General features: G+C 50.7%; 6 protein-coding genes, 3 long non-coding RNA genes, 2 other non-coding genes and 2 pseudogenes across 82 annotated transcripts in view; 5 read left to right on the plus strand and 8 right to left on the minus strand.

Moving 5' to 3' along the window:
• Window positions 1–32,992: 32,992 nt before the first annotated feature.
• On the minus strand, window positions 32,993–35,666 carry LOC145529097 (uncharacterized). The gene is made up of 4 exons (XR_014070913.1): window positions 34,513–35,666; window positions 34,330–34,417; window positions 34,043–34,155; window positions 32,993–33,388 (listed from the first exon to the last, which is right to left on the minus strand). It is a non-coding gene; the product is annotated as an uncharacterized LOC145529097 (long non-coding RNA).
• A 99-nt stretch (window positions 35,667–35,765) lies between these two features.
• Window positions 35,766–38,826, plus strand: ANKRD9 (ankyrin repeat domain 9). 3 transcript variants are annotated; one of them, XM_081548791.1, is made up of 3 exons: window positions 35,766–36,051; window positions 37,065–37,139; window positions 37,727–38,826. In XM_081548791.1, exon 3 carries the CDS (start codon window positions 37,777–37,779, stop codon window positions 38,731–38,733), a length of 957 nt encoding a protein of 318 aa, XP_081404917.1. In that variant the 5' UTR covers window positions 35,766–36,051; window positions 37,065–37,139; window positions 37,727–37,776; the 3' UTR covers window positions 38,734–38,826. The 3 variants fall into 3 exon arrangements, with proteins under 3 accessions (XP_081404917.1, XP_081404918.1, XP_081404919.1); XM_081548792.1 differs by lacking the exon at window positions 35,766–36,051 and adding an exon at window positions 36,392–36,749; XM_081548793.1 differs by lacking the exon at window positions 35,766–36,051 and adding an exon at window positions 36,392–36,540.
• A 3,666-nt stretch (window positions 38,827–42,492) lies between these two features.
• Window positions 42,493–142,380, minus strand: TECPR2 (tectonin beta-propeller repeat containing 2). Of its 19 annotated transcripts, none has more exons than XM_081548723.1 (21): window positions 142,217–142,380; window positions 128,324–128,612; window positions 112,002–112,130; window positions 111,466–111,597; window positions 106,273–106,430; window positions 99,533–99,845; window positions 97,631–97,763; window positions 96,890–97,198; window positions 94,481–95,469; window positions 91,788–91,971; window positions 89,904–90,077; window positions 88,101–88,281; window positions 86,795–86,936; window positions 83,714–83,954; window positions 82,988–83,077; window positions 81,450–81,683; window positions 69,050–69,198; window positions 46,581–46,722; window positions 46,119–46,272; window positions 45,676–45,829; window positions 42,493–45,517 (listed from the first exon to the last, which is right to left on the minus strand). In XM_081548723.1, the coding sequence occupies exons 2-21, from the start codon at window positions 128,540–128,542 to the stop codon at window positions 45,146–45,148; spliced, it is 4,599 nt and encodes a 1,532-aa protein (XP_081404849.1). In that variant the 5' UTR covers window positions 128,543–128,612; window positions 142,217–142,380; the 3' UTR covers window positions 42,493–45,145. The 19 variants fall into 19 exon arrangements, with proteins under 19 accessions (XP_081404849.1, XP_081404848.1, XP_081404852.1 ...); XM_081548722.1 differs by having other exon boundaries at window positions 96,890–97,219; XM_081548726.1 differs by adding an exon at window positions 124,512–124,612 and having other exon boundaries at window positions 42,493–45,829.
• LOC145530051 (zinc finger protein 511 pseudogene) lies at window positions 49,036–52,654 on the minus strand (annotated as a pseudogene).
• A 53-nt stretch (window positions 142,381–142,433) lies between the features above and the next one.
• On the plus strand, window positions 142,434–153,567 carry CINP (cyclin dependent kinase 2 interacting protein). Its single transcript, XM_081548794.1, has 5 exons — window positions 142,434–142,479; window positions 144,087–144,255; window positions 146,540–146,669; window positions 151,834–151,963; window positions 153,115–153,567. The coding sequence occupies exons 1-5, from the start codon at window positions 142,473–142,475 to the stop codon at window positions 153,315–153,317; spliced, it is 639 nt and encodes a 212-aa protein (XP_081404920.1). The 5' UTR covers window positions 142,434–142,472; the 3' UTR covers window positions 153,318–153,567.
• LOC145530770 (U5 spliceosomal RNA) lies at window positions 145,569–145,685 on the minus strand. Its single transcript, XR_014072063.1, has one exon. It is a non-coding gene; the product is annotated as a U5 spliceosomal RNA (small nuclear RNA).
• A 2,596-nt stretch (window positions 153,568–156,163) lies between the features above and the next one.
• ZNF839 (zinc finger protein 839) lies at window positions 156,164–170,281 on the minus strand. 5 transcript variants are annotated; one of them, XM_081548742.1, is made up of 9 exons: window positions 168,372–170,114; window positions 167,689–167,966; window positions 163,836–164,687; window positions 162,729–162,920; window positions 161,070–161,162; window positions 160,243–160,392; window positions 158,425–158,565; window positions 158,148–158,277; window positions 156,164–157,354 (listed from the first exon to the last, which is right to left on the minus strand). In XM_081548742.1, exons 3-9 carry the CDS (start codon window positions 164,625–164,627, stop codon window positions 157,155–157,157), a joined length of 1,698 nt encoding a protein of 565 aa, XP_081404868.1. In that variant the 5' UTR covers window positions 164,628–164,687; window positions 167,689–167,966; window positions 168,372–170,114; the 3' UTR covers window positions 156,164–157,154. The 5 variants fall into 5 exon arrangements, with proteins under 5 accessions (XP_081404868.1, XP_081404865.1, XP_081404867.1 ...); XM_081548739.1 differs by lacking the exon at window positions 167,689–167,966 and having other exon boundaries at window positions 169,972–170,281; XM_081548741.1 differs by lacking the exon at window positions 167,689–167,966 and having other exon boundaries at window positions 168,649–170,276.
• An 11,403-nt stretch (window positions 170,282–181,684) lies between these two features.
• Window positions 181,685–181,758, minus strand: TRNAI-AAU (transfer RNA isoleucine (anticodon AAU)). The gene has a single exon. It is a non-coding gene; the product is annotated as a tRNA-Ile (tRNA).
• Window positions 181,759–189,546: 7,788 nt separating this feature from the next.
• LOC145529095 (large ribosomal subunit protein uL6-like) lies at window positions 189,547–190,160 on the plus strand (annotated as a pseudogene).
• Window positions 190,161–193,198: 3,038 nt separating this feature from the next.
• Window positions 193,199–235,132, plus strand: MOK (MOK protein kinase). Of its 30 annotated transcripts, none has more exons than XM_081548759.1 (14): window positions 193,199–193,382; window positions 203,411–203,467; window positions 205,887–206,001; window positions 218,859–218,948; window positions 220,383–220,453; window positions 228,019–228,097; window positions 228,224–228,272; window positions 229,832–230,010; window positions 231,382–231,483; window positions 232,199–232,372; window positions 232,991–233,111; window positions 234,365–234,553; window positions 234,647–234,713; window positions 235,017–235,132. In XM_081548759.1, exons 1-14 carry the CDS (start codon window positions 193,376–193,378, stop codon window positions 235,061–235,063), a joined length of 1,347 nt encoding a protein of 448 aa, XP_081404885.1. In that variant the 5' UTR covers window positions 193,199–193,375; the 3' UTR covers window positions 235,064–235,132. The 30 variants fall into 30 exon arrangements, with proteins under 30 accessions (XP_081404885.1, XP_081404897.1, XP_081404898.1 ...); XM_081548760.1 differs by lacking the exon at window positions 193,199–193,382 and adding an exon at window positions 193,461–193,696; XM_081548761.1 differs by lacking the exon at window positions 193,199–193,382 and adding an exon at window positions 193,461–193,597.
• A 2,333-nt stretch (window positions 235,133–237,465) lies between these two features.
• The window catches only part of WDR20 (WD repeat domain 20), a 64,884-nt gene continuing 18,555 nt past the window's right edge, over window positions 237,466–283,794 (minus strand). For 3 of the 19 annotated variants that reach the window (XM_081548753.1, XM_081548752.1, XM_081548746.1), the window contains 3 exons: window positions 258,309–258,491; window positions 246,087–247,346; window positions 237,466–237,732 (listed from right to left, as the gene is read on the minus strand). In XM_081548753.1, the coding sequence (XP_081404879.1) occupies window positions 237,679–237,732; window positions 246,087–247,259 (1,227 nt within the window). In that variant the 5' untranslated portion in view covers window positions 247,260–247,346; window positions 258,309–258,491 and the 3' untranslated portion in view covers window positions 237,466–237,678. Of the gene's footprint in view, window positions 237,733–241,310; window positions 242,903–245,430; window positions 247,347–250,924; window positions 251,194–252,660; window positions 254,601–255,262; window positions 255,506–255,559; window positions 255,638–258,308; window positions 258,492–283,794 lie in introns of those variants that run through there. The other 16 variants (XM_081548747.1, XM_081548754.1, XR_014070905.1 and 13 more) reach the window with 15 other exon arrangements.
• LOC145529098 (uncharacterized) lies at window positions 241,524–245,499 on the plus strand. The gene is made up of 3 exons (XR_014070914.1): window positions 241,524–241,982; window positions 242,674–242,959; window positions 244,357–245,499. It is a non-coding gene; the product is annotated as an uncharacterized LOC145529098 (long non-coding RNA).
• LOC145529099 (uncharacterized) overlaps window positions 280,163–283,794 on the minus strand; it is a 5,896-nt gene continuing 2,264 nt past the window's right edge. Inside the window, exons 1-2 of the long non-coding RNA XR_014070915.1 lie at window positions 283,497–283,794; window positions 280,163–282,417 (exon numbers count right to left, since the gene is read on the minus strand). The exon at window positions 283,497–283,794 is cut by the window's right edge and continues 2,264 nt beyond it. This is a non-coding gene — a long non-coding RNA (uncharacterized LOC145529099). The remainder of the gene's footprint in view (window positions 282,418–283,496) is intronic.

Consider the following 283,794-nt stretch of genomic DNA (forward strand, 5'->3'; position numbering starts at 1 on the left):
AGACCCAAATTCTGACACACAGTCCCTTCCCGGTTCTACTCGGGAGGATCTTCTTGTTCTCATGACACAGTCCCATCCACGCTCCCCTTGGAGGGCCCCTGACTCCTCTCTCTGCCCTCCTCACTGTCTCCTGCCTTCCCTCCGAGGACAGCTGTGCTCTTGTCACCCCCATTTTGCAGATGAGGAAACTGAGGCCTGGAGAGGTTAAGCAAGTTGTCAAGGCCACTTTAAAGCAGGTGCAGGGAGGAAGTGACGAAGCCAGAGTTGTCCTCCAACCACAATGCTCCAGGCATGGGGTGTCTCAGCCAGTCCTAGCCCTGCCTGGGAGGTGGGCAGCCCAGCGTGGCCCCGTGCCCTGCGTGGGTGCCAGACACTCCCAGAGATCCCTTTCTGTCTCCACCTCTCACACCGTTCCTCTCCTCCCAGCTCCTTTGTATCAGACCTTCCTCAGACATTCAGGCCACACTGCTGTGAGGTTCTGGAACTCAGGCCTGTGACAGGTGTTCCCAGCCAGACTGTGAGGGGGTGGGGGGGAAAGCCTGGCGGTCTGCATGAAGGTGTCCAGCCGCAGCTGCGTTCACTCAGTTCAGTTGCTCAGTCATGTCCACCTCTTTGGGACCCCATGGACTACAGCACGCCAGGCTTCCCTGTCCATCACCAACTCCCAGAGCTTGCTCAAACTCATGTCCAGCAGCTGAGTTACTAAGAGCAAAATCCTACACTCAAGCTGAACACCCACCAGTGGGGACTGGGCACACCAATGTGGGCTCCTGGCACACGGGTCTGGAAAAAGGAGTGAGACAGCTCTCTCTGGGGGTCTTGGCGTGAGAAGAGTGCCTGGCCAGGCGGCAAAGTGAATAAAGCAGGGTGCAGACCACAGCTGTGCAGAGAGAGACCCCTGCGTGCCTGGGAGAGAGAGACTGATGTCAGCAGGAACGGGAGGACACCCGGGGACCGCACGGCCTGACAGCAGTCACCCTGCTGGACATCACTGCTGGGCTGTGCTTTCCCAAGACATCCTGTGCTTCCCAGTGTTCGTACCAGAAACATTTATTACTTAGATTAAAAACAAACTATACAGAATCTGCTGAACGAAAAACAAAACCTCACGGGCACCTTCAGAGTTTTTCCAAGAAATGTCTACAGAGACGGGGACGACAAGGGTGCGGGCATCTCGCCCCGGGCCTGAGGCTGCCCCCACCCTGGGGGAGGGATCCCGTTCCCCCTCCCCACTTCTTCCCAAACCCTGCCAGTCCCCAGGTTGTTACCGTATTCTCCCTGTGGAAGCTCCGGTTACCACATTCCCCTGAGTATGTGCCACTCAGGTTCTCCCCCAGGGACTGCCATTCCTGCCCTGGATCTGCAGAACCGCTCCCCGCAGGGTAAGGGGAAGCTCGGATGGCTCAGCATCCCCGGGGACTCCACTGTTCCCTCCAGGGGATGGTTCTCCTCCCCCTTATCTCTTTCTCTAATAATTAATGTGTATTTTTATCGAAGCAATGTAACTGTTCAAAGTATATGCACTTGACACACACAGAATTTTCCAAGATAAATTGGCCTACAGTGTCCGGCAGCAGGCCCTCCGTACCCGCCCCACCCCCAACCCTCCCCGGAAACAACCACAGTCAACGCTTTTGGCTGCTTCTTCTGGGTTTTTATCTCCATGTTTATAAATAACATGCTTGTGCTGCTGTTACTTGATTTACCAATTTGAGCCACTATCTACTGACTTCCTCTTACAGGAGACAAGGGTTGAGCTCTCTCACACACAGCCACCCTCGGCTACACACCCACACAATGCTCTCCCCCTCTGTCACTTCTTTTTTTTTTTTTCAAATAAATTTATTTATTTTAGCTGGGGGCTAATTACTTTACAGTATTGTAGTAGTTTTTGCCATACATTGACATGAATCAGCCACGGGTTTACATGTGTTCCCCTTCCTGGACCCTCCTCCCACCCCTCTGTCACTTCTTATTACCAATATGTAACAATTTTTAGTTCAACCAGTATTCAGTTGTTTAATGATTATGTAAACACTGTTTGCTACTGAGTCAAGTAATGGAATGTGGTTGCATTTCCTTTCGGGTTTAACTTTTAGTTTTTCATGAAGTTAATAATTAGCTTTGTTTAGGCTGTTTTATTTTTATTTTTTATTTTTTATAAATTTATTTATTTTAGTTGGGGGCTAATTACTTTACAATATTGTAATAGTTTTTGCCATACATTGACATGAATCAGCCATGGGTTTACATGTGTTTCCCTTCCTGGACCCTCCACCCACCTCCCTCCCCATCCCATCCCTCTGGGTCATCCCATTGCCCCGGCCCTGAGCCCTTGTCTCATGCATCGAAAGTGGAATGGTGTTCTGTTTCACATATGATAATATACATGTTTCAATGCTATTCTCCCAGAACGTCCCACCCTCACCTTCTCCCTCAGTTTAGGCTGTTTTAAAAGTGGGTCCTAAATTTTAAGAAAGTGGCTCCCAATAAAAAAGAATGAAATTGGATCATTTGTAGAGGCATGGATGGACCTAGAGAGAGTCATACAGAGTGTAAGTCAGAAAGAGAAAAGCAAATATCATATATTAATGTATATATGTGGAATCTAGAAAAACGGTATAGGTGACCTTATTTGCAAAGCAGAAATAGAGACACAGATATAGAGAACAAATGTATAGACACCAAGGGGGAGTGGGGTGGGAGGAGCTGGGAGATTGGAACTGACACATATACACTATTGATACTGTGCATAAAACAGACAACTGACGGGAACATACTGTAGAGTCCAGGGAATTCTGCTTAATGCACTGCAGTCTCCTGAATGGGAGGGAAGTCCAAAAAAGAGGGGAAATATGTGTACGCATGGCTGATTCATTTTGCTATGCAGTAGAAACTAACACAGCATGGTAAAGCAACTATACTCCAATAAAAATTACTTAATAAAAATAAGTGGCTCCCAAAGACTCCATCTGGTGTTCACATCCTTTTCAAGCCCCTGTCCTTGAGTGTGAGCATGACCTTGACTCATTCTAACCAACTGAACATGGCAAAGGCGACGGGATAGACATGGTCATGTGGTAGAAGATCGCAGAGCCCGTCACGCAGGTGTCTCTCGCACCCTCCTTGGCTAGGAAGGAGCAAGCTGCCAAGTCGTGTGGTCACAGCAAGAAATTGTGTGTGGCCTCTAGAAGTCGAAGGCAGATGCCGGGCAATAGTCAGTGTGAACCTGAAGCCCTCAGTCCCACACAGCAAGCAACTGAGTTCCAGCAACATCGTCAGTGAGCCTGGAAATGGATCCTTCCCTAGTCCAGCCTCAGATGAGTCTGCAGTCCCATCAAGCACCCGAGTGTAGCCTTGTGACGCCCTCAGCGGAGGACCCCGCTCAGTTATGCCTAGACTTACCCAGAAGGTAAATTTGTAGCAATTTGTTAGGTGATGATAGGTTACTGATAGCTTACTTCATATCCATTTCTAAGTCTACCCAATGGTGGACAGTCTCTCAATATTATTTCCTACCTGTTAAAGGAACCGTTCCACTCAGTCCATACCTTCCCTGCCAGAACCACCCCACCACCATCACCACCCTCAACAATCCATGCTGGCTGCTTCTGTTTCCCCGACACAGTCTTTCCTGTTCTTGATTTCCTTGCTTTGCTAGAGAACCTCCTCCAGGAACTTCCTGAGAAAAGGAGCAGGGAAGATTGATGAGTATAACTCTTGCACATCTGAAGAGGTCTTCAGCCAACATCATACTGGGTGATAGCTTGGCTAAGTATAGAATTTCAAGTTAAAAATCATTTTTGCCAGCAATTATTTTTAGAGTTAATTTTTTTTAATTAATAATATATAAACTATTTTTTTTTTTAGCATTTTGGCCATGCCATGTGGCCTGTGGGATCTTAGTTCCCGGACCAGGGGTTGAACCTGCGCTGTCTGCATGGCAAGATGCAAGATAAATTGTTAACCACCGGACCGCCAGGGAAGTTCCTGCAACAGCACTTTGAAGGCATTTCTCCATTGACTCAGCTCCCAGTGTTGCTGGTGAGAGGCCCAGAGTGTCTCTGACTCTCAGTCCTTTCCATGAGACATACTTTTCTTCTCTGGAACTGTTTAGTATCTTTGCTTTATCCCTGGTGCTCTGGAACCCCTCTGCCTTGAGGGGAGGGGAAGAGGGGGGTGGTCTTTGTGCGACTCTTTGTGCAGGGCAGGCCCCTGCACTCTGGGGACTCATACTCTGCAGGCCTCTCCTTCTGGGACTTCTGTACTTGGATTTAGCACTTATCCTCTTTTTTTCCCCCTTATTACTTTGTCATTTAGGTCTATTCCTTAGGGATTTCCCTACCTTTTACTCCCATCCTTATTTCAACTATTGTCTTTTATTATTATTATTTTTTTAATATTTATTTTATTTATTTATTTGGCTGTTCCCAGCCTTAGCTGCAGCATGTGGGATCAAGTTCCCTGACCAGGGATTGAACCCTGGCCCCCTGCATCGGGAGCACAGAGTCTTAGCTGCTGAACCACCAGGGAAGTCCCTCAACTATTGTCTTTTAAACTTCTACAAGCTCTTGGCTCCATTCAAACACATAACATTGTTCTGGTTTAATGTCCTCTCTGAGGAATTAGGATTAATTCTGATGTTTTCTTCTGCCCCCTGATTCCTCTCCTTTCATCTTACTTCCTTTTCTCTGTTGGTTTTGGTCTCTGTTCTTCCATTGACGGGTTTCCTCTAATGCCTGATGACACTCAGCTGCCATGCACACCACCATAGGGCACAGACAGGCCAGCTGGAATCTCTGTGTGTGGAAGGACTCCCTGGATTTTCAGGCATCCAGGCAGCTTTCTTGGGTGTATCAGCCAGCTCTGCAAAGTTATGCTACAGTAACAAACAAATCCCCCCAAACCTCAGAGACACACAGCAGCAAAGGTATATTTGGTGCCTGCAGATCGCTGCAGCTCTGCTCCCTGGGCCCTAGGCTGAAGGAGCTGCCTCCATGTAGGACACTGTCTTCTGTGGCAGAGGAAAAGAGCAGTGGTGGGACCACAGGACGACTTTTCACGTTTTCAGAAAGTACATGTCATTTCCACTCTCTCTTCATTCACCAAAGCAGGTCACATGGCCTCTGCAGCATGGGGCAGTGAGTGATGGGGAATCTTCCCGTGCTGGTGCTTCTGGGTGTCCACAGAAGACCCTCCATCTTCCACCCAGAGACACACATTTGGTTGCCGGCATTCCAGAGGCAGGGCAGGGAAGGATTGGGAACCCGTGGTCACTCAAGCATCTTTTTCAGCTCCACACTCATTCCTGCCTCTGCCATGCCCGAGGTCCTGATTTTGGAATCTCTCTCCAGAGAGGATGCATTTTGTCTTCTGGAGGAGGGGTCGGTGCAAATGGGGACGTGAATGGTGAGCAGCTGTGAGAGGACCTGGGAGTATATGTGTTTTCTACGCTGAGTAACAGATGACCACAGACGGAACAACTGAAAACCACAGACATCTGTTCTTTCACAGTTGCTAGGGGTTGGAGGCCTAGGTGGGCTGCTTCTCTGCTCGGGGTCTCACATGGCTGCAATCAAGGTGCCACTCACTGCGTGCCCATCTGGAGGGTCTACTGGGGAAAAGATCTGCTTCCAGGCTCATTCGGTTGGTTGCTGGCAGGATTTCTGTCCTTCTGGCTATGTGACTGAGGGCTCCAGCTTCTTGCAGGCTGATGGCTGGAGGCCACACGCCGTACCTTGCCTCATGGGCTTCCTCTTCAAGGCTGCTTACCTCGTCCAGCCTGCCAGGAGGGTCTCCTTAGACAGGGGTGGGCCGTCCCATCACCTGTGCCATATTCTACTGGTTAGAAGCGGGTCACAGGTCCTGCCAGGGCTTACACAGGGGTGTGAACATCAGGGGACAGGAAATCACTGGGGTCACATTAGGGTCTGTCCACCACAAGGGCTGTCATCAGACATGCCCCCACCATCCACAGTGGGGCCCAGACCAAGCCCCACCACTGGTCCCTGCTGGTCTGTGGGCGCCAGTCTCTGGTACAGGCCACGCCAGGGAGGCACACAGATAGCTGTTCCCCTTCTCTGCCGAGTCCTGTCAGTCTCCGTCTTCCTAAAATGTGTGGCCCCTCTCATCTGCAGAACGCTCTTGTCTCGTATTTATACCTTTTTAAACTGTTTTGCCATCATTTTTATGAAGTTTCCAGAGGAAGCAGAGGTAAGCATGAGGTTTAGTCTCCAGGTTTAGCCTCCCTCCTCTACCCACCAGCTAACCCTCCCCCATCTGACAGCTTGGCTTTGATGCGGTCTTCCCTGCCCCCTCTGCCCATCCTCCACCACCCACCTCCTGCAACCACCAGCCCACCCAGTGCAGAGGTCTCCTGCTGCTCCTTCCCTGCACCTTCAGAGAGACACTGACACACACGCAGACACACTCCAAGTCCTTTACACTCAAGTTCTCACGCAGGGGTTCTCTGGGCACACTGCGTGCTTTCCTGCCTCTGTGCCTTTGCACATGCTGTCCCCTCTCTGGGATTCCTCCCCTCCCCTACCTCTGGTCATATCTCCCGGTGATTCCCACTCAGCTGAAGCCTGGGGCCCCTCTCCTAGGAAGCCTTCTCCAAGTGGTCCAGGATCTCGCATCCACAAAGATCTGCGAAGTGGGGCTCCCATCCATGTCCCTCGACCCCCACAAAGCCAACCAGGGCGAGGAGGCATTGTAGCAGAGTTGCATGACAAGCAAGAAATTCTTTCCTTCACAAGCTGGCAGAGCCCTGGGAAGGCACCAAGGCCAAAGGGATCTATTAAAACCCTAACTGGCCGCACTAAACCCCTGCTTACAACCCATCCATGTGTGGCTGGGCTAAGATCCAAAGGCCCACAATGCTCTGCGGACGGTCTCCGCGCCCCGCCCCCACCTCGTCGTTCTTTCAAGGGAGACCAGGAATCCTCTCCAGTCTCAGGGCGGTAAACTTGGAGCTCTTTCTCTCCCTTCAGCTCCAGACCCTTCCGCAGTCATTTCCTGGGGGCTCTCAGGGTCTCCTCCTCAGGCAGTCTCCAGCCCCAGCCCCCCTCATGTCCCCTTCCCCACAGTTCCGTGGCACAGACCCCCCTGACCATCCCCAGGCTGTGAGCCCCACGATGCAGGGCTGTGTCTGCCTCACTCAGGACACCCCCCGTCTCAGAGAGTAGGTGCTGAATGCAGGAACATGGGCAGCAGAACCCACTGTGCAGCTTCCAGCGGACAGATAACCAAGTCCAGAGGATCCTCAGGGTCGGGTGGTGAGGTGAAAGCCCTAAGCATCCTGAAGCCAAAAAAGTCAAGCGGACAAGTGCAGTGTGTGCACCCAGCCTCCACCGCAGCTGAGCTCGGGGCTGCACGCTCTGCCCCTCACCCTCCCTCACATGAGGTCCCCGCCTGAGGTAGCCCAGGCGGCCCCAGGCCACCAGCCCCCTCCCCACCCGCAGGGCTGGTGTCCTCCTCCAAACCAGTGGGGCAGAATGCTGGTTGCGGACCTAGAACTAGGAAGGTAGGGTGCCACCCCCCACACCGTATCCCGGAAGGTGGCTAGGTAGGTTTCCGCCTGGAAAACCAGGGCGCTCTTAGCCGAAGAAGGAGGGATTAGACGTCACCCCTCAGGGTGAGCCCAGAGGAGTGGGACCTGCCCTGGGGCCGCAGGAGACTCAGCAGTGGAGAGCTGGCCCAGGTCACTGCGTCCAGCACCTGGAGTGCTGGTCCGGGGCAAGGCCCCACAGTGGTCCAGCCGGGAACTGGAGGAATAACGCAGGGGCCTGTGTGCCCTCCTCCCCCCGCAGCGCCCAGGGCACTGAACAAAGGACCCACTCCCGGGTGGTGAGCCACCAAGTGGCGAGTATCCTTCCCGGATAAGGTGGGCCTCTGGTGCTGGGACTCCAGCGGGCAGGGAGGCGTCCACACTCACAGGAAAGTGTCCCTGGGATCCCCGGCCCATTTGCCGCCCGTGAAATGGGTCAACAATCGGCCAGCACAAAGCCAGGGGGCGTCGCAGACCAGCCTGAGAGACGCGGCGGGCAGCCTAGGTGCGGGGCTCTTTTGCGAGGGCAGGGTTTGAAAACAATCGGGTTAATCTTCGCCATCCGGGCTTGGAGACAGGGTTCAAAGTTCCCACCTAATCTCCTCGCGTGAGAGGCAGAGGGGCGCATGCGCCCTGGGCTGGGGGAGCCGCTCTCCCGTGGGTCCGCGATGTGGAGCCCCCAAGTCCACAGGCTCGCGCCTGGACGCGACACCCGCATCCTCAAGCCCCGCTCGGTCCCCCGTCCCAGTCCCGGGCTGTGCTGTGTTGCCCCTGGGCTGAGCTGGGCGAGTCCTTACCAAGGAAGAAGGGTGGCCCTTGATGGAGCGCGCAAGGGTGTGTGTGCGGGGGGAGTTCGAATCTCGACGGCATCTCACCCTCCTGAGACCTTGGGGGCCACTGAGCGCCTCTGTATCTCCCTGTCCTCCCTCGAAACGTGGGATAATGTTAATAATAAAACCTGCCTCATGAGGTCGCCCTCCGCCCCCACCCCGCCCCATAGCTGCAAAGGGGTGGAGTTCGGGTCATAGACATTTCGGTGGTATTTTTATGGGGGAGGGAAGTTATTTTCTGATTTTTTTTCCCCCCAGTGACTGTGCATTACCTTCGGTCTTGGACAATAAACCTTCCTTCGAGAGACTCGCAGTTAGGGGTGCAGCTTGGAGGCGGTGCAATCGCCCCATTTCACAGAGGCGCACGGCTGGGGGCGGACCGAGTCTTCCTGGCGCTCAGCCAGGCTGAGCGGGCAAAACATCACACACACACACATACAGACACACACAGACACAGACACATACATACAGAGGCACACACACACACACAGAAGCACCCCCACCCCCACCCCAGCCCCGGGTCAGGCGAGCCCCGGGCTCTCACATAGACACACACAGACACACACAGACACAGACACAGACACAGACACACACACACACACACACACACACACACACACAGCCCCCTCCACCCCTAGCCCCGGATCAGGCGGAGCCCCGGGCTCTCGGATTTCACCCCGCCGCCTGTTCCCAGCGAGCGCACAGAGGGTCTCCCCGCGGGCCTTCCGCTCCACGTTTTAGGGGCCCTTCGCTGGCTCTTGCGGGGGTGGGGACGGGCCGCCAGTGGTGTCATCACCACCTGGCAAGGCTCGGCGAGCACCTGGCCGGGAAGAGGAGCATAGCGAGCTGGCAGACGTCCCAGAAGGCCGCGAGGCTTGGGGCCCTCCAGTGCACCAGGCGCCCCACAGGCCACGCGCCCTTCGCTCCTCCCCGCTCCCCGACCATAATTCGCTTCCTGTTGCAGCCGGGGAAACTGAGGCCCAGAGTTGTTAGGTCGCTGGTTCAAGCTTGGCGGCGATCTAGGGATTTGGGGAGAGAGGATTGCGTGTTGGGGGGGGCCTCTTGGGCGAAGGCGGAGGGCCAGGATGCGAGGGATAAGCCCCGGGCGGGGCCTGCGGAGAGCCGGGTCGGCCAGAGGGCGCGTGCCCAGCGCGCTGGAGGGCATCCGCCCGCCCGAGGGCAGGAGGCTTAGCTGGGGAGCTGGGCGGTCAGATGGGATCCGGGGAACAGCCCGGAGGTTCCAGAGATGGTCCGTCTGGTCTGGAGGCGGGCAGGGAAGGAGGACCAGCCTGGGGCACCTGGCGAGCTCTGGGAAGCTGGTTCTGGGAAGAAAGCGTCACGTGTCTGCCTTTGTTGGGGGGTGAGGGTAACTCCTGCACAGATCCCTCATCTGCCCCCTCGAAGGGTCTGGGAGTGGTCAGGAGGCCCAGCGGGCTCCCGGGAAGAGGAGGCACCCGGCAGGGCGACAGCCTGCTCCGAGGCGGTGGGCTGCTCCGCGAAAGGCGGTGGGGGCCGCAGGGGCTGAGGGCAGAGGACCGCCAACCGGGCGCGAACGGGTCGGACCGGCTGGGGAGGGGGCACAGCGTCTGGGCGCAGCACCCGTGACACATTCGTGCCTGGAAGCTGATGACCCGGGAGGCCGCATCTGGGGGTGTCACCCTGGGCGGGGCCTGGGGCTGCCCCGCCCCGCAGAGAGCGCGGGGTGTGGCTACGGCCGGGACACGCCCCCAACCCCCAACCCCCGGCACCCCTAACAGAAACCTTAGGTTTGTTCTAACACAGCTGGGCTGCTCTCTAGAGATAGTTCCCCGCAACCTCCACCCCCGCAACCCCGTGGCCTCCCTCACTCTGGGGCTGACTCTGCCCAGGAGGCAGATGCTATGGCGGTCAAGGGAGGTGGTCTGTACCCCGCTTTTGCCCGGTCTGTACCCACTCTTCCTGGGGCGAGCCTGCCTCCCCGGGATTCATCACCTCCACCCCTCCCGCAGCTAAGGGCGCCCATCGCGTGCCAGTTCCAACCTGCCTTTTCCTGAACTTCAGACCCAAACAACGGCTCCCCTGAGGGCACTTGCAGGCTCCTCGGACACACCATGCCCAACCCAGCCTCCTCCTTGGGCTCAAACCCGTGTGGGTTCGAATCCCAGCCTGATTCGGCCTGTGGGGTTTGAGGACAACCCCTGTGGGGTTTGAGACACTTCCGTCTTTGTGCCCTCCCCCAAAATGGGGAGGATAATAGCGCTGACCTCATAGGGTGGTTGGAGAAGGGCACGGCAACCCACACCAGTATTCTTGCTTGGAGGAGCCCATGCACAGAGGAGCCTGGCGGGCTACAGTCCATGGGGTCGCAAAGAGTTGGACATGATTGAAGCAACTTAGCAAGCACGTATAAGGTGGTAGATAGTGGTCCTGAATCAGCACCCACAGTAAATGCTCCGTCCTGAGTGTGTTAGATTCTAAGAAGACCCTTATCCCACTCAAAATGGACATCTTATCCTTGAGATCATGGTGGACAGCTTTCAAAAAGACCCCAAATGATCCTGGCGGTGGTATTCATACTTGGGCATAATACCTGCTCCTTCAGGGTGGGTAGGAGGTAATGACCTATTCTATGAAAAGAGCAGATTTGATAGGATCATCACTTCTGAGATTGTTGTTGTTGTTCAGAAACTAAGTCATGTCGGGCCTTTGGGACCCCATGGACTGCAGCACTCCAGGCTTCCCTGTCCTTCACTGTCTCCCAGAGTTTGCTCAAACTCATGTCCATCGAGTCGGTGATGCCATCCAACTATCTCATCCTCTGCCACCCTTTTCTCCCCCTGCCCTCAATCTTACCCAGCATCAGGTCTTTTCCAGTGACTCAGTAAAGAGCTGACTCATGGTTGTGGTTTAATTACCCACATGGCTATGGTGTTTCCAGCCTCTGGGGCTTCTAAGAGCTTAAACTGAGGCAGCATCCCTGCCAACCCCCACGTTAACCTCTGTGTTCCATCTGTCACCGAGGCTCAGTGGTTGTGCCTCTCACATGTCCCCGGGGTCCACTTTTCTCCCTCCCAGTAACCGCACTGCCCCCTGCCTCTGTTCAGCTCCTTCTAGAAGGCTGCCCTGGACTCTTCCTGTTCCCATGGGCAGCCAGGAGATATCCATCCCTCCCCTGCTGACACCTACCCACCCCTCCCCTTCACCCATCCCTCTGCCCCACCCTCCAACTCCTCCTTTCAGGGCTCCCCCTTCTGCCCTTTAAATTCCAACCTCCCCACCTCACCCAGGTATGTTTCCAAGGCCCCTCCTTGCCACCTGCTCACCCAGATAGAGGAAAGATAGAGGTTGTGCAGAGCCCAGGACTCTGGTCCTACCAGCCAGCACGGCTTACCTGTCCTCTGCGTCCTAGTTGGCCCAGCTCTAGGACGGAAGTAACGATGGCTCTCCTTGCTCTTCCCAGGATTGTTGGAGGAATAAGGTAACAGAGATGAAAGGGCTTCAGAACAGTCAAAGACTTTGTGAAGGAGTGATGATTAATAATAATGTGATGATTAATAACAATCATCATTATTATTAATTATCATTGTTGTTACAAGCACTCAGAAACAAGACAGTCCACGCTGTACGGTGGCTAGTGAGAAACACCAAAAAGCAGCAAAAATCCACCCGGTCTTTCCCCAAAGTGGCTGACTTGGGGGAGAAGAAGTTGGGGGTTCAGAAGACCTGGGTTCAAGTCCGCTTCCAATGGGAGGAGCTTGCCAGGCCAGCCCCCCTTCCTCAGATACAGCAACTCAGTGCTGGGGCCACAATATTTGTAGGGGCCATGAAATGGTTCAATTTTATTTAAAATCAGAATGGGGGGGGAAGGAACTTTTAGGATGAAGAAAACGTTCTAATATATTATTAATATATTCTTTACAGTAATGTAGTCTTAAAATAGATTTGTGTGTGTGTGTGTGTGTGTGTGTGTGTGTGTAGAGAAAAAAGCCCAGGAAGGCCAACCCTCGGGCGTCTGAGAGTGAGACAGGTGGCTCTGGGCTCTGGGCAAGGTTTTCGCACCGTGAGCCTCAGTTCTCTGGCGTCTCGCGTGGCTGTGGTTGCATGAGCCTCGTGGGAAGGAGTGAGCAGCGCAGCCTGGGTGCCCGGTGGGGGCTCCTCCCTCTCTCCATCCATCCTGCGGGGTCTCTGATCACTGCTCTGGCACTTGAGACACAGTTTAAGAGGCTGACGAGGTCTAGGTTTGAGGCCTCAGGGGGCTTAAAGGGATTAAGATGAAGAAAGTTCTTCGAAAGGAAAGACAGGAAGAGGGAGCAGTGTGAACCAGATACAAGGAAACCTTTGGGGAGGACGGACCCTTGCCCGGCCAGTGACACAGAGGCAGAGGGAGCTAGAGCCCGGGGGAAAGAGCTCTACCAGCCCTGCTGGGGTCCCCTCCCAAGGAGCAGAGCGGGGCGAGAGGCAGGAGATCCCACAGCCTATCCAGTCTCAGCGTCCTGGGCAGGCCATCTGAGTGCCTCCCACGTGTCAGCGTGTGCCATGCCTGCATTGAAACCCTGCTTGTGAGAGCAGGTAACTCAGCTGCCACGCAGGTTTGGGCATGACCCCTCCATCTTAGGGAACATGTGCGCCACTCAGAAGATGCTCAGGGACAGCCCTGGTGGTCTAGTGGCTAGGATGCCTCGCTCCCAATGCAGGGGGCCTGAGTCTGATTCCTGGTCAAGGAACTAGATCCCGCAAGCCAGTTAAAGATCTCAAGTGCTACAACGAAGACCTGTTGCAGCCAAAGGAAAAAAAAATAAATTTTTTTTTTTAAAGAAGAAGTTAAGAAGATGCTCAGGAGGAATTCCAGACAAGCTGATGGAGGGGCAGGGGCGTGTTTGGAACAGGAAGTCTGCCCTGGGTGCCCCAATAACCAAGTGTGTGTGTGAGACAGGGAGGCATTTACCACCTCTGATCTCATCCTAGCCCACAGCCCCAGGACAGGCCAGTCTATAGCCGGGGGAAGAAAAATTTTGGCCTCTTTCATTCTGAATTCAAACACCACTCTGCCAAACACCCCAGGACAAAGCTGCAAGGGAAACGCTAACTCTTCCTAAGAGGCCTTGTGTGACCAGCGGCCCGGGCCCCCCGGATCCCATCAGGACCCTCCTCCCTGCAGCCTGAGGGGTGTGGTGCCTCGAGCCTCCCAGGGCAGCCCTCAGCCCCTCTGGGCCCCAAACCCCTCCGAGCCTGCTGGAGAATCTCGGGTATGGATGGGGGGCTGAGGAGTGGGGAGAGGCAGGCGTCAGGAGGGAGCCCCAAGAGGGGCCCTGGCTTCTCCCCGCTGCCCGGCCTCCTGCCAGGACCCCTGCCAACTCCCCCCTCCACCCCGACCCTGGCTCCAAGCCCGGCAGCCTCCCCTTCAACGCTCTCACGGTTGAAAAGAGGCGGGAGAGGAGACCCCACTAAAGCACAGCCTCCCAAACTCTTGCGGAGCCCGGGGGTCTGGGGGGGCCCTGACTCCCGCTGCTCCCGCCCTGGGCCTCAGTTTCCCCCAAGAAGACCGGCCCAGGGCCCCAAGGATCCGTGCGGATGGGCTGGGGTGGGGCCCGCGCATCCTCCCCCACCGGCCTGGCAGGCCGTGGGCGTTCCTGGCAGCCGGTAACGAGTCCCGGCTCTGGAGGAGGAGAGCGGGCGGGGGCGGAAGCTGCGGGCTCGGGAGAGCGAGCAGCCCGGCCTCCCCAGGAAGGGCCTCCACCACCCCCACCCGGAGAGGCCGGGCCCCGAGGGCAGCGCCTCCAGCTGGTGGAGGAAAGAAACGGAAGTCGCTCAGTCGTGTCTGACTCTTTGGGACCCCATGGACTACCAGGCTCCTCCATCAATGGGATTCTCCAGGGAAGAATACTGGAGTGGGTTGCCATTTCTTTCTCCAGGAGATCTTCCCGACCCAGGGATACGAACTTGGGTCTCCCGCATTGCAGGCAGATGCTTTACCTTCTGAGCCACCAGGGAAGCCCCAAGCTGGTGGAGGAGGGGGAGGGTCACCTCCAGCCCAGGGTCGCCTTCCCCGCCCCGCCTCCTACACACCAGATCCCCCCTCAAAAGTGCCCTGGGACAGAACCCCGCCGGCCCCAAAGGCCCGGGCCTCAGTCTCCAGTTCGGTAAAACAAGTGGGCTGGGCGGGGCTGGGCTCCACGTACTTGGATCTCCTGGGCTTTGGGGGCTCCCCTCTTCACCCCACGCCCCTCACCTCCTTCCCAGCTCACTAGAGGGATTGTGGACCCCTTGGTGCTAGAACCCAGGACCTCAGAACCCAGCTCCTGGACTCTCAGACTCCAGAACCCCAGGACAGGGAAGCCTGGACCAAAGGCGGCCTCCAGAGCTTGGGCTGCTGGGGGTCGTGTGAGATCGTCCCTGTCCTTCAGGGAGCTGAGTGCTTATCGTTCAGTCCCCCAGGTCCGGGGTCTCAGAAGCAATGGCGGGCAGGATGGAGCTCTTCCTGCGGAACTGTGGGGCTCTCTTCTCAGAGTCTCCTGGTCTCTGATCCTGGGTGAGTGAATCCCGCCGTGGAGGCTCCTGTCCTTGCCCTGCAGGGTCACCGGGAGGGAGCAAAGGCCCTTTATCCGGTTGAGGACACCAGGGCCGGCGGAGTCCACCCACTGACCCACCCATCCTTCTCAGCACGGGACTGCAGTGTCCTGGAGGCCAAGCCGGCCCTGGTGCGAGCGACTGCTCCAGGCGGGCCGGGGCCTCGGGAGACCCGGGCAGGGGCGGGGCCTCCGGGAGACCCAGGGGGCGGGGACCCGGGAGACCGGGAAGGGGGGCTGGGCGGGGCCTCGAGAGACCCAGGGGGCGGGGCCTCCGAAGCCTCTCGCGTCTTAGTTCCCAGGGTGCTCTCTGCACCCACCGTTCGCGCTGAGCGGCTGCAAGGGCTGATGTAACGAAACATCCCCACGCCCACCGCTTGCCAGGGACCCTGCACACCCTGACTGGGCAGCTGGGAGCTGGCTCGCGCCCAGCCTCAGGAGCTCCGTGGTCACGGACACAGGGCATGCCCAGAGCTCGCCCTAGGCGGGGATGGGGCGCACCCCAGGGTCTCTGGGAGGAGCTTTTTTGAATCGAGCATCAGGTGATGTTCTAATCAGACCGTGGACCTCCGCAGAGCCTCGAGGAGCCCCAAACTGTGGCTGGGGCCAGAGTTAGAGTCGGGGATCTGAGCCCCTAGGGGTTAATAAAAGCCCTAGCGTTTCACATTTGCCAGGTTTCAGTCTCCAGCCTGTGGAGTGGGAATAACCCACCTCAAGGGCTGCGGTGAGGACCAGAGAACATCCGGAAGTGCCAGCCTGGCATGTGGCCTGCCCCTCTCCCCCATTAGCCTGGTGGCCTTGGAAACGGACTGCCAAGAACTTCAAAGCGGGTGGAGCTTGTGGCTGGCGTTTAAACATCTGGAAACTTCTACAAGATCCAGGTCTACTTTAGGGCCAGGGTTTGGGGTCCAACCCTCCTACCCCCAATCCTGGAAGGCCAGGCCGGAAGCGCAGGTCCTGGAGGGCAGTGGCTGGACTCAGAGCAGATTCTGCACAGGGCCTGTTTCTCCATAGGAACCCCAGGGTGTGGGGGTGGACAGTGCAGGGGCCCGGAGGTGCCCTCAACCCCCCCCACTGCCTGGGCCAGCCCCGCCCTGCAGCTCAGCCCCACAGGTGCACCTTCCTGTCTGCCCAGGCTGCCGCTGCCTCCCCACTGGCCTGCACACCGCAGCTCTGAGATTCACACCTGCTCTTCCTCACCAGGGTCACGTGTCTTTTGTATCAAACAGCTTGAGCCCCCACCTTGAGACAGGGAGACCGTGCTTCTTCCCCTCCTAACCCCTCGCCCCATCCCATAGTAAGTCCAGGCACCCCTGGGCTTGCTCAGGCCTGGAGGAGGACTAGGAAATCTGCTGTGTCACAGGGCCAGGCTTCCCAGCTTCCTGACCGCCGGGGCCACCCCACAGAGGTGGGGGTCAAGGGACAGGAAGGGAGGGGGAGGGGCTGCTCCCAGGGCCTGGCTGCCAGGAATCACCCTTGGATTACACACAAGCCGCCCCCAGGCCTGGCTCACAGCAGATCCCCTGCAGTTCCCCACGGCCTACCCCTTCTCACCAGCCCCGTAGAGGCCTGAGCACAGCAAGTAGGGTGTCCCAAAGCTCTGGCTCCCCGACTGTAGCAGGTCAGATGACTCTTCAGTTTTTTGAAGAGCTCTTTATCTGTTTTTTGGCTGCACTGCGTGGCTTACAGGATCTCGTTCCCTGACAAGGGGTTGAACCCAGGTCCTGGGCAGTGAGAGTGTTGAGTCTGTCCTAACCACTGGACCACCAGGGAAGTTTCTAGAGCTCTTTAATATTTGTTTTCACGGTTGTACAAGGGATGACGTTAGAAGAAAAGGGAGCTCTAAGGGGATTTCCCTGGTGGTCTAGTGGCTAAGCACGCTGAGCAGGGGGCTGGGGTTTGATACCTGGCTGGGGAACTAGATCTCACACGCCACAAGAAAAGAAAAGATCCCCAGCACTGCCAAATACATAAATAAATGCAAATAAATATTAAAGAAAAAAGAAACAGAAAGGCTTGGGAAGAAAACAACCCAGGATTTCTTTCCTCCCTGCCACCCTCCCGCCCCCAGAGAGCCATCCCAGCCCCTGGGGGTGACCTCCCACTCCGCGCTGTCCCTCTTCACCAGCCCCCAAGTCCCTCCCCAAAGGCACCCATCCCAGCTTTGGCCCTCTCTTCCCCTGCCGCCTCCACGGCCCTAAGAGAGGATGGCCCAGCCGACTTCCGCCCCCTCAGACCCCTCCTGTCTCAGGAAGACCTTGGGGGCCTTCCTTGCCCCCCTCCCCGAAAGGGTCTCCCAGGCTGTGTTAATCAGTTGGCAGTTTGAAAATCAATAGTCAAGTTTTAAGCTGTTGCAGATCTGCACGTCTTGGAACAGGCACTTTTTAAAAGGAGCTGTTGTACCCTTGGTCTCGGCCTCCCTGGGCTCCCTGCTGCAGGGTCATGAGATGTCAGAACAGGGAAGGGCCTTGGAGACAGTCTTCTTACAGCCCTGGTTCAGAGTCAGGCAGGAGCTCAGAGAGGTGAAGGGGCTTGCCCAAGGGCACATAGCTTGTCAGTGCTTGGGGCAGAGACTCCTCATGGCCCCTCAGGTTCCTGTCCCCACCCGCTACCTCCAGTGTCCAAGGATAGAAAACCTCTGAAGGAATGTCTGGGTATTTGCTGCCTGGAACGAATTCCCAGCCCCTCTTACATCTAGGTGTGGTGTGGCCATATAGTTTTGGCCTAGATGTAATAGTGTTTCATTTCAGAAAGGGTCTTTAAAGGACAAGGCACACCCTGTTCCCTTCTCCTTCCTGCTGCCTGTAAAGCAGATATAATGGCAGGAGCTTCAGCAGCCATCTTGGACCACAGGTGATTTTTCACATAAGAACTGTGCATGGCAGAGCCATGTATAGAAGGAGCCCAGGCTCCTGACGCTGGCACCTCTAACCATCTGCAGTCTGAGAGAAAACTAAACTTCTGTCTTGTGAAAGCCCCTGGCTCAGCAGGTAAAGAACCAGCTTACCAATCCCTGGGTCGGGAAGATCCCCTGGAGGAGGGCATGGCAACCCACTCCAGTATTCTTGCCTGGAGAATCCCATGGACAGGGGAGCCTGGCGGGCTACCGTCCACAGGGTCACGAAGAGTCAGACATGAGTGAGCGACTAAACACAGCCCACACTGGTATTCTGGGCTTCCAGCTGGGCCTGTCTGACTCAGTCCAGGTCTCTCCTTCCTCTTCCGGGGTGTTTTCTCCAAGGAGGCTTCACAAGGACCACCAGGTCTGGGTGCAGAGCAGGCCCCGGGGTTTGTGACTTGACACCTCATGGGAGTGCAGGGGCCCCAGATGTTTTTGAAGTAGCTTAAGCCCTGCGTGAGGAAATATCACTCAGACCCATGAAAGAACACAGTCCCTTCTTCCCAGTTGAAAGGAGGGGGGCAGGAGCCCCCCTGCTCAGCTGACATGTCCCAAAGCCCCTGAGCTCACCCAGCATCTGTTCCCAGAAGCACCTGCCTGCACCCCCGTCCATCCCCCCGCCACCCATCCCAGGTCCCCAGGTGTCAGACAGACTGATGGATGGAAGGTTGCAGTGACTTGGCCTGGTGGTATAAACAACCTGTACTCCCGGGGTGGTGGCTCTGGCATCCCTGGGCATGCCAGGCTCCAGGGACTCTGGGTGCAGCTGCATCCCTCCCCGAGCCCTCCTCATCCTGGGGGACACGCGAGAGAAGCCGCGCTCCCCCCCACCCCAAGATACCCAAGCTGCCTGCCAATGGCTAGGCCGCTGGAATCAAGATCAAACCCAGAGGACCACGAGGGGCTGGGGCCACCATTCTCCGGCGGGACCCCTCAGCACCCCGCCTCTCCTCCTGGCCCCCGGCCTCTCCTGGCATCAGTGCTGCCTTCTGTCAGGTGGGCACATGGCTCCTTGCCCTGCCCGTCTGCCTCCCACGCTGCCCGTCTCCCTCCCACGCTGCTCCGTGACTCAGAGAGAACAGATGAGAGCAGGGCTCTGGGGTGAGAGGCTGGCGTGCACGTTGCCAACCTGGGGGGCCTGGCAGGCAGCCGCAGATGCCACCCTTGCTGACCCCACAGTGGCAGATGGAACCTCACCTCGTCCATCAGCCCCTTAGTTGTGGAGGCCAGCGGGCTCAGACAACGGCTGCTGACACGGAATCCCTTGGTTCACGAAATGTGCCTGGGGGCATTGTGCTCTGTCCCTTTAACATGGGGCCGCTTCGGTAACAAGACTTCGGTGCTTTGCATTTACTCAATTCTCCACCTCTCACTCCAAATGCCTGAGTAAAGCCGATGCTCTGGAAGGTGACCTGTGTCTATCCGGTGGCTACTCCCCCCTCTTCCGCTCCCCCCCCCCCCGCCCTGCCCCACCGCCTCCTACTCCTAATTGAGAAGCATGCCCCCCCCCCCCAACAGAGAAGCCTTCACCTGTGCAGCTGGGCAGGGCCTCCCACCGGGGCTGGAGCTAGTTACTGGGAGGAAACTGATTTCCCCAGGTTAGGAGGATTCAGACTTGGGGGGTGAGGTCTGCTGGTTTGGAGCCTTGATCATTCACAGCAGGCCTCATTCGCTCACGTGGGTTTTCTGTCAACAGCTTAGAAGGGATCCCTCATCATCTGGGCTCCTAGCCCGCTGGGATTCCTGGCCTAAGGGGCAAGGATGGCACCCAGGGTGCCACGACCCTCTACAGGCCCCCGCGGGCCTGAGAATCTGAAACCTGGAAGTCTGGGGCCAACTCCAGCAGGGCGCGCCCTCAGCCGGGCCCCACCCGCCCTGAAGGCCTGCCCTGGTTTCTTTCTCCTTCTGAGAGCTTTGTTGATGTGTCGCTTTTGTGCCATGAAACTTCCCGAGTTGGAAGGGCACAGCTCAGTGATCTTCAGCACGTTTATAGAATTGTGCAGCCATCACTACAGTCTAGTTCTAGGTCATTCCATCCCCCTCCCCACCCACGTTCCCAGCACCTCTTGGCAGTTAATCCCTGCTCCCACCCCAGCCCTTGGCATGCATTGACCTGCTATCTATATACTTGCTTTTTCTGCACACTCTGCCAGGATGGAACCATACAATATGTACTCTTTTGTGTTTGGTTTCTGTGTGTGTGTGATGTGCTTAGTCACTCAGTTGTGTCTGACTCTTTTCCACCTCATGGACTGTAACCCGCCAGGCTCCTCCATCCATGGGGATTCTCCAGACAAGAATACTGGATTGAGTTCTCATGCCCTCCTCCAGGGGATCTTCCCAATCCAGGGATCAAAACCAGGTCTCCCACATTGCAGGTGGATTCTTTATCATCTAAGCCACCAGGGAAGCCCCAGGTTGTTTAGGGATTCCTTCTAAGATTTTCTTTTTTTAAGTTGTGTTTTATTGTGATAAGATCTATCCTCCTAGTGCAACTTTAAGTGTGCAGCACATTCTTGTTGGCCATTGGAGTCTTTGATTTCTTTTGCTTAGCATCATATTTTTGAGGTTCCTCCTTACTGTGGCATGTATCAGACTTTGTTCCTTTTTCATTTTTTTAAAATTAAATAAATATTTATCTTTGGCTGTGCTGGGTCTTTGTTGCTGCAAGGCCCTTTTTCTCTATTTGTGGACAGCGGGCTTCTCCTTGCGGTGGCTTTTCTTATCGCCGAGCTCTAGGAGCACCGGCTCTAGGGGTGAGGGCTTCAGGAGACGCTGCAAGTGGGCTCAGTAGTTGCGACTCCTGGGCTCTGGAGCACAGGCGTAATAACTGAGGTGCTCCGGATTAGTTAGTCTGCAGCATGTGGGATCTTCTGGGATCACGGATTGAAGTCCTGTCTCCTGCATTGGCAGGTGGATTCTTCACCACTGAGCCACTAGGAAAGCCCAGAGTTTGTTCCTTTTTATTGGTGAATAATTTCCTGTTAGTGGACAGACCACAGTTTATTAATCTATTCGCCAGTTAATGGCATGTGGACATATGCTCCCATCTTTGGACTGTGATGAACAATGCTGCTGTGAATGTACAAGTCTTTGTGGGAACACATATTTTCATTTCTTTTGGATGTATACCTGGGAGTGAAATTGCTGGGTCATACAGAAACTGCCAAAGGTTTCCAAAGTGGCTGCTCCCCATTCCCAATGTGTAAGAGTTCCAGCTACTCCACTTCCTTGTCAACAGTTGACGTGGTGCATCTTTTTCCTTTTCTTGATTTCAAACTGGAATCAAGATTGTCAGGAGGAATATCAACAACCTCAGATATGCAGATGATACCACTCTAATGGCAGAAAAGGAAGAGAAACTAAAGAGGCTCTTGATAAGGGTGACAGAGTTATGAGTGATAGTGGCTCAGTCGTGTCTGACTCTTTGTGACCCCTTGGACTATAGTCTGCCAGGCTCCTCTGGCCATGGAATTCTCCAGGCAAGAATACTGGCATAGGTTGCCATGTCCTTCTCCAAGGAAGGGTGAAAGAAGAGACTGAAAAAGTTGGCTTAAAGCTCAATATTCAAAAATCTAAGGTCAAATGGCATCTGATCCCGTCACTTCATGGCCAATAGATGGGGAAAAATGGAAACAGGACAGATTTCATTTTCTTGGGCTCCAAAATCATTGTGGACGGTGACTGCAGCCATGAAATTAAAAGATGTTTGTTCCTTGAAAGAAAAGTTATGACAAATCTAGACAGCATATTAAAAAGCAGAGACATCACTTTGCCGACAGTCTAGTCAAAGTTGGTTTTTCCAGTAGTCAGACCTGGACCATAAGGAAGGCTGAGCGCCGAAGAACTGATGCTTTCGAACTGTAGTGCTGAAGATGATTCTTGAGAGTCCCTTGGACAGCAATCGTAAAGGAAATCAATCCTGAATATTCACTAGAAGGACTGATGCTGAAGCTGAAGCTCCAATACTTAGGCCACCTGATGTGAAGAGCCAACTCATTTGAAAAGACCCTGATGCTGGGAAAGACTGAAGGCAGGAGGAGAAGGAGACAACAGAGGATGAGATGGTTGGATGGCATCACTGACTCAATGAACATGAGTTTGAGCAAACTCCGGGAGTTGGTGATGGACAGGGAGGCCTGGCGTGCTGCAGTCCAGGGGGTCACAAAGAGTCAGACATGACTGAGAGACTGAACAACAACAACGAACAACAGCCACCAATTTATCAAAATCTTTTTATTTGTTTTATAGGAAAAAAAGCTAAAACACCTTTGTCTAACCCAAGATCGTGAAGATGATCTCCCAAACTCATTCTTGGATTTATCTTCTTACCCTTTGCCCCCCGCTTCCTAGACCTGACAGTCCCACCTCCTCAGTTTTTTCTCCTTAGTTTTTCCTCCTCGCGCTCAGCCACCTCCTTTTGTTCCGTTTCAGTGGCGACTTTAATTTTTTTTTTTATCTTTTGACTGCACTTCGTGGCTTGTGGGATCAGTTCCCTGATCAGATATCAAACCCCTCTGCACTGGAAGCGTGGATCATAACGACTGAACTGCTAGGGAAGTTCCAGCAGTGACTCTTTTTTTAACCCCAAATCAAATCACACTCCACAAGGGCAGGGGTGGTTCTCTGTTTTGATCACCAGTGAGTCCCAAGTGCCTGGAACAGTGCCTGGCATACAGGAGCTGCTCAGTAGCTAACACTGAGCAGCTACGGTGGAGGCGCGAGCACTGAATTGGGCTGGGTCGTATTATTCCTTGGGAGACTCTGCGCTGCACTTGGAGAAAATGCCAACCTCAGTGTCCAGGCCTTTAAGACTCAACAGAGGCTTCCCAGGTGATTCGTGGTAAGGAATCTGCTTGCCAATGCAAGAGAGGTAGGAGACATGGGTTAAATCCCTGGGTCGGAAAGATCCCCTGGAGAAGGAAATGGAACCCACTCCAGTATTCTTGCCTGGAGAATCCCATGGACAGAGGAACCTGGTGGGCTACAGTCCAGGGGGTCACGAAGATTCGGACACGACTGAGCGACTGAGCACAGCACAGCACACAGGAGACTCAGCACGGTTTGACCCTGCCCACCCTGCCCCCTCACCCACCTCTCTTCTGCCACCCTGACCTGCCCACTAATTCTCAAACGTGTCAAGCCCATGCCCATCTCAGGGCCGGTGCTTTAGCCTGCGATTCATTTCCCCTGCACTCCCCAGGCCTGGCTCCTTTTGTTGGTCTGAACTCAGCCTAAATGTCACCTCTTCTGAGAAGCCTTCCCTGACCACCTTATCTAAAGGAGCTGCCCCACCCCCACATCCGGTCACCCTATTACATCATTCTATTTTCATTGTCCACAGAGCATGCATCTCCAGATGTTTTCCCTGTTTTATGGTTACTCACTGCATGGTTGTCCTCCAGCCTCCATGGGCCCCAGGATGGAGTGGGGTGAAGGTGGGATGGGGTTGAGGGTGGAGAACAGAGCTCCCAGCCCTCTTTAGCCAAGCCCTTCCTCCTTCAGGAGGCCTCCTTGGTTATTCTGACCCCTGAAGCTCTCCCGTCTCTTGTCTGTCTGCCTTCCTTTCCCACTTCAGTAAGCTGTGAAGTTGGTGGCCCACAATGGCTCATGCTTCCTGGTATTCATGTCCTGGGGAAGTCGCATTCCACACGGACGCTGGCCTTGATCATGTCATTTATCCTGGCCAATGAAATACTAGCAAGTGTGATGGAAGTAGAAGTTTGATGAGCTCTTGCATACTGAAGCTTGTCTCAGGGGAACGTAGCTGCCGTGGTACGAAGAAGCCCAAGTTAGCCCTGTGTGGAGGCCAAGCAGAGGAGGACAAAGCATAGCCATCCCTTGGTATCCGCAGGGGCTGGCGCCAGGACCTCTGCAAATACCAGCATCCGAGGATGCTCAAGTCCCTGGTACACGATGGCATAGGGGGATTCCTGGCGGGCCAGTGGTTAGAACTCAGGGCTTTCACTGCCTGAGTCCAGGTTCAGTCTCTGGTCAGGAAACTAAGATTCCATGCCACGTGCTGCAGCAAAAAATCAATAATGAGTGACACAGTATTTGCATATAACCTATGCAATGTCCTTCTGTACATCATATTATTTAAAAAATATTTATTTATTTGACTGCCAAGTTGACAGTTAAATCAACTGCAGCTGTGTGGGTAAAGCCACTTTGGACATTTCACCCCCTTTGAGCCCCTAGCTAACTGCAGCTGTATAAATGATCTCAGCAAGCAAAATATAAAGAACTGTCCAGTCAACTCAGAGGATGGTGAGAAATAAGCGATCATTGTTTCAAGCCACTGATGTGGGGTTGTTTGTTACACAGCAGTAGATGACTGACACACCTGTGGAAGTCTCTTTGGTCTCTCAGGGTTTATTGGCAAACTAACTGCAGCTCACCCACCCATCCAACACTCCTTCCCCCTTTCCTGTTCACTGCTCTTGAAGTTGGTCAGTTTTCCCAGTCCTCCCTATCCTTGGAGAGAAGTCCCTCCCAGGCCTTACTGATCTATCTCCTCACAGCCCAGTTCCATGCTCCCTCCACCGCGGTCATCAGGAAAGCTCAGGCCCTTAGTGCCACCTGGCAAGGCCCTCCCTGCCTCTGCAGGGCCTCAGCTCCACATTGGAGAAGGGGTGACAGAGTGAGAAGCGGTCCCCGGGGGTCCCTGAACCTCCCATCCAGACTGCAGTAGACCCTCAGTGGGCTCTGCCAGGCATGTGCTGCTGTCCATTGCCCCCTGGAGAGGGAGCAGAAGACAGGCTTGGGACGTGGTGCCATGGGAGTGGGTGGCACAGCAGTGGGTCACGACTGACCGTTGTTTGCCGCCAGCCAACCTCCCAGGCAGGCACCTTGTGGCCCGCTTCTCGGGACACTCTGGTCTCAGTGCCAGCATTCTGTAAAATGGGCCCGAGGTAGGATGAACTCTGCCCTGGAGAGGGCAGTTAGACCGCTTGCCCAGGCAGGCTCAGCTGGGTGGACTGCATTCCGGGCGAGGCAACAGCTGGCGGGAAGTTCTGTTCCCTGGGGGAGAGGAGGCCTTTGCGGAGAGCTGGGGCGGGCGGGGCACGGGGGCCTCTGTTGGGCCAGAGGCCTTGCTGCCCTCCCCACCCTGCTCCCTGCTGGGGTCCGAGGCCTCCCGAGAGGAGGGCACCCCAGTAGCGGAGGTGCCTGGACGGGGTAACGCAGGGAGGGGCCCCACTTCGCCCCCCGCCACGTCCCCCGGATTTCGCAGTGGCATCTCGGAGCAGTGGCCCCGTGCACTAGGAAAGAGGGGGTGCCGCTCACCCTGGGGGACCGCGCGCGCGGAAGGAAAGCGGGGTTCGCAGACCCCGAGTGGCCACAGGCGTAAGACGGGCACGATTGTCACGGCAGAGACGGACCCAGAATGGGAAGGGGTCCGGGGCGGCCGCACGGCGAGTGGGGGTGTGTGTGGAGGTCTGTTCGTGGACCCCGGCGCGGGGCAAGGGCGCTCAGACGAGCCCCGTCCTCCGGTGACCGAGGCGCCCGGCTCCCTCGTGGGGCCCGGGGACGGCCCGCGGGCGGCGCTGACGCGCGGGGCCGCCAGGTGGCGGTGTCGGCCCGCGCCGGGCGGTGGGACCGAACGCCGCGTCCCGGACTGAGCGGACTGGGAAACTGAGTCAGGGCGTCGCCCCCGCCCCCTCCGCCGCCTCCCTGTGGCCGCACAGCGGGATCCGATAAGGGGAGCCCCTCCCCAAGCCCCGGGCCTGATGCCTGATGAGTCCTGTAAACCTGGTTGCCGCTCATGCTCCCCTGCCCATTGGCTCCGCCTGCCCGCAGCCGTTTCCCCTGGTGTCCCGCGAGAAAGTGAGAGTGAGGACGCGGGCATCCAGACCCCGACCGTCTGGGGTCTTGGGAAGGCGGAGGCTCCTGTGCGCGGCTGGCTGAGCTGAATGGCCAGGGCCAGGCCTCAGTTTCCCCTGCTGACTCACTTCACTGCAGACCACAGCTATTTACCCAAGGCGTGGAAAACAAAGCCAGAGGTGCCACGAAGTGGGGGGCTGCCCACGGCGCGGCCACCTAGGGTGCTGCCCCCTGCCCCGAGCGGCTGAGGCCTGACGGGAGCCCCTCCGGATGTTCAGCTGGCCTCAGGGGGCAGCATGGGCTTAAGGGCATAGCCGGGCTGGAATCCAGCCCCTCTGTGCTGGGAGGCTCCCGGAGACAGCAAGCCCACCTTCCCCCTGCGTCCTGCTCCTGCCAGCTGGCCTCCCCCAGGAGGAGCCAGGTGAGAGTTCTGTGGGCTCCTGCCAGCCTGGGTCCCCTCGCGCCCAGGGCTCCCTGGTGTCCGGGACCCTGGTGCAGCAGGGGTGAATCATGTACTTCTGGTCCCAGCCCTCCAGGGGCCAGCCCGCTCTCCCATGGGGTGACTGGGCCTCGCTGGCTCCCACCCAGCCTGCTCCCTCACTTCCTAGCCCGCCCCAGCCCCACCCTGATCAACTCCCTCTGCATTTAGTCACCCGCATTTATGGAGCACCTACTACCCTCCCCCGGGACAGGCAGGCCCCACCCTATGAGCTGACAGAGGAGAAACCCCTAAGACTGCAGGATGCCATAGGTGATACGGCCAGGCGGGCGGGGCCCGCTCCTTTAGCTAGGTGACACCTGAAGGGAGTCCCTTTGGACTTCTGGGGCCTGAAGGCCAAGGTTCTCCTGGAATGTGAAGGGGTTTGGCCTCGAGGACTGAGATGGTTGGGCGGCATCCCTGACTCAGTGGACATGAGTCTGAGCAAACTCCGGGAGATGGCGAAGGACAGGGAAGCCTGGTGTGCTGCAATCCGTGGGGTCGCAAAGAGTCAGACACGACTGAGCGACTGAACAGCTGGCCTTGAGGCAGAGCAGGGGTTTTCCAGGCAGGTGGGCGGCACCTTTGAGCAGGGAGGGCTCCCAGCAGAAGGGCTGAGTGACTTGTTTTGACAGGGTCCCCTCAGGTGGAAGGAGGCTGAGGCTGAAGCTGCAGCCTGGGGGGTCCGGGGCAGCCTGGCCCTGTGAGGGGGTCCGAGTGGCGAGGAGTGGGCAGGGTGTTTGCACAGAGTCCTGGGGGTGATGTGATGGGTGCTGCTGACTCCTCTTCATCGCAGGTGGCCTCTTCCTCCAGGAAGCCTCTCCCGCCCACTCACCTCTGGTCCTCAACAGCAGGCTTCAGAGACTTGTCAGTTGAATGACCCAGTTAAGCTGCTCAGAAGGTCTGGCCGACCATCCAAGTCCCCTGGCCAGGGATGAAGGGGCTCCCCACCATCCCCACCTGTATTCGAGGCCCCCGCCATCCTGTGAGTGGCAGAGATTTCTAGCAGAACTTGTGTCAGCTTTCACCAAGGCTTGGGAATTCACGAAAGCAGAGCCTTCCTTTCCCAGACTGGGATGAGGCTTCTCTGGTCCGACTCTGTGGGCAGGGCCCTGTCTCTTCTCTGAGCTCGGTTCCCTACCTGGAAAGCGGGCTGACGGCGCACGCAGCCTTCCTCACGGGGCAGATCCATGAGACAGCATTTCGCCCACAGGACCTGCCTCTTTAAAAACTTGCCTTAATTGCACAAATAATATTTGAATACATGAATGACTCAAACCACAGAGAAGGTGCAGGGAATCAAGAGTTCCTTCCTCCTCCTCCCTGACCTTCTCTCCAGGAGGCCCCGCAACCCACAGATCATTGTGTGGCTTCCAGTATTTTTCAAACATTATGAGGGACTTTCCTGGGGGTCCAGTGGTTAAGACTCTGTGTTCCCAGTGCCAGGGACATTTGATCCCTGGTGAGGGAACAAAGATCCTGCTTGCCACAGAGTGTGACCAAAAACCAAAACATATATATATGCTTTTTCTTTTAACATTTTTATGCTGAAATGTTGAAAATTAATCCTAGGAACTCAGTTATTGAGGGCAGCTCCGTGCCCAGCACAGAGGAGTCCTGCAAGAACGCTGTAACTTCTCAAGGACAGCTCTCTGATCCCCACTGACAGATGGGGAGACTCAGGTTCTTTACTGGAGGCTGTGGCTGCTTGATATTAATACTTGGGATGAGCATGAGTCATGGGGCAGCTGTAGATTTCCATCCTGAACTGGAGCCAGGCAGGAACCTCCCTGGCGGTCCAGTGGTTAGGACTCTGCCCTTCCACTGTAGAGGACACAGATTGAATCCCTGATCAGGGAACCAGAGCCTGCAAGCGGCGAAGGGAAAAAAAAATTTAAACAAGGACCTGTTGAGACTGTTGTTGTTCAGTTGTGTCCGATTCTTTAGGACCCCATGGACTGCAGCACATCAGGCTTCCCTGTCCTTCACCATCTCCCAGAGCTTGCTCAAACTCATGTCCATTGAGTCGGTGATGCCATCCAGCCATCTCATCCTCTGTCATCTCCTTCTCCTCCCGTCTTCAATCTTTCCCAGCATCAGGGTCTTTTCCAATGAGCTGGCTCTTCAGATCAGGTGGCCAAAGTGTTCGAATTTCAGCTTCAGCATCAGTCACTTCCAATGAATATCCAGGACTGATCTCCTTTAGGATGGACTGGTTGGATCTCCTTGCAGTCCACAGGACTCTCGAGAGTCTTGTCCAACACCACAGTTCAAAAGCATCAATTCTTCTGTGCTCAGCCTTCTTTATAGCCCAACTCTCACATCCGTACGTGACTACTGGAAAAACCATAGCTTTGACTACACGGACCTTTGTCAGCAAAGTGATGGCTCTGCTTTTTAATACAAGGGAGACACAATTACAGTTGCGCTGAGATGACAGGGACTGTCCTGAACAAATACTCTGAGTCAGGGCTTTTTCAAGTGACAAAGCCCTGTCTCCAATTGGCCTAATCCTAAAACTAGATTATTTAAATATTAAATAAAATACTAAATAAGAGATTTTTATTTTAATATAAATATTAGATGAAGTATTTGTTTAAGTAAATAGTAAATTAAAAAATAAAAATCCAGCTGGCTCACTTAATGAGAGCACCGGACTCCTCAGGCATGGCTGTCTCCAGGGATCCCCCATGGACCCAGAGATGCTATCAACAGCGTCTCACAGCGGTGGAGGACGTGGGGGGGGTGTGAGGCAGATGTGCCCTAGGCTGCAGGCCTACACAAGGTCCTCTCTGAGAGCCAGCAGGGCCCCGGGGTTGGGGGAGGATGCAAACCTTTTAGCTGGGAAAAGGCATCACGATTATTTTGTGCTCCCCTTTAGACGGTCACCTAGGACATTTCCAGCTTTTTATTATTAAAAACACAGCGGTATCATATTTTCATAATTTAAAAAAATAAAGAGAAAACCCCACAGCAGTGATTGTCTATTTGGTAGTTAACCCGCATTGTCCTCACTTTACTGCACTTCACTCCCAGTGCTTCACAGATTCTACGTTTTTCTCAGACTACCCTACGTCGAGCAAGTCTACTGGCGCCATTTTCCCAACTACACTTCCTCCCTTTGTGTCTCTATATCACATTCTGGTAATTCTCACAATATTTCCAACTTTCTCATTCATATTTGTTCTGATTTCTGTCATCAGTTATGTTCCCGCTACAACTCACTGAAGCCAAGAAAATACTTGGCATTTTTAGTAATGAAGTATTTTTTTTTAAATAAATTGATTTATTTCTTTGACAGTATCAGGTCTTAATTGCAGCACGAGGGATCTTCAGCTGCGCCAAGCAACCTCTTAGTTGCAGCATGTGGGATCTAGTTCCCCTACCAGGGATCGAATCCCAGCCCCCTACCTCGGGAGCACAGAGTCTCAGCCACTAGACCACCAGGGAAGCCCCACAATAAAGTAGTTTTTAATTAAGGTATGTTCCTTATTTTTTTAAAAGAGATGGGGATATCAGACTACATTATCTGCCTCCTGATAAATCTGTATGCAGGTCAAGAAGCAATAGTTCAAACCAGACACGGAACAACGGACTGGTTCCAAATCAGGAAAAGAGTACTTGGTTAAGGCTGTACATTGTTACTTTGCTTATTTAACTTTTATGCAGAGTACGTCATGAGAAATGCCAGGCTGGCTGAAGCACAAGCTGGAATCAAGATTGACGGGAGAAATATCAATAACCTCAGATATGCAGATGACACCACCCTTATGGCAAAAAGCAAAGAGGAACTAAATAGCCTCTTGATGAAAGTGAAAGAGGAGAGTGAAAAGGCTGGCTTAAAACTCAACATTCAAAAAACGAAGATCATGGAATCTGATCCTATTACTTCATGGCAAACAGATGGGGAAACAATGGGAACAGCGAGAGACTTTATTTTCTTGGGCTCCAAAATCACTGCAGATGGTGACTGCAGCCATGAAATTAAAAGACGCTTGCTCCTTGGAAGAAAAGCTATGACCAACCTAGACAACATATTAAAGATCAGACACATTCTTTTACAGACAAACGTCCATCTAGTCAAAGCTATGGTTTTTCCAGTAGTCACGTATGGATGTGAGAGTTGGACTATAAAGAAAGCTGAACACCGAAGAAGTGAGGCTTCTGAACTGTGGTGTTGAAGACTCTTGAGAGTCCCTTGGACAGCAAGGAGATCCAACCAGTCCATCCTAAAGGAAATCAGTCCTGAATATTCATTGGAAGGACTGATGCTAAAGCTGAAACTGTAATACTTTGGCCACCTGATGAGAAGAGCTGACTCATTGGAAAAGCCCCTAATGCTGGGAAAGATTGAAGGCAGGAGGAGAAGGGGATGACAGAGGATGAGATGGTTAGATGGCATCACCGACCCAATGGACATGAGTTTGAGCAAACTCTGGGAATTGGTGATGGACAGGAAAGCTTGGCATGCCACAGTCCATGGGGTCGCAAAGAGCTGGACATGAGCAACTGAACTGAACCGAACCTTGTTTTTTTTAGACATATTACTACTGCACACTTAGTAAACTTTGGTGTGGTGTGAATGTAATGTTCACACACCTGGGAAAGCCAAAATATTTCTGTGTCTCCTTTTATTGCAATATTTGTTTTACCGTGGTGTCTGGAACAGAGCTTGCAGTATCTCTGAGGTCTGCCTATAAAGTTAAGGTTGAATTCTCTCATAAAACTGTAAAGAATTAAGCAAGTGAACAAAAACCATAGCAGTGAGCATCGTACATGGTAAAATACTCACAAAAGGCACTGCTGGACCCAACAGCACGAGTGTTTTCCCAGCTGGTGGGCCCTACCCAGGTGCCTGCCCGCCCCCCGTGTAAGAGTGGGGGCCTGATTCCTGACCTTGTTGGTACAGGCGGCTTTCCGTCTCCTTGGGTTTTGCCATTAGGAGAATTATTAGAGCTGAATATCTTCAGGAATTTACTGGCCAACCTGTGAATTGCCTATTCATACCCATCGCCCATCTTCCTGGGTTAGTCCTTGTAATTGGCTGCAGGAGTTCCTTATTCATTCTGAATACAGACCGTTGGAGGCCAGGAGGGCTTTGGCCCGGTCCAGCCCAGTGGTGGAAGCGCAGGGCCAGGTGCGGTGGGGGTGGGGAGGGATGTTCCCAGCCTCTTACCTGATCCCGGCCATTTCCCATACTGGTCGTGGCCAAGCCTGCCCCCTGGAACACCATCCTTTTGAGATCCAAAAATCCACCCGACTCATTTCACAGGTGAGGGACTGGCACTCGGACAGGCGGGCTACACACAGCTGGCGAGCAGTGACTAGAGCCCAGCTCGTTTGGCACCAGGCTCCCCCAGGAAGCTCTCTGCCCTCCACTCCCCCTGCAGTGCACATCCTAAACTGTGTTCCCAGGCCCAGGCCACCTGCCACATGCCCTCTGCTCTGATGCCACGGGCCAGGTTTGCTGGCGGCAGCTGGGACTGAGGTCAGAGAGGATCTCCGTGTGGTCAATGAACTCCTCTCAAGCCCCGTCCTGCGCCCCTTGTCACTCTCAGCAGATTGGCCTTGAAAACAGAAGCCATCAAAGCAGTCCTCTGACTCACTTGTCCCTGTGTTCTCATTGGCACGCATGCCCAACCCTATGCCACCCAGGAAGAAGGGTCCATGCTGGAGGCTGGGGGCTCCCCTCCACACCTGCTGGCCGTCCCTGAGGGCCTGAAGGTCCTGGCTCCACAGGTCTTTCCCGCATCAGTGTTTTGGCCCATCAGTGTCCTGCTCACATGCACACATGCACACACACGTGCAAGATGCAGCACACTGCACACGGACACGTGTACACACATGTATACACAGCGCAGCCAGCCATGACCATGGTGCACACGTGTCTGTGTGCGCATGCACGTATGTATTCAATTTTCACTCTTTCATTCTTTTTTATTTTTATTTTTGCCAAACCATGAGACTTGTGGGATCTTGGTTCCCCTACTAGGGATGGGAACCCGGCCCCCTGAGTGAATACGCCAAGTCCAAACCCCTGACTGCAGGGAATTCCCATCTCCTGGGTTCTTTAGCCCACCCTCCTCCCACCCCTTTTCCTCTGCTACACATCTTTCCCCGCCCTCCCCCGCACTCTCCTCTCCACAGGCTTCTCCGGCCGCCCATGGCCTTCTGGGAAGGGCACCATGACCTCCATGTAGCCACACCCTCCTGACCCTCTGGTGGCTCTGGCCTAGGTGGCCACTTCCTCCTCCACAGGTCGCCTCTCCCAGCTCCTGGCTCCGCCCGCCTCCTCTCCCTACCCCGTGCGCTAGAGGTCAAGCCTGGCCTCCCAGCCTTCCCTCCCGTGTCAGGCTTCCAGTGCCTTCTCTCTATCACTGGCCAGGGCTTCCCCCTCCTCTTCCCGTTGCCACAGATACCCCCAAAGCGGCTGACAGGCATCTTCAGGGACCCCCTGCTCCTCCCCACCCTTCCACGGGCTCAGCCTGACTGGGAGGCATTCTAGACTGTTCCTCCCTCTTGGACCCAGCCTGGCCGACCCGAGTGCACACAGAATTCACTGCTTCTGCTTCTCCCCCGTGAGCTCCCTGCCGCTGATCCCAGCCACCCCTTCCCAGGCTAGTCGGGTACTGGGGCTTCCACCCTCTGCCCCTGGGGTTGGCTTCCCGCGGCCAGAGGGGCCTGAGAAAAGCCCCCCCAGCCCCTGCCGGGCCCCTGCTCAGAGCCCTTGCTCCCCCAATCCTCACACTGACCCTTGGGTCCCTCTGGACTTGGGCGCACGCGGATGCCACGCGGAGGGTAAGACAAGCTCTCCCAGGAGAGAGGGGAATGTGTCTCGGGTCGGGTCCGAGTGGGAGCATGACAGGGTCAAAGGTCAAAGCCATATTTAGAAGGCCGCCTGCCCACCCTCAGAACCCCCCTTAGTCTGTGGAAATTGAGCCCTCTGCCCCGGCTTGCGCCCACTCCCCACCCCCACCCCCTTCACTCCCCACCGAACCCATCTGCCCTCCTGGGGGAAGCGCTGTTGTTCACAGCCCCAGAGGGCAAGACGCTGCTTCTTTGGGGGGGGGCACCTGCCCCCACGGCCACTTTGGATGGCTCACAGCCATCACAGCCCCACGGAGGCGTGGGAAGGCCGTTCACAGTAGCGCCAGGGGCCACACACCTGGGCTGGGCACAGCTCTCGCCAGCAGAAGGTTCCTCCTCAGGGATGGCGTGGGACCCAGAGCAGCACGTACCCCAGAGGGCGACTCTGAAAGTGACCTGGGAGAGAAAGGCAGCCTGTTGAGACTGGGGGCTGACGGAACTGTGCTGGAGAGGGTTACAAGGTCTGCCACGGCCGTGGAGAGCGCCAGTGCCAGGATGGGCCGTTGGACAGACACACCGGCCTTCAGACGTCCCCTCGGGCTCGTTCTTAACCTGGGTCATGGGTTCCCTGGCATTGAAAAGTTACTAATGCTATTATTTATGCCTGAAATAATCCAACCCCCTCCGCCTCCAGGTCCTCAGGACAAACTCCAGCTCCTTGTCCTGGCCTTCAACGCCTTAGGCTTCCCTCCCACTGCGCTCTGCAGCCGTCCTCAGCCATGGTCCAGACCTTTGCTCCGGTTGTGTCCAGACCAGGAACACCTTTCCTCTGCCTCACCTGGTCTTTCTGGCTAAGTCCGCTTCTGAGGGCAGCTTCTACATAGTGGAGCAACGAGGCCAGACTTGATTTTGAGAGAGGCCTTCAAAAAGGCTCTTTCCCTTTGGGAAAGCCAGCAGCAGGCAGTGGGGAGGGCAACTCGAAGCAGAGGGCCAAGAGGACTGGGGGTGGAGAGACAGCTGCCCAGAGGCCAGCTGCGCAGCAGGCACCTACAGCCGATGCCCCTTCACCCTCAGTCCACTGGTAGCTGTGGAGATGGTGTGAGGTCTCACCTCCAGCCCTTGAAGAGTAGACTGGGCACACGGGAGCCGTGTGGTCAGCGTCTTGAACACGGGGAGTTCACTTGGGACACCACCTCCCTAGGTTGTCTCCCAGGGCCTGGGGGCTATTAAAGGCCACATGTCAACCCCAGAATTTCCATTTGCTTTGTCCCTCATCAGAAACATCAGGAACGGGGGAGCTGAGAGAAAATGTAGGAGACTGAGGCCTAAAGAGGGGAGGACACAATGAAAGGTGAAGTGGGGCAGAGGTGGGGCCTGGACTCCCAGCCCAGTGTTACCTGGACCCCCAACCTTGGTCCATGACCATCTCTGTACATCTGGTGCTGATCATGGCTTCCCGGGTGATGCCAGTGGTAAAGAATCCACCTGTCAACGCAGGAGTTGCAAAAGACACGCGTTTGATCCCTGGGTTGGGAAGATTTCTTGGAGTAGGAAATGGCACCCCACTCCAGCATTCTTGCCTGGAAAATTCAATGGACAGAAGAGCCTGGCAGGCTACAGTCCATGGGGCCGCAGAGAGTCAGACACGACAGAGCAGGCGCGCACTATGATGCTGATTACGGATCCCCGTCCCCGCCCCCCACCAAGGTATGGTAGGGCCTGCAGGGCCATGTTGCACTAAGGCAGGCAGCAGTTTGGGTGGCAGGATCTCGTGGGATCCTGGGCATGTGTGTGCTTGTAGAAAGGCCGGGCGGCCAGGTTCCCTTCCATTGTAAATGTCTGAGAAAAGGAAGTGTCCAGCTTCCCTTTTGTGTGTTCCTCAAGTGAAGGACCGATGCTGAAGCTGAAGCTCCAATACTTTGGTCGCCTGATGCGAAGAGCCGACTCATTAGAAAAGATTCTGATGCTGGGAAAGATTGAAGGCAGGAGAAGGGGACAACAGAGGAAGAGATGGTTGGATGACAGCACCAACTTGATGGACTTGAGTTTGAACGAGCTCCGGGAGATGGTGAAGGACAGGGAAGCCGGGAGGGCCGCAGTCCACGGGGTCGCAAAGAGTCAGACAAGACTGAGCGACTGGACAACAACAACAAATGAAGATCACCTCCCCGTGAGACCCGATTTCATGGTTGGTGAATCAAGGGTCATAATTCCCACCGCCACTGGCTGTGAAAATGAAATGAAATCAAGCGTGTTCAGCACAGAGATTGGTGCAGCTAGGCGCTGATAAGTGATTGTGTGCATCTAGTTCACCATCCATTCCCTGGGAAAGTCAGCCTGGAGCAGGGGCTCCAGATGCCTGGACCCTCTGGGGTAGAACGCGACCGGGGGCCCTTAGGGGTCACAGTCCCTTCCCCTTGCCCCCTCCACGTGCAGTCCCGGAAAAACAGTCCCGGAGGTCATCCCCAAGGTCACAAAGGGTCAGTGCAAAGGGGACGTGGAAGACGTCTCGTGGGATGCCGAGGACAGTCACGCTCCGCGGAGCCCGGGCGCCTGAGTGCGAGCGCAGACTCTCACTCAGCTGAGGCACCGCAGGCCGGGGGGGCCCTGCCGGCGCGGGTGGCCCGCCGCCCGGAGCCCGGAGCCCTTCTCCGCCGGCGACTCGGGTTTCCGGGAGCCCCGCCCCGCTCGTTCCCATCGCGGCCCCGCCCCCCGCGCGCCCGCAAGTTTCTCCCAACTTTTCCGCGGGTCCCCCCAGGCGCCCCGCCCGCCGGCCGGTGACGTAACAATGGTGCAGCACGGTGGCCAATAGGCGGCGGCGGAGGCCGGCGGCGCGGACCAATGGCGGCGGCGGGCGGCCCAGCGGTCCTGCCCGGCCGGGGCCGCACTGCGCCGCCCGCCGCCCGCCCGCCCGCCGCCGGCGCCGGCACCGCCGCCCAGCGATCCGGCAGCGGCGGCTCAGAGCGCGGCTGCGGCGGGAGCGGGCGGCGGCGGCGGCCTCCCGTCCGTCCGTCCGTTCTGGGAGCTTCGCCTGCGCACCGGCCCGCGGGGAGACAGCGCGCGCTCCCGCCCGCAGCGGGGGCGGGGACGCCAGGCTCGCGGCCCCTCCAGCCCCCTAGGTGAGTCTCCTTTCCTCGGCCCTCTCGGCTGGCGGCTCCCGCCCCGGGCGCGACTCCCTGGCCGCCGCACCCCCCATCTTCCCTGGACACACGCGCAAGCAGGTGCAGCCCTCGCTGCGCCGGCCACCGGCCCGCAGATACTCTGGCCTCGCCCCCCCGCGACCCGGGGTCCGGCCGTGCGGCCGGTGGGGGCCGGGGCGGAGGTGGCGGGCGGCCCTGGGCGCGCGGCCTTGCCCTCGGTGGCCCAGTCCCCACCGCCCATTCACTGAGCCGGGACCGTGACTCGCTGCCCAGTGACGTGAGGCCGGCCCAACTTTACGTAACCCGCCCGGCGCCCAGTGTCCACACAGGGTACACCCGGGGCGCGGAGGCCCCGGCGTGGGGCGCCGCTCTCCAGTCACGGTGCCCCCTTAAAGGGCGCTGTGGCTCCAGCTCCCCTCCCGCCCCCTGCCCCCTGCCCCGTGCCCGTCTCTGTAACTTAGTTACCCGGTATGTGTGGACTCAGCCTACCCGCTGACCCAGGGCCCTTGTGACACAAGGGCTTACCCTTGACAAAATGCGGTGGGGAGCTGGGGCCAGGGGTTGGAAGTCAGGGCTCAGGTTGGTACAGGGGCCTCTGGAGACAAGGTTAGGGCTCAAGCTGGGTTCCCGGTGGGTTGGCGGATCCCCCCACTTCTGGAATGAGCACGAAATACGAGGTAGGAGATCTTGGGTCCAGGCCTGGTTCTGCCATGACTTGCCGGCTGACCTTGGACAAGTTTGTCCCTTGCTGGAAAGTGGGATGGCAGGCCCTGTTTCGTCCAGCCTCTGGGAAGACCAGGGGAGCCAGCAGACCTGGGGCGGGGTCTGCAGGCCCTGAAGAGTGTACACACCGGTCTCTGGGTTGATTTCACTCCCCTGCCTCCTCCCGGGAGTTGGGGGCGGGGATGGCGTGGAAACACCATGTTTGGGTGGAAGGCTGGAGGCCCTGCTCCCTGCTGTGGCTCCCAGCCGGCCTTCCCTCTTTCTTACAGATGAGGAAGCTGAGGCTCAGAGGACAGTGATACACCCACCTGCACGGAACTTGGTCATTGCGGTGCACTAACTAGGTAGGTCTGAGTCTGGAGCTCTGCCCCTGGGCAGGGTCCCCTAGTTGCAGGCAGGGGTCAGATGACAGGGTCACGGTTAGATGGAGTTGGGGAGAGGGAGTTTGGGCTACAGAAAGGATTTGGTTCAGTTTGAGATGTGAGATGCAGCTCTCCTACCCCGCCCACCCCCGACCTGGCTTTTTCCTTGGATGGCGTTGGGTGCAGCTGCCGCAGGTGGGCGCAGGAACTCTTCCGGCGGGTCCCTGGGCTGGAGGGGGTATGAGGTTTCAGTGTGGTCTTGACGACGGTAGGTGGGGGCTGTGAGGGCAGAGACAGGGGAAGGGGGTCCTTAGCAGAGGTACCAGAGAAGGAGACGAGTCTCAGGGTGGGCCACCGGCTGCCGCTACATCCGGGATGTGGGAGGCGGTTCAGGGTCTGGGAGAGAAGCGAGCTGTTGAGGAGTGACCCGGAGGGCCAGTCGGAGGCTGGGGTCGGGGGGCAGTTACGAGAGAGGCCCAGCCAGGTGGGGCGGCGTGGGGGGCTTCGACGGGACACCCCCCTCTCCCGCCTGGATCCTCGGCCCTCACTGGACTCCCCTTTGCTCGCAGGTGGTCGGCCCCCGGGGGCCCATGCCGTGAGGTGAGGACGCCCAGGCAGCATGCCGTGGGACGCGCGACTGCCGGGGGGCGGCGCGGAAGGCGGGCCCGAGGGCGCGGGGGCGGCGCGCTCCAGGGCGCAGAAGCAGTGCCGCAAGTCGTCCTTCGCCTTCTACCAAGCCGTGCGCGACCTGCTGCCCGTCTGGCTGCTGGAGGACATGCGCGCCAGCGAGGCCTTCCACTGGGACGAGCGCGGCCGCGCCGCCGCCTACTCGCCGTCTGAGGCGCTGCTCTACGCGCTCGTGCACGACCACCAGGCGTACGCGCACTACCTGCTGGCCACCTTCCCGCGGCGCGCACTCGCGCCTCCCAGCGCCGGCTTCCGCTGCTGCGCGGCGCCGGGGCCGCATGTGGCGCTGGCCGTGCGCTACAACCGCGTGGGCATCCTGCGCCGCATCCTGCGCACCGTGCGCGACTTCCCGGCCGAGGAGCGCACGCGCCTGCTCGACAGGCGCGGCTGCAGCCGCGTGGAGGGCGGCGGCACGGCGCTGCACGTGGCCTGCGAGCTGGCGCGCCCCGAATGCCTCTTCCTGCTGCTCGGCCACGGCGCCTCGCCCGGCCTGCGCGACGGCGGCGGCCTGACGCCGCTCGAGCTGCTGTTGCGCCAGCTGGGCCGCGACGCCGGGGCCGCCGCCCCCGCGGCCTCCGGGGCGCCCGCGCTGCCGCCCGGGGAGCCGCGCCAGCGCTGCCTGCTGCTGCTTGACCTGCTGGCGCTGTACACGCCTGCGGACGCCGCCGGCCCGGCCCGCCGCGAGCTGCTGGGCGACCGGCCGCGCTGGCGGCGGTTGCTGGGCGAGGAGAAGTTCCAGTGGCTGGCGGGCCTCGCGCCGCCCTCGCTCTTCGCGCGCTCCATGCAGGTGCTGGTCACCGCCATCTCGCCCGGTCGCTTCCCCGAGGCCTTGGACGAGCTGCCGCTGCCGCCCTTCCTGCAGCCGCTGGACCTCACGGGCAAGGGCTAGATCGCGGGGGCGCCCTGGGCCCTGGACTTTTGGAGCATACAATTTTTAAGAGCGTTGTCCCTGGCATTTTACATATATTGTTTCTGGACGGCAGAACTTATGTTTTCGTCTGTCGGCGTGCTTCGAGGGGCCAGGCCAGGATGGGCAGGCGAGCTGTGAGCTGTGGGGCTTCCGGATGCGGTCGGGCTCAGCTCCCCATCTCCCTGCGTGCATGGAGCGGGGTGCGAGGTAGGCGACCCCCGGGAGCCAGGCCCTCTCCTCAGCTCCCTGCCCAGACCCAAGGACCGGCGCCCCGCGTTGATTTAGAGCCTCCGGGAAGGTGTCCCAGAGGGAGAGACAGCTGAGCGGAGGAGGAGTTGGTCAGGTGCTGGGGGCCAGCTTGTGCAAAGGCCTGGGGGCCGAGGGAACCGCCCTGTGGGCGCTGACCGGACGGCCTCTTGGCACATCAGCGGGGCTCGCCAAATGCCCTGTGGGCTCGGGTCTTGAGAACTGTGGATGGAGGCGGGCCCGCGCCGGGAGGTGGGGGCAGGACCCAGGCCGCGCCTCCTGTTTCTCCCCACCACACGCTGGCTACTGCCCCTCCTTGGGTATCGCTGGAGCTCTTCCCACCCACACAGGCCTAGGCCTGGACTCGCCCTGTTGCCCCCTTATCTCTCCTCTGGCAGTTGGTGCTGGGGGCCCCTGCTTCTCACCTCTGCTCTTGTGGATGCTGCTGCCTCGGGCCCGGGCCCCCAGCTCCAGCCTCCCCTCACCTGGGGTTAGATGTGCCTTCTTCCAGGCCTGCCTGCTCACCCTGGGTATGGGCTCCCAAGACCCAGCCCCTGGTGTTTGATGGCACCTGTGGATGCCGGCAACACCCTGTGGGCAAGCTCTCTTGCCTCAGTCGGTAGAGCTGTTTCTACAGGAAGGGTTTGAAGATGGAGACTTGTTGACAGATGTTACCATGATCCTTAAGGACCAAGGGAAAGCAGCTTGCATGCCCGGAGGAGCATTGGGATCAGGGGTGATGGCCAGGTTGTCGTGCCTGGGAGTTCTGCTGGGTAGTGAAATTCAACCTGGGCTGGCCGGGCTGGAGGGCCACGATGTGCTGCCGTTAGCAGAGAGCTCAGGGGCTGCCCGATGAACACTGTCCAGCCAGGGGCGCCCACTACCCACCTTGCCCCCAGCGTCCCTGAGGGGAGCCTGGCTGGGGGCAGAAGAGGCTTTGGGAGGTGGCGGCAGTGCCAGGGTGGTGGCCGTGGGAGGGGAGGAGTGGGAGGGCCCTGGTTCTGGTCTGTATCTGCCACATCTTCTCAGGGTGACTTTGGGCACATCCTTGCCTTGGGCCTCAGTGTCCCCGACTGCCCTCAGAGGCGTTTCGGAGCATCTCCAAGCTCCCTACCTGAAAGGGTGCTCCTGGGAAGTATAGGGTGGGCAGGAGCACAGCTTGGGTGGGGGAGGGGACAGTGGAGGGCAGTGTGGCCCAGTGCTGACCCTAGATTCCAGGTGGAGATGAGGGCTCCTCCCTTCCTGTCGTGTGTCCTGGCTCAGTTAAACAGCCTTTCTGAACTTTGACACTTGGCGGGCAGTGGATACTGACATCTCTTCTACTTTAAAACTTGGGGCATCAGGAGCCCCGGGGTACAAAGACTGGGGATGTGTTGTTGGGGGAGGCCCGCTCCTTGGAGGAGATGGTGAGTGCAGACCGGCTCCTGGGGGCCGGGCTTGGGAGGTGCTGGGGACTCGGGGTGGCCTTGTGCCTTGGAGCTTCCGCCTGGAGAGAGCCTGGGCACCTGCAGGGCGTGTAGACTTCCCCTCATGTCTCCCTGCTCCCAGCTGTGTTCTCTGTGGGGTGAGCCCTCCTGGCCCAAGGCCCAGGGCTAGGCCTTCATTCGCTTCCCCGCTAGACCTGTAGCTGCCTCGTTGGTGACAAACTCTTTTGAGCTCCCTGGGCTGAGGATGGGGTGATACAGGGTTGGGGGGCTCCCTGGTGGGGACCCCACAGAATCCATTGTCCAGTGAGCAGGAGGTGGCCCTTGGGAGGCTCCTTGTGTGCAGGGCAGGATCTGGGCAGGAGTTGTGGGCACCAGAGCGGGGGTGGTGGGTCCAGCCAGAGCCCAGCTTCATAGCTTGGGGGGTGGAGGGCAGTGGGGGCGTCAGCCCCCGGGGTCCTCGCCGTGGCTTGGCAGGACAGGGAGCCGCGGGGAGGCCGAGGACACCCTGTGGCAGCACAGCAGGGCCTGATTCCTGGCGCGGCTCCCACAGAGCCTGGGGCCGCGTGGAGCAGGGCGCCCTGGTGTCAGCGAGCGCGGAGAACCCGGAGCCCAGCGCGGGGTGGAGACGCCTCGGGGTTATCTGGCTGCTGCCGCTGGCCGGCGCAAGGGCGGCTGGGCCCCGTGCTCGTCTTATCACTCCCTGCGGCCTTCCAGCTCCAGCAGGGGCCCCTCCCCAGCCCCATCACTACTGCCGCCCTGGCGATGAGCGTGGGGCCTGGAGGGGGCCAGAGGCAGCCGAGAGACGCGGCTCTCCGCTGTTGGCAGGTGGCTTTGGTGGCTTCTCACAGGCAATGGCTCTGCCTGGAGCAAGGCCCACATCTCTAGGGCAGAGTTCCTCTGTTCACTTCCTTCATTCTATGGACCTTGTCTAAGGAAAGCTGGCATCGGCCAGATTGCCTCCAGCATGCCCACCCCTGGGCCTGGTGAACTCCTAACCAGGAGAGCTCTGGGGCCAGAATCTGGACACCCCAGATACCTGTTGGGGAAGTGCTGTGACTTGTTCCTGGAGCCTAGAAGGGACACAGGGCCCCCAACTGCAGCCCCCTTTGGCGGTGCTGACACAACCCCACGCTGGGGCCTTGCTTCGCCTCCTCGTGTGCTGACTTCTCCCATCACTACCTCGACTTCCCCACTGATTTCCTTTCCTCCCGATTTCTTCAACCTTCAAATATTGTACTGAGAACAGTTTTCCCCAGCCCTGTTCAGAACAAGGATGCCTCCTGAAAGGCAAACGTGGAGGCGTGCTTGGGAAAGGCGCTGGAGAACCAGCTTCTCCTCCAGGAGACGTGAGTGGATGCAAAGGCCCTGCTCCCCGGGGACCGGTTTTGTCCCACTCCATTTTAAAATTGAGGCATTACTGACAGAGTAAATGCAGACTTCAGTTGTGTGGTTTGAGGAGTTAGGCCCCCTGTCAGTACATGTGTAACCATCCCAATCAAAGCAGAGGTGAAGAGATTTCAATCTTCAGTGGTTTTTTTTTGGCCGTGCCTTGTGGCTTGGGGGTATCTTAGTCCCCCCCCCAGGGATGGAACCTGTGCCCTGGCACCGGAAGCTTGGAGTCCTGGAGCCCTAGCCACTGGACTGCCAGGGGATGCCTGTATCTTCAGTGATTTTTTAAAAGAATTTCTGCTTATAGATGCAGGCTCATGGTAAAACACCCAGACTGTGCCGGGAAACCCAGCGCAGGATGGACCAGGGCCCTGACCTTGCAGCTCCCAAGTGAAGGGCCCACCTGTCTGCGGGCCTCCCACCACCCAGGCAACTGCTGTGCACATTTTGGTGTATCTTCTAGTTTTTTCTATGCACTTACATACATATGCAAATTTTTTCTATGCTTCTTACATACAGATTTGACATCAGATCAAATTGAGTATTTAAAAACTTACTGTAGAATAAGCATTTCCATATGTTGTAAAACATTGCGTAAAACAGCCTCTGGTGTTAACTTTGTGATTATTTAATTCAACTAGTGTTGGTATGATAGAGAGTTGATGTTAGAGAGGACTGAGTCTTTAAAATGTAGATTTTATTTACTTTGGAATAAATAAGACATTTACATGGCTCAAATTCAAAAGATACAAAAAGGTACACACTACAGGTGACCACCAGCCTCCAAGGCCAGCTGTGTGTCGTGTCTGCTGCTCCTGTCTCTCCTGGAATTACTATGAAAGGTTTCAAACCCACCAGAAGTTAGAGCAACGCGAACACATGTGTTATCTTCCTGTGTATGATAAAGTCCTATAAAACCACATTCTCCTTACCATGCCCAAGAGATTTAGCATTGATAGAGTAAAACTGCCAAAGAGACTGCTCAGCTCAGATTTCCTCCAGGGGCACACACGGTTTTTAACAGCTGCATACTGCTTCACGAAAGGAATGTTCCCGAATGTCAGCTGCTGTTAGTCAGCTGTTTTTAGTGTTTCACAATTACTACGGATGCTGTCGCTTTACGCCTGACTTAGGGTTTGTTCTGAGGACAGGTTTCTAGAAGTAGGGGTTTCAGGGTGTGAGGGTTGTAAGGCTGCTGCTGGGCTGTTGGCGGCACTGCCAGCTCCACGTGCACCCTGGGGGCTCAGAGGGCAGTGCCCTTTCGCTTCTGTTCACAGGTCTCAGGTGTTCTTCCGACTTCCTGCAATTTTTTCCCCTTTTAGTTTTATGTGGCTTTTTTTTTTAATGTATAGGGTCATTATAATTTGAGGAAATCAATTGAGGAAATAATATACTATTTCCTCTGATTTTTCCTACCACTTTGGAGTTTAGAAAGCGCCTGCCATCCAGAAGTCAGTCACCGTCCTTTGCCCCCTGGTTTTAAGGTCCTTTCATCCACTTGGTTATGTTTCACCTGAGCGGTTAGGCTGAGGTCCACGCCCGCGCGCAGTCACCTCCCACCCCCTCCATCTGGCTAGCTCCCCGTGGTCCTTGCTGGGCCGCCCAATGTCACTGGCCCTCCCACCCACGGCCTGCCCCGTTCGGGGGCCCGTCATCGCTCTTGGCACCTCTCACCTGTTTCCTCCCAGCACAGGCCTGGAACCCACGGGGCTGGGTCCGGTCCCAGTGCTCTGTGCCGCCTCGACCAACTTCGCTGGGTCTCAACGGAGCCCCAGTGAAGTGGGAGACCCTCGGAGCATGCCTGTGGGCATGAACGTTATTTTATGGAGTCTTCTCTGCTTCCCCCAACATAAAAGAATCCCAGTGGGGAGTTTGACAAATGGAGAGAAACCCATAAATGCCTTTGGAGAGGACTGATGTCTTTGCACGACGTCTGTGGCTTTCCCTCAGGAATGTCAGCCACCCTCTCCCACGTCAAGTTTTCATGGAAGTCTTCCATACAGCCTGGCCAGCTGCTGACTGAGTCTGACGTCTTAGGTGGTTTGCTGGCATGCGACCATCCTGCTGTGTCGTGAACATGATCTTTTTCCACGTGCTGGTTTCCACCAGGGCACTTCTGGTATCTGGTTTTGAGTCGTGGGTGGAGATTCAGGCCCGTGGTCTTGCCCCCAGGGGCACCTCTGGAGTGACACTCCCCCAAGACCACCCCAGGCACACCCTCCTGGCAGGGGACTGGGCCGGGAACCCCAGCAGCAGAGTCTCGGTGGCAGAACAGCCTGCAGTGCCACTCAGGGCGGCTTCTCCCCTCCAGGCGCCAGACTGGACCGGGCGGGGGGAGGTTGAGTTTATTGCACTGTCTCAAAGCACAACTGAAAAACCAGAAAGGAAGCTGTACAAAGCGCTGAAGCTACAAGTCACTGATAAGTATCAAACCAGATGGGGGTCTCATTGCACTGAAGTCCCACGGGTTCAGCAGAGCTCTGCCGAGTGGGGAGAGGAGCCGGGCAAGGCACAGCGGGCGCGGGAGAGGGGCCTCCGCTGCCAGCACGCGTGAAGGGCTCTGTCGGGGTGAGGGGTGAGGTGCAGGCGGGGATTGCGGCTTCTCGCTTAGACCTGGGAAACCTCTGTCCTCCTGGCTGGCTGGTGGGTCCTGTCACAGAGCGTATCTTATCGCTTTTCACCTGTGGCCCAGGGGCTCTCGGACACACTTGCCTAGTAGAAATCACGCATCAAGTAACAGGGCCCCGTGCCAAGGGCAGGCTAAAAAAAGCAGCTCGGCTGGAGTCCTGCCGGGGTGGCCTCGGAGGGAGGGGCGGTGGGGGGCTGCCGCTCAGAGCCCGGCGACGTGAGTGGGCCCCGCGGGCCAAGGCCACGGACTGAAGTCTGGGATGGCCACACACAGCAAGGGACCACGCAGGCACCAGCTGCAGCCCTGTGAGGGTATCTACCCTCCCGAGGTGGCTGCCCGCTGACAGAGGCTGGTGCTGCTGGAAGCTGGCGGCAGGTCCCGAGGCTGCCCTGCCCGGGGAGGACACACAGCGGAGAACAGCGTGGGCTTGGACAGACCACGTGAAGGGGCGCGAGGCCTTCCACTGGGTCCAGAAAATACATTTCAAACTTGTAAGATCGGATTTCAGATGAGGTATCTCATGTAGGTTTGTAATACAACAAACAGAAAAGGCAATAATTAGTAGGTTCACCCTCTGAGGGTGCTCTGGTTTCTGCGATGCCCCCAGCAGCACGGGCTGAGTATCACTGAGACGTTCCTACGTCACAGTGTGGCTAAGGCCCCACGGCCGGCCACGCTGCCTGGGATTCACGCGCACACGTCAGGTTCCGTTCGCCCACCAGCCTTTATTCCGGCTGAGGTGTGTCTGCCGGGGCGGGCCTGGCCTGGCCCCAAGATGGGGGTGGGGGGGTGCGTGCGTGCGTATGCCTGTCCTGGCACAGCTGGCTTCCCATCCGGCGGGTCTGCATGGAACGTGTGCCGGGACCCGTGTCTCAGAGAGGAGATGAGGGGCCCCGTGGGGAGGCGGGAGCGCGCTCGGAGCGGGCAGTGCTGAGGCGGCAGCTGCGGGCACGGTGGTGACCACAGTGCATGCAACCGCAGCAGCCGCTGGCCCACCCGGGACGGCCTCCGCGGGAGTGCAGAGGCCCCGCTGCTGCCGCCACGGCTCAGTCCCTCGGCCGAGGCTGTGGTTCTGGAATGAGACGCAGACGAACATGGATGAAAGCAGGACTGGGGCATCCGACCTGCTAGACGTGTCTGACGAGGGCTGGCGAGGCATGTCCGGGGCGAGCGACTCAGAAGCCGACTGTGTCCCCACTTGGGGCCCGGCGTCCCCCCTCCCGGGAGCACCTTCAGATGACCTCCCACTCGTCCTCCAGGTCCTCGGGGTGGGGGGTGGCGGCGTGGGTGCTCTGGGCGCCGTGCGAGTGGCTGAACGTCCTCGTCAGCCGCTGGAGGAGGTAGCCGGGGGGGCCCACTGCCCACAGCTCGTCCGACGAGGTCACTGCAGGGACAAGAGCCGGCCACCACCCGTTACTCCCTGGCCCAGGCTCCACGTCTGCAGGCACTGCCTAGCGGTGGCCCCAGGCATCCCTCAACCTGTGCCATGGCCTCCTCAGCCTTCCAGTGGGAGGGCCCGCGCCCCGTCCTCTTCCTGGGAGACCCTGGCAGAGTCCGGGTGCTGGGCTCCCATCAGGCGTGACGCTGGGATGGGTCTCATTTGGGAGCACCAGCCTAGTGGGAGCAGCCCCCCAAGAGCCCCCTGCACCACACGGCGACCCGGCACCCAGCACCTGCCTGTGACACACGTCACGTTCCCGGGGATCTTCTTCCAGTAGTCTCCGGCAGGGTTCTTGTCGGTGACGCCGTACCGTCGGGCAAGGTCCCCGTTGGGGCAGCGGGCCCACACGGTCCTGGCACTCAGGGCCAGCTGGCAGGCCTGCAGCCCTGCAGGCAAATGGGGTGTGTGTCTGTCCTCAGACCCCAGGTGTCCCGACCCTCTCCGAGAGCCTGCTCTCCCTTGGGCACAGGGTGGGAGCCCTGGGAAAGGATGCCCCGTTGGCAGGGCAGGCATGGCTGCGAGCCTCAGGCCAGAGGCCCCAGGGGTCCGAAACGACCGTCCCGCAAGATGAACCCCAGGAATTGGGAGCCGGTGCTCTGCTGGTGGGGTCCCCACACCGGGACGACGGGGGCAGACGCCTGCTGTCAGCAGTTTGACAAGCCCCGTGAGGCCACCGCCTGCCCGGCGCTGCTACCTGGCACGTGCTCCCAGTCGGTCCCCACCGGCATCTCCTCGGTGATCCCAGCTCGGACGTGCACATTCCACCTGCTGTCCAGGGCCCACAGCGTCTGGTCGTCGGGGCTGCAGTGGACGCTGACCAAGGTGACCCCGGCGGGCTGGAAGTAGGGAAGGAGGTGAGGGTGTGCGGTTGCAGGGGGGCAGGTTCCCCCCAGCCCGCGGCAGCCTGGCATGGTGGGAGCAGCGGGCACAGGGGCAGCCCTGCGGGGACAGAGGCGCCCGGCAGACCCAGACTGAGGGACGTGCCCCCAAACACGGAGCCCCGGCTCTCCAGCGGCTGCCTGTCCCGGGCCCAGCGGTGGGCCAGGTGATGAGAAGGGAGGGACGCCGGGAGGAGACAAGGGGGGTTCAGGGCTGGGCGGGGGGTGCGCTGCATGCAAGCGGGGGTCACCAGCGAGGCAAGTGGGGTCTGGCTTCTGGGGGCCTCACAGCCTCATGCCTGGAGAGCACATGTGTGGCCCGTGTGGGCGGGGCGTGACTCTGGGTGAGTCTATCAGAGTTGACCGATATCTGCCCCTAAGTTGCTCTATTTTTTTGGCTGCACCGTGCTGCATACAGAACTTTCCTGACCAGGGATCAGACCGGCAGCTCCTGCAGTGGAAGCGCGGAGTCTTAACCACTGGGCCAGCAGGGAACTCCACTGTCTCTAAGTTTTCTGTTGGTCTAAAGATTTCAAAATGAAAGCTTAATCTTAGACAAAAGTCACCAAAAAATGCACTTGCTGTCGAGTGTGTTGGGACAGAGGGCCCCTGGGGAGGAGGCAGGTGACCCCATCCGGGAGCTTGATCTAAGGGGGGGGTGGCCGGAGGAGGGGGCTGAGGCGGGGGTCTGGGAGGTGGGCCACCTCATTCATGCCCCAAGCCCCTCTCTTCTGCCGCTTGTCAGGCAGATGGGGCCGGGCCGGCTGTGCGAAGCTGCCAAGAGCATCACAGAACATGAGCCAGAGACTCTGCTCACCACACCCCATTCCACAGAGGGCGGGGGCTCGGGGAGGGGACGGTCATGCTGCAAAGCAGGCCTGAGCGGAGAAGGTGGGGCTGCGTCCTCACGGCGCTCCGAGGGTACCGGGCCCACTGATGCCCCTTGGGGACCCGGAGCCGGCCGGGAGGGCACGTGCCGACCACAGCCGGCAGCACTCTGTACCTGTGAGGTGCAATCAGAACTCCCGGGCTGGGAGCTGAGGAGCACCCTAGACCCTCTCAGTTAAGAATGTCAACAGTAAAACGTCCTCTGCTTTCCCGTGTCAGCGGAGGCCCTGAGTTCTTTGGTGCCACTGAGACGGGTCTGTGCCCAGCCCTGGAACCCCATCTGTCACTTCTTGGACCAAAAGAACACGACGTCCGCATGGAGAAGGCAGGGCTGAGCCTGGTCTGGAGGGGCGGGCAGTCCTGGCTCCTCCTCTCAGAGCTGGGCGTGAAGTCTGTGGTGTGGACGTCCCCAGGAGGGAGAGAACGCATGGCCCCCGAGGCCCCGCTGCGGTGGCCGAGAGGAGCCGTCCACGCTGGATCTGCCCACATTCCAGACCCAGACTCCTGAGAGGAAACAGCTGTCAACTGCTGTCGGAAGCCACGGACTTTTGGGGCTGTGTGTTGTGGATGAGCGGAACGTGGAGAGACAGATGGGAAGGCTGTGCTGGGGTGGGGGGACCGGGACAAGGGAGGGGGCAAGGGCTGGGGCCGACGCGGGAGGAGGGCGGGGAAGAGGGCGGAGGGACACCCCCCACCCCTCTGCTATCCATCCTCGGGCTCCCTGACCCCCCGGACTGCTCTGAGCTAACTCAGAACTCCCTTGGCCCCTACCCCACTGCCCGTCCCAGCCTTCCCAGGACACTGTGGGCCCACCTGCCTGCCGACCGGGCCCCCACTCGACTGCCTGGAGAGCCAAGCAGAGTCCTCAGCACCGTGTCCCTGTCTCCTTCCGGGTCTGCCCCACACCCACGCACCCCCCGCGCCCCTCACCCATGCGCTCCCGCCCACGCGCCCCCCGACCACGGGGCTCTCGCCCACGTGCCCCCGCCCATGTGCCCTCACCCATGGGCCGGCTGGAGCCCACCCTGCTCAGGTGCCTCCCCACCAAGCTCCTGCCTCTTCTTCAATGTCCTATCAAAGGGACCAACCCAGACAGCGTATTAAAAAGCAGAAACATCACTTTGCCAACGAACGTTGTCTAGTCAAAGCTATGGCTTTTCTAGTAGTCACGTATGGATGTGAGAGCTGGACCATCAAGAAGGCTGAGTGCCTAAGAATTGATGCTTTCGCACTGTGGTGCTGGAGAAGACTTTTTTTTCCCTTAAATGAAAACCATTTACTCCACGTGTCTAAGGACGTTGTGGGGGTGGCGGCTGCTTCCCGCACCCGGGACACCACGCAAGGGGTCCCTTCCCAGAACCTGCGGGTCCCCCCCGGCTTCCCTCATGGCCTCTGGCCTCGGTCAGTTGCTTGATCACGGGCCCAGGACGAGGAGGGCGGCGGGCTGGGTCCCAGGCGCCCGCGGGCCGAGAAGAGCCCGGCTGCCCCCGCCGTCACTGGTGCCGATCCGCTTCTCGGTGCTGTAAACCCTCCTGAGGCACCTGGACTGAAACGGACGGCGGACAGCATCCTGTGGCCAGAGGCCCGCCTCTCTCGGAGGTTCTGGGCGCGCCTCTGCCTGCTGGAAGCATACTTCCAAGGCGTCTCCTTCCGAGGGTGCCCGGTCTTCCCCTGTGGCTTCTGCTGACACCTGTGAGCTGGGCCTCTGCTCTCCCTGGTTCATCAAAGCGCGAGTCTGCAAGGTGAGGTGGCGAGCCACCAGGCGCTCCTCCATGCAGCCCTCCACCCGGCGCTGGCCCGTGTCCTGTGCTCGGCCAGGATCTGGAACAGCGGGCCATGCCACTCCGAGACGTGGCTGTCCAGCAGGTGACCGGAGGGGAGGCCCGCCCGCAGAAGTAGCAGACGTGTCCGTGCTGAGTGTGGCAGTGGTGCTCACAGGCTTCCAGGGCGTCATGCACCTGGCGGCAGCCGGCCACCCAACAGGTGAACTCAGCATGCTAGGCCTCTCGGGCTCCCCAGCCACCTGCATGAACACATCCTGGAGGTACAGGTGCCTCTGCATGTCCCTGTTCTCGAAGAACTCGTGCTCCCATGGGAAACAGAAGGAGCACGGCCCCGGCCAGGGGGTCCCGCTGCACGGGCAGTGGCTTGGCCGTTCCAGGTGCCCCCACCAGGCGGGCAGGCTGCACCTGTATCGCCCTGCGTGCCAGCGGCACCACAGCCTATATTGGCCACCGTCCGCGAACTGGCTGGGGCAGGGCTGGAGAAGACTCTTGAGAGTCCCTTGGACAGCAAGGAGGTCAAACCAGTCAATCCTAAAGGAAATCAGTCCTCAATATTCATTGGAAGGACTGATGCTGAAGCTGAAGCTCCAATATTTGGGCCACCTTATGCGAAGAGCCAACTCATTTGAAAAGACCCTGATGCTGAGAAAGACTGAAGGCAGGAGGAGAAGGGGATGACAGAGGATGAGATGGTTGGATGGCATCACTGACTTGATGGACATGAGTTTGAGCAAGCTCCAGGAGATGGTGATGGACAGGGAGGCCTGGCGTGCTCCAGTCCATGGGGTTGCCAAGAGTCAGACACGACTTAGCAACTGAACAACAAGAGGGTCTTCAACGAACACCCCCCACCCTACCTGCACGCCACAACCAGAATGGTCAGTGAGGCATCTCAAAGGCCCGGCTCTCTGGGTGGCTGGTGTGAGCAGCCTGTTGAGAACCAGAACGTGGACAGCCTCTCCAGGGCTCTGAGATTGGAGGTATTCAGACAGACAGAGGTTTGGAAACACATCCGAGGGCAGATGGCAAGAAACAAGATGCAATGAATAAGAGGGCCTCCCAGCTGAATCGAGGACTCAGCGCAGGTCCGACGGGCGCATCGCCCCAGCCTGCAGGAGAAGAGGGTTAAGCTGGGGGCAGCAGTGAGCAGACAGACTCAGGCCCGGGGAGAGTCCACGCAGGACACCAGCCTCTGCCACCCGCCCCGAGAGCTCCCGAGCATGGACAAGCTCCCATGACCCGACTCCCACGGTCAAACAGGACCAGAATGCCAAGAGGGGCTGAACAGGAGACGGCTGTGAAGACTGCTCTCCCACGAGCTGACCATCTCAAACTGGGAGGCTCGCTCCTGCTGAACCCCAGACGCTCCTGAGGAAGATGAGTAAGACCACAGTGGTTCTCAAAGCTTGGAGTCCCGAGGACTCTTGCGTGGACCTTGTGGAACAGGCACCCTTCTGGGCCCGGGGTCAGACCTTCCACATCAGACTTTGGGGCTGGAGCCCAAAAGGGACCTTTTACACACGCTCTCCAGGTGATGTGGGCTATGGCCTGTAAAACACCACTCTGCTCTGTGGTGCAGAAGCAGGCAAGGCAATACCACTCAAAGCCGTCTACAGGTCTCAACGCTAGCCTATCAAAACCCCAGCTAGGGTTTTTAGAGAAAAGAAAAGCTGATCTTAAAATTCACATGCAATTGCAAGGGACCCTGAACAGCCAAAACAATCCTGAAGAACACAGTTGGGGATTTCCCTGGTAGTCCGGGCAAGAATCTGCCAAGCAATGCAGCGGACGGAGATTCGATCCCTGGTTGGGGAACTAGGATCCCACAGGGTATGTAGCAACTAAGCCCGTGTGCCAGAGCTACTGAGCCCGAACGTGGCAACTCGAGTCTGCGCCTCAACACAAGATCCTGCGAGATGCAACCAAGGCCCGATGCAGCCAAATAAACAAAATTAAGTATTAAAAAAAGAATACGCTTGGAATTTCAAAACTATTATAAAACCACAGTGATTAAACAGTGTGATACTCACATATGGATCAACATGTAAATGAATGGAACAGTATTGAGAATTCAGAAATAAATCCATATACTCAAGTGATTTTTGACAAGGTTGCCAAGATTATTCAACGAAAAGAGTGGTGCTGGGACAAGTGGACAGCAAACACATAAAAGAATGAGGTTGGATCCTTACTTCACACCGTATATAAAAATAACCTGAAATGGCTCAAAGATAAATGTTAAGAGCTAAATCTCATAATGGTTTCTTAGATACGGCACCAATAACAAAAAAGATAAACTAAACTTCCTCAAAATTAAAAACTTTTGTACATCAAAGAACACTATAAAGAAAGCGAAAAAAACCAACAGATAGGAGAAAATATTTCCAAATCATATACCTGATAAGGGTCTAGTATCCAGAATAAAGAACTCTTAAAGTTCAACAACAAAAAGACAAATAACTGAATTTTTAAAAGGGCAAAGGACGTGAGTGGAGTTTTCTTCAAAGATGTAATGATGGCCAACAAACACATGAAAAGGGCCGAGAGTCATCAGTCACCAGGGACACGTATGTGAAAACCACAATGAGGTTTCACTTCACACTCTAGGATGGCTATAAAAAGTATTAGTAAGGATACGGAGAAACATGAACTCTCACGTATGTTGCTGGGGAGGCAAAACAGTGCAGCTGCTGTGGAAGACACTTTGGCAGTTCCTCCAAAGGTTAAACATAGAATTCCCATGGGATCCAGAAATCCCACTCCTAGACATACACCTCAAGAACTGGAGCAGATGTCCAAACAGAGCTACAGCAGTGTTCATGACAATCCTCTTAACAATAGCCCCGAAGTGGAAACAACCCAGAGTGTGTTCTCACCCGTATGATGGAAGGGCATTCCACAACAGAGAGGAAGGTAGTACTGACACGGATACGACACTGATGAACCTCGAGAACAGGATGCTTGGTGCAAGAAGCCGATCGCGAAGGCCACGTGTTGTATGACGTTTTTATAGAAACATCCAGGAGAGGGAAATCCACACGGAGAGAGGTACATGCGTGCTTGTCAGGGGCTGGGGGGCAGGAGGACTTCACTGGGCACGGGGCATCCTTCTGGGATGATGAAGCTGTCCTGATAAGATGTAGTGACAGAAATTACACAACGTTGTGAATGTACCAAATGTCACAGATGCTAAGTCTTACATATGTGTATTTTACCATGCTTTAAAAAAAAATAAGGCAGACAGGCCTTGGTTGTAACCATGTACTACCGTTATGCAAAATGTCATCAACTGGGGGAGACTGGGTAAAGCTGCATAGGGTCTCTATGATTTCTTACAGAGGCCTGTGAATCTGTAATTACTGCAATAAAATTGTCAATGAGGAAAAGCAACAGGCAGCCTTAAATTTTGGTTTATTCATATTCAAAACCACAAAAATGAAAAAAGAGAAAAGAAGGATGCTGTTCTACAAAATGGGGTAAATAAGGAATTTAAGAATTAAAAATCATTTGGAAATGCTAAAAAAAAAAACAAACAAACATGAATAACCTTGGTGTGCTTCCAAAGACTGAGACAGAATGTGTGTGTGTTTGTACATGTGTGAGTATGTGTGTGGGTGTGTGCCTGCTCCTTAGTTTTAAGTGCCCTTTAAAGAACAGCTGCAGGGCGGATGATGGGGAGGGGCCACACCCGCTTTCTGGAAGCACCCAGATTACAGCCACCAACATGTTCTGATGTTTACAAATCAAAAGGGCTGCTCAGGCCCGTCAACACCTCAAGCTGCTGTCCCATGTTCTCAAGAGATAAACACTCATCCCTAATAATTACCAATGAGTAACACCACGTTTTATTTACTCCGAGTCATCAGTGTTACAGGGTAAGCCATTACTCTTTCCTAGAGTTTATTTTACACACTGAGATCCTGACTAGACACGACGCTGAGGTTAAGGGGTGAAGTTTTCAGTGACAGACTGTTCCCAAACCAGGACTCCAAAGGTCCTGCCCCTGTGTGCCCCGACTTGGGGCCCGGGGTGACTGCTCTCAGGTGAAGGGATTCATATTCATTACCAAGTGCAGGGAAAATACTTCTGAGCCTTGATAGCATGTACTAGAAGTGTGACGGGTTCTGTGTTCACCGGCATCCAGTTACATACAGTACTTGTCGACCTGACTCTGAGCTTCTCATCTAGTAGATGTCCCAAGAATTTGGACTATAGCTGCTAAGTTAGTTGTGGTAAGACCACACACTCTGAAGACCTACAGACAGCCAAAAAGCATGTGAAAAAGATACTCAACACCACTAATTATGAGAGAAATGCAAATCAAAACTACAGTGAGGTATCATGTCATACCTGTCAGAATGGCCATCATCAAAAAACCTACAAACAATAAATGCTGGAGAGAGTGTGGAGAGAAAGGAACCCTCCCACACCGTTACTGGGAATGTAAATTGGTGTAGGCACTATGGAGAACAGTGTGGAGGTTCCTAAAAAAAACTAAAATTGGAGCTACAATGTGACCCAGCAATCCCACTCCTAGGCATATACCTGGAGAAAACCGTAATTGGAAAGGATGCATGCATGCCAAAGTTCACTGCAGCACTGTTCACAATAGCCAGGACGTGGAAGCAACCTAAATGTCCACTGACCAAGGAATGGATCAAGATGTGGTACATATACACAATGGGATATTACTCAGCCATAAAAAAGAACAAAATAATGCCTTTTGCAGCAACATGAATGGACCTAGAGATCGTTATACTCAGTGAAGTGAGTCAGACACAGACAAATATTCTGTGGTATTGCTTATGCGTGGGATCTAAAAAAAGGGGGACAAACGAACTTAGTTACAAAACAGAAGTTCAGTCACAGATGTAGAAAACAAATTTATAGTTGCCAAGGGCATAAGGTAGGGAGGGATATATGGGTAGTTGGGATTGACCCAAACACACTACTATATATAAAATAGGTAACTAATAATTTCCTGCTGTTTAGCACAAGAAATTCTGCTCAACACTCTGTAATGGCATATATGGGAAAAGAATCTAAAAAAAAAAAGTGGATATATGTATAACTGATTCACTTGGCTGTACACCTGAAACTAACAAAACATTGTAAAGCAACTACGCTCCAATGAAAGTTAAAAAACGAAAAAAGACCATGCACTCACAGGAGAAATGATTCTGGTGACTAAAGACAACGCCGAGAGGGAGCTGACGGCCCTGCTCACCCGCCTCTCCGCCGGTGGCACCTGAAGCAAGGAAAGGGTTCACCCACAGGCCTCCCACCCTTCGCTCAGCCATCTTCATCAGCGCTGGTTTTCTGCCCCATTTCACGAGACTGCGAGTTCGGGGACCGGCGGTGTGGCCTGACGGCTTCAGGGGCCTCCGAGCCGGCCTCCAGCCCACCCGGCTGTGCGACTGTCTGGCACAGCAGGCTGCAGTCCCTGCCACCTGCAGGTTACCCCCAGCCCTGTGCCCTCCCCGAGCAGCAGCCCCTTCTGGCCCCATGGCTCTGGCTCCCAGCAAACAGGCCTCCTGAAGGAGCCGCTGCCCCGTCTACCAGCCCAAGTGGACCCGCCCAGGCCTACCCCACAGGGCCTGCCCCAAGGGCCCCCCACACTCACTTCCCTCTGAGTCCCTGGGTGGACTCAGAATCCATCATGCTTTCTCCATTTTCACAGCCCGCAGGGCTCCACACATGGCTGGTGGCACAGAGCCTCTGCTCAAGAAACCCCCACGTAACTGGCATCTGGGGGACAGCAAGGCTCAGAGCCTCCAGGAGGAGAGGGACGTCAGCACCGCCTCTCTAGAACACTCTGGCTGGTCTGAGCCAAGGGCTCACCAAAACCAATTTGGGGCTGGAAGGGACCTAGCAGACCGGTTAAGCCCAACTCCCTCTGTTCTGGGTGAAAAAATGGACAAAACTCAAGCTGAGAAGTGAGGATTCTGCCCATGGCCAGAGCTGAGGCTAGAAATGAGGTGTCCAGGGCTCAGATCAGAGGGCTCCAAACTTCTGGCAGACTGGGCCTTTATCCCAAGGAATGAATGCACACACGTGTGCATGCACACGCTTCCCTCAGCCAGAATGTGAGTGTGCGTGCGTGCTCAGGCACTTCAGTCGTGTCCAACTCTTCGCCACCCCATGGACTGTAGCCCGCCAGCTCCTCTGTCCATGGGATTCTCCAAGCAAGAATACTGGAGTGGGTGGCCATGCCCTCCTTCAGGGGACCTTCCTGACCCAGGGCTCGAACCTGCGTCTCTTACATCTCCTGCACTGGCAGGTGGGTTCTTTACCATTAGTGCCACCTGGGAAGCCCAGGAATGTGAATAAACCCAGGCTTAAAGACAAAAGTCAAAAATTATGCAGCCAAAGTAAATGTTTATCTAGATAAACCACTCTGGTGGGGACCTCATGTGACCTTGGATAAACTTCACGTGAAGGAACATTTCGGGGACGAGGTGATTGAACCGGGGAGCCTGCCGAGCACACAGACCCCACTGGGAAAGACGCTTCTGAAGAGAAACTCCGACCCCACACGGTGGCCAGTCATGCTTTCCTTCCCCTGCAGGCTCCCCCTCCCTCAGTCCGAAGGAACCTTGAGCCCCCCTAACATTTGGGACACTTGGTGAACTCTGCCTTTCCTGGAGGCTGTGGGGTCTGGATTGAGCACCCCAAGGCACCGGCAGGAAGCCCCAGGCCGCCAAGCCTCGGGCACATTCAGCCCCTGGGCACGTGGCCCCGGGCTGCACGCTTCACTTCGGTTCCTCCGCGCTTTCCCTGGACTGGGTCCCCGTGCCGCCTCTCGTCCACTCCTCATTTCACAGGAGCCTGGACACTTGACGCTGGGGTGAACAGCGCATATCTACACACAGGACCCATACGCTCTCAGCGTGCTCCCCGGGGTGGACCGCCCGCCCCTCCTGGGCTCTGCCTCCTCCGCTGGCGGAGGGCAGATGACCCGCCAGGCTCCCCTGCTAGGCGTTCGTGCTCCGGGGCTGGGACACGGTGGCTCTGGCTGCCCTGGGGCCTGCCGGGCAGCCTCGAGGGTCTTCCACCCGAGGCCCGCAGACCCCGCTCTGCACGCTGCCGTGGCCCCCGGGGCAGCTGCGTGGGAGCCACTCTATTAGTTGTTAAAAGTGTCTGGCTGAAGTCCAGGATTTTCTCTGGAGGGTGAGTTGCGCTGATGAAACTGCTGACCCAGTTAAGCGAGGCCATGAGACGCGGGCTCTGGACTGGAGCAAAGTTCCCGGCTTCTTTCTTCCTCTCGCTGCTGATGACAAAGCCAGAGGGTGACTGGTGACTGCTGCCCTCGCACAACCTCGGAATCCAGCAAGACACAGTAGCTGCCAGCCGCTGGGGGACGTGCCAAGGAAAACACTCAGAAACAGGTTTCCTGGGCAGAGGTCATGTTCTGTTCCTCTTGAGCCAGGGCTGGCGGGGGCAGCCGTGACCGGGGAGCGGACCGCAGCCCGCGTGCCCGGGTCAGCATCAGGGCGCCGGCGCTGCTGTGCTCCGAGGTCCCCAGAGACTTGATCCCAGGGCACTGCAGGTGCTCCGAGGGCATCTCACCCTCAGCGGCGCAGCTGAACGCCTGGCTGAGGGCCTGCTCCCCGGGAGAAGGCCAGGAGGGCAAGGCCCGGGAGGGGCCCCTTGGGGGGCACTCGCACACACCTGTCGGCGGGGACAGGGTCCCTGGGCGTTTTTTTCGGCCTCTGGGTCGGTGGGTTGAGAGGTGGTGAGGGGACGGCTGCAGGGCTGGGGAGGCCGGGCCTGGAGTCACAGCCCCCAGCGAGAGGAGAGAGGGCGGGGGAGCCCAGGGGTGACGACGCAAGCAGAGCTCGGCCACACAACACGCGGGACTGGGAGGCGGCCGATGAGCAGGAAGGGGCTCAGGAGCCGAGCAAAGCCCCCCTCCCCACAGCACACCACGCGGCCCGACGGCCACAGAGAGACCACCATCAGCGAGCCTCACGCACGCCCACTCCACCCCACCCACTACACAAGACCACCCTCATCTAAGGAAAGCTCTGCGTGGAGAGGACACAGGAGGGACAGGAAGCAGCAGCTCGAGGGACCCGGGAAGAAACTTCAAAACATCTCAGGGGGCCTCCCTGGTGGCTGGAGCCCACCTGTCAATGCAGGGGACACGGGTTCGATTCCCGGTCCGGGAGGAGCCACTAAGCCCGTGAGCCACAAGTGCTGAGCCTGCGCCCTGGAGCCTGGGAGCCCCAAGGACTGAGGCCCACGCCCGAGGGCTCCACACTCAGAAACAGGAGGAGCCCCCGAATCAGAAGCCTGCGCACCACGACTGCAGGGAAGCCCCTGCTCCCCGCCCGGGAGGAAGCCCCGGCACAGCAGGGAGGGTCCGTGGTGCACTCAGTCACTCAGTCGTGTCCGACTCTGTGAGACCCCATGGACTGTGCAGCCCGCCAGACTCCTCTGTCCATGGGGTTCTCCAGGGAAGAACACTCGAGTGGGTTGCCAGGTCCTCCTCCAGGGGATCTTCTTTACCCTGGGATCGAACCCATGTCTCTCATGGCTCCTGCATTGGCAGGCAGGTTCTTTACCCTTGGCGCCACCTGGAAAGCCCCAACAAAGTCCTAGCAGAGTCAAAAAACCAAAGAAAGGAAAAAACATGCTTGAGGGCAAGAGAAGACTCAACAACGGTGAAACAGCAATAGGAGCATCCAGAAATTAAAATATAATCACAGAGGCAATTTTCCGGTGGTCCTGGGATTAAGAGTCAGTGCTTTCACTGCCAAGGGCCTGGTTCAAGCCCTGATTGGGGAACTAAGATCCCACAAGTCACACAGAGTGTGTGGAAAAAAGAGAAGTATATACAAACATATTTTACCATTTACATTATGTATATTATATACATACATATTTTAACAGAAATCAACCCTGGAGTCCGCCGCGAACTCTCCAGGCCGACAATCGCGTTCCCCGGAACTTGAGCCAGACGCCTTTACCAGGCTCCTTGGGCACCTGATGGGTGCCCACCTCACTGGGCAAGACTTAGGACTTAGCGCCAAGAAGAACAAGAAACTGAGGTCTCAACAGGCTCGGACAGTGCCCAATAGAGGGACGACCGCAGGATGAAGAAGACAATGGGATAAAAGTATGAGAGAAAGAAAATAGGAGAGACAAGGTAGGCAAAGCAGCACCCGGGGCACAAAAGCAAGACGTGAGGAAGCGTGTCTGCAGGGTTGGGTGGGGTGGGGTTAGGGGAATGGGGTGGGGTGGGGTGGGGTGGGGAGGGGAGGGTCAGGTAGAGACCTGGAGGAGATGCCAGCACCAGAACAGGACGTATCCCAGAACAAAGGCCACCAGCTCCAGGCTGGAAGGCTTCCTGGCACAAAGAATAAAACAGACTCCCCCAGGCACATACTACACTCTGCTCCCAGGACACTAGGAACAAAGAGATCTTACAAACTTCCAGGGAGAAAAGGCAGGTCAAATAGCAAGGATCAAGTATCAGAATGGCTTCAGACGTCTCAACAGCAATACTGGACACCAGGAGATGATGGAAGAAAACCTACAGATTCTAAAGGAAAATGATTTCCAGCCTAGACTGCTAAACTCAAGACAAGGTCAAGGATGAACGTGAGCAAAGACTTTCAGACGTGCAATGTCTCCAAAAGTTACCTCCACAAACCCTTCTCAGGAACCGACTGGAGGAGAAACTCCACCAAAACAGCAGAGGAAGACACAGGATCCAGGAGAGAAGAGATCCCACACACCCTCAAGACAAAGGGTGACCCCAGGAAGACAGAGTGGCAGGCCAGACTACAGCTGGCCGGGGTGTCCAGGAAGACAACTCAAAGAAGGGGATGGAACCGATGTGTCTGGGTGTACAGAGGGGAAACAGACTCAGCTGGCGGGGAGAGGTTGAGGCTGAATACGTAAACCATATAGAAAAACAAGACAACGCTCAAGCCCGTGGGAAACAGTCATGCAGACAAGAAAGTGGGGTGCAGTTCACTGCCAGCTCACCTCTGAAGGGTGTGTGCCCCATCGCAGCACTGCAGTGCTGGGAGGAGGTAGGTGGGGAGGCAGGGTGCATGGTTAGGGGGAGAGGCACCCCTCCTTCCAGCAGGAGTCAAATGAAGACCCCTAGAGCTAGAAAGATGGAGACACAGATTCCTACAAAGCTATTTAGGGAGACAAAGCTAAGAGACAGTCGTTCTGTCAAGTGGGGACAATGGAGGGGACACGAGGTGCCTGTGGCCCACCGTGCAGACCCAGCTGACTGGTGAGCCATCCTTACCCGTGTGCCCCTTGCACTGCCCCCTGAGGCTGAGGAGGAAAGGCCGCCTGCCACACCCTCCCGCGCGCCTGTCCCAGGCAGCTGTGTGCAGACAGCTGGGGTGGCATCTGGCAGTTTGTGCACACACGCCATGCTGCCTGAGCAAAGCCTGGCGGGTCAGCCACAGAGCTGGCAGGGGCACACGGGGGCTGCCGGCCTTGTCACCGGGAGAAGTCTGGGCCCCAGCACAGACTGGCTTCTGTGCCGAGACATTTGGGGTCAGGGTCGCCACCCTCCTTGACCCAGCGCAGTGATCTCACAGATGTGTGCTCCGGATCCAGGGGACCGGGCCGAAGGGTCTGGTGGCTCCGCAGGACATCCTCACCCAGAGCCATCGTGCCGGCCGCCTGGGACATTGGCTGCCCTTGGAGTCCGCTGCGGGCCGACAGTCAAGATCCGCGGAACCTGAGCCAGAGGCCCTCGCCAGGCTCCTCGGGCAGCCCATGTTTCTCCCGTGCCCCCTTCTGCAGAGGGGATCGCTGGGCAAGACTTCAGACTCAGAGACGAGAAGAACCAGAAACCAGTGTCTCAACAGGCTCAGACAGCGTCCAGCTACGAACCGTCCCTAGCAACCAACCATCCTATGCAACACACCACGGAGCAGCGCCTTTCCCTGCTCAGAAACCCTGGCCAGACCAGTTTCTTGCTGGTCACCGGAAACACACCCTGGCTCTGTGAGTTCAAGGGCGACTTCGTCCACAGAAGCCACAGCTGGCAACCCTCAGTGACCTGGGTTTCCTTCCTGGCTGTGACCCTGGCCTATCCCCGCTCTGCCTGGGGTCTCTTATCACTTCCCTCCCTCAGAGGCGGCCTCCCTCCCTCCTGCCCCCCGCCACACCCAGCACAACTGACGGAACTGTTCTGCCTTCATTTATCTTACTGTCTGATACAAGGTGTTTTTTGTGGCCATGCCCCATGGCTTGGGGAATCTTAGTCCCCTGCCCAGGAATTGAACCCGCGCCCCCTGCAGTGGAAGGATGGGGTCCTAACCACTCATAATGACTACAACTGCAGACTCTTCACAAGAAGGGGCGGGCACCACCCCAGCTTCACTCCCCACACGTGGTCTCTGAACTGGACACTGTCATAAACAGCAGCAAAAGAGCTTTGGGACATTTCTGATTATTTTCCAAGGTGGACTCTCGTTAGCAGACGCTTCAGTTAGGAACTAAGGACTTATATTCCATAAGTAACGTAAGTTCACTCAAGATATTCACAGAATAGAAGTAAATTACAGGCGGGAGAGCAATCAGCCGCAAGAGCACTGTGCAGTCGTCACCACTGCTACCAATTTACTGGATGTCTTTATGGACTTTTTCAATGTATTTTTTTTTTTAACACAAAAATAGAATCATCAGACAGACTTGGTAACTGACATTTTTATTCAATAATGTGCTGTGAGCGTTTCTCCATGGGAAGCAAGATTCCTCCTCGCTGCCCATGTCCGGCGGAACTTCCCTCAGCCCTCACGGCAAACCCCCGGCCACGTCCTCAAGGAGCAGAGGCCTCCGAGACACCAGGCATGTAATTCACAACGTTTTTCTCTCTTACTTTTTTATAATTTATCTTGGGTTGTGCTGGGGCTTTGTGGCTGTGCAGGTTTTCTCTAGTGGTGGTGGCTTCTCTGACTGAGGAGCTCCCGGGCTCCGGAGCGCAGACTCAGCAGTTGTGGCTCACGGGCTCAGCTCCCCTGAAGCATGTGGGACCTTCTCGGACCAGGGACTGAACCTGTGTCTCCTGCATTGGCAGGCGGATTCTTAACCACTGAGCCACGAGGGAAGCCCTTCTCTTTCTCTTATTAAAAACCAGGGACCATTAAGATGTGACTGTGTCCCGAGCTTGGCACGCAGGCTCCGAGCTCCCCATCCCAGGACACCGTGCCCTGTTCCTGTGCGATGTCGCTCGCTGGGCTGTGTGGAGGGATTTAGCCCACGGTACCCCAGGTACAGTGAGAGGAATCTGGTTTAATTACTCCAAGGCCTTGTACTTTGATGTCAAGAGGGAACATGAGTCTTCAGAACACCCCAAGACTCTTGGAAGCAGGCACCAGGCTGGACCTGCAGAGTTTGGCTTTGGGGTGTGGGTGCCACCTCCTTCTGCCATCTTGTCCCTGCCTGAGTGACCTCCGCCAGCCATGCGGGGGTGTGGGGGGGTGGAGCTGCATCCAGGGTTGCCCACGCACCCTGGCTGGTAGTAGAGCGGGTGAGGACCGCTTTCCCTGCGAGGTCCCAGCTGGGCAGGGTCCCCTCCCACTCTAACGCCTCTCCGAAGCAGGCCTTACTGCCCCGAGCTGTGACCTTCTCTGAGATCTGGCTGCGTAAAGTAGCATCAGCTTATGTCCCCACCGACAGCACTGGGAGCATGACATTCTCATGGGATTACCTGTCACCATGCTTGCATGTTTGGTTTTTTTAGTTGTTGTTCATATAGCTAAAGATACCTAGAGTAGCTGAATTTAAAATAAGTTTTGGCCATTTGCCAGTCACATGAGTCTTAATTTTGCTGGTTTCTCTTTCCCACCTCGGGAGGCCTGGACACTGGGCGTGTTCGGGAGGAGCAGGGACTGACCAGAGGTGGGGGAAGGAGCACAGGAGGGCAGGGAAGACCCTCTGAAGGCAGAAGTGGGGCCAGTGCAGGCGGGGGGCTCACGGTGCCCACAGTGCTGTGAAGTCACACCATCAGCTGTGCTCACTTCAGAGGCACTGCCAGAATGGACAGAAAACGCTCCCACCAAAGCAGCAAGCTCCAAAGAAAAGATGCTAAACACAGCTATAAATATTTTTTCCAAATCCTTCCAAATGTTAGCAAGTCTGAAAACTGAGTCATTTGTTTTGAGTACTTTGTTAGAACTTCACCCCAAAACTACTACAGGAGGGAGGTGTTACCAGAGAAGAGCACAGGACACAGAAACAGAGAAACTGCTGCTAATTTCGGGAGATCCCTGCGGCTTCACTGCTCTGTGCCCTTAACATGTGTTATGGCCTCCACAGACTTTAGCTGTACACACGTCCTACCTGGAGGCCAGGATGCTCACGCCCAAGAGCAAATAAAATGGGACAGAAAGAGGTTGATTATGATCAAAACATGGAAATACCATTTACATTCTAATACCTGCATTCAACCAAACCATCCCAACTTTCTAAACCATTTCACAAGGCCTCGTACCATCCCCACTCTGCCAACGGACTGGTGTTCTCAGGAACTTCTGCAACTTGAAGATTAACCTGGAGTTCAATTTGAAGTTAGGCTTTGTCCTAAAGCCCCGCATGGGGGGGTGCCGGCCGAGCCTATGGCACGCTACCTGGACTCGGCGCTCCATTGCAGCTCCTGCAGTCAGTAGGCGGCCCAGGCTGTGGTCCTCAGCAGAGGGTGGAAGAGCGTAGCAAAAGGCCTGTGCAAGCGTACAGCCTGGTTTTCCCCCCAGGAACCAGTTCTGCAGCTACAAGCCCCACGTGCACTTCTCCTACAGCACACTGAACACACTGACAGCTACTGGATAAGAGAACGGGGTCCACTCAACAGAAGTGCCTGAAATAGTTAACGATGAACAGCCCATCGAGCAGTCGCTGCTTTATTCAGGGCACAGCTGTGAGGCCTTTTCATGTGAATTTGTTCTATTCTGGCATTTTCTTGGGTGAAGCTTTGATCAATCCAGTCAATAGTTGGTTATAAAGTGAAAGTCGCTCAGTTGTGTCTGTCTCTTTGTGACCCCATGGACTATACAGTTCATGGAATTCTCTGGACTGGAATACTGGAGTGGGTAGCCTTTCCTTTCTCCAGGGGATTTTCCCAACCCAGGGATTGAACCCAGGTCTCCCACATTGCAGGCAGATTCTTTACCAACTGAGCCAAAAGGAAAGTCCAAGAATACTGGAGTGGGTAGCCTATCCCTTCTCCAGCGGATTGTCCCGACCTAGATATCAAACCGGGGTCTCATGCACTGCAGGCGGATTCTTTACCAACTAAGCTATCAGGGAAGCCCACAGTCAATAGAACACTCCAAGTAAAGCTTACGTCCCCAATTTCAGCTTTCTTTCCTAGAGGTTCTCACCGAATCTAGATGCTGAAAGAAGAGGAGCTCATGGTTTCATGTTATCCTTGACGACACCAAAAGTATGAGCAACTGAAGCAAAACAGAGGTAAGATGGCGTTTATCAAAATAAAAAAATTCTGTGCCTTAAAAGACACTGTAAAGAAAGTGAAGCAACAATCCAGCAAGTGGGAGAAAACACTTGTAAATGCTAATTCTCATAACGGTCTGGGACACGACTGAGCAAGTGGGTATGCACGTGTGAGACGCACACATCCAGAATACACGAAAAAGTCTTACAACTCAGTAATAAAAAGACAGATAACCCAATTAAAAAATGAGCAGAGTATCTGAATATGTCAGTTCCTCAAATAAGATACATTAAGTGACCAATAAGCACACAAGAAGATGCTCACTGGCCCTTCGGGAAATGCAAATCAAAACCACGAGGACACGGAGACGCGATGGACGGCACGGTGGCTACAGGCGGCAGCACCACACTGCAGACCCCCGGGGAGCCGAGAGGGAGCCGAGAGGGCCGGGGAGCCGAGAGGGCCGGCCCGGGGAGCCGAGAGAGAGAGGGCTGGCCCGGGGGGCCGAGAGAGAGAGGGCCGGCCCGGGGAGCCGAGAGGGCCAGGGAGCCGAGAGGGCGGGTCCAAGGAGCCGAGAGGGCGGGCCCAGGGGGCCGAGAGGGCGGGCCCAGGGGGCCGAGAGGGCCGGTCCCAAGCTCTCATCACAAGGAGAGACTGTGTAACGCGACAGGTGTTCACTAGACTTACTGCGGTGAGTACTCTGCAACATATATACAAATGTCAAATCATTATATTGTTTCTGTGAAACTAATACAATGCTACACGTCAATTATATCTAAATTTAAAAAAAACACTCAACTGAATTATAACAAAAAGTACCAATTTGGATCAGATCAGCTTTCCTTTCTGTATAGGACTGTTCTAATACAAATCAGAACATTCAGTAACCCCCATTAATATAAAAATTAGCTTTTCCTGTTTCAATGAACTTTTTATCCTGTTTTTTTTTTTTTTTTTTTAAAGAAAACCACCATGAAATATCGTTTTACACCCACTAAGACAGACTTCTTAAACTGGGCAAGAAAAATTTTTCAGTAAAGGGTGTAGAGAAATCAGAACCCTCACACACTGCTGGTAGAATGTAAACTGGTGCAGCCAGCGGAGAACAGCCTGGCAGTTCCTTAAAATGCTAAACATACAATCATCATCAGTTCAGTTCAGTCGCTCAGTCGTGTCCGACTCTCTGCGACCCCATGAATTGCAGCACGCCAGGCCTCTCTGTCCATCACCAACTCCCGGAGTCTACCCAAACCCATGTTCATCGAGTCGGTGATGCCATCCAACCATCTCATCCTCTGTCGTCCCCTTCTCCTCCTGCCCCCAATCCTACCCAGCATTAGGGTCTTTTCCAATGAGTCAACCCTTCGCATGAGGTGGCCAAAGTATTGGAGCTTCAGCTTCAACATCAGACCTTCCAATGAACACCCAGGATTGATCTCCTTTAGGATGGATTGATTGGATCTCCTTGCAGTCCAAGGGACTCTCAAGAGTCTTCTCCAACACCACAGTTCAAAAGCATCAATTCTGCGGCGCTCAGCTTTCTTCACCGTCCAACTCTCACATCCATACATGACCACTGGAAAAACCATAGCCTTGACTAGACGGACTTTTGTTGGCAAAGTAATGTCTCTGCTTTTAACCATGCTATCTAGGTTGGCCATAACCTTCCTTCCAAGGAGTAAGCGTCTTTTAATTTCATGGCTGCAGTCACCATCAGCAGTGATTCTGGAACCCAAAAAAGTAAAGTTGACACTGTTTCCACTGCTTCCCCATCTATTTCCCATGGAGTGATGGGACCAGATGCCATGATCTCAGTTTTCTGAACGTTGAGCTTTAAGCCAACTTTTTCACTCTCCTCCTTCACCTTCATCAAGAGGCTCTTTAGTTCTTCTTCACTTTCTGCCATAAGGGTGGTGTCATCCGCATATCTGAGGTTATTGATATTTCTCCCGGCAATCTTGATTCCAGCTTGTGTTTCTTCCAGCCCAGCGTTTCTCATGATGTACTCTGCATATAAGTTAAATAAGCAGGGTGACAATATACAGCCTTGACGTACTCCTTTGCCTATTTGGAACCAGTCTGTTGTTCCATGTCCAGTTCTAACTGTTGCTTCCTGACCTGCATACAGGTTTCTCAAGAGACAGGTCAGATGGTCTGGTATTCCCATCTCTTTCAGAATTTTCCACAGTTTATTGTGATCCACACAGTCAAAGGCTTTGGCATAGTCAATAAAGCAGAAATAGATGTTTTTCTGGAACTCTCTTGTTTTTCGATGATCCAGCGGATATTGGCAATTTGATCTCTGGTTCCTCTGCCTTTTCTAAAACCAGCTTGAACATCTGGAAGTTCACGGTTCACGTATTGCTGAAGCCTGGCTTGGAGAATTTTGAGCATTACTTTACTAGCGTGTGAGATGAGTGCAATTTTGCGGTAGTTTGAGCATTCTTTGGCATTGCCTTTCTTTGGGATTGGAACGAAAACTGACCTTTTCCAGTCCTGTGGCCACTGCTGAGTTTTCCAAATTTGCTGGCATCATATGACCCCACAATTCCACTTAAAGTTATAGACCCAACAGAACTGAAAACACATGTCTGTATAATTTTGTATAAGAATGTCTACAGCAGCATCATCCACAGCAGCCAAAACGTGGACATGACTCAAACATCCATCAGCTGACAAATGGATAAACAAACCACGGCACGTCCACACGACGGACACTAAACGTGAGCCACTCGGGTGTGTCCGGCTCTGCGACCCCATGGACTGTACAGTCCGTGGAGTTCTCCAGGCCGGAATACAGGAGTAGGCAGCCTTTCCCTTCTCCAGGGGAATCTTTCCAACCCAGGGATCGAACCCAGGTCTCCCTCATTGCAGGTGGATTCTTTACCAGCTGAGCTGCCAGGGAAGCCCTGGTGGAATGGAATGGAATACTCTTCAGTCATAAAAGGAATGAAGTACTGACACAGGCTCCAGTGTGGATGAACACTGAAAATATGATACTAAGTGAAAGATGGCAGATAAAAATGCCACTAATTACACGACCCCATTTACATGAAATAGGAAAATCCAGAACAGGCAAGTGCAGAGAAACAGAAAGGAGATGAGTGGCTGTTACGGCCACGGGGGTGACGGTTCTGAGAGAAAAGGAAGTAGTTACCAGTGGGTCAGGGGTTTCTTTCCACGTGAAAAAGTTCTAGATTGGAGAGCAGTGATGGTTGCAGAGCTTTGCAAATATACAACCAAGCACTGAGTCGTATACCGTAGAGGGTGAACTATAAGCCTTTAAGATAAAGCTGCTAGGAGGTGGCAATGACTGCCAAAGAAGTCAGACAACAAGAGGGCGCCGGCTCGTCCAAGCAGAGTTGAGAACAGCAATGAAACCCTCGCCACCCATCAGCAGAGCACCACACGGCCGGCCGGCCACACCCCTTCATCTGTGCTCGTGGACCGCAGCTGTCAGCGCAGCATCGTGTGCAGAGGAACGCAGGCTGGTGTGCACACAGCATCTTCAAACTCAGACACAATTCCACTCACTCTCACTATGACCCTGTGAGAGGACGGTCCACGTGGAGCCTCCCTGTGGCCGTGACCACTAACCTGAAAGAACTCGGCACCTGACTCTTGATTGCAGAGGCTTTCTGCACACGTCCCGTGTCTCCTGGGCAGGACAGCTGGTCCTCAGCCTTGCACCCTGACCTCTGTTGCCCCATCTCTGGGGGTTTATGATGCCCAAAACGAAGACAGTGACCAACAGAGGCATCCACCCCGACATTTGACTCCTTATCTCCATTTACGCATTTTTGTATAACAAACCACTCCTGCCACCTCTGCACATGAAGACTTCATTTTTTTTTTTCCCCAACAAAGTCACAAAATGGGGAGTAGGAAGCATTCGAGTAAATAACTCATTAAATCACAGCCTTCCGCGGAAAAGCTTTAATAGAAGTGCACTTAGCATAGTCACCAGGGCCACCAGCTATTTAAGGGTAACTAAAGAGCGTGCTAAAATCAGACTTCAGCTTTCGCTTTGAGTGGTAGAACAGTCAAAAGAAAAACATTTAGGATACACGGTAAACTAAATACGGCAGGGGTTGCGGATGGGGTGGGATGCATAAGAAAACTAATTTCTAGGGACTCCCCTGGGGGTCCAGTGGCTAAGAATCCCCCTTGCAAAGCAGGGGATGTGGGTTCAATCCCTGGTTGGGGAACTAAGATCCTACGTGCCTCAGAGCAACTAAGCATGTGCAGCACAACTAGAGAGCCCGTGCGCCACAGTGAGAGACCTCACATGGCAACCAGGGAGTCTGCGCCACAGACAGACCTCGCGTGACAACCAGGGAGTCTGCGCCACAGACAGACCTCGCATGACAACCAGAGAGTCTGCGCCACAGACAGACCTCGCGTGACAACCAGGGAGTCTGCGCCACAGACAGACCTCGCGTGACAACCAGGGAGTCTGCGCCACAGACAGACCTCGCGTGACAACCAGGGAGTCTGCGCCACAGACAGACCTCGCGTGACAACCAGAGAGTCTGCGCCACAGACAGACCTCGCGTGACAACCAGGGAGTCTGCGCCACAGACAGACCTCGCGTGACAACCAGGGAGTCTGCGCCACAGACAGACCTCGCGTGACAACCAGGGAGTCTGCGCCACAGACAGACCTCGCGTGACAACCAGAGAGTCTGCGCCACAGTGAGAGACCTCGCATTACACACAACTTAAGACCTGATGCAGCAAATAAATAAGATATTTTTAAAAAAGGAAAAAAAATTTCTTCAACAAAATAGAAAAGGCACTCACGAAATAATGATAATAGGCTCTCTCATCACAAGATCTTTATGGGACTTTTACTTTCTTCCTTTTGGAGATTATTTTCTTTAAAAAAACATAATGCTTATTTTGTAAAAAGTTAGAAACAAAACATTTTTGAGAAAGAAAAAGCAGCCCTGGCCCAGATAATTGTGAACCTGTTCAGCTCTAAACTCTACAAATACCAGACTCAAGAGTATGGAATGCCAGTGGGTGCACGTAAGCAGACCCCGGGCACACTCACCCCCGGCGCCCAGACATGCACCTCCACCCTGTTTGCTGGGAGGCCCTCGCCAGCAGGTGTGGTCCTCTCCCCAGCTCAGCACCTGACCAGCCAACTGGGGAGCTGGGATCAGGTAACCTCTGCTTACCTGGACAGGCGGCTCAATCGCTATCCAGGCCGGAAGCATCAGACTGGGGTTCAGCGGCTGGGTGCCAACGCGGAAGTAAACGCCACCCCTGGAGTCGCAGGCCCAGACGTGCTGGTTTCCACAGGCCAGGCTCGTCAGTTTCACAGCTCCTGTAAACAGAGAGACAGCATACATGCCGGTCACTTTTGTGTGATGATTCATGGCTCATGTAAGCTATGAACTTTGATTTTGTTCTTCAGAGGAAGAAATGACACTGCGTGTGCAGCTGAGCTCTGTGGCTGGAGAATATTATCACGCACGAGAGTCACCAAGTCCTCTGGGTGCCCGGCCACCTGCCCGGCGCCACACTATAGCCCTGCCACGCCAGGGACAAAGGAGTCAAGATACCATCAGCACACGCCCTGAGCCACCAAGCACAGATTGATATCTCAGCATGGGCCTCACAATTAGCTTCATCACATACACAACTGTTAGCAGCAAATTCTGGGTCTGGGATGAGAGAATTCATCTTTTGGGTAATCTTGATCCTAATCACAATTCAGTCCAGTTCAGTCGCTCAGTTGCGTCTGACTTTTTTTGACCCCATGGACTGCAGTACGCCAGGCCTCCCTGTCCATCACCAACTCCCGGAGCTTACTCAAACTCATGTTCATTGAGTTGGTGATGCCATCCAGCCATCTCATCCTCTGTCGTCCCCTTTCCCTCCCACTTTCCTTTTATTTTTTTCCCTCCCACTTTCAATCATTCCCAGCACCAGGGTCTTTACAAATGAGTCAGTTCTTTGCATCAGGTGACCAAACTAGAACTTTCAGCTTCAGCATCAGTCCTTCCACTTACGATTGACTAACAAAGCCTCCTGGAATCTTCAATTTTTCTTTTTACATTTCTCCTTATTAAACTAGTTTTAAGAGGAAAGGAAGTGGGAGGAGCCTTTAAAGAGAAATTATATTTGATTAAGAGTTTTTCTGGGAGAAAGAGCAACAGCCAACAGTTACTGACCCTCACAACCACCATACCCAGTTATTACTGCCCCAGCTCACACGAGGCCATTAGGATGCAGACACGAAGAGATATGCCCAATATCCCAGAGAGAAGGTGGCTAAGCCAGGAGGCGAGGGTGCGCTGGGGTCTGAACCCAGGCCAGCCCGACTTCTCCCCGTCGGCTGCTTCTGACCTCGGGCTCCACACCTGCTGAGTGCACAGATCTTACAAGTTCAGCCTCCTCACTGCTGAAAAGTGAATATACCTGAGTAACCCGTGTCTTTCCCCGGCACGGAACATTTTCATCACCCAGAAAGTTCCCTCAAGCCTCTTCTGGTCAACACCCCTCTGCCCTGAGGCAGCCACTGTTTTGACTTCTGTTGCCATGGCTCCAGTCAGTCTGGTCTAGACGTCCAGGAGAACAGGATGGAGGCCAGCACTCCCCCTGGCCTGGCTTCCTGCACTCAGTGTGATGTCCTGGAGGGACAGTCAGGCATTCACTCCTCCTCACTGCTGAGTAGTATTCCAGGGTATGTAACAGCCACAGTTAGTGTCTCCTCCTGGCAGACACTCCGGCCACTTCCACGCTGTGCTGCTAGGAGCAAAGCTGCTACCGTCACTCCTGTAGAAGACGTTTTGGTGAACACGTGTTGTTCTTCTTGAAGAACACCTGTGAGTGGGACTCTGGGCTGTGACGTTTACGTTTAATTTCCAAAGAGACTGCCAGTGCCCATCCCAAAGAGACTGCCAGTACCCATCCCAAAGAGACTGCCAGCACCCACCTTACACACCCACCTGCAGCCCACAGCCTCACCAGCATCCACTTTGGGTACCTTTTCATGTCGGCCGTCCTAGTAGAAGTGGCATCTTGTCATGGTTTTAATTTGCATATCCCTGATAACAAAGTAATGCTGAGAACCTTTTAATGTGCTTATGGGGGCAGTTCCTTTGTGAAGTATCTGTCAAGCCTTTTGCTCATTTTTCAAGTTGAATGGTTTGACTTCTGGTGACTCAGTTAGAGGATGAGTCATTCTGACTGTAAAGCAGGAAAAAGGTGGTGCAGCTATGTTCACTGGCAGGGGGGCTCTCAGCCACCTCACACGGTTGTCACTGGCATCAGATGACATCCCATGTCATCACCAAAATGTACAGGCTCGGATCCTGCAATGGGAAAATCTCATCACGTGCATTTAGCTTTAAAGAATTAGTCCATTACTACTGAAAAAATTTCCTAAAGATGATGATTTCTCTACACCAAAATGAGTTGTATTTTAAAAATCTTTTACAGAGTGTCTTACCAGAGAGTTAAAATAGACATCCCAGGGCTCCAACATTACATATTAAAAGATCTGTAGCAATCCAAATAAAGTACTTCCAGCAGTAAATTACAGGAATAGCTGAGAAACAAATTCTCACTTTAGAATGTTAATTTAAAATGATTCTCCGTTGGAAGTGTCAACCTGCCCTAATAGGAGCTGCTCCTGTGGAGAAAGTTACGTACTGACAGAAACACCCTGGGTCAGCACCTCAGAGTTAGCAGCGACCACCACCCCAGTGAAAGAGTTCCCGTTACAGGGTCAACGTCTTCTAGAACAAGTACGAAAGCCTGTGTATAAATGAACTTATTCTGAATGGAAGAGACAGGTCAAAAGAGAAAACATTTAGTCGAGGGCCTCTCTGTAGTGTCCTACCTCCCAGAGGGCCTCCTGGGCTGCCTGGATGCAGGGGTACAGGGTGAAGACAGGTGGCCCCAGCACCCCCAGGCTCGTCGCAGCCCCTGGAGTTAATGCCCCCTGCGCTGGTTCTGGACAATGGGCTGTGAGCAGAAGCGGTCCGGCACTCCTGAGCTGAAGCGTAAATGAGCTGGCAAGAGGGCCTTCCTTTCCGTGGTCCCTGCTGCAGTGGCCACAGCGCGCGGCAGGGGCTCAGTCGGCCACCGCCCATGAGACGACAACGGGGAAGACTGACAGGGCAAGAGCCAGCCTCGCGGGCGCAGAAAGCAGCAAGCACGTGTTAAGTCGCGGGTATCCGGGGCTGGTTAACTACACCAGTCCAGCCAACATAGACACACTGTAATTTTCCTGTCTCCTGTTTTGCTTTTCCCTCCCATGTAAAAAAAAGTTTTAATTACTTTATTCAACAGATCAGACATTTTCCCTTTAAGACTACTTTTTAAACATATATTTTAGAACAAAAGGTGGCATTTATTTGGTGTTTTACTATTTATAAAGTTGCTCTTCTGCATAAATTACTATATAATATAGTCCTATTTGTTACCTAAAGGCATGAACTGACATTGAGTGTGTCTTCATTAAATGCTGTGACCAGATGAATTCAATTACAGATTGCATTAGTTTGCTAAATGTTCTAGTGCCTGACACAGGCAGATTTATGCGTACCGGGAAATGAAATGTTATCAGTTCAGTTCAGTCGCTCAGTCATGTCCAACTCTCTGTGACCCCATGAACTACAGCACGCCAGGCCTCTCTGTCCATCACCAACTCCCGGAGTCCACCCAAACCCATGTCCATCGAGTCGGTTATGCCATCCAACCATCTCATCCTCTGTCGTCCCCTTCTCCTCTCGCCCCCAATCCTTCCCAGCATCAGGGTCTTTTCCAATGAGTCAACTCTTCCCATGAGGTGGCCAAAGTATTGGAGTTTCAGCTTCAACATCAGACCTTCCAATGAACACCCAGGATCGATCTCTTTTAGGATGGATTGATTGGATCTCCTTGCAGTCCAAGGGACTCTCAAGAGTCTTCTCCAACACCACAGTTCAAAAGCATCAATTCTTCGTCGCTCAGCTTTCTTCACCGTTCGACTCTCACATCCATACATGACCACTGGAAAAACCATAGCCTTGACTAGACAGACTTTTGTTGGCAAAGTAATGTCTCTGCTTTTAAATATGCTATCTAGGTTGGCCATAACCTTCCTTCCAAGGAGTAAGTGTCTTTTAATTTCATGGCTGCAATCACCATCAGCAGTGATTCTGGAGCCCCCAAAAATAAAGTCTGACACTGTTTCCACTGTTTCCCCATCTATTTCCCATGAAGTGATGGGACCAGATGCCATGATCTTAGTTTTCTGAACGTTGAGCTCTAAGCCAACTTTTTCACTCTCCTCTTTCACCTTCATCAAGAGACTCTTTAGTTCTTCTATCAGCATCTTAAATATCTGCTAAATGATGCAATTTTTTTTCTAAAAACTAGGACTGTCATAAATCGTAATATTTCACATTCAGTCTCTGAAACTGAACTCAGCAGCTAAACATTTAACTGAAGAAGTCTCTCAATCTAAGAAATGCAAACCGAAACTACAATGAGGTACCACCTCACAGCAGTCGGAATGGCTATCACTAACAAGTCTGCAAATGATAAATACTGGAGAGGGTGTGGAGAAAGGGACCCTCCTGCGCTGTTGGTGGGAATGTAAGCTGCTGCAACCACTATGGAGAACAGTATGGAGGTTCCTTAAAAACTAAAAATAGGGGTGACATGATCTAGCAGTTCCACTCCTGGGTATATATCTGGACAAAACTAGAATTCCAAAAGATACAGGCACCTGTATGTTCACAGCATCACTATTCATAATAGCCAAGACATGGAAGCAACCTAAATGTCCATCGATGAGGGATGGATGAAGATCTGGGATAATGCCAATGAGGCCACTTGCAGCAACACAGATGCAACTAGAAATTATCATGTTAAGTGACGTCAGAGAGAGAAAGACAGACACCACATGATGGCACTTACATGTGGAATCTAAATCTGTCACAAATTAACTTCCCTATGAAACAGGAACAGAATCAGGGACATAGAGAACTGAATGCTGGTTGCCAAGGCATTAGGGGCTAAGGGAGGGATGGATTCAGAGGTTAGGGTTAGTAGATGTTAAGCTATTACACGCAGAACAAATTAAAAACAAGGTCCTACTATATAGCACAGGGCACTATAATCAATATTCTATGATAAACCATGATGGAAAATAATATATATGTGTGTGTGTGTATGTATGTATAACCGAATCACTTTGCTGTATAGCAATAATTAATACAGCATTGTAATATGGGAATAGAATCTAAAAAAGGGTGGATAGATGTATATGTATAACTGACTGACTTTGCTATATAGCAGGAACTAACAACACTGTAAATCAACTCCACTCCAATAAAAATTAATTAAGAACCCCACAACACTGTAAATCAACCATACCTCAATTTGAAAAGAGAATAGTAATTGTCTTAATCTAATCCCAAAGCAGCAATTGATTTGGTAATTTGTACAAGGACAGAAAAAGAGACGCTACATCTTGAAATAGAAATTTAAAGACAGAAAGCATGTTCATGATTTGATACTTTGCTAAAGTCCTTCTTAAACCTGAAATGTCTGCTTGCCCTGTAAGGAACGGTGACAGCCCAGACTTTAATGAGCTGGTGTTGCCCACGGTCAAGGCTGGCACGAGGGAGCCCAGATCCCACTGCCAGCACAGGGAAGATGGGTTTTTGTTTTTTGTTTTCAGTATCAGAACATCCGTAAAGAAGAGGCCAGGACTGAAAGGGAACCAGGTGATGAAGAGCATCTCTGAACAGCTCTGATAAGCCAGCATCTTCTGCCTCATGCCTTGAGCAAGTGGATGGTAATGCGGAGCTGGACTCATGAATTATGGTGAAGACATCTTGTACCTGCTATTAGACAGTTTTATTTGTGATTATCAGTAACAAGAAATCAAAACCCAAACTCCAGAATTACTTAGAAATGGAGTTGCAAAATGACGATAACTTGCCCGACAGTCTAATTTCTGCTGTGGGTGGATATGGCCATGTATGAGGCTCTCCACCTCCAGTGGAAGCTCCTCGAGGGTCTGAATAAAGTGGGTGCTGGGACAGCGTGGGAACCGGGTGCTCAGGGAGAAACACCAGGCTGAGGGTGCTGAATGAGGAAGCAAGGGCAGGGTGGACGTTCTAGACCATGGGAAGAAAGGGGACCCCAATACGGCAAGAGCGACGGCCAGCACTGGGAACTCCACCGCACCAGGCCCTCAAAAGGCAGGCGGACCTGGCCAGGCCGCCAGGGTGCGGGTGTCACCCCAAGACTGGAACTTGACTCCAGGGCATGGGGAGCCATTTAAGGTCCAGCAAGGGTGGTGTCCTGAGCGAGTTTTAGGAGGAGAGCTCAGGCAGCTGTGGCGGGAGATGGGCACAGCGGAGCTGAGAGGCGGTGACAGCCGTGCAGGAGTATGTGCGGGAGTGTGCGTGGGAGGGTGTGTGGGAGGGTGTGCGGGAGTGTGTGCAGGAGGGGCAGAGCTCTGACCCTGGCAGTAGTGGAGGGAAGCAGAGGAAAAGACAGCCCAGGAGACCTTCTGGGGAGACGGAAGAGACACTGTCGACTACACTGGCCAGCAGGGAAGCAGAAACAGCCAGAGAAGTTAATGGAACAGAGAAGTGAAGTCAGGAAAAGAGTACATTTTGGACCATCAACAAAACGAAAAGGCAACAACGTCCTGGAGTGTGAAGTCAAGCAGGCCTCAGGAAGCATTACTATGAACAAAGGGCTTCCCAGGTGACGCTAGTGGTAAAGAAGCCACTTGCCAGTGCTGGAGACCTGAGAGATGTGGGTTCAATTCCTGGGTCGGGATGATCCCTTGGAGAAGGGAATGGCAAGAATACCCAGTCCAGTATTCTTGCTTGGAGAATGCCATGGACAGAGGAGCCTGGTGGGCTACAGTTTACAGGGTCACAAAGGGTCGGAAATGACTGAAGCGAATTAGCACACACGCATGTATGACTATGAACAAAGCTGGTGGAGGTGACAGAATTCCAGTTGAGCTATTTAAAATCCTAAAAAAAGACGCTGTTAAAAGTGCTGCACTCAATATGTCAGCAAATCTGCAAAACTCAACAGTGGCCACAGGATTGGAAAAGGTCAGTTGTCATTTCAATTCCAAAGAAGAGCAATGCCAAAGAATGTTCAAACTACCATACAATTGCACTCATTTCACACGCTACCAAGGTTATGCTCAAAATCCTTCAAGCTAGGCTTCAGTGATACTTGAACTGAGAACTTCCAGATGTACAAGCTGGGTTTAGAAAAGGCAGGGAAACCAGAGATCAAATTGCCAGCGTCCACTGGATCATGGAGAAAACAAGGGAATTCCAGAAAAACATCTACTTCTGGTTCATTGACTACACTACAGCCTTTGACTGTGTGGATCACAACAAACTGTGGAAAATTCTTAGAGACGGGAATATCAGACCACCTTAGCTGCCTCCTGAGACACCTGCATGCAAGTCAGAAGCAACAGTTAGAATAGGACATGGAACGACGGATTGGTGCAAAATTGGAAAAGGAGTCTGTCAAGGCTGTAAGGAGTCATGTCACTCTGCTTATTTAACTTATACGCAGAGTACATCATGCGAAATGCTGGGCTGGATGAAGCACAAGCTGGAATCAAGATTGCCGGGAGAAACATCAATAACCTCAGATATGCAGAATGATGTCACTTTATGGCATAAAGTGAAGAGGAATTAAGTAGCGTCCTGATAAAGGTGAAAGAGGAGAGTGGAAAAGCTGGCTTAAAACTTAACATTCAAAAAACTAAGATCATGGCAGCTGGTCCCATCACTTCAAGGCAAATAGATGGGGAAACAATGGAAACAGTGACAAACTTTATTTTGGGGGGCTCCAAAATCACTGCAGATGGTGACTGCAGCCATGAAATCAAAAGACGCTTGCTCCTTGGAAGAAAACCTATGACCAACCTAAACAGTGTATTAAAAAGCAGAGACATTACTTTGCCAACAAAGGTCCATCTAGTCAAACCTATGGTTTTTCCAGCAGTCATGTATAGATGTGAGAATTGGACCATAAAAAAGGCTGAGAGCTGAAGAATTGATGCTTTTGAACTGTGGTGCTGGAGAAGACTCCTGAGAGTCCCTTGAACAGCAAGGAGATCAAACCAGTCAATCCTAAAGGAAATCAAGCCTGAATGTTCACTGGAAGGACTGATGCTAAAGCTGAAGCTCCAATATTTTGGCCACCTGATGCAAAGAGCCGACTCATTAGAAAAGAACCTGATGCTGGGAAAGACTGAAGGCAAAAGGAGAAGGAGGCAGCAGAGGATGAGATGGTTAGACAGCATCGCTGACTCAATGGGTATGAACTGGAGCAAACCCTGGGAGATAGGGAAGGACAGAGTAGCCTGGTGTGCTGCAGTCTGTGGGGTCACAACGAGTCAGACACAACTTAGCGACTGTACAACAACAATAACTAAACCGGAGATGTTTGCAAATGATACGTTTGATAAGGAGTTAATATCCAAACTATATAAATTACTCATACAACTCAAAATCAAAAACAATCCAATTTAAAAAGGGGGAGAGGGCCTGAATAGACATTTTCCCAAGAAGACATACAGATGGCCAACAGGCACAAGAAAAGACGCGCAATATCAGTAATGATTAGGAAAATGCAAATCAGAACCACAGTGAGGGATCACCCCTCACACCAATCAGAATGGCCACCATCAAAAAGACAACAGATAACAAATGTTGACAACAATGTGGAGAAAAGGGGACTCTAGTACACTGTTGGTGGGAATGAAATTGGTACAGTCACTGTGGAAAACAGTAACAGTCCTCAAAAAATTAGAAACAGAACTATCATATGATCCAGCAATTCCACTTCTGGGTATTCATCTGGAAAACAAAAATGAAAACACTAATTTGGAAAGATATATGCACCTCATCAAGCTGTTCACAGCAGCACTGTTCACAACAGCAAGACGTGGAAGCAACCTGAGTATCCATGAGCAGAGGAACGGATGAAGACGTGGTGCATATACACAGTGGAGTATCAGCCATGGAAAAGAATGAAACCTCACCATCCGCAACAATGTGGATGGATCTGGAGAGTGTCATACTTAGCGAAATAGTCAAAGAAAGACAGATACCATGTGCTTCACTTACAAGTGAAAGTGAAAGTCACTCAGTCACGTCTGACTCTTTGTGACCCCATGGACTATACAGACCATCGAATTCTCCAGGCTAGAATACTAGAGTGGGTGGCTTTTCCCTTTTCCAGGGGATCTTTCCAACCCAGGGATCAAACCCAGGTTTCCCGCATTGCAGGTGGACTCTTTAGCAGCTGAGCCACAAGGGAAGCCCAAGAATACTGGAGTGGGTAGCCTACCCCTTCTCCAGGGGATCTTCCCAACCCAGGAATCGAACTGGAGTCTCCTGCAATGCAGGTGGATTCTTTACCAACTGAGCTATCAGGGAAGCCCTTAGATGTGAAGTCTAAATAACAAAACAAATGAACAAATTTAACAACACAAAAATAGACTCACAGATTCAGAAAACACACTAGTGGTTACCAGAGGCGGGTGGGGTCGGGGAGGGGGGCAAAATAGGTGAAGAGGATTAAGAGGTATAACTACCAGTTATAAAACAAACTGACTACAGAGATGTGATGTGCAGCACGGGGAATACAGTCGGTGTTTTATAGTCGACAACAACTTTGTATGGTGTGTAATCTATAAAAAGATATTGTATCACTATATTGTATACCTGAAGCTAACAAAATACCGTAAGACTACCAGAAAAAACAAAAATAGTGCACTTGGGAAAGAGAAGCTGCTACTGAACAGAATCCTCACACGCAGAACCACGGGCTTGCAAGGCTGTGCTTCCTTTTCCTGCCGTGAGCACCACCACAGCCAGCTTTTAAAAGAACAGTGGAGCATCCCAGGCCAGCCCAGGTGTGAAAGCCAGGCGCACCTACGGCATCTGCATTACCACACTCCATTCACTGCTGTTCAGCGGAGCTGCCTGACGACCGTCTGCCACAGACAGGCAGATGGGGGTCTGGGCAGGGAGCACACACCTGAACTCAGAATCTGTGTCTCCTACCCTAAATAATAATTCTGGAAACCCTGATTAAAATCTGTGCCACCGGCTCCACAGCCCAGCCCTGCAGAGAGCCCAGCGACAGAGCAGCCGGCAGCCCGAGCAGCCTTCTGCCACCCCCAGCCTGGCCCAGCACCCCTCGCGGCTCCCCACACACCTCCCCTGCCTCCCCCAGGACGCTCAGAAGAGGGTGAGAGGGTCACCTGTCACCTCAGTGTCAGTCAGTGTGAAAGGGAAAGGGAAGTCCCTCAGTCGTCTCCGACTCTCTGCAACCCCATGGACTGTAGCCCACCAGGTTCCACCGACCATGGGATTTTCCAGGCAAGAATACTGGAGTGGGTTGCCATTTCCTTCTCCAGCAGATCTTCCTGACCCAGGGACTGAACCTGGGTCTCCCGCATTGTAGGCAGATGCTTTACCGTCTGAGCCACCAGGGAAGTCACTGGGCTGTCTGCAGGGCTAGGCTGTGAAGCCTGTGGGACAGAGAGGTTTCAATCAGGGTTTCCAGAATTATTAGAATAGGAGGTGCAGATTCTGAGTTCAGCCGATAACTCAGGTAAATAAACTCAGAGCTCAGGCAGGATAAAGACCAAAAAGGCGGAGCATCCTGGAATCATGTCCCCCCACCCCCAACATCCTCCAGCAGCCATCACCCCTGCCAGAGAGAGCGAGCGTTCACACAGGATGCTTACTTGCAGCAAGTAATTGCTGTTACTGTTACAAAAATGGGAACACAGGTTTCCAGATGACCCGGAAGCTCGCGCAGGGCCCAGCCCCGCACACGGCCTCCTGCTGCTGTGAGCCCCCGCGTCTCGGCTCGCCCACCTGCACCTGCCGTCTGTGACCCCTCCAGGCCTGGCTGGATTCCAGACGCTTCTGCTGGCAAGGAGCAGGGCAGTTCCATGAGCCCCTGCCCTCTGCAGGCTGGGAAGGAAGCGCAGCCTGAACTCAGGACGGCCTTGGCAGTGGGCTCCCACTCTCTGAACTGAGACTGAACCCCCGCCACAAAGCTGAGTTTCTCCCCTTGAAGGAACGGCCACCAACTCCAGGGAAACCCAGATGGGCAGCTCTGAGATCTGTGACACGCCGGCCAGAGAGCCACTGTGGGAGGACTGGACTGAACTGGGAGGGAGGCCTGGCAGGGCTGGTTCCACAGTGGAGCCAGGCTCGACAACTGCTCATGCTGCGCTCACAGCGGCCTCTCTACAAAGACGCGCACTGCTTCTGACTCAGCCAGGGCGAGGGCGCAGCCTCCCACTGCTCTCAAGATTCTGTAGCAAGGAGGACACAAACCTCGTGCTCACCTTTTCACCTCCAGAAACTCCCAAGCTGGCCTGTTTGGGGCTGACGGAAGGCGGCTCAGGCCAGCAGGGTCTCTGAACCAACCAAAGGGTCCCAGGGCAGGCAGGAGGGCGGCCCACAGCGCAGGCAGGAGGGCGGCCAGCACGGCTGCTCTGGTCCTCCCCGGGGGGTGGCGGTGGCTGGCGAGCGCTCTGCCAGCTGGACCGTGACCTGCCCTATGCGGGGCTTAGGTTCAAAACACAGAAATGCCAAAAGCATAAATAATCTAAATGACCCTGGAGAATTCCTAGCTTTGTAACAAAGCTTGCTTCTTCAGTTGAGAACCAACCTGCTTCTTCAGCTAAGCTGATTATACTTGGGGGCCTTGTGGGACCAAAGAATGACGGAGCCTCTGCGCATTATGGGATGGTGAGAGGCCGCCAGCTGGAGGCGCTGTGAGGGCTGCCGGGGTGGGAGGCGGACAACGCCCCCTCCTCCTTTCTTGCTCTTCCTTTTTATTTGTTAAATGAGAATGTGTGGTTGAATTCTCAAATGTTAAGTGCTTGTAAAATTCAATTCTATCGCCTAACAAACGGAACACTGGTTGTCAGTTCACCAAGTGGGAACCCGTCTGGCAGGGAAGTATTCCTAAGACTCACATGGGCCCTGGAGTGGCTGGGGGAGCCTCGCCTCCTACATCCATGCCTGACACTCTGCCTGGAGGATGACCTGATGGTGCGGCTCACTCTCTTATTTCCTGGAATGGGAATGAATTACTTATAAGCAGCATCAGACTGCTTGGCTGCCCTGCAGCCCTGAAGGGGACACTCAAAGTGCGCGGGGGATCCGCACACTCTGGGCAGCGGGGGGAGGAGGTCTGTCCTGGCCGTGGGCCTGGCCCCGGAGCCCAGACCGGACGGGCACAGAACAGCAGAAGCGGCCGCACCGCAGGAAGGGCCGGAGCGGCTCTCCCGGCCCCTCTTCGGGACACGCTCCTCCTGGGTTCTGAACCCTGCAACCTGGAGAGGGTGGGGAAGGGAGGCTCCTCACAAGACTCTTAGGAGGCCCATTAACCCATAAGAGCGGCTAATCGGCCTCCTGAAATCTAGTGAGAGGCCAAGTGTCCTCCAAGAATTCACGCGGTTGAACCCAGGGGCCCCGGGAGGCGGGTCGGACGTCCAGTCTCGATGTGGCTGGAAGACGGGCGGGGGCGGCGGTGTGGGTGGCGTACCTAGCTGGGAGAGGTCCAGCCGGGCCCAGTGCATGCCCGTGGGGCAGCTGGTGGACAGCGTGCGGATGAACACCTGGCCGAGGCTGTCCAGGGCCCACAGGGCATCTTGGCAGGCGGCGTAGGCCCTCATCTCGGCATCGGGGGGCAGCTGCACGGTGGACGGGCGGGACTGGGCGTGCTGGGCGCTCAAGCGGCACAGGTCCTTGCTACTCTGGCACAGCCACAGTGAGCTTCCTGCGGAGAGGTCACAGCGTCACCGCGAGGCCCACGGCCTGGTGCCCACCCTCGCTCCCCACCATGGGGCAGGAGCGGCCAGGGCTACCAGGACCCTCCAGTTAACAGGAAACCATTCCGACATATTCGGAAGAAACAAAAGAAATCAGATCTCGGAAGCCCACGTCACTGGCTTAGTGGCCCAGACCGGGAAGCCTTCAACATGGTGTGTTGGCCAGGGTCCTGAGGAAGCAAGCTTGGTGACTCCTTGGCAGTACGCCACCGAGGAGCCTCTGCCTGGGTGACAGGTGGGCGGCGGGGTAAGGCTGCTGGAGGAGGCCCAGAACACCAGGAAGCCTCTTCTCCCCTTCCTCACCCCAAAATTACACGCTAATTCTCTCCGTTTATTTAGAGTCCTTGAGGTTTAACTCACTTTAAAATGCAAACCACACTTGGAGAAGTTTTAAAATCTCAGTCAGAATATATTATCTAAAATCTGGGGCCAGGTACAGTTTGAAAATAAGGTCATGGGCAGGCCAGATATTTAAGTAACAGCCCTGAGGAGTCAGTTGGTAACCCCCCCACGATGCCACCCCCAACCCAGGAAGTGCAGTGACGCCTCTACAATGCAGTGTGTCCCGGTCACAACCCACAGGCAGATGAAGGCAGGAGGGACCTCCCGTCAGCTCAGGTCAGTTTTGCGGCCGCATTCAGGACACCTGTGGTGTTCAGAGCTCTCTCCCTCGGAACAGCGGTCAGGCTGTCCGGTGAGGGAGCACTCTGTTGCACTGACCGAATCCTCCACATTCTAGCGGCTACAGGCTGGACCTCGCCAGCTGCTCCCCCTGAACCACAGACTCACGGCATCATCTTATTGGACCCTCGGCACCATCCTGGGAGGACGGGGAGGACGCTTCAGCCGCCAGCAGGGCCACCTGACTGCCCTGAGCTGCAGGAAGGGCTGTGAGTTCTGACTGGAGTCGGGAGGCCTGCCTGGCAGGGGGACGGTGGGACTGAGGCCAGCAGGGGCTGTAAAGCAGGATCACAGGGGAGATGGCCCGGCACCCGGACAAGCCTGGTGCCGACTGGCCTGTGCTGTGGCCCCGAGACGTGAAGTACCAGCTGCCAGCCTCAGCAGCCACACTGGACGTGCCCGGCCATCAGAAGGAGCCTTGCCTCTAGACTCACTCAGCCCACCACACCAGGCCCTTCTCTCCTGTCCAGCTTCGGGGGCCATCGCCCATGACACCACCACGGCCAGCCCCTGACCCCAGCTCAACCATGTCAGACCATGGATTTAACCATTCAACTGCACCCCAACACACCTTCCTTGGTGGGGGCAGTGGATGCCAACACGAAGGCCCACTTTGTGGCAGAAGCGGTCCCCCGGGGAACAACATGATTCCAGTAAGTGCCTGGAAGGAGTAAGGGAAGAGTGTGTTACAGAAAGAAGAAGGAAACACATACACACGCTTCAGAACTTCAGTTCTAGACCTCAACTGGTCTTCAAAACCCCTCACAGCTGGTTCTGGAGGGCCCGTAACGTTGGAGACCCAAGCCGGCACTGCGGGGTCCTGCCCAGGGTGGGGGGAGACCCACCAAGCAGGGTTCACTCACAGAAGCGAAGCCCCAGTTGGCACGTGAGCACTTATGCCTACATTTACAGATCTGGCCAGAGCCTTGCATCTTCCACAGTATGATAATTTTCTCTCTTGGAAATGGACTATTCTCTTACTAGACTCTACGTATGGGAGGATTTTTTCATTTAAATGGAAATTTACTGACATAAAAACAAGCTCCACGTGCTCTTCTCATATCCTACAACATCCCTAGTGGACCTGATGACACACCAGGCAGACACTGGCATCCAAGCTGTAGGAAAGACATGAAAAACAGGACACCAATAAAGAGCATAGAGAACGTCTCCATCACACACACTTCACACCACCGGCACTAAACGATCTTTTCAAGTGGAGATCTTAAAGTCGTACTTCAAAAGCTGACTCTAAGTGGAGCTGCCCATCAAGCTGACGTGGAAGTAATTCACCCACCGATGAGACTCCCTCGAGCGACGTGGAATTCGTTCTTGCCCGAGGAGATCCAGACGCCGCTGTTGTTGACGCCCAGCAGGCTTGGCTGGCACTGCAGCTGCTGGGACCAGAACGCCGTGCGGAGTCTGTCCGCCACCTTCTCCACGGGCACCTGGGCCGCCGTGGCCACCGAGTGCGTGGCGTGGATGATGGTCTGGAACAGGCTGCACTGGTCGAACACTACGTAGTCCGTGATGCTCACCTGGAGGGAGACGGGCAGGCGCCCTGCTCTCAGTGCAGTCACGAGCGCCTCCTGGATGCCCGCGGCCTGAGCGCTGAGGCCCCGCCCCCACCGCACGGGCGCACAGGTGCGCTTGTGTGAGGACAGCCCCGCTGCTGAGTGCAATTACCTCCAAGGGGTCGATTCAGGGGGATGCTAACATCTGCCTTTTAGTTTACATACTATTCTACCGCATGCGCCTCTTACAAGCATGTATTCCTTTTATGACTATATATCACCCCCTCGCACTCCATAAGTCTTTTATTCTAAATCAGTGAGAAACAATTATTTTGTTTTTAAATTTAGGAATTTCCAAAGGACAACCTGTACAGTACTTAGAATCATAACATGGTTTTAAAAAAGGTGGTACAGGTAGAGTGATGGAGCAATTCGTGACCTAACAGGAAAGTAAACGTGCTAGTCGCTCAGTGGCGTTCGACTCTGCAACCCCATGGACTGTAGCCCACCAGGCTTCTCTGTCCAGAGAATACTGGAGTGCGGGCTTCCCTGGTGCCTCAGTGGTAAAGAATCGGCCTCCCAATGCAGGAAGCCTGGTTTTGAGCCCTGATCCGGGAAGAACCCGCAGGCCTCAGAGCCAACTAGGCCCGTGCGCCACAACTAGTGAGCCTGTGCTCTAGAGCCTGGGAGCCGCGATTACTTAGGCCTGCGTGCCTAGAGCCCGTGCTCACGACAACAGAGGCCACTACAGTGAGAACCCTGCTCTCTGCAACGAGAGAAAAGCCAGCGCAGCAATGAAGACCCAGCACAACCAAACAAAAAAATACTGGAGTGGGTAGCCACGCCTCTCCAGGGGATCTTTCCAACCCAGGGATCAAACCCGTCTCCTGCTATGCAGGCAGATTCTTTCCCATCTGAGCCACCAGGGAGGTCCTGACCTCACCGGCACTGGTAGTAACTATGCTGGAACAGCAGCACAGACTGGACCTGTCCTGGACGTGCAGAGCACACCCGGGCTCAGGTTCCAGACGCGCTTCTCTTCCTTTCCTGAAAGAGACCTTTCTCCAGGCCGTCTAAGGAAGCCCCTCCTTGCTGGGCAGCTCCAGTTGTTGGAAAGCTCTCTGACTGCGCGCTTCCCGAGTCTGTCTGCCCTGGTGGATTTAATCACAGAGAACCTCACGGCCCCACTCTTAGGACAGCCTCGTGCAGGCCACACTCCCAGGTCATGCACAACAAAATGCTGAGTGACGTGAAATCACTCCCGACAGGGAATCTCACGTGTAATAAACAAAACAAACACAACAGAAGCAGCTATAAAATTGGCACTGCACTCTGTGTGTGCCACAGCCCTTCCTCACGGTGATGGGACTAGTGCTGACTGCGAGCTGCTGTTTGCACCGAGGTTCAAGCAAATGGTGTTTGTCGGCTGCAGAGCCTGTGGCCTCCTTCTCTCTTATGGGTAGAGCATGTGCCAGCTTGGCCGGGCAGACTTTGCCAGAGTCCACAGGAGACCAGGGAGAGCCTGGGGACCACTGCCCTTCCTCGTGGGATACGGCGCCAGGCCACACGGAAAGCCTGGGACACACTCAGTCCCAGCACCCAGGCCTGGCCGATAAGTAGGATGCAAGTTAAAAAAAAGAAAAGAAAAGAACGGTTTAACGGCCAAACGTAATGCTGACTCGAGCACTACAGAGCAGTCAATCCCGCAGCAACTAAGGCACCTCTGCTTCCCAATTCCCCAGAGATGACTGTCAAACTTCTCTGAAGACAATGTTCTCAATACTATGATAAAACAGTATCTAGCTTTCTTTAGGCTACTTAAAGACAGAATTTAGTACATATATACAATTTGTGTGTGTGTATAAAACCATATAATACGGTTACAAATACACAGAATATTTTTGAATCATTTGTATAACTTTTCAAACAGCACCTGGCATGTTAAATTAGAGATGTAGAGCAAACACAGCTTCCTTTTCCACGTGCTCATCAGAGAGACCGAAGAGCAGCCAACGGAAGACCTGCCCTCAAGGATGCAGGCCTGCGGACAGCGCCTGACCCAGTGGGGCCGGCACGGCCCCGCCCGCCGCGGACTGCGGGCGACACTTCAGCTGAGTGCTGCCAGAGGGGTAAAGAGAGCTTGACTGCACCATACTATCTGTCAGCGTTACTTTTCTGGGAAAACTTCCCTTTTCTTTGTTGACATACCATTTATTCACAGTCCTTCTGTACCAGCATAGACAGTGAATTTTAATTGTGGGTTGGGTTTCTCACACCTTGTCTTCTCTAAGGAGTGCTCCGCACTGTCCTGGGCCTGCAGTGTGTCCCTCAGGTCCCACCACACGTCTGAACGGTACATAATCTCTCTTCTTAGTACATTCTTTCAGAGTTAAATATTAGTATTACCTAGGTCTTCAGATGGATGTCACTAGGTTTATGTAGTGTGTAATATCGAATTTCTAAATAACACCAAAATTAAACATAAACAAACAAAGCCTGCATATTTAGGCCAAAAGAGCGTTCCAAGTTACTTTCCGTGATAAAAGCCCTGATATTCCTAATGTGCTCAAATGGTGACTCAGGGGTAAAGAATCTGCCTGCAGTGCAGGAGATGTGGGTTTGATCCCTGGGTCAGGAAGATCTCCTGGAGAAGGAAATGGAAACCCACTTCAGTATTCTTGCCTGGAGAATTTCATGGAGTTCACAGGGTCTCAAAGAGTCAGACACGACTGAGCATGCACAACTCATCAAACAGTAAAAGTGAGCACTGTTAGTTTAGCCCAAGCTCCCTGAGCTCCTTAAGGAAAAGGGAGGGGCGCTAAGTGGGAGGCGCCCTGGCACGCGGCCGTGGGGCCGACACCTACTTGCCACCAGTGGTCGTCGTCTCCTTGGGGCCTCTTGGAAATGACGCCAGTCCGGAACCACAGGTTTCCTCGGATGTCCAGGGCCCACAGGCTCTGCTGGTCCCCGAGAGTTATACAGACGGGCTCCAAAGCCTGTCTCTCACTGGAAACAAGGACAACAGCGTGGAGTCAGCACCCAGGTTCTTGGTCCCCAGCGTGTCTGGGACGCTGACATCAAGTGTCTGGGGGTGGCTTGGTGTGGGACAAGAGATGAGTCCCACCCACAAGTTCCAAGGAAAGAAGCTTGAGTTCAATGGCTGTGCAGTATGTACCGTTCAGACATGTGGTGGCACCTGAGGGACACACTGCAGGCCCAGGACAGTGGGGAGCACTCCTTAGAGAAGACAACCCAGGGAAGAGGCACAGGCACGTGGGAGATGCCAGGCCTGCGTGGTCTATCGCCCCACCCCTGCCTCCACCAATTAAGTGAACAGAAACCCCCAGCGCCAGGCTGTGCGGGGCAGCGGCAGCCTGGCAGACCTGCCCTCTCGGCGGACAGCACCCTCCCTCTGCCATCCGGTGACGTCCCCGCCAGCTTCAGGGCTTAGCTGCGGTCCACCCAGCACAGCGCCTCCCTGACCTCTGCAGGGGGCCGGGGCAGCCCCGTGAGGCATGTCCCTGGTCCGGCTCGGGACCATCTACACTAATGGGAGGTGGTTCCCCCAGACGGGAGCTCTATGAGGCCAGGGCAGGGTCACATTCACACCCTCAGCCCAGCACCGCCCCCAGCTCTCAACAGGAGCTCACTCAAGTTTCCTGGGATGCTAAACTCAAACAAAGAATATCCTAATCTAACTTTTCTAAGGACTACTGATAATTTCACACTAGAAAAATTACCTGACAGTAATTCTGCAATGAAAATTTTTACTGGTAGAAAGCAACCAAATAAACTGTAATTTATGGATAATTTCAACTGACAAGGAGGATAATAAAGGAAAATATTTGGCTCAGTCATCTGAGACTCTGAACAGAAACTTTCTGACTCTGGGCAGTTCTGCAGGAAGACCATCACGAAAGCCCAGTGAGCATGTGGGGCTCAAGAGGAGCGGCACCCAACGTCCAGCATGCCAGTCGGAGGGAGGCCCCTTCAAGGCCAGGCTGCCGGCACGGACTCTGACAATCTCGGAGAACACCGCGATCTTGGAGGCCTTCAGGGACCCGGCTCTGCCTGGCATAGGCTCACACGGGTCCCTTAAGGGGCGTCAGGCTGACAAAGACCAGACGGGGACAAAGAGGACACAGACAGGGTCTGCCCCTGTGCGCATACCTGACGATGTCGCACTTCCACTGCTCCCCCTCGGGGCAGAAGCTGCTCACCCCCTCCCGGTACAGCAGGGCTCGCTGCTCCGTCAGCGCCCACACCACGCTGTTGCGGGCAGTGACCTGGGACAGCGGGAATGGACAGTCGACCTTCACGGCTCTGGCGCAGGGGCGATCCACGCTGAGACCTGCCGGGGAGGGCGGAAAGCCCCCCGAGACACACCATCAGGGTCTCGTCCTGCTGCTTGTTCTCCTTTTTTTCTGTCATACCCTTTCCTTCTGTAGTGTTTTCTCTTTAAGGTTTAGTCAACAGAAGAGGGTTAAATTGTGCTTAAATATAACGTCCATCGGAAGTGTTTTTGGATGCTCTTTGGAAACTGGAATAACAACAATTCAGGACCTTCTAGTGTCCCCAAGTAGCTAAACAAGTTCTGAAAGAACACGAAAGCCCAGCGCAGGAGAGCAGCCAGACCCGAGCCAGGAGGGCCCAGGCCCAGAGGAGCTGGTGCTCAGAGACGCTCTCCACACTCAGTGGCCACGCCCCTCGGAGACTCTGCAAGTCCTGTCTCATGACCTCCGAAGCCACTCCTAAGGGACCTGTCAGAGCAGCTGCTACCTAAACCCCGTCCCTGTGGCCTCGGCCTGCAGTTGGGCCTCTGCACTCCCTGACATGCCCCTACTCATCACTAAAGTGCCCCTCGGTATCATAGTCCTTGGGCTGCATTTCCTCGGGCTCAACGTGGTGGGAATCACATACGGGACTTCTTACACTACTAATCCTCAGGTCAAACCCGGAGATTCTAACCTGGTAGCTCTGGGTGGGTCTGAGCTGGGCTGAAATCACTGCCCAGGTGATTCCTAAGGCCCTCCTCACCCCCAGGCCACAGCGCCCTCTTTCCCCAGCAGGAATGATATTCAGATGCCTCTGGAAGTTGGACGTTCCTGTCTTCCCAGATATTTTTCACTTTCAAGGAAGCCACAGGAACAGGCTGGAGAGACTGGCGGGCACATGGGCCCGAAGCTGGCAGGGCTGCCCCCTGGGCTGAGGCAGGAGCTGTGGTTATGCTGGCGCCCCCACACCTGAGAGCGAGCCAGGTGCGAAGGGCTTCCAGTCCCAGAGCTGTCCCTGGCTGACCGTTTCCAACAGAGATGGAAACATCCTCTCGGAAGCAGCAGTATTAAATGGTTAGAACACTGATCTTACATAAATCCAACAGGGCCTCTTGACAACCGAAAAAGAGCTCCTGCCCTGTACTCATTTCCAGGTACTACTAAATCATGTTGCTTTTGGAAACCCATATCCCATTTTGCTGACAGTACATAAACACTGACTCTCATTACAGTTTATTTTTAATAAACAAGTCCCACTGAGTCTCTTCCAGCAGCTAAAGGTTCCCCTCAGGGCAGTTTCCTAGGACGAGATAAACTGCTATTTGGAGCAGATTATTTCTCGTTGTTTTTTCCTGACCCATGTGTAAATAAGCAGGGCTTTGACCTGGCTGAAAAAACTGTCATAACTTAAAGGGAAAAATGATTCTCATGTCATTTCTCTGTTACTCTTTCCTCTTCAGATTTGATACCACAGGAAAAGGGACATGCAATCGTTAGCCCTATAAGATTCTAAATAATTTTATTAATTCCTGCCATAAATATGTCCTGGCCTGAAAGTGAGTGAATAGCAGAAAGCTGCTAATAGATTCCAATGGCAAATACTCTTTCCAGAAATGTTTTAACTTAAATTCACATCTAGCCCCTCTGTCACTGCCTCTAAGCTCATCGCTACCAAAGTGCAATCACCCTGAGCAGCCACCTGTCTGCAGGTACAGGTCCCCGTTTGTCCTGATGATCCAGGCCGTGTCATCGCTCAGGGCCACAAACACCGCCTGGGGCAGAGCTTCGTACCAGTGGCGCTTCCCCTTGATGGTCACTTTTCCGCATGCAAAGGCTCGGTTAGACTTCTGTTCAATCTTCCAAAGAAGGGCGCCTGTGGAAATAAAAATTCTATTCACGGGCCAATGAACGCCGAGAATTCTTACCCGCTAAACTCGCTTCTGGGTGCTGCGGGCAAGAGACTTCTCCAACATGCCCCCTTTGCTGCTACACCGACTGGGGAAGGGCAGTGCCGAGGCTCAAGCACCTCGGCCCCGGGCCCCCTCAGCCACTTCCTCATGTGTGAAAGGGGGTCGCCGGCACCACGCAGGCCGTCAGGAGGGGAGACTGCATCCGGGACCCAGCACACAGGGCGGGCGTCAGGGGCCCTCACCGCGTGGGAGAGGAGCAGCACCGCCAGGTGAGCCGGGTGAGGGCGCGGATGGCCGTCCTGAGGCACAGGGGTATCCCGAGAAGAGAACACCCCACAGGGACGCGAAGGGACAGGGCGAGTTCTGGACCAGCCAAAGGGATCAGGTGCAGGAAAAGGACACATCTGAGCTGGGCTGTCCCTTTTGCCACTTAGAAAAGGGTTATAATACACAGGAAACGGGGAGGGAAGGAGGACAGGCAGACAGGAAGCCTGTCTGTGGAGACGGAGGCAAGGTGTGAGAAACCACCAGGGTCGCCGAGAGCGCACAGACTGGACTAGAGGGTCCGACACGAGGCGCTCAGGGAGGAGAGGCAGCTGGCCAAGCCCGCAGCCCCGAGTGCCCACCCTGGTCCGGGCCCTGCAGGACGGCTCAGCCAGAGCACCAACCTGGTGGAGACAGAGCTCCCACTGGAGCAGTGAGGGACTGAATGGTGTGGAAACACAAAGTAATTCACAGAATCAGCAAAGAACCAAAGTTTATAACTGGCTGAGGAGATGAACCCAAAGGCAAATGAGAGGGAAAGGGTTAAAGTGCACAATTATATAAAGCCAGTTAATGGAACAGATTATTATCTTAGTCCCTAAGGAAAAATAGTTTTCAAACAGGCAAAAAATAGAACAAAACAACCCTGAACAAACTAGTATTTTACATAGTGACAAAGGCCAGGAGAGTCAGAGGGAGTCTCTAACAGACATCACAGGCACAGTTTGGTCTGCCTTTCATTCTGATGTTCTAACAAACCAGCTACAATCAGGCAAATACACATACATACTTTTGTTCTACCCACCTCCCCAAATAGGTAAAGCAGCCAACATTACGACAGACACAAGATTCTGTACAGATGGGGGTGGGGGTAGACCCTCACCCAGGAAGTGTCTGTCCAGCCCACTGACTATGGCCTGATCATGGCTTGAAGGACTGAATGCATTTTCTTTTCACACCCCAAGAGTAGCTTGTTCACCCAAAGATGTATGTAGCTCATTAAAAAATAATTTCTAAGAAAGAAACCAAATATTTCAAATGTATCCAACATATCCATGGGCCCATCTTCATTAGTTTAGTTGCTTTAAAGCAACACTAAGAAACAGGAACACATTTATTCTTATAAAAAGTTTGTATGTTAATGTTTCTTTTTTAAAAACCTCAAAATTTAAGCTATTTGCATAACTTAACATTTTGTTCATGTGTTACCACTGCAATTAATAAAAAAACTAAAAACTGAACTGCATTTACACAATTTTTAGTTGATGTCAAACGAAGCAGTCCACGTCCCATGGAGAAAGCCCTCAAACCTGCAGGAAAGGCCAGGTCTGCTGACTGGATGGTCCCGAGTGCTCGGGCGGCTACGTGGGGTGGGGAGGGGGCCGGGCGCAGGGAGCCAGGAGGCAAACCTGAGGGCGAGACTGCCACCTGCTGGACGGCATCTTCGAACTTCTGCCAGCGCAGCCCAGCGCCCGGGAGCGCGCTGCAGAACAGGCCGCCTTTGTAGTCCAGGCACCAGAGGTACTTCTCGGAGACCGCCAAGCTGAGGATGCCGTGGCCGGGCCCGGAGTAGCCCATCCAGCTTTCTGCAAACTGACAAGGACAGAGTCTGCTGAGTCGGCGACAGAAGACGGAGCTGCGTGTGCCAGGCCCTCTGAGAAGCCATGCGGAGACCGGCCCGCTGTCTCTGGACCAGCTCTACCAGAAACACTGTGAGATGGGAGCCGCTGCCGCTGCAAAGACCCCACAACGTCCCTGGATAAACACTTTTTCGTAGATACTATAACCTCTTCCCTAACCCTGGGCTTACATTATTCTACAGGTACGCCTCACTTCACACTTGTATGCAGACTGGTTTTTCGTACATCTAATCATTAGAGGAGAAATGGCACTACCACTGTCTTTGTTTTCTCAAGATATTTCTTTTAAGTTCTGTTCCAGTCACCGAACAGGCGGTCTGCCCTGTGGCTGACGGACACCCGGCCAGGACACTGCCTGACTGGATTTTGGAGACTAAGGTTTAGCTGCTAGGAGTCTTTCAAAAAGCAAAGCTAAATAAAGTGTGTACTTTAAGAGTTTTCCAAAACTGCAAAAGAAACCCATGTATTTGCACAATCACCCACACAAGGACGTTCACTGCTTCTCAGAGCATGATGCTCAATTCTTAGCTGCCTCTGCTCCCCAGGACACGCCTTATCTAACCCCTTGAAGCCCACCAAAATGTGGCTTTCCAGGTGGCCGAGTTGGGTAAAGGCAGGCGAGGTCCTCACAGTGCTACGGGCCCTCTCACCGAGGACTTTCTAAAGTTCTGCCCGAGAAGCCCAACCGCGCAGGCCAGAGCTGCCTGGCTAATGCCATGGCCGGTGAGGGCCCTGTTGCCACCCTCTGCCTGCACTTAGCTCATCACCAGCGCCCAAGTCCTGCTCAACTGGGAGGATCTGCACATGTGTCTGGCTCCTCTCTGACTCTGGGACCCAGGACTGCCTGTCACAGGCACTGCAGTGTCCCAGCGCCAGACACAGACCTTGGCAGCCTAAGGCATTCAGGAACGGGTGAATGCACAGAAAACCGAGGGGAAGGGCACTTGGTCTTAAAGCAAGTAAGTGGGGCGTTTTGCTTTCGAGGCAGGACAGATAGCACAGAAGTTTGCGAGAGGGGACCCTGGGGCCACCCTGGCACCACTTGCTACGTGACCTGGTGAAGCCAAAGAAGTGTCTGAGTCTCCACTTCCTCCTGTGAGATGGGAGCACCTAGCTTGTGGTTTTTGTTTTCAGAAAAGTAAACAAGTTAAATTTGTAAAGTGCGGAGCGTGGCACCTGGCCCCTGTGAGTGCTGCCCCAACACTGTGCCTCGGCGGGACAGAGGTTCCAGGGGCATCTGGAGACAGCACACCGGGCTGTAAGTTCACCCGCACAGTCCACACCTCACAGCCACATAGCAAGAAAAGTTACAATACACAGCTTTGAAACCAAACACATCTAATAATAATTGCTGGGCTTCCCTGTAAAGAATCCGCCTGTCAGTGCAAGAGACATGGGTTTGATCCCTGATCTGGGAAGATCCCACGTGCCGAGGACCAAGTAAGCCCATGTGGCACAAGTACTGGGCCTGAGCTCTAGAGCCCGGGGACCCAAACGACTGAGCCTGAGCTCTAGAGCCCGGGGGCCTAAACGACTGAGCCTGAGCTCTAGAGCGCGGGGACCCAAACGACTGGGCCTGAGCTCTAGAGCGCGGGGACCCAAACGACTGGGCCTGAGCTCTAGAGCCCGGGGACCCAAACGACTGGGCCTGAGCTCTAGAGCCCGGGGACCCAAACGACTGGGCCTGAGCTCTAGAGCGCGGGGACCCAAACGACTGGGCCTGAGCTCTAGAGCCCGGGGGCCCAAACGACTGAGCGTGAGCTCTAGAGCGCGGGGACCCAAACGACTGGGCCTGAGCTCTAGAGCCCGGGGGCCCAAACGACTGGGCCTGAGCTCTAGAGCCCGGGGGCCCAAACGACTGGGCCTGAGCTCTAGAGCCCGGGGGCCCAAACGACTGGGCCTGAGCTCTAGAGCTCGGGGACCCAAACGACTGGGCCTGAGCTCTACAGCCCGGGGACCCAAGCTATTGATGCCCGTGCCTAGAGCCCAGGGTCATCCGTGCCTAGCCGCTGCAGGTCCTGCAGGGAGCAGCTCCCTTCTATGCCCGTCACACCTTGGCACTGATGTTGAGTCAGAGAAATGCGCATCTGAGAAGAGGGGGCTGGGGAGCGCCAGCCTCTGGCCTGCTCAGCGCCTTCTCCTCCACGAGTGGACAGGCCTCTGTCCACTGGGTTCCTGGAGTGGCCCCAGGCCAACCCAGCTGCTCTCCAGGATGATGAACACTAGGTGCCCAGTTGGGCCAGCCCTCCCGGGTCAGAATCAACGGTGAGAGGCCACTCTTGTTGGTTACTGATTGGGAACGACAGGTCAGCAGGAGCCCAAGCCATTTCAGATCCCTGTACTGGAAGTCCCCTCAAATCTGGGCCTCCCAACACTTGGCTTACAGGGTTGACAGTGGGAGCGTAACTTCTTCCCAACTGTCAGTTCGCCAGTGATTTGCCTTAAGGAAGGAGCCCTCGTACCTGATCAGCCTTGAGCAGCCCGGGGTCGTCCGTGCCCAGCTGTCTCAGGTCCTGCAGGGAGCGGCCCCCTCCCAGCTCCGTCACACTCGTCTCCGAGGACGAAGAAGGCAGCCCGTGGCCGTAGATGTCCTCCTCGTCGCTGGATGTCAGCACCTGGTCCCGTGGGGGCTGCTCCTGGGCACCGGCCGCGGAGGCCGAGGCCCAGGGAGGCGGTTGGCCTCTCCCCGCCAGGTCATGCATGGAAGCGATGACTGCCGTCTGGCCCGTGTCAGCATCAGGAGCAGCGCGCTGGGGACTCGGGCTGAGGTGGCGAGGGGCTCCCACGTGCGTCAGGAAGCCCTGCTCTTCAGGGGGCTCCTCGGCTCTGCCTTCGTCAGCTGTGGCCCCTGGAAGCCACTGCTCTGCATTGGGGGCCCAGCTGAGGCGGGAAGGCACCGGTGCCGACTCCACGAGGCAGGCTCCTGGGAAAGCGCCCTGGGGGCTATCAGGCTCCAGGGCCCCCTCCCCCCGGGCCTCCGCTGTGCTGCCCGGCTCTCGGCAGGGCAGGTGTCTGCTGCCCAGCCCACTGTCCGCAGGACGAGGCTCCTCCTTGAGCTCCACGATGTCCTCAGTGCCCTCCACGCCCTCCGTCGGGCGCCAGGAGGAGCTCACCACCCCACCAGGCGGCTGTGTCTCGCCCTCGCCATCGTCCAGGGGGATTTCAGCTCTCCCGCCACCTCCTTCGTCCAGCAGGTCAGGGGCGGGCAGGGGCGCCTCCAGGACACTGAAGGCCTCGGGGTCACTATACTCTGGCAGCGCACCACTGGCCTCCCCGCTGAGACTGCTCTCCTGGTCAGGAGACCCTGTGCTGGACCGGTCCACGACGCTGCCCAAGCTGGAGGCCACGGACGCCAGGTCCGTGCTCACGGACTGGGGGCTGTCCCCAGGACACTCACAGGCGGGCGTCGACTCGAGGGAGCTGGGCCCCGCAGTGCTGCTCCCGCCTTCCACTTGAAACAAGAACGGTTGAGATTAGGTAGGACTCCACACAAATGGCAAGACGCAAACTAAAAAACAAAAACTTGGCTTAAGAGAAAAAGCATCTTAAATGAAGGAGCTGTGATTGGTAAAGAATAAATCTCTCAAGTACAAATTATCCCAATGCAGGGGTGTTTTTAATGGATGTACATACTGTACACGTGATGGACTCTGGGGCCTCCTTCAAGAAATGTTAACAAAGCGAAAACAAAGGAACAAATGGATCACAGAACAATTTTTTGGAGTTATTAAAATATTAAGGCATCTAATAACATTTTCCTTCAATACTGCATTGATCATTAGTAGAGAGGCTCAGTAGGCATCAAGGAGTAATAAGTTAAAAACATTCAACGTTAAATCCTGTATCTGGGACTCCCCCGGTGGTAGTGGTTAAGAACCCACCTACCAGTGCAGGGGATGTGGGTTTGATTACTGGTCCGGGAAGATCCCACATGCCGCTGGGCAACTAAGCCCATGAGCCACAACTCGAGCTCTGGAGCCTGTGAGCCGTGACGAGAAGCCTCTGCACGGAGAGGCCCGTGCAACATAACCCCCCTCAGTGCCGCTAGAAAAGCCTGGGTGCGGCAACAAAACCCAGTGCAGCCAAAAGTAATTACTTTTTTAAAAATCCCATATCTGGGGACTTCCCTGGCAATTTAGTGGTTAGGACTCTGCAAGTTCACTGCCAAGGGCTTGGGTTCATCTCTTCCTTGGGGAACTAAGATCTCACGAGCCCCACAGCACAGACAAAAAAAAAAAAAAAATCCTCTATCTGATGACATACCCCACACTAAACATGAACTGATGCATCTGAAGATTTCCATAGCTTTCCTTTCAAGTTCATACACTCTCTGGTCTAATAAATGATATAAGTGAATAAACCAAATTTTTAACGTAAGTATTGAAAAGTATAATACCCAGACCTGTCAGCAGGGCTGGTGCTGCATCATTATCCCACGCTTTGTGTTAAATAATGGATAACGATTTCACAGTGGAACTCCCTCGAGGAGGACAGACCCAGCTTCCTGCGCGCTCAGCGAGCAGCCCCCGGACCCGCACACTGGCGAGAGGCCCCCACTCTGGCGGGAGGCCCCCCACACTGGCAGGAGGCGGCCCCCCACACTGGCGAGAGGCCCCCCACACTGGCGAGAGGCCCCCCACACTGGCGGGAGGCCCCCCACACTGGTGAGAGGCCCCCCGTGGCGGGAGGCGGCCCCCCACACTGGCGAGAGGCCCCCCACACTGGCGGGGCCCCCCATACTGGCGAGAGGCCCCCCACACTGGCGGGAGGCCCCCCACACTGGCGGGGTCCCCCGTGGCGGGAGGCCCCCCACACTGGCAAGAGGCCCCCCGTGGCGGGAGGCGGCCCCCGCGCGCTGCTGTGGACGGTACCTGTCTTCTTTGTCCTCTTCTTCTTTTTCACCCTGAGAGGCTTCACCACAAGCTCCTGGTCGAAGTCCTCCGAGCTGATCACGCTGAACCTCTTCGAGGTGAGCGGGCCCCCCCTGCCCAGCTCGGGGGCTGCCTGCAGCCCAGAGCCACTGTCAGTGGAGTTGAGCGAGCTGCTCCTGCTCCTGGGCTCGCTGGCCACCGAAGAGCCCCTGAGCCTCGGCTCGGAAGGCGTGGCTGCCGGCGGCGGCTTCTCCGCACGCGGCCCGTGGGCTTGCTCTGTGCACGCTGATGTCTCCAGACCGTCCCGCACTGGTAAAGAAGCTGGTTTTACTGTGGTTATCAGAGGGAAAGATGATGTGCTCTTATTATTAAAGGTAAAACATGTGGCCCAGATGACAGACTTCAGTGTTTGAGAGACTTATGCATTGATCCCACAGGCTGGCTCAGAGCATCAGACGGAGATTAGTCAGGTGGGTGCCGAGTTCCCCCTTCCTACTCACCCAACCCCCCACCCTCCAGACCCACAGAAACAATTCCAGCAAATGTGAGACCCTGAATGAAATCAGGTGATCTTCAAGAAAAGTATCATAAACCGTTTTTTAAGAATCAAAGGAAACCCTCTGAATAACTCATTTAGATAAAGCTACAATCACTTAATGAGTAAATAAAAGTGGTAAGTTTTCTACACTACAAACTTTAATTACACACATTTTATAACAAAGCTTTGTAACAAATACAAACCTATTGATGCTAGTCCTTCAGGCCTGCTTGAGATTCGTATAATGTTCCTGTCTCCCTTTAAGAAAAATATTTCATTTTCTGTGCAGGAAACAGACACGATATCACCTGATCCTTCCAAACCAGCAATTGTGGCCTGTCCAGAAAAAGAGAATCACCAAACCAGGCAATAGTAATAGCTCAAATTGTACAAGTATGTGTTGGAATCCAAAGAAGTCAAATAGCTGCTGTTTGCTATCACGATTTTCTGAAACTTGGAGCAATTCAATCCAAAGTGAGGTAATACCCGGCAGATGGTGACTGAGTACCCGTCAGCACCTTTCTGGGACCAAGCCAGCAGCCTCTCCCCGCCCCCGGTCACGCTCCCGCGCCCGCCCTGCCACAGGCGCATCCACTGGCCAGTCCGGACCCTGGCCCTGAGCCTCCATGATGCCATGCTCTCCACTTGGATTCTTTCCCCGGCCCTTGCTCACTGGGAGTTTCAACTTGATTCAGATGCCACCTCCTTGGGAAGAGTCCCTGACAAGCGGACCCTCCTCAGCAACGCCCATGACTCTCAGAGCTCACAGCCCTTTACACAAACCCCCGCCCGGCCCCTCTCTCCTGGGCTGGATGTGTGCTGGCGGGTCTAGGGCCCTACCATGTGGGTTCCTGCACGAGAGACCAGGCGGGCAATGCGCGTCGCTGTCGTGAATGAACGAGGAGGGAGACAGGACTCCCCCAACGCCATCTCAAAGCCGAGACCACCCAAAACACAGGACAACCCTGAGCCCTGACTAAAAAACACTCTTGCTTCTCAGTCAACAGCCAATAGGAGACTAGCTCAATGCTGAGGCGAAAATGGGTCTGAGTCCTCTGTTAATTCTTCAGCAATCCTGACAGCGGTTGTCCCGTTCAGACTGCCTGTTCATGCCCCGCCTCTCTGGCTCCACTTCTCCACCTACAAAATGATGCTAATTTCACCTCCTGGGGAAAGCTCTGGGTAAGTGTTCAGAAGAGAGGAACTGATGTACGATCATAGTATACCTTGACCCCACCAACTAATAAGTGCACATCAAGTTCAAACAGTACCCAAAGAAAAAAGAAAAGCTGTGTTCTCTAGACCTGGGGGAGAATACAAAAATATCTTTCAATCGTTCCTTAAGAAGAAAAACTCAGGGCTAAAAGGCACCTTGGTGATTCCCTAAGCCAACTCACCTGTCCCTGCCCCATGTCGCAACAAAGACTTAGTGCAACTAAAAATAAATTTTTAAAACAAAGAATATACTGAAACTGAACAGTTTTTTAAAAAAAAAATTCCTAAAGCAATCTGTATTGGCAATAATCTCATCACCCTACTTTAAACAGAAATCGTTTCCAACCATGGTTTAATAATGCTGGAATGCTGTCCAAATAAATCATCAAGTAAAGTGGGGGAAATATGGCAAAATGATGTGGCTCCACTTGGGAGGAGAAACAAGGGTACAAGAAGAGGGTAGAAAGAAAGCTAGAGGAAGGGCCCCTGCCTTGCTTAGCCTCACTCTGGGGAAACCTTGGGGACTGAGTCCCTGTCTCACTCTTTCTGTTAATGCTTGACTTTTGATCTCAGTTCATTACGCTCACGGTAATTTGGTAGCCATAAAACAAAACACATGATCCAAAGAAATTATAAAGAACAAATTTACTTTTCTGCTTAAATAAAACACACATACTTTCTTAGCAGGGGATAGGACTACAAATATTTAAACCAAGTATTTTTTCAAATCTACAAAAACAATCAAACCTTCACCTGGTTTGCATGACTAGCTCAATGGAAAGGCAAAGCACAGGAGCCACGCTGTCTCACCCTCTGAGAGAGGAAGCAGGAGGCCTGTACACACCCTCCTGCCTCTAGACCCAAAAGTGCGGTATCATCACTTTGCTCACCTGGTTGATGGTGTCCAGGAGGTAAATACTATATTCATTCCAACTCAACACCCAGCCTTCTTGGAAGAAACATGACACAAGCCCCAAGTGTTTCTCAGGTGAGCTGCACCCTCCCTGGTTGGCGGAGTCCAGGCGTGGGTAAAGCTCGAAAGGCTTGACTCCTCCGGCGAAGACGTCTTTTAAGATAAACGTGGCCTGGACAGTCCCGTGGATGTCGGCCTTCCACAGCCGGAGCCCAGGCCGGGACGCGTACAAGGTTAGATCGCTTTGCTTACAGAGTCCTGGTATAAAGCAGGCACCAAATTTCCCAGTGCTGAAATAACAAGGGAAAAAGGAGGGAAGAAAGAAAGAGACATGGACTGTTTCAAAGTGCTGTCTAATGAGAATTCTGGGCTAAGCCAAAACACGACGGATTCTTGCTCAAACCCTTTTCTACAGTGTGTGTTTTGGTTGTGTGACCCGCCGGTCCACCCCGGAGCCCACAGAGGACACGGTCTCTGCCTGCACCCCCTACAGCAGCCTCAGAAGTCTGCACCCCGCAGAGCGCCCATCCCAGTTACACACTCCGTGCTGGTGTAGTCCTCACCACAGCCCCGTGAGGCTGGAGTCAGGACTCCTGATCTAGAGGAGAGGACGCAGAGGGAGAGAGGCCCAGGGCCAAGCATTCCCCCTGCTCTCAAAGTCTGTTCCTTCCAACGCCTGCCGCAGTTGCTGTGTTCGCCCACCACCCCAGGGAATGAGCTTTCGGCCCAGAATTGGGGCAGCCCTTTCAGAATTTCTCTGAAACCCACAACCTCCATTCCGATCCTCAGGCGTGGTGGGTTTTTTGTTTTCCTATTTTTAGTAGCATGAAACATCTAAAACAAACAAATAACAAAACGTACACCCAGGAACCTGTCCCTCAACTTTGGAAATGAAGCCAACAGCCGCACTGTTGATGTCCTCCTGCCGCAGAGGTCCCGGCCCCTCCGCGCCCCAGGTGAGAGTCCTACGGTGAACTTTGTGTTTATTACTCCCTCGCTTCTGTCGACACTTTAACCACACACCGATGTGCCCCTAAACACTACATACTTGGTACAGACAATTTTGTCTCTCATTTGTACTACAAAGTACAATGCTATTTGTAGTCTTCTGCAACTTGCTTTTAACCTCATAATTCTGAGATTTAGCCTTGTTGACAAAAGCGCTGTGGCTCATTCATTTTCACTGCTATACAGGACTCCATGATTTATTCACCCTCAGGTTGGTGGGTATTTGAATTATTTCCACTTTTTCGTTTTGAATCGTGCTCACCATGGGCATGTCTGCACATAACCTCCCAGTACACAGGTCTGAGAGTTTGTCACGGACATTTCAGAGTGGCCTGCTGGACTGTCGGGTGGCTGCCGTGTTGCTGATTAAGACCAGATTCAGGTCAGGAAGACAATTTCAAACTTTTCCTGTTGTGTTTACACCAGCCCCACTCCCATCAGCAACCTGGGAGTTCTCACTGCTCCGCATCTCTGCCGAACCCTGGAGTCTCCCAGGGTTCAAACAGTAAGAGTTCAGTTTAACCCTAAGGCCTCTGATTCTCCATCAGAAGTACTTCTCCGATTCTGAACAGTAGACGGAATTGTGGCTTTTTTTTTTTAATACTTCTTTGGCCGCGCCAGGTTTAGTTGCAGCACGTGGGATCTCTGATCTTCATTCAAACTCTCGGCTGTGTCACGCGGAATCTAGTTCCCTGACCAAGGACTGAACCCAGGCCCCCTTCACCGGGAGTGCAGAGTCTTAGCCACTGGACCACAGGGAAGTCCCACAGCCCTGACACTCACTCCATGGTGTGGATTCCAGTCTCCCCATCTGTAAACCAGGGGTAACAGCTCCCACCTCAAAGGTTGATGTGAGGTTGGATGACAGTCCATGAAGATGACAAGCAACGCTGGTGACCCGGCAGGCCCTCCGAACGCTCAGCTGCCTCTGCCTCTCCCATCACGCTCCTGCGGGTGCCAGGCCCCACCTCACCCTCGCTCCGCACGGCAGCACCTGACTCCCCGGGTGGCATCCCAGGGCCCACCCCACGCAGGCGAACTTAGCTGGGTGCTTCTCTGCGGTTCAGCATCTCACTACATCCCTCTGGACAGGGTTCAAGGAGGACACGATATCAATTCAACTCTGAAGTGAAGATCGTCAGACTAACTGACACCATGGGTCATTCCTGGACACCTCCACGGTCAGCACCGTGGTGATTACTGCCTTTGGTGATTTGTTCTGGAAAGGTTCTCCAATAGAGACGCCCACAGGAGTTCCAGCAGGACAGCCCATAGCCTCTTCCTCCTGCCTTTCCTGTCAATTTCTGTTTGGTGATCCAATTTCCAAGTCTAAGTATTTTCCTCCTACTAGGAAGTCCTCTTAAAAATCTGTCACTTCAGGTGGGGTGACTAAAGCCTTCATTTTAACCATTAGTGAGCTCCCGCGCCACGTGAGAAGCAGTGTTACAGTCGGCCCTGCCATGTAACACACTGCAGCGGACGTGTGCCAGAGACGCGCCACCTCCGTGGCTCAGAGAGCTGCTCGAGGCCTCTAGACAAAGGGAACACGCTTTGTCTGGGGCGTGGAAGGCTAGACCTTGGACACCGAGCGGACCGTGACCCTCTGGGGAAGGACAAGCTGAGCAGGGAGGGCGGGGGCCCCGCTCCAAGGAACTGCCGAAACATGTCAGCCCCAGGCTGGGAGAAGGCGGCTGAGCCAGGGGTAACTGGCTACATACTGCCCAGAGCAAACGGCCCTCCACCCCGACTTAGCCACCACCCACGCGCAGGGTGACTCTCCAGCACTGGCTGATGTCATTCTGAATCAGACACAAAAACTCTAACTTTCAAGGTCAAAGCTCTGCAGGATTCTAAAATCATAAATCAACCGAGTTTCTCAACTTTGGTGGGGCTGGTTTCTAGAAATATCAACGATGACTTTAAAAAATATCCTCATGTCCTTTATGAGACTCACCAACGTGAAAGAAGTGTTTCCAGTTATCAAATTCTAACCATAAATCAGATCTTCTAACTTATATACAATAACGCTGAGCAACACAGAGAGCCAGAAACGAGACAAGCCACAGCCTGGACGACAGGCTCAACTGCCGGACGCCCAAAGGCACCAGAGGGCACGACAGCTACGCTGCCCCAGAGCTTCGTGGCTGGGCGGGGGCCCAGGCTCCACACTCCACCCCTCACACCCCCGGGCCCGACCGCGGCCTGCGGGTGCTGCCGACCCAAGATGGCCTGCTGCCGGGACATGGAGTGCGGTGTGTCCCGGGACAGCTAGGCGCTGCGATCTTCTGGGAGACACATACGTGCTGTTCCGTTCAATCTGAGGAGGTTGACGGGCTGGATCACCCACCCCTCCCTGCACCTGTCCCCAGGCCAGCTTCCCCGCTGACAGGACATCCTCTGTCCACCACGGGCCAACCCGGCCCTGCTGCAGCCCTCCCGGGCTCAGGGCGGGGACCTGCACCCCCACTTGGTCTCCGCGCGTGCACACACGCATGCACGCGGGCCCACACGCCCACTCAGGGTGCAGCCCACCCCTCCTCCCTCAGCTCCCCCAACACCATGGCCTGCGCTCCACAACGGAGGTGGGTTTTTTTGGCCAGGCCGCACGGCATGTAGAACCTTAGTTCTCTGGCCAGGGATTGAACCCTCACCCCTTGCCGTGGAAGATCGGAGTCCTAACCACTAGACCTCCAGGGGAAGTCCCCACAAGGCAGGTGTACCTGGCCACCATGCTGCCAGAGCCAGAGGCCCAGCTGGCCGCACCGCTAGGGGCCAGTCAGCGGCTGCAACACGGCTCTTTCTGGCAGGTACAGATGGAGTGCACTGGAGCTCAAGGCCTCCCTTTCCCAGTGACACTCACTCATCAGTGAGCTCCCAGGTCCCAGAGCTTTAAACACCGTCTCAAGGCCCTCAAGGGCCCCGCTGCGGCCACCTGCAGCCCGGAGCGCACACGCGCCCCCCATCCACCACCCCAGCATGGCTGCGGAGGAAGACCGCGCCCTGCCTGCAGCGACACTCTACCCACTGCCCAGACCACTGCCTCCGACGGCTCTCCTCCTCCCACACCCTAGAGCCAGCCAACCCATCGGCTCTGCCTTCAAAGCATCCCTGCCACCCTATCCGGGTGTGAGCCCAACTCTCACCTCGGTCACCCGGGACCCTGGCGGCCTCTGTGGCAGCTGCCCTCATCCCCTCCACACGGCAGCAAGAGTCGACGCCGGCTCGTGACTCTCACGGTGCTGGAGTAACTCAGCCCCAAGAGGGGCCCATGAAGCCTACAGGATAGGCTCCCAGCCCCTCCTCTGTGCCCCCACACCTGGACTGCGCTCCTCTGAGGGGTCCTCACGGCTCCCCCCACCCTCTCCCAGGAATCGGCTCAGACCTCACCACACAGGAGGGTGGGGACAAGTCTGCCTAGGCAAAACACACCAGACAGACATCCTCAAAGCTCTACCCATTTATTATTACTGCTGAACATTCTAGAACATGCTTATTTAACGTCAGTCTCCCGTACAGGATGGTGAGCTCCTGGAGACCAGAGCTCTTGAGCTCCTCACTCAGAGTGGTCTTCCCCAGGCTGCGAAGGGCACCGGGCACAGAGGAGATAGGAAGGATCCTCCAGGGCTGAATGGGAAACATGCTCCCAAGGTGACCTCATCCAGGCTAGGGGTCTCAGTGTCACCTGCATCTGATGACCTCATCTTCATTTCTGGCCGAGTCCCCCTTTCCGAGCTGCCGACCTGCGCACGTTACTCCCGATGGGGATTCCTGTTTAGCCATCTAACAGGCATCTCGAACACAATACGCCCAAGAGAGAATCCAGACGTCCAGACCTTAACCCAGGTCTTCTGTCTGAGTTAAAGGGCTTCTCTCCCCATCCGGTTGCTTTAGCCAAGGGCACAGAAATCCTTCCTTACTCTGTTCTCCCTCTCGCCCCCTATATCGATTTCATCCCCAAATTACCCTTCCCTCCTCCTCCCACCCCTCTTCATGCTGGGGACCCATGTGGATTCCACGTTGCTCCCAGGACTCCCGCAGCCACCTCCTTGCTGTGCAGAACCAGGCGCTCTCAGGCCGCCCTCCTCCTGCCTAAAGCCCCCGCTGGCTTCTCGTCCTGCCTGGAATAACTCAGGGGCAAGGACTGGCTCGGGTCTTCCTTTCCAGCGCCCGCCCACTCTCCACAGCCGCCCCAGTGCCCCTATGGCTCCTCGAACATTCCAGGCCCAGGCCCAATACTGGGCCTTGGCACCTACTGCTCCCGAGACCGGAAGGCTCTTCACACACTGGAGGCTTCAGCCCAGAATCTCCTCCCCAGAGGCCTCTGCTGACCCACTGGCCCCACCCGACCCTTCACCCGGATGCTGCCTCCGAGCACCGACCACGCCGAGACTGGCATCTCCGAGGGCGGAGCCTGGCTCACCACTGAGCTCCCGGTGCGACGCCTGGTGACGGAAGCAGCAGCTCCAGGAGGCAGTCATCGTTGTGTCCTTTCCTAACCTTGATCTAACGCAGCACGTGACAGAGACAAGCTGTCAGGACACAGGTCAGAAGTGTTTCTGTTCACTCTGTTGTCCCCCGGGTCTCTAACACAGCTCCCTAACAGAAAGGGGACTCACTTAGCTGTTTCTGCATCCCGAGATGGTGCCTGGTGCAAGAGTGTGCCCAAACACCCAGCTACACAGACCCACCAGGAGAGGTTCATGCGGAGGTGCTGAGGCTTCACGCAGGAGGTGAGAAGGCCAGGTGTGAAGGGAAAGACTGTTGGGTACACAATCCGTGTGAAGGTAATTGGTTTTTAAGTCTCTCTTTGCACACCACCTTCCTTCCAAAAAGACACAATGCAGCGAGACACCGACAGACAAGCCAGGACAAGACGTGAGGGGGAGAGTGCGGTCCCAGCAGAGGGAGAGTCCGGCCAAGTCTGCAGGACCACCAAGCCCGAGAGGCAGGTCCTGCTGGGCTTCCCAGGAGCCAAAAGGGAGACGATATAGAGATGATCACTATAAGATGACCAACTGTCGATGGAATTAAGGGGGCGTTCAACGTGGAAAGGCGAAGCGGAAGGGGAGATGTGACTGTCTGAACAGCCGTGGGCTGTCCTGCCAAGCAGAACAAGGAATAAACTTGCACTGTCTCCCTGCAAAGCCCGGGACACAGCATAACGGACGCCGAGAGGACCAGAGGCTGGCACCACCAGCCCCGCGCGCATCCACCCCCCAGGCTTCTTGGCTGTCTGCTCCCCACCCTCCCCACTCCCTCCCCGCTCCCGTCCCCCACCCCGTCCTCTGCAGACAGCAGCGTCCCTTCCCCTGGTGCTCCTCCAGCTCCAGCCACCGGGGATGGGGCTGGACCGACCCTGCTGCAGCTGCTCTTCCACCAGGAGCAGGTCACGGAAGGGGTCCTCTCTCAGCCAGGAGCTCTGATGCCTTCCAGGCCTGGCCCCCCTTCTTCAGGGCACCCCATCCCGAGTTATAGCCCACGTCCTGACCGCACCCCTCACTAGGCTCCTCAGCAGGTGACACAGCCAGAAGCACTGAGTTCACTTGCTTCCAGAATGGTGTGGTACATGGAGGGAGCAAGGCGTGAACGCCCACCCGACCCTGACCTCTGAGCCGAGCTGTGGAGGTGGCGGCCTGCGAGGAGCAAACGCCTGCATAGGGACCCACCTGGCGCCCCGTCAGCATGCGCCATGACCCCAGCGAAGCTCACCTTTTCCTCGGCTGTGTCCCAATCTGCTTGACCGCGCGCTCCTCAGTGTAGAAGAGCAGGCTTCTCCGCAGCGTGGAGACCAGCAGCACCTTCTGGCTGTAGTCCAGCTGCACGACGGAGGCCGGCTCCTCCAGCACCAGCTGCGAGTGGCAGACGCCCTGCGGGGAGAGGCGGGTGAGGCCCAAGGGGAGGCTCCAGGGACCCCCAGCTGCCAGGACTGGCCTGTGGCCCTCCTGGGTCTGCATTTTGGCCAATGTCTACAGTAAATGAAGGCTCTCATTCTCACCAGATTCAGCGTCAGCCCACTGTGATGATACTACCCGGAGAAGCCCTCACTGGTGAGAAACTTGTCAGGGTTACCATCTATGTCAGGCCACAGCAAGGTTACCAAGAAACGCTTAAAACTTCTGTATCATTTTTTAAAAATGCTTTCAGGACATGTGTCACTCTGTACCTCCTTGTTCGCTAGACCCAGGGTAGGCAAGGCACGAGCGGGGAAGCTGGAAGATGTGAGGAGCCACAGGAGCCACGGACACCCTTCATTCACAGCAGCAAGGCGGACACGCTTCACACACTACCAGCTGATGCAACAGCAACGACGACGATGCAACTCAACACACCTCGACTCGCCCCCCCTTTGAGTGTCTCAGATGGGGCTCATATAGGTCACTGGGTGTGCGCAGTGCTACAAACGATCTCAGCTGTTACACAACCATGAATTTACAACTCACGGGGTGAGAGCAAGAGGCCGTGGGGCGAGAGAGCCTGACCACCGCCATCCTGGCTAATTTGCTCTTTCCCTACAAAATGGTTCTAAGAAGGAAGAATCCACAAAGATCTAAGCAGAAATATGCTGCACCATGTGCATTATTTATTCCAACAGAACACAATGGGACTTTCTAAAAAATTACTGTGACAACCATCAAAGTTCATATCACAATCTCCTCCACAAAGAGTTCAAAGTAATTCTGGGGACATTATATCCTGGCCTACTGAAAGGGTCAGAAGAGACAGGTTAGAAAGAAATGAAAATGGCATTAAGTATGTTAAAGAGCAAAGTAAACTCTGCAAGGCACTTTATTGCTAACACAAATGATGTGTCTTTGTGTCAAATATCTGCTCCTGTAAGTCACTCTTCTCCTAAAGCCTGTTTCTTTAATTGTTTAGGAAATATTGATGCAATGTCATAGACCTTTGTAGGGAAAAAGGGAGGAGCCATCAAATTTACTGGTAAGATTTACATACAGTAAAAGTCACCCTTTTTAGATATATGATTCTACGAATTTCGACAAATGCATACTGGTGTGTAACCACCAGCATGACTGAGATGGGGGAATTTCCATTACCTCCACTATCATGGACATTAAGCCAGAGTTCCCTCCCACTTTTACTTACACAGACTGCAGTTTTTCAACTTAGCTTGTAATGGAATTAAATTCATTGTATTGTACTGTGCAAAGGGCTTCCCTTGTGGCTCAGCTGATAAAGAATCCGCCTGCAATTCAGGAGACCTGGGTTCGCTCCCTGGGTTGGGAAGATCCCCTAGAGAAGGGAAAGGCTGCCCACTGCAGTATTCTGGCCTGGAGAATTCCATGGACTGTACAGTCCACGGGGTCGCAAAGAGTCTGAGCGACTTTCACTGTGCAAAACCTTATACATCTTTTCTGCAAATCTCATGAAACACCTGTGTCTTTAAAAAATGATCAGAACCTCAATAAAGCTGGGAACAAATGACCAGGATGCCAAGGTGCAGGGAAATTAACAAGATGGCACCGGTCAGGCCCTCTCACTCCACGTTCTGTAAACAATGACTGTGCATGTGCGTCACAGGTACGCGCTGGCCACAGGCTGCTTTTGCTCTGGTTAAGTATTAACAAGCTTCGCCTGGAAAAGCCCTGAAGGATCGTGTGCGGTTATGTTATGTCTGCTGTGCCAGCTAGGAGAGAATAAACGTGTCTGTAGTTCCTACGGCTCCTCACATTTTCTTCCAGCCTCTCAGCTCACACCTTGCCTCTCACGGGTTCAGGGAACAGCGCTCACAGTGAGACACAATGACACAACCGGTGCTGTGAGCAGGGTCAGCACCACACCAGGACAGTGCTCTCTGCGCGTGCCTTTCCCTCCATTCCTGACGTGCATGAGCAGTGTTCTCATGGTGCAACCCACGCTGTGAGAGTACAAACACGGGATCCCTGAAAACCTTAACAAAATGTTTTCCTGGAGAGCAGCAATTCTCAAAGTGTGGCCCACGGTCCCTGAGGGTCCCCTAGGACCTCTCGAGGTCAAAGTCATTTTTATTATAATATGAGGTTTTATCTGCCTTCCTCACGGAGCAGTGGTTCATACTGCTGGTGTGTAGAGCTCCTGAAAGCTTGGGGTGGGGGGGACCCCAAGGCGAGCAAGGCACCAAATTCCAGGAGTTGTCATGGTGTCCTCGGCCACTGGGCAGGTGCAGCAAAGACGTGAATTTCACTTCGGAAGGTCTTTGATGCAGGAAAATGACAATCCCAACAAATCTTGACCCTGGGGAAACCTGTCTTTGTATTCTGTGATGAAAAACTGGCCCTCCACACGGCTCTCCGGCTGAGGCTGAAGTCCTCTGGCTCTTCTGAGGAGGAGCACCCCGACAACTGTATGAGCTGGGAGCCGAAGTTTTTTACCCACAAGATACATTTTTACTTGAAATACTAGAATTATTCAAACTCGGGTATTTGGCAGGCATTTTCTCAGATGGAATAAAGCGTATCTGTCACTTCAAGAAAAATAAGTGAGGGTATTTGTTGCTGATAATAAGACTTGATCTTCAAGTTCACAAGTGAAAATCAGAATCTAAAAACCTGTATCCACTCCTGTGAACCTGACATTCCCAACAGCTCAAGACCTTTCTCATCAGAATGATGGAGATATTAACAAAGGTGCTGGTTTTGCTTTATATTATATAATTAAATGTATCAACATTTGGAAGATCTGCATCGCTTGGTACATCAATATTTTCCAAGTGACCAACACACAAAATTACAGAATTACAAAACCACACAAAATGAGTCAAGGAGGCCTTCAAAGTGCAGGACAGACCAATGGATTTCGTTGTAACAGAGCAACAAAAATTCATCCATATGCTTTCAGATTCCATGTTGTAACCAACCTTTAAAGAAACTACCGTTAGTTAATTTGGGGATGTGATTAAAGAAGAACATAACACAATTCTCTGGAAGGGCTATTAAAACACTCCTAATTTCCCACCACATGTCTGTGTGAGGCCACATTTTCTTGATATACCCCAACCAAAACAATGTATTATGACAGACTGAATGCAGAATCCAGCTGTCTTCTATTAAGGCAGATATAGATTTGCAAAAATGTAAAGTGATGCTAGTCTTGAAAGTAGAAGTAGTTTTTTGGGTTTTTTTTTCTGCCACACTGCAAGGTATGTGGGATCTTAGCTTCCCAACCAGGGATCAAACCCAGGCCTCCGGCATGGAAGCGAGGAGTCTTAACCACTAGACCACCTGGAAGTCCCATGTTCCATGTTTTGTTTTTGGCCTTGCCTTGCAGTTTGTGAGATCTTCCAACCAGGGGCTGGATCTGGGCCCTCGGTATTGAGAGCCTGGAGTCCTAACCACTGGATCACTAGGGAATTCTCAGTAATATTTATTTTCACAAAAATATACAAAAACTTAACCCATAAAAACACCACCTCTCTGGAGTCCTCTTTTTAAGAGGTATAGTGCAAAGGGGTCCTGGGACCAAAAGTTTGAGAACTACTGTGCAGAATATTCGTGATAGACAGGTCAGTCTCTGATCAGAGGGACTCAGAGCTGCCCGGCTAGTAATTGCTGGGTTTCTGGAGGCACTAGGAATAATGGCTACAAAACAAAGACGGTGACGAAAGGCCCGTACCACCAAGGAGCACATCCCAACCCGGCAGACGTTCGACAAAACAAGCACAGGCGGGCTTAAAGCCACCCACACAACAGAAGCGGACCCTCAGTGTGAAGCAGAGCTCCGCTGGGCATTGCCTGGTGCCTGGACCCCTGGGAATCTGGGATTCTTATCTACTGACTGAAGATCAGAATGTGAGGCTTAGGGCTCTGTCCAGAGGCTTACATAGCAAATACAGGGGTGGAGCTGGGCTCCCTGCTGCCACCAAACCTCCTCCTCCACCACCGCTCTCCCACAACCAATGTTTGGCTGCAGCGAGCTCACCACCCACTGGACGTGTTGACCGCTGTCCACAGAGTGGACCGAGACTGCTGCCTGCCATATCAGTATACAAAGGAGGTTGCAGCCATCAGCCACAGGGCTGTCCTCTCCTTGACCCCAGGGCGCACCCTCAGGGAACTGAGGGTGGAGATACACAGGCTACCCTGCATCAAGCCATCAGCCACTGTGGGCTGCCCTCAACAGGTGGCTGAGGGGGTTCAGGATGGAAAAGCATGGGACACTGGCCCTAGACAGTTAAGGTGCAAATCAAAGGAATGTGATTTCAATAAGCCCAGACTCTTGCATCTTCCCACAGATAGAAAAGTGCTAAATTCATTAACTTGAGATTTTTTTCTTCTTTAATTAGCACACTTTTTGATGTTCAACAACCAGGTTTGTTTTTTCAAAGCTCCTGTAGATCCTGGTTCCTCCCCCACCTCTTTGGAAGGATCCCTCAGAGTTATCTGAGACTGTCTCCCAGGCTTAAGTCCTCAGCAAGTCCACTGAATAAAAATTCTCAACTTTTAGGTTGTGTTTTTTTTTTTTTAGTTAACAATAGTCATGACTTTGAAATGTTTCATATCCTCCTCTACAAACCGTCAAGGAATAAGGCTTGGTAGTGGCTTCTTTTCTAAGTGGTAGCAACAGACAACAGGAGAATGAGAAAAGTGTATGTTCGAGTAGAAACAAAGGCCAATTCTTAACACACAGAAGTAGAAGCTTATAAAGCATCAGGAAAGCCCTTGAAAGAAAATGTTACAAACAACAACTGAGAATAGAAAGGGACAACAGGGAGTTTTCTGGTGGCCTAGAGGTTAGGATTCCAGGCTTTCACTCACGAGGCCTTTGTTCAATCCCTGGTTGGGGAACTGAGATCCCACCAGCTAACCGGCGCAGCCAGAAGAAATGGGACAAGGATCAAGAATACAAACTGACCAGCGATGATTCCTCTAAGTGTCAGACCAACAACACTTCTGAAAATGATTTTACCTGATCTAGATCCAGAGAAGAATAGACGATTTTCCCTTTATCATCTCCAGAGAACAGTTTCATCCCATTGGGGCTCCAAGCCAGAGCTGTTATGCTATTTTTGTGAATGCCAGTGACGTCAAACCTCCGCAGCTATGAATAGACGATAAAAATACACACAAGAAAAAGGAAAAGAGCTGTGAGCTGTGAGCTGTGAGATGGAGCTGTGTGGACAAGGTGGCACTCAACCCCTCCTGCTTTGTGGAGGACCTGGTGTTCCCAAGCTGTTTTCCATGCAAAACCCTGCACAAGGATCCATCTGTCTATTTACCTTGAAAACTGATGGAGAGGAGCCAGAGACTGTTAAGCAATTTAAATTACCCATATGTGCTTTTCACCAAGTGTCCCATCGGCAACAAAAATGTTATCTGACGATGAAGAGCACAGAGGTAGGCTTTTCAGAGCAAATACTTTCTCGGCAGATGAGGACTTCTCATTTTAAAGGACTTGAGGAATTTGCCAAGCAATTAAGAAATGCTAAAATGGTTGGCACTTACCTGTTTATTTCTCCCTGGCAACGAGGATACAAGCTGAAAAACTGCAACCCTCCCAGAGGCTGTGCCTGCAGCCACCAGGTCATCGAAGCAACTCAGCAGCTTCACCACCGTGATGGACTCTGTTTTCCCCTGAAAGAGCAAACTTCTAAAATCAAATGGGCCTGTCACTGGGCCAGCTTTCAAACTGTGAACCAGTACCTGCCAGTGGAATGGAAGACCTCACTGCACAGCAGCCTATACGTATTCCTGATTGAAAATGTATACAGTTCAGAAAGATAATTAAAGCTTCTTCTTTCCAGGTTTTTTATTTTTGAAATGACAAAGTGTGAACCACTGAGTTCTTCTCATGAGTTCTAAGGAGCTTGGACAAGAGAGGTTGTTCCCCCCGAAACCGGAGTCTGGAGCCAGAAAAGCTGTCCCACTCCCAAGCTCTGCTTCCTTCTCTCTCAGCGTGGACAGGCCGCCCACCAACTGTCGTCCATGGTGTGTACCTGCCACACAGGCGTGCTGGAAGATCAATGAGACGATACCCCTGAGAGTGCTTCATAAACCGATTCCTGGTGTGTCTGGATTCTTAGATCAATAATCATATTAAATAACATTAACTCAGGCTTAATACATTGGTTTAGTAAAAAGCACACGTCAAGCACTGAATACAGATCTTTAGGCTTCCAGTGCACCTGAATAATCGTCTTTTATTTTGAAACCACTCATTCAGAAAAATTACACAACCATTTCCACCTTGCTAAGACATATGGCAAGATGTTCAACAAGCCGTTTTGAACCTTGATGCAGTAATTCACATGGCAATCAAGCTGTCAAACCCGAGAGCTCCCCCAGCATTCAGGATACCGAGTCAGCGGCTGGGGTAACACACAGCAGGGCGCGGGCCCCACCTCTCAGAGTGGAGCTGCAGCAGTGAGCTGTGCACAGAGAGCCAGCCCAGCGAGCGGAGGTGGTCACGACAGAGCTCACTCTCGGGCCCCGTGCATGGGCTGTGAACATGCCTGTGCCAGAGCGTGGCATGGGGCAAGGGGGCCAGATCCCAAGCAACAGGAGGGAAAAGCGGACCCTTGAAGACACCTGCTTTGGCAGGTGTTCCAGTCTGCAGTCTCACTGGGACGCCCTCTGGAACAGGCTGGAAGGAGGAGGGCAGGAGCCCAGGCAGGAGGACCAGCTGAGAGCTTTCTGCGCTAGTTCAGGCAGAGCGAGTTTGCGCCCAGTCAACAGAAGTGGCCAACTCAACAGGCACCAGGGCGGTGAACCCTGGGGAGGAAAGATGAGTGTGAGGCCTGGTCAGGATGATGGCAGCGGCGAGGGACAGCGCAGTGAGGACAGCGCCTCTCGGTAGCACGTGTCCTGTGCCAGGCCACCGGGCTGGCCCCGCACAGGCGTTACCTCCTGGGATCCTCAGACCACCAAGAGTGCAGGAGCTGGAGCTATCCTCATGATACCAAGGCTGTGAGACTGGTCTCAGGTCACACAGCCCGGGAGAACCGAGTCAGGACTCTGCCTGAGTGTGACTCTGCAGAGCCAGGCCCTGCTCTGCCTCGGGGCTCTAGCAGAGGCCCACAGCTGTGGACATGGGAGGCGGGGTCGGCCAAGGAGGAGGAGGACGGTGAGCGGAGGGCAGGGACTGTGGGATGGCTCCACCTCCGCTCGCAGGCAAGGAAGGGACACAACACGCCTTAGATGGGCATCGTCTGACACGCCAACGGGGCCTCCCTGGTAGTCTGGTGGTTAAGACTGCATTTCCACTGCAGGGCGTGCAGGTCTGATCCTTGTTTGGGGAACTAAGATCTTGCATGTTGCATGGCGTGGCCAAAAAAAAAAAGAGTATTTTTTCTGGGAATCTGTAATCACAAAAACTGCTACTCCATCAGGAATCAAAATCGCTTATTGGAGATCTTGCCATGTCATAGCACAAAATCAAAACAGCTGTGTAATTTTTCTGAATGAATGGCTTCAAAGTAAAAATCATCGTGCAGATGGGCTGGAAACTGCAATGCTTGTAAACATGCTTTTAATAAACCAATATACCAAGCCTGACTTAACATTCTTTAATGTGATTACTAATAATGTCATCATTCCTGACATAAGAACCAAAACATCCAAAGAATCAGACTATCATACCCAACTATACTTCAGATAGAAACAAAATATGAAGTTTTAACTTCTGACAGGATAATACTCTAGCTGTTCTGAAAAACATTCCCCTCCAAACACCTAGAAATGCTGAATAAGATACATAAAACACTTTTTAAACACGCAGCAGACCTCTAATAAAGTAAAGAAGATCTATAAGAGCTGAAACCAGAGAGTCCTGTCAAACCAGAACATAAGCCAGCCCTGAAGCCATAGGCTATCCAGTGATCTGGCCAACACCCAGACCTGGGATTTTCTCAGTGAGCAGGGTTAACGAGGACAAGGCTTCGGGCCAGATGAGGTGGGGAGCTGGACCTGACCTCCCCGTAAAGCCAGAACCCATGAAGACCTAACGCTCAGTGAGAGTGTAAACTAGGGAAAAATCAATTTGCTGGCAAACGGAGCTGACAAGGAACTCAGTCTTCTATCTCAGGCACTGACTGAAGTGAATAAAAAGAATGGTTCCTAAGGATCTGTAATCACAAACCTGCCCCATCCAGCACCGGGGTTTGAAGTTACTCTCCCTTCCCACTCAAAAGAAGCTCCATGCAGGCAGTTTATCTGACATGCTTCCTTGTCTGTAACACTTCAAGGGGCCTGGCAGAGTGACCATAAACCCCACCTCTGGGGACTCAGTCTCAGCCCAGGCCCCCTCAGGATTCACACGTGTTAGGATCAGTCACACAGCTCACAATTAGAGATGACCACAGGGAAACAGGCCCATGAAGAGGACTTAACTGAAAAAGCACTAACAGAACTGGACAACCCCTCACCCCAACGCAAGTAATTTCATGTAGACTGAAAAGAACCAGAACCATAATGGAAATATGCTTAAGGGGAAGGATAAACTGGAAATTTAGGATTAGCAGATATATGCTACTACATATAAAATAAAAAACAATGACCTACTGTACAGCACAGGGAACTATATTCAATACCTTGTAATAACCTACAGTGAAAAAGAATCTGAAAAAGAGTATGTAACTGAATCACTTTGCTATACACATGAAACATGATAAATCAACTATACTTCAATAACAAAAAAGGTTTTAAAATTTTCAAGGAATATAAAGGAAATTGCAACATAAGAGCAAATCACTATCAGAAATAGTTAAATATATATGAAAAAGAATCAAAAGAATTTAAAATCTCAGTGGCAGATTAAACAGCAGATGAGTCACAGCCGAAAGAAAAACCACTGAATTAGATGACAGGTCTGTGCAGCAAAGATATTAAGAAAGAGAAGTTGAGAGTCACAGAGGATAGAACACGAAAGCCCAACCTGCATCTACTTGGGGTTCCAGAAGAAAAGAAAATAGGATACGAGAAGGCAATGTCTTCAGAGATAAAGGCTAAAAATTATCCAAAACTAAGGAAAGGCCTGTATCCTCGGGAACACAAGCCTTGAACAAGATTCATGAAAAGAAATATACACATACATATCTTGTAATGAAACAATAAAACCTCAAAAAGAGGAGATATTCATATGTCAGAGAAAAGAGGCAAATAACTAAATATGAACAATAGAAATAAAGCAGCCAAGGACTGTCAGCATCAACACACACGTGGGTCACAGGAAGGACGTGGCCAGCTCTGACAGGCACAGGAGAGGGGAGTGCCGGCAAGCTTGCTGCCTTCAGGGTGCAGTCAGCTGCACATCAAGTATCTTGTGGCATGGTTATTTTTCATTTTTTAAAACAGTGAAATACGATCATAAATACAAAACTATATACATGACACCACCCTTATGGCAGAAAGCAAAGAAGAACTAAAGAGCCTCTTGATGAAAGTGAAAAAGGAGAATAAAAAAGTTGGCTTAAAACTCAACATTCAAAAAACTAAGATCATGGCATTCGATCCCATCAGTTCAGTTCAGTTGTCGCTTAGTCGTGTCCGACTCTTTGCGACCCCATGGACTGCAGCAATGCCAGGCTTCCCTGTCCATCACCAACTCCCAGAGTTTACTCAAACTCATGTTCACTGAGTCAGTGATGCCATCCAACCATCTCATCCTCTGTTCTCCCCTTCTCCTGCCTTCAATCTTTCCCAGCATCAGGGTCTTTTCCAATGAGTCAGTTCTTAACATCAGGTGACTAAAGTATTGGACTTTCAGCTTCAGCATCAGTCCTTCCAATGAATATTCAGGACTGGTTTCCTTAAGAATGGACTAGTTGAATCTCCTTGCAGTCCAAGGGACTCTCAAGAGTCTTCTCCAACACCACAGTTCAAAAGCATCAATTCTTCGGCACTCAGCTTTCTTTATAGTCCAACTCTCACATCCATATGTGACTACTGGAAAAACCATAGCCTTGACTAGACAGACATTTAATGTCTCTGCTTTTTAATATGCCGTCTAGGTTGGTCATAACTTTTCTTCCAAGGAGCAAGCATCTTTTAATCTCATGGCTGCAGTCACCATCTGCAGTGATTCTGGAGCCCCAAAATATAAAGTGTGACACTGTTTCCACTGTTTCCCCATCTATTTGCCATGAAGTGATGGAACCAGATGCCATTTTCTTAGTTTTCTGAATGTTGAGTTTTAGGTCAACTTTTTCACCCACCTTTTTCACTTTCATCAAGAGGCTCTTTAGTTCTTGTTAGCTTTCTGCCATAAGGGTGGTGTCATCTGCATATCTGAGGTTATTGATATTTCTCCCAGCAATCTTGATTCCAGCTTCTGCTTCATCCAGCACAGAGTTTCTCATGATGTACTCTGCATATAAGTTAAATAAGCAGGGTGACAATATACAGCCTTGATGTACCCCTTTCCCTATTTGGAACCAGTCAGTTGTTTCACGTCCAGTTCTAACTGTTGCTTCCTGACCTGCATAAAGATTTCTCAAGAGGCAGGTCAAGTGGTCTGGTATGCCCATCTCTTGAAGAATTTTCCACAGTTTATTGTGATCCACACAGTCAAAGGCTTTAGCGTAGTCAATAAAGCAGAAGTAGAGGTTTTTCTGGAACTCCCTTGGTTTTTTGATGATCCAATGGATGTTGGCAATTTGATCTCTGGTTCCTCTGCCTTTTCTAAAATGAGCTTGAACATCTGGAAGTTCACGGTTCACATATTGCTGAAGCCTGGCTTGGAGAATTTTGAGAATTACTTTACTAGCGTGTGAGATGAGTGCAATTGTGTGGTAGTTTGAGCATTCTTTGGCATTGCCTTTCTTTGGAATTGGAATGAAAACTGACCTTTCCCAGTCCTGTGGCCACTGCTGAATTTTCCAAATTTGTTGGCATATCGAGTGCAACACTTTCACACCATCATCTTTTAGGATTTGAAATAGCTCAGCTGGAATTCCATCACCTCCACTAGCTTTGTTCAGAGTGATGCTTCCTAAGGCCCACTTGACTTCGCATTCCAGGATGTCTGGCTCTAGGTGAGTGATCATATCATTGTGATTACCTGGGTCGTGAAGACCTTTTCTGTATAGTTCTTCCGTGTATTTTTGCCACCTCTTCTTAATATCTTCTGCTTCTCTTAGGTCCATACCATTTCTGTCCTTTATTGAGCCCATCTTTGCATGAAATGCTCCTTTGGTATCTCTAATTTTCTTGAAGAGATCTCTAGTCTTTCCCATTCTACTGTTTTCCTCTATTTCTTTGCAGTGATCACTGAAGAAGGCTTTCTTATCTCTCTTTGCTATTCTTTGGAACTCTGCATTCAGATGGGTACATCTTTCCTTTTCTCCTTTGCCTTTCACTTCTCTTCTTTTCTCAGCTATTTGTAAGGCCTCCTCAGACAACCATTTCGCCTTTTTGCATTTCTTTTTATTGGGGATGGTCTTGATTCCTGCCTCCTGTACAATGTCACGAACCTCCGTCCATAGTTCTTCAGGCACTCTGTTTTTCAGATCTAATCTCTTGAATCTATTTTTCATTTCTACTGTATAATCGTAAGGGATTTGATCTAGGTCATACCTGAATGGTCTAGTGGTTTTCCCTACTTTCTTCAATTTAAGTCTGAATTTGACAATAAGGAGTTTATGATCTGAGCCACAGTCAGCTCCCAGTCTTGTTTTTGCTGACTGTATAGAGCTTCTCCATCTTCAGCTGCAAAGAATATAATCAATTCCATTGATTTCAGTATTGACCATCTTGGTGATGTCCATGTGTACAGTCTTCTCTTGCGTTGTTGGAAGAGGGTGTTTGCTGTGACCAGTGCGTTCTCTTGGCAAATATCTAGAGCCTTTGCCCTGCTTCATTCTGTACTCCAAGGCCAAATCTGCCTGTTACTCCAGGTATTTCTTGACTTCCTACTTTTGCATTCCAGTCCCCTATAATGAAAAGGACATCTTTTTGGGGGTATTAGTTCTAGAAGGCCTTGTAGGTCTTCATAGAACGGTTCAACTTCAACTTCTTCTGCATTACTGGTCAGGGCATAGACTTAGATTACCGTGATACTGAATGGTTTGCCTTGGAAATGAACAGAGATTATTCTGTCATTTTTGAGATCGCATCCAAGTACTGCATTTCGGACTCTTGTTCACTATGACGGTTACTCCATTTCTTCTAAGGGATTCTTGCCCACAGTAGTAGATGTAATGGTCTTCTGAGTTAAATTCACCCATTCTAGTCCATTTTAGTTTGCTGATTCCTAAAATGTCGACATTCACTCTTGCCATCTCCTGTTTGACCACTTCCAATTTACCTTGATTCATGGACTTAACATTCCAGGTTCCTATGCAATATTGCTCTTTACAGCATCGGACTTTACTTTCATCACCAGTCCCATCCACACCTGGGTGTTGTTTTTGCTTTGGCTCCATCTCTTCATTCTTTCTGGAGTTAGTTCTCCACTGATCTCCAGTAGCATATTGGGCACCTACCGACCTGGGGAGTTCATCTTTCAGTGTCCTATCTTTTTGCCTTTTCATACTGTTAATGGGGTTCTCAAGGCAAGAATACTGAAGTGGTTTGCCACTCCCTTCTCTAGTGGTCCCCTCAGTTCATGGCAAATAGGTGGGGAAACAATGGAAACAGTGACAGACTTTATTTTCTTAGGCTCCAAAATCACTGCAGATGGTGACTGCAGCCATGAAATTAAAAGACGCTTGCTCCTTGGAAGAAAAGTTATGAGCAACCTAGACAGCACATTAAAAAGCAGAGACATTACTTTGCTGATAAAGGTCCGTCTAGTCAAAGCTATGGTTTTTCCAGTAGTCATGTATGGATGTGACAGTTGGGCCATAAAGAACGCTGAGCACCAAAGAATTTATGCTTTTGAATTGGGGTCCTGGAGAAGACTCTTGAGAGTCCCTTGGACTGAAAGGAGATCAAATATTCAGTCCTGAATATTCATTGGAAGGACTGATGCTGAAGCTGAAGCTCCAATACTTTGCCCACCTGATGCGAAGAACTGACTCATTTCCCTGATGCTGGGAAAGACTGAATCAGGCAGGAGGAGAAGGGGACGACAGAGGATGAGATGGCTGGATGGCATCACTGACTCGATGGACATGAGTTTGAGCAAGCTCCAGGGGTTGGTAATGGGCAGGGAAGCCTGGTGTGCTGCAGTCCATCGGGTCACAGGGAGTCAGTCAGACACGACTGAGCGACTGCACTGAACTGACGCACATGACCACATAAACAGCCAGAAGAGCCATCACAGGGTGAGCACTGTGGAGTCCCCACCCACCCTGGGAAAGGGGACACCAAGAGCCCCTCCGAAGCCCTCTGTGCCCCGCACCCCCTCTCCACCCGACTGCACACCTCGCTCCACCAGACCACTACTGTGGAACTGGGATCCATCACTCCCATGCTCTTATTCAGAGTGTTCATGCTTGTGTGTTTACACACAGGAGTGTCTAGAAGTGCCTAAGACACAGATCCACACTGGTGAATGGGCACCCAAAGGATCGTGAATGGGCACCCTCCAGCTTCCTGATCCAGGTATTCAATCCGTTTAGTGTCCTGCTGTTCATCAGCCCAGGAGGGTTATCTTGTGATCATCCAACTCACAAGAAGCTGAACCCCAAAGCCAATGTATGATTATTTTACAGTGAATGAATGCTTGCGCAAACCAGAAGGTTCACATAGGGACAACCCGCACTCTGCCCCCACTGGCCGATGTAGGTGGGCAGCAAGTTCTAGTTCAAAAGCTGCTCAGCAAGCATGGGGCAACATCTCATGAAACCTCAGTAAGCCTCACTGCCAGCCACACCAAGGGCATCACAGCCCTCAGGGAATGGCTACCCCCACCTGCAGCAAAGCCCGGTTCCGGCCAACGTTTAGTTTCTCGAAGTTACACAGCAGCCTCCCTGCCCTCTCCTCTGTCATGGACTCTTCCTTCTGAAATGAAAGCAGCCCTGTCCTGCTCTGGCCTGGGAGCCACTCTTCTGTCTCTTTAAGGAGACTGTCCTCCGAGGAGCTAACCTATGATGTGTTTAACTCTTCTATCTCCCTCCTTTCCAGCCTCCAGGCAGCGGGGTGGGGACGCTTCTTGTTGCCTCCAAGTGGCAACTTCACTTACTCAAACAGAGATCCAGCAGTCAGCTCAAGAGAAAACCTCTGATTTGCAAGAAGCCAGCAGTGATTTTCTGGACAGTCACTTCACCAATAGGTCTCAGCCAAGTTTCTTAGGCTCCTTGGCAGGCACTTTTCCCTTTATACACAAAGCAAAAAACATCAGGGAACAAGTGTTCTTTATGAGCACGCTCAAGGAAGCTGTGAAGTCTGACAAGGCTTTCTTTATGAGCTGCTTTTGGTGTGTCAAAGCTGCACCTTCAGTAGAAATTGCTAGCACATCAAGTAACCAACAGATCTGAACAACTTAGAAATGTTTAAGAAGACTCAAATAAGATATAAACTCATTAAATTCATAAGAAATGTCTCACTATTCTTCTTTTACTAGCAAAGAACTGCAGTTTAAAGTTTCAATATTTATACAACTTTTTAATGATCTAAAAGTTAAACCAAGGCATCTTCTTCTGGAACAATTTCCTTGAGGCAAATTGGAGTAGGAAAGGTCTACTAGGCTTGAAGGAAGTCCCAGGGGCCTGGGACTCTATCATTAGGGACGACCTTAAGGACAGAGAGAAGGTAGATTACCTACAGGAAAACAATTAGACCTCGAGCAGAAGTCTCAGCAGTCAAAAGACAATGGTATAGCACCTTTAAAGTGCTAAGACAAAATAAGCATACAAAGTAAGGTAAGGGTCAAGTTTCACTTCCACCCCTATATTCACGTCCAACTGCTGACACCATTTACCAGAAAATCTTTGTATTATCACTTTGCGTTCATATAGATGCGGATTTTCTGGCTTCTCTAGTCTGTTCCAATGACCTCCTTTATCTATTTTTGTAGTAATACCACACTGTCTTAATCACCAAAGCTTTATAAGTCTTGTTACTTGGCAATAAATGTAAGGGTTATTACTTCCATCAGGACACAGGAGGCATTAGATACCTTTGGCTGACATGGTGATTCAAAAGCTCTCATTTCTGCATCACTTTAAAAGATGCAACAGGCATCAGTCAATGAGCCATTCATAACATTCCCTCCCATGCCCAGGGCTCCCCTTCCTCCCACCGTACCTCCTCCCGGTGAGCTGTTCACTCTCTCAAGGTCTGTGTTCACCTGTCACCCGCTCAGTCAGCAGCCACTCCTGCTGGCAACTCCCCTCCCTGTTCCCCTTCCCCTAGCACTGCTCCCCACCCGGCCAAGTGGCCTTCTTGTACTCATTTTTTGCTCTCCGCATTGACTCTAAGCTCCCTGGCTGGGGTTCTCTCCATTGCGTTTCCAAACCTAAAATGGGCCTGGCTGCTGCTGCTGCTGCTGCTAAGTCGCTTCAGTCGTGTCCGACTCTGTGCGACCCCAGAGACGGCAGCCCACCAGGCTCCGCCATCCCTGGGATTCTCCAGGCAAGAACACTGGAGTGGGTTGCCATTTCCTTCTCCAGTGCATGAACAGGAAAAGTGAAAGTGAAGTCACTCAGTCATGTCTGACTCTTAGCGACCCCATGGACTACAGCCTACCAGGCTCCTCCGTCCATGGGATTTTCCAGGCAAGAGTACTGGAGTGGGGTGCCATTGCCTTCTCCGAATGGGCCTGGCACATGGTAAATATTCAATAAATACATATTGAATAAGTTCACCAGGAGATCAATATGGAAAAGTTGCAGAAATGAGAACTCGCACTGTTGTGCTTAATGCAAAGACAGTTTTGAAGGCAAATCTATGAAATTTAACAATGTGCTAGGTGCTAAGGAGAGATCACACATTTAATTTCAAAGCAAAAAACCAGAAACACAGGTCAACTTATCTTTCTGGCTTTCTGGTCTCTTCGTATGTATGTCACACCCATATATTTAACAACAGGTTTATAACACTTCTGTATTTATTAGCTCCTCATAGCATTTCCTTCATGCTTTAGCACGTAGCAAGGAAGCATTTCCTGTGTCTCCATCTGCCCTCTCTCATCAACTTGTGTAAGAAAAAAGGTTTCTAAAAGCATTATTCTTGAAAACACATCAGACTTCATCATATAAAAGATCTGCTTTCTTCTTTGGAAAATAATTTCATTTAAAAACATAATCTTTCACCCATGCATGCCACACATAGATTTATTAGAGGGTAAACTAATTTTTGTCCTTTTATACAGTTATGGGTTCTCACGGCAAGTATACTGGGGTGGTTTGCCATTCCCTCTACCACTGAGGCAGAAAGCAAAGAGGAACTAAAAAGCCTCTTGAAGAGGGATGAGGAAAGCGAATGAGCCAGCTTAAAACTAAGTATTAAAAACTAAGATCATGGCATCCGGCCCCATTACTTTATGGCAAATAGAGGGAGTAAAGGTGGAAGTAGTGACAGATTTCCTCTTCTTGGGCTCTAAAATCACTTTGGATGGTGACTGCAGCCATGAAATCAGATGTTTGCTTCTTGGCAGGAAAGCTATGACAAACCTAGACAGTGTGCTGAAAAGCAGAGACATTACTCTGCCAACAAAGGTCGGCATAGTCAAGGCTATGGTCTTCCCAGTGGTCACACACAGTTGTGAGAGCTGGACTGTAAAGAAGGTGGAGTGACCAAGAACTGATGCCTTCGAACTGTGGTGCTGGAGAAGACTCCTAAGAGTCCCTTGGACTTCAAGGAGATCAAACCAGTCAACCTTAAGGGAAATCAAGCCTGAATACTCATTGGAAGGACTGATGCTGACATTGAAACTCCAGTAGTTTGGTCATCTGACATCAGCTGACTCACTGGGAAATTCCCTGACGCTGAGAAGGATTGAGGGCAGAAGGAGAAGAGGGCGTCAGAGGATGAGATGGTTGGATGGCATCACTGATGCAATGGACATGGACTTGGGCAAACTTCTGGAGACGGTGAGGGACACAGAGGTCTGGTGTGCTACAGTCCGTGGGGTCACAAAGAGTCAGACACAACTGGGCAACTGAACAACAACAACAACAAAACTAATTTTTGTTTACCTTCCCGTAAAATCTTAGACATTCGCTCAACTAGTTGAGGGACTTCCTCATGGTCCGGTGGTTAAGGCTGCATGCTCCCACTGCAGGGGGGATGGGTTCGATCCCTGGTTGGGGCCCGTATGTCTCAGTGTGGCCAAAATTTAAAAAAAATTTAAAAACAAACAAACAAAAAACCTAGCTGATGCACCTCTCAACTGTCACTAGGAAATGCCAAAGAAACTCTTAATAGATCCGTTTCTATTGTCCTCTAAATCCAGACTTTTGTGGAAGCCCTGCCTTCTCACATAGGAAGACAGCAAAATGGTTAGGCAACCAGCTATGTGGCTTGGGGCAGGAATCTGTTTCTTTAGCTGTAAAACACAGGGATTGTACCAAATGATTCTAAGACTCCCAGCTCTGAAGCTGAAAATTACAGTAACAATGACATAAATATTTAATTCATCCTCAGCTCACACAACTAATGACTGACAGTCAAAGCTCAAAACAAATCTTTATGTTGTTGTGTTTATACAAGTAACAGATGAATATATACTTATTGTCCAAATTCTAATAAGTCCATAATATTTAAAATAAAAAATACTAAAGTAAAAAAAAAGAAAGATACTTCCCTTCTTTTCCTGCCCCCATTCTCAGTCCCCTCTATCGTCATGATGAATAGCTTGGAGGTATCCCTCCAGATCCTTTCCTAGGTGTTTTACATACAGATAATTAACTTTGTTTTCAAACCCTAATAGTCTAAATCCAAAGTCTCTGTTTTCTCCAAAACGAGAAGTTTTATTTTATTCCTTTGTGATTCTCCACAATATGCTTATATTCTATACCCAATGGGTATTCAAAAACACTTTTGATACTCAGAGCTGCTAAGCGTGGATTTGGGCCCAGTAAAATATGCTTTCTTATGGCCCTATGCATGGAACTTCCCAAGGTCCCCTTCTACTTTCCTGGGTCCAGTCATTTGCACCAGATTCCTCCAGTTCTGCGCGTCCCTGCAGAGGCTGTCCTCACACGGCACACCCCCTCAGAGTTCACGGGGCTCATCTGATAAACAGAAAACTAGTTCCAGTAAAACTAGGAAACTGGCATCAGATGCAATTCATACTTTCACTCTGGGGAGTACTAAACTCACGCTTCCTTAAGTTTCTTTTAGTTTGCTGGCTGAAATTTTTAAAATAGTTACAGGCATGCCTCATTTTATTGTGCTTCACGGATACAGTGTTATTTTACAAATTGAAGGTCTGTGGCTTTATGTAAAGTCTGCTCCAATTTAAATTTATTGAGGAGTGTTTTACGAGCAAGAATACAGTCTGTCCTGGTGACTGTTCCACGTCCACCTGTAAAGAATGTGCTCTGAGCTGCTGTTGGGTGGAGGGTTCTGTAAACATCACTTAGATCACAGAGGTGGACGGGGCTGCTCGGGTCTGCCACACACCCACTGATTTTCTGTCTGCTACTATACTGACAGTGGGGTGTTGACATCTCCAACTAGAATTGCAGATTTTTCAACTTCTTCTTTCAGCTATGTCAGTTGTTGCTTCATATGTCATGAAGCCCTGTTGTTAAGGAGCACGATACACATTTAGGACCACTGTGCCTTCTCCCTCAACTGACGCTTCTGTCATTAAATACCGTCTCTCTGGTTATTTCCTTGCTCAGAGGACTATCTTGATATTAATATAGCCACTCAGCATTCTTTAATACTTTCACTTGTTTATGTTTGGCTGTGCTGGGTCTTTGTTGCTGTGTGGGCTTTTCTCCAGTCTCAGTGAGTGGGGGCCACTCTGCATTTGTGGAGCAAGGGCTTTTTATTACAGCGGTTCTCTTGTTGTGGAGCATGGGCTCCAGGGCATGCGGGCTTCGGCAGCTGTGGTGGCACTGAGGGCTCTAGGGCGCAGGCTCAGGAGCTGTCACACAGGCATGTGCAATGTTCCTGGGCCAGGGATCGAACTTGTGTCTCCTGCACTGGCAGGTGGATTCTTTACCACTGAGCCACCAGGGAAGCCCTCAACTTTCTCTTGAGAAGCATTTACATGGTATATTTTTTCATCCTTTTACTTTTTATCTATTGACATGTGGTTATATTTGAATGAGTTTCTTATAAACAACAAATAGTTGTTTATGAGTTTTTTCTCCATCCCAATAATTTTTTTAATTGATGTGTATGGATCATTTTCATTTAATATAATTATTGGCATGTTTTAAGTCTATGATTTTATTTGTTTTTCATTACTCCTGTTTTTCTTTCTTCTGTTTAACCTTTCTTGATTTTCTGAGAACTGTCTCAATATATTTAACATTCTATTTTGGTATGTCTATAGTAATTTTTTACTATACCACGCTGTACAGGGGTTTTAAGTGGCTGCTCTAAGGACGACCATATCAAACGTGGGAGATATACAAATACACACACGTGCATGCATATACACACACAACTTTTCAAAATCTATTTAGATTCAGCATTTAACCTCTTCAAGTAGAATGAAGAAACCCTACTACCCTATGGGTCCCTTACTCTCCCCTCTTACATTATAATTTTTTTTATATATTACTCCATGCATATAAATGGAAAACTTGATCAGACAATGATATAATTTTTTCTGTCAAATATATTTTAAAAAAACTCAAGAGGAAGGAAACAGCCTAGTGTATTTACTATTATTATCCTTTCATTACCGATGTTCCAAGTTTCCTTCTACTATCAATTATCATTTGTCTAAAGAACTTCCTGAAGCAATTATTTAGAGCCAGTGTGCTGGCAATGAATCCCCTAAGTTTTCCTGCATCTGAGAACATTTTTATTTCACCTTCTTTCCTAATAGATATTTTTGCTGGATAAAAATTCTGAGCTGACAATTCTTTTCTTTCAATACTTTATACATGGTGTACCAACATCTTCTAGCCTCCACAGTTTCTGATGAGAGATTTCCCATCATTCAAGTCATTGTCCCCTACAAGTAATGTGTCATTTTCTCTGGCTACTTTTAAGATTTCTCTCTGTCTTGAGTTTTTAGATGTTTGATTAGGATCTGTCTGGGCATGGATTTCTTTGGTCTGTCCTGTGCAGGGGGCGGTCACTGCTGGAGTCATTAAGTTTTCCTTGTTTAGTGCTAAACTATTTGAGAGATTTCAGATCAATTCATAACCACTGGACAGCAACAAAATCAAACCAGTCAATCCTAAAGGAAACCAACCCTGAATATTCATTGGAAGGACTGAGTTGAAGCTGAAGCTCCAATACTTTGGCCACCAGATGCAAAGAACTGACTCATTGGAAAAGACCCTGATGCTGGGAAAGACTGAGGACAGGAGGAGAAGGGGACGACAGAGGATGAGCTGGTTGGATGGGATCACCGACTCAATGGACATGAGTTTGAGCAAGTTCTGGGAGACAGTGAAGGACAGGGAAGCCTGGGGTGCTGCGGCCCATGGGGTCACAAAGAGTCAGACATGACTGAGCAACTGAATAAAAACAACAGTTCATAGCCACAGTTTTAAAAGATTAATTATGTAATGGTCTTAAATGTTTGGGGAATTAGTTCAATCAAACCCATGCCCTATTAATCAAGAAAAGAAATAGCAATAGTTTTACTCTTCATACAAAAAATATAAATATAAACTCAGGAGCCAATCTGCCCAAGTTCAGACCATGGTGTCACCACTTTCTGACTATCTCGCAAGTCACTCAACCTCTCTGAGCCTCAGTTGTCTCCCTGATAAAATGGAGATGACAAAACAACATCTACCTCATAGAGTTTTGTGAGGATAAAATGAGTTAATATATGTAAAGGGTTTAGAATAATGCCTGGCACACAGTAAGTACTATATGGATGCTAACCATTTGTGTTATTTTAATTGACTGCAGAGGCTTAAGAAAAACCAACTTTATAAATTAAACTTTAATAAGTCGATACTGATTAAAATATAGATATTTGTAAATACTTCTCTTAAATACAAAAGCCTTGTCTTAGTCTGTAAAAGTCCACTAACCACAGCGTAGAGCCCCACGTGGCAGGAGCTACAACTCAGTCACCCTTGAGTCTCTCACAAAACCCATGTTCTTATACATCACAGGTACTAACAAAACAGGTGAGTACGGTGATGGTCCATCCCCAACATCTACAATACACAGAGATGCTTGAATCAACAACCCAGAACAGAGGCCGGTCAGGACCCCAACAGCAGGGCGCTACAGAAGTGTCCTCATTTAAGATGTACATGTTCTAGCACCTAGCCAACACTGATCCTGATCCATTTCTCTTAATAATTTTGCCAGAATACCTAGAGATTATTTGAGAGCCAGTCAGTCAAAGTAGTCTGAGAAAACACTCAGAAAACACTTTGAGAGACTTCTCTGGTGATCCAGTGGTTAAGACTCTGTGCTCCCACTGTAGGGAACCCGAGTCAGATCCCGCATGCTACACGGTATGGCCAAAAAATTTGTAAAAAAGAAGAAGAAAAAAAAACACTTAGAAAATTGTGCCTATTTTCAAAGTTTATCCATTAAGTGTTAAACACTATAATGTTCTCTTTTAAAGTAATGCTGGATTTTTGGAGGCAAGTAAAACAAGTTAAAACATCACACTTTTAGTTGCACTCCACCTGAAAGATGGCTGTAAGGTACTCTTCGGGTAGGACACTCAGGCCATACTTTAGCAACTCAGAAGTAACCACCCCGCCCCATCCTGGGACTCACAGGCATGTTACACATCAGCCAGGGCCCCGCACGCTCAGTGGGAGACAAGCAGCACCCACCTCGAAGTTGTACTTCTTCATCTGGTCGTGGTGCCGGCAGTACAGGTAGAGCATGCCGATGCTGCTGCCCACGGCAATGTAGTCCCCGTTGGTGTCGAGGGCCGTGAGGTAGACCACCAGGGAGCGGAACCCCTTCTGGATCTTCGTGGGGATGGCATTGAGCAGATAGTACAGAGGGCAGAACTCTCTGAAGGTAACAGGCTCCGACACAGACGCCATGGCCAAGGTCTCCACCAGCGATCTTCAGGCAGGACGAGGGATTTTAACTGGCATCTGGGGAAACCTGGGGCTGAAGAACAAGGCATTATAACGCATCTGATGTCTAGTCATGCAAAGACAACTCAGGTTTCACAGTGGGAATGAGGAACTTTCAGGTGGGTATAAATTATAGTCAGAGCTTAATTACACAGGGAAAGTAAACTAAGTGTCGTTAAGATTACTTTTGAGGATTTCCCTGGTGGTGCAATGGGTGAGAACATGCCTGCCAGTGCAGGGGACACGGGTTCGATCCCTCGTTCTGGAAGATCCCACATGCCCATGCACCACAAGTGCTGAGTCTGCGCTTGGGAGCCCTCAAACCACAACTCTGAGCCCGCACGCTATAAAGTCCGTGCTCCACAGCAGGGGAACCTTCGGTGATGAGAGGCCCGTGCACAATTACAGAGCAGTCACCGCTCACTGCAAGCGGAGGGAGCCCGCACAGCGGAACGGAGACCCAGCGCAGTCGTAAATAGATAAACGAATACAATCACAACTCGAAACCCACTTCAATATTTTCTGCCCCCTGTAATTTATATTGTGATAAATGGTGGAGAAGGGTGGGAAGAATATTAAAGATAGTTCTGAATCTCTAGTAGCTTATGATCTAGTCAGGGAGGCAAAAGAACCTGAAAAGACACAAAACCAGATATGACTGATGCTAACCTGTGGGTCTCAGGGAGAAGGAGGAGAGCGCTAGGGTGGCCTCGCGTGTGGAGAAAGCTGCTCTGAAAACACTCGAAACTCTGAAGCCCACCAGGGAGCACAGAACATGGAAAGGAGGGATTCCTTGGCAGCCCAGTGGTTAGGACTCTGCGCTTCCCCCCACGGGGCACGGGTTCGATCCCTGGTCAGGAAAATAAGATCCCAAAGGCCATGCGGCCAAAAAAATCAATAATAATCATAAAGTGTGAAAGAAACAGGAAAGACACGGCACAAGGAGAGCAGGGGACCCGTCCAGACGGGGGAGCACGGTGGGGGGGGGAGAAACGCCCACAGCCCCCCAGACACACGGCGCCTCCCCTGTGTCACCCTGACACCCACACCCCTCAGAAAAGGGGATTCAAAGCTTCCCTTGGACTTCTCCAGGGGCTCAGTGGTAACAAATCTGCCTGTCAATCCCTGATCCGGGAAGACCCCACATGCCACAGAGCAACTAAGCCCCATCGCCACGACTCCTGAGCCTGGGCTCTAGGGCCCGGGATCCACCACTACTGAGCCCACACGGCCTAGAGTCAGGGCTCTGGCAGCAGGAGAAGCCACAGTGGTGAGAAGCCCGCACACCACAGCGAGAAGGCGGCCCCTGCTCGCTGCAACTTAGAGAACAGCCTGTCCAGCAGCAAGACCCAGCACAGCCATAAAGAGAGAATTTTTTAAAAAAAGCTTCCCTCAATAAAGCTGCTCAATCATCACACAGTGTGTCATAATTTATGAAGCGCTCACTCATCCATTAAATCCTTAACCTAAAAACTTTTACATGAGCTACCAAGGGCCAGAGGACCACAGGACTTGTCCAAGGCCTGTGGACAAGACCTGAATCTATGCATTTTTGCCCTTCGAGTCCTGCAAGTCAAAGCTCCTAAGTCGTGTCTGACTCTTTGCGACCCCATGGACTATACAGTCCATGGAATTCTCCAGGCCAGAACACTGGAGTGGGTAGCCTTTCCCTTCTCCAGGGGGTCTTCCCAACCCAGGGATCGAACCCAGGTCTACCACATTGCGGGCAGATTCTTTACCAGCCGAGCCACAAGGGAAGCCCAAGAACACTGGATTGGGTAGCCTATCCGTTCTCCAGAGGATCTTTCCGACCCAGGAATCGAACTGGACTCTCCCACACTGCAGGTGGATTCTTTACCAGCTGAGCAGTCCCGACCCCTTTCCAAAGGACTCTCCGTCACACCCCCACCCCGCGTCACTTTCTCCACACACTCTCTTCCTCTCCTGTTGACGGCCTTCCCTGCCTGACCCCTCACTGGTGTAAGCCCCCCCCAAAAGCAGAGCCCACACATCCACCTCACTCACCCTTCTAGCCCCTAGCACCTAGAAAAGGTTCAGGCACATCAGAGGCACCAAGTATTTACTGAATAAATGAATGAGTTATGAAAAAGGAAAATTTGCAAGGGAGGAATGAATGCAAGAATGGAAAAGAAGCAATCTCATTTTTTCTCCAGAATGGCCCCAGTTCCACGCTGGAATAAAAATCCTCTAGATCTGTAGGGCATTTTCAAATCCCTATTTCATTTGATAGTCACAATAGACAAGACATACAGTGAAGGAGGCAGGGTAACTTACAAGCACTGTTGCTATAAGTAAACAATAACGTCCCTCTGTGATGATGAAGGGCCTCCCTGGTAGCTCAGCTGGTTAAGAATCTGCCGAGAATGCAGGAGGCCCTGGTTCGATTCCTGGGTCAGGACGCTTACCTAGAGAAGGGATAGGCTACCCTACCCATTCCAGTATTCTTCAGCTTTCCTGGTGGCTCAGACGGTAATCCACCTGCAGTGCAGGAGACCTGAGTTCGATCCCTGGGTTGGGAAGATTCGCTGGAGGAGGGCAAGGCAACCCACCCCAGTATTCTTGTCTGGAGAGTCCCCATGGACAGAGGCTGGCGTGCTACCATTCGTGGGGTCAGAGTCGGAAACGACTAGGCGGCTAAGCACAGCACAAGTGGCGGCGAAGAGCAGTAACGCGCCCTCTGTGAGCAGAAGCTGGGGCACTCGGGGAGGTTCAGAAACGTGCCTGGCGTCACACAGATTCAGCAGCTTTGTTGTTGTTCAGGCAAGGGGCTACTACAACAGAAACTTTGACAATGAATGTTGATCCTGTCCGTACAGCAGCGTCATTCATAAGCTGACAACTCTGTAAGGGCAATGCTGTCTTGGCTAAGCAATGCACATGCTCCCCAATCCTCGATTTGTGTAAGTACTCCAGAGAGGTGGGCAAGACCCACATTGACCCCAAAATCAAGTGAAAATGAAGTGGTTATCAGGCAAACTCTAGAGAGAACAGCCACGGTCAGTCACCTTGGGAAAGCATGCAGACCACTATAAGGATGCGGGGCATAAAAGCCAAAATAACAGTGCAAATAGCAGTAATGGTAACAGTAAACATAACTACTAAATGGAAACTATTTCAGCACAGGAACTCATTAAATCCTCACAAAACACCTCAGGAGGTAAGGCACCACTGACCGCTGTTATCTCCACTTCACCGGTGAGAAACACGGTTCTCATTTCCACAGTGTCCTCTCCGTCTCCAAGGGAAGGGCAGCGCAGGAGCAGGAAAAGCTGTGCTTCCTTCACACGTGTATGCGTGCGGACGCGCCCTAGTTTACATGGCGCTTCTAAAATAAAACGTTATTTTTGACAAGTTATAAATGTCCTCTATCGGCACTTCTCCAGTGATCCGGTGGTTAAGAATCCTCCGTGCAGTGCAGAGGACATGGGTTGATCCCTGGTTGGCGAGCGAAGACCCCAGAGGCCACAGGACAACTAAGCCAGCGCCACAATCAGAGAAGCCCTCGTGCCGCAGTGAAGACCCAGCCCAGCCCCAAACAAGAAATAAATAAAAAATAAACGTTCACTCTCAAAAAATGTGGAAATATAGGAAAGTACAAAGAATGAAATAAATGCCACTCATAATCCCATCAGAGATATGCTACGTTATAAATGTGTATAGACAAACACAGAGTTTTACTTAACAAATCATGAGCATTTGCCATGTCATTAAATATTCCCCTAGAGTAAGATTTTTAATGACTATACTTAAAACACTACGGAGACCACAGTAGACTCAAAAACCGAAATTTTCCCAGTGTTTTAATTTCTGCTCTAGCCAATGAGGTCTCCAAGGAAGCAGGCAGAAGTACTGAGCACTTCACAAATGTCAGCGAATATTATTTCCTCCTTTAAAGCCTTTTCCCTCAAAGGAGCTCTGTCAAATTATGACATTTAGATTTCAAAAACTCATTCACCTGAATTGACACCATTTGCTGAGAGCTCCAAATTCTCCACACGGAAGGGGCCTGGAAACTGCAGTCTGGTTAGAAGGGGGCAAAGGATTTGCCTCAAGGCTGTACCTGCAGGGCAGGCACACTGTTCTAATGCACACGACATGTTTGTTGGAGGTGGCTTAGGAGACGTCAGAGGATAATACCGAAGGTCAGGGTCCCTGGGCCATCTCCTTGGCACAATCAGTGATCATACAACCAAAAGCCACTTCAAGTGTGTGAGAAGGGACTACAGGACTCACCTGCCAAGCACCACTAAGAACGACCGTAATTCTACAGCAGGCGGCAGACAGCTGATTGAAATGATTAAAGCTGAAATCCAGCATCCATCTGATCTCTCTCCCTCCCGCTACAGCAATCCCTCACCATGTTCCTCCAGCTCTGTCCCCCAGCTGCCTTCCGCTGGCCCCTTCTCACCAGCGGTGTGGCCAAGCCTGAGCTGAAGCCAGCACCCCTCACCGAGACCCCTGCGTGGTCCTTGAACAACTGCTCTCCTGCTTCCACGCCTGCCCCAGGAGTCGATGCTCACACAGAGCAGGTACAGCGAGTTCTCCGACTTCAACGAAATTAAACACTCCTGTGCTCCAAAGGCATCATCAAAAAAAAGTGACAAGATGGATTTCCCTGGTGGTACAATGGAGAAGAATCTGCCTGCTAAGGCATGGACATGGGTTCCATCCCTGGTCTGGAAGATTCCACAAGCCAACTACTGAGCCTGCATGCTACAACTACTGAAGCTCATGCGCCTAGAGCCCATGCTCCGCAACAGGAGAAGCCACGGCAATGAGAAGCCCTGCAACAAAGAGCAGCCCCTGCTCACCACAACTGCAGGAAGCCTGCGCGCAGCAACGAAGACCCAGCACAGCCAAAAATAAAGAAAGAAAAATGAAAAGAGGGGCTTCCCTGGTGGTCCAGTGGTTAAGACTCCGCACTCCCAATACAGGGGTACCGGTTTGATCCCTGGTTGGAGAACTAAGACCCTCTATGCTGCAAAGCGCAGCCAAAAAAAAAAGAGAGAGAGAAAAGACAACCAACATACTGGGAAAAAATCATTTATCTGACAAAGGACTTATATCCACAATACATGAAAAATTCTTAAAACTCAATAATTAAAAGATGATTTTCAAGTGAGCAACTGAATAGTGGGATCTGAATAGACATTTATCCACAGAAGACATACAAATAACCAATAAGCACAAGAAAAGATGCTCGTCATCTTTTCACAGAATGCAAATCTAATCATCTAATCACCACGGAAAACCCAAAACAAAACCACAATGACATTATCACTTCACATTCATTAAGATGGCTATAATCAAGAGACAGATAGGTGTTAACAAAGGCGTGGAGAACTGGAACCCTCATACACTGCTGTTTAGACGCTCAGTCGTGTCCGACTCTTTGTGGCCCCACAGGCTGTAGCCTGCCAAATTCCTCTGTCCATGGGATTTTCCAGGCAAGAATACTGGAGCAGGTTATCATTTCCTACTTCAGGGGACCCTCCTGACCCAGGGATCAAACCCACATCTCTCGTGTCTCCTGCACTGGCAGGTGGGTTCTTCACCACTAGCACTATCTGGGAAGCCCTGTGCGTTGCTGGTAGAGAAGAAAAGGAGGCAGCCACTGTGGGAAAGTCTGGCAGTTCCTCAAAAGGTTAAACACAGAATTACCATATGACCCAGTAATTCTATTCCTAACTACATACCCAAGAGAAATGAAAACATATGTCTACACAAAAACTTAAATAATTTCAAAATATTACCATTCATAAAACCAAAGTAAAACAACCTAATTGTCCATCAACTGATGAATGGATAAACAAAACATGGTATGTCCATACAACAGAATCTATTATTCAGCAATAAAAAGGAATGAAGTACTGATATAATATGATAAGCCTTGAAAACATCATGCCTAGTGAAAGAATCCAGACACGGAAGACCATACACTGGATGATTCCACCAACATGAAATACGCAAATGGCCAGAGTAAGCCAATCTACAGACAGAAAGTAGATCAGTGACTGCCTAGAGCTGGGAGGAGAAAAGAGTGAGGGTGGGGATGGTTGCTAAAGGATACGGAGTTTCTTTTTAGGGTGATAAAAAGTCTTAAAATTGATTGTAGTGGTGGCTGCATAACTCTATGAATACCCTAAAAAACACTGAATTGGACATTTTAAATGGGTAATATACATGATATGTGAATTGTCAATGAAGCTATTACCAAAAAAACAAGAAGTATCAGCTCTTCAACACTCACAAGACAAAAAGCTTCAGTAAACCAGAAATAGAGCGGAGCTTCCTCAACCTGATAAGGAATATCTACCAAAAAACCCAACAACTAACGTCATACTTCATGGTGAGAAACTCAAAGTTTACTAAGACCAGGTACAAAGCAAGGATGTCCCCCTCTCGCCACTCCTTTTCCATATCGTACCAGAAGTTCTAGCTAATGCAATAAGACAAGGAAATGTAAGGCTGAAAAGGAAGACATAAAATTATCTCTGCAGATAACATGTTCATCTATGTAGAAAATCCAAAATAATAATAACAGTAAAACTCCTGAAACTAATAGGCAATTATAGCAAGGTTGTAGAATACAAGAGTAACATACAAAAGTCAATCACTTTCCTAGACAGGATCTATGAACAAGTGGAATTTTAAATTAAAAACACATTATTATTTACATTTGCATCCCCCCAAATAAAATACTTAAGTATAAATCTAACAAAATATGTAAAGAGCTATACAAGGAAAACTACAAAACTCACAGGAATGAAATCAAAGAACTAAATAAATGGAGAAGTACCCCATGGTCATAGTTAAGAAAATTCAATATTGTCAAGATGTCAGTTCTTCCCAACTTGATTTACAGATTCAGTGTAAATCCCAGGAAGTTATTTTGTGGATATCAACAAAATAATTCCGAAGTTTTACAGAGAGTCAGAAGACCCAGAATAGCCAACACAATATTGAAAGAAAAAAAAAAAGTTGGAAGACTGATATAATCTGACTGTAAAACTTACTATAAAGCACCAATTATCAATATAGTGTGATATTGGCGAAAGAACAAATAAATCTACAGAAGAGAAAGTCCAGATACAGACCCACATAAACATAGCCAACTGATCTCTGACAAAGGAGCAAAGGCAATACAATGGAGCCAAGATAGCCTTTTCAACAAACGGTGCTGGAACAACTGGACATCCACAGGGAAAAAAGTGAATCTAGACACAGACTTTATACTCTTCACAAAAACTAACTCAAAATGGATCACAGACCTAAATGTAAAACACAAAAACTATAAAACTTCCAGAAGGCAATATAGGAGAAAACCTAGATGACTTGGGGTATGGTGATGACATTTTAGATAACACCACAGAAGGCATGATCCATGAAAGAAGTAACTGATTCATTAAACTTCATTAAGACTTCATTAAAATTAAAAACTTCTGCTCTACAAAACATATTTGCAAAATACCTACCTGATTAAGGGCTGCTATCCAAAATATACAAAGAACTTTTAAAACTCAAGAACCCAATTAAAATATGGGCAAAAGATCTTAATAAAACATCTTACCAAAGAAGATATACAGATGTCAACTAAGTCTATGAAAAGATGCTCCATATCATATGTCATCAGGAGAATGCAAATTAAAACAAGATATCACCATAAACCTAGTAGAATGGCCAAAATCTGTAACACTGACAACACTAAACGCTAGTGAGAATGTGGGGCAACAGGAACTCTCATTCATTGCTGGTGGGGATGCAAAATGGTACAGCCACTTAGGAAGACAATATGAATTGTTCTTATAAAGCTAAACATAATCTTATCATATGATCCAGCAATGCAGCCCTTGGTACTTATCTAAAGGAGCTCAAAACTTACATCCACACAGAACCTTCACCAGGATATTTATAGCACCTTCAATCATAATTGTAAAAATTTGGATGCAATGAGGATGTCCTTTAGTAAGTGAATGAATAAGCAAACTCTGGTACATCCAGACACTGGAATATTATTCAGCACTACAAATAAATGGGTTATTAAACCATGAAAAGACATGGAGAACTTGAAGTGCACGTTACTAAATGAAAGAAGGCAATCTGAAAAGGTTGCATGCTGTGTAATTCCAACCATGTAACCTTCTGGAAAAGGCAAAACTATGAAGACAGTAAAAAGATCAGGGGTTGCCAAGGTTTGGGTGGGGGAGGGAAGGGATAAACAGGCAGAGCACAGAGGATTTTTAGCAAAAGTACTGACACCGCGATGATGGATGCATGCCGCTCTACCTTTGTCCAGACCTACAATGTACAACACCAACCCTAGGTAGACTATGGACTGTGGGTGATAATGCTGTATCAATGCCGGCTCATCAACTGTAACAAATGTCCCACTGTGGTGGGGGATGTTGATAATAAGGGAGGTGATACATATGCAGGGGAAAGGAGACCTGGATTCGATCCCTGGGTTGGGAAGATCCCCTGGAGAAGGGAAAGGCTACCCACTCCAGTATTCTGGCCTGGAGAATTCCATGGACTGTATAGTCCATGGGGTCGCAAAGAGTCGCACATGACTGAGAGCGACTTTCACTTTCCGGGAGTATATAGGAAATATCTGCAGCTTCCCCTCAGTTTTGCTGCAAACCTAAAACGGCTCTGAAAAAGTGTTTGCTGGGGTTTTTTTTAAGTTCTTTGAAAGAGAAATGGGTGGCTCTCGTATCACTCACCCTATTCAAAATCCTTCAGTGGGGCTTCCCAGTGCTTTGAGACTTAGCCAAATACCTTTCTGTGTCCGACAAGGCCCTGTGTGGTCCAACCCCTTCCCGGCTCCCCCATCACATCGCCACCTCTCCCCACGCATCCTCTAAGCTCTGTCTCTACCACCCACTCCCTCCCTCCTCCCGCTTCAGAACTGACTATCCTCCCTGCTCCCCACCACCTTTCACTTCACTCCACACATCTGGCTTCAAAAAGACATCCCCTGACCAGATCACTGACAGTGTCCATCAGTCCCCGCATCCCTCAACTTTTCATCTTGTCTTTCGTAATTCTCATCACACCTTTAATTACTTTATTTAATAAACAGTTTAACGATCGTCTCACTCATGAGAATGTAAGCAACACAAATTCTCTCCTGTTTACCAGTGAAAAGACCAGTACCTAACAACACCTTTGGCATGGAGTAGATGTTCAATACCAATCTATTGAATGAAAAAATCAAAAAAGTTAATTTCAGGTCTTACTGCAAAAGAATATTCTCAATCCAATCTTTAAAATCAATAATGCTTCCCTGGTCATGGATATTTCCATTAAACATATAAAAATCACAACATTCTTCCTTAAGACAGGATAATTCCCTCCCCCATTATTACCACAACCCACACATCTGGAAGGTGGTAGCTGACTTCACACTGACTGATAGCACCCAAATACCTGATTGGCAGTTTTAAAAAATCATCCATTTGGTACAATGGTCTAAATCATCCACTTAGTATGATGGTTGGAAGTTGCCAAAGCACCCTGACAACTCTAATGGTTTAAGGATTCTCTCCAAAATCTCTATGAAGTGATAATTAGTCTCCCTGTTGTACAGTCTATTATTAAACTCTGGCTACAACATCCACTATTCTTTTAAGTATTAAAATCTTATCAGTTCAGTTCAGTCGTTCAGTTGTGTCCGACTCTTTGTGACCCCATGGACTGCGGCACACCAGGCCTCCCTGTCCATCACCACCAACTCCCAGAGCTTACTCAAACTCATGTCCATACAGTCAGTGATACCATCCAACCATCTCAACCTCTGTCATCCCCTTCTCCTCCTGCCTTCAATCTCTCCCAGGATCAGGGTCTTTTCAAACGAGTCAGTTCTTCCCATCAGGTGGCCAAAGTATTGGAGCTTCAGCTTTAGCATCAGTCCTTCCAATGAATATTCAGGACTGATTGCCTTTAGGATGGACTGGTTGGATCTCCTTGCAGTCCAAGGGACTCTCAAGAGTCTTCTCCAACACCCTAGTTCAAAGGCATCAATTCTTTGGTGCTCAGCTTTCTTTATGGTCCAACTCTCACATCCATACATGACAACTGGAAACCCTAACCCTAACCCTAACCCTAACCCTAGCTCTGACTAGACGGACCCTCATTGGCAAAGTAATGTTTCTGTTTTTTAGTATGCTGTCTAGGTTGGTCACAGCGTTTCTTCCAAGGAGCAAGCGTCTTTTAATTTCATGGCTGCAATCACCATCTGCAGTGATTTTGGAGCCCCCAAAAGTAAAGTCTCTCACTTGTTTCCATTTTTTCCCCACTTATTTGCCATGAAGTGATGGGACCGGATGCCAAGATCTTAGTTTTCTGAATATTGAGTTTTAAGCCAGCTTTTTCACTCTTCTTTCTCTTCCATCAAGAGGCTCTTTAGTTCTTCTTTGCTTTCTGCCATAAGAGTGGTGTCATCTGCCTATCTGAGGTTATTGATATTTCTCCCAGCAATCTTGATTCCAGCTTCTGCTTCAATCAGCCTGGCATTTCCATGATGTACTCTGCATCTAAGTTAAATAAGCAGGGTGACAATATACAGCCTTGATGTACTCCTTTCCCTATTTGGAACCTGTCTGTTGTTCCATGTCCAGTTCTAACTGCTGCTTCCTGACCTGTATACAGATTTCTCAGGAGGCAGGTCAGGTGGTCTGGTATTCCCATCTCTTGAAGAATTTTCCACAGTTTATTATGATCTACACAGTCAAAGGCTTTGACGTAGTCAATAAAACAGAAGTAGATGTTTTTCTGGAATTCTTGGTTTTTCGATGATCCAGTGGATGTTGGCAATTTGATCTCTGGTTCCTCTGCCTTTTCTATATCCAGCTTGAACATCTAGAAGTTCACGGTTCATGTACTGTTGAAGCCTGGCTTGGAGAATTTTGAGCATTACTTTGCTAGCATGTGAGATGAGTGCAACTGTGTGGTAGTCTGAGTATTCTTTGGCATTGCCTTTCTTTGGGACTGGAATGAAAATTGACCTTTTCCAGTCCTGTGGCCACTGCTGAGTTTTCCAAATTTGCTGGCATATTGAGTGCAGCACTTTCATGGCATCATCTTTTAGGATTTGAAATAGCTCAGCTGGAATTCCATCATCTCCACTAGTTTTGTTCCTGGTGATACTTCCTACAGCCCACCTGACTTTGCATAAAATCTTATGGCTGAACATAATGAGATGGAGGCAGTCATTTATCTTTCAGATGAAATTTGGTCACTCCCCTGATCCCAAGCCTGCTGGTTAGCCAGTGCTCAGAGGCTGAAGTCTGATCAAAGCATGAAGTTGAGCATTTCAACAAGGCAGCCTATATCCAGCTTCGTCTCAGGCCACTCTTCCTACCACATACCCCACACTGCAGCCACAGTAGCTTGCCGCCACTGCCCTGAGCACCCACAGTTTTTGCAAAGTCCCCTTCGTTCTTTCCCATCCCTCACACGGATCTTGTAAGTGCACGCTGGCCACAGGAAGCCCTCAGACCCCCTCTGACCCGTCGCTGGTCCCTCGCCCTCACAGAGCGCTGAGGGCGGTTACCACGTGCATCGCTCTCAGTCCTCCTCGGTGGCTGCCTGCCAGCCTCCATCTACATCTCACTCGTCTCCACAAGACCACCAGGGAGTGTGGTGCAATCAACACATATCTGTTGAATTAATCTCTCTCTAAACTCTGCCAGAATTCCTGAGGTATGACAGAACAACATATAAAACCACTCCACATCACTTACATCCATCATTATGCAAAAATTCAACGGTCTCTTTATGTCTGTGTCCAAAGAATACATTCATTTAAAACTGACACACACTTCGAACGACAGCTCACTTCTGCCTCAGCAGTTCACAGGGCCATCAACTACTCCCTTGGATTCCACCATGGTCTTACGCTCTCTGTATCTAGACATCTCTCCAGGCCTGACTCCAAACTTGTTTCTGCTATGAGTAACTGTTTTCCCATCCATTCTCCACTTTTCTAAGTTCAGTCAGCTACTCTGCCTGAGGCCTTTTTCCTTCCCTTTTTCCCACTAAGTTCCAGGAGCCATTTTGTCCAAACTAAACAGAAGCTAAGATGAAATGAGGCCTTCCCCAAACTTAAGGTCTAATTTCTCTTAGAGAAAACAGAAAACGAATCCAATAGGAGCCAATCTTGCACTGAAAAAGACAATGCAACTACAAAGTAACTTAAACCTAACAAAAGCTCCTTACCAGTCACTCCTTCAGAAGAGGACCAGCCTTATTCTACCACCAGCCTCCAGGCCAGCCTGAAAACTCGAGCGGAGCATCCCCTGTACCTACAGCTGCTGGTTTTCAAGCTGGAAAGTTCCCCGGGGGCAGGGACTGGGTCTGTCTGGTCCACCACAGCATCTCTAGAAGCTGGTACTGTGGCTGGCAGAAAACAGGCCCCAAATAAGTACCTGCTGAATGAACCAACGGGGATGTTAAAAAAAAAAAAAAAAAATTCAGAGCTTCATCAATGTGCACTGTAGGTTCTAGGTGAGAGAAAGTACAGTGTTTTGCAGCTTAGGGGACCAGGAGGACTGGTGAACACAAGGGCTACAATGACTTTATTCCCATATTCTGTCCATCCTGGGATCTGGGTTTGGGGATTTCCAGAACTCCTTTCCTTAAGTTTTCAAGACCTTGGCTACTAGGAGGAAGTCAAGCCCAAGTGCAACTGATCGCTCCAGCAGATAAGGCAAGGGCGCAGCCAGGCTGGTACCCCACACTCTGCCACCAAATGTTAACAGAAGCAACAGGACAGAATAAAATTTCTCAATCTCAGCAAGAAAAGGGATGAAGAACAAAAGAGCAGAGAAGAGAAAAGTAAGTAGGGTGTGTGGGTAAGGACCGCAGGGGTTAGCTAGCCCTTACTGAAATGCACAGCACCACGGACGGTGCTGAGCAATTCACAAGCACTGACCCATTTAATCCTCTCACCCAGCCAGGGCTGGAAACTATTATCAATCCCTGCTTTACTGATGATGAAACTCAAGTTTATGGAGACATCACTTGCCCTGAGCACACAGCTAGAAAGGGGCAGCGCAGTGGGCCGGGTCTGACTCAGGGGTACCGCACTCTTCAACCTGCACTCACTATCTTGCCTGAGGCCTTCAAGAAGGACTGAGAGGCGAGTCGCTCATTTATCCATTTAACGAACACTTAATAGCATCGATTGGGTACGAGCCAAGGCCTGGTGCCAGGCGCTGGTGGGCGGATGAAGGGACCGGGACTGAGAGGCTCGGCGGGGGACAGGGCGCAGGGTCCCTCAGAAAGACCTTGGAGCTCTGCACCCGGGGCCGGCGGGGGTGCGAGGGCGCGGCCGCGCGCAGGGAAGGCGCGGAACCGGAGGGGCGAGCGAGCCGGGCGCGCGGGGCGGCGGACCCGAGGCGCCCAGAGGCGTGGGCGACGACGGCTCCCTCAGCGGGCCGCCCGCTTCTGTCCCGAACGGGGCCCGACGCTTCGTGCGCCACGGCAACGGCCTCGGTCACCCGGCGCGGGCGAGACGGGGGAGGAGACGGGGGCGAGACGGGCAGCGAGACGCTGAGGCGCGGGAGCTCGGGTCGGGCGGGGGAGTGCGGGGCCGGCCGGCGTGGCGGGACTCACCTCCCGCGGCAGCCCCTCCGGACTCGTCGGCCCGGCCGGGCCGGAGGAGGTGGGGATGGACTCCGGGACGCGGGGACTGCCGGGAGCCCGTTCCCTGGGCAACGGGCCGGGACCGCCGAGGAACAGCCGGCTCCGCCGCCGGCTAGAGCGGCAGAGCTGTATGTGGGGCCGGTGGGCGTGTCGGAAGTGACGCAGGCGGACTTCCGGTGCCTTGGGCGGAGCTTCGGGTCTCTTTCCCGGGATCCCAGCGGAAGGCATGGAAGGTGCGTGAGAAGGGCCAGTTTCCCCAAGCGGGAGGGTGCGAATGGTGCGGTTTGGTCCCGAGCTGCGTGCCGATTCGTGCCTGGCCCAGCCCGCTGGCCCCGGCACAGACTCCGCAGTCGCCCTGGAAGTCAGTTTTGCCAAAATGATACAAAGGAGCGTCAGCAGATCCTGACACTCAAATTGTTATAAATTAGCACCAGCAGACCGCTTTCCCTGAAATCCCGTCAGAGTTCCCGGACACAGAGTTTTCTGAAGTGGAGGGAGGGGAGAGGAGTCTTCCAGGACTGAGCCGTTAACTTGTGGAATCCGATGCTGACTCCCAGTAGGCAGTGTCAGGGTTGAGTGCACTGCTTGGTGGGGGTGGAAAAACACTGTAGAGGCCGTTGCGGTAACACATACTGTGTTGGATACTTGCCGTGTGCCAGCCCCTCACAGCTTTGCATATATTATCTCATCTTCACATCAACTCGGAAGTAGATATAGTTTATCCCCATTTTATGGAGGGACACTTTGAGGCCATGAGAGGTTAACTAACTTACCCAAGATTGCACAGGTGGCTGTAACAGAGCTGGGATTCAAACCCAGTTGGTCTGGTCTTTAGAATCTAGACTCCAAACTATTGTGTGTCCTGGATTCCTCAGGACCTCTCTGAGAATTTGCACCTTATCCTGTGGGTCATGAGATGCCTTTGTAGGATTTTTTTGGTTATTTTGGCTGTGTTCTGTCTTAGTTGCGGCACGAGGGATCTTCGATCTTCATGGCAGCATGCAGGATCTTTATTTGTGGCATGTGGGATCTAGTTTCCTGACCAGGGCTCGAACCTGGGCCCCCTGGGCCACCAGGGAAGTTCCTGAGGGATTCTAAGTAGAGAAGAAGAGAGGGGTGGGAGGGCCAGACAGCCTGAGCTGTCTGGGTGTTGCTTCCCACAGGAGCTGGGGTCTGGGTGGGTCCCAGGGTATGGGCAGCATTATTCTGAGGAAGGGAAGAACTTTCTAGCAGAGAGAACTGCACATGCAGAAGACTTTTCAAGAGTTGCCAGTAGTTGATTTTAGCTAGAGATCGAGGGGCTTCAAGGTGGGGGTTGCAGCGAGGCTGAGAGGGAGCCAGGTCCTGAAGGAGTTTGGACCTCCTCCTGTGTTGGCAGCGTTGAGAGCATCACTGCATCTCTGGGGTCCAGCTTTGTCAGTGTTGGAGTGACTAGCACCAGTTACGCACAGGGCTCGGAGCAAATGCCAGGTATCAGACTGCCTGAGGCTAGAGAATAGGAGTGCCAAGGCAAGGGCATCAGAGCCTGGCAGCAGAAAGTTACAGCTCTGCCTACATCCCGACCTTTGCAAGTGGTCAGAGTGCTCAGGGTGAAACTGTGGAGCCATTAGGCTTCGAGAGGACTCAGCTATATCTGCCGAGACTTTAAAAGTAGAAACAATTCTCTTTGTCTCGTCTCAGGAACTTTCACATTCATCTACACGTCTTCTTTTCCACAACATGATCTGTCCAGTCGATGTAGTGTTTTAGATAGTCTTACTGTCGCAAATCATAAGGACCATTTTCCTCCCAACTGTGATCATGCATTTCACAAAGTGATGTTTGTCTTCCTCCCTATCAGGAAAGGCCCTTGGAACTGTAACGCCAAGAAAACCTGTCTTATCTGTCAGTGCAAGAAAAATTAAGGACAATGCGGCCGACTGGCATAATTTAATCCTGAAATGGGAAACCCTCAACGATGGAGGTTTTGCTACTGCAAACAATATTGCCAACATGAAAATCAATTTGTTGTAAGTACCGGTAGAACCTGCTCCATCCGCTTCCGCCTTAGCAATTGGGCAGACATTTCATGGGTGTCTTTTAGAGAGGGCTGGGGAGTCTCCAGCAACATGGATAAATAAAGCGAACAAGCAAGTGATAAAACAGTGCACGCGGGTATGAAATGTGCGTGCATTTTAAATACAAAATTATGCTATGAATTGTTCGTGGTTACATCTGCATGCCAAATTATCAAATGGATTGGGAGGAGACACTCAGGCGCTGATACCTTCCTGGAGGACTGAGTGGGATGGTAGGGCAGGTACCACTTCATCTCCAGAGTGCTGCGTTTCATTTCTGCAGTGTTGTGACTATCACTAGAAAATACAAAGATTTGGTCTTTGTCCCTGTTCTTGGCACGTGGCTCTTAAAACCCTTAGGATTTCCTTAGGGACCCGAGCTATGGAAGAATATTTAGTTATAGTAATATTTGTTCTTTGGTCCTCCAGTTCCTGAATTAGCTCCAGAATGATTAAGGAGTGTCTTATGGTCATAAAAGCATGACTACCCTGGTGGCTCATACAGTAAAGCGTCCGCCTATAATGCGGGAGACCCAGGTTCAATCCCTGGGTCAGGAAGATCCCCTGAAGAAGGAAATGGCAACCCACTCCAGGATTCTTGCCTGGAAAATCCCATGGATGAAGGAACCCGGTAGGCTACAGTCCATGGGATCCCAAAGAGTTGGACATGACTGAGCGACTTCACTTTCCCTTTCCCTATGGTCATAATAGGCCCCTTTCTAAGACATCTGAGCCTGTGTTAATAAGGGGGCTTTTGGAAAACCGCTAAGAAGGGGGACACCAGCCCTGTGATTAGAGTTGGCACTGTCAGCCCTGCCCCCTCACCTGAACTCTGGGGAGGTTGAGCTCGTCACCAACGGCCAAGCATTTAATCAATTGTGACTTCATAAAGAAGCCTCCCTAAAAACCTGGAAGGACAGGGGTTTCGGTAGCTTCTGGGTTCAGAACCAGAGCGCTTCCCTGTGCCTGAAGGGGCATGTACCCCAGACACCACAGGGACAGAAGCCCCTGGGCTTGAGACCCTCCCAGACCTTGCACTGGGTACCTCCCTGTGGCGACCAGGAGTCAGATGCAGAGTCGGGTGTTCAGAGCAGAGGAGACATGCTGGAGTGTGTTTTCCCTTAGCAAGTGCTTTTAAAAAGACAAAAGAATTGTGAAGAAACTGTTGGCAGTTGCCAGTTCTGATTGAAAGATTTGCTTTATTATTCTTTGTGCTTTCCTGTATATATGTTTTTAGTTTGGGTTGCTTTTTTTTTTATTTAATCAGCCTGGCTTATGCAAGCCCTCAAAAAATTTAATGAAGACTCAAGCTTGTTCCTACTCACAGAAATCTTTTAGTAAAAGGTGAAAGATTGAAATGACCTGAAGAGAAACATGAGTGTGGATCTATATACAGTTTTAATTTCTCAAAGTCGCGTATCTTTGTCTACCGGCCAGAGTCTAGAGTCTTAACTTCTTGGCCTGGACCCCTGGCCCTCGCCAGCTCTCTCAAGCACATCAGACACGTCAGCCCTCTGGTCCCTTCTCCTGCTCAGCAGATTCCATGAAGCAGGCCTTACCTGACTCCATAAGATGCTTTCTGAAGTTGGAGGTGAGGGGCCGGATACATGGGGAGTTTGGGATTGATACACACACACTACTGTAAATAAAATAGGTAACTAATAAGGGCCTGCTGTATAGCTCAGCGAACTCTACATAATACTCTCTAATGGCCTAGATGGGAAAAGAATCTAAAAAAGAGTGGCTATATGTGTATGTATGGCTGATTCACTTGCTGTACAGCAGAAACTAACACAGCATTGTAAATCAAGTATGCTCCAAAAAATTTTTAAAAAACTTTTTGGACTACAAAATGAACAACAACGAGAAGATCTTCTCTGATAATCTTCTAATGTTTCATTTTTTCACTTAAATGTTGATGGTGGAGGCACTAGATTAATTTCAGGTGCTGTGGGTCACAGCTTTCCATTTACAAAACGCGTTCCTAGCTGGCGGGCTCTGAGGAAATGACCGTGTCTTACCCACTGAAGACCCCACAGGGCTGGATTGAACTGACTTTGTTCTAGGGCAGAATCGAGCAGCGGATGGACATATTCCTCGTGTGCGTAAAGAACATGTAAACATGATGATGTGAAATGACACGTGTACACGGATACTGAGTTTTCTAGGGTTCATCCTAACGAAGGGAGGCGACCTCACGGAGTGTGTTCTGTTCCCGCTTTTCCATCTGGTCCAGGAGCAAAGACAAGATAGAATTAGAGAGCAGCAGCCTGGCTTCCGACGACAGTACAGAGAAGGAGCACCCGGAATACAGCAGGGAGCTCGAGACGCTGTGCGAGCAGCTGCAGACCACCCTGGAAGGTTTGGTAAGGTGCCGGCGCCGGCCGGTGTGCGCATGCGCCCCGCGGGCCCCGCGCCTCCCTTCGCCAAGGTTTTGTCTGTCCCTCCTCTGCATCCTCGTTGGTCTCTTGCTCCGCCTGCCCCACAAATCTTGTTTCCGAGATGCTGTCCTGACCTTCCTTCTGGCCGGCGTGTCGCAGGGCAGTGTCCCCCGCTCCCGGTCCCCACAGGAAGCGGATTAGGCTTGCGGGCCTCTCGCCTCTACTCAGCAGCCGTACGGAGGCGAGTGGGCGCTTCTGCGTTCCAGCAGAGCGCTACTTATGGACGCTGAACTTGGAATTTCATACAACTTTCATGTGTCACATGAAATATTCTGCTTTCGATTTTTTTTTTTCAACCACTTAAAAATGTAATCCCATTCTTAGCTCCAGGGACGCACAAAAGTAGACCGAGCTGGATCTGGCCTGAGAGCCCTGATCTCGCCCATAAGGGAGGCTCTGAAGTGTTGTTTAAGTCAAGGCTGGAAGTCGCTGGCCACCACGTGTGGACGAAACACCTCATCCAGCCAGACCCAGGGATAGGGTTTTACACATCTTAAACACAGATAACTAAGGCTCCTCCATATAGAGGCTCTATATATTCTAACATTTCTTGATATAAATGTTCTAATGCTTTACATGCCTCCTTATCTTTTTAAACAGCTTATGTCCATCATCGTATTTCTTCAAGATACCACTTGTTCAAAGTTAGGATTCCACATATTAAAAGGCAGACTATAGGTTTAAAAGTTTTTCAGAAAAGAAGCACATCCATTATGAGGTGTCATGGTTTCTGAAACATTAAAATGAGAAAAATAAATAGTGCCCTGAGGACATCTTGGTGGTTTCGCCCTTACTTTGATCGAATTGCACTACTGTCTTCGGGATATTTTGCCGTGGGGGGTGCTGTTTGTCTCGTCCAGGTAAACGATTAGGGTTTTGTTACTGTCCTGTCTTGTAACACTGCCTTCCGGGTTGTGCTGTGATGAGAAACACTTGCCCCCCTGCCCAACCCCTTGCACGTGGTGCTCAAGCAGAAGCAGGACAGGCCTGTGTCATCAGCCGCTTCACTCTGAGCTCCGGTTCTAGGCAGGTTTGGGGAAAAGGTGTGTGGGCTTGGCGTTTTCTTTGTTGTCTCGCCATTTCACTGCTGCGTCTCTGGTAACTGGGTAATTGACCTCGGCTTCTGAACCTAGGCTTGAAGTAACATAGGCAGAGTAATCAATCGAGTTTCCAGACTAATCCACTTGAAAACTGACGACGTGTATATTTTTCCCCACATTAACCTATTTGATTATGGCAAGTGGTTTTGTTTGGACAAAACACCAGTGCACACGTTGCTTGAAAGAAAAAACTGGATGGCTAAGTTCCTGTATTGAAATGTTTATTTCCTGGTCACACTTAGCTTTTAATTGTCAGTTTTTATTGTTTCGTTGACGTGTAGTTGGTTTCCAACGTTGTGTTCCTTTGTGCTACACAGCAAAGTGATTCAGTTATACGTATATACACATACTCTCTCTCATATCTTTTCCACTATGGTCTATTACGGCATATAGAATATAGTTCCCGGTGTATATTGAAATACTTTCAACAAAGGTAAGCACAGGCAGCTGGGCAGTCGTCTGTTGGTTCGATGTGGCAACACTCGCCCCAGAACTTCATCATCCGTGGCCTGCCGTCTCCATCTCCACACGAAACCTCTCCCAGAATCCCCCAGCTGGGTTAGGACCAGAAACGCTTCAGGCACATAGTAACAGGACTTTAGGGAATGTAAACACCCTGGGAGGGATTTTGTTTCTAGATGCCATTTGGCTTTCTTTAGCACCTACTTCCCTCTTTGTAACCCTCTACATATGCACACCACGCTGGGGAAGGAGGGCTGGGCAGGAACAAGGGGAAGAGGCTGTTCGCCTCCCTTTTCGGGCCAGTCAGGACTGACTGGTTTTGCTTGTGCTGTCCCAGCTCTGCCGGTTCTCGAGTGCCTGTCTGGTGCCGTGGGACCCCCTTCCTCAGCCCCGCTGACCGTGCAGAGGAGGGACGGCCTGGGAGGTTGTCAAACCCAAGTCAAGGTCCAGAAAACCCAGCCTGCTGGACTGAGCAGGTGACATGTCCTATCCCCGGCCCCTTCACCCACAGCACAGCTCTAGGGCACATGGCCTGGCAGGGCAGCCGAAAGTGGCCTCCAGGTTGGAGGTGACTGCGTGCCCCACAATGGCCCTAGTTCCCAAGGCCGTCCTTCATACAAAGCTTGGGCTGACCATGGGTGCTAGTTGTCAGGCCCCAGAGTTCTCTGCCCCGGTGGAAAAAGTGGTTCAAGGGCCTTCCCTGGTGGTGCAGTGGTTAGGACCCAGTATTCACCGCTGTGGGCCCCAGGTTCAATCCCTGGTTGGGGAACTAAGATCCTGAAAGCTGCATAGCATGGCCAAAAAAATAAACTAGTTTGGGAATTAGTTCTCACTCAGTGTCAGGCTGCAGTCCGTGGGGTCGCGAAGAGTCGGACACGACTAAGCGACTTCACTTTCACTTTTCACTTTCATGCACTGGAGAAGGAAATGGCAACCCACTCCAGTATTCTTGCCTGGAGAATCCCAGGGGCGGAGGAGCCTGGTGGGCTGCCGTCTATGGGGTCGCACAGAGTCGAACACGACTGAAGTGACTTAGCAGCTTAGCAGCAGTTTCAAAACCAAAGTTGATGTTATGAGGATATTGATATCATTATTCCTATTTTCCTCCAGACTTTAGAGACAGTGGTTTCCCAGGCTTGACTTGGCCTTGAATCTGGCCTTGGTGGAGTTGTCCGTGTCCGTCAGCTGGGCGAACATTTTGCAGTGAGGGCTGTTGGCTTTAAAAGCAGGGACGTGGAGCCGCGAGCGTGTCACTTCAGGGCTGCACGTGTGTGTGTGACTTTGGTGTCGTTATTGATGAATGAGCCCCCGAATGGAGCTGGCCCCTCCAGCCCAGGCTCGAGCCTCCAGGGTTTCCTGTGCTGTCCTCGAGTTTGTCTAAGCTCTTCTTAGCATTAGGTGGCAGCGGGGAGCTGCCACAGGACACAGAGGGCAGGGCTGGGGATTGGGTGTCGAGGCCTGGCCTCGTCCTTTCCGAGCTCAGCAACCTTGAGAAGTTTCCCAGCTGTCCTCCGGAAATGATGAGTCCTACTTCCTGGGGTTGGGCCAAATGAAATATCGAACCTGGAAAGATTTGGGAACAGAGTCTGGTCCTTTAAAAATTAATGTTAGCTAAATTTAGTGCAGCCGCTTATGTAATTGGAGGATGCTTGAAGGACCGAGTGTAGGGAATTAAGATTTTGACGACTGATGGAGCTTTTCCTACACCCCCCTGTGCACATACAGCTAACTCCACACATGGGACCTAGAGCTGTGGTCTAGTAGACCAACGGTGGGGCTTCCCAGGTGGCGCTGGTGGTAAAGAACCTGCCTGCCAATGCAGGAGACATGAGAGACACAGGTCCGATCCCTGAGTTAGGAAGATCCCCTGGAGGGGCGCATGGCAACCCACCCCAGTACTCTTGCCTGGAGAATCCCATGGACAGAGGAGCCTGGTGGGCTACAGTCCGCGGGGTCCCGGAGAGCTGGACATGACTGCAGTGACTTAACACGCGCGCGCACAGACCTGTGCTACTGAAGTCTGAAAGCTCGGTCACTGCCCACGTCTGTCTACGTCACAAACGCTGACGTAGCTCCGACCAGGCGCTCCACAGGCGCTCACTCAGTGCCCCGGCCCCTGTGTAGGCAGGCCCTCTGTCAGACCCGTCCACACTGCAGAAGCTCCTGACGTGCACTGAGGCACCGTCAGCATCACGTGGTCACTGCCTCCTCCCCGCGTGAAGCGTGCTGGGCTGCCTTTCAGGATTCAGGTTTTATCAACAAGGAAACCAAGCCTCAGGGGTTTCAGTGAACTTGAGACGAAGCAGGACACGGAAGCCTTTCTGTCCCACCTTTCCTGTTTGTAGGCAAGACCCCAGTCTCGAGACTTGCCTGGTGGTCCAATGACTAAGACTCCACGCTCCCAGTGCAGGGGACCCGGGTTCAATCCCTGACTGGGGAACTAGATCCCATGTGCTGCAGCTACGGCCTGGCGCGGCCAGATAAATAAATACCGGGGCTTCCCTGGTGGCCCAGTGGTAAAGAATTCACCTGCCAATGCAGGAGACACGGGTTTGATCCCTGATCTGGGAAGATCCCACATGCCGCCCAGCAGCTAAGCCGTGAACCACAACTGTGAGCCTGCATTCAGAAGCCCGAGCACCACAGCTAGAGAGTGCCCCCGCCCTGCTTGCTGCAACTAGAGAAAAGCCCGCACAGCAACAAAGACCCAGCACAGCCAAAATTCATTAGGTAAAATTATAATGACTCCAGCCTGCCTGACTTTCCCTGCGTTCCAAAGGGTGGATTCTAACAGTTGCTAATTTAGAGAGGAGCAGTCAAGAAGCTACTTGAGGCAAGATTAAAGGGACCAGAGAAGCTCATCAGGATTAGGAGACCCACCACCTGAGACCAGTCCCCACACACACCCTAATCTTATTGGCAACCCCACCCCTTGAACTGTGGCTATAATACTCCTTGTCAAATACTCCTGGGCTGCAGACACAGTTTTGCGGGGCAAGAGGCTGCTATGTCCCCCTTTGCCTGGCAAAGCAATAAAGCTATTATTTTCTACTTCACCCAAAACTCTGTCCAAGATTTGATTCAGCACTGGTGCACAGAGCGTGAGTTTTTGGCATCAAACTCAGGCAGTTCCTCAGAGTCAGAAGTGAGCTCCTCCAATGCCTCTTCTCCTGTCTCTCTCTCCATAAAAGGGAGAGCCTGCCTTGCCGCCCACCCCTCTCGGTCTTTGTTGCTAAAACATGAGTGATATTCAGAGATCTCAGTGAAGTGGGACTCAGCAAGCTTTCTCTTCTCCAGCACTGGAGATCCAGGGGTTTATTACGGAAATAATCCAAACTTATGAAATCGAAGCAACTGTTTACCTCCATCTCCCAGGAAATTTGCTGCATATGGAGTGAATGGTATTGAATTATTGGACTTACGTCTCAACAGACTTACATTTCTTAGCTTTGAAATCTTCAGAGTTACTGAATCTTAGACTGAATTTCAAATAATATTCTCATAGTCTAAGTTAATATCTTTTTCAGACCAAAATACAGATGAAGATGGAAAAGCTGTCTTCAACCACCAAGGGTGTTTGTGAACTAGAAGATTACCATTATGGGGAGGAGAGAAAACGCCCCCCCCTCTTCCACACGTGGCCCACAGCCCATTTTTGTAAGTGGTTCTTTCTGCCTTATTTTCAAGGGTAGATTATGAGAGCATTTCATGCCATCTAGATCTGGGCCTCTAAAGCTGACAGACTGAAATTCAATTCAGAAGAATCCATTGGGAGGGAGGGAGGGGAGGGAGGGAGATGGAGGCATCTTAGATGAGCATTTCTTCTTGGCTTTAATTACCTACTAACCAGCAAAGACTCATTGGAAAAGACCCTGATGCTGGGAAAGATTGCGGGCAGGAGGAGAAGGGGGCAACAGGGGATGAGATGGTTGGATAGCATCAGTGACTCAATGGACATGAGTTTGAGCAAACTACGGGAGATAGTGAAGGTCAGGGAATCCTGGGGTGCTGCAGTTCATGGGGTCACAGAGTCAGATACGACTTAGTGACTGAACAACAATCAGCAAAGAATATTAAACATCATTAGAGACCCATGAAGCAAGCTGCCATTAGTCCTTTAAAGCCAACAGGTAGAATGAACTTTGCCTTAGCAGAGGCAAAAAATTTTTTTTTCTTATGGAAAGATAGGTTTTCACTTTTTGTTTTGCTTTGTTTAAAAAGTAAATAGGGGTCACTTTAGCCTGCCCCATGGAGGAAGGCTGCTGGGAAAACAAACTCCATTACTTAAATAAGTTGTGCAGTCAGGGCTGTTTTTAGCATTATTAGTTTAAAAGAAGGGCTAAACTATTTGATGTCGCTTTGAGACCTCACTTCTAAATAAGGGAGAAAAGGGTAAAATCACCTAATGTAAGGTGTTCATTGAATATTTTCAGTTTGAGGTGAATGTGATCTGTATAGTGACTGGAGGCTCCTAAGAGCTGCGTAGAAAAGGCTACAGATACTTTTTAATTCTGTGACACTCTTTTCCCTTGTTATCTGATCCTAATTGACACTGGCCAGAGTCCATCTTCCTCCCAGTTCTGTTGCTGACTGGCTTTTAAGGAGCAGCTTTTCAAAGTCCCTGGTGGTCCAGTGGTCAGGACTTGGTGCTTCCACTGCGGAGGGCATGGGTCCACCCCTGGTCCAGGAACTAAGATCCCATAAGCAGCGCAGCAGGGCCAAAAAAACAAAACAGTGGCGGGTCGTCCCAGCCTCGGGCTCCCCCTCCAGCAAATGCCGCTGTTGGAGGGGGCGCGCGTTCCTTGCAGACGAGGTCGCCCGCAAGCTCTCCGACATGTACGGCCAGGAGCTCCGCCTGAAGCGCACGGTGGTGGAGCAGCTGGCACACACGGCTGACCGCAACCTCACCCTCAGCTACCTGTCCATGTGGCTGCACCAGCCCTACCTGGAGGGCAGCAGCAGGCTGCTTCTGGAGAGCATGCTGCTGGAAACCGGGCACCGCGCGCTGTGACCTCCCAGCGTGCCTTGGGGCTCCAGACTCCCTTGTGGACAGACTTTCAGGTGGGCGCTGGGCGGGGATCACGCCCCCTGGCCGCACCCCGGGATCAGGCCCTGTGCTTGATCCTTTCACCAGCTCTCTGCGGTCTCTCTAGACATTGATGACTGCTGTCTGCCGTCCACTGCTCAGCCTTGTCTGCACCTGTTGTGAATGTGTCATCTATGAAGACTTCTGCATGAAATAAATGAGTTCCTCAACTAAATGAGTGATCTGGTTTTTGTCAATTAGGTCTATTTTACATAGATTCCACTTGTGTAGAAAATCCCTGGTTTAATATTTGTTTGTATTGTTAAAATTGGAAACTGTATTAGCTTTGTAACTACAACTAAAATAGGTGGCACTAGTGGTAAAGAATCTGCCTGCCAACGCAAGAGATGTAAGAGATTTGGGTTCGATCCCTGGGCCGGGAAGATCCCCTGGAGAAGGAAATGGCAACCCACTCCAGTATTCTTGCCTGAAAAATTCCATGGACAAGAGGCTCCTGGTGGGCTACAGTCCATGGGGTTGCAAAGAGTTGGACACGACTGAGTGCAGATTAGCTTTGTAATTACAACTAGTAAGTCTAGAATAGCTTAGAGTTCAGAGTAAAGATCAGCATCGTGCAAATGAAAACTAGCTACCCAAAAATTGCCCCTGTCTTTGTACTCAGGCCATGACAGGCCAAGTGAAGTATCTTCCATGTCCTTCTGGTTTAAATCCTATAGTTTGGCAATATTTGCAACCAGATATTGGGGGTCAATTCTGCCATTGCTCCCCAGAAACAGAAGTCTAAGAAACTTCATGCTATGTGATATGGGATGTAGTCTCATGAAACTGAAGTCCTAGCAGCACAGGAACAAGTGCTTCCCAGGCAAAGAAAGAAAATATTCAAAAAATAAGACTTTATATATGATGGGGGTGTATTTGGAGCAAATCTCACTGTGTAAGTTGGCATGTGCAAAGCATTCCAAAGCAGCATTTCTTAGAACTTCTGGTTCCTCTCCTTTGCAGTAAACCCAACCATCATAACAGTAGTCTGTCAGGTGTCCTGCAGCCTGGAAACCACCCAGCTGGCATTCGGCAGAAGGGGCATCCTGCCCCCAGGGCTCCCTGCCGCCTGTCCCAAGCCAGGTGGGCGGGACCAGCCCTCCTCGGATGCATGGGGTCAGGTTTCAGGATTGGGGTGGGGTGTGGTACTTAAAAAAGAGGAAATGCTCTTCAGGGGAGACACTGCAGAACTGCTTGGCCTTTCTAGGACATTTCCTGTCCTCTTGACGCCTCACCCACGGACACCCAGGTTGCCCGGGAGAACTAACCGGGAAGCCCAGCCTCTGTGCACCGGCACTGAATTGAATCTTGGAGACAGTTTGGGGTGAAGTAGAAAAGAACTGCTTTGCCAGGCGAAGGGGGCCACGTTGGGCTAATGCCCTCAAAACTGTCCTGGGCTTTCATGGTGGCTCAGTGGTAAAGAATCTGCCTGCCAGTTCAGGAGACACGGGTTCAATACCTGAGCCAGGAAGATCCCACATGGCAAGGGGCGATGAAACCCCTCTGCAACAACTACTGGGCCCATGCCCCAGAGCCCGTAACCCCGCAAGAGAACTCAGGCAGTGAGAAGCCTGAGCACTGCAGCTGGAGTAGTCCCCACTCAGCAACTCGAGCCGAGTCTGCACAACGACAAAAGACCAAGCACAACCAAACAAATAAAAAACCGGAGCGGGGGGGGGGGGAGGGTTGTGTGTGCTGTCTTAAAAGTCAAGGGGGCGGGCTTTCTGAGGACCAGGGTGCCTGCAGGGCCGGCATTCTCTAAAGCCAGCAGTCATCTGGAGTCAGGGGGTGACCTTCTCCTTGGAGAATGTTTCATCGAGTAGTTAACATGTTCTGTCTGTTGGGACACCTACCCAACAGACGAGTTCAAAGATACTGTTACGTGTACCCTGAATATTCATCGGAAGGACTGATGCTGAAGCTCCAATACTTTGGCCACCTGATGCGAAGAACTGACTCTTTAGAGAAGATTCTGATGCTGAGAAAGATGGAAGGCAGAAGGAGAAGGGGCCAACAGAGGATGAGATGGTTGGATGGCATCACCAAGTCAATGGACGGAGTCTGGGCAAGCTCCGGAGCTTGGTGATGGACAGGGAAGCCTGGCGTGCTGCAGTCGGTGGAGTCCAGAGTTGGACATGACTGAGCGACTGAACTGAACATTCGAGAAGGAACCTGCCCCTGCCCCAAGGCTGCACTGTTATTTCTCAGTGGCTCCCCCCTTGTCTCTCTATACCCTCCCTTCCCTGATTCAGTTCAGTTCAGTCCCTCAGTCCAACTTCCCTGATTAGCAACTGTTTGAACCTGCTCTTTGGAACTCAGAGGCTTCCCAGGTGGTGCAGTGGTGAAGAATCTGCCTGCCAATCCAGGAGACACAAGAGACACAGGTTTGATCCCTTGGTCGGGAAGATCCCCTGGAGGCCATGGCAACCCACTCCCCGAGAATAAAGCCCACTCCTCCACAGCACAGGGAGGGTGCAGCCCCCAGCCCCAGCCATCCAGGGTCCCTCCTGATGGTGTCAGCCAGTGCAGGGAAAGGACAGCTGTGCCCTTTTGATGTTCTCATCTGAGTGTGGACAAATGGCCCTCTCTTTCTCTCCCAATGATAGAGCCAAGGAAAACATTCCAAGAAGAGAGAGACCTTGCTTGATAAGTGGCTTTACAAGCAGGACATCGAGGGGCTGTGGCTCCTGTCCTGTGCCTCACTTTCCTTATCCATCAAGTGTCAGCACAAACAACATTCTTCCCTACTTCCCAATAAAATGCTGCCCAGATACCAAGCTTACATATTTATTTATTGAACCCAGAAGCAGCTTCTCGTGTGGACCAAGGCTGGTATAAAGCAGCACATCACCGAGGAGGAAGGGGACGTAGTTTTCTGGGACTGGGGGCAGGGGCGACAACTCAGAACCAGTGCAGCGGTGTCACCTGCAATAGCAGTCAGGAGCTCCCCGGGGGGAGATGTGTCAGGGGTTCACCACCAGGTAACGGATCTGCCATCGTTACAATAAGCAAGATGTAGAAAAAGGTAGACAGTGAGGTAGAAAGACATCATTCTTTATAAATAAAATGTTCATTTGTGTCAGTATTCACATTAGAAAAATACACATTCCTTGAAACGGACCTTCTCTGGGTAAAACCCACACAGATCTAGGGCCGCGTCTCCAGGCCTCCGGGGGGGCAGTTCTGGGGGGCCATCTGCAGGGCAGGCCCCCCGCGTCTGTCACTGTGACAATATCCCCCTCCCCAGACACTAGGGAACCCGGATGGAACAAGAGAAGCCCGTCGGAGTCTGAACAAACGTCTGCTCCTGTTCCTGAGACAAGAGCACGGGGCACCCGTTGCTAAGTTCAAAAGCCACGGCCTCCCTGATGGCAGCGCCACCTCCAGCTCCTGGTCTGTGTGCCTCTCCAGGGCAGCTGGTCCCAGCCCCCTGCGGCCTGCAGGGCCCCCTAAGGACTCAGCATCTGCCCTGGCTGGGCCGAGGCCCCGGCTTGGACTCGGTGCTGTGCGCAGTCGGCTGGCATGACGTTCACGCTTTCCTGGGCAGAGGGGCAGTGGCCTTCGGAGGCTGGACCTCGCTGGGGCTGGACTCAGGGCTGCTCGGGTGGGAGCCACATACCTCGCGGAAACTTCCTGCCTCTGAGTTTCCAGGCTGGAGACCGAGGTGCTGCAGAGAGCCGGGCTCCCCAGGCAGCCCCAGCATCCGGACGCTCTCCCCGGGGGATGCTGCCACCTGGTGCTGGGCCCGTGTCCTCGGTCCTCCTAAGGGACAGGGGAGCCCCGGCCCAGGGCACCCTGGCACAGGGCAGTGGGGTCTGCAGGCCCACTGTGCGCTGTCCAACCAGCCAGTGCTGCTGGCCGGCGGCCTGCCTGTGCTGTGCTGCTCTCCCGCTCGGGAGCCGGCATCACGGGGCTTTCCTCGGGGGGCGGAGAGGCGCCCCCATTCACTCCAGGGGCAAAACCTAAACGGTTCGGAAAAACAGCCAGTCAGTTGTGTACTGCTGTCGGTCACAAATCACTATCCAAACCAAGCTAGTCCAAAGGAACTTTCCTGCTCCCGAAACAAAAACATAAACCCTCCTTGTTACTTGGCAGCTTCCAGGAATGGGTGAAACTAAGAGGAAACTCAGACCTGTGAGGCGAGGGGAGCTGTGTTCCAAACGGGTGCCAGAGAGTCCTCATTGTTCTCAGTGAATAAACCTGCCCTCCTGTCTGAAAAATTAAGTCCTAAGTTCTGAAGTGGAAGAGGCCTCTTTATATTAGAGACCTAAGGATCAGGTAAGGTATCAGGCAGCTGTGGTAACATTTTGGCAAGTTACATAATCATTCTGAGTATGCCTGTGATACATTCCAGGTGTCTCACGGATCCGTTCTGGCTGGCACCAAAATAAAAGCTAGAACATGTCTTGTTTTCCAATGTTAACTCTCAGCCGGCACTTAGAGCCAAGCTTCACGAAAGCCAAGCCATGGACTCATGTATCTTGGGACCTGTCCCTGCTCTCAGGTCTCCCCAACTCCTTGGGGCCCTCCCAGGTGCAACCCACTCAGCACCACAAGGCAGCTCTTCATTCCAGTAAAGGACTCAAGAAAACCCCAAAGACCGAGACTCCTGGGGACTAAACACTGGGAGGATGGGGTAAAACTCTTGAGAAACCAGAGGGGTCTCTGAAACGCGGCCACAGGAGCACCACCCCCCGCCCCACCCCAAGCAGCAGGTCTCTGAGCCCAGGGCGCGCACAGCGAGGAGCGTCTTACCCGCACCGGCCGCTGGGGCACACGGGGCCAGCCTCCACAGGCCCCCGCCGTCAGCAGGACACTCCGCGGGGTCCTGGGGCACAGCGTCTCTCCTGGTCCTCTTCACTGAGGCCAGCCCGTCCTCTGCAATCTAGGGAGAGAAGACCCAACCAGCTAAGACTAGGAAGAAACAGGCCAATCGGCCCCTCTTCTTCCTGGAGAAGTGTTGTGAGTGGTCCAACCCCAACAATTCACCGCTGGCTGGACAGTGGCCTGGCGCCCCTCGGGCCACGCCCACCTCATTCTCCCTCTTCTGCGGACCCGCTTCCTCCAGCTCCTCTGGGGCCTCCTCCGGGCTGGGGCACTTGCAGGGAATGCAGTCTGCATGCACTTCTTTTTTCCTTAGGAATTCCTCTGTGATTCCTAAGGACTCGGCAACCTGAGAAGAAAGGGGCCCATAGAGATGCTTCACTCAAAACACAAGATTCAGAAGCATGTCCACACTTAAGAATAAAGGACTGAGTTTAAACCTACGGAGCCCCTTTGCACAGCGAGGTGCTGTGAAGACAACGGGAAGGATGAAGACTGTCGTCACAACTGCGTAATGTCAGTCTGACACCACGGTAACTTTCTTGCCCACTATTCCTCCTAGATGGCATCCACGCCTGCTCAACTGGCAGGTTAAAAACAGGTAGGTGGCCCCTGCCAACCAGGGCATCTATGTGAGGCTTAGCAAAAAATCCATTACATTAAAAAAATATGTTATTTAAGGAGATAAAACACAGGGCCTCCCTGGTGGCTCATGGGTAAAGAACTTGCCTGCTGATGCAGGAGACACAGGTTTGATCCCTGGTCCACGAAGACCCCACATGCCTCGGAGCAACTAAGCCCCGGCACCACAACTACTGAGCCTGTGCTCCAGAGCCTGAGGCCCACAGCTCCTGAAGCCTGAGCACTGGAGCCCATGCTCCACGCGGGAAGCCAGCGCTGTGAGCAGCCCACCTGCTCAGCACAACTAGAGAGAAGCCCCTGCAGCAAGCAACCAAGACACAGCGCAGCCAAAGACAACACAAGGGTTTATCAGTTTATACTGAATATGGAGTTTGTATAAAACTAATGTGGACAACCCAAAAAACCCATATGGTATGTTACAGTGTGGATCAAGACGTCTTGCTATAGAAGTAATGACTCTGTGAAACACGATCCTTTCTAGACAGGCAGCTCCATCATCAGTGTAATCAAATGTTAGGAGCAGTTAAAGTCAACATGGCCTAAGTGTCACTCGCTGTCATATGAGTAATTTTTTTTTTAATACACCTGACCCCACTTTGTTTACTTACTTAGTTGCTGTATTCACTGGTTTGTTGTACGTTTTCAGATTCTAAATGTATGTGAGATGATACGGCATTTGTCTTGCTCTCTCTGACTTCTCCCACTCAGCATAATACCCTCCAAGCCCACCCATGTTGTTAAAAGAGTATGGCAAAACCAGACTATTGAAAACCACAGCATGGCAAAAGCCAGAAAAGACGACTGATAATTCAGTGCCTCCGTCTGCCGAGGCGGGGGAGGGTGTGGGGACTTGGCAGCAGTCAGAGGTGCTCAGTGGGGTGAGGACCTGAGTCTCTGAGCTGGGCGCAGGGAGTCCCCCTGGATGACCTGCCCACAGGCACACACTCTGCCCAGCAGAAGGTTTTATCCAAAACAAGTAAAACCACGTCAGTTCTCAGCATATTTCTGTCAAGGACCCAAAATAGCTAAAGGCAGTGATACCGAAATGGGGACTCTTGAGCACAACCAGGAACAACGACTGCTGGTCCCTGTGTAATTCATCCCTTTGCAAAAACCCACATAATGAAGGAAAGATACCACCTATTCACTGTGATCAGCGGTGAGTGGGAGGATGGTGGCTGTTTCCATTTTTTTAGCTTATCTGCATTTCTGAGTTTTCTGAAAAAAGCATGTATCACTGTTATATTAAGAAAAAAAAAAACCTTGTGGAAGAAAGAGCTAAACAGAAGCTGACTAGGAAGATGTCACAACTAAAATAAACATCCTCCTTTACTGGACAGCATTCCCTTGGCTCTGGGCGAAACTTCCTGTGGGAGCTTATTACCTTCCTGTTGTTTACTTCCAGGGGCTCCTGAGAACAGGGTTCAGAACTACAGAGGTGATCTTGACACATTTTCTTAACCATTTTATGCAGCTCTTCAAACTCCTTGTATACAGCTGGGAAGAGAGGTTTTGCTAGATGACCTTTTCCAACCTCAGTGAAGATAAAGATGACAAAGGAAAAAAAAAAAAAAAGATGTTTAAACCCAAGGCAAAGATGTGGAAAATGCAGAGAGGAATGTTAAGGAGGGAAGGACATTCCTAAGCCCCAGCCGCTGTCAACAGACTCGGCCTTCACGCCCCAGCGAGAGCCCACGTGTGCCCAACACTGTGCTCAGTGGGGCAGCAGACGGCCTGGGAGAAGCGGCCCAGGAAACAAACCAGCCCTGCTGAGGGCCTCCGGAGAACGGTGGCAGGGGGAACAGGACAGACAGGCCCTGAGGACCAAACAGGCACGTTCTGGGCCCTGCAGCTGGGGGAGGGCCTGGTCTCCACTCCTGGGGATGCCTCCTGGAAGTGTGGGTGCAGGCAGCAAGGCTGCATCTCAGAGCGGGCTCCTCGGGGACTGGGCTACCCTGGAGGTGGCTGGCAGGGGCGTGGGTGCAAGAGGAAAGGTGACTGTGGCTCCTCCCACACACCGAGTCCACGCGGGCCTGCCTGACGGCCCTGTGTGGGGCACCCGGCGGGGCCAGCCAGCTCACTTCAGCCCTGTCTGGGGAAAGGAGATGATTCCCAAGGCCTGGCTCCTTCTAAGAAAATATTATAAAGGATGCCTTTCTAAATAACTTCAGATCATCCCCTCAGTCACTTAGAAACACTAAGAAGACCCACCTTCATCAGAAGAAATTCATACATGGTCACGACCTGAGCCAGCCGAGGCAAAGCCAACTCCACTAGATCGTCCTGGTCACACTGGTGAAGAAACTACCGAGAAAGCGTTTGACATCTTTGAAAGAATTTCCCACCAGCCAGCAAGTTGGTGCAACAAAAACCACAGAAAACAGCAAGTTCCCTAAAGTCTCAGTGACTAAGCAACTCTCAACTGGGAGCACTGTGCCTATTACATAGCTCACATGCTCACGCATAACAAAGTCCTGTGATCAACTCTGCGTTCAGAGGTTGCCCCCCATGGGAGCCCTGAGCGAGCAGTGGGTACCAGGCCCTGGATAAGGACACAGTCGTGGTGGGGAAATGGGTTTCTGCTCCCCAGGGCTCACCAACTGGTGCCAGAGCCGAAAACGCAAGCAAGTCCCGAGGCAGCCCGCAGCCAGGAGACCACACCAAGGTACAGGGACAGGCAGGAGGAGACCAGGACCTGGGGAGGGGCTGGGGGCGTGGATGATGCAGCAGGGTGCAGTCCTCAGACGGGACTGGAGTGAGTGACGGGGAAGAGGCGTCATGGGCACAGTGTCCCCCCACACCCTGGACGGGGCCCAATACCGGACACCCCCAGTTGTGTGTAAACCAGTGCCCATCTCTGGGGAGCTTCTCTTGTGCGTGATCAAGAGAGGCGCTCCTCAGAGGGTCCCTGATTCTCCAAAGGGCAGCGCGGCGCTGCGGGTCACGGCCACGCACTCCGGTCGCCTCACTGACCTCAGACCCAGGGCTGCGTCTGCCACCGCCCTGCGCGTGGGGTGACCTGGCGCCAGCGAGGAGCGTCTCTGAGGTTCCGGTTCCTCATCTAAGCGGAGCTACTGACACGCAGTGAACTGAGCGTGGCTGGAACCCAGCAGAAAGTTCTCCCAGGATGGAAGCCATTCACTCATTTCAAATGTTAATAAGCGAATCACAGGAGAAGCCACCTGACCTCCTACTCCTAAAGCTCACTCAGCCAGGACTTGGTAACAAGCCCATGGGGAGGAAAGTTAATTCACCTGGGTTTAAATTTCCCGCTGGGCCCTGCAGCCTCCTAGGCTTTCTAGGAAAGCCATTTCCCCTCTGAAAACCACTTTCCCCTCATGTGTAGTTTGGAGGCCCAGGACCCAGAAAGCCACTCTCTGGGGCCGGTTGTCTCACGTACTTATCTGTGATCTCCCTTTGCTATTTTAAGATGCAGGCAAATAAATACATCTTCACCAAAGACAACGTAAGTTTGAGGTCCCACTCTTCTAAGCCAATCCAACTAAATTCGGTAAACCTACTTTCAAGGGGCTAGAATGGAGATTCTAGAATTCAAAACCCGAAACACGATTTTATATCTTGAAACTTTTTACAAAAAAAAGAGAACCATTTCTGTTCTTTTCTAAACTGCTTTCATGCAAACCCAAGTTATAATTACTCTGTGAGTTAGAAAGGCAAGTAGCGGGTACACCCTAGGAATTATTTCTGGCAATGCTATCTTTGAATAGAGCACTCATCCCATTACACGTTAGGTGAACTGTTTTAGTCGGTCTGGGCATTTTACTTTGAAATTCAGAAGCCTAGGAGTGAGCCGCCACATACCATGCCAGAGACACGGGTTTCAAGAACGGGGCTCTAACAGCGACGCACCTCCTGGAGGCTGGCCCTGCTCCCCGCGGCCGCCTCGCTCCGCTCCAGGACGGCCGTGCTGGGCTCTGCGGGGACCACGGAGTAGCCGCTTCTTCTGGGTCCGGGATGTCTCTCTGATCCCAAAAGGGCTGAAAAACTTCCATTTTTTGGTTCAGACACCAGCGCTTCTTCAACGTCCACACGCTGACCATTCTAGATTGGGGTGCACACCCAAACCAAAATAAAATAATCCATGCTTTATACACCATAGTGAAAACCTTAGAGCAGAAAAAATATCGTCAAAGCAAGGAACTTGTAAATTATTCTTCTTGGCATAATCAAGACACATTAATGATCATCAATGCATCTTAAACAAAGGTTCCTTTTAAGGTACCAGATGAACACCAGCCTGCAAATCTGGGCTGACAAACCATAATCATGGAGTGGTGCCCAAAATGAAACGAGAAACTCTTCTGATGTCACTGGCATATTAAAAATTGACCTGAGTTTTGTTAATTCATAATTCACCCATGACTTTTAAGCTTTTTTTTTACTGGATACACTTCAAATACCATAAAAGTCATCCTTTGGAAATATACAGAGAGGTGGATTTCAGAAAATTAACCAGGCTGTTTAAGCTCAGAGTCCTAACTACTGGACTGCCAGGGAGACACCTCAACTGCTGTTTTTTAAATAACGGACTAGTGCACATGGCACACAAATGCTCACCACACACACACTGGGTTTCAGTAAATAAATGTGGACGTGGTAACGCAAATCCACGGTGACTGGATCTGCTTTGTGAGTTTCGAAAGGGGAAAGGTGGGGAGAGAAGCCGGCAGGCCGCGTGTTACTGCAGACGGTCCAGGAAGCAGCCTGTGGACCAGCGCCCCCACGCAAACCTTTCCCAAGGCCACGGTCATGTCAATGTCAGCAAGAGCACCTGCGATTAGTTTCCCTGACCAGCCCTGAAGGACCGGCGCCTGTGATCCAAGGCACTCAGTGAGCCAGGCTGCCCAAATAGGAGACACACTTCTCCATGACCACCTGGCAGCAGTGCAGACACATAACGTAAAGTCAAGGACGACATGCAGGAACGCGGACACAACTACCCGACAGAAAGGTTACCTGCAGGCCAGGCCGTGCTGACGCAGCCGTGTCGTCAACCGGCGGAGCTGGCGTGGGCGGCCCCAGGGATGCCAAGCTGCTGGTCTTGCCCTCCGTGCAGCCCGCGATCACGCTCCCATTGGCTTTCTCAGACGGCAAGGTCTCAGGCTCCAGGTGGCCGTGGCCTGGGTTAAGTTTAAAGTGCCGGGCCAGTCCCCCCTTTCCTATGTATGACTTTTCACACGCCTGACACTTGAAAGTTTTGGGCCTCAGGGAGCAGCTTGCTAAGTCGAAGAGCGTCTGCTTTCCCCTCTGGTCTTCGTCTTCTTCCACACTCAGCTCAGCGTAGTCGTCGGAGTCGGATGGGTGACCGTCGGCCAAATCCTCTGTCTTGATGAACTTATAATCTTTAGCTTTATACTTGGGAGGTCGAGATATCCGTCCAGAACGTGTTTTCACTTTTAAAGACTTTTTTAGTTTCTCAGCATGTTTTGTTTGTGAGCTGGAAATAAATACATTTGCTGAACTGGATGAAACAGATGTGGTTGCTGGCAGGTCAGAGGCTGATGGAAGGACTGCCATGGCGCTCTGTCCACTCAGAGCCTCGGGGGCCAAGACTGTCTTCACAGGGACTGACCGGAGGGCGGGCAGTGGCCTCTGGATGAACACGTGACCAGGAGGCGGGGGTGGCTGACTCAGGACACGTGGTGGTGCCCCCAGCAGCTGAGAGCTGAGCCCCAGCACGCTGCAGTGCCCGCGGGGCTGCTGGCCCGGCCTGCCCGGCTTGGGCTGTATGGTGGCCAGCGCAGGCATCGGCTTTTCCTGACCTTTCGTCTCTCCAGATCTTACCTTGATGCAAATGGCTTCCAATTGCTTAAACACAGAGAAAGAAAAGAAGCACTGTGCTTATCAACATTTGAGCAATTTTGTTTCCATCTTAAATCCACTGCTGAAATTTTTTTTCTAACTTACACATCTTACATATAAAAAACTCTATATCTTTTGTTTACACTGATGTTTCTCAAGCTTTCTGCCAAGTCCATAGTCATCTATTTTACGTCACGTCTCTCGTACTTGCATATGTAAGAAGCATTTGCTTATATACACAAAATAAAAAGTTCAAGTAACTCACCATTCCTACATAAATGCCTTCTGATAGCACTGAGTTGGCCAAAAAGTTCATTCAGGTTTTTCTGCACAATCTTATGGAAAAAACCAAATCAACTTTTTAGCTAACCCAGTATCTACTACATCACTTTTTAAAAAAAAATCCACTCAGTTGATCTCATGAACCATTAAAAAATCCCCTTCTTTATAGTTTGACTACCTGTGTACTTGGAGTTCTTAGTACTCTAAATTGGACTCAGTTCAATAGGTGGCCTTATTTTTTAAAGTTTTCAGTGAAATTCTGAACTCAAAAAAGCCATAAAGAACTATGCAACTCAGGTCCCTACCACCTACGTTGTAACATGCAACATGACTACACTGGGAAGTCCTCTTTCCCCCCAGCTTGCAAGCCTCGTTTTCACCCTATCCCAAATGTGCTGTTTGTCATTTGCATGCATTCTTTATATCACACTTGTGGTTAGTCGCTCAGTCATGTCCAAGTCTTAGCGACCCCATGGACTGCAGCCCACCAGGCTCCTCTGTCCCCGGGGATTCTCCAGGCAAAAATACTGGAGTGGGTTGCCATGCCCTCCTCCAGGGGATCTTCCCAACCCAGGGATTGACCCCAGCTCTCCCGCACTGCAGGTGGGTTCTTTACCAGCTGAGCTGCCAGGGAAGCCCATATTACACTTGTAGGCATCCCTGAAAATAAGCAGTTCTGTTTTGATGTGTTTTCAAACGTTATATAAGCGAATGTCATCTCTGGTATCCTGGTGGGCTTTTTCCCTATCTTGTTCGTGAAATTCATCCATAGGGAGGTGCACAGCCCTCGGGTGCCCATTGCTCTGTAGCATGAGGCAACAGGTGGCCTCCCGCCCTGTGCTCTGGTCCGCTCTGTGCCATCACGGATCGCAGATGTGTGTGTACACGTGTAAATTTCTCCAGGGCACACACCTAGGAGATGGACTGCATTTCTTCACCAGCTTTTTTTTTTTTTAACATCTAACAAAATTTTATTTTATTTTATCCTTTTGGCCCCATGGCTTGTGGGATCTTAGTTTCCCAACCAGGGATAGAATCTGAGCCCTTGGCAGTAAAAGAGCAGATGGATGGCCAGGGAAGTCTCTAAAAAAGTTCTAAATGCACATGCTTTTTGATCCAGCAATCTTGCTTCTTGGATCCCAGGAGAAATACTGGCACTGTCACAAAGACATGCATCTTCGAGGTTGAAGGCCTCACTGTCTGTAACAGAAAGCACCCACCAAAGAGGAGGGCTGCTGCCAACTAGGTGCCACAAGGACTTTTTCAAAAAGAATACGTATTGATTTGGCCGTGCTAAGTTTTAGTTTCGACACTCGGTCTCTTCGGTCTTCACTCTGGCACAGGGGATCTTTAGTGTAGTGTGCAAACTCTAGGTTGTGACATGCAAGATCTAGTCCCCTGACCAGGGATCGAACCGGGCCTCCTGCCTTGGGAGTGTGGAGTCTTAGCCACCAGACTACCAGGGAAGTCCCCACCAAGTTACTGAGCAGTGACCTTGTGCCTGATACAACGTTGTAGGTGTTCGGGAGACAGTGGTCATGGTCTCAGAGGAGAGGGGGAAGCAAAACTAGGTTCCTGCCCTCACTGAGCAGAAACAAAGAGCATCTTTCTTCAGGGAGAAAAGACAGATAAACCTCATCACCCAGAGCCGGCTTTCTCAACTCGCCAGAGCTGACACCTTGGACCAGTAAGTCTGTCACGACAGCTGAGCTGGGCAGTGCTCAGCAGAAGCCAGCAGCACTCCCCAAGCTGTCACAATGAAAAATGTCTCCAGGGACTTCCCTGGTGGTCCAGTAGTTAAGAATCTGCCTTCCACTGCAGGGGATGTGGGTTCCACCCTGGTTGGGGAACTAAGATGCCACGTGTCTCTGGGCAACTAAGCCGGTGCACCGCACTCCAGAGCCTGTGCTCCACAATGAAGACCTCGTGTGCCACAACTAAGTCCCAATGCAGCTAAACAGATTAAAACCAAAACATCCCAGACATTGCCAAGTGCCCTCTGTGGGGAAAAACTGCCCCCATTGAGAACCACCAATCTGGGGCCACTAACAGGCCCTCTGGGAGAAGGCAACGGCACCCTACTCCAGTACTCCTGCCTGGAGAACCCCATGGACGGAGGAGCCTGGTGGGCTGCCGTCTATGGGGTCGCACAGAGTCGGACACGACTGAAGCGACTTAGCAGCAGCAGCAACAGGCCTTCTTTGGGCTCAACCCTCTACCAAGTAGAGGGTCAATAAAAATGTAACACAGGAGAAAATGAAAACCCACACTGAAATCAAGTTGGAGGTTGGAGTACATCTGTCTGCACATTATATACTTACTACAAACAGCAGAAACAATTCAATATATTGGTTTTTGAGGAGGTGTGCAGAGCTGGCCCTGAGCCACTATGAATCAAATGACAACTAGCTTTACTTTGCATATCTTTTAAGAATCACATTTGTTTCATTTTACTACCAATCACGTAGAATGTTTCTCTAAGCTCTTGGGGTAGTGTCAGATAATGCCATTAAAGACAGACACACACACACCCACACACACACACAGCAAATCCTATTGTTTTTGAATTACCACAGAGGCAAAGCTGGTCTGATATTTTAATCTGCTATGCAGACTAGTTTACCAAGTGTGTATTCTACTTGATACTTGTTATATGTCTATTTCATTCAACAAACTTTTCCTAAGTATCGTTGGGGGCGATAAACAAGTCAGGTCCCAGCCTCACCCGTGGGGAGGCAGGGTTTCCCCTGCCATGCCTGTCACCTGCAGGCCTGCTGACTCGGGTCTGTACTTTGCCTCAACGTCTGTACTTTCAAAAGCTCCACTGGTAAGTCTGAAGGCAGAGTAGGTTAACCGTGGAATGCTGATAGGAAAACACCACCACCATGGTGCAACAGGTGCAGTAAGAGAAGCAGGGAGCAGCTCAGGGCTGGCAGGCTTCCCGGAAGAGGTGACCTCCGCAGGGGGCCTTGTAGGATGAGTAGAATTTTTGGAACAGATATTCTAGGTGTAAGGAAAGACATGTGTGAATGCATGGATGCATGAAAAGGGGCATTTCCTGTGGAGGAAACTGGAAGTGTCTCTGTGGGGCAAGAACAAGGATGGGAGGGGTAGGAGCTGACCTGAGGGAGTGTGTTCACTCAGGCTGTACCTTCTAGTCCACACCACCCCCCACAGAGACCCTCCCCTGCCTGCGTTCTCCAGTCACACCCTGGTCCCCGCGCCCCCCCCACCTCTCCTCTTCTGCATTTTCAACTCGGACCCACCCTCCCAGGTCTACTTCAGACCACCTCTTCTCATCCCCTTAGCCAGAAACAACCTCGCCCTTTCTCTCAGTGCATTTGCCTCTCTGTCCTATTTATTTTGTATCTCTAGCTTTCTGACCTTGACCCAAGTTATCTGACTCACCTCCTTGGTCACATCCTAACCGCCATCTCATGTGTCTTTGTGTCACAGCCAGGGAGCAAAGAGTATTACCAGAATTGACTGCAAAAACCACAGTATCACGAATGCACCAAGGATTTATATCACCCCAATGAGACGAGCTACAGAACATAATCATGCTATCTAACTCCAATTAAGTTTGCTTTCATTTTTTGGAATACATCATTTTTAGACTCTTTCCTAAGTTATCTAACCCAAAAAGCCATACCCACATTCAACAGGCCCTGGAGTGCAGCCACACCTGGGGGAAATCACTCAGCCTCTCTCAGCTCATTGCTCATCTGTAAAATGCTGATCAAAACACTTTTGTGTGGCTGCTGAGACCCAAGCAGTCCAGCACGGTGCTGGATACAGAGAGGAGACGGACAGACTCAGCCACCGGAACCCTTCTAACTCCACAGATCTGCTGTGCAGGACTTCAGTGGGAGGCATTTATCTCTTCAGCACAATAGGAGACAAACCTCCTACAAATAAGGAAGCCAAAGTCCAAAGAGGTTGAATTACCCAAGGTCACGCTTCTAACAAGTTTGGTGTTTGGGCAGTCATACTCATCTCCCCAAATTTTAGTGAGACAACTCTCCAGTCTTGATTACCAACTGGGTACGACTCTTAACTGGCTAAATCCCTCAGTCAGAAACAAAAGCATAAATTTAGTGAAGCCTGCTGATTCTATTCTCTATTTCTTCTAGAGGCAGGATCTCTTTGGCACTTTTGGAGTGAGAAGGATGGTGACATTTACAAGCCCAGTGCTGAAAGGGGATGTGACTTTACAGGTGACATGAACGACCTCAGGCTCAGATGCTACTCTGGACGCTCGGGGATGGGAAGACCCATGTTCGAGTTCCAGCTTCCTTAGCGGCTAAGAGCTGTGTGACCCGAAAATCAGGCCACTGAGAAAGGACGCTGGCTAGCACACAGAGTGCTTTCACGGGTTTCATGCATTAAGCGAATGTCAGGCACCTGCCGGGCCGTCTGTAACAGGGGTTGCAAACGAAGACGCCACCACTGCGAGCGGCAGGTGCTGCATCAAGTTACTAGAATGTAACTTCGTTCTGCCCCGAGCCTCGGCCGGGCCACTCGCAGCACCTTACACCTGAAAGACTCTCTGCGTTGGTTCCTTTTAATCCATTCAGGTCTCCGCTCCAGTGTCAGGCCTGGGGACCCCTCACTCTGGAGCAGCCCCCAGGTCCGGCCGCTCTTCATGGACTGGGCTCAAACGCCGCACCTGCCGCAGCACCTGGACACCGTGAGCGCTCAACGAAATCGGGACGAAACGCCCTCAAGAGGAGCCAGGCGGCGTGGAGGAGCCCCGGGCAGGGGCCCGGGGTGGACAAAGGCTCCGGGAGCCCGGCGGGGTGGAGGAGCTGACGGTTCCGGCGGGCTGACAGGGGCGGGGGGCCTGCCGTCCCCAGCGAGCCGACTATGGAGACGCTCTGAATTTTAACGGCCGGTTTCTCGGGCGGGGCGGCTCTAAGGCCTAAGCGGGGAAGCCTTCCTTCCCCGCGCGAGGCCTCTCGGCCCCCTCCGGGCCTCAGTTTCCCCACGGCCTCTCCGGGCGCCTCACCTGCGGCGGCAGCAGGCGCGGAGGGCGCGGAGGCTCGGCGCCGGGGCCCCGCTGCAGGGCGGCCTGCTGGGCCGCGTCCCGCAGCCGCCGCGCCGCGTCCAGCACGCAGGGCGGCGGCGGCGGCGGCTGCGCTTTCGTCACCTGCTCCAGGACCCGCCGCAGCTGCTCGGGGCCCAGCGGGGCCACGCGCGCGGCGCTCCCGCGCTGGGTAAAGGGAGCCCGGCCGCCACTGCAGCCGTCCTCACTGCCATCCTCAGCTTCCGGCTCCGCGTCCGCCATGACAGCTGACGCGGGGACTCGAACCCAGGTCGCCGAGCGCCGGCGACTCAGATGTGCGTCACCTGGGAAAGGAGGCAGCTACGAGTGCCCCGCAGGCCAAGACACCTCGGAAGGCGACCGCACCTGACAGAGCCGATCGGTGGGCGTGGCCTGGGCTGACCCCGCCCTCTCGCCCCTTCTACTCCCAGGAGGCTACCCGGCCACACTGCCTCATTGTCAGGCCATATTTGTCTTCCACCTATCGCCTCCTGCAAGAGGTGTCCAACGAAAAGGCTTCGAGGTTCCAGAGCTCCTGGCCTAACATCATATTGTCCAAGCGCTCTCAGCGTCACCTGAAGACCCTGTCTGGACCTGCGAAGGCATGGGTCAGCGGTGGCCTGCTGCAGGGGCAGGGGCTCTGGGTGCAGCAGGCCTGGGTGTGGCATAAGCCCTCTTGGAGGAGGTTGCGGTTAACCCCACCATTGAGTCACGGAGCAGACGACCCACAAACTGCAGAACAACTATACCAAATAAACTCTCGCACTGTTAAGAAAGTTTTAGGACCTACAACAGATTTCCCAACCTGGGATCTGGCAAAGGGACTGAGAACCCCCAGGGGAATTTGACTTTGGAGGGCAGTGAGATTTGGTTACAGAGCTTGCACAGGACTGGGGAAACAGACGCTTGGAGGACACAAACAAAGTGTTCTGCACCCCAGGACCCAGGAGAAGGGAGCAGTGACCCCACAAGAGACTGACTCAGACTTTCCTGTGAGTGTCCAGGAGTCTCCAGCAGAGGCGCGGGTCAGCAGTGGCCTGCTGCAGGGTCGGGCACACTCAGTGCAGCTGTGCGCGCAGGAGACCTTTTGAAGGGGGTTGCCATTATCTTCGTCATGGCTTCCCTCCTAGCTCAATTGGTAAAGAGTTTGCCTGCAATGCAGGAGACCTGGGTTCGCTCCCTGGGTCGAAGATCCCCTGGAGAAGGAAATGGCAACCCACTCCAGTATTCTTGCCTGGAGAATCCCGTGGACAGAGGAGCTTTGCGGGCTACAGTCCATGGGGTCGCAAGAGTCAGACGTGACTTAGCTACTAAACCACCACCATTATCTTCATTACCTCCCATACTGTGGTCTCAGTCAAACAACAGGAAGGGAACACAGCCCCGCCCATCAACAGAAAATTGGATTGAAGATTTACTGAGCATGGGTCTGCCAATCAGAATAAGACCCAGTTTCCCCCACCATCAGTCTCTCCCATCAGGAAGCTTCCATAAGCCTCTTATCCTTATCCCTCAGAGGGCAGATAGAATGAAAACCACAATCACAGAAAACTAATCAAACTGATCACATGGACCACAGCCTTGTCTAACTCAATGAAACTATGAGCCATGCCTTACAGGGCCACCCAAGATGGACGGGTCATGGTGGAGAGTTCAACAAAATGTGGTCCACTGGAGAAGGCAATGGCAAACACTTCAGTATTCTTTCCTTGAGAACCCCATGAACAGTACAAAAAAGCAAAAAGACATGACACTGAAAGATGAACTCTCAGGTCGGTAGGTGCCCCATATGCTACTGGAGAGCAGTGGAGAACTAACTCCAGAAAGAATGAAGAGACGGAGCCAAAGCAAAAACAACACCCAGGTGTGGATGGGACTGGTGATGGGAGTAAAGTCCGATGCTGTAAAGAGCAATATTGCACAGGAACCTGGCATGTTAGGTCCATGAATCAAGGCAAATTGGAAGTGGTCAAACAGGAGATGGCAAGAGTGAACATCGACATTCTAGGAATCAGAGAAAAAGAAATGCAAAAAGGCAAAATGGTTGTGGAGGCCTTATAAATAGCTGAGAAAAGAAGAGAAGCTAAAAGCAAAGGAGAAAAGGAAAGATATACCCATGTGAATGCAGAGTTCCAAAGAATAGAAGGGAGAGATAAGATAGTGTTCTTCAGTGATCAATGCAAAGAAATTGAGGAAAACAATAGAATGGGAAAGACTAGCGATCTCTTCAAGAAAATTAGAGATATCAAAGGAACATTTCACGCAAAGATGGGCACAATAAAGGACAGAAATGGTATGGACCTAACAGAAGCAGAATATATTAAAAAGAGGTGGCAAGAATACACAGAAGAACTATGCAAAAAATATCTTCATGACCCAGATAACCACAATGGTGTGATCACTCACCTAGAGCCAGACATCTTGGAATGTGAAGTCAAGTGGGCCTTAGGAAGCATCACTACAAGCAAAGCTAATGGAAGTGATGGAATTCCAGCTGAGCTATTTCAAATCCTGAAGGATGATGCTGTGAAAGTGCTGCACTCAATATGCCAACAAATTTGGAAAACTCAGCAGTGGCCACAGGACTGGAAAAGGTCAGTTTTCATTCCAGTCCCAAAGAAAGGCAATGCCAAAGAATGCTCAAACTACTGCACTCATGTCACACACTAGCAAAGTAATGCTCAAAATTCTTCAAGCCAGGCTTCAACAGTACATGAACCATGAGCTTCCAGATATTCAAACTGGATTTACAAAAGGCAGAGGAGCCAGAGATCAAATTGCCAACATCCATTGGATCATCGAAAAAATAAGAGAGTTCCAGAAAAAACATCTATTTCTGCTTTATTGACTACGCCAAAGCATTTGACTGTGTGGATCACAACAAACTGAAAAATTTGTTCAAGGGATGGGAATACCAGACCACCTTACCTGCCTCCTGAGAAATCTGTATGTAGGTCAAGAAGCAACAGTTAGAACCAGACATGGAACAACAGACTGGTTCCAAATCAGGAAAGGAGTATGTCAAGGCTGTATATTGTCACCCTGCTTATTTAACTTATATGCAGAGTACATCATGAGAAACGCTGGGCTGGATGAAGCAGAAGCTGGAATCAAGATACCAATAACCTCAGATATGCAGATGACACCACCGTTATGGCAGAAAGTGAAGAGGAACTAAAGAGCCTCTTGATGAAAATGAAAGAGGAGAGTGAAAAAGCTGGCTTAAAATTCAACATTCAGAAAACTAAGATCATGGCATCTGGTCCCATCACTTCATGGCAAATAGATGGGGAAACAATGGAAACAGTAAGAGACTTTATTTTTGGGGGCTCCAAAGTGACTGCAGCCATGAAAGTAAAAGACACTTGCTCCTTGGAAGAAAAGCTATGACCAACCTAGACAGCATATTAAAAAGCAGAGATGTTATTTTGCCAACAAAGGTCCATCTAGTCAAAGCTATGGTTTTTCCAGTAGTCATGCATGGATGTGAGAGTTGGACTGTAAAGAAAGCTGAGCACTGAAGAATTGATGCTTTTGGACTGGGTGTTGGAGAAGACTCTTGCGAGTCCCTTGGACTGCAAGGAGATCCAACCAGTCAGTCCTAAAGGAAACCAGTCGGGAATATTCATTGGAAGGACTGATGCTGAAGCTGAAACTTCAATACTTTGGCCACATTAGTGAAGAACTGACTCACTGGAAAAGACCCTGATGCTTGGAAAATTGAAGGCAGGAGGAGAAGGGGACGACAGAGGATGTGATGGTTAGATGGCATCACCGACTCGATGGACATGAGTTTGAGTAAACTCTGGGAGTTGGTGATGGACAGGGAGGCCTGGCGTGCTGCAGTCCATGGAGTCGCAAAGAGTCGGACACAACTGAGTGACTGAACTGAACTGAACTGAGAGGCAGTTCAAAGTGTGCATTTTTATCACGTGTGGTCCCCAACCCCGAAATTGTCTCCTTGTCGGCCCACTCCTCCTGCCCGCTCACCCAGAGGGGGCGCACCTCGATGGTATCATTTCACTCATCAGTGCCCGTTGGTTCACACTCAGGGAATGAATGATAGATGCATGAATATGAATGAATGAATGAGCAGAGGGCCCTGCCCACCCCCTTCACACTTCAGCCGCAGCTCTGCCACCGCCTCTTCTTCCTTTCCCAGTCCCCCTCCTGGCCTCTCCTGGCTCCCAGTGTCTTATAGCCGCAAGCACTAAGGGGGCAGTGGGGCCGTTGGTCAACAAATACTAACCAAACGCTTGTTGGGTGACTCATCATTCCTGCCCTCTACATACAGTCTAGGCTGGGAGGGAGGAAACTAGCATTTGCAGCATAATATGGTGAATCCGTGATGCTCATGGTTGGGGAAGCTGGGGGCCAGGCTTATTTATACCAGAGAAGTTTCCAGTAATCTTTCTGATAATTTTTCTCTCAACTGGACCACCACGATCATCATTCGCCATCATCATCACCATCATCTCATCATCATAGTCAATAATCTTGCTTTCGCTATGCTCCCTGCAGCGTGTAGCTTAATTCATTAGTAGCCTCACTAAGAATTGGCCAAAAGAGAGATCAGATTTGTGGAATTTGTTCCAATTTCTTAATCCTTTTCTTCTTTCATTTTTCAAAAAAACACTTTCAAATGAGAGATTTTCTCACCCTTTCATCCTCAAATGTCAGGCAGGTCCTCTCTGACATCTAAGAAAGCACTGTCCCCTTATCTAGAACTTAGTATCCCATTTATCTTTTTTGAGCCTTTCAGGGAGGAAAAACTTTTCCTCTACCCTCTTATGTTCAGTCTCTGGGGGCTTGTGAATTAAGCTGACAAAAAACAGAGTAATAAGAGAAAAGACAAATATCAGGGAGCTCTCTGGTGGCCCAGTGGCTAGGATCTGGTGTTTTCACTGTGCATTTCTGGATTCAATCTCCGGTCAGCAAACCATGCTGCATGGCCAAAATACACACATAAACACACAAAAAAGAACAGGCAGATTTTAATGTAATGCATTCTTATTAATGTTCCAATGGAATTCACAGAAAAATGTGGCAGTTAGAATGTGGGGCTTATACATTATCTTAACAGGGGAAGGGATGATGGGAGGGGGCACTTAGGGGAAAACAAACAACTTAGGAAAGATAAACAGGCCCTCACCTAGAGGAGATGGGAGATGAGACAGTTTCCCGATGATGCCTGCTTGGGGGTGATGGCGGCTTCTCCTGTCCAGTGATGAAAGTCAGCCTTGCCTGGTTGTTCCCAGGCAAGAGGATTTACGAAAACTGAGTTCTTTTGGAAGGCTCTACTTTAGGCAGAAGAGACTTTTCAGGAGCTAAAACGGCTTCTGTTCAAAATAATTTTTATGCCACAGAGGTGAATTCTGGACCCTTTCAAGCCCTTGTCTAGGGAAAGTTATGGGCTCAGAGGGCAGCACCTTAGGCCGGCTCCTCCTCTGCAAGGTCCCTGCAGCTAACAGGGTGCCTGTCGTACGCGTCCAAGCTGCTGATGCTGAGAGCTCAGCTCTCTAGACGTGCTGAACCACGTCTCGGAGACAGAGTTTTGGGTGAAGTAGAAAAGAATAGCTTTATTGCTTTGCCAGGCAAAGAGGGACACGGTGGCCTTGTGTCTCTCAATATAGTGTGTCCTCCCCTGGGAGGACTTGACAAGGAGTTTTATAGCTAGAGTCCAAGGGTGGGGTTGCCGACAAGACTAGAGTGTGTGCAGGGCCCGTTCTCCCTGAGTCTCAAGTGGTCAGTCTCCTAATCACGGTGAGCTTCTCTGAGGCGTTCAATCTTGCCTCAGGACATTTCTTAGCTGTTCCTCCCTCGATTAGCAACTGTTGGAATCTGCCCTCGGAACTCAGGGAAGGTCATGGAGGCTGGAGTCTTCGCCTACAAACAAGATATGGGGGACAGAAAGTCTTCCGGGGTCTTCCCTGGTGGCTCAGTGGTAAAGAATCACCTGCCATTGCAGGAGACATGGGTTCGATCACTGATCCAGGAAGATCCCACATGCTGTGGAGCAACTAAACCCGTGCGCCAACAACTACTGAGCTGTGCTCTGGAGCCCAGGAGCCACAACTCCTGAAGCCCGCGTGCCCTAGAACCTGAGCTCTGCAACAAGAGGAACCACCGCAAAAGGAAGCCCACACCCACAGAGTAGCCTCCACTCTTCACAACTAGAGAAAAGCCTGCGCAGCAACGTAGACCCAGCACAGCCAAAACTAAAATAAATGAATCAATATAATAAAATAATAAAGGCTTCCATGCCTAGAAGCCCACAGGGTCCTGCTTGATTTCAGTGTGAAATGCAATCTGAGTACAGGTGCCTATTCTAGGGGTCAGGAGCCCCAAATTTTCCTTCTAACTAACTGTTCATAATAACAACGGTCCCATCGCACTTTTTTAAAAAAATAATTTTATCTATCTATTTGTTTATTTCATTTTTGGCTGCGCTGTGTCTTCATTGATGCATGCAGGCTTCCTCTAGTTGCAGAGAGTGGGATGGGGGGGCTACTCTTTGGTTGCAGTATGCAGGCTTCTCGTTGGGGTGGCTTGTCACACACGGGTTTCAGCAGTTTCAGTTCCCAGGCTCTAGAGCACAGGCTCAGTAGTCGTGGTGCACAGGCTTAGCTGCCCAATGGCATGTGGAATCTTCCCGGATCAGAAACTGAACCCATGCGTCCTGCATTGGCAGGCGGATTCTTGACCACTGAGCCCCCAGGGAAGCCCTCCAACACACTTTTAGTCCACACTGAGCACTTGCCAAAGGCGTTGAGCCTGTAGTCTGTGGACTTGAGCTGTTACTCATTTAAATCAGAGCTTAAGGCATATTCGGTAAGAGAATGAATGGATGATCTAGTAGAGGTTCTCATTTGGGATTTTTTCAAACATGATTGGACCTTGATGTAAGATGGCATCCACCCTTAAAAGCCTTTGCTAAACTAAAAACTCCTGGGAACTTCCCTGACAGTCCAGTGGCTAAGCCGCCATACTCCTAATGCAGGAGGCCCCAGTTCGATCCCTGGTGGGGAAATTAGATCCCAGGTGCTGCATCTAAGAGCTCACATGCCACAACGAAAGATCCTGCATGCCGCAACGAAGATGGAAGAATCCGATGCCTCAACTAAGACCCAGGACAGTCAAATAAATAATAAATATTTTTTAAAAATCTAAAAATGCCTGACTTGGCCTATGAATGAGAAATTCATCCAGCTGCCCCCCTGCTACATACTGCAGAATCAAGAGGAAGAAATGTGAAGTCTAACCAGCCAGAATGGCTATCATCAAAAAATCCACAAACAATAAATGCTGGAGAGGGTGTGGAGAGAAGGGGCTTCTCCCACACTGTGGGGAGGAATGTAAATTGGTACACCCACTATGGAGAACAGTATTGTTTTTTAGTCGGTAAGTCGCGTCTGACTCTTTTGAAACCCCATGGATTCTAGCCTGCCAGGCTTCCCTGTCCATGGAATTTCCCAGGCAAAAATACTAGAGGGTGTTGCCCGAATTGACAGGGAGGTCCTTTTACCACTGAGCCACCAGATGGTAAACTGAAAAAAAAAATCCCTAAAAACAGATCTACCATGTGCTGTGCTCAGCCGTGTCCAACTCTTTGCAACTCACGGACTGCAGCCCGCCAGGCTCCTCTGTCCAGGGGATTCTCCAGGCAAGAATACTGGAGTGGGTTGCCATGCCCTCCTCCAGGAGACCTTCTAGACCCAGGGATCGAACCCATATCTCCAACATCTCCTGCATCGCAGGCAGGTTTTTTACCCACTGAGCCCACCTGGGAAGCCTAGAGCTATCATATGACCCTACAATCCCACTCCTGGGCATACATCCAGAAAAAAACATGGTCTGGAAAGATCCAGGCACCCCAATGTTCATTGCAGCACTTTGTACAACAGCCAAGACATGGAAGCTACCTAAACGTCCATCAGCAGAGGAACGCATAAAGAAAATGTGGTCCATATATACAATGGGATATTACTCAGCCGTTAAAAAGAATGAAATAATGCCCTTTGCAGCAACATGGATGGACCTAGAGAGTGTCATACTAAGTGAAGTCAGACAGAGAAGGAGAAATATCATATGACATCTCTTATAGGTGGAATTTATAAAGAAATGATACAAATGAACTCAAAATAGAAAGAGACTCACAGACTTGGAAAATGAATTTATTGCTGAGGAAGGCACAGTTAGGGCGTTTGGGATGGACATGTACACACTGCTCTGTTTAAAATGGATAACCAACAAGTACCTATTGTATAGCACAGGGAACTCTAGTCAATATTATGTGGCAGTCTGGATGGGAGGGGAGTTTGGGGGAGAATGGATACATGTATATGAATGTTTGAGTTGCTTCTTTGTTCACCTGAAACTATCACAACATTGTTAATTGGCTATATCCCAATACAAAATAAAAAGTTAACAGAACATGTGAAGTCTAAGATCTCTCTGAAAAACAAAAACAAAAAATGGAGCAAAAGATTTCCAGATGCTTCTGTTATGCAAAAGTTGGGTTCGCCTCTAGGAGAGTGTGGACCCAAAAGGCAGCCAAGTCAAAAACTGAAAGAAGGAAGGACGCATTCCCTGCAGGAAGTGAGGAGAATACCAGGGATCTTTCCTAAAGCGCTGTCAATTCAAACAGCAAAACTGGGGAAGGGGCTTGGGTGGTATATCCATATTCATGAAGGGGCTTGAGCAGAGGAGAATTCAGCATAGAATTGGGGCAAAGATGTTGATTGAAATCAGGAGGGTCAGAAAAGGTCAACATCACGAACCGTTAGGTTTCAGTAGATCTGGTGGAGGGAGTTTAAATTCTGCAAAATAGCTCAAGAAAGTTCTTCAGGCTAATCTTTACCTTTGAAACAGAACTGAGAGTCTTTACAATGGATTTATTATCTTTGGTGCAGTCACTTCTCTTGCCGGATAACAGTTTGTTCTCTTGTGCCCTTTAGGTTGTTATTATTGAGCTTTTCCGCCTGCTCACCCCCACTTTAGACTGCACCGTGTTTGCTCTGAGCTCCAGCTTCCTACTAAGCTAGCGCCGCTGTGGTCTCCTTCCAGTCCCCATCATAATCATCTATGAGGACCTCGTCAGCCATGCAACCCACTCCAGTACTTTTGCCTGGAAAATCCCATGGATGGAGGAGCCTGGTAGGCTGCAGTCTATGGGGTCGCAAAGAGTCGGACACGACTGAGCAACTTCACTTTCACTTTTCCCTTTCATGCACTGGAGAAGGAAATGGCAACCCACTCCAGTGTTCTTGCCTGGAGAATCCCAGGGATGGGGGAGCCTGGTGGGCTACTGTCTATGGGGTCGCACAGAGTCGGACACGACTGAAGCGACTTAGCAGCAGCAGCAGCATACCCTGGAGCCACTCTTGCCTTCCAAGATGGCCCACGCGCTTATCTGTGAAGTGTTTCTCGCTAAATAAATCCACTTCTTACCTATCACTTTGTCTCTCACTGAATTGTTCCTGCGATGAGACATCAAGAACCTGAGCTTCATTAAGTGCTGAGACCAGGTGTGTGATCTCAGTTAAAAGACCATGAGCTCCAGTCCCAATGTGGGTTGCACAGTTTCACAAGGAATACATGAAAGATTACATGAAGTCAATCAAAGGGAAACTTGAAGAAGAGACCAGAAAGACTAAAACCTTTTATGACAGGGGCTGCAGAACAAACCAAGCGCATCCTTACTAGTGTTAAAAACTATTGGTCTTTATTAGTGTAAACATGGATTCAGACGGCATGGTTGCTCTGCTGGACCGCTGTGAGGATGGTGTGACCCCATACATGATTTTCTTTAAGGATGGTTTAGAAATGGAAAAATGTGAACAAACTTGGCTGTGACTTTGAACCACCTATAGCTGGCTGCTTGCTGCTTTTCATCCACACAACACCAGGACTTAGACAACTGGGACTGATGTCATGCTGAGCTTTTTGTTTATTTTCTCATTGATTTAGGGCTTCCCTGGTGGCTCAGACAGGAGCAGAGTTTTGGTTCTTTTTTAATTTTTAAAATTTTATTTATTTGTAATTGGAGGAAAACTGCCTTACAGTGTTGTGTTGTTTCTGTCATACATCAACATGGATCGTCACGGGTATACGTATGTCCCCTTCCTCCTGAACCTCCCTCCCACCTCCCACCCAGTCCCACTCCTCTAGGCTGTCACAGAGCACTGGGTTCAGCTCCCGACCTCATACAGCAAATGCCCACTGGCTCTCTGTTTTACATATGGTAATACATGTGTTTCAATGCTACTGTCTCAGTTCATCTCACCTTCTCCCTCCTTGTGGAGTGGAGGTATGGTTTTTGAGGGGGAAAAACACATGTCATGCAGGTGGTCTAAAAATTGTTGTTGTTCAGTTGCTAAGTCGTGTCCAACTCTTTGAGACCCCATGAACTGCAGCATGACAGACTTTCCTGTCCTTTACCATCTCCCAGAGTATGCTCAAGTTCATGTCCATTGAATCAGTGATGCCATCCAACCATTTCATCTTTTGTCATCCCCTTCTCCTCTTGCCCTCAGTCTTTCCCAGCATCAGGGTCTTTTCCAATGAGTCAGATCGTTGTCTCAGGAGGCCAAAGTATTAGAGCTTCAGCTTCAGCATCAGTCCTTCCAGAATATTCAGGGTTGATTTCCTTTAGGATGGACTGGTTTGATCTCCTTGCTGTCCAAGGGAATCTCAAGAGTCTTCCCTAGCACCACAATTCAAAAGCATTGATTCTTTAGTGCTCAGCCTTCTATAAAGGTCCAACTCACACATCCCTATATGACTACTGGATAAACCATAGGCTTGACTAGACAGACCTTTGTCCGCAAAGTGATGTCTCTGCTTTTTAATACGCTGTCTAGTTTTGTCACAGCTTTTCTTCCAAGGAGCAAGCATCTTTAATGTCTAAAAATAAAATGTTCAAGGACAAGTATGGAAGTATGGTGGCCAGGCTTAGAACACTAATTAGTTAGGCCTGTAAGGGCTTTTCTCATGTCCTGAAAGCTATGCCTGGTTCTCTCTTCCCGGCCCGCTACCCTATTTGCTTTCTAGCCCTAACTCCTCACTACAGACTGGGTCCGTGTCTACGCTCATGCCGGGATGCTGGTCTCCCTCCGGGTTCCCCGCCTGGACTAGAACGCATGCAGCAGGCGCTCCATAAACACGTGTGGAATGGCCTTCGCTTTGGCAGCACATACGCTAAAATCTGAAGGACACAGAGATAGGGCCCCTGAGCAAAGATGACACGCAAATTCGTGAAGCGTTCCAGGCAAAGGAAAAAAAAAAAAACAACCGCGACAACAACAATTAAAAAAAAAACGTGTGGAATGAATGAATTCCAAGGCTGGGTTTTCAACTCTAAGAAACCCCAGAAAACTGAAAACTGAGGTCCCCCCGAGAACTCTCAGAAGCTCTGCATTGGGGACCAACCCGCAGTGACATCGGAGAGCATCCTGAAGTAGGCCCTAAGGAGGCAGCAGGCCCCCAGCGTGCGGGGACTTGGGGTACCCTGCCCTTCCCCCGCACCCCGCCCCGACTCCCGACGCAAGTCCAGAGTGACTCCGCGATTCCTTCTGTTTGCATGGGGCCCACAGCACTCAAGAAGCGTATTTTTTCAAGACAGCTGTGAAACAAACCCATAAGCTGAAAAAAGACAAGAAAAAAAAACTTCCCCTTGTGGCCCGTACGGGGATCGAACCCGCGACCTTGGCGTTATTAGCACCACGCTCTAACCAACTGAGCTAACCGGCCACCTGAGCGTAGGCTGCCGCCGGCTCGCTTACCAGATATCCACGCCTGCGCCGCATGCAACCGGCCGAGCGCCTCCGGGTTGAGTCCGCCGCGCCGACTTCCACCCGGCGCCCGCCCGCGCTGCTGCCGTCCTCGCAGGCACCCCCGTGGGCCACATAAAACAACTGAGGCCTTGGGGCCTTTAAGGAGAGGGGAGGAAACTTCTTAGAGCGAATTGGAGGCTTTCACCGGGCGAATGCAAGCTGCCCCTGAAACTTCACTGGGGAGTAGGATTCTCCAACTCAGTGCTATTTTTATTCATCACTGCGAATCCCACAACGTGGAAACTTCGTGTATCAAGAGCATTTGGCACTGCTAAATGCAGCTTGGAAAATGCAGAAAACCAGATAAAGGACCAAAGAACCTCCGAATTCCCCACCGCTCCGAAACAACGGCTACTCGGGTCTTGGCATCCTTCCTGCAGATCTTTTTTCACTGGACGGTGTACTATCTATATGCAACCTTGTGAAAAAGAGAATAATTTTTATGTTGCTTTTTGTACTTAATATTCTATTAATGTATACCTCTAAGTGATTGAAAATGTCATTTTAAGTGGTGCCGCAATGTTTCTTAAGTAAGGCATAGTTTTTCCTCCTCCCTCCTTTTGGAGATGTCTGGAAATTGTCCTCATTTTGCCCTCTTTTGTTAACTAGTACATGAATAAATCATGAAATAGTTGTGGAACGGGCAATGTGACTGCCACTACAAAGGCATAAGGTCTGTATGCAAAAAAAAAAAAAAAGGAGAAAAGTGCTGGGAAGACAAAACTCAAAGACGTCCGTTCCCCCAGCCGTGTGTCCCCGGGGTCTCTTGGTCCCTGAGAGACCCTAGCCGCCTGCGCTGATGCGGCAGGTGCTCCAGGAGTGCAGAAAAGGAGTTCCAGCTTTTCACCTAGTCTACGCCTCTGGTCTGATCACTCCAAAAAGCTGCTCCCACAGGAGATGTCTCATCAAGGTTCCCTGTTGCAAGCAACAGAAGCCAAGCCTAGTTAATCTTAACCGAACAGATTTAATTGAAAAGATGTGAAGTAGGGAATTCCCCAGTGGTTAAGACTCTGAGCTGGTCATTGCCAAGGCTGCAGGATCGATCCCTGGTGGGGGAACTAAAATCTCATAAGCCTCCAGGTGCGGCCAAAATATAAATAAAATAAATATCATGAAAAGATGCGCAGGAAACCCAAAGCCCAGGCTCTGTGACAACCTGAAGGGGTGGGATGGGGAGGGAGGTTTAAGAGGGAGGGGACATATGTATGTCTATGGCCAATTCATGTTGATGTATGGCAGATACCGTCACAATATTGTAATCATCCTCCAATTAAATAGAAGTAAAAACTAAATATGAAAAGATGTGAAGTTGCTCACCTCACCACCAGAAAGGCTGGAGAACCAAGCGTGGACAAATAGCCACTCAGTTAAAACATGTTCATTCAGCCTGGCCGTGCCCTACGCCCAGGGAATCGGCTGTGAACAAAACAGACCTAATCTTGTCTTCAAGGAGCTCAGACCTGTGCCGCATCTGCGCAGGAGGCTAGGGCCTCTCAGGGACCAAGAGACCCCGGGACACACGGCTGGGGGAACGGACGTCTTTGAGTTTTGTCTTCCCAGCACTTTCCTCCTTTTTTTTTTTTTGCATACAGACCTTATGCCTTTGCAGTGGCTGTCACATTGCCCATTCCACAGCTATTTCATGATTTATTCATGTGCTAGTTAACAAAAGAGGGCAAAATGACAACTTCCAGACATCTCCAAAAGGAGGGAGGAGGAAAAACTATGCCTTACTTAAGGCATACACAGGTTTGGCAAAGACAGGTTTTAGAGTGCTTAGTCAGGCTTAGGTGCTGTGCTGAATGCATTAAACTGTGTTGCTAGTGAAGGGTTGATTGGACAAGTTCCTGGAGACTGGGACACTTGACTGTGTTCTGAAGGACAAGGATAGATCAGTGTACGCCAAGTGGGTAGAGTGAGCTGCCTACAATGGCAGGCATCCCGCCCATTTTGCTTACAAGTGAATGTCCAGAGTCTAGCACCCTGTCTGGAATAATACATGATTAATAAACAGCAGTCAGGTTGTTACTGAACCAAACTTGGGTCCCCTCGTTTGTTCCCTGTAAAGCCCATCTACTGCCCCTGGGTTATAGTGAAGGAAAGGGCGACATCTATTGTAGGAAGCCAAGCAAAGAGCCCAGCAGATCTGGTGCTTGGAATACTCCCAGTGGGTTTCAGCAAAGCATTTTTAAGGCCAGGTGAGGGGGGCATCACGGGGTATGTGATGAGCTCATATGTAGTTCTCTGATTGGGTGATGGTGGTAACGGGGTTGTGATGGATGGTGTCACGGGGTTAACATTATCGATCCTTAAGCACCAGTAGGTCTGGGGCTTCATGCTCATGGTCATCAAGAAGTTAATTTCTTCCATTTGGTGGTGGTTGTTAGCACCTGTAAAACAACTCAGGAGCTGCGCATCAGATACTATTATCTAGGCACTTTCAAGAGAAGCCAGAACAGAGGGCATGGGGGAGAGGTCTGTCCTGGGAAGGCCCCAAAGAGTTCTCAGTTACAAGATGGATAAACGAACTAATTTCAAAATTATCTTACACTTTAAAACAAAGTCATATAAAGTTATCTCTCGGAGTTCAAACTGTCCTTTTCTGGCCCAGCCCTGATAGGCTTGCCAGATTTAGCATAAGTAAATACTTCTATGCACTATTTGGCACATACTTATACTAAACCAGGGGCTTCCCAGGTGGCACTAGTGGTAAAGAATCCACTCGGCCAATGCTGGAGACATAGGAGAAACAAGCTCCATCCCTGGGTAGGGAAGCTCTCCTGGAGGAGGGGAGGGCAGCCCAGTCTAGTATTCTAACCTGGAGAATTCCATGGACAGAGGAGCCTGGAGGGCTACAGTCCACCGGGTCGCAAAGAGTCAGACACGACTGAAGAAGAGACTTAGCACACATACTAAACCGGTATTAGCTGTTGATCTGAAATTCAGTTTCAGCTGGGCATCCTGTACTGTATCTGGCAGTTCCACAGCTGGAGTAACAGCCGCCTGAAAGACCCCACCTAACCTGCTCCTTTTTCCGCTTTCTTCTGCCACAGCCCCATCACCCTCTTTCGTGGTTGTTTCAGCCACCTTTCCTGAGCGGGAGAGGGGCTCCCGGCCAAGGCCACCCAGGATTCAAGGTCGGGAGACGCAGTGACTAAGCATAGACGGCAGGGGGCACCCTAGACCGACGTAGGGAGCTGCGCACTTGGGTGCCTGGGCTCCTCGGAGTCCGGTGCTGGGGGAAGGCTGGGGCCTTTGCACAGCGCTCTTCTCCAAACCCCTCTGAACTTCTCTGGCCGTTTCTCACCCCATCTTACAGGGCTTCCAGGACAAACAAGTCCTAATTTTCAATCTTTGAGTTAGGAAAACACATACATGATCAGAATTAAACCCGTATAGTTACGTGGGTTTTTAAATATCCAAGGGGTGCTTTGTTGCATGCAACTATCTTAGATTTTCGTTGTTTGCTTTAAAATCAACCTGTGAAACTTGTCTATAAATTGGAACTTTTGGTATGAAAATAAAGGCACCACTGTATTCATTTCCTCTCGGTGTGTGTATTAGTCACTCAGTCGTGTCTGACTCTTTGTGACCCCATGGACCGTAGCCTGCCAGGTTTCTCTGTCCTTGGGATTCTCCGGGCAAGAATACTGGAGTGAGTTGCCATTCCCTTTTCCAACTCAGGGATTGAACTCAGGTCTCCTGCACTGCAGGCAGATTCTTTGCCATCTGAGCCACCAGGGAAGTCCATTCGTTTCTTAGAGGTGCCATAATAAAATCCCACAAACCGGGTTATGAAAACAACATAATTATTCGCTCACAGTTTTGGAGGCCCCAAGTCCAAGGTCAAGGTGTCTTCAGGGTTGGTTCCCTCTGAAGGTTCTGAGGAAGAACCTGTTCCATGTCCACTCCCACACTCCTAGTGGTTTGCTGGCATTCTTGGATGCTTCCGGGCTTGCAGAAGCATTGCTGATCTCTCCCTCTAACCTCACACTCATGGATCCCATGTTCCTAGAACAGCACCAGGCATAGCACACCTTCAATTAAGTATTTGTTAAATGATCATCAAATTCACTGTGATGAGCATTTCACAGCCTTTTCAATATGGAAATGTGTCCTTTTGTCCTGGCAACTTCTTTTCCCCCCTGTTTTGGCCATGCATTGAGACATGTGGGATCTTAGTTCCCCAACCAGGGATTGAACCCATGACCTTGCAGTAGAGTCTTAACCACTGAACCACCAGGGAAGTCCCCTTTTTACATTTTTTATTTTGACTCAGGGCCCTGGTGCGCAGAGACAAAGAGAGGGCAAAGCACTTTCAACACTGAAGCTGAATTCTTGCCAGCCGATTCTGGAAAAAAAGGAAAGAAGGGAAGGAAAAAGAGAAGTGAAATGCTTCATTGTACAATATGTACTATGTCAAAGCTGTTAGACAATACAAAAGAAAAATAGACAGAAGGATTTTTCAGATGTTGCGTCTAATTTGCTACAACAAATAGATCGATTCAAAGGACTTGTAAAATGTACTTCTTGAGAGTACGTGCATTCATTGGAGTGCTTTTATAAAGGTCTCTTTTAGACACGACAGCTGTAGAAGCACAGGGAGCTAGAAGTCAAAGACCCAGGTCAGAGCCCAGGGGGCCACCAGTGAGTGGGTGATTTTGGCCAAGGCCTTCCCCTCTCTGGATCCCCAACAACAGGACATATGACTTCTACAACCTGTCAGTCTGCCTGTTCAATTCCTCCCTATCAAGGATTAAGGTTTACGCTTGCTGTTATGTTGTTTAGTTGCTAAGTCGTGTCCAACTGTGTGACTCGAACTGTAGACCACCAGGTTCCTCTATTCATGGGATTTACCCAGGCAAGAATATTGGAGTGGGTTGCCATTTCCTTCTCCAGGAGAATCTTCCTGACCTGAGGATCAAACCTGTGTCTCCCACTTGGCAGGCATATTCTTTATCACTGAGTCACCTGGGAAGCCCAAGGTTTGTCCTAGATGCTCAACAGTCATCGAGAATCAACTTGCCCCTCATCACAGAGGAATGCTACAGTCCATGGGGTCGCAAAGAGTCGGACATGACTGAAGCAACTTAGTACAGACACACTTACTGCTGTACAACATACTGACTCAGTTATACACACACATACCCCCACATATATACAGCCTGCTTCACACTCTTCTCCATTATGGCTCCAGTAGGACCTTGTTGTTATGCATTCTACACATGCGCATTTGCACCTGCTAGTTCCTCCATTCCCCGTTTGGCTCGACTGCTCCTCCTTTGTCTCCACATCTCCTCCCTTCCCTTGTTGGCAACTGTGTGAACCTGCTCCTTGGGACTCAGGCGAGGTCGTGGAGGCTGAATGAAGTCTATTTCCTACAAACAAGCACTAAAGGGGGGACACAGAAAGGCTTTTGTGCCCAGGAGTCCTACAGGGTCTTGCCTGGTTTCAGACTCTGGGCAAAAGTCAAACATATACTCTAGAGAGACAGAGACATCACATATACTCTAGAGAGACAGAGACATCGCATCTACTCTTCGCCGTCACTCTTTGCAGAAGGTATTTTTATCCTTATTGTTCGGAAATGAGGAAACACTGGCCCTGTAACTTGGCTGGGGTCACCCAGTTGGCTCACTGGCTGGTCACTCACTTGGCTCACTCTCCTACCACTTTAAGAATTTTTCTATTCTCTTCTTGGGAAAAGTCTTTTCACACTTAAAAACCTATTGTTCCATGTGCCTTTTTGCTGGAGAAGTGCTTGGACTTCTCTTTAGCCTGACATTGACTTGTTTTGCCTCCACCCTTGACCACAACCTCATTCATAACTGCTTTGGTTAACTGCCATGCTTCATGATCATTTGAATGGCTGATGTTCTTGCTCTTATTTCACATTCCTGCTCTTGCTAAGTTTTCTCTGAGATACATTTATTATTTATTTATATATTATTATTATTTTGGCCGTACCACATGGCTTGTGGGATCTTGGTTGCCCGACCAGGGATTGAACCCAGGCCCCAACAGCAAAAGCGCTGAGTCCCAGCCCCCAGACTACCAGGGAACTCCCTATTATTTTCTAAAATCAATCTGATTTCTAATATCCATAGGCAGATTTGTGTTTCACCCACCGTACCAAGGTTAACATGTGTGAAATTTCTGTCTTTCCTAATTTTTCTAACTTCTGTCCATTTCCTGGTTTGAACATTAATTAAGAAGCTCAGCAGAAACAGATTGTCTGCTAAACATAGCTTGAATCTCTTGAGACTGGAAATTAGGGAAAAGCTAATGTTGGGATACAGGATGAACTGTCTGAGGAACAGTTTTGGAATGAGTCAAAAGGCGCAAGTGGCTATAATTAGGTGGTATTCATGCAGAGCTTTAAAAGCAGAGATCCAAGGATGCAGGCTGGTTTCATTTCACAAGCATCTTTCGAGCATGTGATATATGCCTGGTGGCTGTATGTGCTGAGCAGGCAAGGGGCTCCGGGTGGGGCCCTCCCTGGAGGAGCTCACAGCCTATCATTTCTTATCTGTCAATTCTTCTTTTGTCATTTAGTGCAAGAGTGGTCTAAGGAAGCAGGTACCTAGGCCACACACCTGAAACCCGAGAAGGCTGCCCCCACTGTCTATAAACTCTACAGAAAGACCTTCCCAGGCTATTCTGAAGTAGCATTTCCTAGTCTTCTTAGAATTAAAGAAAGAATGGGCTAGTGGGTCTCAAATATGGTCGTAAGTGCGCAGTGGCATCACCTGGGATTCCGTTAGTGATGCAAATTTTCTTTCTTTTTAATATTTATCATACTTATTTATTTGGCTGCGCTGAGTCTTAAAGTTGAGTCTTATGGCATCTGGTTCTCTGACCAGGGATGGAACCTGGGCCCCCTCCATTGGGAGCGCGGAGTTTTAGCCACTGGACCACCAGGGAAGTCCTGGGATGTGAATTTTCAAACCCCACCCCAGAATGACAAACTCAGGAAGTCTGTGGTTGGGCCCCTGCAGAGTCCAGAATCACCTGAAGGCAGATGACTTCAGTGCAGGTTAAAGACTGAGAACCTCCGCTCTAGGCAAAATCTCACACAATTCCCTTTCTGCCTTCCTGCTAAGGTCCCTGTTTGTTTCCTTTGATCTTCCATTCCGGAGGCCCTTCCACCCCGCTCTCCCAAGGTCTCCAAGTACGAAGTGCAGGTTGCGGACCAGGGTGCTGGTGTTCGTGTCACTGGGGGGCTGAAGCCCAACAGCCCCTGCTCACCTGGGGAGGCGCACCAAGGCCGTGTCTGCCTACAGGGGCCACCTTGTGTGACCCTTCCTCAGGATCAGGGCCCCCCTGGGCTTCTCCAGGAGTTCACTACTAACTGTCCACAGTGAAGGTGAATAGAAAATCCAATGCATTCACCTGTTCACCTGTGTAACCAGTATTCAATGAACACCCAGAAACTCCTTCTGCCTGCAGAAGAGATAAAAGACAGGTGGGTCGGCTAAGGAGCTTAGAACCTACCTTGGTAGAAGAAAGGAATATGAAAAAGAGTGTGAGAAAGAAAGAGAGATCAATGTGACTTGAATACAAGTCCCCACGTAAGGGGAAAGACCACAAGGACATAGAAGAGAGAAATCAAATTCCAGTGATCTGGAGAGATTAGATGTGGCCTTTCAGAGCGAACAAGGACAGGACCACCCACAGTAATACCCACACCTCATCCACTGCGAGAATGTAGACCATTCTCAGCAATGAGACTGCCGGCATTCCAGAAAATGTCGACGTTACTCTGAACCAGTAGTAATAGTGCTCAGTGGCTAAGTCGTGTCTGAGTCTGCGCTTACTCTGAAGGGACGCAGTTACTGTGAAGGGTCCCAGAGGCACCCAGTGGAGGGACTTCAATCACATCAGTGATTCACATCAAATTCAGTCTCCTTGGAAAGAAAAAGAAGAGGCTCCAAGTTGACGAATGGTGGGGAAATAAAAAGGAACTGGTTACTGTTTGCACGACCTGTAGTCGTGTACAGAACATGATCAAAAGCGTCACGCTGGGCTTCTGTAACAAGATGAGGTCTGTGGGTGCTCACTTCCCCATCAATGTTGCTATTCAGGAGAACGGTTCTTTTGCTGAAATCTGAAAATTTCGGGGGTGAAAAATACATCCACAGGGTTCAGATGAGGCCAGACATTGCTTATTCAGTACCTCAAGCCCAGGAAGATGAGTTGCGTCTTGAAGGAAATGACATGGAACTTGTGTCAGATTCAGCAAGCCACAAGAATATCAGAAAATTTTTGGATGGTATCTACGTTTCTGAAAAAGGAACAGTTCAGCAGGCTGATGAATAAACTCTGGGTGGTCCGGCTACAGAAACCACAAGATGCCAGATGATTCTTTGGACTCATTTACGATATTTTAAAGATGCAATAAAAGCTCTTTTGATTTAGGAAAAAACAATAATAATACCAGCAATAATCACCCCATTTTTTTCAATTCACTTGATAAAATTCACATAATGGACCATTCTAACCATTTAATACATACAATTCAGTGACTTTTACTAGACTTACAAAGTTGTGCAAACATCACTACTATCTAACTCCAGAATACTGTCAACACTACAAAAAGAAATCCCTTACCTGTTAGCAGTCACTCTCATTCCCCCAGTCACTGGAAGCCTGTATCTACATTCTGTCTTTATGGATTTGTCCAGTCTGGAATTACTCTGTAAACGGAATCATACAATAGGTGGCCTTTCGTGTCTGGCTTATCTCACTTAGCATCATGTTTTTGAGACTGATCTATGGGTTTGGAGTTTCCTTCTGGGGCAATGAAAATGTTTTGGAGCTAGATAAAGGTGATGGTTCCACAACATCGTGGATGTACTGAATGTCATATTTTAAAATGATTCTATGTTATGTGAATTTTGACTCAAATTTTTAAAGAGAAGTGAAAAAAAAAACCAACCACCTGATCTGCCTCTTGAGAAACCTGTATGCAGGTCAGGAAGCAACAGTTAGAACTGGACATGGAACAACAGACTGGTTCCAAATAGGAAAAGGAGTACGTCAAGGCTGTATATTGTCACCCTGCTTATTTAACTTATATGCAGAGTACATCATGAGAAACGCTGGGCTGGATGAAGCAGAAGCTGGAATCAAGATTGCTGGGAGAAATATCAATAACCTCAGATACTCAGATGACACTACCCTTATGGCAGAAAATGAAGAAGAACTAAAGAGCATCTTGATGAAAGTGAAAGAGGAGAGTGAAAAAGTTGGCTTAAAGCTCAACATTCAGAAAACTAAGATCATGGCATCCGGTCCCATCACTTCATGGCAGATAGATGGGGAAACAGTGGCTGACTTTATTTTTCTGGGCTCCAAAATCACTGCAGATGGTGACTGCGGCCATGAAATTAAAAGACGCTTACTCCTTGGAAGGAAAGTTATGACCAACCTAGACAGCATATTAAAAAGCAGAGGCATTACTTTGCCAACATAGGTCCGTCTAGTCAAGGCTATGGTTTTTCCAGTGGTCAAGTATGGATGTGAGAGTTGGACTATAAAGAAAGCTGAGTGCAGAAGAATTGATGCTTTTGAACTGTGGTGCTGGAGAAGACTCTTGAGAGTCCCTTGGACTGCAAGGAGATCAAACCAGTCCATCCTAAAGGAGATCAGTCCTGGGTGTTCATTGGAAGGACTGATGTTGAAGCTGAAACTCCAATACTTTGGCCACCTGATGCAAAGAGCTGACTCAATGGAAAAACCCTGATACCGGGAAAGATTGAGGGCAGGAGGAGAAGGGGACAACAGAGGATGAGATGGCTGGATGGCATCATCAACTCGATGGACATGGGTCTGGGTGGATTCAGGGAGTTGGTGATGGACAGGGAGGCCTGGCGTGCTGCGGTTCATGGGGTCGCAAAGAGTCGGACACGACTGAGTGACTGAACTGAACTGAACAAAAAAAAAACAAAGTAGATACCTTTTGATGCCTTTGAATTGTGGTGCTGGAGAAGACTCTCGAGAGTCCCTTGGACTGCAAGGATATCAAACCAATCAATCCTAAAGGAAATCAACCCTGAATACTCATTGGAAGGACTGATGCTGAAGCTCCAATATTTTGGCCACCTGATGCGAAGAGGTGACTCATTGGAAAAGCCCCTAATGCTGGGAAAGATTGAAGGCAAAAGGAGAACAGGTAGGCAGAGGATGAGATGGTTAGATAGCATCACTGACTCAAGGGACATGAATTTGAGCAAACTGCGGGAGACAGTGAAGGACGGGGAAGCTTGGCATGCTGCAGTACGTGGGGTGGCAAAGAGTCGGACACTACCTAGTGACTGAACAACAACAACAATAACCTTTTGACTCAGCAGCTCCACTTTAAGAATTTCTCCTATGGGTGTACATGAACATATGGAACATGATATATGTTCAGGGCTGGTCACTGCAGCAGTGTTTGAAAGATCAGCCTATTAGAAACAACTAAGATGTCCAGCAGGGAACCAGTTAAATAAGAGATGGTGCAATTATGAACTGGGACTTCCCAGGTGGCTCAGTGGTAAAAGAATCCACTTGTCAAAAGGAGTCGAAGGAGATGAGAGTTAGATCCCTGGGTCAGGAAGGTCCTCGAAAGGAGGAAATGGAAACCCACTTCAGTATTCTTGCCTGGAGAATCCCATGGACAGAGGAGCCTGGTGGGTTACAGTCCATGCAGTCGCAAAGAGTTGACCACGACTGAGCATGCACACACACAACCATGAACTAGAAGAGCCATTAAATAAAATAATGAAGATTTTTGGGTACTGTTAGGGGAAAATATCCAAGTTAAAGTATCAAGTAAAAAATGCAAAATACAAAGCAGAGTCTATACTATACTACCACTGGTGTAAGAAAGAGGGAAGAAAGAATAAAAGATCTCTTATAATATGAGTTACCTACTTTATGCGGAGAGGAACTGGGGACAGAACAGTGAGAGGGAGGATTTCCACTCGGTTCTGCTTTTGTTATTTTTGAGTCTTGAATCCTGGGACTACATTATCTACAGTAAGTGGATATTCAATTGTAACATGCCACTGCAAAGAAAAGGTATCAGTTGACAAGTATTTAGTGTGTCCCAGCCCAATTAAAGCTCAAAGCTGTCGTCCAGGCATTAGGTCCCAAATCACTAAATTCTCAGGACGGCCGGGGATAGCGATCCCAGGGAAAGTCGCCTCCACTCAAAAGCCCGGAACAGCTTAAAACTGCAAGGAGGGTTGCTTAGCAACTAGAGGAGGCGGGACGTACTGCGCACGCGTACATGTAGGACCCGAGGGCGCCGGTAGGTCGTTTTGCGCACGCGCGGACTCCGGCCTCGGGGTGGTCGGGACCTGACGGTTGCTAGGGTGACAGGGATACAACATGGCGGCCGGATCCTTTCGCTCTCCGTCTAGGGACCACCACGGAGGTCCTCGTTCGGGACCTTGCCTCTAAGGAGTGGAAGCCAGGGCCCACACTTTCTATCCCTTTCTTCTCCGTCCAGTATCGGCAAGGGGTTGTCGCCGGCTTCCGCATCCAGGATGAAGAGTTGAGTGGAGCCGCGAGGGCGGGACCAGAGGGCGAGTGGGGGCCGGCTTCGCGAGGCAGCCGGTGGGCGTGGGAGGTGGGCAGTGTGGGGACCGCAGACCTCGGTGGGCTGTCGGGGACCCGCGTCCCCGGGGGCAGCCCGAGGGGTTCAGGGCTGGTCTGGGGCTGTGAGGGGTCTCAGGACGTCGACCCGAGTCCAGCTGAGGTTTATTTTGGTGCGGGGTTATAGCAGAGTTTGGGGAGTTGACTGAAAAAAAAAATTTTTTTTTTTAATTCTTTTAAACGCTTGGTTGAAAACATTTGGCAGTAATGTAGTGAGTATTCTTGCCTGGAGAATCCCAGGGACGGTGGAGCCTGGTGGGCTGCCGTCTATGGGGTCGCACAGAGTCGGACACGACTGAAGTGACTTAGCAGCAGCAGTGAGCGGTTACAGTGTGGCTTCCTACCTTTTATTGTCATTGGTTTAGGGGACAGTTGAGAGGAGAGCTGGGCTGTGTATTTTGCTTTATTATTATTTTGGGGTCAGGTAGTACTGTTTTTGTCAGAACTTCTTTACAGAAATTTTGAAAGAGCCCTTTAGTGAAAGAGCGTTGCTGAAAAGTTGTGAAATGAGATAGTCATCCTTGAAAATGTGAGGGGTACCATATTTATCTGTGCTTCAGTTTGTGGGCTATGAACAGTCCAAGCGTAATCAACTAGAATGGGCTGCCTTTTTATTTTTACATTACTGTACAGACATAATTGTCATTTATGCTGTGAACCTGAGGTCCAGAAAAATTCCAACCTGTTTTGCTGTGAAAAGATTAAATTATGTTGGGTGTAGTTATGTTAAATTTGCATTGTATCCTGATTGTCAATTAGTAATTGGTATATGGCATAAATTGCATAACAAAGATGTTTAAAACAATTAATTCATCTCATTCATCCTTTCCAAGACATTCTTATTTTCTTCATATAATTTGTTTTTCCCCGCGCTGGGTCTTCGTTGATTCATGCAGGCTTTCTCTAGTTATATCATGTGGGGGCTACTCTTTGTTGGGGTGCCTGGGCTTATTGCGGTGGCTTCTCTTTTTGAGGAGCACAGGTTCTGGTGCAGAGGCTTCAGTAGTTAGAGCACTCGGGCTCAGTAATTTCAGCTCATGGGCTTTAGTTGCTCCCAGGCATGTGAAATATTCCCTGACCAGGGATCGAACCCGTGTCCTCTACATCGACGGGAGGATTCTTACCCACTGTACCACCAGAGAAGTCCAAGAGGTTCTTATTTTCTTTTGTTAGATATTGTTTAAGTGATTATCTTTTTCAGTAATACACCCAAAACAGTAGTTAGGATACAAGGTCTACAAAAGGCTTTACATTTTTATGTATAGTGTGGACTTATATACATGTATTTTTTACTGTATTCCTTTTTTTCTCCTTCCCAACTATTTATTTTGAAAAATTTCGAATCTACAGAAAAGTTGCAAGAAGAGTACACTGCATATTCATACACCCTTCACCTAGATGCTCCATCTGCCTTATGTTTGTGTGCTCACCGTGCTTTGGCATTTTCTCTCTCCCTGAATTATGTATTTATTTTCACTAAACCTTTTGAGAGTTAGTTGTAGACATCATTACATTTCACCATTAGTAATTCAGCAAGTATCTGCTAAGAACAAGAACATTCTCTTACATAATCACAGTAAATAACATGCCAATGCAGTACTGGTATGTAATATGCAATCTATACTCACGTTTCCCCAGTTATCCCAATAATATCCATGATAGGTGTTTTTATTTTTTCCAGGATCCCAGTCAAAAATCACAAATGTTAGCATATATATACGTATATACACACATAGTACATATATATATACACACACACACATGATCTATATGTTAACATTTGCATTTTATGATTTATATCTTTTAAACTTTTGTTTCTTAAAAAAGATTTGTTTATTTATTTGGCTGCACTGGGTCTTAGCTGCGGCATGCGGGATCTTCAGTGTGAAGTCTTAGCTGTGGTACATGGGATCTGGTTCCCTGAGCAGGGATCGAACCCAGAGCCCCTGCACTGGGAGCTCGGAGTCTTAGCCACTGGGCCACCAGGGAAGTCCCAAAGGGTGCAGTTTAAACTTTAAACTTTTATGTTTTTTTCCGAGTGTAATTGACCCACAACACTGCAGGTTCCAGCTGCACGGTGTAGTTATAGTGTTTCTACACATTACAGAATGATCACCATTTTTATGAGTTTATGAATAATTTTATGTCTTTTTGTATTTTCATGATGTTTAGTAATTCAGGTCACCATTTTTCCCACACTGCGTGAACTAATTAATTTGGTACAGCCTTCTCTATTCAAGTATCTTGACCTTGTTTTTAGTGATTTGGTTTGAATTACTTTCTCTCTCAAAGGGAGTGGGAATTAGAAGCTGAATCCTGTTTTAAACTCTAGTTGAGAGTTACACTCAGTAATTAACTTTCCCCTTAGTTCTGACTGGGGAAGGAAATGGCAACCCACTCCAGAATTCTTGCTTGGAAGATCCTGTGGATGAGAACCCTGGTGGGCTGCAGTCCATGGGGTCGCAAGAGGTGGACACAACTGAGCGACTAAAACAACAGCATAGTCCTGATGCTTAACATTAACCTGCCTTGATTAAGATCTTTAGAAGCAGTTTTAATACAAACAGTTGGATTTGGGTGTGACAGTTTTAGAATTGCACAAAAAATGAATTCGAACTCCATTTTCATGCTTTAAATAAGGCTCAAATTCCACTTAAACAGGCCTTGGTTTGGTAAAAATGAATAGAATCTTAATATGAACAACTTGTTTATCTTGTGTTCTATCTGCCTTTTCCATATAGCTATGTTGTTTAAACTTTAAAAAAATTGTTAATTTTTGGCTGTGCTGGGTTTTCATTGCTGTGTACTCACAGTCTTTCTGTAGTTGCAGCGAGTGGGGGCTACTCTCTAGTTGAAGTTCATGGGCTTCTCATTGCAGTATCTTCTCTTGTTGCTGAGCATGGACTCTAGGCTCATGAGCTTAGTTACTCCAAGGCAAGTGGGGTCTTTCCAGACCAGGAATCAAACCTGTATCTGCTGCATTGGTAGGCAATTCCCAACTACTGGCCACCAGAGAAGTCCTATTAATGTTTATAGTCCTTAGCATGTAAGTCTTTCACTTTCTTGGTAGGATTTGTTTTTATTGTTTTTTGATGCGATTTAAAAGGGATTCTTACTTATATTCCTTTTCTGATATTTCATTGTTAGCGTAAAGAAATGCAACCAATTCCTGTATGTTAATCTTGCATCCTGCTGCCTTGCTAAACTTAATCAGTTCTTGTAGTTTGTGTGTCTTTAGGGTTTTCTATATATAGTATCATGTCATCTGCATATAATGACAGTTTTACCTCTTCCATTCCAGTTTGGTTATCTTTTATTTTTCTTGTCTGATTGCTATGGCTAGATCTTCCAATACTATGTTAAATAAAAGTGGTGAGAGTGGGCTTCCTTATCTTGCTCCAGATTTTAGTTGAAAGGCTAAGAGTCTTTTCATTTTTATTCAGTTCAGTCGCTCAGTCATGTCCAACTCTTTGCAACCCCACGGACTGCAGCATACCTGGCTTCCTTGGCCATCACCAATTCCTGGAGCCTGCTAAACTCATGTCCATTGAGTCGGTGATGCCATCCGGCCATCTCATCCTCCGTCGTCTCCCTCTCCTCCTGCCTTCAGTGTTTACCGGTATCAGGGTCTTTTCCAGTGAGTCAGTTCTTCCCATCAGGTGTCCAAAGTATTGGAGCTTCAGCTTCACCATCAGTCCTTCCAGCGAATATTCAGGACTGATTTCCTTTAGAATTGACCGGTTTGATCTCCTTGCTGTCCAAGGGACTCTCAAGAGTCTTCTCCAGCACCACAGTTCAAAAGCATCAGTTCTTCAGTGTTCAGCTTTATGGTCCAGCTCTCACATCCATAAATGACTACTGGAAAAACCTTAGCTTTAACTAGACGGACCTTCGTTGGCAAAGTAATGTCTCTGCTTTTTAATATGCTGTCTGGGTTGGTCATAGCTTTTCTTCCAAGGAGCAAGCGTCTTTTAATTTCATGGCTGCAGTCACCATCTGCAGTGATTTTGTAGCCCAGGAAAATCAAGTCTGTCACTGTTTCCATTGTTTCTCCATTTATTTGCCATGAAGTGATGGGACTGGATGCCATTATCTTAGTTTTTTGAATGTTGAGTTTTAGGCCAGCGTTTTCACTCTCCTTTTGCACTTTCATCAAGAATCTCTTTAGTTCCTCTTCGCTTTCTGCCATAAGGGTGGTGTCATCTGCATATCGAGGTTATTGATATTTCTCCCAGCAATCTTGATTCCAGCCTGTGCCTCGTTGTTTTACTGGCTACATAATATTTCAGCTTGTGGATTCAATCCCTGATCAGAAAACCAAGCTCCAGCAAGCCCTGTGGCATGGCCAAAAAAAAAGATAGAGAACTTTTCTATCACCTCCGAAAGTTGTCTCGTGCTCCTTTGTAATCAATCCCCTCCTCCACTCCTAGCTCCAGAGATCATTGATATGCTTTCTATTGCTAAAGTATTGCCTTTTCTAGAATTTCATACAAATGTAGTAAATATATATATAAATGTATGTGGTTTTCTGAATCTGTCTTCTTTGTTTAACATGTTTTTTTGGGTCCATGCATGTAGTGGCATCTTAGTAGTTTGGTCCTTTTTATTGCTGTATTTTATCCCATGAATATGCCACAGTTTGTTTATTCATTTTTCAGTTAGTGAACATTTGGATTGTTCCATTTTGTGGCTATTGTGAATAATGCTGTTACAAACATTCATGTACAAGTCTTTGTGTGGACATACGTTTTCATTTCTCTAGATTCCTAGGAGTTGAATTGCTGGATTGGGTTGGAAGTGTGTATTTACTTTTATAAGAAACTTCTTGTTTTCTAAAGTGGCTATGCCATTTTTGATTTACCATCATCCATGTGTGAGAGATCCATTTATTCCACATCCTAGCCAACACTTGGTGTTTTCAGTCTTTTAAATTGGAGCCATTCTAGTGAATGTGCCTTAACTTGAGTTTTAAGAGCTAGTTGTTGTCATTTTATTTGTTCATCAACTGTCTTCGGTCTACCAACGACTCAGTCAGTAAACAGTCTGCCTGCAACGCAGGAGACTCAGGTTCGATCCCTGGGTCAGGAAGATCCCCTGGGGGAGGAAATGGCAACCCACTCCGATATTTGTGCCCAGAGAATTCCATTGACAGAGGAGCCTGGCGGACTACAGTCCATGGGGTTGCAGAGAGTTGGACGTGACTAACGCTTTCACACGTTCATATCATTGGCAGGGGGGTTCCCAAGCTCTGCCTTTCTCATGGGCATTGTCAGCTGAGCCATTACTTTGGAAAGGGTCTTTTACTGTGGTCACTGCTCTTATGAGTACATTTGTGTGACTTCTGCATCTCCTGGGCAGCGTTCTGCTCATGGGAGACAGCAACGGCAGTGTAGTTGGGGGATTCTTCTGGGGTCAAACTCCCTGCGTGTGAAGCCTACTGCTTTATTGGTGTGACCCTGGGCAGGCTACCTAAACTCTCGGTGCCATAGTTCCTCATCTGTAAGATGGGTTAATGGGGTACCTGTTGCATGGGATCGTTGAGATGATTAAATGAAAAGTGGCGCCTGATGCTTAGCATTCAGATCTTGGTGTTTGATAAATATCTTTCTCTGATAGAAGGAACCAGGACTCCTTGGCCAAATGGTGATCCTAGGACTGAAACAGGAAATATACAAGATTTTGTAGTGCCAGAAAGTAAGAAAGTACTGAAAAAACAAATAATGTAACCCTAGACAAACAAACCTTGTCGATGGGGATATGTCAAAGGGACCAAGGAGCCAACAGAAAGACCTCCTAAAGGCCAAGGCAGGAACAGTTTGAAGCAATGCACTAAAGTAGCATTAGATTATCCAAGAATGTAAAATAAATATCCACGGATTCCTACTAACATTAATGAAAAAACATATTCTGAAAGACAGCTTGATGGAGGACTATGAAGGTAGTTTAAGGAGCATCCCTGCAGTCATTTATCCTCCCTACCCTTCTGATCTCTCTGTTGTGTTTTTATGGATGATGTGACCTGGGAACGGAAGTGACCTACAGGACAGGAGAGCCCTCTCATTGTGATCTGAAATACCCGATATTTAAACACAGATGAATAATAAATGATCAGCTGCCAGTTAGTCAATAGTAATAATTTTGTGATTCAGCTCTCAAAGTTCCTCCTGCACTGTGTGTCTTGAGGACTGTAGGAATATTGGATTAGGAGGCATGTGACATGACATTTCTTCTTTGATTCATTTGTTGAGGAGTATGTACAGGGCATGAAAGAGGCTAGTAGACTTTGCCTTTAAGAGGCTCATGGCCTTATGGAGAGAGGTGCAGAGTGGACCACGAACAGGTATTTGGCAGAGGACAGGGTGCACACAGAAGGAGGAAAGACATCTGCTCTGAGGCCTACCTACCAGGTTGGTCCTGGGAGATTAGAATCTACAGCATCATGTATTCAATTTTGGACACTAAGTATCCGTTAATTTGGCCTTTAATATTATCTAAACACGAGTGTGGCTCTCTCCCTCTGCCTCTCTTTTTAAGTAAAGGACCTAAAATGGGGGGCTCGGGACACACTCTGTCCTCAAGCTGAGGGACTGTGTCTTACTGATCTCTGTGTCTTCCATGCGTGGCCCAGTGCCTGATGCGTAGCTGGTGCTCATGGTCTTTATTGATGTCCACAGTCATGTAGTCACACCACCAGAGGTGTTTAATTCCTTTAGGCTGAAGTATAGTGCACATTGGGCTTCCCAGGTGGCACCAAGTGGTAAAAAACAAAAAACAAAAAACCCTGCCTGCTAATGCAGGAGACGTAAGAGACGTTGGTTCGATCCCTGGGTTGGGAAGATCCCCTGAAGGAGGGCATGGCAGCCCACTCCAGTGTTCTTGCCTGGAGAATCCCACGGACAGAGGAGCTGGAGGAGAATCCCATGAACAGGTGGGCTACAGCCCGTAGGGTCACAGAGAGCTGGACACAACTGAATCGATTTAGCATGCATGCATAGCAGAAATTATGTTGGCGGGGGTGGGTCCCAAGACCACCTCTAGATTTGCTCAGAGAACTCACAGGATTCAGGTTACACTCTTACTCACAGCTGTGATGTCCTCAGTGAAAGGATGCAGAGCAGCGAAGGAGAAAGTGACGTGGGGCAAAGCCTAGAGGAAACAAGAGACAAGCTCCCAAGTCCTCTCCTCGTGGAGTCACACAGGACGTGCTTCATTCTTCCAGCAGCAAACTGTGACAGCACGTGTGAACTGTTTTCTGTAAGCGCAGCTCATGAGAGAGCCCCAGTGCCCGGGGATTTTACTGGGAGCTGAGAACACAGGCACCCTCTGCAGATTCCCTGCAAACCATGCTGCTTGCTCAAAAGCTGTAGGCATTGTGAGTGACTCTTACTGTGCAGAGACTGGTGGGAACCCTTCCCAAATCCGGATTCCCAGATGGCAGCCAGGGCCAACCTTGCAAGCAGATGTCTCTATGGAGAGTGGCTTTAAAGCCCACCATGTGAGCCTTTTTCTGCACAGTGATAGACTGTGTCTCTTTTCAGGGAAATTTCTGGGCATTCCAGTCTAGTCCATCCAGGAGAAGGGAAAGGTTTGGTGTTGTTTTAATGAGCAGCAGTTATTCCCTGGCTGTTCCTTTGACAAGTAAGAGTGGGGTTAGGCAGGTCAGGTGGGTCTTCCTGAGGACCAGAGGATGTATTACTCAGGAGAAGCATCCGTCTGGTTGAATTTCCCCACAAAGTTTCAAGTTTGGAGGCTCCCTAAGAAATTTGTCAAAGTTTTATTATGCTCCAAACTGGACAGACTAGTGGTAAGCCACACACAGGGCCTGTATTTTGGTCATTTGTTTTGAAGGAGCTTCTTGGGAGGATTCACCCAAGAATCTTACTGGTCTGGTTCCAGGACTTACTGGGCAGGTTCCTGGATTTTCCTGGTGGCTCAGATGGTAAAGCGTCTGCCTGCAATGTGGGAGACCTGGGTTCGATCCCTGGGTTGGGAAGATCCCCTGGAGAAGGAAATGGCAACCTACTCCAGTACTCTTGCCTGGAAAATTCCATGGACAGAGGAGCCTGGTAGGCTACAGTCCATGGGGTCACAAAGAGTCGGACACAACTGAGCGACTTCACTTCACTTCACTACCTGTTTGAGGGAGGCTCCGGGCTTTAGTTGAAGCTGTGGTTGTCAGGCGGGTTACAGCCTCTGGTCTTAGTCAGAAGGGCTCTGACACTTCTACCCTGAAGACCCCACCAGGGCTGAGCCCTGCCTTTACTCCAGCTAACTGCTCTCGGAGGGCGAGCGGGAAGAACTGTGGAACTGGCAGAACAGCTTTCAAGTCCTGCCGTGCTGGGAGCTCCGTCAGTTACTTTTTACTCAGGGAAGACTTGGTTAGGACGGACTGTACGGCTTAAACATCCGCAGTTTGGGGGCCTAGAGTGGCCCCAGGGGTTCTTGAGAGACCTGTCTGTTCACGCACTGCGCAGCCCCCCGCGTGCTTCTGGCGCCCTGCGGACACACTGCTCATTCAGGGAAAGGTGCTGAGGAAGCCTGTAGTCAGACCTGTTTCCCTTTACCCTAACTTGCGTTCCCTAAGTGTATTTGCTCGTGGAACCCCCTCTTGGGGAGTACCCATTACTGTCTTGGGGGTACTGGTGTTTTGCAGAACTCAGTTTGGAAAATAGTCGTTGAGAGACTATCAGTGTCCTCAGGTAGCTTTCCTGCGGGTGATGCTTGGGGAGGCCCTTCCTGGCGTGATGACCCAGCTTCTTCTCATGCAAAGTGCAGGCGGTCACAAGGCTTGGCTTCCGTCATGCTGTTTGCTTAGGACTGTGGCTTTTAGTGTACAGATTTCCTTACATGTGAATTGCTGTTCAGTCGCTGAGTCGTGTCTGACTCTTTGGAACCCCATGAACTGCAGCACGTCAGGCTTCCCTGTCCTTTACCATCTCCCTGAGTTTGCTCAAATTCATGTCCATTGAGTCAGTGATACTATCTAACCATCTCATCCTCTGCCTCCTCCTCCTCCGTTTGCCTTCAGTCTTTCCCAGCATTAGGGTCTTTTCCAGTGAGTCAGCTCTTTGCATTAGTGGCCAAAGCACTGGAGCTTCAACTTCAGCATCAGTCCTTCCAATGAATATTGAGGACTGATCTCCTTTAGGATGGACTGGTTGGATCTCCTTGCTGTCCAAGGGACTCTCAAGAGTCTCCTCCAGCACCACAGTTCAAAGGCATCCACTCTTCGGCGCTCAGCCTTCTTTATGAATGGAATGGTCATAATACTAAAACCGTATTTCATTGTCCCAAGCATTCTGTTTTTTTGCTGTTGTTTTTTGTGTGTTTGTCTTCGTGTAATGTAGTTTATGTCCGGCTCTTGTAAGTTGCTAGGACCAAGTACTGTTAGTGTTGGGGCTGGCAGTCCTGCCCAGAGAGTTTTCATTTGGGACAGAGGAGCCACCTGGGAAATAGGACGGAGACCTGTTTCAGGAGCCAAAAGTGGCTGCCTGGAGCGAACTGCTGAAGAGGGCATCCAGTCTCCCTGTGAGAGGGTCTGTGGGGGAGGTGAGTGGGCCCTGAACTCTGCTTTCCTCATTCAAGAGGTGGTCTCAGTCTGCTTTAGTCGTGAGGACCAGTGAGTCTCACTACACTTCACAGTGTGGAGGTGTATCATAATTATAAGCGTTAATTAAGGCTGAACTTGAGACCAGGACAGGTCTGGAGCAGGAGGGCCTGGCCCTCCTGGGAACTGGAACCGTGGTGACATCCAGCTCTTGTTGGGTCTGGGCAGTGGGGCTTGTGACCGTGACTGTTCTGACAGTAATGCGATCTGAGTCTGTTTTTCTTTGTGCCTTTCCCTGCATATACTCTTTACTGTATGTCTTTTCTGTTCCTCATACTTTCTCCTTATTCCTAACTTTGGCTTGCTTTTTTTCTTCCAGTTTTTAAATATTGGAGTATAATGTCCATCCAGAAAACTGCACGAGTTGTGAGTACAGGTTGGTGAGTTTTCAGACAGTGAACATTCTCGTTAACCCGCTGCACAGTCAGGGAACAGAGCATCACCGTGTCCTGAAGTCCCCGGGGTAACCACTGTTTTGACTCGGACACCACAGAGCTGTATATTTTAACAGCTTTATTGAGATATAATTTACATACTATAACATTCACCCAGTTAAAGTATATGATTCAGTGATTGTTGGCATTTTTACTGAGTGCTGCAACCATCATCAAAATCTGTTAAAGAAATTTCATCATCATCCCAAAAAGAAACCAGTATCAACTCACATCGATTCCCCCTTTCCTCCAGACCCCACCCTCCCTCACCAACCACTAATCTACTTTCTGTGTCCGTGGATTTGCCTGTTCTGGACATTTCATGTAAATAGCCTTTTGTGCTTGGCTTCTTTTACTTAGCATAATGTTTTCAAGGTTCATCCGTGTTGCGGCATGTGTCTCTGGCTGAATACTATCATTGTATAAATAGACCATACTTTGTTGATCCGTTTTATTTATTTGGCTGTGCCAGGTCTCAGTTGCGGCACTCAGAATCTTCATTTATTTAGTTTTTGTTGCGGCATACAGGATCTTTAGTTGCAGCTTGTGGGATCTAGTTCCCTGATTAGGGCTCGAACCTGGGTCCCTACGTTGGGAGTGCAGGGTCTTAACCACTGGACCGTCAGGAAGTCCCTGTTGACCAGTTCTTTAGCTGATGGACGTTTCTTTTCTTCCCACTTTTGGCTATTGTGAAAATGTTTCCGTGAACATATGTGTACCGGCTATTGTTTAGACTTATGCTTTCATTTTTCTTGAGTCTATACCCCGGAGCGGAATTCTGAGTCATTGCTGTGTTTATACTTCTGACAGAAGTGAATGGGAATGTATAGGATTTTAAAGAAAATACAAACATTGTGTCATTTTACCTGGAAATACTTTAGTATCAAAACTTCTTGCTAATGGATAAGCACTTTTAAAATCTTTAAGCATACTATTTCTAAAAAACCTTACTCTAAAAAACTGGGCCTTTTTTCTGTTAGTTTGCTCAAATCAGAATTCACACAAGGTATTAAAAATGTGCTCTGGCTGAAAGAGAAAGCCCTCCTGTGGAGCAGGATCCTTTTGAAAGCCTGCTCTCTGTTGATGTGGATTTGGGACCTGCCAGGGATGGGCTCCTTTTGGTCCAGGCTTGTTTAATAGGTTTCTGGCCTGTCTGCTTCTGGTCAGCTCCACGCTCCGTGTTCTCTCCTAAACGTCCCTCTGAAGCCTGTCTTATTTCTGGCATGCCTTGCTGCCTCAACCTATAGGCGTCTCCTTGCTGTCTAAGGCAAATGCCTGCGTGGGGTGGGGCCTGGCTGCCTTCCTGACTTTCCAGTGACCTTGATGCAAGGCTGAGTAGCTTGTTCACCTGTCAAAGTCTCACAACTGCTTTCTGTGAAGTTGTTTGGTCTTCTTCTCCTCTTATTTGGACCACAGAAGCTCTTCCAACCCAATGAAGCGTTTGCTTTCTGGGCTTCTCTCACGCTTTCCATTTCTGCTTGGAAAGGAGCACATTTCCCCTGTGCTCATGTCCGTCTGGAGAGCCCTTGTCAGGTGGTCATATTCACCACACTCCGTCGTCCTGGCTCTTCTGCTGCTGTCCCTGGACTGCCAGGCTCAGTGGACGCTTGGTCTGTGAAAGGCAGAGTCGCTGCAGGCAGTCTTCCGCCGCTGGCTGTCCATCCTGATGAGCCGGGCCCTCCGGCGGCCAGCCTGCTCTCTGCCCCCTCACTGCTTCACCGCATGGTTTCAGCCTTTGTTCCCAGCACGCTCCAAGATACTCCTTTCTGTACCCGTCAGGGTTCGGTCAGGAAGACAGGAGCTTCTCCAGGTATTTCAGGTGGCAAGGGATTTAACATAGTGACCTGGAGGTTTATAGAACCACCATCTGTGCTCAGGTGATGGTGGTGGCCGCAAAACCAGGGAGACGTGCTGTCAGCTTCCAGAAAATCAGGGAACGAGGGCCCCAGGAGCCTGCTGCAGGTCTGCCGGGCCTCGCGTGGGACCTCGCAGCGCGGTTTTCAGGAGAGTGCTCTCTGGCTGCTGGGGCACGGCCGCGCCTGCCTGGGCTCGCCCTCCCGCGAGGGCCACCCGTGCTGCCCGGCCTGGGCGCCTCTGCTCTCGCGTCCTGTAGGGGTCCCGAGCCTTTCCTCGCCTCGTGTGGCTCCCCGCTGCACAAGGGGGACAGAGACTGTGTGTTGCCAGCACACAACCCAGCTTCTCTTAAAATGGGGGAGCACCAAGCCTTAGAAAACATAAGCAAACCATCCTCGATATGTTGCTGTTGGATTATCTTACAGATGAAGACATCTGCTGTCTGGAAGCAGGTGTGAAACAGATGCATAAATAAACTTTTATTTTTATAATTGTTTTTATTTATAGACTATAAAGCAATTGGCAAAATAGGAGAGGGAACGTTTTCTGAAGTTATGAAGATGCAGAACCTGAGAGATGGAAACTACTATGCATGTAAACAAATGAAACAACACTTTGAAAGGTAGGCAGCCCGAGACCTGTTTGAGACTAAAACAGATGCAGGTTTAAATCGATAAGAGCAACTTAATGGGAAAATTGTATTCATGTGATAACATGTACATCAGATTTCTTTGGGCAGAGAGGATTATAGGCTAATCTTATGTTTATCGTACTGGAATTTTTTCATGTCCCAGTTTACTATAATACTAATAAATAATGGTCACAGAAATTTAAACTGGAGAAGTTTACCTCACTTTAAACCATCTATATGTTCCCAAGAGTTGTGTTTGTTGGATTTTGATATTGGAACCTTAGATTAGAGATATAGAGGTTCTTGTCATTTAATTAGCTGTGACTCAGTTACTGTGTTGAAATATAACTTTCAGATAAGATTAGAGAAACGTGCTCCCTGGGAGGGACCGGTGCACTTCGTGGTGTGGCAAGCCCCTGATTCTCGCTCCGTCCCTTCCAGACTGCCGTGGCCTTTCCCACGGAGCAGCCTCTTGGAGTCCTTGTGTTCACAGCCTCTCACCATTGTCACCCTGAGTCAGAGACCAGGTGTGATTAGGAAACTGTCAGAATAAGGAGATAAGTGATGGCGTCACTGCAGCTGTTCTACTTTTCAGTGAAGGCGTTTGAAGCTCAGCCTTTTTTAATATCAAAGGAGTTGAAGCCTCTGAATATCTAAGGCAACGTTTTAAAAAACGTAATAATCCCCCTCCTGAAAATGTGGAGCCTTCTGAGTGTTTTGGGGTATAGGCCTTGGTTTCAGACTGTTAGGATGCAAAGATAGTGTTTCGAATCGGAGAGCAGTTTAGGCCTGTTAACCACGTCGAGGAGAATGGGTAACAGTAATGTTGCCCTGGTGACGTCCCCACAGGGCAGGCGTCATCATCCCTGTTTTGCACCTGAGGAGAGGTGGTTAGCCATGTGAGGTAACTTGACCGTGGCCACCTAGGTCCCTGGGCGGGCAGAGCCAGGCCGAGCCCATGGTGTTTACCTGCTGCACCGACTCTGAGGCTACGGGGGCTTCTGCTTCTCCTCCTTTCTGTCACTGCTTCCTCCACATGTTCTGAATTCTCTGTATTTCTTTATCCACTGCCCACCGCTGTCTTTACCTTTATGCTACGCCTGGTGGAGAATTTGCTGCCCAGTGTTCCGATTACCCCCATTGCCCGAGCAGACGGCGTCACTCAGCCACAGTGGACAAATGCTCCACACACCCCGCAAAGCAAGACAGGACTCTGAGCGGCGGGTGGGCTGCGTTCGCTCGGTCAGAGGCCCGGGCTGCCTGTCAGCTCACTGTCGGGTGTGAGGTAGATGTGCTTGCAGACGGTAGGACTTGCCAGCTGCAATTTTGGTGAAGACATAAACGCGAAATATGGGCCGGACAAAACGCCTGCAGACCCCAGGACTCGCAGGATGGTTGCCGTGTCAGAACCACGCAGCGTCGAGGCTGCTCTGGGGAACCAGCCGGCCAGGAGAGGTCACGTGGGTCGCCGATGGGCCTCCAGGAGGCAGAGAGACCTGTAACATTTGAGAAGCTCCCCTGAAAGGAGATTAGAATGGTCAGAGGGCAGTCCTTTGGGGAGGCAGGGAGCACTCAGTGTATCTGGAAAAGTGCCTTGGGCTGACCTCAGTCCCTGGGGAGAATGTGGAGCCGCCTGAGGGACGCAGTTCCCAGCAGGTCCCCCATGCTGAAAGTACCTTGTCCACCCGGCCCTTGAGGCGCGGAGGACTGACCGAAGTGGGAAGGGGAAGGAGCCGTCACGTGAGGCTCCTGGTAAACGCTCGGGAGACGCTGGCCCGTGTTACCAATGTGTGATCATTTGTTGTGTTTCAGAAGCAGTTGTCTTAACTTTAGAAGTGATTGATTAGAACACATTTTTCTTTTAAAAAACCCATAATTAAAGATTTTTTAATAAAATATCACTGAATCAGTTATACTTTCCTTTTTTTTTAACGTGTGTATGTGTGAGGGGGTTACTGACAGCCAGTTTCACATACTGGCTTTACTTAAAAGGAAATCACTGTGAGCTGGCCGTGTTCTGTGGCTCTTTTTTTTTTTTTAAAATAAATTTATTTATTTTAGTTGGGGGCTTCTGTGGCTCTTTGATGTCCAGAATCACCGATGGCATCTCCGGCTTAGTTCTGACAGGTGTGTGCCGGCCCGTGTAATCCAAACCCACGGGGAATGGGTTTTGCGTTTTCTCTTGTGAGCTCTCGTTTGCTCTTATACATGTGTTGATCGAAATCCACAGAGAACAGGTTTTGCATTTTCTCTTGTGAGTTTCCATTTACTATTAGACGTATGTTGAAAACCGCAGGCAACTATAATCCAGTGCTCTCGTTTTTTGTTTGATAACTGTTCCAGCTAAAGTTGAGCCAGCCCTGGCTGTGGAGAGCACCTTCAGGTTGGCTCCTGTGTTCTTGTGGCAACCCCCATCGTTTTCTTCTTTTCTAAACCTCTTTTTTTGCTACTGGAATGTCAGCATCTTTAGGTCCTCTCAGCAGACAGAGCTAGCATATATGTACACTAACCTTTCTCTTCATTCAAATAACCTTGAGTGCACACTGGTGTAAATAAATGGCCAAATGAATAAACAAATTGGGATGAGGGGAAATTTTTTTCTCATTTATGATTCATAGATACAGAGAGGAATGAGGGAAATGGAAAATCATCATTAGAATAAGGAATCATTTCTGCAGCAAGATAAATTCATGAATGCTAAAATTAGTAAGCTCAAACTTGAAAGAGAATAGAATTTCTGCACAGCCTCAAATGATCTCCTGAATATTTATTAATTACCGTGGTGGTTTTAACTTAGGTCCACAAATTGTTTGCTGTTTATTCCTCCGGGAGGTGAGGCTTAATTTCCTTCCATTTGACTGAGGTCTGGACTTGATGACTTGCTTATAAAGAGTAGAAAATGAAAGGGAAAGATAGTTAACTTTACAGAGAAAAGCTTGGTAGATGCTACTTAACTAAATCATTAATATCAGCATCATCAGTAATAAGACATATTGATATCACATACCTTCTGATAAATGGCATGGGAAGAGCGTGTCTCCTCTGTGGTATTCTTTTCCAAAGGTCTGTAACCTCAGTTGATTTATGAGAATATATCAGAAGAGCCCTCACTGAGGGGCATTCTACAAAACACCGGCCCAATCCTCCTGAAAACGGTGAAGATAGTGACACAGACAGACTGTGGTGTTGTCACAGAGTCGGGGGGACATGGCCACTTCATTGCAGTGTTGTCTGCTGGATCCCAGGAGAGAAAAAGGCATCAGTGGAAGAAATGGGCAAATCCAAATAAAGTGTCTAGAGTAGTGTGTAGAGTTGTACCAGTGTTCCTTTTCAGTTTTGGTAGATGTTATGTGAGATGTTAACATTAGGGGAAGCCAGGTGAAAGGGGCTTTCTTTGCTGTCATTGCAACTCTTCTGTTAATCTAAAGTAATTTCAAAATTAAAAAGCAAATCAGAACGAACAGAAAATAACCATAGAGGATCCGGAATGAGTCATATTGCACGTAGCTTCTGACGTTGAAAAAGGTATTGCTGTTATTTCTGTTTTACAGGAAGACATGACTGTAGTTTCTAGAAGAAAGTTCTAGAAGAAAGACAACTGCATTTGGTGTCACTTCTAGGAGTTCTGTTGCTAACCATTTATTGGATATTCCAGTGTCCCTGATCCTTGATCCACAAGTTTAATTCTGTTTTTTGGTTTTTTGGTTCTTTGGTTCTTTATTTTTCTTTTTCAACCATGAAAGTAGTATCTCCAGCTTTTAGAGCTCTGGAATATAATATCTGTCATCACTATAAAACAGTTTAATCTTATTCATTTAAAGAATAATTTTAGGTTCCCTTAAAAATCCATTGCTGCTCTGCTTATGATTGAGTGAAACCTCAGAGTCACCTTGCGCAGTTGTGTGGGTGGTGTGGGCAAGGAGAGTCAGTCAATAACAGAGGCAAGTCACGCTGAGTCACGCAGCCAGAAGGAGCTTGGTTTCAGAGCCTCTGACCCACCTCCTCCCACTGTTACTTCCAGCCCTTCCTTTCTGCTCCTCTGAAATAGAAATCGATGGATTTGGCAGTCACCTTTGCTCATAGGAAGTCAAGGTGAGGCATTATAATAGGCCAGTTCATTAGTACTGTGTTGGGAGGGGCGTTTGCAGCTCCTGAGATTTGTCTTCCCTCAGTGGCTCAAAGCCTTAGTTTGGGTCTGATGAAATTAGTTACTTGCGTAAGGCCAGCAGCATGGCCCAGCCGCTTTGATATTTTTTTGCTCTGTCTTCAGAGGGTTCTCCCGCCTATACTCACCAGAAATATACTGTTAATAAGATGCTCTTTTTTTTATGCTAAGACTGTATTCTTCCTTTAGAAATGTTGTAAAGAAATGGAATGAGTCATTAAAAAAGTCGTTAGTCTTGATGTTTGTAGAATCTCTCTTTTTGTCCAGTAAGAGAAGTTCACGCAGATTCTCGCCTGCACAGGGTCACTCGGTGAGGGCAGAACCAACAGCTCTTCCACGTTTAGTTGTGTGCCCTTGGGCAGTTCCTTAACCTGTCTGTGGTTCCGTTTATTTACACAGTGGGAACAAGCACAGTGCCTGCCTGCTGGGTCCCGGGGAGGGTTAGATCAAAGGCACCGGTGAAACGCGGCAGGGCCCGCTTGTCGCCCAACAGTCGGTGCAAGTTACTCAGCAAGACTGTTTGGAAAATTGAGCTACAATAATAAATATGAGCAGCAATAGTAAAAATGAAGGTTACACAGGCTTCCCTGGTGGTCCACTGGTTAAGACTCTGTGTTTCCTTGGCAGAGAGCACAGGTTCAATTCCCTGTCGGGGAGCTAAGATCCTGCATGCCTCCTGGCACAACCGCTCCACCAAAAAAAAGTGAAGCTTACAGCAGTTGTTCCCAGAGCATCTGGTGCCATGCCCAGTACCAGGTGACCTGTTTGCACATGTCGCTTAATCCTCCCAATAGCCCTAGCGGAGAGTCTTCCTTCAGATGAGGGTCCCTCCGTTAGAGGGGTGAGCTCCCAAAGCTGCCCAGCGTCCCTCAGCTGCCAAGGGGTAGAGCGGGGCTGGGACCCCCGTCTGTGTGGGGCCGGGGGCTGTGTGCTTGCAGTGCCCTGCTGCAAGAGGCAGTGTAGCGCCTGCTCTTGACTCAGAACACGGCTTTTCCCAAGTCACATCCCTCAGTGGTCCTCAAATTACTTCTACAAAAATAAGTCTTCTGTGTGGGGTTCTAAATAAAAACAAAGACACTCATGAGTCACTGTAAAGACTCTTTTACTTAAACAGGACATAATTACAGAAGTTTTCGAGTATATACGAAGTAAACAGTAGTATGATGAACCCCAGGTACCACAGCCGCCACCACCAAGCCTTGATTTTTCATTAATCTGTGTAACTCCATCTGGTCTCCCGCGCCGCTTGGCTGCTGTCATGATTCAGTCACTCAGTCGTGCCCGACTCTTTTCGGCTCCATGAGCTGTAGCACACCAGGCTTCTCTGTCCTTCACTGTCTCCCAGAATTTGCTAAAACTCAAGTCCATCGAGTCGGTGATGCCATCCAACCATCTCATCCTCTGTCGTCCCTTCTCCTCCTGCCTTCAGTCTTTCCCAGCATCAGTGTCTTTTCCAGTGAGTGAGTCAGTTCTTCACATCAGATGACCAAAGTATTGGAGCTTCAGCATCAGTCCTTACAATGAATATTCAGGACTGATTTCCTTTAGGATTGACTAGTTGCATCTCCTTGCTGTCCAAGGGACTCTCAAGAGTCTTCTCCAACACCACAGTTCAAAAGCGCCAATTCACTGTCTAGGTTTGTCATAGCTTTTCTTCCAAAGAACAAGTGTCTTTTAATTTCCTGGCTGCAGTCACTGTCCACATTGATTTTGTAGCCCAAGAAAATGAAATCTGACACTGTTTCCACTTTTTCCCCATCTATTTGCCATGAAATGATGGGACCTGAACCCATGATCTTTGTTTTTTGAATGTTGAGTTTTAAGCTTTTAACTCTCCTCTTTTACCTTCATAAAGAGGCTCTTTAGTGCCTCTATACTTTCTGCCATTAAAGTGGTATCATCTGCATATCTGAGGTTAATGATATTTCTCCTGGCAGTCTTGATTCCAGCTTGTGAGTCATCCATCCCAGCATTTCGTATGATGTACTCTGCATATAAGTTAAATCAGCAGGGTGACAATGTACAGCCTTGATGTACTTCTTTTTTTTGAACCAGTCTTTTGTTCCATGTCAGGTTCTAACTGTTGCTTCTTGTCCTGCATACAGGTTCCTCAGGAGGCAGATAATGTGGCCTTATATTCCCATCTCTTTAGGAATATTCCACAGTGTGTTGTGATCCACACAGTCAAAGGCTTTAGCGTAGTCCAGTGAAGCAGAAGTAGGTGTTTTTTGGAATCCCCTTGCTTTTTTGCGATTCATCATTTGTTGGCAATTTGATCTCTGGTTCCTCTGCCTTTTCTAAATCCAGCTTGTACATCTGGAAGTTCTGGGTTCATGTACTGTTAAAGCCTGGCTTGAAGGATTTTGAGATAATCTTGCTAGCATGTGAAATGAGCGCAACTGTATGGTAATTTGAACATTCTTTGGCATTGCCTTTCTTTGGGATTGGAATGAAAACTGACCTTTTCCTGTCCTGTGGCCACTGCTAAGTTTTCCACATTTGCTGGCATAATGAGTGCAGCACTTTAACAGCACCATCTTTTAGGATTTGAAATAGCTCAACTGGAATTCCATCACCTCCACTAGCTTTGTTTGTAGTGATGCTTCCTAAGGCCCACTTGACTTCGCATTCCAGGATGTCTGACTCTAGGTGAGTGGCCCACCATCATGGTTATCTGGGTCATGAAGACCTTTTTTGTACAGTTCTGTGTATTCCTGCTACTTCTTAATGTCTTCTGCTCCTGTTAGGTCCATACCATTTCTGCCTTTATTGTGCCCATCTTTGCATGAAATATTCCCTTGGTAGCTCGAATTTTCTTGAAGAGATCTCTAGTCTTTCCCGTTCTATTGTTTTCCTCTATTTCTGCATTGTTTACTTAAGAAGGCTTTCTTATCTCTCCTTGCTATTCTCTGGAACTCTGCATTCAGTTGGGTATATCTTTCCTTTTCTCCTTTGCCTTTTGCATCTTTTCTTTTGTCAGCTATTTGTAAGGCCTCCTCAGACAACTGCTTTGCCTTCTTGCATTTCTTTTTTTGGGGGGTGGTTTTGGTCACCACTTCCTGTATAGTGTTAGGAACCTCTGTCCATAGTTCTTTAGGCACTCCATCTACCAGACCTAGTGCCTTGAATCTATTCATCATCTCTACTGTATAATCATAAGGGATTTGATTTAGATTATACCTAATGGCCTACTGGTTTTTCCTACTTTCTTCAATTTAAGTCTGAATTTTGCAATAAGGAGTTCGTGATCTGAGCCACAGTCAGTTCCTACTCTTATTTTTGCTGACTGTATAGAGCTTCTCTATCTTTGGCTGCAAAGGATATAGTCAGTCTGATTTTGGCACTAACCGTTTGGTGATGTTCATGTGTAGAGTTGTCTCTTATGTTATTGGAAGAGGGTGTTTGCTATGTGACCAGCATGTTCTCTTGGCAAAGCTCTGTTAGCCTTTGCCCCGCTTCGTGTTGTACTCCAAGGCCGGACATGCCTACTACTCCAGATATTTGACTTCCTACTTTTGCATTCCACTTGGTTATTATTATACAAGTCTTTCTTTAAGGCAAAATTTGCATTCATTCAAATGCACATTTTTGAACTGCATAATTTTTGCGAGTGGACATCCTGTGTAACCACAGCAGAGAGTGTTTCTTGCACCGTCAGGAGCTCCTTCACGTTCCTTGGTCGGCACCCCAGGTAGCCACTCTTCTGGGTTTGGTTTTGTTTCTCTTTACCCTCTTCTGGAAATTCCTGTTAAAGGCAGTGTCTCCAGCTCCTTTAGCACAGCATACATACAGGCTCTGAGGTTTATCCCTATTGTCGTATCAGTAGTTTGTATCTTCTTACCGCTGAGTGGCGCTCACTCCTGTCTATGACTACAAAACACCTTGTTTATCTCACCTCTTGTTGAGGAGCTTTTGGGTTGTTTCTGGTTTTGGACCACTATGAATAAAGCTTCTATAAAACTTTATACAAGACTTTTTATGGTTATATATATATTTCTTTTTTTTAGGTCATTACCTGGAAATAGAATCTCTGGATCACAGGGTGGATGTATGTGTTTAACTTTACAAGAAACAGCCCAGCCTTTTTCTGAAGTGATTGTACCTTTTTTCCACTTCCACCAGCAAAGAACCCAAGAGTCCTAGTCGCTTCATACCCTCTTCAGAATTCGGTGTGGTTAGTCTTTTAAATTCTAGCCACCCCAGTGAGCTTGTCCTGTTGCTTCATTGTGTGTGTGCTTTAATATTGTGTGTGTGCTTTAATATTGTGTGTGTGCTTTAATATTGTGTGTGTGCTTTAATATTGTGTGTGTGCTTTAATATTTTAATATTGTGTGTGTGCTTTAATATTGTGTGTGTGCTTTAATATTTTAATATTGTGTGTGTGCTTTCATATTGTGTGTGTGCTTTCATATTGTGTGTGTGCTTTCATATTGTGTGTGTGCTTTCATATTGTGTGTGTGCTTTCATATTGTGTGTGTGCTTTCATATTGTGTGTGTGCTTTCATATTGTGTGTGTGCTTTCATATTGTGTGTGTGCTTTCGTATTGTGTGTGTGCTTTCGTATTGTGTGTGTGCTTTCGTATTGTGTGTGTGCTTTCGTATTGTGTGTGTGCTTTGATATTGTGTGTGTGCTTTCGTATTGTGTGTGTGCTTTCGTATTGTGTGTGTGCTTTCGTATTGTGTGTGTGCTTTCGTATTGTGTGTGTGCTTTCGTATTGTGTGTGTGCTTTCGTATTGTGTGTGTGCTTTCGTATTGTGTGTGTGCTTTCGTATTGTGTGTGTGCTTTGATATTGTGTGTGTGCTTTGATATTGTGCGTGTGCTTTGATATTGTGCGTGTGCTTTCGTGTTGTGTGTGTGCTTTCGTGTTGTGTGTGTGCTTTCGTGTTGTGTGTGTGCTTTCGTGTTGTGTGTGTGCTTTCGTGTTGTGTGTGTGCTTTCGTGTTGTGTGTGTGCTTTCGTGTTGTGTGTGTGCTTTCGTGTTGTGTGTGTGCTTTCGTGTTGTGTGTGTGCTTTCGTGTTGTGTGTGTGCTTTCGTGTTGTGTGTGTGCTTTGATATTGTGTGTGTGCTTTCGTATTGTGTGTGTGCTTTCGTATTGTGTGTGTGCTTTGGTATTGTGTGTGTGCTTTGGTATTGTGTGTGTGCTTTGGTATTGTGTGTGTGCTTTGGTATTGTGTGTGTGCTTTCGTATTGTGTGTGTGCTTTCGTATTGTGTGTGTGCTTTCGTGTTGTGTGTGTGCTTTCGTGTTGTGTGTGTGCTTTCGTGTTGTGTGTGTGCTTTCCTGTTGTGTGTGTGCTTTCCTGTTGTGTGTGTGCTTTCGTATTGTGTGTGTGCTTTCGTATTGTGTGTGCGCTTTCGTATTGTGTGTGCGCTTTCGTATTGTGTGTGTGCTTTCGTATTGTGTGTGTGCTTTCGTATTGTGTGTGTGCTTTCGTATTGTGTGTGTGCTTTCCTGTTGTGTGTGTGCTTTCGTATTGTGTGTGTGCTTTCGTATTGTGTGTGTGCTTTCGTGTTGTGTGTGTGCTTTCGTATTGTGTGTGTGCTTTCGTATTGTGTGTGTGCTTTCGTGTTGTGTGTGTGCTTTCATATTTATTTGGCTGCATTGGGCTTAGTCACAGAGCTCGGGATCTTCATTGCGTCGTGGGGGTCTTTCACTGTGGCGCCGACTACACACGGGCTCTGTAGTCGTGCAGGCTCAGTCGTTGCGGCACGTGGGCCTACTTGCTCTGCAGCATGTAGGATCGTAATTCCTGGACTAGGGATTGAACCCTCACCCCTTGCATTGGAAGCTTGGAGTCTTAACCACTGGACAGCCAGGAAAATTCCCCAGCTGGGTCTTTTTGAAGCAGAGGCTTGCCTACATTCCTCTGTGTTCCACTCCATGACATTTTCTGTTTCCAGCAGGGCAGTAAAAAGACAAACAAACAGAAAAAACCTGAATGTCACTTGACCACAGAATTCAAAGCAACTTCAAGGCAAAGAAAAGTGGTTACTTTGCAGAGTTTTAGGTTTTTTTTCCCCCCAAGATCTTTAAAAGAAGGAGCAGAGTTGATTCACATTTGAGTGCACACTGTTGCTTGAACCGAGGTGAGCAGCATCCAGTCAGGGTGCCTGTCTGATGTTTGCGCTGGTTCCTTGGTTCTGAGTGAGTGCCTGGGGAGGCACAAAATGATTCTGTCTGCAATAAGAAAGTGTGTTTCAGGGTATCATAGCTGGGTTTCACATTAAAGATGAGAGAGTGAGTGAATGTTTGTCTAAATGACAAAGGTGTTTGACTAACTGGTCTTAAAAAACTGATTAATTTTTTTTTTTAGATTGGATGTAGGGATACTTCAAAATTTAGAACTGTTGCTAGCTCCAATTGGTTTCTTGCTGTTTCCACCTAAGGCTGGGTTTCTTGGTTCTGTCAACATTTGGGCCTAGGTTCGTCTTTGTTATAGGTCCTGTCCTGTGCACCATAGGATATTTAGCATCATCCTTGGCTGCTGCCATTGAATGGAGCAGGGACAACTAAAAATGTCTCTAGTATTGTCCCATGTCCCTTAGGGGGCAAGGTCCCTGTGGTTAATAAGCACTGACTTACAGCATGCCCTGGGCAGAGGCATGGCAGGCACCGGTCGGGGGGGGGGGTGTCTTCAGTGGCCTGGTCCTGAGTCAGGGACTCCTGTGGTGTGGGACTGTGGGGCGGACCGTGGAGGCCCTTCCAGTGCGCCCGAGGGAGGGAGGGAGAGATGCTTGGCAGCTGTTTGCATGAGCGCCCCCCAAAGAAAGCTCTGCTTGATATTTCTTCTTGCTTTGCCTCGTTGGTGTCTGTGTTCACTTCCTCTGCCCTAAGGGAAAATCTGTATCTGCCAAGTCACTCAGAGGACAGTCTGGAGGGGTGTGTTCTCCAGAACCTTAGTTCTAAGGGACGGTGACTTAATAGTATGTAAGAGAGGACCCTGTGCCCCCAGAAAGTCTGGGAAATGTTGGTTTAAATGAAGGTAAACTGTTTTCCTTATTTTGTAAAATTTTTGAAAGCTTGTAACATCAACTGTAAATTGTCACTCTCCGAAAGGAACTAGATTGGCCCTGTCGCACGTTTCCTCAACATGCAGTTTATCCACAAAGCGTTTTCCAGAGAAATAAACTTCTGTGGGACATGTTTTGGGAAGTACTGTTCTAGAGTCATCCCGGGGAGGCCAGGGTGCGGTGAGGAGCAGGTGGTGGGCTGGGCACTGAGCTGGCGGAGTGGATGGACAGGGTCATGGTCTGGTCCCTGCATGCCCCAGTATGGCCATCTGTAATGGTTATTAGGCAGTGAAAAATTCAGATCTAGGCGGGAAGGAGCTGCTATCCTGAGCCTCTGGGGTGTGGCTCCAACCCACCCTCCTATGCACCATGCTTGGGCCCTTACCCAGCAGTCATGGGATCCCCCACTTTCTGCAGTAACTAAAGGGTTACAGTCCCGGGTCAGCAGGGACCCTCCTTAAGGACACTGCGCCGGCAAAGTGAGCTGTGCCTTTTCTGGCTGGTGGACCGCAGTGTGTCAGTTGCTAGTATTTTGAGTATCATCCTGAATGTGAGGGAGGAAATGGGGACGATAGTTAAAAGGGGGCTGAAAGCTTTTTGTCAGGAATCTCCTTCTGCTCGGACCGCCCAGCTGCTTGTGTGTCAGGCTCCCACTTGTTGCCTGGCATGAGAGAGACTGGAAACATCCAGCTGTGCTGATTTAAATACACTGTTGTAATAATACACTGTTGGCTATAAGCACTCTTTGAATAACCAAGCAAAATGCTGAGCTTCACTCTACATGTTGAAAGTTGGTTGGGAATTCCCAGGCTGTCCAGTGGTTAGGACTTGGTTCAACCTTGGGTCCCAGGATCAATCCCTGGTCTGGGAACAAGAAGCCCATGAGCCACGTGGTGAGGCCAGGAAAAAAGAAAAGAAAAGAAAAAAGAAATTGGTGAAACAGTTTTGCCAGTTCAGAGAAAGAATATTTCCAAAATCAGTTTCTTTTGGAGCTGCTGAGATGGAGTCTCTGGTGGACAGAGTCGTTGGGCTGGGATGACCCCACGGGCCCAGCCACAGGGGGAGTGCCCTGGTAAGGGTCCATCTGGAGGGTGCTGACAGCCAGCCTCAGGCCGTTGGCCTCTATCACTTGTATGGTTGTGACGGGGATGTGAACACAGTGGCAGGCAGAGCAGTCTCCATAAAGAAAAGCCTCAGTGAAGACACACCTGCTGAGAGAACGCCTCTCCCCAGATGGATGGCTGTGCAAATGTGTACAGCCTGCGTTAAAGACTCGAAAGAAGGCCGGTCTGAACGTGAGGTGCTTAGTTTCAGCTGCTGCTTACGTTGCTCAGTTAGTTCCTATAAACCGACTAATGGAAAATTTTAGTCTCTGTTTCTATATTTATTAATTGTAAGAGAAACTACCCAAGTATTCTTTCAGGAGTTTAGATGGGAAGAGTTCGAATGCATGTCCAAAGCTGTAAGAGCCTTGATTTTCGTAAGATAATGTAGAAATGAGATATGCTTATGTTCAGCTGCCGATGGAAGAAATAAAACCTGATAAACTTGCTTGACGTTATTTGTGAGTTTGTAATTTGTGATCATGGAGAATAAACAGTGATTTGATAACCCTGACTTTAAAGTTGACCTGAATAATAAACTAGTTGTTTATTTTTACCTGCACAATAGTATTGAGCAAGTGAACAGCCTGCGAGAGATACAAGCGCTCAGACGCCTGAACCCACACCCCAACATTCTCACGTTGCACGAAGTGGTTTTGTAAGTATACTGGGGCTTTAAAAATTATCTAACCTTGATGATGATTGTTAGATCTCTTTTTTTTTCTTCTTTTTTTAAAAATTAATTTATTTATTTAGTTGGGGGCTAATTACTTTACAATATTGTAGTGGTTTTTGCCATACATTGACATGAATCAGCCATGGGTTTACATGTGTTCCCCATCCTGAACCCCCCTCCCACCTCCCTCCCCATCCCATCCCTCTGGGTCTCTTTTTAAGAAAGAAAACCGTGGTAGACATTTTAAATATTGGCTTTGTAGCTCAGACACGTATTCGGGCCGGTGTCTGCATCCGAGTTCTAAAGTGGAAAGGCCTTCGTTGCAGTGACTCTGTATCACAGCAGCAGACACCATTCAAACGGTCTCCCTCCTGAAACTCAGTTGGGCTTCTGTGTAGAAGGCGGTGGCTCGGGACACCTGCGTGTGAGCCCTGTTGCCCTGTTTTGGGGGCTGCACTTACATCATCCCTGCAGTTGCCATCTTGGTATGACTTCCTGCAGCCGTTCTCACTGTATTAGACATAATTTCAAGGGATTTTTCATTTCTATTCTAATCCAGAAGACAGAGCACAGCCCGTCTGGAGGGGCTTGTCTGCCAGGGGCTGGGGCTGGGATCTGGCCTGAAGCTCCGAGAAGGCGCCCCTTGGTGGGAAGCCTGGCCTGTACCAGCATCCGGGGAAATCGGAAACCGCAGTCTCTGACCGTTGAGGTGGGGGAGGTTTTCATCAGAGGCTGACCAGTTCCAAACTTAAAATGCAGTGCCTTGTCTTGGCCGTGTGGCCTCCTGGTCCCGTGCTCTGAGGCACGTGTTCGGCCGGGTCCGGAGACTGCAGCCTGCGTGGGAGGTCACAGCGCTGCCTGTGCCCGAGGGACAGCGAGGCCCCGTCCAGCGCCTCCACAGGTGCCCTGAGGGTCTCTGGGTGGCACTGCAGGGGCATGGCGAGATGTCTTCCTCCTTTTGTCCCGGGGGCCGGGTTTTGGATTTCACTCCCCACACTGTGATGTATCTCAGTGACATGAAAGTAATTTAGGTAAATTAAAGCTGAATTTGCAGCCACAGAGCTTGAAACTAAAGCCTACCTCCTTTGTTTTGCTTGTCCGACTCCTCAACCTGTTGCTTCTGTTTGATGATATGATAGTTACTTTTATAATTTCAAGATGCTTTTTTCCCAAAATTGTGGGAGGGCAGCTTTTAGAGTTTTTGCCTAAAGTCGTTTTATTACTATTTAAAATTATTTTTACCTAAAATACTGATTGAAAATCAAAAGTTCTGCTGTTTCGGTCATAACACTTTGGTCTTTGCTGTGGGAGTGTTTTATGTTTATCAGAAGTGTTTACAAATAGTTAAATATTTGATGCTTTTTTTCTGATTAATACAAGAAAAAAACCATTTAAAAAACCTGCTTTCTTCTTCAGTGACAGAAAATCTGGTTCTCTTGCACTAATATGTGAACTTATGGACATGAATATTTATGAGCTAATACGAGGTATGTAGAATAATTTGCAAGATCGTCTAAGATCTTTTAAAGCTTATAGTTCCCCTGTGTTTGTTTTAATTCTCAAAATCATCGGTCCCCACAGTTCAGCAGTTGTATGTAAGTATACAGTGTGTGTGCTAAGTCGCTTCAATCGTGTCCAACTATTTGTGACCCAACGGACTGTAGCCTGTCACGCTCCTCTGTCCGTGGGATTCTCCAGACAAGAATACTGGAGTGGGTTGCCATTTCCTCCTCCAGGGGATCTTCCCGGCCCAGGGATGGAACCCAGGTCTCTCATGTCTCCTGCATTGGCAGGTGGGTTCTTCACCACTAGCGTCACCTGGGTGTGGGAGGTATTTTTGGGGCAGTCTTGTCTGCTCAGAACGTGGCTGCAGACGGGAAGTGATGCCACACGCACTCAGGCTGGCAGGGTGACGCGGTTGAGGGTAGAGCAGCGGGAGGCCCAGCTCAGGCCTCCCACAGGCTCGTCCCCTTTGAGGGTCCATTCCGGGCTCTGCCCTTGCTCAGCATTCTACTCTAGGCTTCGGAAGAAGGCAGGGCTTCCCCCACAAATGATCCCCTGAGAGGGACTCTCCTTCCTCCTCCTGTTTGCGTCCTTATGCGGTGCCTGGTACTGCTGAGTGCTCACTCGTTTCCCATCGTTTGAACAATACAGCACTGTTTGGGGAAGCACGCTTGCCTGAGCCGACCTCAGTCACGGCTGGTTTTGGAGGCCGACAGAGGTCACCTGCGGGAAGCAGAGAGAAGGAGGCAGATGGTTGGCCCACATTTATCAAATAGCCCTGGGTCTGACCTCCCCGTTATGTTAGATGTCAGGACAAATGAGCCTTGTAAATATCACACAGCAAGTGTTAGACTTTATGGATCATATTATTCTTACCGAACAAACGAAAAAAAGTCACTGCCTTATGTGAGGGACTCTTTATATCTGAAATAGAATTTTAGCAACAGTATCATAGATGATTTAAAAACTGCTGTGTTACCTCAGGCAGGTTAGGCCAAAGCCAAGATGATGTGCTGTAGAAAACTTTTAGATCAAGAAGCTATTCTTGCGACAGAGGGGACACTGATGTTAAAGGTGCACGTGACAAGTTCAGATAAAATTACGAAGTGGGAGCATGGAAGGAAGTATTATGTCAAATGCACATGTTTTATATGTGATTTAAAATATGTGGCTTAGTAAATTAATAAATAGCATGAGTAGACAAGTTTTACATCTGTGAAAGTTGATATAAAACTTTTGGATCCAAAAACTTTTATGTCTTTTGAGGAAAGTAGGAGATTGCCTTGTATCTGGGAATATGTGGTATTTCTTATAAGTTACAAACCTTGTGTATTTTATTCATAGACAAGCCTCTCACTCAGGTGTCTGTTTAGTCTTGCTTTAAGTACAATTTAAAATAAACTTAGTCATCTGGTTTCTTGGTCTAAAACCTATTAAAAATAGAGCTCTTAAAAGGAGCTGCTAGAACTTTACACACCAGCAGAAAGTGACAGGTGACAATCCAGTAATGGGGGAGGAGACTGAAAATAACAACCAAACCAAGAGTGGTCTGGGCAAACAGCTGCAAGCTGCCAGGTTCCCCAAGACAGGTTAGAGAGAACGCAGTCATGTACTGCATTGTGCTAACCACATCACTGTAGGCAATGCTGATGGGAAAGTGAGTGAAATGTTTTTAAAAGATTCCCATGTAAAATACCTACAAATAGAAAAGAGTTTCATATCTGAGGAGTAAACCTCACTTACCTGGAAATTTCACTTGAGGTCTGAATCCAGACAACCTGGATAAATAAGGTGTTTGTTACTCTATGATGACACTTTCAAATGCACTAACTTACTTAGAGTTTTCACTTTGATAGTCTCTGTGTAATACATATTTTAACAGTGTATCAGGACAGGGTATCAATACAACCAAGAGAAACAACCACTAAATTTTACTGTAATTTACAATGAGCTTTTTACCAGTAAGCCAACATTCTGTTCTTAATGAATCTACAGAACCACTTCCTTTTAGTATAATAACAATTCTCTTGGTATAAGATACAGATCTCATGTTAGAATTTTGATTGTTAGAGTATGATATTTTAAAACTTGAGGGGCGGGGATAATTTCTGGCAAGTTTCTGTGTGTTTAGATGGGAGAAAACTTTGTTTAGAAATTAATATTTTAATTTCCAATAGTAGAGGAGTTGTGTGATTGGAGGAACCGAATCTGTTTCTTTCAGTATCTGTCTACAGAGACTCTAGGAAGCAGACTGGTGTATTATAGCTCAGCGGCCGTCGGTTCGTCCTGTGGATGCCGAGCGGCTTCACAGGCCAGGCGCTGTGCTCTGAGCATGGGATCAGGTGCTGTTGGTGCTAAGGGGCCTCCAAGTGTCAGAGGTGTTAAAACGTGGGGGAAATGGTTGACAGTGATTGTAAGACACTCACTGTTGGAACATGAACCCTGATTTCAGAGTTGCCTTAGTACTGAGGAAACACAGTCATCCCTCGGTGTCCGCAGGGTACTGGTTCCGGGAGCCCCTCAGGTTCCACAATCCGTGGATGCTCAAGCCCCTTGTATATAAAACGGCTCAGGAATTCAGCCAACCTCAGAAGCCTCGGAGGCGGGACCCGCGGACACAGACCCGGAGGTTCGGGAGCGCCGACGGTGCGGTGATGACAGTGATGGCTGACGGCCACGAGTGCTCACCACAGGCCAGGCGCTGCCCCTGGCTCTTGAGAGGAGTCCACTTATTTCACCCTGAGAGCCTGTGAGGCAGATTCTGTAATGATCGCACGTTCGGGATGGTGAAAAGGAGGCACGGAGAGACGAGGGACCCGTGCATGGCCATGGGCCTCGTCCGGGAGGGTCTGGGGTTGGGGCTCGGGCAGCGCCTGCTCTTGCCCACCACGCACGGCCCTCTGGACAGCCCTGAGTGGACCAGGAAGGCCTGGTGGCCAGGGCCACCACCGACCACTTTCGGGCCACGCAGTCTCCCGCCGTGGCTCCTCTGCCTGTCATCGACAGACATGGCCACCCAGAGCCTGAGACTCTCCCCGGCAGCACACGGGCCGCCTTCTGGAGCGCAGGCTGTTCCAGGCCTGGGGGCCCGTCTTGTCACCTTAGGGTTATACCATTTAGAGCCTGTGAGTGCACCAGGCATCCTAAAACCAATCCACGACTGGGGCGGTGAGCCAGGTAGGAAAAAGCAAACCAAGCTTTGTCTGACTGTAAACGTAGCATTACAGTTTGTTTCCATGAGGAGCTTAGGCAGTGTGCCTAAGCTATGGAGCATTTTATACAAGGGGCTTGCACATCTACAGATTGTGGTACCCCAGGGGCTCCTGGAACCAGTATCCTGTGGACACCCAGGGATGGCTGTATTTCCTCAATTCTAAGGCAACTCTGAAATCAGGGTTCATGTTCCAGTCGTTATGCAACATAACGATTTTGCCTGACATTACTGTGTCTGATTAATTCAGTTATATTTTTGCATTTGATCAAATCTGAGCCACTGAATTGTAAGATGCAGTATTTTTTATGTACCAACAAAAAGGAGGAAAAACATCGCCACTGCCGCTTTGACACATACCTTTCTTATCCCTTAGCAATTTTAGTTCTGTCCTTATTAAAGGAACTCTTTCAGAACTATTGAGACAGTTTCCACCCATGTCACTTTTCTTCACATATATATAAAAAGGAAATAGACATGACATAAACTCGTTAAGGCATTCCCAACTCTTCCTTGAAACAGTCTGATGTGGCATGATCGCTGAGCGTCTTCCTCACATTGTCCATCTGTGCCGTTCAGGGTGTGAGCGATGCAGCATTATTTTTGCTGGAATTTTTTGACAAGCCGATGGCATCATCCTGTTAGGTCAGTGCTGGTGCTTCTGGGAAGTGCTCTCTGGTTCCGTGTCAGTGGAGCACGGGTGTCCCCCGTCACACTCCAGGCCAGAGCGCATACAGCGCTGTGCACATCTCACAGCGGCAGGTCCTGGTCTGGAAAATGGGGGTAATCATGGTGTCTGGCTCTCGGGGTAGTTGTGAGGAGTAAATGACAGGTGTGAGGTGTGTGGAGCAGTGCCCAGCTCGCGTGGTCTTTAATCAGCATAGGCTGCTGTCATCACCACCACCACCACCATCACGCTACACACAGCTGATGTGTGCCGGCTCTGGATTCCTGCACTGGCTCGTCCCCGTGCTGGGAGCTCAGCTCCACTCTAGAGGTGAGGAAAAGAGCTTCCAAGAAGTCAGAGCACTTGCCTGAGATGAGCCAGCTTCAGAGAGCAGAGCTGGGGAGCTTCCCTGGCCATCCATCCAGTGGTTAAGACTGCACTTTCAGTGCAGGGGATGTGGGTTTGATCCCTGGTCAGGGAACTAAGATCCCACATGCCGCACAGTATGGCCAAAAAATAAATAAGAAACAAAACAGAAGACAGAGCCAAGCTGGGAGCCCCTCCTTGAATGCAGCCTTGTTGAGAGAGGGGTGCTGGTGACGGCTCCGGCTCCATGATGAGTCTGACACCCCGCCTGCTGCCCTCTGCCGGTCGGGACCTCCAGCCTCTCTGAGAACAGCGTGCTGTCCTGCAGGGCTGTCTCTTGGAAAATACTAGCCTCTGGGTCCAGGCATAGACTGTGGGCCAGCCGGCACCTTGGAGCCTGACCAGGAGAACCAGGCGCAGCCTGGGGACAGGGTCTCTTGTGGGAGAGGCATGTTTGCTAGATTTCCTGGTTCAACGCAGGCTACACTGGAGGCCACAGCTAATCACTGTGTTCACTTTTGATTTTTTACACTGCTGGTGTTATGTGTGACATTCATTAAGTGTCTTCTTAATGAGAATATTTGGTAAAAAATTATCTTGGAATAATTAATTTGGCTCAGTGAGCCAGGGAAATACTGTTTGCAGTCTGCTGGCTTCAGTAAAGGGTCATATAAGGAACCTCAGGGCGTTTTATTAACAGTATTTTGTCTGCTTCAAGATGTTTGTAAGCGAGAATCTGGTGGGAACCAGATACCATCTTGTGCCCGGAAAGTTAGGATCTTGTTTTGGGGGAAATACTGTGAAAGTCGATAGTCCATCCTCCTTGTCGAGGGTGTGGACTCTGAGTGCTCAGACCAGTGGCGGACGTGGTTCAGGCGGGCCCCTTGTTCCACTGGGAGCCCCCCACATGCAGGCAGGGATTCCCATGGAGAGATGGGAAGGAGTCACAGCCTTGCCCCCCGGCTACGAATGGGTAGAAGGGGGCGGCCTGGGAGGAAAGGAGAGAGTCCTCCTGCCCTGGGGGCAGAAGGCAGTGAACGGTCAGACTGCTGCCCTCCCCCCCCACCTGCTTGTGATTCCCTCGGGCTGGGCCTGGGCCTTGGAATCTGCTTTAAGAAAGATCCCTAGGCGATTATGAAGATTGGATGCATTAGACTTTTCCTAAAAGAGGCCACCTTCCCTGAGTTCAAGTTCAGGTGAATGCAAGGACAGCTGTATGCGGTAATCAAGCTGTGGCTGTGCGGACGTGGCTGGGAAAGGTGCTTCCAGGAGCAGAGCAGCATGCGTGCAATGCGACTGTGAAGCGGGAGAAGCGGATGGGGCTGGAGCGTCCCGCCAGTCAGAGGGGTGTGTGGGGCGTGGTTCTCGAGGTGCACAGCCAGGCCCCGCAGCCGCTTCTGGGAACTTGCTGGAAAGGCAGCTTTCAGGGCCCCAGCATGGACCTGCTGAACCGGCCACGCCGGGGTGAGGATGGGGAGCAGTCTGTCTTCACAAGCCCCAGGGGACTTGGGGCCCTGGTCCTGAGAGCCCTGAGCTGGGGGGAGTCTGCCACCAGGGGTCTGGGGAGCCCGCCTCGTCCGTGGGCAGCGAGGACAGAGGGGACGGAACCTCACAATGCTTCAGCCAGCCTCAGGGGTGACAGAGAGTGGAAATTTTGCTTTCTTTTCACCCTTGTACAGATAACTGATAAAATTACAGAATTCCTCAAGCTGTGGGAAGCCAACAGTCTTAGTTTTAATTCTTTTAAATTGTGGAAAACTGATGTGAAAGAGAATAAAAAGATTATAGTATGACATGGAAAAATTCACTGCCCTTAGACATTTTGTAAATTGTTATTTTCTATTATTAACATAAACATTCTTGTTATGCGAGAAAAAGAAAACATTAATTTTTCAACAGAAATTGCAAACTTAGGACCAAAAATGTCAAGTGGGCCATGTGCTCATTTTGGCTTTCTGAATTGTTAGGTGAAAGCGTGTGTCTCGCATATTTAAACCTTAATAACCTAGAAACACAGGCCTCTGGGACAGCCCACGGGTGTCTGAGCTGCTGGATTGTTAGGTGAAAGTGTGTGTCTCGCATATTTAAACCTTGATAACCTAGAAACACAGGCCTCTGGGACAGCCCGCGGGTGTCTGAGCTGCTGGTTGCCATTCAGTTGCTAAGTCGAGTCCGACTCTTTGGAACCCTGTGGCCTGCAGTACTCTGTGGTCCTGGAGTGTGGTGTGCAGAGTTCTAGAATATCGCGGACGCTGCAGGAGTGAGGAAGGTGTAGGTTGCAGGCTGTGTGGATGGGTGCCCAGCGTGCTGCAGGGCATGGTCAGCGGTGCCAGTGACTGCTCCCTTTTGAGAGAGGAGCGTGTTGGCTGTGAAATTCAGTCACTGGTCTTCTTCGATTAAGAGAACATACTTCTGGGACTTCCCTGGTGGTCCAGTGATTAAGACGTCACACTTCCACCGTAAGGGGTGCAGGTTCAATCCCTGGTCAGGAAACTTAAGATCCCACATGCCAGGCAGTGCAGCAGGAAAAAAAAAAAAAGAAACTGTGATCTATTCCCTTAAAGACGGAAGTCTCCATGTAGACAGGAAGCTGCGGAAAGTGGTGGATTTGCAGGTGACTCCTGCCATCACAGGTTTCCCAGGCGGCTCAGTGGTAAAGAGTCCGCCTGCCAGTGCAGGAGACACAGGAGACGCGGGTTCGATCCTTGGGTCGGGAAGATCCCCTGAAGCAGGTAATGGCAACCCACTCCAGTATTCTTGCTTGGTAAATTCCATGGACAGAGGAGCCTGGCGGGCTGCAGTCCATGGGGTCTTGCTTGGTAAATTCCATGGACAGAGGAGCCTGGCGGGCTGCAGTCCATGGGGTCGCAAAGCCGGACACGACTGAGCGCGCATGCACGCACGCGGCCTGCCATCTCGTAGTCACAGTGTGGAGGAGTGTGCCCTGCAGGAGTGTGCCCTGGAGGAGTGTGCCCTGCAGTAGTGTGCCCTGCAGGAGTGTGCCCTGCAGGCCTGCCTGAGGCTGCATGGAGGCTCCCAGACCGAGCTGCCCCTTCGTGAACGCTCAGCACCCTTCTCACTGCAGAGAAGGCCTGGTGCTGTGAGATTCTGAATGAAATCATGTCAGTATATAGAATTCTACATGGCATATTCTGTAGATGGACTCCATATTTCCTAGAACTATTCCATTCTGTTTTTCACTGAGGAAAGTAGAAATTATTGCATGTTATTAAAAATGGACTTTTGTTTTATTTCAAAAACGGGGATATTGGTAACCATATCTGGCTGTTTCCTTGATTGCATAGGAAGAAGACACCCATTATCAGAGAAAAAAATTATGCACTATATGTACCAGCTGTGTAAGTCCCTGGACCACATGCACAGGTACGCACGTGGAGACTTGGAGGCTTTCAGATTAATAAAATGTGTTACCATTCATTAGAAAATGCAGTGTGGAAGAATTTGAATGAAGTGCAATTAATTCTGTCCTTCTTTTCATGTTAAATGCAGAAATGGAATATTTCACAGAGATGTAAAACCAGAAAATATATTAGTAAAGGTAAGAACTTCTATATGAAAAATTGATATCAGAATGAAGATAGAATATAAAAACTTTTCACTGGATATGCTTTCAATCCCAATGGATGTCATGTTTGTTATTTTTTTTCCCTTCCAGTTTGGAAAAAAAAAAATCATTAATGAATGCCATCAACATAACTGCACTTCTGGGAAAAGGCACCCTTCTTATATACTGTGTATAAAAATAAACTCCATTTATTGATAAAATTATTCTAAATGCTGTAAATATAAAAGGGGAAGAGGCAGGATTTGAGCTCAGATCTGTCTCGCTCAAAAGCCCTTAAGCTGTACATGTGTAAAGTGTACAATTTGTTAGCTTTGGGCATTTGTATATACCCATGAAACCATCATCCCAGTCGGCAAACAAAGCCACTGCCCCCAAAAGCTTCCTCTTGCCTTTGGTAACCTTTGCCTTCCTGTCCCTTGTCCCCAGGAAAGACAAGCTGACTTTCTGTCATGATAGAATTAATGTGTGTCTTCTAGAATGTTCTATAAATGGAATTACATGGTATATACCCTTCTGTGGTCTCACTTCTTTCACTCAGCATCGTTTTTCTGAGATATGTCCACGTTGTAGTCTGTATGTGCCACAACTTTTGAAATTGTCTCACAGTTCCTGGATGTTTGGTTCTGTTTTTGATGTTCTTCTGTTGCTTTGCATTCCAGTTTGGGAAGTTTCTGTTGGCACGTCTTCAAGCTCACTGACTCTTTACTTGGTTATTTAATCTATTGATGAACCTGTCAAAGTCATTTAAAATTTTTGTTCCACTGTTTTTTATTTCTGGTGTTTTATTTTGATTTTGTCTTAGGGTTTCCATCTCTCACGTTTCCCATCTGAACTTGCATGCTGTCTTCTTTTTCCACTGGAACCCTTAAATTAATCATAGTTTTTAAAATTTCCTGCCTGGTAATTCTAAACTTCTAAAACCTGTGCCATATCTGAGTCTGGTTTTGATGCACGCTTTGCCTCTTCAGACTGTTTTCTTGGTTTTTACGTGGCTTAGTTTTTGTTGAGATATCGGGAATGGGAACAGAGGAACAAGGCTGTCTGCGCAGGTTCCCCCATCGCCGGGCCGAGAGCAGTGTGGTCTGACGCTGGCTGTGGCTGCAGGTGCCCACCGGAGACTTCCTGTTTATTGACAGCATGCATTTTGCGACTTGAGTGTGAGAGATAAAGAGGATGGAAGAAACACCTGGAAACCTGTTTGAGGCAGAACGGGTCACGTGACCAGGGTGTAGAATTCATCTATGGACTTACACTGTGACTTACACATTTGTGTAGCCCGTAGATGTTTTGCAGACATTTTGGAATGTCTATAAAACACAGCCAGAATATTTGTAAATGCGATCCACTGGATAGAGACCCCACTTCCTCATGGTCAGAGGCAATTTCAGATGCTTACAAAGCCAGCACTCCATGGTCTACAAGCTTGTTTAGACCCAGGCGTCCTTGTGTTAGCGCGCCAGGACCAGGGATGGCCCGTGTGACGGCCACTGCTTGGTGAGACATTCCTTGTCCCTGTGTCTTCCCGCTTGCAGCAGGGTGTCCTGAAGCTCGGGGACTTCGGATCGTGCCGGAGCGTTTACTCTAAGCAGCCGTACACCGAGTACATCTCCACCCGCTGGTACCGGGCCCCTGAGTGCCTCCTCACCGATGGCTTCTACGGCTTCAAGATGGACCTGTGGAGCGCGGGCTGCGTGCTCTATGAGATGGCCAGGTAGCGCCGGGCTCCTGGGGGGATCCAGTGGCTTCCCGCCAGGCCCGCCCCTCACCCTCTCCTGTGTACCTGCAGCAGTCCTTCTGGTGTCGTGGCTGCTCTTGGACCTGACAGGAAGCGGGCAGAACGCTCTCCTTGCTTTCCCAGTGTGGAGGGAGGAACACTGTCAGTTACTTCTCTCCTACCAGCCGCCCGGCCCCAGGTGGCTAGGCCTCTCCGTGTGGCCTCATCAGCGGTAGAACCGATGAAGCCCATGGAGGAAAGGAGCCAGGGTGTGCTTACCGCGCCACGTGGGGCCTGCCATGGGGAGCGGAAGCGGTGCCCCTAGTCTGCCCTCGGAGTTCAGTCATTGCCGTGGGCGCTCAGGCCCCAGGGGTGAGGACAAGCTGGAGTCTCAAGTGCCCCAACCCTGAGCATTCTGCCCCCACCCCAGCCTCGGCTCCACCGCTGGACGGAGCAAGGCCATAGCAGAGGCTGGGAAGGGAGGAGAGGGGCGCACCCTCCTGCTCGGAGTGGGTCGTGAAGGATGGGGCCGGGGCGTGGGAGGGGTGATTTCCGTCAGAATGACGCCAGTCAGAACAGTACCCAGCAAGGCAGGAGGACCCAGGGTGTCCACGGCCACCTGCTCAACTGACCCCTTGATAAATGCACAGGCCCTTCAGGGCGCAGCTTCTGACTCTAGATCTTCCCTGTTGATAAGTAACTGTTATTTTTGGAAAGGAGACTTACGGTTTCACTGATGTTAAAGTTACAACAGATGGTCTTTTCTCATATACTTAAGTCCCTTGGCTTCCCTGGTGGCTCAAATGGTAAAGAATCTGCCTGCAATGTGGGAGACCCGGGTTCAATCCTCGGGTCAAGAAGATCCCTTGGAGAATGGCACGACAGCCCACTCCAGTATTCTTGCCTGGAGAATCCCATGGACAGAATAGCCTGGTGGGCTACAGTCCACGGGGGTCCCAGAGAGCTGGATACGACTGAGGGACTAAGCACAGAACAGCACAAAGTCGCTTGAGTCAGTTTGGAGGGAGGTGAGAGGTGCTAGAGCCCTTTTATCCACGAGTCCCAAATCTGTGAAGGCTCCGAAACCAAAACGCTCAGTGGACCGCGTTTGTCCGCGCAGCCTGACCCGACCCGGCCTGAACTGTTGTTGCCAGTGCTCCCCCGGCAGTGAGAGGCGCTGGCGGTTTCCTCTGGCAGTTGGTGGAGACCCGGCTGTGCAGATACGGGAGTGGGCCCTGTCCCTTAGAAGGACACCGACGTGCGGACAGTGGAAGGAGGAAGGCCCAAGTCCAGGGCGGGGGGTGCATGCTGGAGGTCCTCTGCCGCCGGGAGGGTCGGGGCCCTGACGGGAGCCTTGATCCTGCCCAGCCTGCAGCCGCTCTTCCCTGGAGCCAACGAGCTGGACCAGATCTCCAGGATCCACGACGTCATGGGCACGCCTGCTGAGAAGACCCTCACCAAGTTCAAGCAGTGAGTGCAGGCCCCGGGCCCCGCCCCAGGGCTCGCCCCGCTGCTGTTCCCCGGGGCCTCAGCACAGCCCCCTCGGCCCCGGCAGTCAGGAGGTGTCCCCGGGGGTTCACTCAGACCGCGGCGCCTCGAGTGAGGACGGCTCCCAGCACAGGCCACACACCTGGCCCGGGACAGCTCCGCCCGGCGCCTGGCCACACTGACCCCTGGGTGGGGACTTGGGGGAGCCGGGCTCTTGGGGGGCCCGGGGACTTGAGGGGTGGGCAGCACCCAGCAGCTCCCAGGCCCTAGGAAGGTAAGGAGGTGACAACTATGTTGGAGTCTTGTTCTTTTTTTAAATTTTCCTTCTTCTCTGGTGGGAATGTGATTAGTCTTTTCAAGGGAAAGTTTTCTTATATTTAGAGCATGAGATTTCACACACACACACCAGTTGTAAAAACAGATACAATGTTTTGCAGCAGTTTTAGGTTCACAGGAACACCGAGTGAAGTACAGCGACCTCCCCTCTCTTCCTGGTGCCAGCGCCGCCCTGGGGGCACGTAGGCTGTGGGGAGCCCGGCCCGGCCCCCTGCGGGTCCTGGTGCTGCCCGCCCCGCCCCCACCGTTAGGTCCTAAACGGTTCCCTCCAGCGCAGGTCCCTGTGCAGTCACGACGCCGGACCGGCCACAGGCTCTAAATGGCGGCGTGACCGTTTATTATCATTGGGCTTTTAATGCAGGTCGAGAGCTATGAGTTTTGATTTTCCTTTTAAAAAGGGATCGGGGATACCTCTACTGACCACCAGTCTGTCCCCGCAATGCCTCTCCCTCCTGCACGCAATGGTGGTCTATGATCCCGACGAGAGAATCACTGCCCACCAGGCCCTGCAGCACCCCTACTTCCAGGAGCAGAGGTGGGCACCCTGCTGGGGCCGAGGGGCACGTCGTGGAGGGTCCGGGGGGACATGCAGATGGTCCGGGGGGGCAGGCGGAGGGTTTGGGGGTCGCGTGGAGGATCCCGGGGGCACACGGAGGAGCAAGGGGGCAGGTGGAGGGGCAGGAGGTCCCAGGAACAGTGCCCATACCTCTGGGAACCCTTCCCTCGCTCCTCTCTGGCACGTTCTTCCAAAAGGCAGCTAGAGGGTCAAGGAGGATGGAAGCAGAGCCTGTGGCCGCCCTCCAGTCGAGGTCAAGGCTCCAATGTTGAGCCCAGGGAGTCAGAGCAAAGCGGGCTAGTGGGGTGAGCCTGCTCGCTGTGAGGTTCCAGAGTGAGCTGGGTGGCGCCCAACGTGGGGAGTGCCTGCCCCAGGCCACCTGACTACCCCTCTGTCCCCTCCCGCCTCGAGTCCCGGAGCATGGAGCCCAGAGGCTGTCGGGCTGAGGCAGAGAAGGGGCGAGCTCCCCGGCGGTCAGAGGGTGACGCGTGTGAGCGAGGCCGGGGAGCGACAGGCCGGAGACACAGGCTGGAGACCGGAGGCGGCGGGCCGCCACAGAGAGTTCTCAAGAGAGGCGCCCTAATACGTCCCCCACAGGGTGGCCGAGAAGCAGGCGCTGGCCAGGGCCAGGCGGAAGGCCCCCGCTCCCTTCCCTGAGCACCCCACGGCCCCGGAGCTCAGCAGCACCTGGCAGACGGCGCAGGAGGTCCGGAAGCAGGTACCGTGTGATTGCAGGTTGGGGGGGCACCGGCCGCAGGGACCCCCGTGTCTCCCAGGCGCATGCCCTAGAGGGCCCCCCACCCACTCGGAGGGGCCGTCAGTGACCTGCTGCCAAGCCAGGCGGCGTCTGCACACACCGGGGTGGGCACCGGCTCCCGCAGCCCCCACCCTTGCCCACCAGCTCCGTCCACAGCCTTGCGGGGCAGGTCCTCCCACCCCCCAGGGCCAGGCTGCACCCGAACCCAAGGCCGGTCACCTCGTCGTGTCCCTCAGACCACCCTAACTGGGGGCGCAGGGAAGCCACCCCTGGCCAGGTGACCCCTTGGCCGCTGAGCCCTGCAGGAGCAGCGGGCCACCGGCGGTTGCTGCTCACGCTTTTAGCAGCCGTGGCTTCACCTTATGAGAGCGTCACCTTTCCCTTCAGGCCCTGAGCCCCCTTCACAGCTGTGAGCAGGCACCGAGCTCCGTGGTGACTGCCCGTCCGCCGTTCCTCACTCGGCCCTGGGGGCCGAGGACGCAGGTGTCCCTGCGGCCAGGCTGCTCTCCAGAGAGCGGGACCCCGGGTCCGGCCCCTGCTTGACGGCCCTTGTGCACGTCCAGGAGGCGACCGCGCTCAAACCTCGCCTCCCGCTCTCTCCCGCAGCCTGCCCTCCCTTCACCTTCGGGGGGGTGGGGGCAGCTGCTCAGCCCCAGCCGCGGACACCCTACTCCGCCAGCCTGAGCCCCTCACTTGGCCCCCGTGACCACTGTCCCCCCGGCCGCCCGCCTCCCAGTCAGGTGCGCGCGCCTGGGTTCCTCTTGCCGACACCTGCCCAGGGCGCCCCCTGCAGGCAGAGCCGAGGCCCGCGCCCGGCTGGTGGTGCCTGGACCTCGCATGAATGCGGTGCAGGTGGAGTTTGATCAAACTGTGGACCCTGACGTTGGAATTTCATACAGTTTTCACATGCCGTGAAATTTTCTTCAGCCGTTAAAACCTGTGAAACCCATTAGCTCACTGGCCACAGAAGCAGGCTACAGGCCGCGCAGCCAACTCTCGGGGTCAGAGCGGGAAGCGAGACCGCACCCCACTCCCCACCGCTGTCAGCGCAGGCCTGGGCTGGGACACGGCTGTGTTGTCCAGTCACCGTGTGGTCACACATCATGGTCCAGAATTGCATGAGGCAGGAGCAGTAAGAGCGCCCCTGTTGCCCTGCCTGATTCCCGCAGGGGGGTTGGCATCCTGCCTTCATGGGGCCTTCATTCTGTTTCTAGAAACAGCCCCCGAGGCCAGAGGAGAGCCACCCCCGGAGGCAGGGGCCGGCCCACCTGATGGAGCTGCCCAGGCTGAAGCTGCCAGGAGCGGCCAAGCTGGCCTCCTACTCCAGCCCGGCCCTGCAGTCAGTGTTCGCCCCGAAGGTGCCGCTGCTGAGACCCCTGCAGTGCGTCGGTGCGGCACAGAAGGTGGGTGTCCCGCCGTCCCCCTGCCCCCCACCCCCCGCCCTGTGGTCCTGCCCACCCTGGTCCCCACTGAGCATCTGTCACTCTCTCTGACAGACAGACACTCAGAAGGACATCAAGCCCAGCCTGAAACAGTACCGCCTGCCCACGATAGAGCGCAGAGGTGGGGGCTACTGAGTGCTGTGGCCCCCTGCTTGGGCTGGCTCCCCGCCGCTGTGGCAGCGAGCGGGCCGGGGGCTCCCGGGGGCCGGGCGTCCTGTCCTGGGAGAGCCACCCCCAGACCTGCACCACCGCCTCGGCCTGGAGCCGCTGGCTTACTGTGTGTTCCAGCCGAATACATCTGTAAAAGCACCTCCTTCTAGGGTTTTATTTCATTTCCATAACGTAAGGGTTTGGGGCAGGGATATTTTGTAATTTTTATATGAATCAGAAAAGAGAGATTATACTGTTGTTATGTGTTGTTTAGGCTGGCTTCACCGCAGGCCCTGCACGCCTGTAGTCCATCAGCGCTAGTGTTTAGCACAGTTCAGCTTCCAGATTATACCACCGGAGACCCCTGATTTTATTAAAGAGTAAGCTGTCCTCACGGTGTTGGATCCTCCTGTTTGCGGAGTTGAACGCGTGTCCTGACCGTCCTTTATCCTGACTTCTGTGGGCGCATCAAGGGCACTGGCTCTGCTGGGGAGACTTTGGCGCAGCGCCCCGTCTTACCTGATCACCTCCTGAGGAGGGCGCCCAGGCCAGCACGCAGCCCTGGAGCCCCGGCGCAGCGGTAGGCGAGGGGCGGGCCGCGGGCAGGTCCCCGGCCCAGCGTCCTCCGTGGGTAGAGGGCAGCACCGCTTTGATGGCCTAGGGGGCCAACAGGTGGGCACGGAAGACACCCGTTCCCCCTGGTGGTGGGCGCGTGGGAGAGCAGCGGCGGCTGTGGAAGGGGCGGGCAGCCGGGCTGGGGCAGGGGGCTGGCGTTTCACGGGGCCGGGGTGGGGGCCCAGAGGCAGGAGGAGGCCTGAGGGCCTTCTTGGCCGGGCGCTTGGGGAGGGGCTGGCTTCAGGGCCCTCCCGTGTGGGGTGGCGTCCGGGGAGCAGGGCGGAGGGCCTGGGGTCCACATCCAGGGTAGGGGTCAGGACCCGGGGGCACTGAGGGCTCAGCAGATGAGGGAGCAGCCAGGGATGGGGCCCCGTTCGGAGCCAGCTCCAAGCGAGGGCACCTCTAAGGGCAGTTCAGGGACGTCGTAACCCACTTTAAATATATAAACGTGAAGGACTCTTTGCAGTGACTCTCTGCACCTGTCCCCCAGCGTGGCGCTGGGCTGGGCTCCCCGGTGGAGTCATGTGGTCCCTGGGCCCCAGGGGGGCTCCCTCCTTGGCATCAGCGGGTGGGCCGCTCTCCCGGGTTTGAGCAGCACAGTCCCGCAGCCCCAGGGGCTCCCTGCCTTCCAGGGCTCTGCGCCCCGTGGGCCTGGCGACAGGCTGGGCCTCCGGGGGGCAGGCGGCCACCTGGCCCTGCTGCCGGAGCGCCAGTGGTCTCTGTGCACCTAAACCCGACTGGTTGTGAGGCGAGGCGGCCAGTGGAGAGCCGGCTCCCCGACCTTCCTCCTCTTCTCTCGGGAAGGAAGTCAAGACCTGTGCCGATGAGAGTTTTTCTGCAACAGCAGCGTGATCCTGTGGGTACGTTCACACAGATGATGGCAGGGGAGTGAGTGGAGTGTGTTCGCATCTTTTGTAGCCTAACGTCACTCGGACGTGCCCCCGTTTTACTAACCCTAACCCTAACGTCACTCGGACGTGCCCCCGTTTTACTGGGATCTCTGAGAAATGTGTTTTGGGCACCATGGTTTATGAGCCTGACCGAATAAAGGCCTTCAAAGGGCTCAGCTGTGTATGATTTTGACGGCAGTGTCTCTGCTTGGCAGCTGCACACTGTTATTACTCTAGTCACCTGTAGAGTCTGAACGCAGGTGCAGGCCTGACCTATGCTCAGAGCTGCTCACCAGCTGGTTTCAACCAAATCAAAGTCCCAAGTCATCTCATTAGCCTTTTCGCCACATGGGTAACAAAGAATTTTCACACTCAGCCGTAGAGCGAGTCGAGGGTGAGATCTCTCAACGACAGAAGGGGGGCTCGTGGGCCTTAAGCTGTAAGGAGAAAACAGTTCACTGAAACCAGAGTCGGCACACACGTGCCGCGGCCCGCCAAGGCCGAAGATGGGGACATGGCAAAAAGGGGCCAGAGAAGCAGAGATATCCCCAGGGGAGCCGCCGCCGGTAATCGGGTCTCAACTGGTGGAGGGCCTCGAGGGGCGTGGTGTAAGCACCACAACAACAAAAATGCAGGAACGCTACAACCAGTTTAACAGAAGACAGACGAGCGGTATATTCAAGATAGCTTTAATATTAACTTTGTGTGGATTAGAAATATCACTCTTGGATGATGAAAGTTACTACTGAAGTGACCCTTTCCCCAACTGCAGACTTACATTATTTATACATATAATACAGAGCTGACTGCATTGGAACGAGAGTATTAAAATAAATGTTAACAGATTAAAAAGGGCATGTTTGTGCCACACCTTGGCGGTCCACTACACCCATATTCAAAATAACTTTTTAACAGCATTAAGCTATTTTAAGTGCAAACAATTTTAAAAAAATCTATGATTGCAGCATTTGTCTTCCTGAATTACAAGAAACAACTTGTAACAGCTTTTATGAGTGCATTCCAGGTTGTCTCCTGACCACCTAAAGTATTAAAAATACTCAGTGCAGAAACAGTGAAGTACTATTTATAAATAGTTGGATTTAAGGGGATTTCTTGTCCAAGAAGCATTTTTATTTTCACTATGTATATATGTATAATTATATATATATATATAACATTTTAATTACATTGAATTTAAGAGTAAAAAGCAAGAAAACCTCATTTCTCATTTTTTACTGCAGCCCCAAAAGAATGGTTTAAAAACGGAAACAACTTGTTGGCGTGGGCGGCGCCGCACCCCGCCGAGCTCCTCCTCGTGGGCTGCCTTCCACGCGGCGGCGCTGCTTAAGGTCCCATGCGGCCTGCGCTGTGCTGCGGCTGCTCCCTCCAGACCCAGGCCGGGGCGAGGACGTCCGAGCAGGCGTGGGGTGGCTACACTACAGTTCCACCTGGAGAAGTGGCCGGGTTTGGAGCTGACAGTAAACCCTGCGAACAAAGCAGTTTCCATTAATCCAGCAAAACACAGGGCAGCGGAGACAGTCACAGTCCCTCAGCCCTTCCAGCAGCGTGCCAGGGTCACACCCGGTCTCGTGTCGGTTTGGGAGCCAGGGTTTCTCACAGACCCCCTCCGTGTCCATGTATTTAGTCCCTAACTCATGGGAGGCCGCTGAGCTGCTTGGGTGGCACCCTTTGGGCAGGGCTGGCCAGGGTGAGAGAGTGGTCTCTCAGGGCCTGGGTGCTTTGTAGCATCGCTGCCCAAAGGGGAGGGGCACCTCCAGGTGGGGCTGTTCACTGCCCTCCCCAGGGGCTGCAGCTCGGGGCCACCAAGAGGTTCCCCGGCTCCCAGGCCAGCTCACCCAGTGCGGCCCAGAGCCTGCACCCTGTCCCCCAGAGCTGGGATTCTCCAGGAGCAGAGCCTAGTGGCATTTCTTAAAAGGTGTTCGCTCTGCTTTCTGATGGGTGGTGATGGCAGCGCCCCTCTGGCAGGGGATAGGAGGCCCTCCGAGCTCAAGATGAACCCGAGGGGGCTGAGCCTCATGCAACCACCAGCACTCACATTTCCTCACACTGGGATGCAAGCCACAGTCTGGCATTCATTTATTAATAATCATAAGGTTACATATATTGCAACACCGAAGCTACAAATTTCCAGTTCTGTGAACACTATTCCAAAGAAGATGTGGAAAGTCACCTTACTTCCGTAAGCCTGTGCTTCAGTCTAGAAGCTACTTACTGGGTGACAGAAAAAGGGAAAACACTCGCGGGCCTCCGTCAGAGACTCCAGACCACTCCCGAGGGGAGGCTGGCTGGATGGGTGAACAGAGAGCACGGTTCGGAGGACCCGCTCCCGTCGCCTCGGGCCGCTCGTGAGGGTGGCCTGTCCTCTGACTGCCTCCTCCCTGAGGATTTTCTCAGGGGGACCAAGCATCAGGCCTCAGAGACCCTGCTGGCATCCAGCTGTCCAGACGGCTGGGTAGCTGCCGGTCTGTCCCCCGGACACTGGACAGCTGGCAAGTAAGGGCTTGACAAACACCCCTGAAGCACCAGCTCTCTCCAGCCCGGAATCCACGAGCCTTCCTACCAGCCCCCAGGAAGGAAGCCAGCTTCGGGAGCAGCGGCAACTCCTGGGTCTAACATTCAGGAGGCCGATCTGTTCTCACCAGAGCTGCCACTTTATTCCTGCTGGCGATATCAGGTGAGAATTGATCAGAATACCCCAGCTCTTAGTTTGGGTTTGATTATAATACTAAGCTAATGGAGTTAAACCTTGTTTCATAAGAATGTATAGAAAAAGTAACATTTCAGCTAAAAAACGATTTACAACCGTGGAACACATCTTTGTTTGTGGGCGCTGCTGAGATTGGAGGCTCTGAGAGCAAGAAGGGAACGTGAGGGTCTCAGAGGCCCAGGTCAGAGAAAGGTCTCGTCCTGAAGCCTCCCCGGGTCCCAGCAGGGCTCCCCTCGGACCCGGCTACCTTGGACTCACCCCTCAGGCCCTCAAGGGGGTGGTCGGCGGATGGGCCGGTGGCACTGTTCCAGGCCTGGTCAGTCAACTCTCCAAGTCGCCCTCCCCGCCCAGTGAGGTGCACACCGGCCCCAGGACAGGTCCTGCTGCAGACAGACCAGCAGCCTCCTGAGCCCCAAAGGAAAGGGCCACAGGCAGGCCTGCACCCGTCCAGAAGACCGGACCCCTAGGGCTCTGGCTCGAGGCAGCCTGCCGGGAGCTCCCCTGAACTGCCTCACCGCCCTCGGAGACTAAGGGTGAGTCTCTGTAAAGGGAGGCCCTTTCAGAGATGGTACAAAAGCGATGCAAGCTAGCACCCGGCTGCCTTCCCCCGGGGCCGCTTCGAGCTATGGATACGTTTTCCCTAATTCAGCCACAAGAATCCCACCACTCCCACTGCCCAGATGGTTGCATAAGAGAACCAAAGAAAAGCTGGACAGAGCAGCTGCACGCGAGGCTCGGGTCCTGGACTCAACGTGCCAGATTTAGGACATGGGTGCCGGACAGCGAGGGGCTCCCTCCTCCTCCGGGCCGTGCCCTCAGCACCTGGGCCCCGCCCTGCCCCAGGCCCAGCGCCCTCCGAGGCCTGCGACCTTGGCTCCACAGGGCAACTTCCCTTGGGCAGCCCTGACCTGCCCGCTGACAGGTCACACGGATGGTGACACACTTCCTCCAAAGAGGCCACTCAACCTGGGAAAAGTCACCCAGAGAAAATGATGATGCTGTTTACAGACATCTGGGGAAAAGGGAATATTCTTAGGGAATGTCCAGTTATAGGATCCGGTGGGCTCCGGTGAGCACCGTGCTGGGGAAGAGAGGCCCTCCCGCAGCCTGCAGGCTCGGCCCTGAAAGCCGCTCTGGTCTGCAGACCTCCACTTCTTACCCGAGCCTCCACCTGAAGGCTGGCCAGAGGCTGCCGACACTAGACAGGGTGGGGCTGAGCGCCCCTAGCCCTTCTGTGCCTTTTCAGAACGAGACCTGCTGGTCCAGAATTGCCTGTTTCAACAGGCAGCCACACACGGGAGAAAAAAAATGGGACTTATTTTTTCAAGGTAAAAACTAGTGGTTTTTAAAAGATCAAAATGTTGCATCTGTGTCTTTTTAAACTTCCGTGAATCTACTAGAATTCAGGGCCTAAAACCTACTCCAGGGCCGAGGGGACGGCATCTGGCTTCTGCAGGAGTGGGTCACGCTGAGAGTGGAGAACCTGACGTCTCTCCCGCTCCGGCAGCTCCGAGTCAAAGGCGGGCGAGGGCCCCACTCTCGGGAGGCCGTGCTGTTGGGCGGGTTCTGGAGTGCAGGGAGGCCGGCCGCCCACCCTGAGGAGAGGCGGCCAGGAGGGAGCGTCCAGAGGCTTCGCCGCCCTGCGTTCCAGGCCCAGACATCTCAAGAGACGGCAGGGAGCACCAGCTGAGTGGGGAGCCCCAGGGCCCGATGAGGGCTGTCTTGGGCAGCTCCTCATGGGCCCCCACAAGTCCCGGCAGGACATGCAGGTCCAGGCCCAGAATTCTTGCCAAGAAGCTTCCAGAGACGGAGGTACCAGTGCGCAGGGTGAGGTGCCGGCCCCTCCTTCCCGCCTTAGGGCCCGGGGAGCGAGGCGGGGCGCCCCAACGGTGCTGACAGAGCCCCCCGCAAACCATTAGAGACTCTGAGGAGAAGCCGACAAGCCCACCGGGGCAGAGCCGCTGTGGAAGCCTGCCTGCCGCCAGCTGGAGCTCCAGCTGGGCGGGCGGCCTCCTGGCGTCCACACAGACCGGCCACCAGCCCGCGGCAAAGTCAGCCCGCGTCCTTCCCCAGGGGGGACTCGGCTGAGGGGAAGGTCACAGAAAACAGTGAATACCTCCGATGGTCAGAACAAACACTTCATTTAGTAAGCTTCGAATTAGGAAAAACTCAAGAATCCAATAATAAGAGGTAGCAATTCCTGGGGCTATTTGTTCTCTCAACATGAACAGAGTCCTTAATGTTACAGCATTTAAAAGCTTTTCATTTTTTGGTTCACTGAGATTTTTTTTTTAAAGCTTAGATGTGAAAACGACTATTGAAAATTATCTACATCTATAATTCATTCACACGTTTATTTGATGTCATTATACACAGGAAAACCCCAAAGTTCTTCAGAATATCAAGAATGGTAAGTCTCTGGCTGTGACAGTGACAAGGGAACAGCTGAAAAACAGGGCAATGAGACAAAAGCATGGTTTTCTTAAAATTACAAAGTAACAACGCTGACATTAAAGCGTCATCAATTATTGCAACAGTTAATTTACCAACATTTCCTGTTAGGAAGGCTCTTCATGAAATTTATTCAAGTTTTCAAGAAATCAGATGAAAATGTAAAAGAAAAAAGGAAATACACAGGAGTCTTTTTTTGCTAAAGATAAAATATTCATACAACTTTATACAGTGTCACCTAACACAGCAACCTTTAATAAACTTAGGTATACAGAAACCAAAGATGCAGAAAAAGTTTCTTTTACATATTTAAATTGAGAGACAGCGACATTAACTGTGACACAAAATCCATGTAACAGATGCAGCAATGAATAAAAAGTCAGCACCAGGGGGACCACTTCCCTCTCCGGAGGGAACCTGTGAACCTGGCTCTGAGCTTCAGTGGGAACAGCTGGTACCAGTGCTTCTGGAGGTGAGCCCCGGACCCCCCCTTCACCATCCTTCTCACTGGCCAGCACTGGCGGCGTGGAGCTGAGCCCCCTGACGACCCGAACAGGTGACAGTCCCAAGCAGCCTAGCATGACAGGTGCGCGCGCTGGGTGAGGAGAGGGCCTGGCCGACAGCGCCCTGCTTGTGGGCCCCGAGGTAGACATCTCTGGGTCACTCGTGAGCCCCACACGCAAACGTGGAGGAAGGAAAGCCCCGGAGTGGACACCCCAGCACAGCAGGACCACCTGCGCAGGGGGCCAATGCCTCCCCTCAGGCCCCGTGCACAGGGGCAAGCGGCCGGGCCCCCCTCCATGATCTACCCAGGGGCCAGCGGCCGGGCCCCCATGATCTACCCAGGGGCCAGTGGCCGGGCCCCCCCCATGATCTACCCAGGGGCCAGTGGCCGGGCCCCCATGATCCACCGAGGGGCCAGCAGCCGGGCCCCTAGGCTGGGCCCTCCGCACAGGACGGGACACCACGTGCATCCTTCCTGGGAAATCCAGTCGACCTCTCCCGCTAGTTCCTCCTTGGACACTCGGATCCACCCACGTGGCCTTTGGGTTTTCACAGGACTCCTTCCCCAGGGCCCCCCCACTGGCCCCTTAGCGTCTCCTTACACTTTGAGCTTCCGCACCGAGAAACCAAAGGCCTCCCTCTGACAGGAGGTGACGAGAACCTCGTCCACTGGTGCAGACATCGATGAAGCAGCTTCACCAACTCCAGCGCAAATGCAATACTTGACCATTTCTTTCCCACAGGAAGTGGAGGGACCGGAGAGAAACGGCTGCGGGACCCAGAGGGGCCAGAACGCTGAGGACGCGCACACGCCCGAAGAACTGAGGAGGGCTTCGCATCCCTCTGTTCCTCCTTGCTTCTGGGTGTCTGGGACAACGTCACTGTGGTGGCTTATTCCCGTATTTCCACTCCTCCAGTGTTCTTCCGTTAAGGTTTATCCTCAGTCCCAAGTCAACGGCTCACAGGAGAACCCTTCAAAAGTGCCAGAAGGTCCAGCACAGAGACGAAATTAAGATTCTTCACCACCATGTGAGTCAATTTAGAACCCAAAGCTCCTGATTATTTTTAAAGAGTCTGCCTACTCCCTCTTACACATTTGCTTTTAAAAGAAGGCAAGATTTTCCCAAGGCTTTCTTCTCCAGGCCTCCAGGGGAGGAGAAATGCAGAGAAGGGCCGGGACTGGGGCGGCCCATGGGCTCAGAAGCCCAGAAATCACCCAAGCCACAACGCGACCCTAGCTCCTGGGATTCCTAGAAGGTTGAAAGGAGGGAGCCTGAGCAGGCCAGGCAGAGAAGACCGCCCCCACACTCGGGGGTCTTGCCTTATGGGCCACCCTGAGCACTTTATTTCTGTGCTTTTTCATCGACGCATCTCAGTGCGTGATGGAAAATCATGCTGACTGAGCCGTCATGGACTCTTTCTGTCTAAAGCTGTTTTATTCCAGAGGTGAGGTTAGAAAAGATATTTTTGCTCAGGATAATGTTTAAGCTGAAAAATGGAGAGTTTCAGTGAGGAAGCTCAAAGTTTGGGGAGAAAAATTGCAAAAGCCACTCCCTAGAAAACCCCCTCAGCAGGCCACTGCTCCTTATATACCTGCAACTGGAACCCCTCAAAGTCGAAGCAACCCCTCCTGACCCCAGGCCACAGGAGCTGGGACCCTAGAAACAAACCCAGGGGCGGTGGGGAGGTGCTGTGTGCCCACGGCCTCCCTGAAGTGCCAGCAACTTTCATCCTGGTCTCGGAGAGCCCCCGGCACCCTGTCCTCCTGACAGCAGCAGGGCTCTGCTGGCCGTCTGGGTGCAGGGCGGGCCTCGGAGGGGCCCTGCCCCGTCCAGAGCCAGCCTGGGCCTTCCAGCCCCTCCCCAGCTCCTGACACCCAGCCGGGGCCCTGGACGGGGTACGGACAGACATCAAGGGCACACTCACCAGTCGATACTGCAAGAGCGAGTCTATGACCAAGTCCCAAACCCCAAACCGTGCAGGGACGACGTTTTTTAAATTTGGGGTGGAGGAGGTGGACACAGGCTTCCGGCAGCACGTTCTACAGCTTGTTTTTTAAGGAACCGACAACATCCTCCTCTTGCCCCTGCTACCCCACTCCCATCCACAGACCACCCTGGGTGAGTACCTAGCAGACTGAAGGGCGGGCAGAGCCAGAAAGCGCCCCAGTGCATGAGCTTCGGCAACACGGGCCCGCCTGCGGCTCTGGCCACGCGAGCAAAGCGCTCAGAACCGACGGTCACGCGAGACACACCCTCCCCACCCTCTAAAGGCCACTTACCTGCGTCAGCCACTCTTCACTTGGGCCCAGTGTCAAGTCCTGACTTTTGAAACTGCATACTGAATGCCTCAGAAGCCTTTGACACTGAATTTCTAATACGATGCAGGTACAGAAGCCTCTGACACTGAACTTCTAATACTATCAGGTACACAGAAGTGCACACAGGTTGCTGCATCCTCTCTCATCTGACAGCCTCAAAGCTGAAACACTCCGCAAGGATGGCTGCCTTTGCTACCTGACTTCAGTTAACATTTAGGAACAAAGGACCGTCTCTTAAAGGCAGACAGGACATTAGCATTCCCACGGACCGCGGTTCTCACGAGGAAGAACACCGCCTCTGCTGTCACGGGTCACAGACACCACCGCATTAGGGAGCCCTGGGCAAACACTGAGGGGCTCTGGCCCCGACCGCGTGCAGCGGGGGCTGGCGGGGACCCGGGAGGCCCAGAGCTGCTGCTGCGTCCACCCGAGTCTCGAGCTGCAGAGAAACCAAGCCTTTACTTGGTTGCATCCCATTCACTACTCAAACCAATATGAATGATCAGGATCTCTATATTTAATTACAAAGGAGTACACAACAGAAATACAAACCAAAGTGACCAAAATAAGTTAATAAGACCATCATTATCTTGACATGAAATATACAGTGAACCGAAAAGCGACTGCGCCCACAGCTCACCCTCGTGCTAAGGAATCAAGTCAAACAGAGCAGCCTCCCCTGGAAGTGGGGCAGCCAAGTCAGGGAGGGGCCCACCTGGGGGGGTGCTGGGGGAGCCGCTGACACAGACGTGGGGCGCCTTCCAAGAACAATCCGGAAAACAGACACCCTGCCACCGCACTTCGCCTCTGGTGGGAACCTGAAACCCAAGCAGGGGAGAGGCGGGAAGCTCTCTGAACCCCGGGGCCTACGGGTCTGCACAAAACAGAGCTGAGGAGGCTCCCAAGGGCCTGGGTCACGGGCCTTGCTGAGCAAAAAACAAACAAAAACAAAATCCCCACAAAAAAAAAAGAAAGAAAAGAAAAGCTCCTTCCCCTTACTGGAAAAAAACATAAGCAAATCACATCCACCATGCAAGACCCTGGGTGTGTGGCAAGAGGCACTTCTGACGGCACGGCTGGCGCCCTTGGCTCGCAGTTCATGGCAACCGTCCAGGCTCTGAGAAATGTGGGTACTTTATTTAGTGCACAGAATCTCAATCAAAGTGCTACAAACTGCTTCTTTGAAAAAAGATGTTTATTAAACAATTTTAATTGTCATAAAATGACTAAAATGGGTTTTAAAAATTAAGGCTCTTCTCTTTCTGTGGATTGCCAGAACAATGTAAAAATAATATCAATCAACCCTGCTGAACACTTTGTTCCTAAAGTTAAATTTCATAGATTCCTAAACATTTTATGATTAAGATAAAAAATTGGACTATAAATGACAATTAATGGCCGTCTGTACTGAACATACACTCTGATCAGGTGTACAATATTCTAATTGAGTAGTTAAGCAAAAATATTCCAGTTAAAGCAGAAATTTTAATTTTAGCATTTTAAAGTCATTGTTTCCCCACACTGGCATGATTTTCCTAAAATCGAAATAGTCTAATACAGGAAGGCTAACCGTGGGACTCTATACTCGCAGGAGGGTGACTGACTTGGCTGGCAATTAGTTTGATTATATTTTTTAAACGTCCTAAGGTGAATTATCAAACGACCCGGAATTATACGGCATGCAGTATCCAAAAGTATGGCTCTGATGCACTTAGATTTACATTGAGAGTAAGAAGTGTCATTCACATTCGGTGTACGCCCCACCCCTCCCGCAAGAAAAAAATCACTACCTATTCAAGTTCTAGAACTGGTGCAGCATTAAGGATTAAAACTTACCACTTTACCAGGCCTTCCCCATGTGCAAATAAATCCCTCCTGACAAGCAGTGACTATACAGTCTTCAAGAAAAATGAGCACAGTCAGTCTTTCGTGTGCTATCTTTTTACAGACGAGCGGCTCTAGCAAGGGGACGTCTTCCATGCGAGGACACAGGGCGGTCCCCAGAGCCTTCGCCGCGTCCGCCCTGGTTTTCGTGACCAGGTTCAGTCTGTCGCTGCTCTTGCTAGAGATGTGCCCCATGCTGTGGTTTCGCTTGTGCTCCTTCTCGTGGTGCCTGTCCTTCCGGTCGTGCAGCGAGAGAGTGGCGAACTTGCTGACCCCGGCAGCGATGGCGCCATCCGCCACGCTGCCCTTGCTGCCGGCGCTGGAGACGGCGGCGTGCGGGAGGCTGTTGGACCGTGGCAGCGGGGGCGGCGCGGCGCTGCCGGGTGTGGGCACGCTGTTCCCGGCGCTGCCCGCGGGGGGGCTGGTGGCGTTCATGACGTTCGTGTGTGTCCGCGCGCGCGAGAGGGGCTGGTGGGGGAAGAGGATGTCTTCCGTGAGGTCCCACAGGCACAGCTGCGTGTCCTGGCCCACGGAGCCGAAGCGGTACGTGACGCTGACAGGCCGGCTCTCGGTCGAGTTCCGCTTGGACAGCCGGGACTGGGTGCTGTTCGCCCGGTCTCTCCCGAAGTGCAGCAGGTCCTGGAAGTCCTCGTCGCTGCCGCTGAACTCCATGGGGTCGCTCTCTTCCACGCTGGTGGTGTAGGGGTCAAAGGCCACCACGCTGACCCAGGACTTGTGCCCGTGGCCCCGCGCAATCACGCGGCAGTCTCCAAAGGACCAGACGGTCACCAGGTCGTCCTCGCCGCCCGTCACGATGTACTTGCCGTCGGGGCTCCAGCACACACACAGCAAGCCTCCAAAGTAGCTTTTCATGGTGCCGTGCAGCTCCACCGAGTCAAAGCTGAACACCCGCAGGAAGCCATCCTGGCTCACACACGCCAAGAACTTGCCATCTGGGGAGAAAGCAAACTCGTTGAGGGCCCCCTCGCCCACCGTCCATTTGAGGAGAGGGTTCCTCGTGGATTTGCTCTTGCAAGCGTGCACGGCAAAGCTCTCCCCCTGCTTCAGGAGCTGGTAGTGGGGGGCTGTGGTGCCACAAGTGTGCTCCACATTATACAAGTACATGTTCCCACTCGAGTGGGCTACTAGGAAAAGGCTTTCCGAACCAGGAACCCATTTGACACAGGTTACTCGTGACTTGTCTATTAGTCTCTGTGAAGACAAAGGAGAACAAGTTATCACAATGGAGAAGTTTTCAAGGTCTACTTTTCCAGCAAGAAACCTTGTCTGCTTCTCGGTGAGCAGGGACAGTCTGTCCAGGCACTCCACGCCCCAGCCCGCGGGCAGGCCAGCGAAGGGCGCTTGGTCCCTTGTGGAATCGCCTTCTGGGACTGCACTGAGGTGTCGGTCATTCAGCAAACCCTGCTGAGAGCCTAGTCTACCCGCGCAACACTGCACCAGGCACAGGACGCACCGGGGAGGGCAGCCCTGGGCACGGCACGCGTCTGACTCCCGGAGCCCAGGGCCGGGGACTCCAGCGCCTGCACAGCGTGCGTGCTACGCGGCCTCCGGGCAAGTCTCGCGGCCCCCGGGGCAAGTCTCGCGGTCGCCCCCGGGCAAGTCTCGCGGTCCCCACGGGCGGAGCGCTGGGCCTCCCCAGGCTCTCTGCTCTGCCGCATCGGGCCCTCACGGCCCCCGGCGGCCCGTCCTCACTACATCCGCCCCCTCCAGACTCCCGGGGGTCCACGTGCGGCCAACGCCCAGGACAGCAGCGCACACCTCCGTGGGCTCCGACCTCAGCCCTGAGTCACTGACCTGCCTCACTCACCACCCTCGTCTTGCGTGTATCCTTATAAGCCATCCCTCCACCTTCTTTGGAACAAGGCGGTGTTTAAGAACATTAACAGATGACTAACACTAATCACTGCCCCTCTACCTCACGTTTACTTCTGATCCACTGACCAATTTTAACGGGCAGAGATCGGAAGTTTTGCCTTTAAAACCAAAAGAATGAACGGCAAAAGCAGAAACTCCCCGAAGGATGACCCCCACCTATGTGCCCCTGCTTGCAGACCCTGCATGGGGCTCACCGGCCCCCAAATCATGGCACCAGAAACCACTGGGAGTTCCCAGGACCCCCAAGCTCTCCGCAGGTCCTGCTGCCACCCCTATAACCGGTGTCTTGGGAGCCCTCGGGCTTGGGGGGTGATACGCGCTCCCACTTCCCCCGTATGGTTGGGATTCCCCGACTTGAGCCTCAGGGGGCCACAGGCGACAGGGCCGGGAAGCTCGGCAAGACACAGGGCCTTCTGCCTAGTCGGCTTCGGGCTGTGTCTGCTGCATCTCTACAGAAAGTCACAGAAGATGAACACTTGGGTTTTCTCGAAGAGATAAATCAACCACGATCCTTGCAGAAAATGAGGCCCCAAAAGGGAGGTGGTCAACCTGTCCCCAGCTAGGGAGGAGCAGGGAGGCCCAACCCCACAAGGGCCAGGGCCAGGGCTACAAGCAGCAGGCGGCATCACTGCCTCTGCAGTTTCACAGCCACACGGTCACCCTCGCGTCCTTCCTCTCCTGCCTGGGACCCACCACTACAGGAGCTGACCACCAACGCCAACAACCTGCAAGCCCAGGCTGCTGTGCCAGTGTTTCCACAGGCGGTCGGGGGCACCCCACGAGCCCCTGGGCCTTGCTGCACCCAGCGGGCCCAGGCTGCCTAACTGTGACTGGCCTGGGGCCGCCTGGGGGCCGCGTGTCCCAGGGTGGTGCAGCTCACCTCCCGGCGAGGGCCTCGCGGGGCAGCTACAGAAGCGACCCGAGCAGGGAGCCAGGCTGCTGCCCGCTCCCCGCCCAGCTGTGTGTGGCCTCAACTCCTGCACCTCGTATTTCACTGCAACCAAACCTCATCTCAATCTTTCCAACATCTCTCCATTTAAGGATGGACACAAAAATATCTAGCACTATGGTTAGGAGAAAATTTTATTTCTGGCTTAAAAAGACACAGCAAAAATGACTCCATTAGAAATCAAAATTGTAATGCTATCAAATAAAAATGGCACTTTTCTGCAACTGTGAGGTACGGAGATAAAGAATCACGGCACTGTTATTAAAATACCTGTTACTGGGGTGCCAAAACACATTTAAAGTATTCCATGTTTAAAAGGTGCACTGAGACTGCTGTAAGTACACACGCGGATATAACTCAGGGACTGAAACCTGAGCCCACCTACGCGCCCTGCTGGGCCACCACAGACGTGTCACACCTTACCACCTGGAAACCACCTGCAAACCACCCAAATCAACGGCCCACAGCTCCAACTCCAACGTGGAAAGGGCTTCTCTCGTGCTCTGCACCGTCAGTCTGCCCACCAGCCTGCGCAGAAGCGCAGGGAAAATGGTCGTCTTGGTCTTGGGGTGCGTGGTAGGCAGATCGGGACGGCAGTGCTGACCTCTGACCCGAGGATCTACTCTGTGGCCAGGCCCTGAGCACGAGGCTCTGCACACACACTCTTTCATCCTCAGAACGAACCCGTGACATAAGCTTTTGTTTTTTAAATAGGTGACACGTCATAATTCACATATAAAAGTGTCCAGCCAAAAGCCTCACTCACACCCCTCTCCCCACCCCAGAATCACTGTCGCTGGCTTCCTGTGTCTCTCCCAGGGTCTTCCTGTGTGGACAAGGCAAGTACAGGTACGTGTGGGCCCAGGTTCCTCTTCCTCACCATTTGCACCTCTGCTTTCTCACCCAGTCACCCATCACACGCATCCATCGGTTCTCATCCAAAGACAGCCTCCTCGCGCCTTCCTACAGCTACAGAGGACTCAACGACATGGACATGCTGAGCTGCACCTGAAACGCCCCCACTGATGGACACTTACGTGGCGAAGACTAACCGGTATGTGCCGCAGCTTTCACCTGTACAGACACAGATGCAGGGTACCATCCTAGTGGAAGAGCTGGGTCAGAAGGCACACGCATTGGCAGCCGTTTACAGGGATCGCCAAGTGGCCTCCTGCAGAGGATGCGACAACGCTCACTCCCACCAGCAGGCTGCGGGTACCCCGCTCCCCACGGGAAGGCAGGCATCAGTGCCCTGCCACCCACCGGGGAACAGGCCCTCCCGCTCACCACTCACTCCCGTCCCTCCACTCCTGCACTGAGCGCAGACGACAAGCCAACACCGACACGCCACCAACAGCCGTCCCTTCCCGTGGGGAACTTGTGTTCACGAGGGATGACGAGGGGAATGGACAGGGTCTGCTGCGAGAGAACACAGAGCCGGCACGGGGACGGGGCCAGGCAGGAGGGACTCAGCCGCACAGGAGCACTGGGAGGCCTCTGCCCTGGCGTGGGGGCTTGCCAAGCCGAGATGGAAAGCGCAGCAGACAGTGGCTGGAGGCAGTGGCAGAGCGTCCACACAGGAGGGCAGCGAGGGCGCGGACGGGGAGCGAGCCACACGCTGTTGTCCTGGAGATGCACCAGGTGGCTCCCGGCACAGGCCTCTCAGCCGCGAACCTCAAGCCAGGCCAGGGCGCCGCCAACTGCAGCCCCAGCGGGGCTGGAGGACACGCGTCTAGGGCTGGCTAGGAGTCACTGAACCAAGTTGCTCTGGGCTATTATTGCATACTGTTCTTGGTTTGGGTTTAACAAAAAGAGAACAGAAATCAAGAAACAAATACCTAGAACACCCTGTTCAATAACTATAATGAATGCAGCCCAGTCTCAGAACCCTAAGGGTATACTTCTGTTCTAGAAAATTTCTAGTAAACAGAGTAAGGCATCTTACTTCTCGAAGTTAAGAATGGGATTTCCCTGCTGTGCTTCAATTCTCCAGTTTCAACGAGGCCTTGAGCTGGACGAACACATGTTTATGTTGGAAAAACACTCTTGGCAAAACCCGAGGTCCCCTGTGAGAAGCTCCTGGGCAGAGGAGGGGCAACGTGGCCGGTGAAAGGCAGGCGCCCAGGCTGGGGGCAGGCACACCACGGCTCAAATGGAGCAGGCAGCTCGGGGACGTGCGTGGCACCCCTCTCCACTGGCGCACCTGAGCAAGGGCTGGAAATCAGATGTGAAATCGTGAGCTAGGACTCAAGGACACGAGTCCCAGGCTAAGGGCTCTGGGCTGTGACCTTGAAGCCCAGTGCTGACCAACCCCACAGCCCCGAGCCCTTGAGAGTGACTGGCCCAGAGTGAGACACGCTGCAAGGGCACAGTTCACCCTGAACTCTGAAGACCTGGAAAACTATGGAGACCATCTCATTCATAATTTTATATAGATTACATGGTAAAATAATATTTGGATGTATTAGACAAAAATATCAACTTCACCTATTTTTTAAATAATTTACTGTGGCTGTTAGAGAATTTTAAATGGAATTTGTGGCTCACACTGGCAATGCTGCTGCAGACAGTGGCGGCACCGAAGATTTCTGAAAAGGGAAGTCACAGAACTGAGCGGAATCCCCCGTCGGGAGGCACAGAATGGTGGCGGTGGAGAGAGACTGCTTCGGAGCCTGTGGCCAACTGTCCCAGACAAGAAGCTCTTAAACTCGACCAGAGGTGGCAGGACAGACGGTTTCCCAGTGGATGAGGCTGGGTGGGGCGGGGGGGCATGTGAACTGACTCTTCGGATCTGACGGGCAGCGCCTGGGAAGGGTGTGACAGAAAGGAGCAGACGGGTGGCCATGCTGGGGAGCGGTCCCCACTGAGCAGGGAGCTGAGGAAGATGACCGGGGAGGGCAGGGAAATCGGCTGTGGGCAGCGACCGCCGGACACGTGACACTCAGACGGCCAAGGCAGAAGGAGCCCAAGAGAAGCAGGGTGTAAACTCTGGGGAAAAGCTCCTCACAGTGAGCGGGACCAAACCCAGGCAAGCAGAGAAAACAAGCCGGAAGTCCCACGAGGAGAGGAAGGAACTGCCACTGAGTCAGCGTGGGCCAAGCCAGGGGCCCTGCTCCCCGCCCCCCGTCTCCCCCTCACTGCACAGGGTCGGCAGGGAACCAGGGGAAGAAAGCCCCTGCTCCAGGGCTGCAGAAGAGAGGCTGAGGGGAGGACGCCCCAGCGGGAAGGACACGGCAAGTCTCAGGGTGAGACAGGCTCTCAGGTCGCCTAGCAAACACCAAAACGCTCCAAGGCCTACTGCCATGATCACTCCCATAAAATCCAATCATGTCCATAATCTGGGCACTAGTATGCCAGGTCTGCACACCAAGACACCTGCCCGGGAAGTGGGCTCCCTCACCCACTCTCTGCCTGGTAATCACCCATTCTGGATGCAGAAGAAACCATCTCATTTCTAAAATTAATCCAGTGAAGAAACCCAACAAGCATCAAAACTACCATCATCAATGGCATTCACAAACAAGATTTTCTAACTATATGAAACTAGTATAAAGGAAACAACAATAAAAATAAACCTGTAACCATATCAAAGCCACCACTGCTAAAATGAAGCTTTCTAAAGCACACATTCTATTTTTCACTGCTATCAACATAAGCAGGAAAAAAATTACTGTGGAGGGATGGGTATGCATTTTACAATGCAGATATTAATTTATAACAAAAACACTAAAAACAAACAATTCAAAAGCCACAGTAGCTACTGGAAAAGCCACAATGTAGCCACAAGCAAAAACAGTGACCAAGAGCTTTGATTCTGTGAAGGCGCTTACAGATGGCAGCTCCCTCAGGAAGGACTACTATCAGGAGAGGGGATTTCAAAGCCTGGGAAAGAGGATCAAATGTCACTTTTATCAATGTTAAAACTTTAAGGAGTAGATCATTACATGCCCGTTTCCTTCCTTTGATTAAAAAAAGCAACAGAAACAAAACTAACCAAGTGCCCAGAACCAGTCTTTTGTAGGACAAGGAGGCAGAGCAGGGCGACACTGGGCCCCTCTCCTCCCCGCCCCGGGGGTGTGGGGTGAAGAGAAGGCCCAGCTGCTGGCAGCAGCAGGCTGGGTGTCCACCAAGCAGACCACAGCCCATGCCCTGCTCCCTGGCCACAACGTGCGCGACAGGAGACAGTCAAGAACAGGGGCTCTCATTACACGCCACGGATGCCAGCAGCTGAGACGACCAGGTCTTTTGAGATTTCCCATCAACCCAGCAATCAGACACACCTGAAAACCCTCTCAAGTTACTATTCGGTGGACACAGTCCCGACATAATCAGAACTTTTACGAAGACGAACAGGACTGAGTTCATCACCACACAGAAACTGCACCTTTACATCTCTTCCTTCCCAGTACACTGTAATCATTAGTAATGAAAAAGCAGATCCACACCCCTTTGGGGTGCTTCACGCAAGGCTGAATGCTGACCTGGGTGACCCCCTCCCACCAGTAGCTCTTACTATGAAGGAGGTGGCACGGTCTGGGAGCTCATCAGAAGTGCCAGACACTCAACAGAGACCATCAGATACTCCAAGACCCGTCAGAGACAGGGGTGACACTACAGGGAGAAGGCCGAAGTCCGCCCTGAAGGACTGCAGAAAGCAGTCTCAGGCTAGCACTCCTGAAGGGAGGTCAGAAGGGCAGGGTCCGGCCTTTCTCCTGAGCTGGGCTCCACTGGCACAGCAGCCAGGGTCTGCTCGAGAGGCCAGGGGTGGCGAGCCCAGGGGGCAGGGCTCACCTCCGATGCCCAAGAAGAAATGGGTGGACTGAGGGCCAGACCAGGAGGGGAAGGCTGCCAGCATCTCTAACGGAAGGTGTGAATCTGACAAGTTCACTTCTTAGAAAACATAAAAAATTACAAAGATAATAAAGCTACCAGTGAGCACTGGGATTCACAGGTTATGTTTTCCCATCTTTTTTGTACTTCTCTCTGTCCCAATTTTTTGTATAAACAAGTATTTAAAACTTTTATTCAATGGGCAGAAAAATCACCTTTTAAGATACACTCTATTCCCAGACAGAAATTTTCATCCATCTTTGGTCTAACGTGGATTTCTAGAACTTCATTTCCACTCACCCACCCACCTATCTGTCCACCCAAACATTTCCTGTACTCTCACATACCAGACACCCGCAGAAAGGAGGCAAAGGTGAGAGTAATCAGTACTGTTGTGTGTGTACGCATGTGTGCACGCGTATCACAGGGGGCTGAGAAGCCCTCAGATGAGTAAGACAGACAGACAGACACCTCAGTCAGGATGAACAGTTCCCGTCACCCGTCTGACAAGTGTTCATTCTCTGGCTGTGCTGCCCTGCTCTTACCCTCTTGTTCTGGAAAATTTGTGCTTCTCCTTCAAAACTGCTGCTAAGCTCACCTCCCAAGCAGCTTTTCCTCCAGCCCCTGGTGAAAGGAACCTCCCGGTTCCCCGTGCGCGCAACTTCCCCGAGCTCTCCCCAGGGCTGGCGCTCCAGGCCCTCTGCTGACCTCTCATCCTCACCACACCTCCAGCTGGGGACCGTGTCTATCCACTTTCCGGCTGAGGAGAGACGATGGAACAGACCCACACCCTGCGGGCAGGAAAGCGCAGAGCTGCTGTCTGTGCTCTGGGCACTCAGGTTCAACGGCCTGTGTTCTTAGCCACTGCACTCTGAGTCTGTAAATTTCATGGTAATAAAATGACTGTTGTAAATGCCCCTCTGCAGGCAATGAACAGATGGCCGGAGCCTTGGAGTATAAACAGGGCTCAGTCCTAGACATGTCCAGGACGCAGCAGACCTGTCTTTGCTCTTACTGTGCTTTCTCTACAGACCTGCCATCTAATCTCAGGGACGTGATTACTATCTCCATGCTGACCGCTCCCAGAATTTACCTCTAGTCTGGAGCTCCAGATTCACGTACCCAACCACCCCTGGCCTCTCGAGCTTGACAAGCAGGAAAAGGAACTCTGGCCTTCCCTCTCATCCAGTGTGCCAAGCGAGCCAGAAACCCAGCATCTGCTCATCCAGCTCTCCAACTCCGTCCCCAAGACGGAGCCAGAGTCATTTGCAAAAACACCAAGCAGACCGCCTCCAGCTCCCCTGTGCGCGATCCCACCCCCACCACGCAGGCCACGCGGCAAGCGGGGCCAGGCCCTCACCCCACACCCCTCTCCCAGGTCTCCTGGCTCATTCCCTCAGGGGCCTGCCCCTGCTCTCCCTTCTGCACGAACACTCCAGCTCCAGCTCCATACCTGGGGGGCCTTCTCACGCCAGGCGAGGCTCAAAGCACACCACTTCCTCCGAGATGTTCCCCACGTCCCTGTCCATCAGGCTGCTGTGTCTGTCTCTCTCCGTCAGGCCCACTGTCTCCTCTGACATCACAAGTCACCACCACGTGCCGTGGGGGGGGGGGGGGGCGCTGTTCACACTTCTCCCCCCTCTCTGGAGGGAAGATACAGGGAAGGTGTTCTCCGCACGCGGCCAGCCACCAAGGTCTGCGGAATGAATGAGGAAGTGGCCCCAACTCCAGGTCAAGTCCTCGCTCTCACCTGGACAGTCACTAGAGCCTCCTCACTCATCTTTCCATCTTCATGCCAATCCACCTTCCTCAACTGCTGACAAGAGTTCTAAAAGAACACATTTGATCCTGTCACTCCCTTCATTAAGTAAAGCCCCGGAGGTTGCCCCACGGCCTCCAGGGTCAGATCCGAATCTCTCAGCATGTCCCGAAAGGCTTTTACAGTCTGGTCCCTGATCCCCTGTCCAGCTTCCCCTCCGGCCACTCCAAGGTCTACGCACTGCGGTCCGGACACATTTCTCTGCCCCATGATCCTCCACAGGCTAAGTTGTTTTCTCCAGCTTCGAAGGCCCTTCTCATCCTCCTCCAACTCCTCTGCATCTTTCAAACCCAGGTCAAATGTCACCTTCTGGAAGCTTTCTCAAACTTCCCCCACTGAATTTTTGTTTTTATTTTATGACATCTGGTACATCCTGAAGAGTGCAGTTAACACCCCCCTCTCGGTACTTTGTTCATAACACACGCTCCACATCCTCCCTGTCCATCTCACAGAACAGTGAGCTCCGGAGGTGACAAGGCCCATATGGCAACCAGCTATGATGGGGCTTACCATCCATGGCCAATCTATGGCCAGTAAGGACTCGTGGAATTAATTTCCGGATACAAGCATATCATCAAATTGCTGCTGGGTCTGGACGACTCACTTACCCTCTCTCTAATTCCTTGTCTGCACAGTGGAGACAGCAGCCTGCCCTCCTGTGCAGAGGAAGCAGGTAATATACTCGGAAACCTCCAAGTCTCACACGAATGCAAAGCACGGCCTAACAACTGCTTCGACCACCATCCCTGGCACCCTCTGAGAAACAAACCTCCGATGACCCTGTCTCTGAGACATCCTGACAGAAATCTGATGAGAATGCTATCCATACGGCCAAAGAACACCCTCACTGTGAAGGGCAATCAGTTTCAGCCTCGAGCTGTAAATGCCAGGTTGGCATTAAACCACACACAATCCTCTCACTTTGAACAGCCACTTTCCAAATAAAATGTACAAAGAGTAGGAGGTAACTCCGCTTCACTCCCTGAGGGTGGAGAGCTGCTTTCTGGCCCGTGGCTCCCGGCTGTTCTGAGTAAAGAATGGGGCAAGCTGATGCTTCCCAGCGCTCTCAGGGCCCCGGGGCCTCTGCTGCAACCGCCCCCCCATCCCCCCAGCAATGGCACACAAATCTTTCTTGTTCTCCAAGAGGCATTCTGTGCCATCCACAGCCGGGTGGCCTTCCAACCTTGTTTACCAACCACCCTTTACATGGCTCCAATTCCCTCCCCCTAGAAAGCACATCCCCACCTAAACACAAACGGAACCCCACAAGGATGCCAAATTCACCATTTCTATTAAGAATGCAGAGAAGTATAGTTTTGTGTCCCCACTCTCCCCACCACCACCCTCCCCGCAAAATCATCCAGCTACTTAGAAATCACTCCCTCAGACGCTGTTAATAAAACGTTTAAGGAAACAGAATAATTTTCTGCTTAAGATTTTTTTTTAAACAGAAAATGGGATTAAATACTTTTCCTCTCTAGTTTGTCAATCCAGATGGCAAGTTTTGTTCCAGTCAACCCAGATGAAACTACAAGAGGAGATGGCATGGTTCAAAAGATTTCACCAAATCCATTGGCAAAGTCCAACAGGAGCACTGTGGATGGATACTGGATATACCTGGGCAGTATATACCATAGGGACTGCAAAAGAATCACAATTTTAACTGCAATTTGTCAAGTGGAGTATTAGTTCCCAAACAAAATTATTTCTTAAAAACCAGGATCTATGACGTACTTCTGTTTCAAGTTAATAACTTTAAGACCATGCACCCATGCAAAACCTCCTGCCCTTCCTGACAGGGGTGCATGTGACCTGCCCTCATCACCCCAGGGCTGAGGGTACAAGGAGACTGCAAGCCAGGGCCTCTAACTCAGCAAGCCGACCTCGTCCGTTCCATTTACTAGGAAAGTCACACTGAAACAGCAGAGGAAGTGCGTCAAATATGTAACGGCAAAACTTGGGACTGAAGAGCCACTCCAACAGCTTTTAAAGATATAATCTATCTGGCAACTTCCATCTGCCCATGTTTAAAGGTTCTGACATGATCCTGAACAGACAGCTCAGATCTCTAGGGCTCCTTCAAGAATGAGACGGGAGACACCAGGAATCCCAGCACACAGCACAACAACAGGCAGGAGCTGTGCATGCCATGCCAGCCAGTCTCAAGTGCCAGGACTTCTAACCACATCAGAGGTGATTTTAGAGCAAATGCTTCCAAGAGCAAGAGAGCAAATTCTCAGATGTATGCCTGTCAAACATACACATCAAAACTTTATCTACCATTTGCGAAACCTAAGGAAATTATTAGCAAGTTCTTTGATCTGCATGAAATTTTCTGGCGATGTGAATACAGTCTAGAATTCTTTATCTTCTTATTTAAATTATGAAGATCAAGCTATTAGTCTAGTCCTTATCTCCATTATAAGAACAATTTTTCTTAAAACATCTGCTATAGACACCTGAACATAAAAAAACGCACAAAAAACAGTTAGCCCGATAAAGAACAGGTAAAAGTCAACAAGTTAACACACCACATTTAATCTTGGGTAATACTAGGTAGGACAGCTGAGGATGGAAAATGGGCTTCACTCACAGAGTAAAATTACAAGGCCCATGCCCTCGGTAAGAACGTATACATTCTTATAGGGGTTCTTAACAGCTAAGACAGGGTGCTACTTACTTCCTCATTAAATAGTTTGCTAGTTTCTTTTTTGATTGGGTCTATAAGCTGGACTTGGCCTGCGGAAAAGCCCACTAGGAGAGAGACACTTTCTGCTGTGGCTGTTAGGTGGTTGAAGTCATGACAAGTAGGCTGTGTTCCTTTGTATATCCTTTTATCTATTGGTTTACTCAAGTCAGCAGCCTGGAGGAGAAAGAGAAAAATACACACGGTAAACAGCACATTGAGATGAGAGCTCAGAACTCTAAGTTACACTATTTTATACTCCATTATGATGTTCAATCTTAAAAATTAAAATATTGAAATATTTTAATTTTTATAAATTTTTTTTGCAGTTTTCAGCATTTTATAAAAGCACTTTCACATACCTCAGCCAATATGATATTGTTAGACTATCCATAATATGTTTATAACTGTTACTCTTGCAACTTATTCTTCTTCACATATGTTTAATGAAGACTCCTGGACTTTAGGAGGAAAAAATCCTTGAGATACTAAATTCAGTGTTTGTAAAACGTATTTCAAGCATTTTCTAACCACTTAAAAGCATGGCTTTCAAATACAGCTCCAGCACCTACAAGCTCATTGGTGAGTTTACCTGCAGCCCAGTCGTTCTCAAAGTGTGGTCCCCAGACCAGCGGAGGCAGCAGCAGCATCACCTGGAAACTCAGAGATGCACCTTCTCCAGCCCCAACCCAGACCAAATGCATCAAACCACCAGGGTGGGCGGGTGGGCCCAGCAAGCTGTAGATACAACAGTCTCCCAGGTGATCCTGACGCCTGCTCAGGCTGTGAACCAGGACTGCGGCCAGTTACACGGAGGCAGTGACTCCTGCACTGGGTCACCGTCTCTTCTGCGTTAGCTTTCAAGTGACTTTCACTCATGGAACCCACACTCCAAGTCTGGTACAGGCATCATCTTAATCCTTATCATAATGCTTCAAAAGAGACCACATTTCCCCTCATTTTACAGACGAGAAAACAAGTTCAGGGAAGTTAAATAACCCAGCCGAGGTCCCCATACCTACTGAAGAAGCGGAAGGGCTGGATATGAGCCCAAGCCTGCTTTACTGTAAAGGGGGCAGGGAGAAAACACCCAGTACACTCCAAAGTCTGACTTCTGACTTGGGCTAAACTTGATTTCTCAAAGTGCCTCCCTCTTTAAAAGCAGGATCTTTTTCTTCGTGAGAAACCTTCTGTGCAATCCAGTATGCTGGGCGGTCACTGCTGAATGAAGGTGACCAGCCCCCTCCCCTGCCATCGGAGAATCATCAGTGGAGACAACCAAACGCCTCCTTGAGACACCCACTTTGGCCCCATATGCGGGTCTGGGGCTCAGAGCCCCGGTTCCTACGGACCAGCCCGACTGTGCGGTCTGAAGTTCTCGTTCTTCCAAAGAGGCCTGGGACAGTGACTGGGTATTCCAGGTCTGTCAGATTGCAAATAGTGTGTAAACAAGAGGACCTTACGATGACAGGCTCAGAACCCGAGCAATGGGCAGTCTGGACCCGAGTGGTACGAGTGCCCCAGGAACCCCAGGGCAAAGGAGTGAAGACGCGCACGGAGGACTCTCCCTGCCTCAGCTCAGCTGGAGGGGGGAGAGCACCTCTCTTCCCAACCCCAGGGCGCTGTCCGCAGGATGAGGTAAGCAGATGGTGGTCTACAGAAGGAAGCCTCGACTCTGGAGCAAGGAGAAGTGGGGCCGTGCACGGGGCCTGAGCGTCCTGTGACGTGTGATGAGGCTGGTGCAGGCAGAGGTAGGGGGTGGGGGTCCGGACAGGAGCCCCTTCGCCACGGACAGGACAGGACAGGACAGCTGGCGGTAAGCAGCTCCTGGGCTCAGCCAGAAGAAGGGAAAGAGAAGTCGAGGCTAAGGGAACAACTCGGCAAATGACCGCAGAGCAAGGAAACTGCAACAAAAGTAAAAACAGCTCAAAATATAAGATACACTGACAGCAAGAGTCAAAATCAAATCTGAAATTAGAACCACTAAATTATTATGTGATCTCTATGTCGACATATGCAACGACTGAGACTTCTTTTTTTCAGTTTGTTTAAGAAACTACCCCGTGAAAGAATATACACAAAATTATGCACCAAAACATAAAAAACAATTCAGAGGCAAGCCAAATGTTAACAGAGAAAACAAACTAATACAAATTAAATGAGCAAAAGAAATAGTGATTCTCAGAAGAACAGAGGAAGTTTAAAGCAGCACTTTTTCTAAATATTGCTACTAGTTTTAAACTAACGGATCCCTCACAATGTCAGCCTCAGTTCTTGGAATAGTTCTTTCGTATTCATGCCCCTAATAGGGAACCTTACTGAAAGATGTTGTCTGTCATTAGATCACAAAAACGCACATCTAAAGTATTTTAAATGCCAACTGATAAACAATTTTTACTCTCGAATGATGTAAATATTCCAAAAGCGTCCTGTTTACTAATTTGCTTAACAAAGTTTCTTCCTAGATTATTGCTTTCAAAGTGTACCAGACCATGAGTAGCCTGCTAGTCTGCCGTCAAAATTAAGTAGAGATTGAGAATAAGCATTAAGAATGGCAATGTGACAGAGTGATTTCATACCCGCTGAATCTAATAACAAAAAATTCAAGTTTGCATTCTAAGCGTCTTTTTCATTCTCTTTTCCTAGTGATCCTTATTTGATTTTACAAAGGCATCAGTCCGGGGCTTTCCTGGTGGTCCTGTGGTTAAGCATCTGCCTGCCAATAACGGGAGCACGAGTTCAATCTCTGATTCAGGAAGATCCCACGCGCCACGGAGCAACCAAGCCTGCACACCACAGCTCCTGAGCCACGACTTCCGAGACCGCCTGCGGCAGCTGCTGAACCCTGCACTGCTGGAGCCCGTGCTCCTCACCAACCAGCCACCGTGATGAGAGGCCTGTGCGGCGCGACGGAAAACCAAAAGGAGCCCCTGCTCGCTGCATTTTTAAACACTGGTCCTTTCAACACTGGCGGGGGCAGCTCTGTCCCAGGGGCACAGCCGCAGGCCGAGGCCCAAGGACACAGCCAGCACCTCTCTCCCCTGAGGCTGCTGCCCCCTCAAGCCCCCAGAGGCACCGACGGCCCCGGAGCAGCGGACCCCAGCCAGGCCGCGTGTCACTCACACCAGCACAACTCCTGTGGCCCCCAAGTGACGAAAAGGTGCCCAATGACAGGGAATCATCCTTCCCAGAAACCTGGGAGCTCCAGCCGTGGGGCCTGAGCTCTCTGAAGCCTGAACCCAGGTGAGCAGAGCGTCGGGACCGCCAGCTCCTGCCCTCATTTCCAGCTGCACCATCACCTCCAGCTCACCTCGTCCTCTTCCCTCTGACGGCCAGTCACCGAGTTCTGTCTCTTTTTCCCACTGCTGGGTTACTATCTTCGTTCCTCTTCTTCCCCCTCCTTTTTTCTGGCGAGTGGGGTCAGGGTGTGAACTCTGAACCCACCTACCTTTCAGTAACAGTGCCAATGACCTGAGCCAGCCACCCCTCCCCCATGGGGTCATCAGCCCCTGCTACATGATTTCCCAGGTTAAGACAGTCTAACAGAAGGAGAAAGAGCCTACACTTTGGAACCAGGAAGGCCTGGGTTCAAACCGTGCCTTCCCAAGAGTTGACAGGGTGGCCCTGAGCAAGGTGCTCGTCACTCAAACGTCGTTGCTACCAGTCTCGGTTTATCCCAGTCACATCCTACCTGGGGGCAGTGCTTTGGGGGCTCCCTAATTCCCTTCACATCAGAACAGGACGACACCCAGCAGTCCTGCCCTTGACTCCTCCCTAACAGCCACAGCAACTTCAGTCCACTGAACACTTCCTGTGCACCAGGAACTTGACACTTAGCATCGCATTTCCTCTCACAGTTGCCCCACAGAGTCCGCGCTTATACCATCCGTAGTTTACCGCTGAGGAACCTGGGAGGGAAGGAAGGAGCCGAGGGCCGTGTCCCAGCACTCAGCTCGTCCTCCGTCCACCCGTGTGGAGCCTGGGGCGGGCAGACGGCCCCTCTTTCCTGGCTTGAGTTGCCCTCGTGGTAGGGATAGTCTCCTTTACCCCTGTTCGCAGGAATCTGATCCATCAGTACATGTCCCATCACCTCCAGCAAGCATTTTCCCAACTACCACTTCCCAAGTTGGCTCCTTTATCTCAACTCTCAAGTACTTAGTTCATTACACAAAATTTAGTATTTAATCACTTATATTACCACAGTGTTACTTTATGTCTGTTATCATCGCTTACAATTAAAAATTATAATAAAAACTCCCTTAAAAAGCAGAACTTCTTTATTAAACAGTTACCACTGTATTATTCCACAAAATTACTTCTGTTTTTCAGCTTTCTGGTAAATCCTTCATAGATAGGTTACAGATACTTTTTTTAGTGCTTCTGCATCCTAATTATTACCACTTACCTAAATTTTTAAATGTTAATTTATAGCAGAACCAATTTATTTAAGAGTCTTCCCAATTTTAAGAACTGGCAAGAATTCCAAGAACTGATAAGAACATTTGGTTATTCAGCTCCAATAGAGTATAGTATTTGTCACAAAAGGTCAGTATCTGTTTAATGAATGGAACTGCGATTGTTCCAGATTTTTCAATAGTAAAATTAAATTTCATCATTATGCTCATTAGTTTCTGCATAAGGAGTTACTGACTACAAATAATTTATCAGTGTCTCATTCTCAACAGAAGAAATTTACATGATGGTTTAAACAATTCCTACTACAGAAACAGAGCTGGTTAACCAAAATCCTCGGTCTATAAATACAAACTTTAAAATGTTTTGTTTCTTTTTTCCTTGGACTTTTGATCCTTTAAAAATCCCTGGAATTCTCTTCATGATGAATACTGTCAAAATATGAAGTCAGCTGAGTCAGTTCAGCAAGGCACTAACAAGCATTTATCTTTCCAGAATCACAGAGGTCTGCAAAAGAAACAGTTCCAACTCACACCTTCCCCCAGACCCCTCCCTGGTCCACAGGAAGGCTGTGGGGCCAAGAGGAATGCGGAGGAGGGAGAGAACCAGCAATGCAAGGCCTCCCACAGGTGGGTGCCCAACGCGGCCATTCCAGGAGCTCAGGGAAGGCACGCCTGGCCAAGCCCTCTTCATGGGAGCCTGATGCTTGATACTCCTGAGTGCCCAGAAGCACTTGATGCGGTGTGGGAAATGATCTCAGAAAGTCCTCTTCTGAAAAAGGCACGCCAGATGATAGTATGTGGGGGGCGTGTAGGTAAGTAATAAAGGTAAAAAATGTCCCATTTTCCTTCCCCTTTTGAGAACCACCTCAGAGAGAACTAGTCTCACAGAACTTGCCAAAAGAGAGTCCAGTTACTGGCATATCTAAACGCTGTCTAATACTCCCCAGACCAGACGCTCACCCTGTCTACACCAGAAATGGCTCCCCTCCCCGAGACCCCTCTCCCGAGCTTCAGGCCTGTGGCCTCTGAGGTGCCCCCCACCCGGCATCCCCACGCCGGCTCTGCGCCCTCTGGCAGCCAGCCCGCCTCCAAGTCCAGGGGCAGCGTCCATGGCTGGGCACCGGGCTCCTCCCCACCTTGTCCCCACACCTCCAGGTTATCCTCCACACTTGCCAGACTAATTCTCACGAAGACTCATGTCGCTCTCCCACTCAGAACCACTGAAGCCCTGCCCGGCGTACCAGTGACTAAACTCCTTAGCTGGCATCCACAGGCCAGGCATGGGCCATCCATGATGGGCCTCAACACACACGCCTGCAGAGGCACGTGTTCACAGGCCGTCTGGGCTCTTCACACCCTCCTGCCCTCCCTCGCATTCCTCTTTTCGCTCAGAACACGCCCCCTTCCTCCCATCACACAAATGCTGCCCACGACAGGGCAGTGCCACTTCCCCCTGAGCCTACCCTGCGAGGCATTCTTTCGCTGGACCGCCACTGCGTGCCGATCCCCATGTACCACAGTTGTTAGCACTAACATGGGAACTGTATTCCATACACGGTGACACTCCTTCTAAAAACAACAAAGTCAGAAGGCTGCTGACTCACTGAAGGCCTGAATGGATTAATCCAAAATAGCTGGAGCCGTCCCAGTGACATCAAAGGTCTCCATTAAGCCATTTGAAAATCAAAGAACTGCCGTAGTGCTGTGCCCACTCCTGCTGACCACATCTCAGACAACCAAAACAGGAGCCACAAGTGGACAAGGGATTACTTCCCAGGGCCACAGAGGATCACCGACTTGGAGAGAGTCCTATGTCCAGACTGGGGATTCAAAATAAACCACATTATAGACTGTTCCCCAGTCTCTCCTGGGGAAGACTTTTAACCTAGTTAGGCTTGGGGTCTCGCGCCTGCGAGGGCTTAGTCCACAGTCTGGGGCGGGACCACACCCAGCTGGTCATCCTGGGGAAACACCTCCTGGCCACACGACTGAATAAAGGAGACGCAGACCACTCCCAGCTGAGACATACTTGCTTTGTGAACAAAGATCAATGTACTATTTAATACAAATCTTCTCCAACAGAGCGGAAAATAACCTGGGGCCCTAATGACAAAAATACCAAACAGGGATTTTTCAAACACGCTCGCCGCCCACACCTGACGAGCAGGTGAGCAGCCTGACACTCAGGTAACAGTCAGCTGTGAGGCGCCGCCCCGACGCCGATCCCACGGTCGGAACCGCCGGCCCGTGAAGGAGACACAAACGAGGCTACTGCTGTGGGACAGCCACAGGATCCATCTTCCTCATGGTTTCTTCAGATCAACAGTCACATTCAAAACAGCTGCACAACTGGCATTAATGGTATTCAGAGTCTAACATATTAAAAAAAAAAAGATACCAGGGGTATTAGGAAGTCAGGTTTGGGATAACTTATACCAATAGGAAAAACAAAAAAAGGTCAGTCAACTGTACAGTTTCAGCGTTTCAAAAAGGACAAAAACGTATCTTATTCACCACTCTATCTCCAACATCTAATAAACGGCTGGCACACAGAAGGTATCCTTAAGTTTCTGTTGTAGGAGTGATACGTTTTTGAAAATGGAGGGAAAGAAAAGTAAAGTAACAGTGGGAACCAGAAGAAATCCAGAGCCAGACACACGCACACACATAATTCTCCTGCTGACCAAAAGCCCAACCAACAACTAACGCCTTCTTGGGCGCCCATCTGTGAAGGAAAACCATCCTCATTGGCACATACCAGAAAGTCACTTGACGGCTTACAGAGCACTCTCAAGCATCAGTTCCTCTGACGGCCGTTACAGACCTGTGCCTATAAGAACTATGGCCACTCCCATTTTCTAAACAGAGAAACAGGAACAGCTGTCAAGGAGAAGCAAGTGGTGGAGTTCGGGCTGCTGAGTCCCAGGCCTGGTGGGCCCTCCGCTGCTCTGACAGGAAGTTGATGAGATACCGTCAGAGGGAGCACCTACCTTAAAATGCTGTCCCTGTGACTCCACACTCCTGGGCTTGCTGAAGTGGGACTCAAACACTCCGCCCTTGCTCAGGCTGGCCCAGGTCCCAGACCCACCCTCTCAAAGCATGTGCCTCGTGGGGCTGTTTTACTAAAACGGAGACCATCTGAAGCGTAACACCTGACACTTAAAGGCATTTTAGAAAAGTTAGTTCCTCTCGCTGAAACTCGTATTTCTCCTTTTGAATACAGAAGGACTTCATGCTTATCAGAGAGGCTTTGAAATGTCTCATCATTCATTAATACTTCCAAAGAAATACAAATAAGGAAAAACAAGGATATTTCTTTCTACTCTAAATTTCCTGGAGAAAAACAGCAGAAGCCAAGTGTAGGGGCATGTTTTCCTTCCAATATAATTTCCTACAAGACCGTACCTTCCCTTTCTCAGTTCCCGCTCCCCCTCCACCATCAGACACATGCGCACACGCCCACACCTGCACTGGCACAGCAGACCCACTCCCTTCACTGAAAACAACTGGCATGTCGCCTGCTCGCAGGCTCCTGCCCGTCCTGACCCTGGAACGGGCACCCGGCACTGATGTCCCAGAGGTCCTCCCCTGGGCCAGAAGCAGTGGGGCCTCCAGCAGTGGGACAGGGAGCTCCATGGAGGGAGAGAGAAGGACACCGCCACCCAACATCAGCAAACAAGCAAATGACGAGATGGAAACCGTGAGGGGCGCCATCTTCAGGTCCTTCCAAAACGGGGAAAGACGCACAGTCAGAAGAGGCATGTGTTCGGTGCAGTTTCCACAGGACCACCTGTGAAACTGCTTACCGGTCCCCGATAGACGGGCCCCAGGAGCCACACAGGCTCCTGCCTCTGGTGGGCGGGTGGGAGCAGCCCCTCAGAGGGCAGGGCTCCTTCTCCCTGGCCAGCACTGTCCGTCCTGTGCCTGCTGAAAAAATAAGCTTCTGCTGTCATCACGTGCCATTTTCCCCAAGGCGGCCTGTCACTTAAGAACAGCTCGCTGTGTAAACTAGACTCCTCTTCCCCCAGAGCGGTTTTTCAAAAATGAACTTAGTAAGCCGCTGAACCACGACACCTCCGCCATCTCTTCCTTTCCTCACGCTGCACTCCACGTTCAGGTTAAGTCTCTTCTCACAATGTGAAACACTACAAATGGTTGTCCTGGTGCTTCACTTAGGCTAATAAAATATTGATTTCTTCATTAAAGAAAAACTATGAATAAACATTAGATAAAATCAATCGGCACACATTCTAACACCAGATCTCATCACATTAAAAAGCTGACATATTCAAATGCCCTATTTTTATTAAACCCTTCTGTTAAATATGCATAAATATGCATATCTATTCCCAAGGGAATACCAACATTTCAAATGGAAGATAAGGGAAGATGTTTTCATTTCTACAAAAGATACTCATTTCAAATACTTGGAAAATAAATATTTTTAAAGTTTCTCCTAACGGGTGGGGGTGGGGAGAAATTCCGTGACCATCTGAAAGTGCTGTGACAACACTGATAAACTGAAGATCCGTCCAAGGCAGTGAGTAGCTTCTATACGGCACTTAACTACTATACTATTGTCTTCCTGACACTCACACGCTTCACAAGCTTATGCTTGGCAGAGTACACCGATGATTTTTCAATTTTCTGATCCAAGATGCTGAGTAACACAAGCAGCATTCTGCAGAGGAGCTCCTATTCTCATCAACTGTGTAGAGGCCCTGCCAATTTTCTGACCCCCATTTCCTCATCCTACATTGAAACTGAGCCCCGGGAAGGGTGGTGATCTGCTCCAGGTTTCACAGAGCTTAGAACTGTGATTTCAATCACACCAAACTGCCATCTTTTCAATCACCCAACCTCAGTTGGAACAATGAACTACTGAATCTGCGACCTATGAAATTTCAAAAAATGGCAATGACATGTACCACTGATTTTATACCAAATGACAGTATTCTGGAGACCATATATTGCTGGATTTTCAAACAGGAAGCAAGAGAGCTAGAGAGAACGTTAAACTTATCTTACACGAAAGGAGATCAGCCACTAAAAGTCAATAGCCAAAACACTGGATTTGGCTTCGTAATTCAAGTAGTTATTCTCTAATCCAGCCAGGCCTCAGGTGAAGAAAGCAGCCTCCAATCCATGGGAGTAAGAGAGCCGAGCCATTCTATACACAACCATGGAGAGGAGTCCCGCTCTCTACCTCCTCTAGTTTCACAGCATCCCTGGGACTGCTGCTCACTCGGCACTTCTACTGTCTGTCTTGTCATATGTCTTATCTCCCCAACTAGCCAAATCTTTTTAAGACATAACTGCCTTATAGGCTACCTCAGTAACAGCCACTCAGGCATTTCTGATGTTTTTTTCCCCACGCCTTTTTAGGCACCTGAAATATATTCTGCACTGGTACAGCAGTGGCGATGCAACAGCACCCCATTTCAAAATGGACCAGGAAGACCAGCACACGCAGGAATGCGGAGGGACAGGCCTCGCCTGACTGTGACGGGAATGTAAACTGGCACAGTCTTTACACAGGGCAACTTGGCAACACGGAGCAAAAGCCTCCTATCCTTTAAACACAAATTCAACCCCCAGGAATTTATCCTTAGAAAATATTTTCCAAGTGGGTAAACAATCTGTAGCAGCCCAGGGCTGGCCCAAGCACAAATGTGCATCCATACTAGGCTACCCACGCAATACTACCCATGCAAGACCACACACTGAGAAAAAACATGGAAAAACCTCAAAAAATAATCTTGAGTGAAAGGAGCCAGATACAAAAGCAGCATAGGATATATGAAATAATTCTATTTACTTAAAATTCAAAAATAAGTAAAACTAGCTTGTGATGCTGGACGTGAAGACAGTGGTTACCCCTTGCGGAGTGTGGGGAGGTCCCGGGGAGGCTAGGAATGAAGTTTCTTAATCTGGGGTTGACCTACTTTATGAAAAATGAATAGAACTTTACATTTATACACATCTCTGTTTGGATGCTTGTCATAAATTAAAAAATAATTTTAATGATCAAACACATGTACAAAGACAGTCTCCTCAGCTTTGTTTATACCAAAACATAATTAACATCCTGCGTTCTAAAAATGAAATGGGCAAATATATCATGTAGCCATTTAAAATGAAGACATTTACTTACCAGCAAAGAAGGATATTACATGCTATATCATTAAGTGAAAAACGCAATTAACAAACAGGATTCTAAAGACAAAAAGAAGCATGAAGTCTTAAAATGGTATTGATACTGTAATCATACTGTTAGTAGTAACAGTATATTGTTGTTCTCAATGTCTTGTAAAATAAAACAAAAAATTATGTGAATGTCATTAGGAATTCAGATTCTCCACATGGAAGGTAGAAACGTATAGAAGCAATGACCAAATGGCAATAGGAAGTCCCAGACTGGGCAAAAGCGATTTGTCACAAATGCTATCTGTCACTTAAAAGTCACCAAGGTGCCTACATCCTTAATACCAGGTACGGGGCAAGAAATGGACAAGATGAACCTAGAGCACCTTTCTGTACCGCGGAGCAAGAAAATTATGAGAGACCTCTGAGGCTGGGTCCGAAAGCCAGGGACAGAGCAGAGCGACTACCATTGGTCAGAGATGGGACAGTTTAAACATAAAAATAATACTCCAGAATTTTCATGGAATAAAATAAGAATCTGAGTTCATATTAATATCAATAAATGGGGAGGGGAAAAAAGGCTTTCCCTTACAGTAGACTAACACATAATAAATGTAGAAGGAAAGAAAAATGGAGTTTGAAAATCACCATTTTATAACAATCACAGTAATACAGTAATAACTGATTCGGCCAAAAACCATCAATGGATGCTAAAACTAGTGGATGAATGTCTGATGAGTAAAAGGATATTTATGTAGCCCCAAAGTATCCCTTCACAAATTATGTATCGATTACAAAGAGAAAAGTGGAACCTGACAATGGATTAATGTAGCAAACACAACCTTAATCAGTGTTTACATCACTGCAGTGAACAAGGCAAGGCAGCCTCCTCTTTCTCCGCTCCTGCTGCCCTGAGAAAAACAAAACAGCAGTTCTGTGGGGCCCCAACTGTGATCTAGAACTGTGAACCAGACTAGGAATCTAATCACAAAAATAGCAGACAAAGCCAAACTGAGAGATCCTACAAAACAACTGGTCTGAACTCTTCAAGATGTCAAAGCCATGAAAACAAAGAAAAAACTGAGGAATCAGTGCAGACTGATGGGATTGGAGAGCCTGCAACTAACTATAGTTTGTGCACCTGGACTGGCTCCCAAACCAGGGGCAAAAGGGTCCTCAAGGACAACATTCGGGTAACCACTGAGATTTTAATGTGAGCTTCAGATGAGATCAATAGTATACTTTAGATTTTGATAAACGTACTGTGGTAATATATGAGGAAATCTTGTTCTTGGGAAATAGAAACTGAGGTTTACATGAATAAATGGGCATGACGTCTACAAATTACTCCCAAATGATTTATATTATACATGTACCTATATACATATAGGAAGAAGGGAGGAAGAATGAGGGCAAGAGGGCAAGGGAAAGCACATGATAAAACAAATGGGCAAATTTTAAATAGTCGTCCGGGGGTTCTTTGTACTGTTATCGTCATTTTCTGTAAGTGTAAAATTACAACAAAATAATTTTTTTATTAAGAAGAGACTTAAAAGGCATGCACACTATCCACAATGTGTGGTCCATGTTTGGAAGTAAGTTTAAATAAACCAACTACAAAATGAATTTGAACAAACCAACTATAAAACAACACTTCTTGTGGTAGTGGTTATGTGAATCTACAAGTGGGATAACACTGCAGAGAATACACAGACACAGACACACACGCATGTGAACCTAGTGAAACCCAAATGACCGCGTGAAATCCAGGCTTTACCGATGTCCACTTCCTGGTTTCCTACGACAGCACAGTTAGGGACACGTCACCACCGGGGGAAACTGGGGGAAGGGGGTCTGGGACCTCTTTCCACATGGTTTGCCACCTCTCATGAATCTGTCATTATTTCAAATTAAAAAGTAAATAAGAAAAAGATCCTTATATACCAAGAAACCAACTATAAAAATATTTATGAATCTGTCAAAGAACAGACTTTGATCAAATGTAAACTTTTTACATGTAAAAATATGGCTTTATTTCCCCAAACAGTATATGTATTGTAGAAAAAATATAGAAGAAAATACATGATGTTTGGGGTTTGTTTTAAAATAATACAGTATGGGTAAGACAGTAGATGGAAATGAGACTAGCCACATGTTGACAAATGGCAAAGCTGGGAGACATTCTCTCTGCTATTGTGTAAGTCGGAAATTTTCCATAATTAAAAAAGTTTCATTCTGTTTGAGATATATATGTTTGCAAAGAGAACAAGCTGAAAAGATACTTAGCAAAATACTAAAAATGTTAAAAGCAGGGGTAGCATTTAAATGACTTTTTTTTCCTATCTTAATTTCTAACTTTTCCTCAATAATTATTATACTACTTGTATAATTTTTTAAATAGAAAAAGAAGGAAAGAGGCCAAAAAACTGAAACTATTTGAAAATTATTCTAGTAGTTTAAAAGCATGTCATGGTCTAGCACAGGGTCACAGGAACATACATGCCTGTGAACAAACAAAGAAAATTCATCATAAAAGGAAGCCTGCAGCTACACCAGCTAAACACGTGAGCAGGGGTGATATGTCACCAGCAGGTGATGGGACTATTCGGAACTGGCCAAATCGTTAAGTTTCACACCCATCAGGACTGCTGGTGTCTGTTATGAATGTTTCTGTGGCACCAGTGATGTTCCTCGATGAGGTAAGACAGGAAAACTCTTTCAAGAAGCCAGCCTCAGGGAGCAGAAAAGGAGGCCGTGGCTGGCCCTACGGTTTCCCTCTTCCAACAGTACTACAGTGTGAGAAGCGTTTGCTGGGCCTCCTAATTTGCTACACTGGCCAACAGAGATAACTTCTCCCAGAGTCCTCTTTGCGAAATTCAATCCATTTCACAGTTACCTTCCAATTTTTCTTCTAACGTAGATCTAAAATCAAAACCCCGTCTTTCTCACAAGAACTGAACTGCGAATTGATCATCAACCCCATGCTTTTCTAGAGATTCTAGGCCCTGGATTATCCTCAATCCAGAAGAAATACCTAAAAGGTTACATAGTGGAATCTCTCCTCTGGTATTCAGCAGCATTTTAACACTGAAAATCTGGAGGCTTGAAATAAAAATATTAGGCTCAAGAGAGACAGTATTGTATTTGTAGTCTCCATGGGGACAATACTGCATTTTAAATGTAGGTTAGCAGGCCAACCAGCCCAATAAGCAGTTTCAAACTCAAGGCTGAAATCAACCATAATTCAAAAGTTAGCACTTGGCAACAATTGCACATTTGCCTCACTCTAAGCACTTTTCACTATCTCACTTAATAAAACAAACATAATTAAAAACTTGCGACTACTAGCTTAAAAAGTTAAATATAAAGCTATTCACAAAGATATGGACTGAAGAAGCAACTGGTTTCCCAGCGTGAATAATTCTGTAACATCTCTCTACCTACACTGGTCTTATCTGAACAGAAGTACTCTAGGTCTCACATTCACAGAATCAGAAGCCAGAGCGGACCTTTCAAAAAGTCACATTTGCTCTCAAGATCCTGCAACTTAAGACAAAGGAAGTAAATTGTCTCCAATCACAAAATCAATTCATACCACAGCTAAACTTGGAGCTCCATACCCAGTAAACGCAGGAAAAGCACCAGAGGAATGAAAGCCAAAGCCCTCATTTCCGCATCCTTCTCTCACCTGTGGTCTTCCGGCTTCTACACCAGACAATAACAACTAGTGGTCAGAACTTGAAATTACGTATAACATAGAGTGAAGAAATACAGAAGACTGTGCAAAACTCGCTAAGCTTAGCATAAACCAAGCGACACTCATTTAGTTGGTTGGCTCCAAGTCCCAACTGCTGTAAGCCTTGTCCAGGGTGAGCAGAGGACGGAGAAGGACGCTGCTCACCTCCTGACAAGTCCGAGTTCTGGAGCCACGTGTCCTGAGCAACGGAGGCCCATGCCCATGCCCATGCCACAGCGCGTTCCAACGCTCCTGACTGCCTTTCAGAAAACCTTCCCTCTGTAGCCGAGGCTAATGTCCACTAATAAAATTCTGGCCAGCAGGGATGTATTCAAATTTTATATGCAAATGAAAGAAGGATGGCAGAAATAGGCAGCGATTTTAAATGAGGCTGCAGAGCTACTGAAAGCTGAGAAACGCAGGCCAGTAGCTCAGCTTGGTGGTAGTACATGTGGTTCCGACAAAGGCTGAGGCTCCAAATACCAGCAGATCCCATAAGCAGCATTTTTAAGTAAGTGGCCATAACTGGAGCTGAAGCTCCAATACTTTGGCCACCTGATGCTAAGAACTGACTTATTAGAAAAGACCCTGATGCTGGGAAAGATTGAAGGTAGGAGGAGAAGGGGACGACAGAGGATGAGATGATTGGATGGCATCACTGACTCAATGGACATGAGTTTAAGCAAGCTCCGGGAGTTGGTGATGGACAGGGAAGCCCCGGGGTGCTGCAGTCCATGAGGTCGCAAAGAGTCAGACACCACAGAGCAAATGAACTGAAGTGCCATAAACTAGAAGGCAGTCTTCAGGGAGGTATGCGACGGTCTCCTCTCTCCTCCACAGAGAGTGCTGCTGCTAGACTCGTCTTTAAACTAGAAGAGACACACGATAACAACATCCCCCCCTTTTCCTGTCCACAGCAAACCTGAGTGTTTGTGCTCGAATCACAAAGTTCTCAGACCTCAAGCACAAACATGCATGCTGAGTGGTGAGAAAGCACGGCACACTCAAGACCCCAGAGGAGGACCAGCCTGGCCCAAGCACAGAGCCAGCCAGGGCCTGTCCTGTGCGGGCCGAGGCTGAGCAAGGAGACACGAGCCTGTGTGCAAGCCTGCTGCTGCTGCTGCTAAGTCGCTTCAGTCGTGTCCGACTCTGTGCGACCCCATAGACGGCAGCCCACCAGGCTCCGCCGTCCCTGGGATTCTCCAGGCAAGAATACTGGAGTGGGTCGCCATTTCCTTCTTCAGTGCATGAAAGGGAAAAGTGAAAGTGAAGTCACTCAGTCGTGTCCGACTCGTAGCGACCCCATGGACTGCAGCCTACCAGGCTTCTCCGTCCGTGGGATTTTCCAGGCAAGAGTACTGGAGTAGAGTGCCATTGCCTTCTCCGGTGTGCAAGCCTAGGATGTCCTATTCCAGATGCCACCTGCCTTCACCATAGGGCTTCGGCCTGTGTCCCCAGCAAACCACTCAATTCTTCGACATTTTTAAAGTCCTAATCTATGTGTCTAATTCACACACCAATTTCACCCTCCGCACAGGTCCTAACAGGAAAAAACACACGCTAAATAGGGTACCATTTCAAAAACGCAAAGTGACACATCACAGAAAAAGCTCTGGTTGAATTCCACTGTGAGAAGGGATGAGCAGCACAGACTGGAGCTTGGACATCTGCGCCCAATTCAGGTTCTGCCATTCCTAGCCCTCTGAGTATGGACAAGTTATTTGCCTTCCACAAAACGGGGCAATGGGAATAATAAAACAGTTCCTACTATACACAGGGTCTGAGGATTAAGGAGTTAAAATATGTAAAGTGACCGGAGTAGTGCCCACAGAAAGAGCTAACTAAGGACTAGCTATTATCATTATTAAATAAATAACATCAATTCACATTTGTTAAATGCGTTCAAACCAAGAAATATAGTAACAGCAAGCATTTGCATAGTGAGAGTAAGAAATAAGCACTTAAATCTGTGTAAAAATTTAAAAAATAAATGGATTTTTCTATTTAACTGCCTGTCCCAAAACGTGTGTGGAGGGGCAGGGGTTTGAGAGGTAGAGGGATGGGCAGTCCAAGAGGGAAGGGGGAGCGAAGAGGGCCTAAACAGCGAGCCCTCTCCCTGAGCGCCCCCGAGACAGCAGCTGTCCCCTGGGTCACAGCAGCATTCAATCTAACACTTGTTCACGTCACTTTCTTAGCACAGCTGGACTAAGGCAAAGCCAGCAAAAATACTTTTTCTGACCAATTAAAATTTTTCTAAATTTGATATAGCATGATTTTTTAAAGTTGCAAAAATAATGTAAGTGCAAGGGCCAGAGCTGCGGCATATACCAGTTTATATTGCAACAAAAATACAAGTTGATTTCTGAGACAAAAAATAGCAAATATAATGTAACGGCTAGATGTGCAAACATGCAGAGGCTGGACTATGATCTCAAAGTCTCCTTTACCTCCCAACTCTCTGATATACTGTAAGTAAAAGAGTATTAAGAAAAGAGAATAGTCTGTTTCTACCTTAAAAAAAAAAAAGCTGGAAGGTTGCTGCTTAGTCGATGGGGTTAAGAACGTGAGGCGGAGGTCCAGAAAGGTGGGCACTGCAGCCCCGTGCTGTGTGACCGCAGGACAGCCAGACTCGCAGGCCCTCTCTGGGAACAAGGCTCATCTGAAAGGCAGTGTCACGTGCCAGAAAGGACACTGGGATCAGCTTAGCATCTGACGGGCCCACTGAGGCCTCCCGCTGCCACTCACAGCTATGCGCCGCCCTGGCAAGTTCCCGCATCCTCCGAGCTGCCTCGTTCTCATCTATATACCAAGTGGGAAACACCACTCCCCACTGTGCAAAGTGTTTGTGAGAATAAGACAACGTATGTGAAAGCACCTCGTTAAGTGGCCAGCACTAAGTAGATGTTCATTAAACGGTAACTGTGATGACAGACACACTAATCAATGGCTATTAATATAATCCACAAATTAAATGGCCAATAAGCTTTTAGGGAGTGTTTACTATGAGGAGAGCTCTGAATCAGATCCCATAAAGCAGTGGTTTTCAAACTTCAGCAAAGGAGTATTAGGGGCTTCCCCAGTGGCTCAGATGGTCAAGAATCTGCCTGCCATGCAGGAGACCTCGGTTGGATCCCTGGGTTGGGAAGCTCCCCTGGAGAAGGGAATGGGTACCCACTCCAGTATCCTGGTCTGGAGAATTCTATGGACAGAAGAGCAGGCAGATAAAACCCAGTGAGCTAAACACAGTGCTGGGCCACACCCCTGGAGTTCCTGTTTCAGCTGGTCAAGATGGGGGTGGTGGAAACCTACATTTTCACCAGTTCTGAGGAGCTGCTGCTGCTGCTTGAGGACCACATTCAGGAGAACCTCTATTTCAGGGAAGAGGGAAGGAATAGGAACCTGACAACTTTGGAGAATGTGAGAAGTCGAATATTTAGGCAATGGCATGGCTGAGCAGAAAGGTGTGGGGTGGCACTTGAGAAAAGATCGAGACAGCGATAGACAAAACAAGGGTGCAGGGGCAACAAGGGTCAGCTTGGCCAGTTAAGTACCTCACTGTGAGGACCAACAGGAAGAGTCTGAAGAGGCCGTGGGCAGGCTAACGTTTTTACCAGCTTGGATTTTTTGACAGTTTAGTAAAGCGAGCCATCACAAACCTTAAGAAAGTTAACTACATGGTGAAAACGCCACCTGGCCGCAGAGACGCAACAACAGGCCAGGCTACGTAGCACGGACACACAAGAGAATGAACGAAGGCGGTGAAGGCCGTCGCTGAGCCTGTGCTGGCGATCCCGCAGCCGCCTCCGGAACCACAGCCAGGATTCAGGACTGTCCTTCTGCACAATGACGGGCCATAAAGGGAGTCTACAAGAGACGAGAATCAAGCCCCGGCAAACCCTATTGATTAACTTGGCAGAGCCAGGCACTAATCAAGAGAGCTAAGAGACCTCAGACATGATTCATTCAAATGAGGGGGTAAAATCTCCTACGTCTTTAGTTTTAAGTCATTTATTAAACATGTTCCTTAGGTGTAGTATGTAATATTAATTAGCTGTCATTACATCTATTATTACTAATCTTAATCTTTACTTACCAATTGAAAATTCTATAAAATTTATCTCAGAACAATGCTCACCCATAGACTGAATCTCACTCATTATTTTTAGGTCCACATTGGTAAGATAAAGATAACTACAACTTGGGAATTCCCTCGAAGTCCAGTAGTCAGGACTCCGCACTTTCAGGGCTGAGGGCCCGGGTTCAATCCCTGGTAAGGGAACCAAGTTGCATGGCGAGGCCAAAAAAAAATAATAATAACTACAATTTATAATGAAAAATTACACAGGTCAACATGATCCATTCAGAGTTCAGCAGAAAACTGCTGACAGATTATTTCTCAAGTAAGATATAAGAAATTCTAAAAATCCTAAGATTTTAAAATAAATAAAAGGGGTTGAAACTCCATCTCACATCTTATTCCAGATAAATTTGAGCAGTATCAAAGAGATAGCAAACGTAAATAATGAAACCTCAGAAGAATGATTTTAAAAAATAAAATTATAAGGCCTAAGTATGACTCCAAACCCATAACCGGAAAGGAAAAAATGAGTATGTTTTCCTATAAAAGATAAAATTTCTACCTAGGAAAAACCACCATGAGCAAAATCAGAAAACAACTGGCCAATGGAACCAAATGTTTGCAACTAAGATCACAAATTAAAGGCCAATTTTACATAAAAGAAAGCTCCTACAAGTCAATTTTTAACAAAAGAAAGACCAAAATCCTAGTAGAAAAGTGGGCACAGGACATGGACAACTCACAGAAAATACAAATGACTTAAATATATGATGACACTTAACATCACTTTTCACCTGTCAAATTGGCAACGATCAAGTAACAGCGCACTATGCCAGAGGTATAAATTGGTATAACCTGTAGAAGATTACCTGTGTCCGTCAAAAGTACAAACACTCATTCCTTTGATCCAGCAATTCCACTCACAGGAAGTTATTCCTCAAATATATTAGCAACATGGCAAATGATATACATACAAGGTTATCAATATTTACTGCAGCATAGTCTATAACAGCTAAAGACTGGAAACAACTTCAGTGGTCATCAAAGAAGGAACGATAATACAGTCATACAATGGGATACTGTGCAGCTGTTCACAAATAAAGAGCTTTTTACATGCTGACAAAGAATAATCTCCAAAATATGTTTTATAAAACAAACAAAACAGAAAGAAGGTACCAAACAGCACAGAAGCTAAAAGCTACATTTTTCTTTTAAGGAGGGAGGAATATACCTGTGATTTTAGATATAGAACCACAGGCTGTCTCTGGAAATACACACATGAATTGGTTACTTCTGAGACTGGGGACAAGGTGGCTAGGGGACAGGGTATGAGAAGCTTTTCATTGCATGCCACACGAACTCTGAATCATGTGCACGTATTACCTATATAAAAGATAAAATACGTCTATGAGAAGTCATAATACCTATGTTTTTAATTTTTACTTTATATTGGAGTATAATTGATTTACAATGTGTTAGTTTCAGGTGTAGAGCAAAATGATTCGGTTTACATGTATATATACACATACAATCTATTCTTTTTCAGGTTCTTTTCCATTTAGACTACTATAAAATAGCAGAGTTCCCTGTGCTATACAGGTCCCTGTTGATTATTTTACACATAGTGGTGTTCCCTGGTGGCTCAGATGGTAAAGAATCTGTCCTGGGACGGGGGAGCCTGGTGGGCTGCCGTCTATGGGGTCGCACAGAGTCGGACACGACTGAAGTGACTTAGTAGCAGCAGCAACACAGGAGACCGGGTTTGATCCCTGGGTCAGGAAGACCCCCTGGAGAAGGGAATGGCAACCCACTCCAGTATTCCTGCCTGGGAAATCCCATGGGCAGAGGGGCCTGGCGGGCTCCAGTCCATGGGGTCGCAGAGTCGGACAGGCCTGAATGACTAGGCACAGTGTATGTGTTACTCCCAAACTCCTGATTTATCAGCCGCCGCACCTCTACCCTTTGGCAACCACAACTTTGTTTTTCTAAGTCTATGAGTATGTTTCTGTTTTGTAAATAAATCCATTTGTCTCATTTTTTAAAATTCCACATAGAAATGATATCACATGATATCTTTTTCTTTTTGACTTACTTCACTTAGTATGGTAATTTCTAGGTACTTCCATGTTGCTGCAAATGGCATTACTTCATTCTTTTTTTTATGGCTGGGTACTTACTGTTCCATTGTATATACGTATTAATATATCTATCACATCTCTATCCACTCATCTGTCGGTGAACATTTAGGTTGCTTCCATCCTGGCTACTGTAAATAGCACTGGGGTGATGTTCTAATGTACCTATGTTCTAAATGAAGTACCTATGTTCTAAATGAAGATTTTCTCACTAAGTTACTTGAGAAAATAAATTCCTTTCACTATCCAGTTAATATTTACTGAGTTCTACATGAGCCAAGCACTGTTTTAGGCACTGAGTCTCAGCAAAGAAGAGAGAATAAAGCCCTCCTCTCGTGGCCTTAGGAGGGATACCGCCAGTAAGCAAACAAACAAAACGAGTAGCCGAGAGTGGAAAAGGCTATGAAGAAAGTCCAGGCAGGAAAGGGGATAGGCAGGACTGAGGTGGAAGGGTGATGACAGAGCCTTTCTGGGCAGAGGTGACAGAAAGCTTCTCTGACAGGAACACACTGGAGCAGAGACGTGAAGAAGGGAGGGAGCCAGTCCGGTGGCTGCCCAAGGTGGGCAGAAGGAACCCCAAGGATTCTTGTCAGAAGGAGGGTGGCTCGGAGGGTGGAAAGGGCTCCTAGTCAAGGAGTAGAATGGAGGGGAGTGATAGAGAGAGTGGCAGAAAACCTCATGGGCGTGGGGGGAGGGAGGAGGTACCAGATCATAATAAAGAATGAAGGTCTTATTCTAAGTGATATGGAAAAACATTAGACATTTTAAATAGAGGAGAAATGTGTTCTGACCGATACTGTTTAGAAGCCTGCTCTGGCTGCCACTGGGAGAAGAGACTGTTAGAGGCAAGCGTAGATGCAGGGAGCCCACTGGAACGATCCAAATGAGAGACACTGCTTCCTTATACTAGGAAGGTAGTTGTGGAGATGGGAAGTGATCAGGTTCTGGATATTAACTCAAGGCAGAGCCAACAGTCTTCACTGAAGAGTTGGAAGCAGACTAAGAGAAAGAAGGCACAGGTGACTCCAATGTATTTATAGCCCAAGCAAATTTTACCACAATCTAAACAGGATCATTTTTTTTAAAAAAGTCTCACACTCACACAAAGCTCAACTACTCTAAAACAGGTTATAAATACCATCAACAAGAAGCGATCCGGAGCTCCACACCAAACAGAACACACACCTGGGTACATTCTCTAAATACTTAATGAGCATTTACACTGCGCCAGGCACAGTATTAGGTACTAGGGACCTCAATTATGCTTAAAATATATAACTAAGCACCTAAAAAAGGACTGGGAGGAAAAACACCAAAATATTAACAGGTGGGATAAGAGCTTTCTTTCTTTCTTGATATTTTCAAATTTTCTACCATAAACATATCTTACTTTTAACTTTAAAGGGAGAAAAAAATCTTTCCTTTTTACTGCTGCCAATGAAGGAAAAACTCCTACAGGACAAATTCATTAGTAATTTGAATGATCAGCAGACTTTCCTTCTAAGAAAACCTTTTAGGGATTTCCCTGTGGTCCAGGGGTTAAGAATCCGCCTGCCAGTGCAGGGAACATGGGTTCAACCCCCCAGTCCGGGAAGACCCCACATGCCACGGAGCAACGAAGTCCATGCACCACAACGACTGTGCCCCATGCCTGGAGCCCATGCTCCACAAGAGACGCCACCGCAACGAGGAATCCACTCAGTGCAACTAGAGAAGCGCCCGTATGCAACAACGAAGACCCACTGCAGCCAAAATAGGTAAACAAAATAAACTTTAAAAACAAAACCCTTTACACTGAACAGGATTCTCAATTTTCTTTCCTGCCTTTACCTGTTGCCAGTGCTCCGGTAAGGTGTATGTGGACGAAGGGGGAAAAGATAGCACTAAGTTAGAGTGAGACAGGTACAGCTTGCTATTCTTTAAATATATCTCACAAAACATGACAAGAAACATCAGAGTATTTAACCAAATGTCAACTACACACAAGACAACATGCTTACCATAATCTAGCCAATGTCAATACACACATGACAGTCATTTATACATGTATTCAATCATTCAAGTATTTGTAGAGTGCCTTTAACGCATCAAAGGCACTGAGCTAGACATGGGGGTTTAGGAATGAATTAGATGAAGTCAGCCCGCTGAGTTCACAGTCTAGTTTACGTGGTGGGAAGAAGAGGGACATTAAATTTCAAAATCAATTTTTCTTTAAATGATTGTGACATGTGCTAGAAAGACGAAACACCTGGTAGGGGATAACAGCAGACCTGGCCTAGTCAGCTCTCAGGGTAAGAGGCTTGGAAGAAAAGGACGTGTGACTTAAGATGTGAGGAGGAGGAATTAAACAGGTGAAGGGGCAGGGAGTGGAAGCATTCCGTGCAAAGGAAGCTGGCATATAAGAAGAATCTGTGGCAAGAAGGTAAAGCTGGTCATAAGAATTAAAAAGCACGCCAGTGAGTCAGAAAGACAGTGAAGGGGAGAGAGGGTGATGAAGCAAGCTAGAGCCGGCTCACGCAGGGCCCAGTGGGCCATGTTATTAATTTTGTTTTTCATGCTAAAAGCCAACAAGAACCAGTGAACACATTTTAACACTGAAAGATTTTAAGCCTGGGAGCAACAATCAGATTTACATTTTTAAAGATCACTCAGGCTACCGCACAGAGAGTAAATGAGAGAGTGAGAGCAAAGCAGACCAGCCGGGGCTGCCCGGCCGGTGGTTAGGACGCCTCTTGGGCACGGCGGGAATGCAGGGCAGAAGTGCGACCCCGTGTACCCTGGCGAGGCAGCCCCGCCACAGCAAAGACCAGTCAGAAGGCTGCATGTTCCCGGGGGAGATGAGTGAAGGCAGTGAAAACAAGAGTCAATGTACTCAAGATCTGTTCTGGAGATAAAACCAACAGAAATTCCTGACAAACTCAAAGCAGGTGGACGGAGGAAGAGAGGCAGAGAAGAAAGCGTCACTGATACCGATGAAACAAGAAACATTTCAAAGGACCAAAACATCAAAAACAAATCTACATAAAAAAGATGAAAATAAGGGATAGGAGAACATTCCATGCCAATACTAACAGAAATAAACTGATTTTCCAACCCCCAAAACGGAATTTTGGAAACAGAATTTCCAATCCTGAAAACAGAGTATCACAGTGAGATGTTTAACGCACACCTATCAAAAATTGATAAATAAGGCAGTCATAAGAACTGTAAAGATATGGGCAATGTGAACAGCATTAAAACCTTTATCAAACACACACGCAGAGATATGTCACCCTGAGCCTAACAAATAGAGGATATACATTCTTTTAAAAATACATGAAACATTTTAACTAGATTACAAGGAAAAAAGATCATTACCTTTAAAGTAACTGATATTAAAAAAAATATATTCTATGACGATATCACGTGAATAAGTTAATTAATAACAAAACTAAACACCATGAATAGAAACTTTAAAATGCCTGTTTAGAAATTCACAGGTAAAGAGGAAATAAAAATGGAAATAATAAAATATTTAGATCTTAATGACAATCATGAGGAGGGCACGGCACCCACTCCAGGACTCTCGCCTGGAGAATCCCATGGCCAGAGGAGCCTGCTGGGCTGCAGTCCACGGGGATGCGAAGTCGGACACCACGGAGCAGGCCAAGCACAATGACGATGACATTACCACATACGTAACGTCTGGTGACAAAGTAACGCTTAGGAGGGGATTCTACAGTTTGAGCACATCATTAAAAAGCAAGAAAGGCTAATAACCTATGTTTTCAAGCCAGAAATCTAGAGAAAGAACAAAGATAACAAAGGAGGTAAAGATAGATCTTATTAACTAAAAACAGAAAGCAAAGAAATACCTGATTCTGTGAAACAAAATTTGACAAACTCTTACAAGTTTGTTCAAGAAAAAAGTAAAATATGAACGAGGGGTGCAGCTCCAGCTGGTGACTGTGGCCAGGGGCTGCCTAAGAATGGCAGAAACATGGGTACCCCAGAAACTCCAGGGCAGGTCCCCGCTCTGCAGAGGGGCCACAGTTCCACCCGGAGATGGCCATGTCCATGATGGCTGACAGACGGTCTAGAAAGCTGAAGACAACGGAGCAGGAGGAGGAACTGGCAGACGTCACTGTCAAGGAGGAGGCTCAAGAGGGCAGTGGCGAAGATGGAGCTCTGCTGGAGCGCAGGCCACACCAAGGAAAGCCCCAGTCTGTTTAACTGCCCTAACAAACAGATTCGTGCTCCCTGGGGAATACCCACTGGATAAACTTGTTGCAATAAATACTTTTTCCTTTGCTGCTGCTGCTGCTAAGTCGCTTCAGTCGTGTCCGACTCTGTGCAACCCCATAGACGGCAGCCCACCAGGCTCCCCCATCCCTGGGATTCTCCAGGCAAGAACACTGGAGTGGGTTGCCATTTCCTTCTCCAATGCATCAAAGTGAAAGTGAAGTCGCTCAGTCGTGTCTGACTCTTCTCGACCCCATGGACTGCAGCCCACCAGGCTCCTCCGTCCATGGGATTCTCCAGGCAAGAGTACTGGAGTGGGGTGCCATTGCCTTCTCCTTTTCCTTTGAGGGGTGGCGAGAAAAGGCATAAACAATTTTAGGAACAAAAGATACAGAGAAGTATCTATAGTCCACACCACGGGTAAGAAAAGGAAAGGGAACAGGACTGAGCCACAGGGAAACCCAGTTAAAGACCAGGAAGAATAGAAGGAACAGACAAAGGTGAAGCAGAGTGGCCAGAGAGACGAGGTCCAGAGAAGGAGAAAGAAAGTCACAGTTAAGTGTCATGCATGACAAGGAGGGCTTCAATGAAGAGAAGACGATCAACTGTGTCCAGTGCTGCCGAGAGGTCAAGGATGTTTTGGGCTGCGTGGCGTCCAATGGTTTTGGCAGTGTGACGCGGAGTAACCTATAACCTGGAGAACTCAAAGAAGTGGGAGCCAAGGTCACACTGGGGCGGAAGGACAACTGTT

The sequence above is a fragment of the Giraffa tippelskirchi genome, chromosome 12 (assembly GCF_054371585.1).
Source record: "Giraffa tippelskirchi isolate mGirTip1 chromosome 12, T2T-mGirTip1v1.2.pri, whole genome shotgun sequence".
Classification (NCBI taxonomy): Eukaryota; Metazoa; Chordata; class Mammalia; order Artiodactyla; family Giraffidae; genus Giraffa; species Giraffa tippelskirchi.

What these genes read in the sequence shown, in the direction of transcription:
- TECPR2 (XM_081548719.1), bottom strand. Translation starts at nt 128,542, where the DNA reads ATGGCGTCTGTGTCGGAGCCTGTTACCTTCAGAGAGTTCTGCCCTCTG. An exon ending in TGCCAGGGAGAAATAAACAG is followed by an intron (nt 111,598 to 112,001) that starts GTAAGTGCCAAC and finishes GTCTATTCATAG; the next exon opens with CTGCGGAGGTTTGACGTCAC. An exon ending in TGGAAGTGCGACATCGTCAG is followed by an intron (nt 86,937 to 88,100) that starts GTATGCGCACAG and finishes CCTTGTTTCCAG; the next exon opens with TGAGAGACAGGCTTTGGAGC.
- ZNF839 (XM_081548739.1), bottom strand. Translation starts at nt 170,250, where the DNA reads ATGGCGGACGCGGAGCCGGAAGCTGAGGATGGCAGTGAGGACGGCTGC. An exon ending in CGCGCCTGCTGCCGCCGCAG is followed by an intron (nt 164,688 to 169,971) that starts GTGAGGCGCCCG and finishes TCTGTGTTTAAG; the next exon opens with CAATTGGAAGCCATTTGCAT. An exon ending in GCAGGGCCAGCCTCCAGGAG is followed by an intron (nt 161,163 to 162,728) that starts GTGCGTCGCTGT and finishes CTTTCTCGGTAG; the next exon opens with TTTCTTCACCAGTGTGACCA.
- MOK (XM_081548758.1), top strand. Translation starts at nt 200,752, where the DNA reads ATGAGAGAGCCCCAGTGCCCGGGGATTTTACTGGGAGCTGAGAACACA. An exon ending in ATGAAACAACACTTTGAAAG is followed by an intron (nt 206,002 to 218,858) that starts GTAGGCAGCCCG and finishes CCTGCACAATAG; the next exon opens with TATTGAGCAAGTGAACAGCC. An exon ending in TCCCTGGACCACATGCACAG is followed by an intron (nt 228,098 to 228,223) that starts GTACGCACGTGG and finishes TGTTAAATGCAG; the next exon opens with AAATGGAATATTTCACAGAG.
- CINP (XM_081548794.1), top strand. An exon ending in AACATGAAAATCAATTTGTT is followed by an intron (nt 144,256 to 146,539) that starts GTAAGTACCGGT and finishes CATCTGGTCCAG; the next exon opens with GAGCAAAGACAAGATAGAAT. An exon ending in GTGGCCCACAGCCCATTTTT is followed by an intron (nt 151,964 to 153,114) that starts GTAAGTGGTTCT and finishes CGTTCCTTGCAG; the next exon opens with ACGAGGTCGCCCGCAAGCTC.
- ANKRD9 (XM_081548791.1), top strand. Translation starts at nt 37,777, where the DNA reads ATGCCGTGGGACGCGCGACTGCCGGGGGGCGGCGCGGAAGGCGGGCCC.